Genomic DNA, 227,312 nt, shown 5'->3' on the forward strand with positions numbered 1-227,312 from the left:
AATAAAACATGCCTGTAATTTAACACAAATAGTAAGTACAGCTGTTCATTTGTCAATCTTTTCCCCTGTGTGAATCGTCTTGCACTGTTTTCCTAAAGGATAGGGTCACGTAGGGGGGAAATCCGTCATTTTAAATCATTATATTCTAACCACTCAATATCACCAGCCATACGTTAGGTTAGGTGGTTACTGCAGCAAGCGCCGGTCACGGCTGGACGAGGGAATGTGGAGAAAGCTGAGAGGATCGTAATCGTCGGGTCTTTTTTCCTGCGCCAAAAAAGACCCAAAGAGAAGATTCCCTTCATCCCTACAGGGAAATGATTCTCCAAAAGCACATAGCGAGCTGGTAATGGGGATCGCTCGCATTGGGTTTCTGGTCCGGCGCTCAGAGCTCTAGCCACTACCTCCTGTCTTCACCCACGTGTGCACCCGGGAGTTGTAAAGTGAATTTTGAGAATAAAGCAAGGCGGGAAGTCCAGCCTTGATCTTCAGGAGCAGCGTTGAAGGGAGGGTGGGCCAGAGGCGCTGTAACACCCAGAGAAGGGCGCCCTAGGCTCGGTGGGAGCTCGGCGGGCTCCGGGTCCTTGCCTTCAGCATCTGCACCTCACTCCCCTTCCTCCGAAGTTGCGGAGGTGCCGGGAAGAGGAGGGGCCTCGCCTCGGGCGCCCGAGTGATTGGCTGCCCGGGGCCCCTGGCGAGGGTTGTGCGGTCCAGCCCGGGTGGAGAGGGGCGGAGCGGCCACTGCTCCAACCACTGCCACAGTCGCAGCCGCCGCAGCCTCGGCCGCCGAGCAAGTAGCTCCGAGCAGCGGCTTCCTAGGCGCGCGGACGCGGACCGGGACGCCGCGCTCTGGGGGTTCCGCGCCTGAGCCATGCCCGGCAGCCGCGCGTAATCGCCGTGCCGGGTTGCCGCCGACCCGACTCTGTACGCGGTCCCTCGCCCGAGAGTCCTGCTTTCGGTGCACTCAGCTCCCTCGGTCTTGGCCGGCCGCTCGCAACCATGCCCCGTGTGACTGCGCTCGGGGCCCTTGTGCCATTGCTGCTGCCTCTCTTGCTACTGCTGCTGCCGCTGCCCCGCGACGCCGGGGGGCTCGGGGACGCCACCTGGGACTCCTCGGCGCTGGAAGGCGAGGAGAGCGCGGAGCAGCTGCTGGAGCATTACCATGACCCGTGCAAAGCCGGTAGGTGCCGCAGCCGGGGAAGTCCGGCAGAAGTTTGCCTTTGAAATGCAAACGAGGTAGTGGGCAAGCCAGCGCGGCAGTCTGTGGGGGCGGGTCACCCTTCCCCTCCGCTGAGATTCCCCGGACTCCCCGGGAAAACAATGCCCCAGAGGGACTGCTTAAATACCTCTCCGGCTGGGACGTCCTGGCCCCTGGTGTGCGGCGCGCACCGGGTGGCGGCCGCGGGAATGTTCCCAAAGTGTCCGAGGCCGAGAGGGCGCCCAGGGGCTGGGGCGGGCCCCCGGGTCGCCTGACAGCCAGGTGGTCACCACGGGCCACCGCCGGACGCGCTGAGCTGGAGCAGAGGGGCGGGAACCGGGCTGGGCGCGGCGTTCCCAGGCTCAGACGGAGTCTGAGCTCCGATTTCATGGCACTTGTAAGTTTCACGCAAAGTTTCCCAAGATTTTGGGAAGAGAGTTTAAAAAGCGAAAAGCTTCACAGCAGGCAAAAGGAAAGCGGTAGCCGATGGAGAATGAGCAGGACTCGAGTTGCTGCAGACTTCCGCGTAGCCTGCTCTGTGGTCGCGGCTGGGGGTCGTCCTGGGCGGGCAGAGATGGAAGCCGTCAGGTGCTCTAATCCGGACAGGAAGCCGCGCCCCAGGACGGGCGGGTCTTTCTGGCTCTAATCGCGGCCCGGGCGCTGCAGCTCCAGTTTCCCGCTAGGGGCTCGTGTGTCCCAAGGATAGCGGCTTCAGCCGCTGCAAAGCCCGAGCGCATGTTCCAAAGAAAGCCGTGGGTCTGGGGCAGTTCCCAGCTGGAACCGAGGGGTGCTCACACTCCCCAGAGAGGGTTGGTCTGAAGCCCGCCGAGCAGCTCCTGGCCCGGGGCCACGGGTAGAGGTGTTTATCTCTGGGCAGGGTCCGGCTGGTTCTGTGGGCGGCCGGCAGAGACGAGCGGACCAAAGGAAGCTCGCATCCTCCACGCGCAGAAGGGCAAGGTGCTTTACTTCTGTTGAATGAGGGCGTGCTGTGGGCCAGTGTGGGCCCCGTCCCCTCACTCCCTGGAGAGTCTCAGTCTCCCTCTAGTAGGCTGAGTTTTCTCTTCTGCACTGGGGACAGTAATTGTCGGAGGTCTCAGATAATTTATGGGGAAATTCTCTGCACATGGAATAATGATGAAGACACTGCTTGTGTTGTTGTTACTGCAGCCAGTGTAGTCTAGGCTCTGGGTTGGAGAGGTCAGAAGTCGGTGAAATCTGGGGCAGACCAGGGTACTCGGAGGCCAGAGAACCTGGGAGAGTGTAAGACTTGAGAATCTTGTGGAGGGTGCCGATCATACCAGGCTTGAGAGCCTGGTCTTACCCTGAAGGAAGATTTCTCCAGAATAACAGTCCATTGCTGGACCTTGTGGGATTTCTGAGTTGGAAGGAGGACAAAGAGTTGATCCCTGGGTAATTTGAGAGGACATCCACAGGTAGCATGTCCTGACAGGTTCTCCATTTCTCACTGGACCTAGGTCCCAACCAGGCTTGAAGAGCCTCTGGAGCAGTGAATGGTGGCCTTGCCTGAGAAGAAAGGCACTCAGGATGCAAAACTGGGAGGGGGGCTAAATGGAGTGGATCAGCCACCAGCCATCACCTGCACCTGTCAGATCCTGGATTTTACTGGATGTGAACCAGGGGCCTGTGGGAGGCGGTGTGGGCCTGGACTGGGGTAGCAGTCAGTGTGCTGGGGAAGGTATCGAGAGCCTCTAGGATGCTGAGTGCTGATCTGGGCTCTGTGAATCTGGGTGAAAGAGATACAGGTCTTGTCTGGGAGCTCTCCAGCTGCTGGTCTTGGCTTTGTGGAATAACACTAAGGCAGCTTGGGGCCTCATTTTTCTCCAATAATTTTAGAGAAATTGCTAGATAACCAGGGCATGCATGTTCTGCGACTCTTCCCAGATGGGATGGGATGGGCGGGCAGGGCTAGGAAAGTAGGTTTCAGCCAGCTTCCCGCATCCTCCACAGCCATCGTGTGTCCTCCCAACCCCCTGACCTCTCCCTCATCCATGCCAATGCTGAGAGTGTCCAGAAGAGGGCGATGGCAAGGGAGACATCAATAGGTTCAGGCTTCTGGAAATTCCCTGAGCAAGGCGACAGCCTTCTAAGGACAATAAGCAGTTCACCAAGGACTGGCATCTCAGCGAAAGGATGTGCCTCTCGGCTTGCGAAGAACACTGCCTTTGCTGGTTCTATATTCAAACCAAACCTTAAAGGGCAGCCTGTCCTCCTATCCCAGTCACATGCTAATCCCTGACTCCTCTTGGCCAGAGCCCCTTGCCTAGCACCTGCCTTGGGTCTTCAAATCTAAAACACCTCCCACTTGCCCTTCTTGAGCCAGGGGTCTCCATTCTGTGAAGGATGTAGAGTGCAGACAAAGAGTCTGGGGTCTGTTCCTAGCCTCTCAGGAGCTGTGTTCCTTGGCATGTTCCTTTCTGAGTCTTAGTTCCTCATCCACAGAGTGACACTGTTGGACTAGTTAGGGTGGCAGACTGCCAGGTCCAGGGAGCTGGCTCCCTTAGTCCACAGCAGCCCCCTTCACACCTCGCGAGCCCTTGAGTTTATGCCCCTGGCTCCTTCCTTCTGTGTGGTTCTATGACCTTTGCTTCCAGCTCAGGCTCTCAGAGGCTGACCAAACTGGTCAGTGTTCTGTCATTTACACTTTTACCATTTGCTCATTTTACTGTTTACTCTGTCATTTGCAAACTGTGTGACCTTGGGCAAGTCACTTGATTTCTCTGTGCCTTAGTTTCCTCGTTTGTGAATAAGGATGATTCCTAATAGGTTAGTGTGCTTAGGACAGTACCTGACTTATAGTTAAGTACTTGATAAACAGATTTCCTAGAAACTTGTTGAAAGAACATCTTCATGCTGATCTTTGGAGTAAGTTTTGAATTGTGAAACTTAAATTTACTAATAGACAATCTAATTGAGGAACTTCACTGGTGGTCCAGTGGTGAAGAATCCATCTTCCAATGCAGGAAACTCAGGTTCGATCCCTTGTCAGGGAACTAAGATCCCACATGCCTTAGGACACCTAAGCCCACGTGCCGCAACAAAGATTCCAGCTGCTGCAACTAAGACCTGATTCAGTTGAACAAATAAATAAATGTATTTTTTAAAACCAATCTATTTAATGCTATAAAAAGGAATGCTTTTGAATCATATGATCTTGAAATGAGACTGGACCTGAGAAGTGCTCCTGACCTGGGGCTGGTAAGATGCATGGGGCTTCCTGGGTGTGGTCTCTGTCTGGTGGCCCATGGGTCTGCTGTTTGCTTTTCATCTGACACTGTAAATGAGGTCAGGAGTTCAACTGAGTAAATTGCAAGACATCCTTTCAACCACCATGTCTCTGAGAACAACTTTTGCAAAATTTCTGAGAGCTTCTCCAGCCTGCTTGCCCTCACTCGTAATTCCTTAGCTGCATCCAGAGTGAGAGGCCTGGATCCTTATCCTGACCCTGCCTCTTACTCTTCGTACGGCCTGGAGCAAGTCCGTCACCTCTCTGTGCCTCAGTTTTCTCATCTGCAAAATGGGAATGGGGACGAAACTGCTTCTAGGGCAGACATAAGGCTAGTTGTAGCTGTATTTTTGAGAGGGCAGGGTCTTAGACAGGACTTGTCTGTAGATAGATTGTTTAGGAAGTGACCCCAAGCAGCAAGGAGAGGGAGCAGGGGCAAGTATGACCAGGAAAGAGGAAATCCAATGAAGGGAGAGGAATCCAGGTAACTGCCTTAAGTTAATAGGGTCGTGTTCCCACCTAGCCCTTCCATAAGGCCTCCCAGAATTATCTGCCCAGGAAACAGGAGGCTGGAACATTTATACAAAAGCTGCTGTTCTTCGTTGTTTGCTCCCTTTTCCAGCTTCTATCCCTGTGTTAAAAACCACCCGAACTCTGTAGTATTGAACAACTGCCATTTTACTGTGTAGGTGAGTCTGTGGATAAGGACTTTGGAAAGGGCACAGCAGAAATGATCTGCCTCTGCTCCACAGTGTCTGAGCCTCTGCTGGGTAGGCGTGCAGGCTGAGGGTGACTTGACAGCTGGGAGCTGGCATCATTGGAGGCTCACTGGTTCTCTCACATCTGGCAGCTGAGGCTGGCTATTGCCCAGGGCCTCAGTTGAACTGTTGGCCAGAACCTACAGGTGGCCTCTCTGTGTGGTCTGTCCATGTGGGCTGGTTAGGCTTCCTCACAGCATGGCAACTGGATTCTAGGTGCATGCATCCCAAGGAAACCAGATGGCAGCTGTATTTCCTCATGACCTTGCCTCGGGAGCTACGTAACATCTCTTCTGCCATGGTTACAAGCTCTCCCAGATTCAAGGGACATGAACATAGCCCACCTATCCAAGGGAGGAGTGTTAAAGTCACACTGTTAAAAGCATGTGGAGTGACTTCCCTGGTGGTCCAGTGGCTAAGACTCCATGCTCCCAATGCAGGGGGCCTGAGTTCAATCCCTGATTGGTGAACCACGATCCCACATACTGCAATTAAGCACATACTCCACAAATACTGAGCCCAGGTGTGCTCTAGAGCCTGCATGTAGCAACTAGAGAAGTTGGTGCACTGCAGAGAAGAACCCAACACAGCCGAAATAAACAAATAAATATGTAAAACACCTAAAAAAAAAAAAAAAGAGCATGTGGAATGGGGCGTGTTGTTGCCACCAGTTTGGGAGAATGTGACACTCCTTGAGGCATGAACTTCCCTGCCCCTGTGTGTGGTTGCCATGGGCTCTAGATTCAGAAAATGTTCTCAAGTAGAAAAGTGGGAAGCCATGCAGCGGATGCATGGAACTGAGGATCTGGGACTCAGGTCACCAGCAGTGTCTACCTAAGGCTGAAACAATATACAGATACCTTGTAAACTGTCAAGTGCTACATAGCCTTTTGGGTTTATAAAAGTGAAGTTGACAGCCAGCTTTACTTTTCAGTTGGTGGCTTAATAAATGCCAGGCCTTCACATATGATAAACATATATATTCCTCCATGAATGAATACAGTCAGCAGTCCCTCATGGCTAACAGCAGCAGAGCTGGGGTGAGGAGGCTGGCCTGGGAACTAGTTCATTTCCCAGGAGCAAGTTTGCAGGCCTTACTCACACTTTGAGACCTAACTTCTGCTGGAATTTGGGGCCCCACTCCATCTTGTCATTCTTTCCCAGAGACCGTGACCTTACAATCAGTTCCTCATTTTGGGGGTCACCAAGAGCCCTCTTTAAAATGGCCCTCTCCGGGGCAGCTCCTATCTGCAAGCCCTCATGTTATGACATGAGACTGGAGTGTCAGACTGTGTGAGGCCAGTGACGGTTGTCCGCCTCGGTCACTGCTGTAAGCCCAGTGCCCCGCAGCACATCGCGGGTACTTGTCAGTATTCTCTGATTGAGGGAAGGATGATTCTGCCTGGCCCTGTATGGATGGGGTCTGTGGCCGAAGGACCCTCCAAGCTTGCTGTCAGCTTGGAAAGGGAAGCAGAGCCAGCCAGGTAGGCAGCAGCCCCTCCTGGGAGAGCTCTAGGTAGAGAGTGGGGACGTGGAGTCTTGGGCAGCACTCCCAAGGTTTCCTTCCTTCACGGCAGGGGCAGGCACCCCAGATTCTTAAGCACAGATGTGAGGCTCCTGTGGTGCCTCCTAGAAGCCTGTCTCCCTGGCATAGCCTGTCCCTAGTGCGGGAGCCACCATCTCCCTGGCACCTAGTCTTTCCCTGGGGGGCCACACCCAGGTGAGGGCAGCTGGCAGTTTTACAACTTTGTTTTTATCCCTGTTGTCTCGGTGTCCTTGCTGATTCAGGCAGGTGCTGGTTTGATGGAGTCAAATTATTCCAGAGCTGCATGGAAATGAAATGTTGATCTTTCCCTCTTCTCCAGGCAGGAGCTGCATTTAGTCCACCCTGGTTTCCAATTTTTTACCCTCGAAGTGCCCCAGGGCAGGGCATGAGGTAGTTAAGAGCCTGGGCTTTGACAGTTGATGGACTGGGGTCCAAAATCTGCTGCCAGTGCAAGGGTTTGTGACCTTTAGAAAGTTACTTAACCTCTCTGAGCCTCAGTTTCCTCCCTTGAGAAGACTCCAGATATTCACTTCTCAGGGTTGCCAAGGATTTAGTGATACAATGTTTGCCTTGTGCTCAGCGCTGTTTCTGGACAAGGCAAGAGGTCAGTGATGGATATGTACGTCCCTAGAGCACAGAGCAGGTGCTCCCAAGTACTTACTGAACTTGTGGTGAAACACTCCAGAGAAATTTGAATTTTTGTGACACGTGAACAAGTGATTTCATGTATTAGAGTTATTTAGAGATTCTTAAGTTCAATTCTGATAATTATTGGCAAACAGCATCTCAAAAGTAAGTGAAAGGTGAATTTTAGGAAAAAGTTAAGGATGGGCCAAGGCAGAACTAGGGAAGGAAACACACTGTCTTGGCTTCTGCAGAGAGACATAGCTGCCCATGCTGAGGATTCAGCTAACCGAGCATGTAGAGAACAGGTGGCCTTCAGGTGCCCCACAGAGCCAAGAGGTCCCAGTCAGGGCCATGACTCAGGCTAGGGGGCAGCATCTGGGGGAGGGGAGGTCAGAAGGGGAAGGCATCAGCCCCTTTTGGGTGATGGTGTTCCGAGAGCTGAAAGATAGCAAGAACACCACCCCACTGACCTCCAGTCCAGGCCCCAGAGCAGACGAACAGCTGGAATAGTTTCCATTTTGCATCTGGAAACACACCCTCAGGCCGAGACCTTCTACCCGATGTTGGTGCTCCTTTGACTTATGATGCTGGCTCTGTAGGTGGAGCTCAACAGTGGAGGCAGAAAACTCCAAGAGGGTCCCCAACTCTGACGTCAGTGGGACCCGTGTTTCCATTTGTTTCCTGCCCGGTGATGCTGCAGTCAGCATCTTGCACCCTCTCCTGGGCGTGGCATGTGTGTGGGGAGTGTCCTTTATTCCTCTGTCCAGCACAGAGAGAGGAGAGGAGCCATCACAACAGCCTTCTGTCTGCAGGGTGCCTGGCACACCTACGGAGCTAAGTGCCAATCAGGCCTCAGCCATGTCCCGGGAGCTCCTGGGTGTGGCCTCCTCAGCGGGAAGATGCTCCCGGTGCAAGCCAAGTGCAGACGGGCAGCAGCCCTCCCACCCGGCAGCGCCTCCCGTCGGACCTGGACCTCCCCTTTCCACTGCTTCTCCTGCCACTCTCAGGGTTCTCCCCGGCCCGGGCTGTGGTTGTTTGAGCACCTGGCTCCTCGCCTGATGTTTGACCACCTAGCCTGTTGGTTTGGTACCCAAGCTTCGGAGTCAGGCTGACTTGTATTTCCCTTCTCAGCTTTGTCGCTTACTAGCCGTGAGAGCTTGAGCGAGTCTTGCAGCTGTAAAGCCTCGGTTTCCTCTTCTACATAATGCAGTTAATAGAAACTCCTATTTCACAGGCAGTTGTTGAATGAAAGGCACTTGATACTGTGCTTAGCAAATAGAAGCACTCAATATTTGTGAAATATTGCTATCATTTTGTGGCCTCCTAAATACCTGTCACGCGCATTAAATTGAATTACATGAACAGCATCACTTGCTATTCCTCTGAGAGCTCTGAGGAGTGAGCCGACTCTGGAGACAAATTGCCCGGGTTCAGATCCCAGCTCTCACACTAAATGACTGTGGGACCTTAAGCGAGCCGCTTAAGCTTTCTGGATCTCCATTTCTTCACCCATAAAGTGTGGTTACTAATATCTACCACAGAGAGTGATTATAAGGGTTAGATGAGTTAATATAGACAAAGCACTTAGAATAGTACTTGGAACATGGTAAACTGAATGTTTAATATTCAATAAATATTATTGTTTTTAGTATTATCATTCCATAGAAATCCAACAAGGTTTCAAAGAGCAGGAAACGACTGGAGCAGATGATGATTTTGGAGTTTTATGTTTCCTAGTGATGCTGATGGCAGCAGTTCTTCTGTATCCAGACCTTGCCCTAAAAACAAACCTTCCATGGCTCTCATTGGCTTCGTTGATGTTTGGCTGGGTTGGGGGGTAGTTCCTTGTGCTGCAAGCCAAACAGATGTCCAGGTCTCACTCTAGAAGCCAGCCCTTGACTGGAGATGTGTGATTGGTGTTAAATCTGAGCTTCCGTTCAGTCTGTGGTTCCTCCCAGCCACTCCTCTTTCGAAAAGCACTCCTCCAGGGTCCAAATAGCCAAGATGCAAGCAGGATTTGGGCCCACATTGCATTCGATGGCAGTGCACATCCTTCTGGCACACGTGGTCAAGCAATCTAAATAGAGGCTGTAACTCCATTGGTCTCCAAACCTTTGCCTTCTCACTCCTCACTATGTTCTTCAAGAGGAAGAATAATGGCATTACCCCCCACAGTGGTTACAGCATTGCCTTAGCATTGTTTATAAAGCTCTTTCCCTTCCATTCTCTCCACTGGTCTTTCAAATAGCCAGGAGATGATCCAGGCACTCACGAGAGGTGTTTCGAGATCTTATGATCCTGTGGGTATTGCATGATAGGTGACTGCCCAGGGGAGGCTGGACTAGGACCCACACAGGACACTGAACTTGTAATCTGTGAGACAGACACCTCAAACACCTGTTCTCCCTTTGAAACCCATGGTCTCGCCAACCCTGGAACAGCTTCCCTTCTCCTGGCTCCCCAACCCCCAATCAACAAGCATCTCTCACTGTTCATTCTGATGGTCATATTTTCCACTTGTTCCCCAGAGCACCATAACCCTCCACCTTCTCCCTACCCTCTTCTCTGTCCTTGGCTAGCAATCCAACATGACTAGCAAGGATGAGACAGTTCTGACCTTCAAAGTGTTCTTAGTCCCAAAGCAGAGGGAAGAATAAATGAATAACACAGGGTGTTGAAATGCATCTTTTATCCTCTCTGTTGCCCCATCCCTTTCCTACCAGTCCCAGATAAGTGCCTGGGTGTCAGGTCAGTTGAGGACAATGGGTCCAGCCACTCTCCCCTCCCCAGAAGGAGAGGACTTCGATGGCCCATGATTCCCAAAGAGGCTCTGGTTGAGTGGCAGCCTGGGTGGCAGAGCAGAGCAATGAAATATCCTGTATAAGAGACTACTTTTGGCATCAGGCAGCCCGTGGCCTAAAGCCTGCCTATGTCTTCATTGCTTGTGTGGCTTTGACTAAGTTTCTTAACCTCTCTGAGCTTCAGTTTCCTTATTGGGAAAATGATATGAAAACCCATCAACTAGATTTGTTTGCAGATTGAATGAGGTAGTGAACAAAAAGTGTTTAGCAAGTGGTCATTAATTGTTAGCTCTTCTCCTTGCTATTATGATTACACCTGTTATTGTTCCCCATTTAAGAATTTCCCTATAAGTGATAATCTCTCTGTGGCCTGTGCAGGCTTATCTCTCCCTCTGCAGAGAGTTCTCTTGGGATCCAGAGTGTGCAGCAAGTGATAATTTATTGCTCCACAGCTCACTTGCTCTCATCCATGAAGCAGGGAGTGGATAACAGATAAACCAAATGCATAGAAGCAGGTTTCTCGTGGTATCCTCTTAGCCCGCTCATAATACAGTTCTGCCTGGATGCAAACATAGCAACAGGAACTGAGCTTTCCTGCTGATTGGTTACAGACCTATCTGTGATCACGCCACCCTCTAACCACTTCTGTCAATTACCAATAAATATTCTCAAGCTCGCCTGGATGGGCACTTGAGTGTTGATGTTCAGCCCGCTCAGTCTTTGCCCGCTCCGCCAGCTGGGCCACTTATCTCGTGGCTCATCCTGCAATTTGCACTGAGCCTCCTCTCCTTCCTCCCACCTGGGTTACTGGCCTTGAGTCGATATGAGGCCTGCCTGAGCCAGTTTCCCACAGGAGCAGGCTACCTTCCTCCCTGACTTTATTATCGAATGCCTGGGTCAGTTCTCCTTCCGGCTGAGCCGGCACTGGTTCACCATCCTCTCCCCCGGGCTCACTCATGGCTTGCTGGGGTCTGGGCCCCATGGTGGCAGATCCAAGTGGCACCTGGTGGTGATGGCAGGTGCTTCAACCAGGAACTGGGCACCATCCTGGGTACAGGTCTCTCCCTCCTTCTCTCAGGCAGTCCAACCCAAGTCCTGCCAATTCTGTTTCCAAATGTCAGCCCATCCACTTCTCTCCCTCTTTACTGCCCCTGTTTGGTCTGAACCCCACCACCTCCCACGTGGGCTACTGTGATGGTACCTGCACCCATCTCCCTGCTGCCTCCTGGCCTCCCAGTCTGTTTAGGACCCTCAGTAAATGTGTCCTTTTCCCCTAGGGCCTTCCCAGGCCTGATCTCAATCAGGTCCCTTCTCTTAAATCTCTCATCACCTTTTTTCCCTTGTTCCACAGGTTTGACAATCAGTGACTAGGTATGGTCATTGGAGTGACTTTATCTGCTCAATGTCTGTCTCCATATCAGACAATGAACTTCAAGGGGCAGAAAATTAGACTCGTTTGGTTTCCCACTCACCAGTGCAGTGCTTGGCACATGATGAGTGCTCAACCAGTAATTGCCAAATGAAAAACTGAACAAATGAGATACCATAGAGATTTGGAAAAGGTAGCAGTTACTGTAAGACAATCAAGGAAGGCTTCCTGATAAGGGAGGTGATGAGCCCTGAGTTTGGCCTGAAAGGATGGATGGGACTTAAAAAAAAAGGGATTCAGGGGAAAGCATTTCAGGTAAAATAAATATTATGAGTCAAGACAAGGCAGCAGGAATGCTTTGAAGTTGTCTGGAGCTGTGGCATTACCTGGCTTACTCTGCTGAATACTAGTGACAAGGTTGAAAGAGGTTTGAAACAGTGAATGTCAAGCTGAGACATTTAAAGCATGCCCCTTAAGCAAGGGGGAGCTATTGATGTGTTTTGAGCAGATAACTGTTGTAAGGCAAGTGATATTTAGGATCTGTAGAAGCAGGAAATAGGAGGACCACCAGGAGTTCTAGGCTTGGGAGCATGGAGTCCAGACTTGGGCCTCAGGATTGGAAAGGAAGGGAAGATGGAGGAAAGATCATGGCTCTGTGTGTAGGACAGGTCCCAGGCTGAGTTCTGCCTCAAAGACTAGTGAAACATAAATGAGTTCATCCGGAGATGCTCAGCAAGTTTTGGGGTGCCCTTGAGATGGGCAGGAAAGGGAAATTATATTTCTTTAGCATAAAACAGTTTTCTTAATTATGCAGCAAATACACATCCACTGGAGAACATTTAGAAAATATAGAGAGAGCCAGCAAGAGTAAAAACTTCCGGCAATTCCATTGCCTAGGAGTCACTGTTGTTAATATTTGTTATATAGTCTCCCAAAGTTTTTCCATGCATGCTACCTATATTGTTTTGAATATATTGCTTGTATTTCACTTTCACTTAGTACCACGAACCTCTTCCCATGACAATAAAAATGCTTAGGTAATAAATGTACTTGTATAGCATCTATTTTCAGTTGTTTGGTATAGATGCGCCATATTTAATTTAATCAATCCCCTGTTGTTGGACATACAGATTTTTTTCCCCAGTCTTTTCTTTTGCTTTTGTAAGTAATCATGCTGGAGTTATCCTTATTGCCTGATTTATGTGTATGTTTTAAATTATTTTCTCAGAAAAAATTCTATCCATTGAATTGCTGGGTCAGAAGTATAGATCTTAGGGCTTCTGATTCTCATTTTCAAATTACCCTTCAAATTATATATATAAATATCTATTTTACTCTTTGTACTCTCATTAAGATTAACATTAACATTTTTGTATTCTAGTTTTTAAAGTCTTTGTAGGTTTGAAAAGAGAAAAATAATTTACCTTTTTTTCAATTTGCCTTTATGTTATAATTGTATTTCTTTTTCAAATAATTTTGAGACTTTGAATATATATTTTGGTTATTTGTATTTATTTTGCTGTGTGCATTTCCTATTTATGGACTTTTTCCCTCCTTATTTATGGACTTTCTTTTTTCTTTCTGTTTATGCTCATTTTTCTAATTAGATGGTCATTTTTAAAACATTTTGCAGGAACCATGAAAGATTAAGACTTCAACCTTTTATCTGTCATGTTTGTCACAAATAATTTTTGGAGAGATTTTTGAAAAGCTGAAAGATTATCCCATACCTTATCACTCACTTGCTCCATGGCGATGATTGCATGGCTCAGTCAGTTAAGATTAGGTGGAACTGCTAGTAATGAACCCATGTTAATTGGCTGTGGCCATCAGGGTCCAGTTGGGAGACTGAAACCACATCAGTAATTTCAGAAGTAATTCAAAAATTTAATATAAGGATTATTAACTAGCAAAAGGGGATGACTACTAAAAGAGGCAGAGAGAACTTTAAAGAAAACAGGGATGGTAGATATAGGGAGCAATTATTAGGGAAGGAATATATTTGAAAGAGGTCCCTCCGCCCCCGCAACCCTCCCAGGCTGTGACTTAATAGGAGAGGATGTGGCTGTGGCCCCCTGACAGTTGGAGAAGTGTGTTGAGATGCTGCAGGAAAAGGCTGACAAGTGGGGAATTGCCCTTTGGAGTTTGGTCAAAACTCTGAAGGTTGGGTGCCCGTGGGTCTCCCGAGCACTGCTGGTGACCACTCTGCAGGAGCAAGAAAGATGAGACCCCCAGAAGGAGGAAGTCCCCTTCTGTGTCCCTCTTGTGCCCTCTACTGACAAAACGTTTTCAGGGTTCGGATCTAGTACCACAAGGCACAAAACATGACAAACAAGGGTGGATTTAGAGCTGATAAGCAATGTATTGATAGCCAGACCACTGCCCTAAACAAGCCAGAAGTTGCTTTCTCACTTCAAAGCCGGGAGTTCTGTGATCTATGACCAGTATGGCAGTTCTGCTCCAGCAAGTCCCCCAGGGTCCAATCTGCTTCCAGCCTGCTCCTCCACTCTCCCTAGGCTGACACCCTTGTCTTCATGGTCCATGACAGTAGCCCAAGCTCAAACCATCACAAACACAGTCTGGAGTTGGAAGTCATGGAAAAGAAAAAGGACAAAGAATGCGACAGAAGGTTCCCAGGAGATGCCATCTGTTTTCGTCTCATTGGTTGAAAGTTAGTCACATGACCACAGATAGCTATATGCGATTCTGGGAAATATTTCTTCTGGAAGGCCTGGAACTGAGCATCAAAGGTTGTGTTATTTAGGGGAGAAGGGAGAAAACTGGTGGATGATAAACAGCCTCTGCTACAAGAGTCCACACTTGTTATACCTTTATGAAGAAAATTTAGGCAAAATCATGATATGCTTATGACCACTAGTGAACATTAACTAGACACACAAGGTGAGATCTTAGAGTAAAATCTTTTAGAATGTTTGAGTTGGAAATTACCATTGAAATTATTTATTCTGTTTTATGAGAACCCTTAAGGCCTAGAAGGGCAGTTATGTGTCCAAGGTCACATGGATAGCTCCTGGCATGCCTGGACGTGGACCCCAGGTCTCCTTTACTTTCCACCTAGTGTATCTTTCCACTCTCTGCACTGCTTAGGTTCTCCAGGGGGCCTTTGTCTTCAGAATGAGTCCTGCTTAATTGCACTGGTAACTTAATGCTCGACAAGAGATCATTCCACAGTGGAGATATCAGGGCTTATGAGATATGCCTGGCCCTGGAATCAGGCACATAAGATGCAAAATTAGAGTCCAGGAACCCTCTGGCTTTTAGAACCTAAGTGAAAGTGAAGTCATTCAGTGGTGTCTGACTCTTTGCGACCGCATGGACTATAGCCTACCAGGTTCCTCCGTCCATGGGATTTTCCAGGCAAGAATACTGGAGTGGGTTACCATTTCTTCTCCAGGAGATCTTCCCAACCCAGGGATTGAACCCGGGTCTCCCGCACTGTAGGCAGACACTTTACCGTCTGAGCCAATAAACTGTACCCTTTTCTCCATGACTTATTGGAGGCCATGTGAGCTTAGGCTATGGAACACAGCAGGTGTGAGACAGCAGTAAGTTCTTTGCTGCTGGAATTTAGCAGTGAGAAGTGTCATTTAGGCCAAAGTAGCCATTCACCTTACCAGTCAGAATGCCATCTTCGTATTTAGCTATGGAAATAATAGGAGGATTTTCTTAGAACAGGATATAAGATGGCAGCAGGAAACAGACTTTACCCCAGATGTTTCAAATGAAGAGATTTTCATGAAGGGGCTACTGTCAGAGGCAGGGTTAGGGAACAGAGAAGAGCACGAGGCAGCCAGAGACTACCAAGTCTCCCCTGGGGCTGAAGAAACGGGAAGTGAGCTGTTACAGGAGCTCCGGCTCCTGTGAAGGAGGGTAGGTGGCTGAGTCACTTGAAGTATAGTTGATTTCCAATATTGTGTTAATTTCACATATACAGCATAATGATTCAGGGTTGTTTTTTTTTTTTTTTTGCAGGTTATATTCCAGTATAGGTAGCTATAAGACAGTGGATATAATTCCTTATGCTATACAGTGTATCCTCCTTGCCTATCTATTTTATATATAGTAGTTTGAATCTGGCACCAAAGTAGGGAGAAAGCAGGGAAGAAATGCCTACAGCTCTCTCCCCTCTTCACTCTGATCAGCCAGGGTGTCCTCCTGATTGAATGCAACCAGAAGCCAGAGAGCAGGGAGGTGTAGAGGAAACAGTCCATAGGTTCTGCCTTCCTGGGCACAGAGCAGGGCAGAGAGGGTGGAAAGTAAGTATAAAAAGGATAGCTTGAGTCATAGCTCAGACCTTGCTGCAAGTATTCTTTTCTGTGGATGGAACTGTCTTTAGTATCTTTACAATATACATTTGTAAATGGCTGGGTGTGGCGCCTCCGATGACACTCCTTCTTCTAGGCCAGTGGCAGACATGACTAATTGATCACGGCTCCTTTTTCCCTGGGTCCAAGAAGTCACCTGTGGGCATGTGAGGGGCTTCTCAGGTGGTGCTAGTGGTAAAGAACCCACCTGCCAGTGCAGGAGACCTAAGTGACTGGGGTTCGATCCCTGTATTGGGAAGGTCCCCTGGAGGAGAAAGTGGCAACCCACTCCAGTATTCTTGCCTGGAGAATCCCATGGACAGAGGAGCCTGCTACACTATAGTCTATAGCGTTGCAAAGAGCCAGACACAGCTGAAGTGACAGCACTCACGCGCACGTGCAGAGACATGTGAGATGAAATAGATTTGGAGCTGTAAAACTTAACTAGCCTTGCTGCTGCTGCTGCTGCTAAGTCGCTTCAGTCGTGTTCGACTGTGCGACCCCATAGACAGCAGCCCACCAGGCTCCCCAGTCCCTGGGATTCTCAGGCAAGAACATTGGAGTGGGTTGCCATTTCCTTCTCCAATGCATGAAAATGAAAAGTGAAAGTGAAGTCGCTCAGTCGTGTCCGACTCTTAGCGACCCCATGGACTGAAGCCTGCAAGGCTCCTCCATCCATGGGATTTGCCAGGAAAGAGTAGGTTGGGTGGGTTGCCATTTCCTTCTCCAAACTGGCCTTGCAGATATGGCCTATCTGCTCCTGCCAGACTGGTAGAGAATCTTTTTCTCTGGAGAATTAGCTGAGCAGGTATTTCTTAAGCCAAGTGAGTCCTGCTTGGAACATGGATCTGAAGTACATTGGTGCAAACTTACTGTAATATAGATGAAGAGGCAAGACAGAAGGTAATGTCTGTCTTGAGCAAGGTAGCCTCTTGGCTCCTCTGGAAAGTAGGATGATGCCAACCAAGGTAGAAAGCAAAACTGGGTGTTCTCTTGAGATGGGATCAGCTTTCGGAGCTGAGTTGCTCTGTGGTACCCATCTGTTTGTGGTGCTCTCCTAGGTCCTGATTGACCTTAAAAAGATTTTTGTTAAGTATAGTTGATTTACAGTATTGTGTTGGTTTCAGGTTTACGGGACAATGATTCAGTTTTTTGTACATTATATTCATAATAGGTTATTACAAGATAATAGGTAAAGTTCCATGTCCTATACAGTATATTCTTGTTGCCTATTTTATATACAGTAGTTTGTGTCTGTTATTCCTATACCCCTAATTTGTCCTTCCCTCTCCCCTGTTTGTTTTGTAACAATCTTGTATGTAACCACAAGTTTGTTTTCTCTGTCTGTGAGTCTATTTCTGTTTTGTAATACATTCATTTCTACTATTTTTTAGCTTCCAAATATAAGTTATACCATATAGTATCTGTCTTTGACCTATTTCACTAAGCATAATATCTCTAGGTCTACCTACATTGCTGCAAATGGCAGTATTTCATTCGTTTTTATGGTTGAGTACTATTCTATTGTATATGTATAAAATGAAATATCTTCTTAATCCACTCATCTGTTGATAGGCACTTGGGTTGCTCCCATATCTTGGCCACAGCACTGTTACAGACATTGTGGTGCATGCACCTCTTTGAATTAGTGTTTTCATTTCCACTCAGAAGTGGAATTGTTGGATCATATGGTAGTTCTGGGCTTCCCAGGTTGTGCTAGTGGTAAAGAACCCACCTGCCAATGCCGGAGACCTAAGAGACGTAGGTTTGATCCCTGGGTCAGGAAGACCCCTGGAGGAGGGCATGGCAACTCACTCTAGTATTCTTGCCTAGAGAATCCCATGGGCAAAGGAGCTTGGCGGGCTATGAGCCATAGTGTCACACAGAGTTGGACACAACTGAAGCAACTTAGCATGTGTGGATGCATGATATTCTGTTTTTGTTTTTATAAGGAACCTGCATACTGTTTTCCATAGTGGCTGCACCAATTTATGTTCTCAACAATGGTCAAGGGTTCCCATTTCTTGAACATTTCTTATTTGTAGATTTTTTGATGATAGCCATTCTGACAAGTGTGAAGGGATACCTTATTGTGATTTTTGATGTGCATTTCTCTGATAATGAGTGATGCTAAGCATTTTTTCATGATTGACCTTTAACACAGGAAGTCCTATGGATTCTCAGGTCCTGCTGCTTTTCTGGTGTGCACACTCAGACCCCTGAGTTCAGACTGTAAGTGGCTTCGAATAGAAAACTCTTAGCTGGAACAAACGGCCAATGGGTTATAGATGTTACCAGCATGATTTAGGGCATAGATGGCAAATAGGTCCCAATTCACCTGGCATCTCCATCCATTTGTGCTAGCTCTCTGTAGACTGTGTTGAGATGGATATGAAGGCTGTGTCCTCCTGTCCAGGGCAGTAGGGTTGTGATTAGCTAAGGATAATTGCCCTGGGACAGAGGGGCTAAGAGGGGTGCATGTTTGTCTCACATTTGCCATCACTGGTTGATAGTCAGCAGATGTGGCTTCTAGATGTGATATTTTAAGCAAGTCAATTAACCTCCCTGGATCTTAGTTTCCTCATATGGAAAACAAGGACATTGCTTGGGTGACTTTTAAACTCTCTCCATCTTAGAAATGCCATGATTCAAACTAGTTTGTGTGTGTGTGTGTTCATGTAGAACCTGCAACAAATCTGTTTGATCCAATTAAACTATTTTCTTTTCCTCACCCATCTCTGCCATATGCTTGAGTAACTAAGCCTTCCATGCCTGTGAAGGCCATTTCCCCAGGCTGGAGCAGCTGGAGACCCTGGAGACAAGAGGCCTCCCATACTAAACAGATTCTCCTCTTTAATCTCAACCAAAAGATCCAAGAGGTATGATTCACAGGTCCTCCCGTTTCCTCTCCTCTGTCCTCTGCCAGCCTGAACCTCTCCCCTCCTGCTCTGCAAACATGCCTGAATGCAGAGTCCTGAAATTTAGGTTCATGGTTTCAAAGTTCATGGTCCTGAGAATAAACAAAAAAACTATTGTGGTTGCATAGAGCTGCGGACCCCATTAACACCACCCCATGAATATTTATGGCATGGAACTACAAAAGAACATAGAGGCCATATTGTATTTCCTAGAACTTTCTTTCCATCAGGTCCTTTCTCTGTGGGTCACTTTCATGTAAGCTTTGCTTATTTAGTTGCACACTTTAAGCCGATTAACTTTTCACTAAAAAAAAAAACCCTCCCTGTTTGTTTGTACATACACTCCCTTGACAAAGATTCACAGAAAACTGCTTTAAACCTGGTAAATCCCTCCGCTGGAAACTTGACGTGAACTAAATGTGTCTCTGGGTAGGATTTCCCTGTTACCCTCCCCGCCTCTGGCCCCTCCACCCCACCTCAGCCTGTTCCCTGAGAGGAATTCCAATGGTCTGAAGGCTCTTCCAATGGTCTGAAGACTCTTCTGGAAGTCTCTGCTCCCCTCTAGGTGACCATCTCGTGGAACATTAGAGAGGTCCTTCCTCAGTGTCAGGTTATTGGGATGGACAAACGGTAGGTCCTAGGTAGATGCCCTATGCTTCTCTAATAGAAACTGGAGTGAAAGCAACATGGGAGCCAGAGGGACCTGGAGACATCACCTCCACTGCTCTCCAGACTTCAGTGAGTGAGTCACCTGTGGGGCTGGGCAGGATATGAACTTAACACGCATATTCCTGGACCCTGTCCCTAGAGATTCTGATTCCATAAATGTGGGCAGGGCCTGGGAATGTGCATATCAACCCTCTCCTTAGAGACTTCTAACACGTGGTCTGTGGCTCTGCCTCCAGAATCCCTGAGCTAGTTCAGCTGTCTCATTGTATGGCTGAAACAAATCCCACCAAAGGGAAAAGTGGCCTGCTCAATGTCACACGCAGCCTCCCAGCGCCCTCTTCCCAGGGTAGACCATGCCTGTGGTTCCATTACTGCTTTAACTCTGGCCTTTTATGTCTGAAAGGCAGCCTGTATTGTGGAACATTTGTGATTAGGACTGTGAGTGGATAATTGAAAAATAAACTTCCTGCAAGGCTAGGCCGTAGGTGTAGAAATGAAAATCAAAGACTGGCCTGGTTGATGGAGGTGAGGTGAGATGAGATCAGGTGAATACCTGCTGGAGGTCACTCCTATGGGATAAATCTGGGACTGTTGATTTTGGAATGAACCCTGGGAGGGGGCAGGCCTGTGGTCAGGATGGGCAGGAAAGTTGTGGGGAGCCGGGCAGGGAGTAGGTATCGCCCAGCTGTGGCAGCCCTCCCTGGGCCTCCTGCTCTCTGGGTGGTGGGAAACAGTCCTGGGGAGGGTGTGGTTGGGGACAGAAAGCAACAGCAGAGTTGAAGGGGTCTCCCTCTGACTGGCTGGACTTCTGCCTGGCTCACGGACTCCCCAGCTCTGTAGGCTCCAAGCCAAGGGCCACTTAACATCCCCAGAATCCTCCCTCGAGACTCTCTGGATTTCAGGGGGACCACTGGGGAGAGGGTTGTGAAGGACCCTCTGGCTAGCCTCTTCTGCTCTATGTCCCCTCCATTCACCCCCACCAGACTGCCCAGTCCAGACCGGCCAGCATCTCCTCTGGGAACAGAGCTCTTAACCGCTGACCCATGAGATCAGCTCCCACCTTGCATCCCAGTTCTAAAAATAGGTCCCGTATGAGGCAGTGAACCGGGCTCCAAGTTCAGAGCTGAGAGGTCTGCGTTCCCCCTTTCTCACAGTTGTAAGCTAACAGGCATGTTGTGAACTCCCCTGAGCCTGGCTTTCCCCGTGAAATGGAGCTGGTGATCTGTGCCCTGCCTTTTCCTGGGACTTGGGCGAGGAGTGTTCATTCACTCACTGGTTCCATATTTGTGACTGCAGAAGGTCCTAGCACTGAAGGTCCTTGCCCTCAGCAGGGTGCGGGGGTGGGGAAGAATGTGTGGTGGAGGGGATGCAGACTGTGAAGTGCTGCACCCAGTGAGGGACTCCTGTGCCCGGCTCCACCTTGGGTGTTCTAATAGCGCTGGAGCTCCATTCCCTGTGTCTGAGCCTTCCTCTCCCCCCTGCCCAGGCTCAGAGTTCCTGCAGCTTTATCTCCTATCTCACTCTTGTTGACGGTCCACATGACTGGCCATCACTTCAGCCAGGCCCTCTCACCTGGACCCTTCTGCTCTTGCCCTGACAGTGCCTCGCTGTTTCTCCCCTCAGGGTCTTTGCACATGCTGACTCTTTGACCAGCATGCCCTTTTCCCCTTGTTATCCACTTGCCAGACTTCTGCCTACCTGTCACCCTCCTATTCAAGTGTCACCCCTTCTGTGAGGCCTGTCTCAGACTCAGCCCACCCCCGAGGCTGAGTTCGTCCCTCCTCCTCTCCACACTGCCATCCCTGCCTGAGCAGCAGGGGTCACTTCACGGCAAAGATGGGAGTTAGAACTGAGATGTGGCCTGGAACATGTTGCCTAATCTCTCTCAGCCGACTTTCCTCATCTGGAGAAAGAGCACGGTGATGCTGATGGCACAGAGTTGCGGTTGTGAGGGTTAGAAGAGTGTGGAGAGCTGGGTATGTGGCTGGTGCTCAGGAAGCATCAGTCCTGGGACTGTCTTGGCAGTCCAGTGGTTATGACTCCATGCTTTCACTGCCGGGAGTGCAGGTTCAATCCCTGGTCAGGGAATTAAGATCCTATATGCCACGCAGCAAGGCCAAAAAAAAAAAAAAAAAAAAAAGGTTGTCAGTCCCTTTCTTTTCTCTTGGTCCACAGAGAACAATTGGAACACTAGGTTTGGAAGAAACAGATCTTGAGCTCCCTGTCACAGGAGGAGGGGTGTGAGGAGAGGCCACTCAGGCATCACATGGTGGGTTGGACCCAGTAGCCCCTTCCGGTCCTAGGATGATTGCTGAGCAGTGCAGCAGTCTCCACAGGTGTTCCCTAGGATGGAAGATTCGGTGAGAAGGAATTCCAGGGCAACCACATTGGCAAATGTTGTATTCTCTTTCTCTTGGAGAGTTGTGATAATTTTGGGAAGCTTGCTCCTTGGAAGAAAAGCTATGACAAACCTAGACAGCATATTAAAAAGCAGAGACATTACTTTTCCAACAAAGGTCTAGTATAGTGCTGCACCCAGTATAGTCAAACAAAGGTATAGTCAAAGCTATGGTTTTTCCAGTAGTCATGTATAAATGTGAGAGTTGGACCGTAAAGAAGGCTGAGCACTGCAGAATCGATGCTTTCGAACTGTGGTGTTGGAGAAGACTCTTAAGAGTGCCTTGGACTGCAAGGAGATCAAACCAGTCAATTCTAAAGGAAGTCAACCTTGAATATTCATTGGAAGGACTGATACTGAAGCTGAAGCTCCAATACTTTGGCCACCTGATGTGAAGAACTGGCTCATTAGAAAAGACCCTGATCTGGGAAAGACTGAAGGCAGGAAGAGAAGGGGACGACAGAGGATGAGATGGTTGGATGACATCCCCGACTCAATAGACATGAGTTTGAGCAAGCTCCAGGAGATGGTGAAGGACAGAGAAGCCTGGCGTGCTGCAGTCCATGGGGTAGCAAAGAGTCAGACATGACCGAGAGACTGAATAACAAAAACAGAAGGCTCTGAGAAGTACTGCAGTAAAGAAAGCAGTTCATCTTATTTTATTTGTTTTACTTTATTTTCTTTATTGAGGTATAATTGATTGACAATATTATGTTTCAGGTGTACAACATAATTATTGACAATTTTTGAAGTTATACTCCATTTGTAGATATAAAATTTGACTGTATTCCCTGTGCTGTACAATATATCCTTGTAGCTTATTTATTTTATACATTGTAGTTTGTACCTGTTAATTCCCTACACCTATCTTGCCTTCCCCCATTCTCTCTTTCCACTGGTAACCACCAATTTGTTCTCTATGTCTATCTTTTTCTGTTTTGCTATATCTGCAAATTAAGAAAGCAGCTTAAATAGTGTTGCTGAAATTTGACCAGTGCTGGCTTAAATCTTGGGGATGAATTTTGGGTGAAGTAGAAAGAAATAGTTTGAAATTTCATGGCGACTCAGTGGTTAGGACTTAGTGCTTTCACTGCCAGGGATCTGGGTGTGATTCCTGATCAGAGAACTAAGATCCTGCAAGCAATGCAGTGTGGCCAAAAAACATAAAAGAACCTATCTATGAAACAGAAACAGAATCAGGGACGTAGAGAATAGACTGGTGGTTGTCAAGGAGGAAGCGGGTGGGAGAGGATTGGATGCAAACTGGTATATATAGAGTGGATAAACAATAAGGTCCTACTGTATAGTGCAGGGAACTATATTCAATTTCCTGTGATAAACCATAATGGAAAAGCAGTAATTAACACAAAATTGCAATTTCACAATACTTCAATAAAAATAAATCTTAAAAAGTTTTATTGTTTTGCCAGGCAAAGGCGGCCATACCTGGCTAATACCTTCAAGACTGTGTGTCTCACCCTGGAGGGGTAGTGAGGAGTCTCAGTGTTCAAGGAGCGGGCCTGATTAGCTCATGAACATTCTTCTGATTGGTTGGTGGTGATGTAATTGGGAGTCAGCATCATCAACCTTCTGGTTCCAACTGGTCTGGGGTCTACGTGCTTGTGGGCGGCATACAGTGAACATCTTCCTCCTGGTGGGGATTTCAGTATCTGCAAAACAACTCAAAGGACGTGGTTCAGAATATTATCTATAGTCCTTGAGGAAGAACTAAAGGTCCTTGACTTTGTTTAATGGCTAAAGATTATTTTGTCTTGCTTGACTGTTTTCCTTTCTTTCTGCCTTTTCTCACATCTCTGATGAAATTTATACTTTGACTAAAGTTTTTCTACAGACAAAAGGCAGGTGAAGGACATGGGTGGGGGTCTATTCTGAGAAAGCCTCGTAGGGTCTGCTTGTTTACAATAGTATTTCTTATTAACGTCTTAGAATGTGAAACTTTGGGAGATGTTGACTTGGTGGAGGGGCTGTGATTTGGGAATCAGGGAGGCATTTTTTACTTAAAACACCCATGAAGCCTCATCGTGCCTACATGACCTTGGCCAATTCCTACCTCCTCTCTGGGCCTTCCTTTGAAGTTAATGTATAGGAGGCACTTATCCTGATCCCTGGGACAGAGTTCTGTGTGCTTCAGTCAAAATGCTGTGCTATGGGGACCCTGAGATGGGACATTCTGTGATGGGACTTGCCCTGCAAGGGTTAGGTCATGGTCATCCTTTGCAGCCTTGAGAATCAGGCTCATGGAATCAGATGGGGAACATGACATAACTGTAGAAACTGAGAGACTTTACAGTTATTTATTACCTAGACAGCATATTAAAAAGCAGAGACATTACTTTGCCAACAAGGGTCCATCTAGTTAAGGCTATGGTTTTTCCAGTAGTCATGTATGGATGTGAGAGCTGGACTATAAAGAAAGCTGAGTGCCGAAGAATTGATGCTTTTGAACTGTGGTGTTGGAGAAGACTCTTGAGAGTCCCTTGAACTGCAAGGAGATCCAACCAGTCCATCCTAAAGGAAATCAGTCCTGAATGTTCATTGGAAGGACTGATGCTGAAGCTGAAACTCCAATACTTTGGCCACCTGATGGGAAGAGCTGATTCATTTGAAAAGACCCTAATGCTGGGAAAGATTGAAGGCGGGAGCAGAAGGGGACGACAGAGGATGAGATGGCTGGATGGCATCACTGACTCAATGGACATGAGTTTGAGTAAACTCTGGGAGTTGGTGATGGACAGGGAGGCCTGAGTACTGCAGTCCATGGGGTCGCAGAATCAGACACGACTGAGCAATTGAAATGAACTGACTGATTGTTATTACAGAAATGTGCTGAAGCTGGCTCTTACCTGATTGTGAGAGCTGAATGTAGACGTATCCTCATCTCCATGTTCTGTGACCATGAAGTCAGCCACGGTGGGCGTATTTGTACCAGAGAAATAAGACTTTCCTCTCCCCTAGCCAATTGTTAAATATCAGCACTTCCTTGATTATACATCATTAGAAAGTATTTCTTTAAAATGCCTCCTTTTTTATTTTCAATTTTATTATATAATAGCTTTTAATTTTTATTTGACTACTTTCAAGGTTTCTATTTTTGATTTCTGAAAAGCAGTTTTCCTATTGTATTTCATAATTTATTCCTGATAGTCAGTGTCCAGAGCTTCATAACCAAATACCACCACCAGGTGACAACTCCCTGAATTGCAGGTTGGAGGTCCATTGGGGTTAGCCTGGACTGGAAAAGATGGCATTTTCTTTTTTTTAAAAAAAATAATTAATTTATTTTAATTGGAGGCTAATTACTTTACAATATTGTAGTGGTTTTTGCCATACATTGACATGAATCAGGCATGGGTGTACGTGTGTCCCTCATCCTGAACCCCTCTCCCACCTTCCTCCCCATCCCATCCTTCAGGGTCGTCCCAGTGCACTGGCTCTGAGCACCCTGTCTCATGTTCTAACCTGGACTGGTGATCTATTTCATATATGGTAATATACATGTTTCAATGCTGTTCTCTCAAATCATCCCACCCTCGCCTTCTCCCACAGAGTCCAAAAGTCTGTTCTTTATCTCTGTGTCTCTTTTGCTGTCTCACATATAGGGTCATCGTTACCAGCTTTCTAAATTCCATATATATGCGTTAATATACTGTATTGGTGTTTTTCTTTCTGACTTACTTCACTCTGTATAATAGGCTCCAGTTTCATCCACCTCATTAGAACTGATTCAAATGCATTCCTCTTAATAGCTGAGTAATATTCCATTGTGTATATGTACCACAGTTTTCTTATCCTTTGATTTGCTGATGGACATCTAGGTTGCTTCCATGTCCTAGCTATTGTAAACAGTGCTGTGATGAACATTGGGGTACACGTGTCTCTTTCAATTCTGGTTTCCTCGGTGTGTATGCCTAGCAGTGGGATTGCTGGATCGTATGGCAGTTCTGGTTCCAGTTTTTTAAGGAATCTCCACACTGTTCTCCATGGTGGCTGTACTAGTTTGCATTCCCACCAACAGTGTAAGAGGGTTCCCTTTTCTCCACACCCTCTCCAGCATTTATTGCTTGTAGACTTTTGGATAGCAGCCATTCCGATTGACGTGGGATGGTACGTCATTGTGGCTTTGATTTGCATTTCTCTGATAATGAGTGATGTTGAGCATCTTTTCATGTGTTTGTTAGCCAAAAAGATAGCGTTTTCACTGGTGTACATTTTAGATCTTTCCTATGGCCTATACACCCATGTTATACATTTCTGTGAAGAATTACTCTACTTGACCTTTTCCTTACAGCCATGACAGGCTCAGAGGTGTAGAGGAGAGCCCGCGGCCCCAGGGGCGTGGTTGCTGGATGCAAAGCCTCTGGGGCCTTGAGTCAGTGCTTCTCAGACTTCACTGTGCACACGCTCCACCTAGGGATCCTGTTAACATGCAGCTTCTGATTCAGCAGCTTTGGAACAGGCCCTGGGAGTGGGTGTTTCTGTCAAGATTCAAGATGAGGTCAATACTGCCCGTCTAGCGTGTGTGTGCTCAGTCGCTCATGTCCAACTCTTTGTGACTCCTTGGACTGTAGCCTGCCAGGCTCCTCTGACTGTGGGGATTCTCCAGGCAAGAATACTGGAGTGGGTTGCCAGTAGCCAGGGGTCAGTGGTGGAAGAAGAAAGTTACCCAAGTGGTAGGAATCCTTCCTTCAAGAGTCTTCTCTTAGGAGGCTGATGGGTCTTGCCTTTTGGTAACCATTCAGTAGCTGTGTGTTTTGAATGTGTAGACTTAGCTCATTAGATTCTAAATACTGTTCAGCTGATATGTTGATTTCAATTATTTATTTGTGATTTATTTTGGTGAGAGGTTCAAAACCAACTTGACTTTTCCTCAAAGAGCTAACTCATTGTCTCCATGTAATTCACTGATGTTGATTAATCCCCCTCTTTCCACAAATTTGTGAGACCTCTTTTGTCATATATACATTTTCTTATATAGACTAGGGATTGCTTCCAGACTATTCCATGTTGCAGGTTTGTCAAAGATTTATAGCGTATTTTCATGTTAGAGGAGGCCAGTCATCCTTTGGTACTTTCCTCCTTCATTTTTATCACCTAATTATGCAGATGAACTTTAATATTCTTTTGTAAATAACAGGAAAAAATTTATTGGACTTTTGATTAAAATATGTTAAACCTACACATTATTTCAGAAACAGAGTATGTCTTCCCTTTCATGTCACTTTTTATAGGTTTTAGTAGAATTTTACAATGTCAGCATGGTACTACTTTTTTTTTTGGCTTCACCCTTCAGCCTGTAGGATTCCCTGACCAAGGATTGAACCTGTAACCCCTGCATTGGAAGTTTGGAGTTCTAACCACAAGACCATGGAAGTCCCAACATAGTACTACTATTTGTGTCAAGGTTTTTCCTAGACATATGATCCTTTTTTGCTGCTATTTTAAACAGAATTTATTATTTTATATTATTACATTGTATATTATACAATATTTTATTTTATATTATTTATATTGTTTACTTGGGCTTCCTTGGTGGCTCAGTAGTGAAGACACTGCCTGCAATGCAAGAGACACAGGAGACGTGGGTTCAGTCTCTGGGCTGGGAAGATCCTCTGGAGAAGGGCATGGCAACCCACTCCAGTATTCTTGCCTAGAGAATCCCATGGACAGAGACCTGGCGGGCTACAGTCCATAGGGTCACAAAGAGTCAGACACAACTGGAGCAACTGAACATGCATGCAGGCATGCACATATTGTATACTTATAGCGATTAGCCACATGTGGCAATTTAAATTAATTAAAATAATATAAAATACCGAGGGGTATCTGCTTAGCTCTGGCATTTCAGCCTGACATGCTGATCTCGCTGGTGAAGGCCATACTCTCAATCCTTTGGCTTTGGTCGTCAATCATCCTCTGTGGCCTGTCCTGTTGACCTCAGGCCTCTGCTGTTCCGCTGGCCTTCTTGACACCCCTGCATCCTCCCTAGGCATGTGGGAGCACCCAGAGTCCCAGACACCAGCTGCTGGGGACCAGATTTGGAAGCACCCTTGGCCCACGTCTCTGGACATTGCCCTGCACTCCCACTGTCCCATTGCCCCTATGTGTGGTGGATGGGTGGCTTCTTCTAGACTTGCAGCCGCCCTGGGCTATACCTTGGAGAATTGCCTAAGAGCCTTGTGTGCACAGGCTCCCTCACACCACATGGCCCATTCCTATCCTCTGACGTGGAAGGCTTCCTTCTCACCCTTCTACTGATGGGGGCTCCCCAGGTCATATCCAACTCCTTCCCTGAAGTAGCCTTTGCCTTCTTCCCTCCCTGAGGCCACAATGGCAGAATGCATGCAGGAAACAAGACTCACTATCTATTGAAAATTCACCAGTTTAATGTTTTCAGGTATGCCTGTTGTTTCAAAAGGAAGGAGATCTGGTTACTTTCCAGGCAGGTGGCTGAGGAATAATTTAGCCTGGCTTTGGGCATTGAACTTACATAAATAGAATTTGGAACACACTTGCCTTTCATTAATTTATCAATAAATATTTTGTGAGCATATTCTCGATGTCAGACATCGTTCTGGGCACTAGGGATATTTGTAGCAAAATAAAGTAGACAAAAATCTCTACCCACATTAACAGACCTTCTAGTGGTACCCTGGGTCCTGGTTTTATGGTGGGTAGTTATTCAACATGAGTTTTGTGCATAATACTTTTTGCTCATCTTGAGAGTGGCTTGGTGACGATCTCCTATAGGGTTAAGAGCTAATGGCCTGTCTTCATTTTCTGACAAGCCTTAGTCTGTTGGATAGAGACATAGTGACCATCCCTATAGGAGAATATGTACTTCTTTCTATTTCATATATTAAAAAAACCCCTAAAGGAGGGTTAAGAAGCTCTTTCTGGGCCTCAGATTTCATCTTCGGGTATAGAGACTCAGGCCAGAAGACAGTCTTCTGAAGTTCCTCAAGGCTTTCATTCAACATATGTTTCCTGCTCTCTGTGCTGAGGATGGACCTACAGGGCAGGCAGACAGTCCTTGCTTTCATGAAACTTCGAAGATAGAAGTTAATTAACTTCTGTTGTGATGAGACCCCTGGTGGCTCAAATGGTAAAGAATCTGCCTGCCAGTGCAGAAGATGAGGTACAATCCCTGGGTCAGGAAGATCCCCTGGAGAAGGAAATGGCAACCCACTCCAGTATTCTTGCCTGGGAAACACCATGGACAGAGGAGCCTGGAGAGCTACTCCATGGGGTTACAAAGAGTTGGCCATGACTGAGCAACTGAATGTGATGAGACTGTAGAGGAGAAGTTCTAGTAGAATGGCCTGGCCTTAGGACTCAGAATGGCTCAGGTGTGGTAGAACATCCTGCAACTCTTCTGGAACAAAAGGACCCTCCAGTCCATTCAGGAGAGACCCGCAAGAGTTATCTTGGAAAAAAACAGGAGACAGAGGTTTTGTCTAGTTCAGAGGACAGGCTGTTTCAGAAATAGACTCTCTCTGTAACTCCATGGATGCAGCCCTCAGAGTCCCTGCAGTCAGATGGAGCCCGCCTCTGAGGATGGGAGCCTGGCTGGAGGCTCTGGTGGCATCCTTTTCTTGCAAACAGAGCCCATCCTGTGTGCTTGGCTCAGTAAATGTTTACATCCTGCCTTCCTTCCTCAGTCTGCTCTTTATCGTGCCTTTCTGCCGGAGGAGGAGCCATAAAGCCACAGTAGATTCTGTGTTGACATGAAGTTGTGACCTCTGGGGAATCCCAGAGTGACAACATCTGCCTCCAAGCTGACTCCTGAGCATTCTTATGTTCTCCTATGGGGCATTGGTTGAGATCGCTGAAGGAACTATGTGCAGAAGAGCATGCACATTGTTGTTGGAGTCTGGGGTGATGGCTCCCCACTGTTGCCTCAGGCTTGTTTTGAATATCCAAAGCCCATGTCTTCCCCCTTTGGCATTGGGATTTTCACTCTTGGCTCCCAGATGCGTGTGGACGGATTCTACTGTACTAGTTCAGATGACAGCATGATGAGAATTGTCCTGGACTGGAGCCTTGGCTCTGTGAAATGCCTAGTTCAGGGACTTTGAACAAATCACTCAGCCTCTCTCCACAACATGCTCATGTCTATGGAACGGGATCAGGGTAGGACTGGAGATGACAACCTGATTCTGGACCTCTGTTCTGGGGTACCAGTTACTCTGGTCTGAAGCCTGATGTTGGGGAGCTTCCAGAGCCCAGTGCAGTGCTGGTGAATCATTCTAGGAGAGGCATCTAGGTGACGGGCAGCAGCCTTCTTGGACTGTGTCTTTGAGGGACAAGTTCAGTCGCTCAGTTGTGTCCGACTCTTTGCAACCCCATGGACTGCAGCATGCCAGGCTTCCTTGTCCATCATCAACTCCCGGAGTTTGCTCAAACTCAAGACCATTGAGTCGGTGGTGCCATCCAACTATCTCATCCTCTGTTGTCCCCTTCTCCTCCTGCCTTCCATCTTTCCCAGCATCAGGTCTTTTCCAGTGAGTCAGTTCTTCACATCAGGTGGCCAAAGTATTAGAGTTTCAGCTTCAGCATCAGTCCTTCCAATGAACATTCAGGACTGATTTCCTTTAGGATGGACTGGTTGGATCTCCTTGAGGGACAAAGGAGCTGCCTTTAGGATTCTGAGACAGCATAGACAGAAGGGCAGTGTGTGAGATCAGACGTGGTGTCAGGGACCCTCCAGGACCACAGGATAGGAGGCTAGGCTGGGTGTGGGAGGGGGCTTTCTGGGTCCTGAGATGGACAGTCCAGTGGCAAACCCTGTGGTCTTCCCAGTGTGTGCTCCCAGGGGCAGGCTGGGTCAGCCCCTTCTGTGGGGCTGTGGGTAAGGGCTGCCTTGGGCTGGGTGCTAGCAGTAAGTCAATGACCGCCTTGTGGAGGTGGGAGGGGTCATACCTGTTACAGCCTCTCTTGATCTCACTGTCCATCACCATTAATGGGAGCCATTGCTGAGGATCTTCATGTCTGAAGGTGCAGCTCAGCTGAGCATCTTATATTTACCCAGTGATGCCTGGTGCCAGCTTTACTCACAGTATCTCACCTGATGCTCACAACAACCTTGTGGGGAAGCTATTATAATTATTTATTCTCATGTGAAAGATGAGGAAACTGAGATTCAGAGAGGTTGCTTGCTCACGGTTACACAGGCACAGCTTGGACAGTTTATCTCATTCAGTACCTCCACTCTTAGCCAGAGCATCTATATGATTACTTTTCTTAGTGTATATAAAATGAGATTTGCTATATGAAATATGTGTACAACTGGAGCCTGTCCTCAAGGCACTTGGAAATCTGGTAGAACGGGAAGCTGAGGAAGGAAATGTGGGAACTGAAAAAAGCCTGGGTTTGGTTGTTCTGGCTCTGCCACTTGCTGGCTGTGTGACCCCAAACAAGTCATTCTCTTCTTGGAATCTCAGTTTCTTCATCTATAAAATGGGAATGAGAAAGGTCAAGAATTATTGCATATGGACAATCCAATATTAATTGTAAAGCATTATAGAAAATACTTTTCCTCCCCACACCCCCAGCTTCACTTCCTCTACCCCCACCCTTGCATTTATGGGCTCAGTAAATATTTGTTAGGTAGATGCACAGACAAAATTTAGCTCCTGTGGTCTGGTTGATGTGGTCTGGTTGGGACTGTTTTTTCCTAAAGGAATGCAGATAAAGGCAGGCATGTTTCAGGAGTGGGAGGAATACTTTCATGCAGAGATATGGCTGTTGGGAGCTGAGTGAGCTTCACAGGGCAGGGGCTTCTGGATGAAGACAGGGCAGAGTAGGAGAAAGACAGAGAACCCAGTGAAAATTAGAGTGACACGACTCTTCGCTGACTGCTCCCTGAGGGCCAGGACCTGTCATACTGAGTGTTTAAACTAACACACTTACCTCATTTAGTTCTTGCCAACTCTGCAAGGTAGGTAATTCTATTTCAAGATGAGGAAACTGAGGCTCAGTGAGTTCAAATGATTTGTTGAAGGTCACACAGCTATCAAATGGCCACAATAGGATTTGAACCCAGGATTCCTCTGGCTTAAAATTACATGTTTTTAATCAACCTACCTCCCCAGGTGAACAATACAACACAGGCAGGCTGGGAGTGCTTTCAGGAAGAATTCCTTATGTGGGAAGCAGCCTGGGACTCCTTCCCTTTGAAGTCAGGAGGACTCCTGAGTGCTGGGCATTGAAGGGCAGGATACCAGATGGAGACCAAGGCGGGCTAAGGAAGCCTAGGAGGAGTTTCTCGGCAGCCCTCTGACTTAGGAATCTCCCTTGCCCTGACCTCAGTTACTCTCTGGTTTGCAAACTGGTGTGTGCAGGGGTACCAGAGGGCAGGGGTGCACTGTGCAGAGAATTTAAGGGAATGAATATCCAGATTCTAAAGCTTCCACACAAGATTCTGTATTAAAACTGCTGGAGGATGCCCTGGTCATGGTGGTCCCTCCCCAGTTTTACTGAAGAGAGCATCACTTGTCACTCATCCTGGGAGACAAAACCCTCTGAGCACTAAAGGGAAAATGAGAAATGACTGGTCACAGAGCAGCCTCCTCTGTTGACGAGTCAAGGTATCTTAGAAAAGGAAATGGCAGCCCACTCCAGTATTCTTGCCTGGAGAGTCCCATGGACAGAGGAGCCTGGCAGGCTACCATCCAGGGGTCGCAAAGAGTTGAACATGACTAAAAACAACAAGGCATCTTAGACCTGGCATTCTCCTGTCTTTTCCTATCTGTATGAATTTCTGTTTAGGGGGATGCATGGTGCTTAGTGGAATGTTTTGAATTCAAAACAACTTAAATAGAGTTAAGTTAACGACAGTGATTCTTTTAAGTATAACTGATATGGTTGCTGGACTTTCATTATTTCAAGATATGTGGATAAAACCCAAGATGAATATTTCCTTGTTTTCTTTCTGATGTAGCATGTGCTATTCAATAAGATGGCTAAATCTATTTTACCAAATCACATTCTGAAACATTTATTATAATTATAGTCAATCTTCATTGTATAAAATGGTCACTATTTTTTTTTTTTACTTTTTGTGAACAAAATTTAAAATGTATTTAAACTCATGGGGGAAATTCTTTAATGTTAGGCTTACAATATACATAAGGATATGTGGCTTTTTAAAAATTATTTTGGGGGACTTCCCTCTGGTCCAGTGGCTAAGACTCCATGCTCCCAATGCAAGGGGCCTGGATTTGATACCTGGTCAGGGAATTAGGGCTTCCCTGGTGGCTCAGAGGTTAAAACGTCTGCCTACAATGCGGGAGACATGGGTTCAATCCCTGGGTTGGGAAGATCCCTGGGAGAAGGAAATGGCAACCCACTCCAGCATTCTTGCCTGGAGAATCCCATGGACGGAGGAGCCTGGTGGGCTACAGTTCACGGGGTCACAAAGAGTCGGACACAATTGAGTGACTTCACTTTCACTTTCAGGGAATTAGATCCCACATGCCCCAACTAAGACCTAACACAGTCAAAAAATAATAAATAAATAAAATATTTGAAAAATTATTTTGGGAATATGTGGGCACAAAAGCTTGAACATCATTGTGCTACTTCCTTGGCTTGTTGAAGTCTTCCCAGGTCCTATTAATATACTCCATTGCCTTCCGCCCTCTTGCTTCTGTGCTCTCAGATGTGAGGAGTGCTCCTGACTACACTGTGAATGCCATCAATGACAAGGATGTTTTTCCTTTGAGGAAAAGATGGCAGTGTATTGTGGACTTGAGCTAAATCTTCAGGAAAGTGGGAGGGGCTCAGGACCCTCAGCTGGAAACCATCTTTGGCTGAGCCAACTTTGTTACACATTTCAACAAGGTGAAAATAAGTGTAAATTTCAAAATTTTAAGCAAATCGGTAGTTGTGCAAACCATCACCACAGTCCAGTTTTAGAACATTTCTACTACCTGGAAAAATTCCTTCATGGCAACTTATAGTCTGATCTCATCCACACCCCCAGCCATAAGCAATCACTATTCTTTCTAGCTCTATAAATTTGCCTTTCTAGATGCTTCATATAAATGGAATCGTATAAGATGTAGTCTTCTGCATCGGGTTTCTTTCACTTAGCATGATGTTTTTTAGAATCACGTATTGTAGCGTGTGTCAAGACTTCTTTCTTTTTTAAGTTTGTTCTTTTTAATTGCTAGATAGTTTTCCATCATATAGATAGACCACATTTTGTTTATCCATTCAACAGATGATAGACGTTTAGGTTGTGTTCAAGTTTGGGGCAATTATTAATAAGGCTCCTAGAGCCTGGCGGGGTGCAGTCCATGAGGTTGCAAAGAGTTGGGCACAACTGAGTGAATAGGCACAGCACATGAATAAGGCTGCTGTTAACATTTGAGTACAAGTCTTTATGTGGACCTATATTTTCATTTCCTTTGTGAAGATCTCTAGGAGTGAAATTGCTAGCTCTTGTGATAAATTTAACTTTGTAGGAAAATGCCAGAAACCTTCCATAGGGAGTATACCATTTTATATCCCTGCTGGCATTGAATGAGGGTTCCCAGTTCTCTGCACCATGAGCCTGAGTTTAATCACTCTTTTGTTACTCAAAGGCCTTCTCAGTTTTTCTTTTACTGTTTAGTGATAAGAATAGGCTGGCTCTTCCAACTCCTGAAGTTCCTGATTTTCCAGATTCTCTCCATTTCTTTTCATTCCCACTATGAATTGCTCGATTCTTTTTTGTTTAAATTCAACTTATTTAAACAACAACAAAATAAAAACAATAAAAATAATTTACCTATTTCTCCCACACCTACCCCACTCCCTGCCTCTGGCAACCATGTATGTATATATAAGCTTATATACATATAAGCTTTCATGTGGAATATATATATTCTGCATGTAAAAGAGATCACGTGATCTCATGTGATGTTTGTCTTTGTCTGTCAGACTTTTTTCACTTAGCCTAATGCCCTCAACATTCATCCATGTTGTTGCAGCTGGCAAGATTTTGTTCTTTTTTCATGGCTGACACGTTGTTTCCGTATCTTGGCTATTGTAAATAATGCGGCAGTGAATGTGGAGATACAGATATTGTTTCAGATCAGTGTTTTCATTTTCTTTATATAAGTACTCAGAAGTGGAACTACTAGGTCACATAGTAGTTCTATTTTTCATTTTGAGGGGAAACCACCATATTGTTTTCCATAGTTTTTGTTGTTTAGTCACTAAGTCATGTCCAATTCTTTTGCAACCCCATAGACTGTAGCCTGCCAGGCTCCTTTTTCAGTGGGATTTCCCAGGCAAGCATACTGGAGTGGGTTGGCATTTCTTTCTCCAGACAATCTTCCTGATCCAGGGATTGAACCTGTGTCCTCAGCATTGGATGGCGGGTTCTTTACCACTGAGCCACCAGGGAAGCCTGTTTTCCATAGGAGCTGTACCAATTTACATCCACACCAACAGTGCACAAAGGTTTCTTTCTTTCTTTTTTTTAAATATTTATTTATTTGGCTGTGCTGGGTCTTAGTTGCAGCATATGGGATCTAGTTCCCTGACTGGGGATCAAACCCAGGACCCCTGCACTGGTAGCTCAGAGTCTAAGCCACTGGACCACCAGGGAAGTCCCCACAAAGGTTTCTTTTTCTCCACATCTTTGCCAACACTTCCTTTCCTCGTGTTTTTGATAACAGCCATTCTAACAGACGTGAGACAATATTTCACTCTGGTTTTGCATTTTCCTGACCTAGGCCTTTAATCTTCAGTGCAGTTGGCCCCAGCCCTGTGGCTTTGATGCACAGATTTATTATCTGTTGTTCTCTCTCTACCAGTCCTATCTCTTAGGCTCAGGGAGAAATTTGATTGGATGGACTATCTTTTCCAGTACCCTTTTCCAATACCCTCTGGGCCACTAGTAAATTCATTCTTTGATCTCCAGCTTAAATTGATACACTTCTATTTTCCCTTCCCAGCTGTCTTTTGGGGAGACATTGCCTTAGATGAAGAGGACCTGAAGTTATTTCACATCGACAAAGCCCATGACTGGGTCAAGCAGTCAGTGGAGGACATGGGACACAGCACAGGTAAGTACGGGGTCCCCTCCACCCCCTCCGTGGAGGGAAGGGCTGGGGACTCGGACACGGGTAGATATTGACCACAGATCATTGGTATCTGGCCTGTTGGTCCAGGGCCCACCTGTCAGTGGAAAACCAGAGGGACCACACCTTCTCCATTGCAGGCTGGGAAGCTGAAGTTTGCCTGTCCTTCTAAGAAGGCCTCCATCTGCCTCTTTATCCAAAGGTTCAACCCTGAGCTCAGAGACTTGAACTCAACATGGGTTCTCAGGACTCCAGCCTCGGGGTCTAGCGCTTCCCAAATGGAGGGGATTCCTGGAGAGGCTCCACGAGGGCAGTGGTGCTGATCAGTAGTGGGAAGATGCTTGTGGGGGGAGATGGCGAGGGAGCAGGGGTATTGTGTACTTGCTTGGCCTACAAACCAGGTGGAAATCCCCCCCGGGCCAGGAAACACTGACGAGGCGTATAACGCTCTCCCACCCTCCTTCCGTGCCTTCACCTTGGGGTAAGCAGTAATGAGACTGGTTTCCTGAGTTCTCCTCACCTCCCTGCCCACTGTACTCAGACGCCTCCCTTCTGTGGAATCTCCATTTTCAGAAAGAAGCCCAGGGTTCTGCGTTTTGGGAGATGATAGGCTGTGTGGCTGACAGTGACCAAGGCTCCTGTGTGCCAGATGCTACACTTTCTGTGCTGCCTGTGACCCCTCTACCCGCCCTCCCTTCCTTTCTTTTGAGGCTTTAAAAAATTGTGGTAAGAACACTTAACGTGAGATCTATTGTCTTAACAAAATGTTAAATGTACAACACAGTACTGGAAACTGCAAGCACGATGTGATACAGCAGATCTCCAGAACATTCATCTTGCATAACTGATGATCCTGCTACTGTGTTATGATGCTGCATACTTCCCTCTTTAGCACCTCTCATGGGTCTAATGCAGTGCTGGTAAGAGAAAGAGGAGTAACATGTGGCCTCCGCCTTCAAGGAGAGCTTTCTTGCCAGGCAGACAGAGTTTAGACCTGGACGAGCTCACTGACATCTCAAAGTTCAGTCTTCCTGTCTCTAAAATGAGGATGAAACCGGCACACCCGTCAATGGGGGTTAGGAGGAGTTACTCCAAAAGGACTGGGCTAACCTGGTGCCTGGCACGTGGCATGTTCTCAGGCAATGACAGAGGTAATCACTAAGGCACCCAATCCAGCGGAATGAAACTGAAGCGTAGATAGATAAACTGTAATTCCTCAGGGCAAGTGTTACAACGAATCAAGAGCAGTGGGGCCAAGAAGGTCATCATGGGGATGAACACTCTTGCCTTGTGTCTTGAAGGATGAATAGGAGTTCCTTAGGTGAAGAATCAAGAAGAGACATTTCAGCCAGAGGAGAGACTGTGTGCAGAGACAGGGAGTATAAAAGGGGCTGACTTAGGGAACAGAGGAAGTTGTGGGTCACTGGATGGTGGCTCTTTGGGGAGCTATTGAAGATAGATGCACCTGGAGAAGTTGGGGTAGATGATCAAGGTGCCTGTTGACAGGGTGGGTGGGAGTGTGCCCAGAGTGGAGGCAGCTCTCATGGTACCTGGTGTCTACGGCCCCAAAGAGCTGGGGCTTTCCTCTGTGGGCTGCAGGAGTCCTGCCTAATGTTTCTGAATAGAAATGTAATTCCCTCATCTGTGGCTGGGGGAGCTTGATGGAGTCCCCTCCATCGCTGCTCTCCACATCCCATCTGCTGCCCTGAGCTTGCTGGGTTCCTGGCTAGATGCTTGGGCAGCCCTATCATGCTGCTCGCTGGTGGTGATGGTGGAAGAGGGGTTGTCAGGACCACCCTTCCCCTCTGCTGATGAACTTGGTGGCATCCAAGAACATCCCCAAAGCCCCCCACCCCTGAGTGCCTTGCACAGCTCAAAGATTCTGCTAGAACTAATTTACCAATTCTCCATTTCAGCTTCTCCTGGCACCAAAGGCCCTGGGATCTGTATTCATTTAGGAGGGAAGGAGAATACATTGTATTCATATTTCTGGGTGTGGTCCGAGTTCACTCATTCACTCACTCACTCAATTATTAATTGAAACCTCTACTGAGTGTTCATTTTGTGCCAGGTCTAGTGCCGAATCCTGAGATGGTATAGACTGAGGTGTCTCTTAAAGGTTCACCAGCTCGTGGAGGAAATAGATGCAAAACGAATGAAGAGTTAGAGGTAGAGGTCCCAGGAAGCACAGGGGGAGGGGGGACACTGAGAAGCACTGCTCCCATTGCTGGGGGCGGGGAGTCAGAAAGGCTTCCCAGAGGCGGGGGTCCTGGGGAGGTGGACGGGATTCCCAGATTGGAGAAGGAGTCGAAGGGTTGAGAAAGACATTCCATACTGAGGGAGGGGTCATTCTTGGGGTGGGAAATGGGATGGCAACCTCCACTGAATTGGTGATAAGCTCCCTTCTTGTCCAAGGTCTGCTCCCTCTTTATGTGTGGGGGGGCAGTAGGACTGTGCTCAGCAGAATGGGGGGCAACTGCCATGGCTCATGGGGAACATGAGCAGCTGCAAGGACTAGGCCAAGCTCCACACAGGATGTAGGGCGGAGGGGAAGGCAAGAGAGCAAAGGTTGTCAGGAGGTCAGAGGTCCTCATCGCCAGTGGCCGGGAGGAGGGAGGAATGAGCTTCTTTTGGTGTCCGACTTTATGATTTTCACTTCTTTGGATTTGAAGGGACTTCTCCTGTATGGTTTGAAAAGTCCATTTGAATTTTAAATGGGATTTCGGAATCCAAATTATTTCTCACACTGTTATTTACATGGTATGTAAATTACATCATAATTGAACTCCAACCAAAGGAAGCATCTCTTCATAATTCTGTCATTCCAGCTCATCATATATGCCCCCCATCCGCGCCCCCCGCCAGATTCTTACTGGTGTCCTAGAGAAGTCGATCAGATTGTAAGTTTTGTGTGATTAATTTTTTTAAATTTTCTTCTTTGCTATATTGGGCTTCCCTGGTAGCTCAGCTTGTAAAGAATCCACCTGCAATGCAGGAGACCCTGGTTCAATTCCTGGGTCGGGAAGATCTGCTGGAGAGGGGAATGGCTACCCACTCCAGTATTTTTGGGCTTCCCTTGTGGCTCAGCTGGTAAAGAATCTGCCTGCAATATGGGAGACCTGGGTTTGATGCCTGGGTTGGGAAGATCTCCTGGAGAAGGGTATGGCTACCCACTCCAGTATTCTGGCCTGGAGAATTCCACGGACTGTATAGTCCACGGGGTTGCAAAGCGTTGGACACAACTGAGCAACTGTCACTCACTTCACTTTTGTTATATTATTTTAGTACTTAAAACTAGTGAACCTTGCTATGACCCGGGTTCAATCCCTGGTTAGGGAACTGAGATCCCATGAGCTGTGCAACACAAACAAAAAATCAGTGAACTTCACATAGCTCAGACATGCTGTATGACGTACTTTTCTGTGTCCAGTTCACGTGGCCACCACCCAGACCAAGGGATGGAATATTTCCAGAACCCCGAGACTCCCTCTCATGCCCCCTCCCAGCCAGCACGGCAGCCATTCGTCTGACCTCTCTCCACATGGATGCATTTTACCGACACGAATGGACCCATGCAGTGTGTGTTTGTGTCTCCTCCTCCTCAGTTTTGTGACTGTGGAATTTCCCCCATGTTGTGTGTGAAGCTCTGGTTTGTCCTCTTTGGTTCTTGTGCTGTGTTCTCCTGCATGAAAATACCCTGCTTTATTCATTATTCCATTGAGAGCCATTTGGACATTTGACAGTTTAGGGATATGATAACTGAAACTACGACTCACAGTCTTGTGTCTACCTTTCTGTGGACAGAAGCACTCATTTCTGTTTATGTACCCAGGAGTGGAATTGCTGGGTCACAGGGTATTTGTAAGTTATTAGGAGATGCAGTCAGATTTCCCAAGTGGTTGCACCAGTTTACAACTGTGTGGGTACATGTTGACTTGGAAAGCCGGCAGAGGTGACCATGCGGGACCCATGGAGACCTCTGGGTCTTGGTCTTTCCAGCTTGGGGACCCCACTCACACCTCCAGACCTGCACAGCATCATCATCACGAATGCTCAGGGTGGCTCCTGTCAGCAATCCTCCTGCTGTCCTTGGGGGATCTGCCATGGCACAGCATGGGGACCCAGGCTTGCAAATTTAAGTAAGAGACCTCAAAAAGAGGCTGGGCTGTGGCCAGCCACCATGCCAGCTGAATGACTAGCTGCCCGAGAGTCGCCTGTCTGGGAGGTTGCCTCAAGGATGTGCAGGGAAGGGAAGCCTAGCAGCCCTGCCTCTGACTCCTTCATGGTGCTCTCCTAAGGCTGCCGTGGTGAGCCTCATGCTCTGAAAACCTGAGTATCTGTCTTCTCGTTCCTTCTCCGCTGTGAGCTGAGAGAAAACAGAGTCCACACAGGTTCGACTTTGGATCCCCAGCACTTTTGTATCTAGGAGGTTGGAGACAAGAGAAGGAAGAGGTAGATGGAGACTGGCAGGCCCTGGATCATCTCCCACGGGCCTTAGGGGTGAAGAGCTCCCACAGGGCATTGCTCTCAGGAGTGTAGTCAAAGCACTGGTCACCATCACCAGCTTTGACCTCGGACTGTCTGGACTTGAATCCTTGAGCTGGGCCTCAGTATCTTCATCTGTTAAATGGGTAGAGTAATAATCCTTACCTTGGAGTGATGTTGTGAGGACCAAAGGAAAGAATACATGCAAAGTGCTGAGCACAGTGCCTGGCACATAAGAAATGCTCAATAAACATCAACTCTTCCTGTTCTTCCTCATTATTAGCAGTAGTATTTGTAGAAAGAACACTGACCTAGGTGGGTTCAAGGTTAAAGTAGAGGATGATGGACATTTGTTATGTGCAGGAGGGAACTTTAGGGGCTCAGGCATGAGGCCTTTGAAACATAAACCTTCCTGATATTTCCTCCTTCCCAAGCTAGAGATATATAGTTTTTCTGGTGTGTTTTTATGCAAGGTTATTTTTATCTTGATTACTTTTCTCTGAGGGCCTATAGGACTTTGCATCTATCTAAAAGTTATTTTATTTTCATAATGGGAATATTTTAAATTGTTTTTGCTGATTAAACTAATACCACTGGTTGTTAAAAAAAAAAAAAAAGTCCAATAGCTCAAAACTGTAAAAAGTATAAAGTGAAAATCCCCTTTTATCCCGGCCCCAGGGGTCCCCATCATGATCTGTTTGCTGGATCCCTTCCAGCCTTACTGCACTCAGGTCATGTGCAGATATTTTTTAAACATAAAAGGACTTTCTCTTAACAACCTCTTGTGTAACCTGCATCTTTAACACCATATCATGGACATCTTTTAATGTGGTATTTTGAGGTTGATCACATTTCATGTACAACTCTGCTACCATTTATCGAATTAATCTATACAGATGGACCTGACGGCTGTTTTTCTTCTTTTCTGTAATTTTTTTTTTTTTCTGTTAGAGACATTGCTACTGTGAACAACACTCTGCATAGATCTTTAAACGTTTGCTTTGGTTAAAAAAAAAAAAATTTTAAAGGAACCACACCTTTATCCGCTCTTTGTACTTCCAAATGTGTGAAAGGATGTATTCTTAGATATTGGTTATCTCATTTCCAAGTTTGGGTAATTAGCCCTGGGTTTTTGGGAGGGTAGGGTGGGAACAGAGCTAAATCCCTGGAGGGGGATGGGATGCACTGTGGCCCCAGATACCTCCTTTCCCTGGTCTCTCCTATGAACTTGGAGCTACTTTCCCGGTTGCTGAATGAAACAGTGTCCTTGTTCTAGAAATGACCTGGTCTGCCTCATTTTCTAGATGTGCCCTGTGTCCCAAATTCAGCCAGTTGCAGAGTCAGGACTAGAACCCAAGGCTTCCCATCTCCCAGGCTGTGTCCTCTGTGGTACCAACCTGTCTGCCATGTTGCCAGAAGGAAGGAATGCAAACCAACAGGGGCGCATGTAGCCATGCCTTTGCTGGCCCTGGGAAAGGAGCTGGAGTCTTTTTGGACCAGGAAGTGAGCCAAGACCTTATCCCTAGGTGAATCTGAGAACCCACTTAGTGTGCTGGGCTGGCCCCAAAAATAGCCACTGAGGGCTCTGGGTCCCCAGAAGGGAGCCCCCTTGCTGGTCACTTAGGATCTTAGGGTATTGGTAATTCTTTCTGATCAGATCAGTCTCCCTGCCTCCAGTTTCTGCTTCCCCATCCTGCTTCCAGGTGATCTTCCTGGACCTGACCTTGCAACCAATGTACTAGATTGAAAAGTGTTCCCCTAGATTTATATCTGTCCAAACCCCAGAATACAACCCTATTTGAAAAGAGTCCTTGCAGATCTAAGATCTAGTTAAGGATCTTGAGATCATCCTTGATTTGGGGGGCCCTGAGTCCAGTGACTAGGATCTTTATAAGAAGAGGAGAGGACACAGAAAGACACAGAGAGAAAGACCATGTGAAGAGCGATGTAGCTACAAGCCAAGGGACAGCATGGATTGCGGAGAGGTAGCTCAGCTGGTAAAGAATCCACCTGCAATGCAGGAGACCCCAGTTCGATTCCTGGGTTGGGAAAATCCACTGGAGAAGGGATAGGCTACCCACTTCAGAATTCTTGGGCTTCCCTAGTGGCTCAGCTGGTAAAGAATCCGCCTGCAATGTGGGAGACCTGGGTTTGATCCCTGGATTGGGAAGATCCCCTGGAGAAGGGAACAGCTACCCACTCCAGTATTCTGGCGTGGAGAATTCCATGGACTGTGTAGTCCATGGGGTCACAAAGAGTCAGACATGACTGAGTGACTTCCACTTAATCACTTAATCACCACAAGCTAGGACGAGGCGAGGAAGGTTTCTCCCCTAGAGCCTAGAGCAGAGGAGCATAACCCTGCTGACCCCTTGATTTCTGAGTGCTGTCCTTCGGAACTGGGAGAGAATAGATACCTGTTTGTAAGCCGCCGACTCTGTGGTAACTTGTCATGGCAGCCCGAGAAAGCTGATGCACGGCTTTTTAAAACCCTTCCATGGCTCCCCATCCCTTATCAGAAACATTCCTTATCTGGTGCCATAGGTCCTCGATGCTTTATCCACAGCCCACACATTCATTCCCTTCCCTCTCTTCACCCTCCAGCGAAACACTATGGCATCGTGTCTGTATAGACCCCCAGTGTCCTTCCTTCCAGTCTTCTGTCCCAGCTATGCCCTCTGCTCCAAGTCCCCATACTACAGAAAAAGAAATGAAGGTCCATAGACAACCAACAACTTACCCAGGGCCCTACGACTAGGGAGATTCATGACACCCTTTACTCAGCACAGATGCTGGTTTCAGAGGCCACCTGGGTTGACAGTGCTGTTAATATCAACCTGATTTTGTGCTTGAGATGGAGAGAGTACTGTTCTTCCCCGCTGCCCATTTTCAGACAGTCCCATTCCCCCCACCATGAGAAGCGGCAGCAGCCTCTTGGATATGTGTGGGGTTAAGGAGGCAAGAGTGCATTCTTCAGGGAGAGAACGTCTTTCTGTGAGCATTTTATGTGCAGTGAGAAGAATGGGAGTTCTGGGCAGGCAAGAGCCAAGCTGTTCTATGAATGGGGCCCTTGAATTAACATTGCAGAGTTTCCTAAAGCTGCTAATCGGATTAGCTGTGTAGTGAAGGAAGTACTTAGCGGGACACACACACAGGCACACACACATTCTCCCATCCTTTTGCATCCTCTCTGATGTGGGGGTGCAGAGCCTGACACCCCATTTCTGAATCCTGGGATACCTCTCCCCCTAACCACACAAGATGTGGAGAAAAGGCCTGTGTGCTTGACGTTTTGGGGACTTTCTGGTTGTTTGTTTCTGTCCTAAAACGTCCAGGAAGTGAAGTTGAACATTCTCATCTTTGCAAATGTTTAGAAACTTGGAGAGGAAATCTCATCTTGCAGTTCTCTCCATCCGGGTAATGGATCTAATTTCTTGCTCTTTGTAATGAAGACTCTGGAAGGGGAAATGGCTTTAGTTACTTACTGGCTCTGATGGAAGGTGACGTTTCCCGCCTTGTCTATTTTTGAGCCACTGGGCCACGTCCATCTCTTTTTAAGGAACCAACCTTACTCTTAACTCCTGCCATCTGTGTAGGACATCCACATAAGCCCAACAGTTTGGGCATTTGAGTTCAAAATAATAAATCAGCTGGAGAGAGTCCAAGACTTAAGTTGGGGTAACTTGCCTCCTCTCCTTAGGCCTTATCACTCACAGATGGACCCTGCAGAGGGTCGTTGAGTTCCTTCTCCTACTTTGTCTGTGACTTGTAGGGGTATGTGCTACCATCACCTGGTCTCAGAGTCTCCTCTGAATAGAGGATCTCATGAAACCACATCCTGACTTCTTTCAAGCCAGTTGGAACTCTGTATTTGAGCTCTGGTGCTTCAAGCTGGAGAAAAGAGAGGAAGCAGAGGCCATTGTGCATTTAGGGGCTAAATTTAGGCACAAAAGGCTAAAGGGTACCCATGAGAGACCCACACATACCACATGGGTTCCTGGGCCCTGCCTTCCAAGGGACCCAACATGTCTCTGTTCCTGGACACATTTTTAGCCGTGAGGCCCTTGAGAGAACTTGTGAGTGGGGGTTGCTTTGAGCAGCCCCATCAACAGGCTGTGGTTTTTCTGACTGTCCTCCCATGGAGACATTTCCCACACTGGGTAGACATGGCTTCAGCTTTTCACTAATCTTTATTGGTGGTGGGCAAGCTACTAACTGACCAGCATCCAGGAAAGAAATGGGGGCAGTGGTGGCTCCTTGTGACATCCTGGAGAAGGGACAGTGTCCTGAGCTTATGGATGAATGGCAGCCTAGGCTTGCTGAGATGGAGACGGTTGGGTTCAAAACTGTCTTCTGTCACATCAGAAAACATCATCTGGGTGAGATGTGGTGGTCACTCTTGCTGGGGCCACTGGCTTAGAGGAACAAGAAGCTGTCGGGAGCAATCTTACTCATCCTTTCCGCTGTCTCCTCCAGAGCTTGGGAACAAGGTCTTGGGGACTTCTTTTTCCCTCCTTATATTGGACTTGATATTTTGTGCTTCACAAATCCCTCTGAGAGTCTGATGAGTATTTTCAGCACTTCTTTGAGAGAAAGGTACAACATAGTTTTGCTTGCAATTTTAAGAAGTTTACTCTGTGAATTCCAAGTTATGAAACTCAGGTCCATGGTCCCCCTTTCCTGTCTGTTTCCACTCTTTCAGAGATGTTCTCACATGGACATCCTGGATCCTAGAGCTGCAGGATAGAAAGGCATGGATGCTGGTGTCAGGCGGGCTTCCCTGGCTCTGTACTGATAACTGTGGGAGTTAGGGGATTCCTTCCTTATTTGGAAAGTGGAATTGAGGGGGGAATGGGAAAGTGTGGGAGGTAAAGCACCCATCCTGGAGCCTGAGGAATGGTAGGTGCTCAAGAAATAATACCCATATGACTGTCTGTATGCTGGCTCCCGCCTTATCTCCCAGCCCACCTCTGTGTCCCAGACTCCACACTCCCTAGATGCCTGGAAGTCATTTCCTTTGCAGTAAGTACCCTGCCTGCATCCCGCTGGGGTTTCTGGAACCAGGCTTGTACCAGTGTCATCTGATCAGATCCTTGGATTTAGATCCCACCAGCCATGGGGAATCTATCAATCCCCAACATAAAGCCTTCCGTAGTCCACCTGAATCAAACTCTAGGTCATGAAGTTGGCCAAAGATCTGAGAATGAATTAGATGCTGGTTCTTCTTTGATGGCAACAACCAGAAGAATAACTACTGTTTGTTGTGTGCTAATTGTGTCTTGTTGTTTAGTCGCTTACTCGTGTCCAACTCTTTGTGACCCCATGGCGGTAACCTGCCAGGCTCCTCTGTTCACAGGATTTTCTAGGCAAGAACACTGGAGTAGGCTGCTATTTCCTTCTCCAAATAGTGTCTTAAATGATCTCATTTAATCATCATACAACAGCTCTGTGAGGCAGGTATTGTTGATACCTATAGATGTATAAGCTAATGTTCAGAGAAGTGTGTAACCTTTCTTGGATCACACAACTAACTACTGGCAGAGCCAAGATTAGTACTTAACTCTGTCTAATGTCAAAGGCTGCTTTTAGCCTCTACACTGCATTGCTTCTAGAAATAGCTGCTGGCTTCACCACTAACCCTGTTGCCTTGAGCTGTGAAGGCTTGGTTTCCCCACCACTACCTTTGAGAGGTGGTGATAGAAGACAAAGGCGAGTTCCAGGCACTTGTGGAGCTGCTCTATGGTCCTGCCCACTGTCATCTCAGGTTGCCGTGTTCATGTTCAGTGTGTGCCTTGCTTTGCCCACAAAACTGTCAATAGCTGTGACTTCTTTTGTTTGGTCTTGGCGCTCTCTCTTTAGTTCCAGCATCAGCCTGGACACAGGGACGGCAGCAGACAAACCCTTGTGAGTTGAAGATGGAGCCTCAGGATTGCATGGTGGCCTCCTTGCTCCTCTGCTCCCCCAGGCCACTTGGGGTTAGGACTGTTCGTTTGAATGTGGGTGTCTGGCATGGGAACCAGCAATGAAGAAAGGTGCGTGCTCAGGGGTGGTGCTCTCGGGCTGGGCAAGCCCAGATCACCTTGCAAGAGTGTCTGAAGAGGGCATCCTTTGGCCACATGGTCAATAGCTTAACTTTACCGAGCCCTTCGTACAAAGCCCTAGGTGTGGTCCTTGGGTCTTTTCCAAGCCAGAGACGAAGTGCCAGCCTTTCTTCCCACTCCTCCAGAGCTCCTCTCAGCTGTTTTCTTTGCAGATCTGAGCCCACCCCTTGTTGATGGCTCTATTTCACCCCTCCCCTTCCAGAGAGAATTTGCCTTGGCTCCCACAGTCTAGAACTTGATCTTTATAGCTGCACTGTGACTTAGGCATGTCTTAACACTCCCCTTGTATCTGCCCACAGCTCTGCTGAACGCTGCCTTCTTGGTAAGAGTCCTTTTCCCTCTCTCTCCCTCCACTCCCTCTCTTCCTCCTTTAAGGACCAGATGCTAATTGGGAACCTCTTCTGTGCTCAGCACCAAGGGTACAGCTGTATCCACTTTTTCTTCCGCCATTAAGGAGATGGAATTTTAATAATGGACGTGATAATGGTCCTGCTTTGGCAGTACTGCAGGAATGGGGCAGGCTGAGGTGGGGGAGGACCTGGGACCAAAAGACACCATGGGTTTAGGGGCCCTACAGACTTCCGAGAGGAGGTGAGGTCCAGTGGGCAGAACTCACACCTGGAGAGAAGGCCCAGGATAACAGCTGTCATCAGGCAGAAGTTGGTATTGGGTGTCCAGCCTGGGACCCAAGACCTGATGGAAGGCAGGAATGTTCGTGTAAGGACAGAGAGCCAGGCAGACAGCATCAGAGAGGCCTGTAATAGAACTCACAGAGGGTTCCAGTGCCATGCTGGGAACTGGGAAGAAAAGGCAAGGACCCTGGTTCTTCCGCAAAGTGGGTACTAAGGAGGACAAGAAGCCAGAGCTTTGGCCTGAGGGAATAAGATGGGGACGAGGGTCAGAAATTAAGCAGAATTCCTTAGATCAAAATTGGAGCCAAAGGTGATGTGCCGCTGTGACCCTCGAGTGTGGAGCCCAAACTCCCTAAATCCCCCTGCCTGAGGATAGGACTGGCTCCACGCATAGTCAGCAACTGGAGAGGAGGACTGGGGTGAGGAACTAGGCAAGGCCTGGCAGTTATTCCTCCCATAAAGTTTTCAATTTAGTGAGATGATTTGAGATGAAAAAGAGGCATCTGATAAAGTGCACATCTGCTCTTTGGGAAGGAAAAAAGAATGCAACATAAGGATTCTATCATCTCTCTCCCTGAGGCCTCGTTCAGAGGCTGACTTATACCTTGGATTGAAGCCAGAGTTCTCTGTGAATTTGAAGTGTTGGGAAAAGTTAATTCACCTTTGGATTGATTTTTATTATGACTGCGTTTGTCAGAATTTGGAGAAACTAGGCTGGAAGGCTACTTGGAGTCACAACAGCGTGCAGAACCAGATGGGGGAGGGGCAGGGGCCACCCTTGGGCATCTATGCAGGGAGCCGTTATCCCAGCCCCGCCACACCCACCCCTGCCAACGAAGGACCTTGAATCTGGGATCCCGAGTCAAAACTGAGAGATATAGCTTGAGAAACCAGGACAAATAAGAGTTTACTGCCGGACCCTCTAGGCAAGGTCCTTTCAGTTGAGAGATACAGAATCCCACTCGATATAGCTTGATAAGAGAGTTTATTTAGCAATATATTTTCTTGGCCATTTAAGGACAGAAGCAGAAGAGCTGGCCTCTGGGGACTCGTCTAGAGATGAGAGAGAAAAGAAGGCAGCTGGCTTCTCTCAGGGGCCACAGAGAATCTCCTTCCTGCGTTTACTCTTCTCCTTGCACCTGACCACCATGGCCACCGTGCCCGCGTCTGCATCATGATCCCTCTGCTTGCGTGTTCCCCACTGAATGCCTGTGGTACCCATCTATGTCGGGGTGCTGGGGAAGCCCGCAGAGTGGAAGAGATCACCAAAAGAAGGAGTAAGAAGTGAGCTGATCAGTGCCCCGGGGAGGCAGGAGGGAGAAGCAAAGTGATGAAAGAAGCAGGTGGTGGGTCTGCTTCTGTGGCTTCAGAGAGGAGTGAAGGCTGGAGCCGCCTCTGGTCAGTGGAGGGGACGGATGAGTGAACTGCCCCCTGGCGTGTGGGGATGTGGGAGGAGCGCCCTCTGGACTTAACTTGGTCTTGGGGTCAAGCCTATTAACGTCACACCCTCTTTGCCATTTATATTATTTTCATGGGAAAAAAACGAGTTCTCATCAGTCATCTTAATACTGGAATTCGGGAACACAGCCTCATGAGAGCTGGGGATGGCTAGTCTCAGGTGAGGATCTAGCCTTTGCCACTCAGTTTTGGCCAACAGAAAGATTGTGCCTCACCTGTCCAAGCATCACTCTTTGCTTCCTCTTAATATGATTCTATTTTCATGCTCTGTTAACTGTGTATGTTTTTTTTTAGTTTATTGCGTAGAAATCTGTTTTCTGTTCTTCATTTAAATAGTAGGTGATCCCTAAAACAAAATGAAATGAAATAAATCTACTCTAAGGTTTTTTATTTATGCAGCTCTCTGATTGATTGTTCTAGCCTCAGTGGCCTCAATAAAAACAATATTCCCTGCCCTGACCTAAGAGCACACTGTAGTGAATCCTTTTTGACAAAATAAAGGATGTGTTTATCTAATAATTAACCACCTTTAAAATTTTTTAGCAAAGCATTTTTAGTTTTCTTGCACCCTTGCTTTTGTTTTTCTTGGCCTCTTTTGGATGTGTACATTTTGTTACAGCTGAAACTGACCTTCGTTTCAAATGCATTTACTACTCAAATATTTTCTTGTTGGGCATGATAATGAACTAAATTGTTTTCAAGCAAAACCAGTGCCACACCCCTTCAGTTATCCATTGCATGGCAGACCTTGACATGTCAATTCGCCTCATGGGACCTCCTTGTCTGTAGAATGGAGGGTTGGACTTTAAGCTTCCTGAGGGCCAAGAATGATTCTCTCAGTTCTTTTGACAAAATAATCCATGAATGTATGTGGACTCAGTGATGGTGTCAGCAGTGTTCATGGTTGATCAGATATCTGTATGTCTTCAGCTCCTCATGGGATGCCTCATGGGACTTTAGAATGGTCTGCTCAAATTGCATCTAACACGAGACCTTCTAGAGACCCTCCAATGGGCTCCCACAGGTGTTGACAGCAATGTGACTGTGGCCCCACTTTGCCAGTGGAATCTCATCCTGCATTCAGGTCGACTTATTTCTCTTTGGTATCCTTTACTGACCCTGTTTGCTCACAAACAGTGAGAGAAAATCACCTCCTGACCTGGACACTGAGCCTCTGAACTTTATCAGTCCCCATCCTGCTCCTTGCCTGTGCTTCAGAGATTCTCCATGACTCACCTGCATCCCTGGACCTTGCTGCCATGGCCCAAGGAATTCCCATCTTCCCTGACACGGGCACCTCCTAGAGGCATTCCCATCTGCTCTGCAGCCCAGAGGTCTTAAGCGGTCAACCCACCAGCCAAATCTGGTCTGCAGATGTGTTTTGTTTGTTTTGTAGAGCTTACATTTTTTAAAAATTTACTGCCAAAATTTAAAAATCAAATTTCTCATAAAAACCCAGAACTCTGGCTTCTCTTGAAAAGTTGGAAGTTCTGGCCCCACTGGTCCAGCAGTCCCACATGGCAACAACCAAAGGAGTTGCGTAACAGTGGATTGGTCTGTGGCGGAGCAGGTGCTCTGCGGTTTGCCACAGACCTCACTGCTCCCCAAGCATCTTTCATACCCTGCTGTATTACTTGCCTTGGCTCCTAACTCTGGGCATTGGAGTTGGCACTTTGGGCCAGTGGGTAAGGGTCAACATCCTTGGCCCCTAATTCAAGTCCCATGACAACAGCCAGGGCTGTGCCTCTCTGCTCCATCAAGGGAGGAGGTCCCAAGCATTAACTATTGCCTGGTAGTCTGGAACCAACCTTTTCCTGGAGTCTCTTTTCTTCCTTTCTTTGAACTTTCAATCAAAGTCCTCATCCTAGTCCTCATCCCATCCCTTCTTTACCCCACAGCACAGCATGCCATATCCCAGGCTCTGGTTGGCATTAGGGTGCCAACAGGAGAGTGTCCTGCAGCAGGTGGTTTATGGCACAGCATGTGCTGCTTGGCATCAGAACACATTCTTTCTGGCCCAGGGAATCAGAGGAATGGGACCATTAGGTAATAATCTTTCTGAAACAAAGGGTTCATTCCACATCATTGACATACACCACCACCCAGAAAAAGACTAGTCACTCTAATCTCTATTCACTTAGGTTATCTCTTAAAGATAAAGTCCTTGCTCTGTACTTCTTGAACTAAGCTGACTTCTGTCCCAAAAGGTCAAAGATAGGCTGTGGGGCCTCATGGTCCTCTTTCTGCTTCTCTCCTCCAGTTCCCTGAAGAGGGCTTGGGCTGGTCTTCCTTTCCATGATTCCTGAGTTCCTTGCTACTCTTCCTGTGACCCACTTCATGGGGTTTGTCCTTTGAGACATCTATAGATCTGTAAATCTTTATCAGTCATTTGGTCACCTGTGCAAAGGTCACATGCTAAAATTCTTCTAAGATGTTCAATGAGGACAAATGTGTGTCTCTTCCAAGGAATGTTATACCAGGTAGTGAGAAAGACTTAACCCTTGGGTGTCAGTTACCTTTTCTTTATTTTCAGGGGTTTTCCCTTCCTTTTCTGTTCCCATCAGACACCAAGGGACAGAGCAGTGAGGCAAAGAGTAAAGGTGCAGAGTTGGACCCTCCCAGCTCTGCTACATACCAGGTGGTGACCACAGATCAAGTACTTTAACCTCCTCGAGCCTCAGTTTCCTTATCTGTAAAATGGGGGTAGCCATAATAATTTACCCCACTCAGGTTCAGCAAGAATACACACAATTGAGATAATACATGCAAGTATCAGTCAGTCCTCTTCAGTCCAGTTCAAATGGTCATACTTGTTAAGCCTCTACTATGAAATCACACAGTGGAAATAGACAAGATATTGTCTCAGTCCTCAGGAATTAAGTGTCTCATAGGAACAACAGGCTTGGTCTGCAGATTGTTATACTCCGGAGCCACCGGAGTATATGGAGGTGGTATGATCAGGGCTGGGAGCTCATTGAGAGGAGGGACCGCGTCTGATCTGGTTTTCTATCTCTGACACCTGGTACAGTGCCTGGCACTGAGAGGTGCCCCCTAGAAGCTTGCTGAATGACTGAATGAATGAACAGGTGAATGAGTAAAGGGCCACTAGGGGTTTGTAGGTGAAACATAGAGACAAGAGATGGCTTCACAGAGCAGGCTGAGCTGAGCTGTGGAGGATTTTGATTAGGGTCGAGGTGGGGAGGGTATTGCAGGTGGAAGGCAGAGCCTGGTCACAGTCATGGAGTGGGGAGCTTGGGGTGAGAACTGAGCGGCTCCGGGCGGTTGGCAGGTGGGTGAGGAGGTAGGACTCGGGGGAGAAGGGAAGCTGGAAAGGCTTGTTGGGACCAGACTCCGGTGGGACTTGGACTAGACTTAAACTCCCCTCCCTTTTCTGCCTCAGTGCCCAGAAAGCTGTGTGATTGTGGGTGAATTATTTAAAGTTTTCGATGCCTCAGTTCTTTCATTTGTAAGTAAAGTCGGTAATAGTCCTTACCTCACTGGACTATGCTGAGAATTAAATGAGAAAATATGCGTAAGGCAGCAAGCATAGTCCTTGGAAAACAAGGTCCCCAATAAATAATTTCCCTCAGCAAAGCTCTAACTTGTAATTTGGGACCCACTATTCAGTGAATGAGTAGATGGGGAAGAAATGGAAACAGTGGCAGATTTTATTTTCTTGAGCTCTATAATCACTGCAGATGGTGACTGCAGCCATGAAATTAAAAGACGCTTGCTCCTTGGAAAAAAAGCTATGACAAACCTAGACAGCACATTAAAAAGCAGAGACATCATTTTATCCACAAAAGCCTGTATAGTCAAAGCTATGGTTTTTCCAGGAGGCATATACAGATGTGAGTGCTGGACCATAAAGAAGGCTGAGCACTGAAGAGTTGATGCTTTCAAACTATGGTGCTGGAGAAGACTCTTGAGAGTCCCTTAGAGAGTAAAGAGATCAAACCAGTCAATCCTAAAGAAAATCAACCATGAATATTCATTGGAAGGACTGATGCTTAAGCTGAAGTTCCAGTAGTTTGGCCACCTGATGCTAAGAGCCAACTCATTGGAAAAGACTCTAATGCTGGGAAAGATTGAGGGCAGGAGGAAAAGGGGGCAACAGAGGATGAGATGGTTGGATGGCATCACCGACTAAATGGATATGAGTTTGAGCAAACTCCAGGGAAGTCTGACGTGCTGCAGTCTACGGGGTTGCAAAGAGTCGAACACAACTTAGCAACTGCACAACAACAACAACTCAGTGAATGACACTTACTTATCTTGGCCAATCCATTCTACTCTCCCAGGAATAACAGGATGACAACACACAAGCTAGTCACCTGAGTCTTTTCTTAATGTATGTGTGCAGCCTAAGTTGCTTGAGTCGTATCCGACTCTTTGTGACCCAGTGGACTGCAGCCTGCCAGGCTCCTCTGTGCATTGGATTCTCCAAGCAAGAATGCTGGAGTGGGTTGCCATGCCAGGGATCAAACCCAAGTCTATTCTGTCTCCTGCATTGTCAGGCAGGTTCTTTACCACTAGCACTACCTGGGAAGCCCACTCCAATATTCCCATGGACAGAATGGCCTAGTGGACTACAGTCCATGGGCTAATAGGATGTATATCTTCTTAATGTATATCTTTGGTTAATTTTTTAGTTGTTTGATGTCTCAAGTTGTTATGGAGCAATGTTTAAAGAAATATCATGCTTGGGTACAGAGAAGGTCTGGTTTTCACTGACTCCCATTGACTATCAATGGATCCTCAGCCTAGACTTGGTTCTCTTAAGTGTGCTTTAAGGAGAACTTGAACTTTTTACTTCATTTGTGGTATTTCTGGTATAAAATGTCTTGTTTCCATGGCTTATTGTTTCACCCCATTTCAGACTTCAGAATAGTTTTAGAACCAATAGTAATAATAGCTAACTTAGTGAATGCTGACTCTGAACCAGGCATTGCTCTATGGCTTACATAGAGCATATGTAAGCATATGGCATCATCTCTCTTAATCTGGATGATGACCCTATGAGGTGAATACTCTCATCCGTATTTTATGGATGAGGAGACTGAAGCATAGAGACATGAAGTGAGTTAAGATCACACGGCTAGTAAGTGACAGAGTAAAGGTTTAGCCTTGGACAGTCTGACTCTAGAGCTAGCCCTCGAGGTCCATCTTGCAAACCACCTGACTTGCTAGAACTTTAAGCACCTAGAGATCAGTCTAGGGGTAGGCTGTTCCATTTGTGGTCCCTGACAAACCTCACCTGGCATAGTCATTCCTCGTGACTAGGCTTGGTTTTGACTGGCTTTGGCCAGTAGGACATTAGGAAGATTACATTATACTGTAAGCAGAAGCTGAAAAAACACTTGCACAGTGGGGCTCATCCTTTTGGAATGCTGCCTCCACATGAGCCATCTCCACCATCCCTCAACCTTTTCGTCCCAGCTCAGGTCACAGAACAGAGACCAGTCAGCCCCATTTGTTCCTCACCCCAACTCCTGGCCCTCAGAAGCAAGGCTAGAATGGTGGTTGTTTTAACCCACTCTGTTTAGAGGAATAGTTTGTTGCACAGTAACAAATGATGGAAATGATTTCCATAAATGATGGAAATGGCCAAGAAGCCAAGGCCAGGCTTGTGTGAAAGATGTGGGCCAAGTGCACAAGAATACCTAGAGTCCAGGGCTCAGGAGATCAATGGAGGTTTGAAGCCAGGTGAGCAACAAGTACTCCAAGAGCATCTTTAAGCAGAATGCCTGACGTAGCTCAACCCACAGTCAGGGACTAGGAAAAATGCAGTCACAGGCACTCACAATGGGCGGAGGGCCCAATACCAGGCAAGGTGGACATCTGGCTGGAGGCTCCGGGAAAGAGTAGCTCAAATTTGCATGATAAGAAGGCTCTCAGGAGCTTCTGCCTGGGGTCAGAGCAAATTCCAAGGCCTCTTCAGCCAATGGCAGGACACAGGTGAGAGTCAGTGAACAGAGAGGGGAAGGGCGGACTGGGTCTCCCAGGAGCCCATCCAACACTGTCTGAACGAAGGTTCCAACAAGCCCTCCCTCATTCTCACCAATGAGCTTTCCTCTCTTCCATCTTGCCAAGGTGTGGGCTCATTGTTTTCTCTTTCCATGGTCAGAGCAGAAAATCAGAAAAAAAAAAAAAAAAGGCTGGACTATAACCTTTCCATCTGCATAAACACAAGTATGTTTCTTTCTCATCAGAAAAGGGTTTCCCAGCAACTGTGTGTTTATATGTGTGTGTGTATGTGTGTGCACACATACACTATGAAGTGCAGAGCACATGTTCTTAGGCAAAATATGTGATGTAATCTAGTTCTTCATTTGAAAATCTTTTTATTCCCTGATTATAAAAGTAATATGTTGAACAAGATTTAGAAATTACAGAAAGTACATAAAAAATTAACATTTGTCCAAAAATCACCCATCAGAGATCATCACAATGGACACTGTGTTTATTTCCTTCCAGTATATTTTCCACATTGTTTTGTATTTCCTTTATATCATAATTACTTTACTACCCACTGTGGGGCGTGTGATTATACAGTCTGTCTTTAAAATGTTGGGGATGAACATCTTTTGTTTTTCATTGTCAGTTTCTTTGTACTGATATCTAGAAGTCATATTATTGGGTCAAAGTCATTATTATTGCTTGTTTTAAAAGACATTGATACATCTTGCTGAATTACCTCAAAACATATTACTAATTTATAGTTCTACACCAACAGCAGTATCTAAGAATTCCTGTTTTATTATACACTTGCCAGTAGTAAATCATTTTATTAACAAAAACTGGCAGTGATCTTTTAACTTATTTTCCCTTTCCCTTCTGTAGCATTTGAAATTTGGCATAGATATAAAATTACTTGGCACCGAATTGCTTAGGATTACACATTGATTACTGTAGTAGTTGCCTAGTTCATTCCTAAATCAACCTGTTAAAGGGACTTTGCCTTGCTGTTTTTTTTCCTAATAAATAAATAAAAGCTCTGGTGAGTAGGTGTGTCTTGCCAGTAGTTTTCTGACAGGGTATGTAGATGCTTCATCCATTGGCCTTGCCTGGGATGCTTGCTCAGACCCCACCTATACAGGTGTAGAGCAGGGTTAGGAGCATGGATTCTGGAGTCAGAAGGGCCTGCTTTGCAAGGCAAATTCAGTCACTTACCAGCTGGGTGACCTTGGACAACTTATTTACGAACCTCAGTTGTCTCTTCTGTAGAAGAGGAATGATGTTACTTATTCATAGCATTGCCATATGAATTACATATGACCAAAGGGCGTGGCAAATTGACTGTAAGGGTAAAAGTCTAATGCCCTGCACGAACTGACCCTGCATCTCTTAGGTGTTAGCCTCAGTTCCAGCTCCATCTGACACTTATTTTCCTCCCTCTGGACTTTTTTTACTTGCTGGTTTGTTTTTTTGTTTCCTTCTAGAATACTATCCCCAGATGGATGTCTACCTCATCATTTAGGTGTCAGCTCAAATGTCACCAGCTCAGATCTTTCCTGGGATCCCATCCCCCATTGTTGTTTGAAAAACTTTTAATTTCTTGAGAGTGCTTAATCCTTCCACAGAATGGTCTTTTTCGCTGTGTTTTGTTATTTGTTTTTTGGCCGTGCCATTCAGCTTGCGGGATCTTGTTTCCCTGACCAGGGATCAAACTGAGGCCCATGGCACTGAAAATGTCGGTCCTAACCACTGGACCGCCAGGGGAGCCCCATGATCTCATTGTTTAGTGTGGATTTTCTTTCCTCCACTGGCACCAGGAAGGCACCATGAAGAGAGACACTGCCTGTCTCTGCCTTCAGGAACCCAGCATGGTGCTGCCCAAAGCCAGCACTCAATCAGTACTTATGGAGTGGACTGGCAATAAAGTGATTTTTAAGATCTTGTGCTAGAGATTTTATTTTTTTTCCTTAGAGTAAGCAAAGTAGTTTTCTGCTAGATTTACCTCTAATGGGTCAGAGCTGGAAATACAGGTATTAAAAAGTCAGTAAAAATGTAAGAGCTAATGTTGTCCTGGCAGGGTTACTTGTGTTATGTCTTAAAAGTTTTGACTTTAAGATATAAAAGTTTTGACTGATCTGGGAGATTCTCAGCCTCTTCATCCAGTGGCTGTGTGTCCACAGTGATGTCTTAACTGCCCTGAACCTCAGTTACCCTGCATGTAAAATGAGAATAACACCCACCTCAGAGGGTTAGCTTGAGGATTAAATACAGGTAACATGTGAGTACCTGAAAATAAGCAAGCACTTTTTTTTTTTTGGCCTCATGAGCATGTGGCAGCTTAGTTCCCCAACCAGGGATTGAACCCATGCCCCCTGAACTGGATGGCAGTCTTAATCACTGGACCTCCAGCAAAATCCTAATCAACATTTAAAAACTGGTAGTTATTTTTGCGTTTAAGAAAAGCAAGAACCAAGTAACGCTGGGCTCTGAGAATGATACAGAAGGAATAATTACTATGAGGTTCTGTTTATTAATTACCATATTCATGAATATTAATTCATAGTCTCAATGAGTGATCATATATTTGAATAAACAATACTGACCTATGACTCTGTCCTCTTGGGCTTTGGAAAAGCCCATCCCTTTCTACCTAGATGTCTTTGGATGTATATGGTTAATATTTCATTAATTATGGTGGAGGGGCGTTGTGTATACATCAGTGTCTCATATGATGCATATAATTAAGCCACTTTTTGTTGGGAGCGGAAGAAAATTGGGCTTTCCCAAAGAAAAGCAGCTTGCTCCCAAAGTTGCTAACAGATTGCTTCTTAATTGAACTTGGGAGGTGAATTATATGGTGAATTAGAAAAAAGAACAACTCTGAATTTAGTGAATTGTTCCATAAAGGAAACTGTGGGATTGAATTGCAAATGCTGGATGGAAACATTTCAGCCTGGCCCCATGCATCACGGGCCGCTGACCTCTGCTGTGTTTCAGTGAGAGCAGTGAACAGGCCTGGAGCTCTCTTTTCAAGGCATGGAGGGCATTCTTTCCCAGAGACCAGCTGTAAGCCTGGGTTTCTTATGCAAAGGAGACGTTTGAATAAACCCCTGTGACTAATGAAATCTACAAGGTCTTTGCATAGCCTCTTACTGAAGAGGTAATTAACCAAAGATCAAATATGGGCATATATATGTATTTTTTCAAGTATTTTTTTTTGTCTTGCAGTCACATGCAAGGAAAATATATCCGCAGTCTCTGAATACTCCCTGTCCTGATTGCGCCCAATCTTTGTCTGCATCAAGCTGTATTTCTCTCTGCCTTGTTCTGTGTGCTTGTGGCTGCAGTTATAACCACAGCCACACCTGTCTCACTCATTTGATTGCTTTTACTGAAATATATGTGAGAAATGACTTTTCTTAGTACTCAATGTCTGTCTCCAGCTCCACATTTTCCATTCCTGGTGAGCTTGGGAGGAAAGAGATTGGTTATAAGAACACATCATGAGATGAGGCTACCTTTTACAGGGTTCTCTCAGTAGAGAATCTCAATTTTGGCTGCACCTTAGAATCACCTGGGGAGCTTTTTAAACTCCCAAGGCCCAGGCCATGCCTCAGACCAATCAAATAAGAATCTCTGGAGAGGGATGCATACATTGGTATTTTTCTAAAAGGCTTCCCAAGGTGATCCCAAAGTGCAGCTAAAGTTGAAAGCCATTGTTACAAGAATATCTATTCCCCTCTCTCTGTAAGCTAAAAAAGACAATATTTTTCCATCAGTGATGCTGAGTTAGAAATGATTGGGGTTTTCTTTTTAAGCACTGTCTGCCTGATTCATCCATCTACCTATGCATCCATCCATCAATCCATCCATCAGTCACATATTTTATTGGGTGTCTGCTATGATGTGCCAAGGGCAGTGCTGGGTTTATTATTGGGCAAGACAAGGTCCCTCTTCTTCAGGATGCTAAAAACTAGACTAGGGGATCAGCCAAATAGACAGGAGATACCAATGACTTGTGGTGAGGGATGTGACTAAGCCCAGGGCGCTGGAGACAGAGAAGAGGGGGCTTCTATCTCAAGAGGAGCAACAGGGCTTCCCAGAGGAAGTGGTGTTCAAGCTGAGCCTTGAAGATCCGGAAGGATTTGGCCAGGCGAAGAGGTGGGTGTGACAGAGGAAGACGCATCAGCAAGAAGAGAATGGAAATCCCAGGCACCCTGAGTAGCTGAGGTGACTGAACACAGAGCAGGAAGCCCTGAGGCACCAGGTGGAAGAGGCCAGCAGAGTCACATCACAGGGGCTTCAGGGGTCCTGCCGGGGTTTGGAACTCATCCCAGGGGGTAGTGGGAAACCTTGGGAGAGATTTCCTCAGGGGAGTAGTCAAACCATATTCACTCCAAGTTGACCCCCAGGCTTAGCTGTAGTGGAAGCAGGAGTTTGGCTGCCCTTCTGAGAAAAGATTAGACCTGCCAATCTCTTGCTGGTAAGGGTGACGGAGGAAGGATGTGTGTCCTTAACTGCTGTGACCCCAGTCTCAATGGTGACCCTGGATGTACCCTCAAGACCTCCTGGAAAACGCCCTAGGTCCCTTGGAAACAGGCAGGCACCCCCCCTAGATAACCCGACTTGTGCTCTTTGTTCTTTCTGGGTCTGAGGCAGAGGGGGAGGAGCTCAAATTTGGGGGGTCCGTCAGGACCCACCTTCAGCTTCTCCATTACTAACCACCTCTGTACCATCAGGGCAGACAAGTCACTTCACCTTTTGGAACCTTGTTTCCTCATCTGTGAGATGGGGATGTTCTTGGCTTTTTTGCCACTGTGTCTTCATGAGGCTGGACTTCCCAGGTGACGCTAGTGGTAAAGAACCCGCCTGCCAATGCAAGAGATGTAAGAGACACAGTTTTGATCCCTAGGTCTAGAAGATCGCCTGGAGGAGGGCATGACAACTCATTCCAGTATTCTTGCCTGGAGAATCTCATGGACAGAGGAGCCTGGCAGGGTTGCAAAGAGTTGGACAGGACTGAAGCAACTTAGTGCACACACATGCAAATAGTGATGCTTTCCCCACCTTCATCTACTATGGGCACTTGGTCTCCTCCTCAACTCCAGAGCTTCTATTGTAACACCAAGGACCAAGGGGCCAAAGGAATCAGAAGTCCTCAACCTCCACCTCCTTGGCCTCCTGCAGAACTGCATAGCAATCTCTCCCAGCCATCGCTTCCTCAGCCACAGCCTCCAGCTAACCTTGAACCGGGCTGTGCCCAGCTATCCTTACAGGACTATATATATAGTATATACATATATATAGTATACTATATATATATATTTGTAGGAGCCAAGCAGGTCTAATTATTCTAACTCTCCATGCTAGACTGGAACTACATGGACATCTTTCAAATCCCAGCTTCTGTGCCCCCTACTGCCCACTACTAATACCCCTGATTATATTCAGAGCCAGTGCAGTTACAGAATCCTTTCATGTCCTCTGGCTCCCATTTAGATCTCTCAGAATAAAAGCCCTTATTTTGAAAATGGCCTGCAAGGTCCCCCACAGCTCCAGACCCTCCACTGCTCACTGACCTCAGTGCCTGCTATTCTTTGCCTAGCTCATTCCATTCCAGTCACACCCACCTCCCTACTGCCAAGCATACTCTCACCCCAGGGCCTTTGCACCTGCTGTTCCTTCAGTTGGAATGCCTTTCCCCAAATATCTACAGACCCTCTCCCTCACTTTCTTCAGGGTTCTGCCTTTCTACCTTGTGTAAAATGGCAACCCCTCACCCCTAGCATTCCCTGTTCCCCTCCACCCTTTTCTTCATAGAGCTTGTCAACAACTGACATATATTGAGTCTTCTATTTGTTATCTCCTCAATGTGGGAGACCTGGGTTCGATCCCTGGGTCGGGAAGATCCCCTAGAGAAGGAAATGGCAACCCACTCCAGTATTCTTGCCTGGAGAATCCCATGGTCAGAGGAGCCTGGCAGGCTACAGTCCCTGGGGTCACAAAGAGTCAGACATGACTGAGCGACTTCACTTCACTTCACTTCTTCTACTATCCACCAGAATATAATTTCCATGAGGTCAGAGTAGAGTTTGTTCAGTCATATCCTGAGCAGCAGAAACAGCATCTGGCATGTAGCAGGTGTCAGATAAATATTTGTTGAATGAGCGAATGCCTAAACAAACCATTAGCTCATTCGAAACTCAAAATGGCCCATTTGACAGATGAAAAGTCCTAATGCCCAAGGTCCCATCTATGCTCACACAGGGAGGAAAGACGAAGCTAGCCTTGGCCTCAGGCTCTCCTTCAGTCTGCTCACCGGCACATTCCTCTGCTGGCCAGAGATTTTCATACCATCAGGATTTCCCCTGACCTTTAGCCCAAGAGGAAATGATATTGCAACTGAAAGAATACCCAGAGGGCTGAGAGCTGGCAGCGAAGTCCCCAGCAGCTGCAGGGAGCGTGTGAGTGGATTCAGAGTTGGCCAGAAAGGCAGCGGACAGCAGGATGAAGGCATGCAAAAATATCCGCGTGCGCCTGGGCCACCGCCCGCGTCAGTCACCAGAGGGAAAGAGGTGGTCTGTGAGTCAGGAGTTGGGATTCAGGAGCAGCAGAGAAGTCTATCGGGGTTGTCTGGGGCCAGGGCATTAGGTTCCATGTTTAGGACCCTTCTTTGGGCAGCACTGGAAGCCTGTGACCTCTGTGACCTCTGGGGCACAGGAAACATCATTGAGCTTCTGACCAGGAAACTGTCTTGAGCCCTCAGCTTCCCTTATGGGCTGGCAACCCTGGGCTGATCATTTTGTGTCTCAGTTTTCTCCTCTGTAAAACGGGGTTACACTTCTGCCATAGAGTTTTTTAAGCAAAGTCAAAGGGGAGATGGAGAAACTGTTTTGTAAGCTGTGCTTTTCTAAACAAATGCAAGAAGAAATAATTTTGCACCAGTAGCTTGTTCTGTAGATGTTTTAATGTGGCTTTGTAGTCTCCTGGACACAGGATTTGTCCTTAAATCTGCTTTGTGGTATCCTGACCTACCCAGCTGCTCAACCACCGAATGCAGGAGACACTAGGGGCCCCTCTCAGTCCCTCGTGTCTAAACCATCAGCCTCTCCTGTTGCTCTGCCTCCAACTATTAATGTATTCCTAATATCCCTGCGGATCCAGCCTCCCTGCCTGCCTACCATGGTCAGCACCTCGACACCACACGCCCATTCCCGAACTAGATTCTTTTCCAGATCCTCCTTCTGCTGGGATGCGCTGGCCCAGATCTCCATGTGGCCGGCTCCTTATCTTCCAAGTCTCAACCCAAATGTCACCTCCCTGAAGGGTCTTCTCTGACCACTTTCTAAGAGGCTGCTCCAGTCCACTTTATCACATGCTGCATTTGGTCTTCAGAGCATTTTCTGAACCTGCAATTGTATCATTCCTTTATTTTCTTACCTACCATTTATCATCCAGCTGCCAATTTGGAACCGATGCACCATCTGTCTTGTTCACTGCTGGATCCCTGCTCCCTGGAGCTGTACCTGGTTCATAGTAGGTCTAATAGTGGACAATGATAGACCATCTTCTTGGTGGGTCAGGTGGGAACCTGATTTCTAGATGATACTAACCAATGAGATTGTGCATCACTGCTCTTGACTGAGGCAGTGTCTGCAGAGTCTGAGTTATAAAGTGAACAGGGAAGTTTCTAAAAGGAGACTCATCCCAAAGCGGAAGCCAGGTTAACTAAGTTTAAGGCGAGGCAGCAGCCACTGTCGCATCACACAGTCAGGAGCAGAACTGGTGACTTCTCCCTGCATCCCACACCAGGGACTTCAGAATCAGAGAGCATCCTTTGTGTACTGGGCTTTCTCAGGGAGGCGAGGGTGAAGAAGCTGACGATAGTATTCATCCGTTCACTTTGTATATTTCACTCCAAGTACCCTGAACTGATTGAGGAAAGGCTACTTTATTAATAATTTGTGAGCTATGTGCATGGTTATAGGAAAGCAAGTTCTTTTTAGCTTCAGCATTTGAGAACAGCCCCCTGCATGTGGTAGGAGCCTGGATATCCTTTGTTAAACAAATCTTTGGGGACTTCCCTGGTGGTCTTGTAGTTAAGAATTCACCTTGTAATGCATGAGTCAGGGAACTAAGCTCCCCACATGCCACGAAGCAACTAAGCCTAAGCGCCCCGGTGCCCTTGCACCACACCCAGAGAGTCCATGCACCACAACGAAAGATCCCACATGACTGGAATAACACCAGAAGCATCTAAATGAATATATATTTAAAAGAAAAACAAACCAAAAAAAAAAACAAAAACCCACAAATCTTTACTGATCCACTGGTGATTCTGATCATTCCCTAGGTGACCAGGTTTGTCCCCTCATTTCATGGTGCTGATGCAAAGAAGGCTAGTATGTCCTCATGTGTCTCTTCTTTGTTCCTTTAGGTGGGCTTGGAGAGCAGCCATCTGGGAGCTGGCCAAATGCTACAGCCACAAATGCCAGCAGCGAAGAAGCCAGAGAGGGTAATGTGAGACCCCACCAGGCCTGGGGGTACTTTTTTCTTTCAGTTGTTTTAAATTTCACATAAGATTTTTAACCATTTTAATGTGTCCCATTTCATGGCATTAATTACCTATACAATGTTATGCCACCATCACCACTATCTAATTTCTGTCACTCCCCGTATCTCTCCTGCCTCCCTGATGCTGGCTTTGGGAACCTCATGTGTGTTAACAGCTCAGCCATGTCTGACTCTTTGTGACCCCATGGACTGTAGCCTGCCAGCCTCCTCTGTCCATGGAATTCTCCAGGCAAGAATACTGGAGTGGGTAGCCATTCCCTTCTCCAGGGGATCATCCTAACCCAGGGATCGAACCCCGGTCTCCGGCATTGCAAGTGGATTCTTTACCATCTGAGCTACCAGGGAAGCCCTTTGGGAATCCTTTTACTTTCAACCTTAGTGAACTAGAAGCCGCAAAGACTGTAGGTGAGAGAGTGAGTCCTCTGGTTGAGTGAGGTGGGCCGGTTGCCAGAGAAAGGTATAAGGATGGGGTTTGGTTGCTCAGGGACTGGATAACCTCCAGTCAAACCCTACAGTCTGGACTTGATTTTTCTCTCTGGTGCTTGGCTGGTGGGCTGAAGGCTCCGAGAATTGAGAGGTGGCATGATGAGGCTATGGGCACTGGCGGTCTTACAGAATGAGTGGGCTGAAAAGGCAAGGAAGGAAAATACACCTGCTGGGGAGGCAGGTGTAGAGTAGAGACCCCTGTGGGCGTCTCTGGGGGCGGGGGTGCTGTGGGAGTGACTGGCTGTGGGCAGGGCCACTGTCAGCAGGGGTCTGCCTGGAGGTACCATCTCCGCCTGTCTGCAGCCAGCGCCCAGACACGCATGCGCTCTAAGAGATTCTAGCCTGGAGATTATAGGAGGCGCCTCACTGCAGGCATCTCACTTTGGATGAAGGTTTTCCTGTTCAGAAAATGTGCCAGAGGAGAAAGGCTGCTGGGCTTGTGTCTGGCCTGCATCCTGCACGAATCAAGGCTATTGTCGACAATAGCATCTCTTCTATATAAAGTCAATGCAGAGCAAAGGGAATCATTTAAAATGCTAGAATCCTGTGTTTTAGGGATGCCTCTGTAGAGATGAAATACAAATCATTGTTTGCTTTATTTTATGTTTTTTCTTTAATGTTATTTTATAGTTTACACATACACACATATATATGTATAATTTCATGCTAATGTATATGATAAGTGTATGATAGCATCATATACTTTCACTAGTGTTGTGGATTTTTTCTTTTCCTTTTAATTTGGCTACCTTCTTCACTTCTTTTTTTCCACATATTACCACTCTCTCTTCACCAGGTTATGCATGATAATAACTTTGAATGCACCCTTCCATGTGTTTCTCCATGCACATATATTCACATATACATTGATACAGAGATACACACATATATAAACATACATATAAACCCATAAACATATATACAGATATACTTTCTCACTGGTTAAAAAAAAATGGGGTCATATTTGATACATTTTTTTATGCATTATGTTTTCCTCACTCATCAATACTTCATGGCAAACCTGTCTAAGACCCTTATTACAATTTCAGTTTATTCTTTTTTAAAATTTTATTTATCCGCTTATTTATTTTTGCCTCTGCTGGATCTTCATTGCTGCTCTCAGGCTTTCTCTAGTTGCATCAGGTGGGGGCTACTCTCCAGTCGTGCTGTGTGCGCTTCTCGTTGTGATGGCTTTTCTTGTTGCAGAGCACGGACTATAGAGCAAGTGGGCTTCAACTGTTGTGGCCCATGGGCTGAGTGGCCCTGCCACAAGTGGAATTTTCTGGGAGCAGGGATCAAACCCATGTCCCTTGCACCAACAGGTGGATTCCCAACTACTGGACCACCAAGGAAGTCCTCAATTTATTTTTGTTGTTGTTGTTCAGTCACTCAGTTGTGTCTGACTCTTTGTGACCCCATGGTGTGCAGCATGCCAGGCTTCCCTGTCCTTCACCATCTCCGGAACCTGCTCAAACTCAGGTCCATTGAGTCGGTGATGCCATCCAACCATCTCATCCTCTGTCATCCCCTTCTCCTCCTGTCTTCAAATCTTTCCCAGCATCAGGGTCTTTTCTAATGAGTCGGCTCTTCACATCAGGTGGCCAAAGTATTAGAGCTTCAGCTTCAACATCATTCCTTCTAATGAATATTCAGGATTGATTTCCTTTAGGGTTGACTGGTTGGATCTCCTTGCAGTCCAAGGGACTCTCAAGAGTCTTCTCCAACACTACAGTTCAAAAGCATAGTAGTTATTATTATTTAATTTGTATTTCTCTTATTCCTGGTGACTTTTAGCGTCTTTTATCTTCACCAGTGACTTGGTGGTGCACTTCTGTGAATCACCTCTTGCTGTCCTTGGGTCATTTTTCTCTTAACTTGCTGACCCCCTCTTATCCATCTGACCTCATTCAGAGAGAGGCAGATTCTTCTCCCACTCCCCACCACCACCATTTAACAAACATACATCTGATTCTTAGTCACGTGAAAAATCTGTATTTTTCTGCTTTGCTTTCTTGAAGGTATTTTGACTTAGGCGTTTTCAGGTTCCTAGACACCTGATAAACTCAGGGTCACTTCATTTTGGCCACAGATGACCAGCCCTTAATGATAAAGTGATGCATAGGGTATGAGGGTGAAACCAAAGGGATTTGCCATTACTCTTTGCTGATAGGGCAGATGGTTAAGAATCTGCCTCTAATGCAGGAGACCTAGGTTTGATCCCTGGTTTGGGAAGATCCCCTGGAGAAGGGAACAGCTTACCCACTCCAGTGTTCTTGCTTGGACAATTCTGTGGACCGAGGAGCCTGGTGGGCTATACCCCTGGGGTCACAGAGAGTTGGATATGACTGAGCAACTCACACTTTCAATTTTCATTTTCGGTGATGTAGACCCCATATCTAATTTAAGTGATTTATTTTTGCATTAAAAACTATCCCCAAACTTAGTGACTTCAAACTCTGATTTGTTATCTTGCATGAGTCTGTGTGTTGACTAGGCTTCGTGGGGTGGGTCTTTGGCTGACATCATTCAGCCAAAGTCGTTTACTTGACTACATTCATCTAGCAGCTGAGTTGGGTTGAGAGGTCCAGAAAAAGCTTTAGTCACATATTTAGCACCCCAGCGTGCCTCCACACGGCTCCTTCTCTGAGTGGACCTTTGCCATGGAGTTGTATGTGCTGTGCTTAGTCTGTCAGTCATGGCCAACTCTTTGGGACCCCATGGACTATAGCCCCCCAGGCTCCTCTGTCCATAGGCTTCTCCAGGCAAGAATACTGGAATGGTTGCCATGCCCTCCTCCAGAGGATCTTCTCACCTGGGATCGAACCCAGGTCTGCCGCATTGTGGGCAGATTCTTTACCATCTGAGCCACCAGGGAAGCCCAAGAATACTGGAGTGGGTAGCCTATCCCTGCTGCAGGGGAACTTCCCAACCCAGGAATCCAACTGGGATCTTCTGCATTGTAGGCAGATTCTTTACCAGCTGAGCTACCAGGGAAGCCCTAACTTAGGTGGTCTAACTAAGTTGTTAACTTAGTTGTCTAACTAAGATTTTTTTACAGATGGCAGTTGGCTTCCCAGAGAAAGGAGACAGAATCCACCAGTCCACTTAAGGCTGGGACTCAGAACCTTCAGAAAGCTACTTCTGCCACATTGTGTTGATCAAAGAAAGCCGAAGGGCCAGCTCAGCCTCAAGAAGAAGAAAACAGATTCCACTCCTTTGTGTGAGAAGTGGTGTGAGCTTACAGAAATGAGAGCTATGGCCATATTTAGAGACCATCTACTGTCTTCCCTCACTGTATCTTGTCTGCTCACCAGCAATAGCTATTGTTAGGATTTTTAATATTTGCTAGTTTGTTGGGTGTAAAATGACCCAATCAAATAAACTTGAACAGTCAGGCACACTTGGGTTTGCATCCCAGTTCAGCCACTTTGTAGCTACGATCTTGGATAAGTTATCCAGCTCCTCATCTAAGGTTTGGCAAGGATTATAAACAATATTTATGCAAAGCACATAGCCATGTGTCTGGAACATAAGAGGTACTCAATGAGTGTAGCCCTTCCACTTCTTTCTCTCCACCTTCACTTCCAAGAATTATATGACCCAACACTGGAAGTGCGTTGTCCACCTCTGGACTGGGATTTCACAGCTGTTCAACAGCTGCACAGAAACACAATTAAGGAGGACAGGAAGGAATAAAGCTGCCGCCACCCATTAAAATTCTGCCTCTGGTTGGGTTGTACACGGTATTCACATTGTGATGAGAGCTCTTCTCGGGTGTTTTAGGGAGGATGACAGCACTGCCCCACCCACACCCCACGCCCCTGCAGCTGGCTACATCCACAGTCTGCAGCCCCTCAGATGACCCTGGTGTGTTTGAAGAGGATAATATCAAAGTTAGGCCAATCTTTCCAGTCTGAATCCCTCCAGTATTGTCACAGCAGACGAGTGAGTCTTTAAGCATCCAGGGCGAGCTGGAGGGGGAAGGAGACCCCCAGGGTGAGGTGAGGATGGTCCCTTCTAACTTGTTCCTCCAGCCCTCCCATCTGTCCCTCCAGGGCACTGTCAAGAGCCAAACTGGGTACCTCTTGTTTTGTTTGAATTAAAGATAAGACAAGTTGTGTCAATCTCAGATTCCCCTTTAATCACAACCCGCCCTCCTTCCACCACCCCCCAGAAAAAGAGACTGCCCAAGCAGGATAAAGGATCTGAAGGGAGCCTCTGGTTGGTCAGCTGTGGCAGCAGGTTTATTTCCTGGCATTATGTGGCTCTCTTCAGCCTTGACGGTGGGTATTTGTGCTTCCAGCCTTGGGGAGTGCTGGGGGGCTTGGGGAACTACTCACTCGGCACCCCCCTGGCAGACCCTTTGGTCTGAGGAGCCTTCCTTCTCTGGAGATGAGAGTTCAGCATACATTTGGGGGCTGATAATGGGATTAATGAAATGAAGTGTGTAACTGTTCCTCAAATGAAGCTGTGACTATTTTGATAGAGCCTGATTTCCAGAATCATATTCATAAAAGAGAAGGGACTTTTCCCTTTCTGTAGCTGTCCCTTGAGGGCTTTGGTCTGAACAACCTGATTCAGTTGTCCCAGAGAATAAGGATCCCTCAAACTTGGGCACAGAGCATCCAGACCCCTGAATGTCACTCAGGTCAGCATATCTGGGTGTAAACTGAACCTGACTTTGGACATTCTTTATAGCCTATCCCCAAATGCAAACATGATGGTGAAGATTGCAGCTCATGTTGAGTTCTAACCGTGGCAGTCTGATGTTCGCCGCCTGGCTCCACGCCCATGACACCGCCACACAGCAGGCAGGAGGGCTCAGGGGACAGTGGCTTGTCTAAAGCCACACAGGTAGTGAATGGCAGCATTTATTTTCAGCCTAAGTGCCCCGGACCCCAGGCCTCTTGCTCTTAATCTCTGGGCTACCTCATTGATTCTCAAGCTTCTTTTTGTGTCCGAGTCACCTCGGGAGCTTGAAAAAGCACAGACGTCTTGACAGTCCTTTAGGTTAATTGAGTCCCAGTCTCCCAGTCTCAAGGCAGGGGGTGGACACCAGGATTTTTTAAAAGTTCCTTGATCAAACCATTGTGGAGAATAAGCCACAGTCTCCTCTTTCACCCAGCCTTTCAGAATCACCGCAGGCAAGGTGTGAGCTTGCCCATCACCCATGAGGTGAGGGTTATGCAGATGGCTGGACCATCAGGGTGTTTACTTCCAGTGTGGGAGGGACCGGTTGACTAATCGAAAATCTGCAGTTCCTCGGTTGAGAAGTCTGGGTCAGGCCTGGTTCTGTTTATGATGCGGCTGTGCCTTCAGCTGGAAACGGAACATTGAATAGCTAGAGCCGCTCTGCCTTTTCAGAGAGGAGAGGGTACACTCCCAGAGCCAGGGAATTTAAATGGACTTTATCCCCCAGCCCACCCCAACCCCCAGCGTGTTAAATCCTTTCAGACACCCCTGTGCTCCTCTTCAAATGCAGGACTCTTGGACCATAATAAATAATTACATCCTTCTATTTGGACTCCGATTCCAGATAGTAGTAATCCAAGAAAATCCAATAATGACAGTTGCATTAAGATCCTTCTTCCAGGCTAAGCAGAACATCTGTTTAGACATATTTTTAATCGGCAAATGCTTCCTGTGTTGAGTCCTCAACAAATTAAATTTCTCACTGGACCGAGGGGGAAACTGTCATTCAATAACCCATCTCTGGAAATTACACTCCAGCCTCTTTCCAGGTGTACTTAAGATTTTCCCATACTGACTCGGCTGCACACAGGCCCTTATAACACCAGGTCACAAGTATGGATAAGCGCAGCTTCTCTGAGAAACATCGGATTCCTTAGTGTTAGTTCCTCAAACAGAGAAGTATTTTTGCCTGTTCTTCAAGGGGGAGTTGGTGGCAGAGGAAAATTAAGAGACTTGTTGAAAACCATATGGGAAATGAATAACAAACTTCCACTTGCTACATCACTGCCTGTGATTACTTAAGACAGGATGATTCTCAGGATTTAAACATTAAGGACTTCAGGGCTGCCAACATTTTGGAGAGGTTTCCGCCGCAGAATTGTTTGGACTGTTGGTTGTTTATTTTTAGAATAACTCATCCATTCTTTAATTAATTAATTGAAAACCTAAAAGCACCCCATGCTTACCACCAGCCAGACACTGTGCTGGGTGTGAATAGAGTGGTAAATGAGCCAGCCACAGTCCCTGCCCCCATGGAGCTTCCAGCCTACTGGGGCAACTCACATTTGAAGCTTTCCCAATGGCTCAGCGGGAAAGAATCAGCCTGAAGTGCAGGAGATGCAGGTCTGATCCCTGGGTCTGGAAGATCTCCTGGAGGAGGAAAGGGCCATCGTTCCAGTCTTCTTGCTGGGAAAATCCCATGGACAGAGGAGCCTGGTGGGCTATAGTCCACAGGGTCGCAAAGAGTTAGACACAACTGAGCACACATACGTTTGGAATCTGGATGCAATTTGTAGTCCTGGGCTGGGATAGCAAGTTAAAATATCTGTAGAGGCCAAGCAGGTAATGTCAATGGGTGAAGTGGCTGGATGGAACCATGTGAAGTGGGAGATAGATTCCAGCAACCAGGAAAACATGTGCCTTGACTGTGAGGAGCAGATGCTACTTAACTGCTGTGGCTTGCAGATGATGGAAGATGGGCCACTGTTGCCACATCTTCCCATTTTTGAAGAACAACTAGAAAATTGGGATTTCTATGTGAAAGTCCTTGATTTTTAAAAGTTGGCTTCTCCAGTGAGATTTAAGAAAAAACAAAACAAAGTGTGGTCCAAAAGCATCCAGGCCAAACAAAACACATCTGTGGGTTGGGTTTATCCCAAGAGCTGCAAGTGTGTGAATCCCGATCTAGAAATTCTAGCAGTAAAATCATTATGTTCAGGCTGAAAGATGTGTTACGTGCCAACTTTCTGGCTCTAGCGACTGAACTGGCATGGACTGCTTTTACAAACGGAGAACTACTAGGAAAAAAAACAAAACCTTCCCCTTACCCCAAATTAAAAATACAGAGTTACACTCAAATAAAAGAAAGGGAAATTGTCATGATCAGGAAGGAATAGCTATTTGCTTTTAATGACAGATACCTAAAGCTAACTACACTTAGATACGGAGGGCTGATACTAAGACAGTGTTATATTAGCAGAGGGATAAGCAAGGGAACAGAGTAGAGAATGCAGCAATAAACCCAACTTCTGTATGACCCAGAAGTTCCACTCTTCGGTATTTATTACAAAGAAATAAAAATCTTTGTGCAAATGCCTGTACATTAAGGTTGTAAGAGCTAGAAACAACTCATATGTCCTTCAATGAGTGAATGGTTAAACAAGCTGTGGGGCATGCATACCATGAAGTACTACTCAGCAATTAAAAGGAAATATTGATACCTGCAACAACTTGAATGAATCTCCAGGGAATGGCACTGAGAAAGAAAAGCCAGTTCCCAACGGTTATACACTGTAGGATTCCGTTTAAATAATATTCTTCAAATGAGAACATTTTTGAAATGGAGAACAGATTAGTGGTTGAGAGTTTAGGAATGGGTTGGGAGGGAGGGGGAAGGAAGGTGGATGTGATTGTAAAATGGCAACATGAGAGATCCTTATGGTGATGGCACTATTTATAGTATCATGAATGTGATGGTGGATACACAAACCTGTACATGTAATAAATTGTGTAGAACTGTACACACACACACACACATGAGTATATATAATGCTGGGGAAATCTGAATGAGATCAGTAGATGTCAATATCCCAGTTGTGGTGTTATACTATAGTTTTATAAAATGTTCGAGGAAACTGTCAAGGGTACACAAAATCTGTCTGTATTATTTCTTGCAACTGCATATGGATCTATAATTATTTCCAAAAAATTTTTCAATTTACAAAAATTATTTCATATACTTCCTGGTAAAGAACCTGCCTGGCAATGCAGGAGACGTAAGAGATGCATGTTCGATCCCTGGGTCAGGAAGATCCCCTGGAGGAGGGCATGGCCACCCATTCCAGTATTCTTGCCTGGAGAATCCCATGGACAGAGAAGCCTGGTGGGGCTACAGTCCATAGGGTAACAAAGAGTCAGACATGACTGAAGTGAGTTAGCACACATTTCATATACAAAAAAAAAAAATTGAACCTCAATAGTATGACCATTGCAAAGCTTGTTTCATTGTTTGTTGTGGAAAATGTATTGCCCACAGAAAACACCTGTTGAATGATTCATTTAAAGCAAAAAACATAATTACAAAAAAAGATCGAAAGTAAGTGATGAAGGAAAACTATACGAGGCAAACACTAATCAAAATAAACTAGCATAGCAATATTAATATCAGTCAAAATAATCTTTATTATGGATGAATGTTATTACAGATAAAGAGGGTATTTATTGATAAAAGATACAGTTTAGCTGGAACATTTAACAATCCTTAACTTGTATTACTTAACCAACATAGCCTTGAAAAATATAAAGCAAAAATTAAAAATAAAGATGACATTCACAATCTCAGTTCTCAAGGTTGTTTAAAGCACTTTTCTTGATAGCAGATAAACCAAGAGGCCAAAAATATTTGTAAGGAGAATATTTGAACAACATATGTAGCACCCTTCAACCATCAGTTTTGGAAATTGATGCACTTTATTTCAAGGATATATGAAACATTTATAAAAAGCGATCACATTGTTGTTCAGTGACTCAGTTGTGTCTGACTCTTTGCAACCCCATGGACTGCAGCATGCCAGGCTTCCCTGTTCATCACCAACTCCTGGAGCTTGCTCAAACTCTTGTCCATTGAGTCAGTGATGCCGTCCAACTATCTCATCCTCTGTCATCCCCTCCTCTTCTCCTCCTACCCTCAATCTTTCCCAGCATCAGTCTTTTCCAGTGAGTCAGCTCTTTGCATAAGGTGGCCAAAGTATTGGATCTTCAGCTTCAGCTTCAGTCCTTCAAATGAATATTTAGGGTTTATTTCCTTTAGGATTGACTGGTTTGGTCTCCTGCAGTCCAAGGGACCCTCAAGAGTTTTTTCCAACACCACAGTTCAAAAGCATTTGGCATTCAGCCTTCTTTATGGTTCAGCTCTTACATTCATGCATGACTACTGGAAAAACCATAGCTTTGACTATATGGACCTTTGTCGGCAAAGTAATGTCTCTGCTTTTTAATATGCTGTCTAGGTTTATTATAGTTTTTCTTCCAAGGAGCAAATGTCTTTTAATTTCATGGCTGTAGTCACCATCTGCAGTGATTTTGGAGCCCAAGAAAATAAAGTCTGTCACTGTTTTCATAAAGCAAAGCTCAAGACACCAAAGAGTTGATGCCTTGAAGCACAGGCCAGCATCCATGGCCAGAAGGCCAAATCTAGCCTGCCATCTGTTTTTGGAAATACAGAGTTATTGGAACACAGCCATACCCACTCATTTACATAGTGTCTATGGCTGATTTCACACTACAGTAGCAGAGTTAGATAGTTGCAACAGAGAATATAGTAACCTCAAAATGTAAAAATATTTACTATATGGCTTTTTACAGAAAAAGTTTACTGACCCCTGCCTTGGAGAGTAAGTCTTTGGAACACAAAGCAGTGTTGGAGATCAATAACACACACACACACACACACATTTTAGATATTAAAAATCACACCTCTAAATAATTCAAGGACCAAAGAAGAAAGTCCAAATGGAACTTACAGGATGTATCAAGGTCTAACATTGAAATGTACATGTCAGACTTCCCTGGTGGTCCAGTGGTTAAGACTTCACCTTCCAATGCAGGGGGTGTAGGTTTGATCCCTGGTCAGGGGGTTAAGATACCACATACCTCTCGGCCAAAAAACCAAAACATAAAACAGAAGCAATATTGTAACAAATTCAATGAAAAAAAAATTTTTTAAGAAATGTACATGTCAAAAGACGGGATGTAGATAAAAAGGAACTCAGAGAAATTTCAGTGTTAAAAATGGTAATACTAGAATATAAGAACAATTGAAAATTAATGTGCCAAACATTTAACTCAAGATGCTGGAAAAGCATGGCCAATTGATTTTTTATGGGTTGCCAGGACAATCCCATGGAGGGAAAACTAGTCTTTTCATCAAATGGTGCTGCTGCTGCGAAGTCGCTTCAGTTGTGTCTGACTTTGTGCAACCCCATAGATGGCAGCCCACCAGGCCCCTCCGTCCCTGGGATTCTCCAGGCAAGAATACTGGAGTGGGTTGCCATTTCCTTCTCCAACACACGCACGCATGCTAAGTCGCTTCAGTCATGTCCGACTCTATGTGACCCTAGCTAGTACAACCAGATATTGCATACAAAAGAATGAAATTAGACCCCTACCTCACACTATATACAAAAATTAATTTAAAATGTTTGAAGATCTAAATACAAGAGATAAAACTATAGAACTCTAAAAGAAAATACAGATGTGAATTGTAAAGAGGTTGGATTTTGCTGCACCTTGGAATATCGTGACCTTGGCTCCAGACTACTGCAATAAGGTAAGTTGCACACATTTTTTGGTTTCCTGCTGCATATAAAAGTTATGTCTATACTATACTGTAGTTTATTAAGTTTGCAAAAGCATTGCATTTGAAAAAACAATGTATATAATTTTAAAATACTGCTAAAAAATGCTAACCATCATCTGACAACTCAGGGTTACCACACACCTTCCATTTGTAAAAAACACTCAATAAAGTGAAGCACAATTAAACAAAGTATGCTTGTAATTTATTATGTATGACACAAAAAGCAACAAAAGAAAAAAATGAATAAGTTGGACTGCATCAAAATTAAGAACTTCTGTGTTTCAAAGGATACCATCATAAAAATGAGAAGAGAACCTACAAAATTGGAAAAAAATATTTGAATTTGTCTGATAAGGATATGGTCTCCAGAATATACAGAGAGTAACTATAATGCAAGAATAAAAAGACAACCCAGTTGAGAAATGGACAAAGGATTTGAATAGACATTTCTCCAAAGAAGATATGTTGTTGTTGTTTAGTTGTTAAGTCATGTCTGACTTTTTTGATCCCATGGACTGTAGCCTGCCAGGCTCCTCTGTCCATGGGATTTCCCAGGCAAGAATACTAAAGTGTGTTGCCGTTTCTTTTTCCAGGGGATCTTCCCAACCCAGGGATCGAACATGAGTCTCCTGTGTTAGGAAGCGGATTCTTTACCACTGAGCTACCAGGGGAACCCCCAGAGAGGATATACAAATAACTAATAAGCACCCAAAGATATATTCAACATCATTAGTCATTAGAGAAATGTAATTCAGAATCACAGTGAGATGCCATTGCACAGCCTTAGGATAGCTATAATAAAAAAGATTGGTGTTGACAAGGATATGGAGATCCTGGAACCCTGATACTTTGCTGGTAGGAATATAAATAGCGCAGCTCCTTTGGAAAACAGTCTGGTAGTTCTCTAAAAGGTTAAACATAGAGTTATTATGTGCATTGGGATGCTTCCACTCTTTGGCATATACCCAAAAGAACTGAAAAATATATGTCCACACCAAAATGTGCACATTAATGTTCAGATCAGTATTATTCATGATAGCCGAAAAAGTGGAAACAAACCAAATGTCAACCAACTAAAGGACAGGTAAACAAAATGTGATATACCTACACAGCAGATTATTATTTAGCCATAAAATGTAGTGAAGTACTGACACATGCTACAACATGAATGAACCTTGAAAACATGCTAAGTGAAAAAGGCTAGACACAAAAGGCCACGTATTGCATGATTCCATTTATATGAAATGTCTAGAATAGGCAAATCCATAGAAACAGAAAGTAGATTACTGGTTGCCAATGGCTGGAGGGATTGACTGATAATGGATACAGGGTTTCTTTTGGTGGTGATGAAAATGTGGAATTCCATAGAGGTGATGGTTGCACAAATTTGTGAATATACTAAAAACCAGTAAACTGTACACTTTAAAGTGGTGACTATTATGATGTGTGAACTGTATCTCAGTTTTTTTAAAAGAGAGAAAAGAAGGTAGAAAGGAAACATCAGAATAAAATAAGTGAAAATAGAAGGATGTAAATAAAATAAAATTAATGAAATAATGAAAACAAAAAGAATAAACAAAACCAAATCTAATTTTTAGGGGAAAAAATATAAAAACAAAAGAGAAAATGTCCCAAAGTGAGCTTAATGAGTGTAAGCAAGTAGATTGAAAACAAAACCTTAAACTGTCTGAATGATGAATTAAACAAATGTGGATTCAATTATTCAGTTGCCTCAAGGTTAAGCGTTTCTACCCACCCATCTATCTCTGCTGTTCCTAGGGATCATAACTTGAACTCAGAGCCTTAAATAGAGTCCCCATTTCTTTCCCATATTCTTCCCTCAAGGTCCAGATATACAGAGAAATCCAGAAGAGCTGGGGATTCTATGGGGCTCTACATTTTACAGGGGTTTATTTTGCAAATAATTTATTGGTTTATCTTGCAAATAATTTATTTTCCCAGCATCACAGACTCATTCACTTTATTCGTCACACTGGCCAAATTATTTCCAATATTTGTAGCATTGACAATATTTGGTCAAGGCAGGTGACTGACGCAGTTTGTTCTCCCCAATGTCTGTGGCTCTGAGAAGAGAGTACATCCCTAACTTGGCTCCACTTTAAAGGGCTGTGAGGTGTCCTAGTCACTTAATTCTGTGGCTCACAGGCTGCCCTTGAGTCCCATGGGGCTTCTGTCAAGACCTCCTACAAGCCAGACCCACTTCTATACTAGGCCTAGGATGCTTACTACACTTACTCTTTAAAAAAATAAAATTTCTCTTTTTTCTTTATTTTTGGCTGTGCTAGGTCTTTGCTGCTGTGTGGGGCTTTCTCAGGCTTTTCTCTAGTTGTGGCAAGTGGGGTCTGCTCTTCATTGCAGTGCACGGGCTTCCCATCGCAATGGCTTCTCTCTTGTGGTGGAGCATGTGCTCTAGGGCATGTGGGTTTCAGTGGCTACAGCATGTGGGCTCAGGAGTTTGCAGCTCCCCGGCTCTAGAGCACAGGTTCAACAGGCACATGGGTTTACTTGCTCCAAGGCACGTGGCATCTTCCTGGGTCAGGGATCGAACCAGTCTGTGTCTCCTGCACTGGCAGGTGAATTCTTCACCACTGAGCCCCAGGGAAGCCCTACACTTTCTCTTCCTCTACTCAGGTTTAAAACCCTGAACAGATCCAATATCCCCTTTAGAATACATGTTCTGACTTTCTCCTTTTGTGGATTCATGGGTGATATAATCTTCACTTTATGCCCAAGAGGAATTAAAAGCAAAGTAAATGGCAGCCCAACTCTCTTGCAGATGGAAAGGAGAATGCCCTGCTTCCACAGAGCCCTGGGACCTTGCATGCTGGAGCTGAGACCTTCTCTCCCCGGGTCCGAAGAGCCACAACCTCAAGGACAGAGAGGATATGGCCGGGAGGGGTCATCCCGTACGTCATTGGAGGGAACTTCACTGGTCAGTAGCTCCAGATGAGGCTTGCTTGGGGCTGGGGGCTTTGTCTCCCCTAGTGGGCAAAGTTCTCCCTGCAAGGACTCAGGTGGGATGGGACAGATGCTGGGGTCATAGCAGTCCCCGTGCTTCAAGCTTCCTCACGACCACAGGGTCTAATGCACTCAGCCTGAGGAAACTTCAGTCTCATTTGGGGCTCTGTCCTCAGAGGTGGTCACCCGGTCCCTGAGGCATTATCCCAGAGCCTCCAGTACAATGTCACTCTGACCCTCAAAGAGTCCCCAGTTCTAATAAGAGAGAGAAAGAGATGTGTGTTCTTAAAGAACTAAAATGTAGGAATTCTCATCAGCTGCTAACTTTTGTTCCTTGATATATTTTTTGTTTGTTTGTTTTCTTTTTTCTTTGGCCTTGCCACATGGCTTGTGGGGGTCTGAGCTCCCTGACCAGGGATCAAACCCATATCCAGTGCCGTGAACGCCCAGAGTCTTAACCATTGGACTGCCAGGGAAGTCCCTGTTTCTTGGCATCTTAACCATGTTCTTTCAGATCTAGTGTGCTTATCTTGCCAAATATTTATATAACTTTCATCAAAATTAACTAATTTTATAAAGAAAACTTTCTTTACAAAGAGATTTTTTATTCTATAATTAGTAGGATTGCTATTTTGGTGAATCATTGTTCTATAAACAATTTTAACTTAAAGTATCAAGATGGCTCCCCCAAAATGGACAGCTAAGTTACTCTTTATTCTGTATATATGTTTTAGGGGGTCAGTGAAATGACACCACACCCACATCTTCTAGATCATCATGGGAACCTCCTAGTGGTTTGTTGGTTTTCTGCAACGAAGTCATTCCAGAATTCAGATCCCATCCCCAACCTGCCTGTGTACTTCCCAAACAATTCTTTTTTTCTAGATCCTTCTCATTCCTTCTACCAAAATCAAAATACAGTTATCTTATTTATTTCAGACTGATAGATTTTTAAAAGAACACTTATTGACTGGATGAAACTATCAGCCTAGAGTTTGCAACTACTTTTTTCTTGCTCCTAATTTACTTGTTGATTTATCTTCAATGTCTAGTCAAGGAAATATTAAGAAAAGTTTGGAGGAAGTATGAAATTCGTCTGTTCTCAAAGGCCTTGTAGAACATTAGGCTCAAGGATCCCCCAGCAAACACTGAAACCTAATGCAAAAATATGATGAGTGTACCTACAAATAGAATTTTTAGAGCATATGGGAATATACTCTCCTATAGGTAGAAAGTAAAACGAAGGGGTAGAATGCAGTACTGGTGAGTTACTTGAAAGGTCAAAAATTTCCAAATTGAATAACCTAAGTAACATTTTTTTAAAGTTTAGGAAAGTACTTTCAATACAAAGGAAAAGTTGGGAGGCTGGGGACATTTGAAAATCTATTTTTACACTCGCTTCCAATTCACAAACTCCTACTCTCTAAGTTTTGGTTATTTGGGAAAGTTATATTGTATTCTTAGCCAGGGAAATCCTTAATCCTAGTTCATTTTAATTCTGGGTCACTGAAACAAGCTTTTTTTTTTTTGATCATTGGAACAAGCTTTGTTAATGAACCAGCATGCTCTAGAACATCTAAGGAAGCTATGGACCCATGAATGAATTGATGAGCACCTATCCTGTCATTTCAGGAAGCCAGAGGGCCATTTTTAAGCAGGCCATGAGACATTGGGAGAAGCATACCTGCGTGACCTTCATAGAGAGGACAGATGAAGAAAGCTTCATTGTGTTCAGTTACAGAACATGTGGGTAAGTGAAAGTGAGTTCACCTCAGTGGAGACTGAGGCAGACAAGTCAGGTGGCCCATGAGCCTTGAATTTTTTCTCTAAAACAATATGTGTTCTAATATGCTGTAATATATAGGAGTCCAGAACTTGCCAGAAACTCTTCTTGCCCTCAATGAACTCACAGTCCAGGGACAAAGTAGGTAGGTCAAGAGGAAGACTCCAGAATGACAAGGTGTTTGTATTTCCTGTCATGGGAGCAAGCTGAAGGAATTGAGAATGTTTCATACGGAGAAGTGATTCTGAACCAACTTGGGGCCAGTGATTCCACTGAGAATCTGATGGAGCTACGGGCTCCCTCATGATGGATATACATTTATACAAAATTCTGCATGTAATTTTGTGAGCTCCATGGGCTTACAGACTTCCTCCAGAAAACATGATAAATAATAAGATGATTGTATTATAACCAAACTTATCTGTTATGCCAATAAATATAAGTGTGGTGTATTTTCCTGAAAGGAAAACTTTCTCATATTAGTTCAAAATCTTAAATCCAACTACATGCTATATATGTGAGAGGACTACTGAAGAAAATGATCCAGAAAGGTTTAAAAGCAAAAGGTAAGAAGGCATATAGGCAAATACTAACAAAAAGAAAGCTGAGATCACAATGCTAGTTGTAGACAACACTTTTTTGTTGTTTCTTCAATTCATTTTTAAAGAAAGTGCTGAAAGAAAAAAAAAGGTGAGACACTTTATAATGAGAAAGAGTACAAGCTACAGTGAGAATGTAACAGTCATAAATCTTTATGCACAAAATAGCATAGCATTAAGAGTCATAAAACAAGCCCCAAGGGTTTCAAGGGGAAATCGACAGAAACACCAACGGCAGAAGACTTTATTTCATTGCTGTCAACCCAAGTAGATCAGTGTCAAGTTAACCAAAAAATAAGTAGAGATTTGTAGAGGACTGGAAAAATGTAATTAACAGAGTTGAGCCTCTGGGTCTACCAGATTCTATAACCTGTAACACATTTTAAAAATGCCTCTTAAACATTTATAGACATGGTTTATCTATTAAGTGTTAAAAACACCTCAATGTATTCTAAAAGTCCAAAATAAAATTAAAATATTCTCTGATTGTAAAGCAATGAAACTGGACATAATAACAACAACAAAAATAGAATAAATGCTCCTGCATTATCTGTTAAGACCTCCCCTCCCCCCACCCTTGTTTTTTACAACTCTTAGGTTTTAAAGAAATCAGGATTAAAATTACAAGACATCTAGATAGCAAAAGCTCCATGGTTCAGAATTGAAGAGATCTGGGTAAAGCTATGTCCAGAAAAAACCACATAGCCTCAGATAGCCACAAATCTGAGAATTAAGAATGACAGTGAAATATTCAATTTGAAGAAGTTAGCAAAACAAATGAATACATAAAACCCTCCACCACAACAAAATAAACCTCACAAGAGCAAGAAAATGGACAAGGTAACACATTATAGAACCGATAAATTGGAGACTGACTTCTTCAAATAAGCAAACAAAAAACTGTAGATAAACTAATTACTTGTTAGTCTAAGACAAAAAAGTGGCAGTGCAGAAACATACAAAGTTAGATATGCAAGAGGGAGAAGTAACCACAGATTCAGCAGAATCATAAAAAAGAACTTTATAAACTCTAGGGAAAGAAATGTTGAAACCTGGATGATGTGATTGACTTCAAGGTAGATATAAAGGACTGGCACAGACCAGTAACTTTGAAAGAAATTGGAAAATTGATGGAGAAACTTTCTCCTCATACCATTAACCTAGAGTTTCACAGATGAATTCTTTCAAAACTTCAAGAAACAGATCACTCTGGTACTATTTAAGTTTTTTAGAGCATAAAGAAAACATTCTTCCAATTTACTTTTAATAAACTATCATGGTGTTGCTACCTCAAAATGAAAAAGGTGGCACTAAAAAGAGAAAATTATAAACTCATCTAACTTATGAACAGCCATGCAAAATCCTAACTAAAATGTTGGCACATAGAACACAGCAGTAAAAGAATAGAAGAGTAGCCTGCCAAAAAAGTTTATCTAAGGAATACAGGACTAGTTCAACATTAAGAAATCTATCTGCATGATTCAACAAATTGATAGCTCAAAGGAGAGAAGCCATATTCATGTCTCAATAGGTGCTAAAAAGGCATCTGCACATTTCAGCATACCTTCATGATAGATCCTTGACTTAACACACCCACATATACACATTAACATAACACACACAAATCAAATATATATATATATATATCCCAAAAGCCCACATCATGTTTATCAATGATAATTCTAGAAGCATTTCTATTAGAATCAGGAACAAAAGATGTTTATGATCACCATAGTTATTTCACATTTTTTTTCTGGAAATACTAGCTAATGTAATTTGACATGAGAAAGATAAACACAATGAATATTGGCAAGAACAAGTATTGTTTGAAGTTAATGCGACATGTGGTGAAAAAACCCAGAAAATCAATAGGAAAACTATCAGAAACAAAAGGAGACTCTATTAAGGTAACTGACTACAAAATTAATCAATAGTAAATAACTTTTGCCTTAATGAAATAATTTGATACAGTAATACTTTCATAATGGGGGAAATCATAACTTTAGTAGAAACATAGTAGATAATATGTCTAAGAATAAATCATAACAAAAATGCGAAAATATGCCAGCCGTATAGGAAGAAAACAACAAAATTCTAAGGAAACTTTAAAAAAAAGAAGTAAAAATGGAAATACATACTGTTTCCTCATATGGAAATGCCCAACATAGTAAAGATGTCAGGACTTCCTAAAATAACCTATAAATTCATGCCATTTTGATTTAAACAGCATCTTCATATATGTATTTGTGGGTGTGTATGCACATATATTTTAAGAGCTTGAATAAATGATAGTAGAGTTTTTCATGTAGAAATAACAGAGAGAACAAACAATAGTGATAGGGACAGAGGTAGGGGAGGAGAAGAGGTCTGATGTTCTATCCCAACATATATGATATCAAAATGCAAATGAAGGGCTTCCGTGGTGGCTCAGCGGTAAAGAATCAGTCTGCCAATTCAGGAGACATGGGTTCAATCCCTGACAAGATCCCACATGCCACAGAGCAACTAAGCCAGTGTACAACTATTGAGCCTGTGCTCTAGAGCCTGGGAACCACAACAAGAGAAGCTACCACAATGAGAAGCCCACGTACCACAACTAGAAAGAAGCCTGTGCAGCAACATAGACCCAGCAGAGCCAAAATAAATAAATAAAATTATTTTTAAAATGCAAATGAACATAATAATTAAAACCATTTGGAACTCAAGAAAAAAGTAAGATATGTGGAACGAAAGAGCTTGAAATGAATATGTTTATACACTAATATGGTAGCATTTTAAATGAGAGAAAGATGGATTAGTCAGGGATATGTGACTATTGGGATAATTCAGCAGCTCATTTTAAAGAAAATAAAACTGGGATACTACCACACTTCATATACCAAAAATGATTCTGGCCAGATCAAAGATGTAAGCATTAAAAAAATGTATTTTCATATTTATTTTTGGCTTTGCTGGGTCTTCATTGCTGTGCAGGCTTTTCTTGAGTTGCAGCAAGCAGTGGCTACTCTATAGTTGCGGCGCACAGGCTTCTCATTGCGATGGCTTCTCTTGTTGCTGAGCACCGGCTCTGGGGCATGCAGGCTCAGTAGTTACAGCTCGCAGTCTCTAAAGCACAAGCTCAATCGTTGTGGCACGTGGGCTTAGTTGCTCCATGGCATATGGGAGCTTCCCAGACCAGGGATTGAATCCATGTCTCCTGATTCTTTACTACTGAGCCACCAGGGAAGTCCAAAGATGTAAGGATTTTTAAAAGAAAAAGAACAAATGTGAAAAGTACTAGAAGGAAGCAAGATTGCATATTAATTATAATCTTGCAGTGTAGATGGCCTTTCTAAATAGCACATAAGAAAATAAAGACATTGCGTTAAAATTTTAAACCTTTATATGGCTATAACAAAAAAATAACAAAGGGCGAAAAACATTTGTAATGCATTTAAGAGTCAAAGATTTAATCCCCTAGTTTTCAAAAGGTTCTTACAAATCAGTAACAAAAAGATGGACAACCCTCCCCCCTCCCCAACTGGAGGAAGATGTGATCTCATAGTTCACAAGAAAAAAATATAAACATCACATAAAACATGGAAAACTATCCAGCTTCAGTGAAATACCACTTTTTATCTATCAAATTGGCAAAAGTAGTTTGGCAAAACCAGGGCTGGCCCAGTTGTGGGGAAATAGGGCTATTTAACATACTATTAATGGGCATATAAAAAGACACAACATTTTGGGATTGCAACTTGATAGCATCTATCAAAATATCAAATGCACATATCCTTTTATCCATTGATTCCATTGCTTGGAATTTACCCTACCAAAAGCAAGTAAGACTCCAGTGGTTTCTTTGTTTTGTATTTTGTTGTTTGTTTTGTCTCCCTCTTCCCTGAGGCTTCGGTTAAATAGAAAAAACTGAAGTCAGTCTAAATGTGTGTTAATAAGAGACTGATTAAATAAATTTTAATACTTTGTTGCTTTGAAAAAAATTAGGTTAACATTTACTGTTATGAAAATATCTATGAATTAAGGAGAAAAAAAGGCAAGATGAAGGACAATGTACATGATGTATTTTGTAATTAAAAATATTATATGTGTATATACAGATGTATTACATTTTTTGGACTAGAATTTGAGAAGCTGTTAACAATAGTTATCTTTGGAACCTTAATACTATACTTAAATCTTTTGTGACATGGGCATGTATTTTTTAAACATTTTATAGAAGTTATCTGAGTGGTTGGATTATGGGCCATTTTAATTTACTTTTTACAGCTTTCTATATTAGGAACAATGAATATATATTTTAAAAAATAATTGTGCCCAGAAGGGAAGTCATCTCTAAAAAGGCTCCTCTGATAATAGCAAAAAGACTCATGCTTTACAGAAACTCAGGGGCTCCTTCCTTTGTCTCTGCCTTGTCATCAGAGACTCAGGGATAGAAGGGTGGGGGAAGGTATGTACTTTTTTCCTGGAGGAGAGGCCGTATCTTTCTAAGGATTCTCCAGGCCACCAAAAAGGTCAAGAGCCATTTTTGGAGGGAATTCCTGCCTTGGGAGGGAAGTTGGACAATGAGATTGTTTTCAAGCTTCATTCCCTGATCTGCTGACCTGGGTATTTCTGCAATTGTCCAGCTGTTGTTCCTATGTTGGGCGCCGAGGTGGAGGCCCACAGGCCATATCCATTGGAAAAAACTGTGACAAGTTTGGCATTGTGGCCCACGAGCTGGGCCATGTGGTTGGGTTCTGGCATGAACACACCCGGCCAGACAGAGACCAGCATGTAACCATCATCAGAGAAAACATCCAGCCAGGTAAGGAGTCTGTATGGAGCCTAGAAGCCAGCAGTCAGGCAGGTAGCATCATGGGGTCAGGAGGGAGGAAAGAGAAGGGCAGACTGACACTCATTTGTAAGTATGGAGGCCTTTGTCACCAGCATTTTGTCCTTTGTCCTTCTGTGGTCCTTCCTGGGAGGTCATCTGCTAGAGCTTTCAGGTTAGAGCAGAAGCAAAATGATTCCATGTCGTAACGGACTGTGAAATCCAACTCCATTTCCTAACAGGAACAGAATCGACCAGAACACTGTTGCAGCATCAAAGCTACTCATCCAAAAAAAGAGTTCTCCCAGTTGCTTTTCTAAGGCTCATTTTTGCTGATGTAGGCAACACATATTTTTGAAACTGAAATATAATTAGGACACAAGTACATGAAAAACAGTATTTCTGCCTATCCCAAGGCAGATAAAGTGTCTAGATTTCTTAAAAATACCTCCCTGTGTTAAACAGTTTTATACAGAAATTCATATTGAACATGAAAGTCACTGATTGAATCATATATTTGACTTAAAAATGCCTTCAAGAGTCTGAATAGTGAATTTGAGATTGAACTTAAATATTGGATTTCTTTTCTTTGTTCCTTCAATAGAGAGACTAGAGAGTTAAAGGCAATTTTTTTTATTTCATAACTAACCTGTCTATTAACTTACTTTAAGAGTTTTGAGAGGCATTTTGGGAGGAGTGTTGGGTGGTGGGGTTGGGACCACACAGAGCTGTTCTAAGTTTCAAATTTCTAATCTGTCAAAAACAACAAGAAGAACCACCACCAAGCCTGTCGTTTGACTGACTAACAGAGCTCTCGGAAGTTGCTATGGGCCCTCCTTCTCCCCCCTCTGCCTCCTTTCAGGTGCCTGCCTTGGTTTTCAAAGACCTTAACAGAGTGTTGTGTCACAGGTCAGGAGTATAATTTCTTAAAAATGGAAGCTGGGGAAGTGAGCTCTCTGGGAGAGATGTACGACTTCGACAGCATCATGCACTACGCCCGAAACACCTTCTCAAGGTCGGAATCTATGGTTACGCCTCATCTGTGTTGTACTGTGGCTGCTGCAGGCGGGGGTCGGATTCCAGGAGGTCTGCGGAGAGCAGGTCTCTGCATGTTCCTAGCACAGTTGACATGTCTGTCCTTGAAATACGGTGGCCTCTGGGCTGCAGTGAAATATAATCTAATCAGGTTCCTGCTAATAAGATTGAATCCCATTGTGAAGCTGGTGTTTCATCATGCCCTCATGTCACAAGCAGCAAACTGGAAAAGGGAAATTATTGAGGGGCTGGCTGGAATCATAACTTAGAAGCTCTGCGTAAAATTTCCAGTGGGTGGGGCCTTCTTCTAAAGTACATCCAACCAGGTCTCCTAGAAGAGGTGTGGTTTATTGGAAGCTAGACTGTGTCAAAGTTGGGAGGGTGGTAAATCAGGGGTTCATTTTAGAGGAAAGTGGGGCTCCAGTCAGTTGGGGGGCTCACAGGTAGCGGAGGTTGGAATGAGAACAAAAATCCAGGTCTCCTGCCTGCTGGCCACATGTGATGGTAGCTGGTGTCCTCAAGCCTGGGCAGGCCAGTTATTTATGGCTGGCCTCAGCAGGATCGGTTTTGATGAGCTCATGCTGTGCTGGACCCAGTGTTAAGTATTTTGCATATTACCCTTGCTTCTATATTACCGTATTATCCTACCCTCATCATGTAAGTATTTTGTATAGAGAAGTGTTTCACTGCTCGTCCCAGTTTTGTAGATCTTTCCACTCGAGTTATTTTTCTCTCTTGGCATTTTTTCCCCTTAGTTTCAACCTAAAATCAGCTTTTTATTTATTTATTTAATCATTAAATAAGATTTAAGGTGATTCCCAATATATACAAGAAAAAAAAATAGGTGAGGAGATTTGGAGATGTGAAGAGGGAAAAAATAAGGGTAGATAGCTAAGTTGAAGCTTGGAATCTATTTGGTATTCAGAATATATGCCACAAAGTCCTGTACCCTTTGTGGGGTTGGCAGCAAATCCTGCCCCATGCTTCCTAGCAGGTCATAGCAAAGAGGGAAACAGTCTATTTCATGAGTCTCTGTGTCCATCGAGATCAAAGGAAACCATTAATTCAAGAGACACACAGCTCTTGGGAGTGGAAAGGACACTGTTTACCCAGACTTCTTGGCTCTTGGGTACAGCTTCTGAAAGCATCCTGTCGATAAGGTCATACTGCCATGGGTGACATCCTCCACATCTCAGCATCCCAAGTTCCAAGGGGGCACTGGTCCTCTGGCCACACAACTGAGTTAGTTATGATCGCCATCCTGCATCCAGGCAGGAGCCCTCCAGTGCTTTAGTGGGTGGCGTTTGACCCAAAGTCAGCATCTTGGAACACCTGGCATGGGAGTGACCTACCCACTTCTCTTTGCTCTTCTTCTGACTCTTTATCAGAAGATACAGAAGGCAATATGATGTAATGAAGAGACCACTGACCTGAGAATCGAAGGCTGAATTCTAGCCCTCGTTCACCCATGCACCTTGCTGTTGAAGGAGGTCTGGATAGTAATTAGGGGCAGCTTTGTGTGGGATCAGATCTCCACCTTCCTGGGCCTCAGTTCCCTCATGACAGAGTTGGAACAGATGTTTTCTGAGCCCTTCCAGCTCTAACATTTCATGTTGTAATTTCTTAACCAGAATGGGTGAAGGATTGACACGTATGATCTCACACATTGCCATATGGGAATCTGAGGCTTCCTCTTCCACACTGGGAAATGGAGACTTTGAAGGACCTAACCTGGGGCTCTGAGAGGCAGGATGAGTGCCCCCTCTGCAGATGTTGGAGGTGGGATGCTTGGATGTGGGGGTGGTACTGACTCCCAGGGTTGGGAAGTGGTGCAGGGAATAGCCAACTTGCACCACATTAGCTCTGGGGGTTGCTAAGTGGAGCCAAAGTATTGATTTTTTCAGGAAATCAAGGTCAAGTTGGTCCAACTGAGAAGCTTGTACCTTGTTGTTGTTGTTGAGTTGCTCAGTTGTGTCCTACTCTTTGCGGCCCCATGGACTGAAGCACGCCAGGCTTCCCTGTTCTTCACCATCTCCTGGAGCTTGCTCAAACTCATGTCCATTGAGTTGGTGATCCCATCCAACCATCTTGTCCTCTGTCGTGCCTTTCTCCTCCTGCCTTCAATCTTTCCCAGCATCAGGGTCTTTTCCAGTGAGTCAGTTCTTGGCATCAGGTGGCCAAAGTATTGGAGTTCCAGCTTCAACATCAGTCCTTCCAATGAATATTCAGGGCTGATTTCCTTTAGGATTGACTGGTTTGATCCTCTTGCAGTCCAAGGGACTCGCAAAGTCTTCTCCAACATCGTAGTTCAAAAGCATCAGTTCTTTGGCATTCAGCCTTCTTTGGTTCAACTATCACATCCATACATGACTACTGGAAAAATGATTGCTTTGACTAGATGGACCTTTGTTGGCAAAGTAATGTCTCTGCCTTTTAATACACTGTCTAGGTTGGTCATAGCTTTTCTTCCAAGGAGCAAGAGTCTTTTAATTTCATGGCTGCAGTCACCATCTGCAGTGATTTTGGAGCCCAAGAAAATAAAGTATCTCACTGTTTCCATTGTTTCCCCATCTATTTGCCATGAAATGATGGGGCTGGATGCCATGATCTTCATTTTTTGAATGTTGAGTTTTAAGCCAGCTTTTTCACTCTCCTTTTTCACTTTCATCAAGAGGTTCTTTAGTTCCTCTTCACTTTCTGCCATGAGGGTGGCGTCATCTGCATATCTGAGGTTATTGATATTTCTCTGGCAATCTTGATTCCAACTTGTGCTTCATCCAGCCTAGCGTTTCACCTGATGTACTCTGCATATAAATTAAACAAGCAGGGTGACAGTATACAGCCTTGATTTTCTCCTTTCCCAATTTGGAACCAATCCATTGTTCCATGTCCTTGTACCTTGGGTTTTGTTTTTATAGATGCCAAAACTCTTCATATTGCTTTATAACTTATCTATTAATTATTTGTATAAACTCATTTATTATTATTTATATGTTGGGACTTCCCTGGTGGTCCACTGGTTAAGACTTCACCTTCCAATGCAGAGGGTCAAGATCTGATCCTTGAAAACCAAAACACAAAACAGAAACAGCATCATAACAAATTCAATAAAGACTTTAAAAATAATCCACATCAAAAAAAAAATATCTATCTGTTGTATTCTTCTCTCCCTCACTGAACTGAGGTCTTTGTGGATAGAGACCACCTCATTCTCTTCTATTTCCCAGCACTCAAGACAGTGCCTGACACAGAGTAGCTGTTCAATAAATATTTGTCAAATGAACAAATTAATGAATGAGTCCAAGGAGACAGGAAATCTGTAGTGCCGGGGACTTGGTGAGGGAATAAATGTCCATCATCTGACAACAATTCTTCCCATAAACAGATACAGCGGTCACTTCATTAAGAAGAATCTACACATTTATTTCAGATAGATTACTACTAATGGGTTGTAGAAGCTTAATTGCCTTCTCCATGCCTGCAATGTGCCAGTTACTATGCAAAGTTCTGTAACTAGAGCCCATGGCAAGAATGCAGATAAATCTTCTCTTCTGACACCAACATTTCTTTTCTTGTCTTTTCAGAAAAAAATTCTTTCTTTTTTTTTTAATTTCTAACCCACCAGGGAAGCCCACCCCCTCCTGCTACCATGATGTCACCTATTGTCACTGTACCTGGCGTGCATGCTAAGTCCCTTCAGTTGTGTCCAACTTTTTGCGAACCTATGAACCGTAGCCTGCCAGGCTCCTCTGTCCATGGGATTCTTCAGGCAAGAATATTGGAGTGAGTTGCCATGCCCTCCTCCAGGGACTCTTCCCAACCCAGGGACTGAACCCGAGTCTCTTTCCTTCTTCTGCATTGGCAGACAGCTTCTTTACCACTAGCACCACCTGGGAAACCCTGTCACAGCACCATCTACCCCCAAACTTGGCAGTTAATAACAGCTTATTTTTTTTAATGACACTGTGTGGGTCATCCTGATACATTCCTTGCTGGTCTTGCCTGGGATTGCTGCCACGACAATAACCATTAAAACTCCTAAGACCTGGGCTTTAGAATGTGCATGACATTATCTCTGTCACATTTTATTGGCCAGAGCAAGGCACAAGTCTAGCCCAGATTCAGGTGATGATGAAAGACATTTTACGTCTTAATGGGAGTACTTGCAACTTCGCATTGCCAAGAGATATGGCTGTTAGGAGGCACAATTTGTTATTTTAACAATCCACCATAGTTAACTTCACACCCTGCCCCAGAACTGAGAATGGTCTCAAAATAGGAGATCTATTTTGTCGCTGTGTCCTCTATGCTAATTTTCTTTATGGATTTTCAGAAAACTACTTTGTTCATTGGGGATATTTATCAATGGAGTCTTTAACTAGGGGTCTTTCCTGGTCTACTTTTTGTTAAAATTTCCCCCCTTCTTAACCCTCTGGCATTACTCTTGGTCAGGTGTCCCCTGGATCAAGCCTGCCTATCATCTTTGATTCTGCCAAAGACCAGAAAATGCCTACAGAACATTCTGTCATCTCTGGGGCAAATGCTATTCTTGCTGTTGGGAAACTCAGTCTTCGTGTGTCTTTACAACTGAGCTGTTTGCTTCCAACTTCATTCCTTCTAGTTTATTGCAGTTCTTGCCTCCTCCCCTTGGTTGGACCACAGGCTGTGGGGAGTGATATCTTTGGAGGTTTCATGGGCAAGAGTCCAAGAGATGAGGAGACAGTTCTCTGGTACAGGAGCGTCTTTGTTTGGAGAACTCCGAGCTGACAGTTTTATTCCCTAAGGGCATCTGCCAAAGCTTTTCTTAGTTTAGCAGAATGTCAATGCTAAGGGTTGTCCTACATAAAAGGGGGGATGTGACTGCAGCGGTTTACACAGGGACGTCTCTTGTGGTAAACATCTTCCAGAGCCCACCGCAGTGCTGCCCGCCCCAGGATGTGCTTGGGGGGAGGTGGGAAGGGGCTCTCAGCTTGCAGAGCCATCTGACTGTGAGCCGTGGTTGTTCCTGCTTCTTTGGTTTTTGAAGTCTCCTCACTTCCTAACTCTATCAAGGCATCTAACGCACCTGAAGATCTGTTTCTTGGGTGGTGGGAAACACTGGCTGGAGAGAGGACGATGTCAGGAGGGGGTGTCCAGGCCTGCCTGTGTTCAGGTCCAGAGTTGGCTCCCCATCACTAGCTTTGTCCTCGGGTGAGTCTCTGAGGCTCTGCAAGTTGGTATTCTCACCCGTAGAGAGGACCCCGCGTAACAACAGCACCTGCTTCTTACGGTGTTATGAGGATTAAATGAGAGGGTGCATTTAGAGGGTTCACCCAGGTCCTGGCACGTAGGCAGTTCCCATGAATGGACAGTGTGTATGAGCACACACTGCCCACGCAGCAGGCTGCTGGCCGAGTCACCTGCCCTGTGTGAGTTTCCACAGTGTCAGTTAGCCTGAGTTGCCAAGAGATTATACCGAGCCCTGCATTTTGTGCAGCAAAATGTCTTTCTCCAGGGGAATCAAGACAACAATTACAAGTAAATACGTTTTATATTGGAACAGAAGCACCTATTTTTAGATTCATAGGTGACTGGATTTAGAATTTTATGTAGTCATCCTTTGTGGTTTCACTCTTGGTGAAACCGGTGAGGTCAGTGAGGGAGACCAGGGATTCCACAAAAGTCTCTCTAAAGGACCCAGAGATGAGGCAATAGTGAGAGACAGGCCAGGTGGTTAAATGTTGGGGCAAGCGATTCTGAAACGGACATCGGCAGACAACCTGGTTAACAATGAAAAGAAAGTGAGCTTGAAATCTGATTTAGAAAAAGAAGAAATATATACAAAAACAAAAAGGAAGAAACAGGGACTAATATATATTTTCAAAGGTAATGCTGACCTTAGGGAAAAGAAAACGTTTGAAAGTGAGAGAGAAGAGAAAGGAGAAAGCAGCTAATAACTAGGTAACAGGCATTTTTTGCATTCCCTTTTGAGTCTAAATAGCTATTTTGCAAAACCTTTTGATGCCAGTGTCCTGTCTTGGCTATGGGATTTAATTCAAGAAGCCTTTGTTGAGGTCTGCTCTGCTATAGTTCCCTTGAGGGCAGAGATGAAGGACCTGGTCTCTCAGCTGGAGGAACTTACTGTTTAGCACAGAAGATAATTATCATCAGTCCCAAAAGATAATACAGTTTGATAAGAAGAATCATATCGAATTAGACAAGAAAGGCCCAGAGGAGGGAACAACTCACTCAGGATGGGAGGGATAGAAAGTGCTCGGGAAAGACTTCTAAAAGGGAAGCCATCTGCTGGAGTTTTGAAGAATGGTCAGCAGTTTGGTAGTGAAGAAGATGAGTGGTGGGCAGCCTTGGCAGAGGACAGCTTGCTTAAGGGCATGTTTGGGGCAAGAAGGAGGATGAGGTTGTTTATGGTAAAGGTGGAGGAGTCAGGAGAGGAAGGCTGAAGCCAGCGAGTCCTGGGCCTGGAGCTTCAGGTGATGGTTGGAAGTGGGTGAAGGCCTCCAAGCAAAGCGGACACATGCCTGCCCTTATATCCAGGATGATCACATTGCTGCATTGGGTGGGGAGTGAAGAGTGGCTGAGCCTACAGTGGGGTGACTACTGGAAAGAGTTCAGGAAGGGAATTCTGATAGCTAAGGCAGTGGTCTGGAATGAGGAGGAGGGCATAGATTCAAAGAATGGATAAAGCGTGCTACAGACTGGCCCTGGTTCCTCGTTTCAACAAGGGAGTGAGAGGGAGAAGACAAAGCCAAGGGCACCTTCAAATTCAGTCTCAGGTTCATGGAAGGAGCAGGAAAATGGAGTGCATTAGGTTTTGAATGAATTGGATTTAAGAACTCCATAGGACAGTGCAGTGGAGGGGTCACTAGACATATCTCTTAGCAGATGGTTCTAGAACTGGAATCAGAGAATTAGCTGTCAGCCTATAGGTATTCCCTGGTGGCTTAGACAGTAAGGAATCTGCCTGCATTGTGAGAGACCTGGGTTCGATCCCTGGGTTGGGAAATGGCAACCCACTCCAGTATTCTTGCCTGGAAACTTCCATGGACAGAGGAGACTGGTGGGCTACAATCCATGGAGTTGCAAAAAGTCAGACACGACTGAGCGACTGACACTATAGGTGTTGGTTAAAACCCAGAGAGCAGGTGGAGCAGGAGAGAGGAAAGAAGAAGGAGAGGGCGGAATTCTAGGAATAGCATTTCCAGGAGGCAGGAGAAGTAGATCCTAACTTGAGAGAGCAGTGCCTGGGGAACCAGGGAGAGGAGAGTCTGGGGGGGGGAGCTGCAAAGGTGGTCATGCTGCAGAGAGAGCCGCTGAGCACTGACAAGGGTGACCCACCTCGTTGGTCACTGGCTGGTGACTGGTGACCATTGCCGGTGAGGTCAGATCGCAGTTGGATCGAGGAGTGAAGGAGCAGGAGGCAGCCAGACTGAGTATGGAGACGATTCTTTCCAGATTCTTGGTGAAGAAGGGATGGAAAGGAACAGGGTGGTAACTAGAGAAGGCCCTGCCCTCCAGGAGAGGTCCCTGATCGGGGTCTGGAAGCAGAGTGGGAGGGTCAGGCAGGGGGTTAACCACACCCATGACAGGGAGATGTGAAGAGAGCCAGTGTCATCCAGGCAGGCTGGTGGGCTATTGTCTGCTTTGCTCCTCTTAGCTTTCATTCCCACTGGAGCAGAGCGAGATGGTTAAGTTCAAAGAGGCTGCCATGACCATCTAAACCAACCTCTCACTGTCCAGAGGGGCGAACTGAGGCTCAGAGAGGGAAGGGACTTGTCTGAGCTCACCAGGTGGCAGTCAGGCCTTAGATAGAGATCTCTAGGCCAGAGCTGTCCTGACTACCTCCTGTCCTCTGTATTCAGCCCATTTGCCATCTGATTATCCCTCCTGCCAGCAAGGCCCCTAAACCCTGAACGCCTTCTTTCACCAACCCATCAACCAGCTCTTGCTGACCAGCCCCTCCCTGAGAACCTCTCATTGTACTGGTTCCCAAGCTCTCTCTGGAGCCTCTCCAAGACCTATCCACGTTGGGAGCTGCCCGTCGCACAACTCCAGAGGGCGCCACTCACACGGTCATCTCTGAATGATGCTCCCTGCAACTGTGCAGTGGGGGCGGTGGTGGTGGGGGGACCCTGAGGCCTGGACCTGTCAGGGAATTTGTGGAGATGCTCAGGACACTTCAGTAAGGAAGCCCTCAGGGCCACTGGGCTAGGGCATATTTTTAAACTTGGCAGAGTCATTTTCCCATTGGAAAGGGAGCTGGCAGCTGAGGAAATGGAATGCTAACATGCCAGCGCCAGGCAAGGCAGCCCCGTGAGTCACACCACCAGGGGTGGGCAGGCCAGGGGGTAGGAATGTGGATGGGGTGTGGACAAGGACATGAAGACTCTAAACCCCCACACGGACGGCCTGACAGCCTTGACTTTTCATTCTCCTTTCTCTCTCTCTCCTTTCTTCCTATAGAGGAGTTTTCTTGGACACCATCCTCCCCCGACGAGATGACAATGGTGTCAGGCCAACCATCGGCCAGCGGGTGCGGCTCAGTCAGGGAGACATAGCTCAAGCCAGGAAGCTATACAAGTGCCCAGGTAACTGCAAATCACGGGGTCCCAGGGCCTCCGGAGCACCACAGACCTCTCAACCACTGTTTGCAAGCTTCCCCGGGGCTGGGAAGACACCTCGGGGAGTGTGAAGAGTCTCTCCCTTGGCAGCTGTCATTCCCAGTGTGCTGCTGTTAGGAGGCGGTAGACAGTGCAGAAAGCCCAACCGGTGGAGTGGTTGCAGGCAATGAAGCAAATGATGGCTCTTAGAGGCCACAACTTAACTTGTGGGAAGCTTTGGAACTCTCTGGCAAAGCCCTGATGGTCAGAAGAGGAAGAAGTCGTAGTGGAACAACAGTGAACGGGGGTCCAACGCGGTGTGCATGCCACAGGTGTGAAAGCACTCTCCTTGCTAAGGGAGTCGGGGAGGTGGGTTTAGTAAAACAATAACCCAGGGTTTTGCAGAAAGGCAGAGTGAGGGAGCATGTTTTTGGAAGGGTGGAAGCCGGCTTCCCAAACACTGGAAGGCAGAGGGTATCTCAGTACTGTAAATGAAGTCACTTCTGTGATCTCGGGCTCTCCCAACCATCTAAGGTGCTTGTCGGTGGCCAATATTCTGCCACTGAGGCTGGACAGGACACTGGATCCCAGCAGATGTCTGTTTCTCTTCCGGTTCAGAAGCCCCACCCCTTGAGTTTGCCCTCTTTGCTTCCATCTCATGGGCTTCAGCATCACCTCCCCGCCCCTGCACCTGCTTGCCACCCTAGGAGAAACTCACGTCAGCCCCTTTAAGTTGCTGAGCTTCAGTGGAAAGCACTACTTGACAGCAGGCATGTCTCCACCAGTGATAGGAGAAAAGGCAATTTGGTGGCTTAGAGAGGAAAAAGGAAATTCCGCTACCAAAAGGTCTGCTTATCTTTTCCAGACTCTTAGACCAGACCTGCATATGATCATAGGACAGAATATTTGAAATAGGGGCGATCTTTGGAAATTGGCCTGTCACCTTTTTTTTTAACCACACTGCCGGCAGGATGCACTCGCTCATAAAGCCACAACCGTACTTGGTCCCTAGGATGGCAGTGCTGGCGCTGCTTCCCTCCCAGGCTGCCGTTCTGGGAGACTCACTTCCTCCTACAACCCACTTCCCGACCATCTGTGTCCTGAACCTGCCCAGGAAAGCCCTCTGGCTGCCTCAGCTTGTGTGCAGAGGACCGTGTGGGACTGCTCCATCATGAAACTCTAGGAAATGTGTCCATCCAGCTATTAGTCGTCTGGGGGTGTTTTAGGGCTGAAATATAGGACACATGTATCATATAACCCTGCTGCATTGAAAGAGAAATCTTATAGCATTCCCTGGGAAATGCCATAGTATTTATTTAGTTATAATGTATGTATGTGTGCCTCTTACTTCCCCCTGAAGGATTGGAAGCAGCTGGTAAATACCATGGAGCCACACAGTAATGTGTCTGTCCCTGCAGAATGTTGATGATTATTCTAAAATAATTTCCACAGAACCCTCAGGGGTGTTGACTGCTGGGCGTAATCCTCATGATGCCTGGCAGTTGTTCAGTAACATGATATCGAAGCCCCGATATCCAGGATTTCCTGAGGTCAAGGATGGGCCGTTCTCCAGCCATCCCTTCCTACAGCTCCCCAAACTGCATCTTCAAGTAGTTTCAAGCAGTCATTGAAAGCAAAGGTGGTTGCCACGCGGAGGCCACATTGAATGGAGGAAAAGAAGCCTAAGGAAGTGTGTGTCCCACACTTTGGAGGTGGCCCCACGAGTCGAGGGGTGCTCAGCAAACCAATGCTCTTGTCTTTGAGTTCTGAATCCCTAGAGGTGAGGGGATACGAAACGCACAGCTTCCAAGCTTATGCCTACAGACATTGTTTCTTTTGAGGACAGATTAGGGGAAATACTGCTTACATACATAGGACTAGGTTCCAGACTCCAGGCAGCCCTCAAACATTCAAGGGAAGAATATCCCACTGTAGAATGTGCCAGCTTCCTGTGCTGCTGGTCATTTTCCTTCCTTTTTCTTGACTATTCCATGCTCTTTCAGAGGTGGGTAGCAGAAAAAGAAGAGACAAGATCTCACTTAACAGCTGATGTACATTTTAAAGTGTTTTGTTTTCTCTTTTTGCTCCACATGCATGCCCTTTTGTATTTTCTCTGCCACAGATATTATTAGCAGTAATTATAATGGCTGCTATGTGGGGGGTACTCATGGTGTGTCAAGCACTGTGCTGAGCCGTTTCATGTAAAGCAGATGGTTTCATTAATCCTCTAAGCAGGTCCCACCCATTTCACAGATAAAGAAAACTGAGGCCCAGCAAAGCTGGGACATGTGCCCACCACCAAACAGCCAGCTGGAGAGCTGAATTCAAAGCCAGCTCTAGGCTGTGCTCAATCCTGAGAGCCTCAGAGGAAACCTTTAGGGTGTTACTTTTTGGCCCCCAGGCCTAGTTTTTGCTTTTATTGGTCAGAAAAATGTCAATCTGCCTGCCATGCTTTTCAGCAGGGTGTTCCTGGGGCTTTGGCTGGTTAACAGTGAATTTGCTTAGCAGTACTGTCCATGGGCGGGAAGTGTGTGCACATGCCTGAATCATATGTGTTGTTTTGCTTGCGCAGCCTGTGGGGAGACCCTGCAGGACACGATGGGGAACTTTTCTGCACCTGGTTTCCCGAACGGCTACCCTTCTTACTCCCACTGTGTATGGAGGATATCGGTCACTCCAGGGGAAAAGGTAGGTATGAAACCACCTCAGGAAATGCTTTGCATTCTTTGAGTTGGGTGAGGCATGAGGAATTAGTGTTATTATTCATAGCAGTAATGGTATCTGTTATGTTTTGTTATGAGCACCTACTATGTGCCAATTACTGGGCAAACTTGCTGAATGTTCATGATTTCTGGACTTTCCCACCCGCCTCCCCCATACAAATAGAGGCCTATGTACTACATGTCCACTGGAGTTCTAAATCAAGCTCACATCTGGTAAAACAAAGTAGGCACTATCCTCCTACCTTGATAAAGACACCATCAGGATGCTCTGGAAGGCAAGGGACCAACTTAGAATTTCTTGACACCTCAGAGTGCTGTGTATCAAAGTGGTACTACAAGGAGAGTTAGCCGCCAACCGTGGCTGTCCCCTCCTCCTCTCCCCAGCCCCAGCTCCATCTAGGAGCAACCAGGGCCACCCCCAGCCCACAGTCCCAAGCATTCTCCACACCTACCTTGCAAACAGCTGTTGCTGGGCTCCGCTTCTAGTGGAGGTGGACTGGCCGTCTGTGTTGTCCACCTTTGGGAGGATGGATCCAAGGCAGAGATCCTTGCACACCCTGGATTCCTGTCCTGGGTGCAGTTTAGGGTATATGATCTGGGGAAATCCTGGGTAGGTACATTCCTTTGGTTCTGAAGATTCCACAACCCTCTAAAGTTGAGCCCAGGGCAGGGGTCTCTTTTGCCCTGGTGCAGGGATGGTATATTCTTAACCCTTCTGCAGGGTTCATCTTCTTATCTCCATTATATGAACAAAGGATCTGAATCTCAGACATTTAAAAAATTGCCCCCATCCACTACAAGATATAGAACTGGGAACTGGGGCTTCTGCACCTCGAAGTTTGTTTTTTTCCCCTACATCTCTACAAAACCAAAGGTCCTTCAGGTCTTCTCAACCTAGATGCAGCTACCTGTGAAATGTCCTCTCTGCCCCTTGGGTCTAGCTTCCTACAGTCATACCTGTCGTGACTTGTCTCACAGTATCTTGACTGCTGACTTATATGGCTGTTCCCTTTCTAGACCCTAAATTCCTTGAGTACAGACGTGGTTCACCCCCAACACTCAATACAGCCCATGGCAGAGTCACACAAGAAGTATTTGTGGACGTGTAGATAGATGAGTGGCTGAATGGAAAAAATAATAGTTGGGGGTGCAGTGGGGGGGTGTTGGATTTTCCAGTACCTGTAGCCATTCTTCAGAATATTCCTAATTCATCACTTCAAAGAAATGTCCACTTAAATGTTAAGTTAAACATATTGTGATAACTAAAGAGAAATGATGGCGAGGAACGACTGTGAGCACTTTCTACGGGCTAGGCATTGTTCTTGGCATAGCATGTGGAGTCTCTCATTTAATCTTCACTTCCTGTGACTATTACCACACTCATTTTGCAGGTAAGGAAATGAACTTGCCTAAGGCTACTCAGTTTGTTGTAGAGCTGGGATTTGACCCCAGACAATTTGATTTGGAGAGTCTGGATAGTTAATCATCCTAAATTATTCCACAAAGGGGACAGGCTAGACATTTAAACATGTATTCATACACACAGACTCACATGCACACACACACAACAGCCATATGCTCACATCCTTCCTTTGGTTCTAGGCATTTATAACAGTGTGGTTGTCATCTTGAACCTAAGAGACTTCAGACCAGTCTGCCTTGAGCAGGTTTGCTGTGCTTGTGCCTGCAGGAGGCTTCCAGGGGAGGGAGGCAGGAAGAAGGAGGAGGAGGAAGAGGAAGGGATGTGGTAATCCCTAAACTGTTGAATTGCCCTGAATAGCAGAGGCTATGTGGTATGTGTGAACAGCAGAAGATTCACCAAGCCCTAATTATAAATGCTGACTGGGGCAGGGAGACTATATATGCTGACTGGAGCAGGGAGAATATATCATTGAAATTCCAGCCCCAATTATTTCAACTTTGACTTCATCCAGCCTTCTCCAGAGGTGCTAGTAATCAGCAAACTTGATTGATTTGAGTTTCGCCTCCTGTGCATCAACCTCTTCCCCTGTGGTCTTCATGGTTCACTAATAGACCTAAATAATTAGCCTGAATAATTATCCATTCATTTACATTGTGAACATGTTACCGAGGAAGTTGTAACAACATTTCCGTTCTGCAATTTTACAAAGCAAAGGCTAAAGAATTATATTGCAACCAGTTAGCAAGGATTACCGAGCCCTTCCTTCCTGAATTCCAGCACTGTGAGAGAGATGAAAGAAATCTAAGGTATAACCTCTGTCTTCAAGAGACTTAAGAGTTGAGAGTCCTTTCTTCACCGCTAGGAAGTCTCATTTAATTGAAGGAGGGGCATTTGCTCAGCACCAGTACTTTTTTTAACTTCTGAAGTGATTCCAGTCCACAGGCAGATTGAAAGAAGAGTAACATCACACACACACACACACACACACACTCTACAGCACAGGAGGTGAGCTGTCTGGTTATTTTCCGGTGCTGACTTCATTTCCTAGGAGATTATAGAGCTCTGCTAAAGATGGTGCTCCTTGTCCTGAGACCTGAACTGCAGAGCTGTGGGCACTCTCAAGATAGGCTATGCAAAGAGCACTTAGTGCACGATGTACACTCAGTGTGGTTTGATTTTTTTAAATCGCCCTTTATCGAGTGTCTATTATGTCCAGGCACGGCACGATACCTGCCATATACAGTTTCTCATGCAGTCTCGTGAAAAACCCAGTGGTGGGCATGTTGTTTTACAGCTGAGAAAGCTAAAGACCCAAGGGGAAAGTATTTTCCCAAGATTTCATAGCTGGGAAGATATCCAGACCTTCCTGCCTCTAAAAACACCTGCTCTAGAATCACTCCAAGAGAGGGGAGAGTTCACCTGCTCTAGAATCACTCCAAGAGAGGGGAAAGTTCACCTGTTCTAGAATCACTCTAAGAGAGGGAAAAGTTCACCTGTTCTAGAATCACTCTAAGAGAGGGAAAAGTTCACCTGCTCTAGAATCACTCTAAGAGAGGGGAGAGTTCACCTGCTCTAGAATCACTCTAAGAGAGGAGGAAAGTTCCAAAGAGGGAAAGTCAAGTTTATCTGGGCAATCAGGGAAGGTATCAGGGAGGAGGGAAGGGCCCCTGATCTGGGTCTGGGAAGGACCCATTAGCACAGATACATCAGGGTGCACCTGGAAAACAAGGTCAGGCAGGCTGGGCGCTGGGGGCTCTGAAAAGTAAGCCAAGTTTAGTTTATGAGACAGGTGTATAGGGAGCCACTGAAGTTTTCTGAGCACAGGAGGGATCTGGTAAACATGAGCTGTATGTGCAGGATTGATCCAGAAGACCTGGTGTGCAGAATGGGATGGGGGTGCAGCAGGCCTGGTGAAGGGGAGCAAGACTGGCTCATAGCAGGGACTCCGACATCTCAAAGGAAGGAAGTCCATCAGTGCTGGCATAAACAATGGAGGCCAAGGAGAACTAACCCCGAGCTAGAGCACCTTAGTGACTGGGGTGAGGGTGTCCCCTACAGACAGGGAAGCTAGAAGGACAATGTTTTTCTTTTGAGGTGCCCTCAAGGTAATGACATCACCGATTCAGTGGATGTGAGTTTGAGCAAACTCTGGGAGATGGGGAGGGACAGGGAAGCATGGTGTGCTGCAGTCCATGGGGTCGCGAAGAGTCAGACACAACTTGGCGACTGAACAACACAGTTAATGGGCACCCAGCAGAGGAGAGAGAACAGTGGGCAGAGCACGGGCTGCTGTGGCAAAAACCAGAGAGGAGAGATTCCAAGCAGAGAGGCCAGAGAATAAGGACAAGACCCAAGTCCTTTGCATGTGACCAGGAGAGCACTGCAGAGCCTCCAAGGTTTACTTAGAGATGTAAGACCCGGGGCTATAAGAACAGGAAAGAAAGTGGTCAGTGGAGGCAGGAGAGTGAAGATGCTAGAAAAAGATGAATGGACGGTGAGCAAACCCCCACGGCCCTGGGTGGGAAAACGTCAGGGGTGCAGGGGCTGGGGCATTGCCCTTATGCAGGACCCTGGAGAGAAGAAAAGCTGAGAGGTGACAGGTGAGGACACTCCAAGCGCAGACAAGGAGCCCACCAGAGAGCTGCAGCCAGACAGTCCTGGGCACGTGCGTGGTGGGCTCCAAGCGGGGGTGAGGGGAGAGGGCAAGCCTGAGCTCGGTCTGGGCTGGCTGAGCTGGAAGGGGCGCAGGGCCCATGTACTGAGCCTGCAGGGCCACCCAGCCCCTCCATCACTTGTGGACTAAGGCACCGACTGAATGGCCTCAGGGGGTCTCAGGGTTGTCCAAAGGAACTGAAGCCTCCTTCCCAGTCCCTCAGAACCCACCTCCCTTCTCACCTCTCCTGCCCCCTCACTCCAGACATGCACACAATGACCTCTACAGAACGCTCAGCAAAGTTCCCCAAGTGTCTCCTTGGTCTGCTCGTGTCAAGCCCTCGCACCAAAATTCTGTCTGGCCCTCCTCTACCCCTGCGTCCCCGTTCCCCTTAGGTTAAATGCCACCCCCTCCAAGAAACCTTCTCCTTGTCCCTGGGGCAGAATCTAGTTCTCCTTCCTCGAGGCTCCAGAATGCCTTTCTGTCCATCCCTGTCTTTTCAGCATTTCTTCCATAGTGTTTACATTGATTTAGCACATCTGTCCTCCTCTCCTTCTCTGAGCTTCTTACAGGCAAGAAATCTGTCTGACTGACCTTTCTTCTTGATTGGCCGACACAGACTGGCACACAGTAGGTGGTCAACTAACAATGGTGAAATGAATGAATGAAACTGCTGGAAGGTTATTAACACACCACACCTCAGAAGAGTGAGGTCACGACCAGGGGAACATTGATCACAGAGATGCTCGGATGCACTCAGGCTCACCCCGGGCCCTTTAGAATGATTGATGATGTTTTAAGATCTTTTCGTATCTCTAAACTTCACTGACCCCTTACCTCCTCCCAAATCCCCAGTCTCAACGCATCCTGGCCTGTGTTTTTAATGCGTCTTGCTTTCTGTAAACCACTAAGTGACTTCAAAAGCTCAAGTTATTCCCCAGACAGAACCATAGAACCCATCTCCTCTGTTTACTCCTCATCCTGTTTAAGGTTTATTATTTAATGTCATGAGGTTTCCTGTGAATGCATTTTTGAGAGGACACTCCTACTGTGGTCTGAGAGCTCTGTATGCTAAAGGGTAATGTGAGAACACCGCTATGCAAGATGTATCTTCAAAACTCCTCAGACTTGGCTGCCAAAACTCACTTTACGGTAACTCTTTACAGATCGTCTTAAACTTCACATCCATGGATTTGTTTAAAAGCCGCCTGTGCTGGTATGACTACGTGGAGGTCCGGGATGGTTACTGGAGAAAAGCCCCCCTGTTGGGTGAGTTGACTGCAGAGAGCCTTAAGAGGGGCGCGCTTAGATGCTCTCTGCGATGCTCTTAAATGTTTGGAAGGGGCCATCCACCAGTCACAGGAAGCTCTCACGGGTTGGTGTCGTTGTAAAACTCTGAACACTCCATTTGGCCGCACATGTTAAAAGCTTTTAAAACTGTGAATACTCTTTGACCCAGCCGTTCCACTTCTTGGAATTTATCCTAGGGAACTAATTAAGGAAGTGTGCAAAGCTCTCGCTACAGGGACATTCACTGAAGCAGGAAACATTGAAAACAATTTAAATATTCAACAGTAGGGGTTAGATGAATAAATTATGATACATCTCTTCCATAGAAAACTATCCAGCCATTAAAAACAAAGTTGGACTATTTATTGATAGAGAAAGATGTTTGTTGTATGTTGCTATGCAAAAGGTGTTGCAAAATGGATATGCAGTAAGATTCTGTTTTAACAAAAGCATATATATTACGAAGCACTGCAAAATCAGACGCCTTCAGGGCTGCTTTCCATAGGGTCGCACAGAGTTGGACACGACTGAAGCAGCTTAGCATGCATGCATGCATTGGAGAAGGAAATGGCAGCCCACTCCAGTATTCTTGCCTGGAGAATCCCAGGGACAGAGGAGCCTGGTGGGCTGCCGTCTATGGGGTCACACAGAGTCGGACACGACTGAAGTGACTCAGCAGCAGCAGCAGCAGCAGGGATAAGGTTTAAATGAGAGAGATGGCATTGGTATAATAAAGTAAGGAGTGGTGGGGAGTGTGGCAAACTAAACAGTAAATATCCTGACTCGAGTTACCCAAAGCAAAATTACTTAAAACAATCATGCAGGCTGGATTCAACTGGAAGGAACCATTTTGTGACCTACAATATAAACATTAAGTAAAGTTAGAAATATAAATAAATAACCGTGGTTATTTCAGGATGATGGATATAAAATTTATTCTCTTGTTGTTCCTGGTTTATCTAATTCTTCTCTGATAAAAATGTATTCTTTTGGGAAGATGAACAATACATGAACTCAACAGTACATGAACTCATGAAAAGGCAGGTGGGCCTTTGAGTAAGAGGCAGTGGGCAGGTGGCATAAAGAGAAAGGTCAGTTCACTCAGGATTGATCACCAGAAGAGAGATCTCTAAGGGTGACCAAGGAAAGTTAAGGTCATATAGAGGCCTGATGGCATCGGTGTCAGGACAATGGACATGGGGACTTGTTTGGCCCAGGAATGTCAACCATGGTGGAACCAGAAAGAGGAGCAGAGCCTAAGGAGTCAGTTGGGAGGGTCTCCGCTGAGAGTGGGTTGTTTATAGATGGCTGTTCAGGGTGGGCTTCTGAGGTGGACCACTCTTAAGTTCTCTGTGCAAACTTTGTCCCTGGCAGATCTTCACGTGGGCAAAAAGCCATACTTGTGATGCTTCCAGTGACTGGGCCGAGTGTGACAGCTGACTAAAGATGGAAGCAGGAAAGAGTGGAGAACGCTAAGGTGGGGAGTTTCCCTGCCAGACCAAGCCCAACTTCCTGTCAGATTCCGGAATAGCTCAGGAGAGACAGGGATGGAAGGTCTGGCTGGACCCAGGGGGCCTGGCAGATACTAAACTTCCATATGGCCAAAGGGTTTCAGCCAGATCAGCTACTGCTGGGAAGGGCACACAAGTCCTCTCAGTCCAGAGGGCCATGAGCTTAACTTCCTAGAGGTACAAATAGGTAGGAATTTGTGTCCTCTGGAGTGGGAACATAGCCAGAGCCGGCTTTGAGTGGAGGGTGCCAAGTTATCACTGGTAGGGGGTCAGTCAGGTAGTTGGTGGGCCAGGAAGGCAAGGCAAGAAACTGATTCCCAGGCCAGGCACAGACAGACAGGAGTGTGTGCACTTCGGGACAGATGAGTTATGCCACCCGATGGCAGGGTGGACACTCTCTGGGTTTCTGCTTCCTGTCCAACGTGAGCAGACGCATTGTGTATGGGGAGGCGTGGCTTTGTAGGTAGCACCGATTGGGTGCAACAAAATAAAAACAGAGGGCTGCTCTCCTGGCCGCAGAGGTTCCAAAACCTGGCTGCACCCCAGCATCAGTGGGGAAGATTTCTATGAGATTCCTGGGAAACTGTTGAATCAGGATCTCCACGTGGTGGGTCAAGGAATGATCCCACTTACCAATAAATATTTGTGCATGTGTACTTGTCTGCTACCAAATACACAGAAACGGGCTGCAAGGGCTCTCAGCAAACTAAAGAAGGTGGTTGCCTTGGAGAAAGAAAGAATGGGGAGGGGGTAACCTCCTGGTTTGGTTTGTGTACTTCTGGATTATTTGGCTTTTTGATAAGAATGCATCCAAATATTCCATAATTGAATTAAAAAAAAAAAAAACGCTGTGTGGGAGGAGTTTCTTGAGAACGTGGAATCGTGTGGACCTTTGAGTCACTTCATCACACACCTTCATGAGAAACCCACACTCCCCAAGAGCAGGCGGACTCACCAGGGCCTCACAGCCTGCTAGTGGCTTGAGATCAGTTCAGAACTTAGAAGTCCGCTGATGGGGTGAGGGGACTGTAAATCTAGAAGGGACTCCCCATAGGACTGCCAGATAAAAATGCATGATTCGTTGTTTATCTGAAATTTAAATTGAACTGGGCTTCCTGTATTTTTGTTTGCTAAATCTGGCACCCCATACCCCCTAGGGAACGTGATAGACTTGAAAAGCTCAGGAGGGGGGACGTTCTCTATTCCTAAAGTTCCCTGGAGAGGGCCAAGGCACGCTCCTGAAAATGGGCACAGACAGAGGGATTTCCAGCCACCCCTTGAACTTGAAACAAGAATTTTCTCACTACAGATCCTGGGAACTCTGACCACACGTTCATTGATTCGATGGGGCTTTTGCTGTTCGTCATTGTCAGTGATGGTTTTTGTGTGTGGGTTTTTTGTTTTGCTCAGATTTTACACTTTTGCAGTGAGTGTGTGTAGGTATTTGTGTGTGTATGTCTGTGTGTGTGTGTGCCAAGTGTGCTGCAGCCAAGGCATGGCCCAGCGCCTGTAACCGTCATTCTTCATTTGCAGGAGTTCTCCTTTGCCAACTATTTGGCCTGCTCTGATGTTTCCAAATGCAGTTGTTAGTGAACTTTTGTGTTTGGAACAAGTGCATTGTGTGGGCCGAGCTGGTCCCTGGGAGGGGTCAGTGCCATGAAATCTGCCGGGAGGAGGCAGGTCAATGCCCCTTTGGCAGGAGGGAGAGCGGATTAGAGCGGATTGTGAAAGTATGCATCTTGCTCTGAAAAACTGTGCATTGCATATTTTCCCAGGGCAGTGTGTGAAACTCCAGGCATAATGGACGCATAACTTTTTATGAATGAACCCTTTATGACTCCCCATGGAGTCCTCTTGTAGTGTCCTCATCTGCATTTCCTCTTCTTGATATCCTTATTAAACTCCTCCTCCAAAGGCGGGAACCAGAGTTCAGTTTAGGAATTTGACACTTTTTCTCTCATCCAATTTCTCTCCAGCCTGTTAGTCTCCCTGGGAGGAGGCTGTTTGGGTCCCGGCTTTTCACATCCTGATTAAAGGGAAATGTAAGTAGATTGAGAACATTTCACGCCTGCTTAAAGGTAGCAGATTCATTTTTTCAGTTTCGAGGGTCACTGATGAGTTTGCACCTAGAGAGGGGAGAAAGGTGGCTGCACAGAACTCATCCAGTAACCTGAAATGCTGGCCTATTAATTGGATTCTCCTCCCTTCTTTCTGCTGGAGGAATTACTCTAACAATGCACTTTTGTATGCAGAACCATCCTTGGGCATTCTGTACCACCACAATGCGCACAAAAGCCTTTTTCCCCACTTTCCCTGAAGTGGGGAGGGAAGTTCAGAAAGGCCAGGCCGGCCAATCAGTGTCGCGTGGCCCCACTACTGGGGGCTCCCTGGATTGGGGCAGCCTCCCAAATGAGCAGAACCCATACCACGAGGCAAATTGGCATGCCTGGCATTGTCACAGGCTTGCTCTATGGTTTGAGTCTTTGATCGTCATTCCAATGTGTCTGTTTCCAAACTGGGAAATGGGAATAGTGATTACATTCCCAGAGAACAGATTTGACGTCTATTGATCCAAAAATGTACAGTATTTAGAACCAAGTCCTAAACAGAGATGTTCCTTTGGATGGTGGGTGGCAGTAATGGTGAGCATGATGAAGAGGGTTAGACTGGGGATGAAGGTCAAGATCTCAGGCTGCTAAGGTTCAAATCCTGCTGCACTTACAATCTTGAATGTGTCCCAATGTGCTCAGTCGCTCAGTCGTGTCTGACTCTTTGTGACCCCGTGGACTGCAGCCTGCAAGGTCCTCTGTCCATGTAATTTTCCAGGCAAGAATACTGGAGTGGGTTGCCATTTCCTACTCCAGGGTTACAACCTTGAGTATAACTTAAATTGAGTATGGTAGTAGTGGTTTAGTTGCGAAGTCATGTCTGACTCTTGTGACCCCATGGACTGTAGCCTGTCAGGCTCCTCTGTCCATGGGATTCTCCAGGCAAGAATACTAGAGTGGGTTGCCATTTCCTCCTCCATAAATTGAGTATAATTCAACTCAAATTCTCCAAGGCTCAGTTTTCTCAGAAACGAGATTAATAATAGCACCTACTTCAAAAGGTAGTAGGGAGACAGATAATCTATATAAAGTGCATAGGACAGTGTCTGGTATAGATTAGCTCGATTTAAAAGGGAACTTTTATTAGAACCATTACTATGATGGTAAAAGTCTGGTGACATCAGTCTAGGGACAGTGTAGGAGGTTCAGGTTAAGAATTGCAAGGTGATTTGGGGAGATTTTGCTTAGAAATAATTTGTGATTTACTCTACCAAGCCTAGCTCTGCCACGGCCATAAAGGGGCTTCCCTGGTGGCTCAGTCAGTAAAGAATCTGCAATGCAGGAGACTTGGGTTCAGTCTCTGGTTCGGGAAGATCCTTTGGAGGAGGGCATGGCAACCCACTCCAGTATTCTTGGCTGGAGAATCCCCATGAACAGAGGAGCCTGGCAGGCTGTAGTCCATGGAGTTACGAAGCACCGGACATGACTGAGTGACTAAGCACACGAGCACAAGGCAGTGAAATCCAGCTGAGCCTGTAATTCCTACCTCCTCCCGGATAGTGGAGCAGAGGCAGGTTGTCCTGCGGCCCCAGGGTGGTGCTTCAATCTCATCTGGTTGGGTTCTTAGGCAACAAGGAGGTGGAAGTCCCTCTCTCTTTTGGAAACATCCCCAGCAGCTGTGACAGCTGGGATTTTAAAAGGAGGAATTTGGACTTGAAACTGGGTTTGGCTGAGAAACCGTTCTTTTTGTGAACCAGCATTCAGAGGCTCTGTCTCCTCCTCACTGGTGAGAAATACCTCCCCAGGTTTACATGTTGTTTTCCAAAAACTAATTGATACTAATTGGTGATGCTGAAGGAGCCATTACTGGAAGTGTAGAAGCATCTGATGGATTTTTCCCTGCTCAATTCTCAACAACAGTTTCAGCTCATCTTATTAAGCTCCCCAGATCCAAAAGGCTGCAGGGGGCCAGAATTGGAAGGTTAGGAGCCTTCCAAGACACTTGCTCCTTGGAAGAAAAGCTATGACCAACTTAGACCAGCATACTAAAAAGCAGAGACATTACTTTGCCAACAAAGGTCTGTCTAGTCAAGGCTATGGTTTTTCTAGTGGTTATGTATGGATGTGAGAGTTGGACTATAAAGAAAGCTGAGCGCTGAAGAATTGATGCTTTTGAACTGTGGTATTGGAGAAGACTCTTGAAAGTCCCTTGGACTGCAAGGAGATACAACCAGTCCATCCTAAAGGAAATCAGTCCTGAATATTCATTGGAAGGACTGATGCTAAAACTCCAATCCTTTGGCCACCTGCTGTGAAGAACTGACTCATTGGAAAAGACCCCGATTCTGGGAAAGATTGAAGGCAGGAGGAGAAGGTGACAACAGAGGATGAGATGGTTGGATGGCATCACTGACTCGATGGACATGAGTTTGAGCAAGTTCCGGGAGTTGGTGATGGACAGGGAAGCCTGGTGTGCTGCAGTCCATGGGGTCGCAAAGAGTCTGACACGACTGAGCGACTGAACTGAATTGAACTAGGAGCCTCTACCCTCTGTGTCACCCCTAAAGATTGTTGACCCCCGTTGGCCAATAGCAAGTGTCTTTTATTATATAGTGGCTTTTATTCCTCCCTGTCTCACTCCCACATTTCTCAGAAGGGCAATAAGAGGATACCCATTAAATACCTGTCAAGTGAACTTTAAAATGGTTTTTGGAGATGAAATTCACACACCATACAACTCTGCATTTAAAGCATGCATGTCAGCAGTGATGGCATGCTCACAGATTTGTACAGCCATCACCACAGATTTAGAACATCTTCATCAGCCCTCAAAGAAGACCCATGCCCATTCACAGTCATTCCCCCACAATGTTAAATGGATTTTTGAGTGATTCATACTGTTAGCACTTGGCAAAACCATGCGCTTTCCATCCAAATAGACCTTGACTAGTCTGTGTTGTGAGCTGATCAGTGTGACTTAGCTCACCTCCCACCCCACCCCCATCTCTAGTCTTGCTGTGCTGCTATCCTTATATGGCATTGGAAGTGATAATAGTCAAGGAGAACCATGCTCTGGGAAGGCCTGACCTTCCCCCTTTTCCTCTGTAAAAGGTCCAAATTTCATAGAATGTATTCATTAGCTTAAAAAATACACATTTTGGAGAAAGAAATGGCAACCCACTCCAGTATTCTTGCCTGGAAAAGTCCATGGACAGAGGAGCCTGGCGGGCTGCAGTCCATGGGGTTACATGACTGAGCATGTGTGCAGGAGGGTGGAGGGAGATGGGTTGGTAGCAATAAAGTGGGAGAACTAAAAAAAAAAAATACACATTTATTTGCATTTTCAATAACGCAAGTTCAATAACAATTAGGAACCCCTTTGCATCAGATAGTAGGAACTTAATTGAAGTCAATTTGTGTTCCTCCTCCTCAGAGTGCCAGTAGGGGGCACACTTTGTGCCAGGGGCTGGTGTCCCAGGGGCATCTGCATTGCTATCCCAACTGGCATTCCTGGTTCGACCTCATCCCCCTCTGGTCTCCAGTCCTCTGGCATCTAAGTGGCTGTTGTGCCTTATCCTGTCTCAACTTCTCCAGCCCCATGTAGATCAGTGCCAAGTCCACATCTCCCTAGAAGACGTTCTATGGGAGGCATTCAATGGCTGTCCAGGCCCTCTGGGCCATGGGAAAATTCCTTCTATCCCCTTCCCAGGAGTCCTGTTGCTGCCATCCTTTCCTGCTTTTCGTGAAGAACTCTGCCTGCCTGTCTCCTGCCCTAATGTCTTAAGAAACCCTATAGACACTCCTGTTCTGAGCCCAGGTCGGACATGGGGGATCCAGGGTCTTGTTGCGCCTCAAGGCTCTGCCAGGAACTTACCCCGGGGGCACAGCTCTCTGCTTCTTCCAACTCCTTAAACCTCCCTGGGGCATCTATCATCCTTGTCCACCTGGGGCACCAAGTCTTTCCAGAGGTCCCATGACGCCCTCTCCAATTCTCTGTCCCCCTAGTCCCCTTGCTCCTCTATCCCAGGAATCTTTCTAAGACAACAAGGGGAAGGGAATGTGCTCTTATGCACTGTGTACTTTCCTGAATTTTTGGTGTTGTGACCAGACTTGTGGAATTCAAAAGCCAAGAAGATCTGATCACATCACCTTGTGTCCTCTGGCAACCCTTCCTGGGGCAAGGAAGGTATAAGGCATGCCCCTCAAATAGAAGGCTATGTATGTAGTAGAAATACCAGGGGGGACCCTCATCACTCGCTCAGACCACCACCCCACCCCTGGCCTTGCTGAGACGTCCTCCTCCCCCTCAGCACTTGTCATGACCCCCTGGCAGGGGAGGGGCCACATTCTGGGTATTCGGTTGATTGGCGTCTGAGACTCTCCGGAAGGAGGCACACCGGCGGTCACTGGTTCTATTCCAGCTTTTCATCCTTCAGTGCTACAGGATGAGTCAGTCACCCGGTGAGGACTGCTCCCCTTGAACCTCATCTGAAGCAGCACTGCCTGCTCTCTCTGTCTTTCTGCTTCTGCTGAGCCCCCTCCTTGCTGTCTGCCAGCAGCCTGACAGTTCTTTTCCCTTTCCCAGGTAGGTTTTGTGGCGACAAAGTCCCAGAGCCCCTCATCTCCACGGATAGCCGGCTCTGGGTGGAATTCCGAAGCAGCAGCAACATCCTGGGCAAGGGCTTCTTCGCGGTATATGAAGGTTTGTTCAGGAGGGGAGAGGCCGCCAGTATGGCTCCTGACGTGCCTCTGTCCTTCCCACGCAGCCTGTGCCCCTTCCCACCCTGGCCCGGGCAGCAGCTGCCGGTGCCATGAGGGTGGGGTAGCCGTCGTCCCCTTCCCCCATGTCTGGAAGCAGAGAGGCCAGCTGGGCTCCCTTCAGCACAGGCTACCTGTCACTACCCTGCTCAACCCCATTAGAGTTCAGCGGGGACGGTGTTGGGGACTTAGAGAACCCTGGGGAAATGCAAGCCACCTCTGAGGAGCTGTATGAGGCTGAGCAAAGAACCCAACCTCTCTGAGTTTCATCTGTGAAACGGGGACTTTGGACAACGTCCAGGAATTTCCAACTGATTTCTTGGAAGGGTGGTGGTTGAGGAAACCAAGAGGTCTGGGCTCTAGGCAGCTGTCACCAGGGCAATTCTGCTTCTGTCTATTCTACATATTGGGTCTCTCTGGCTAAATAACCCTGTGCCCTCCCTCCCCCAGAGGAAAAGTCCCTTAGGGACTTAGATTGTAATTTTGGAGAGGCCTAAGTTTTTGTTTTTTAATATTTATTTATTTGGCTGCACCGGGTCTTAGTTACAGCATGTGGGACATTTTTAGTTGTGGCATGTGGGATCTACTTCCCTGACTAGGGTATCAAACCTGAGCCCCTTGCATTAGGAGCTCAGAGTCTTAGCCACTGGACCACCAAGGAAGTCCCAAGTTTTGTTTTTATAAAGGAAATAGCATGGGTGTGCGTATGTACACATCAGTCTCTACCCGTGGCCCTCCTTCTCTGCATCAGGGTTACAGGGGGAAGTCAGATGTCACTGCTGCTGGGACCCCTCCCTCAACACTGCCCCACCCCCCATACCCGCACACTTGATTGGAACTTCTGAAGGTGTGGCCCCGGGGTTCCCAGAGCTTGAAAAAATATGCCAGGTGATTGTGATGCCAAGCAAAGGTAGAGAGCCACTGCTCTCCATGGTTGTTTTCTTTATATGAGAAAAATTCAGAGTTGCAAACACAGGGAACCATGCCTTTCCAGAGGCGTCAGTCCATTGGAAATGAAAATGTTGGCAAGTGGAGCCACCTAGCGGTGTACTTCCTTAGTAAGCTCTGACGGGGGACCCCCCTTCCTCCTGGCTCTTTTTCTAAAGCTACCTGTGGGGGAGACATTAACAAAGATGCCGGTCAGATTCAATCTCCTAACTACCCGGATGATTACAGACCTTCCAAGGAATGTGTTTGGAGGATTACCGTTTCGGAGGGGTATCACGTGGGGCTTACCTTCCAAGCTTTTGAGGTGAGTACTGCTGGTCTTAGACACTGCTCTATAAAGATGAGTTTCCAGTTTGGGTTTGAAGACAGGAACCCAAGAGGCTATTTCAAGTCCAAGGCACATTTTGCCAGGACATCTGGTATCAAAACGTCTGCAGGTTTTGAAATTGCATCTGCCTCCTTTCTGAAGGCTGCTGGAGAAGGTGGGGGAATCATTGAAGCATAAGTCCAGAATGGGATCCCAGGGCGTTTTATTGACTCTTTCTTCCCAGTTTATCATGACTTAATGTCTTTTCAACTTGATTCATCCTTGCCTTACGCAAGTAGGAGACAGCTTGGAAAAGTTCCAGAACACACTTGGGCATCCTGGTTAGGTTTTTGAGAGTGATATTTAGTTTCCTTTCTTAGACTGAAAACCTTTAGGCCGAGCTGCTATCTTCCACATTGCCTCTGTTTCTCCATTTAGATTGAAAGGCACGACAGCTGTGCCTACGACTACCTGGAAATCCGTGACGGCTTCACGGAAGACAGCGCCCTGATTGGCCACTTCTGTGGCTATGAGAAGCCAGACGATGTGAAGTCCAGCTCCAATAGAATGTGGATGAAGTTCGTGTCCGACGGCTCTATCAATAAAGCTGGCTTTGCAGCCAATTTTTTCAAGGGTATGAATTAGCAGTTGTTTCCATTTTAGACACAGGAAGAGGTATTGCCCCCCGGCCTAAGAATCACTACACCCGCAGACCTTAGCACCAAACAACGCTCCCTACAGTGGGGAGGCAGCGATCCGTTTATGCAAAGAGCTGTGCATAGATTCCCCAGTAGAGAGAGTTCTCCACTGACTCAGGAACAGGCTTAGTCTTGGCTTCTGTCTTTGTGGCAGAAAGTTTTGCTGCTGTGCTTGGAAATTAGGTTTATCGGTTTACAAGGTCAGCTTCATGAACCTTAGTGCAACTGAGCATTGATAACAATTTTTGTTTGTGTAGTCACTATCATTAATTGAGCACCTATTGTGTCAGGAACCACGCAAGGTACTTGATTTACACTATGTCACTTAATGCCCTCGATCAAGGTTGAAAAAGGCAGGCTCAGGGTTGCTCAGATAGTTAAGCAGCAGACCAAGAATCTAGTCACAGTCTGACTCCTAAACAAACTCTCTCCAGAACACTGCCTTGCATTCCCTGATATGGGGTAGAGAGGCAGCCCAGGTCTTTAGCTCCTGAAGCATCAACTCCCAGCCTGCAAGTCTACACTCAAGTGGCAGGGCTTGTGGGGGAGACTGAGAAGGTTTGGTGCTCAGGAAACAAATATCCATGCTGCATTAGGGACTGACTGCTCTCCGAGTTCTTGATAAAATCAGGCCCAGAGTGGCATGGGAAGACCATCATTCCTGGCCCCAGCGGAACAGCTTCCTAAGACTCTTTTGAATGGACAGGTCTGCCTTCTCCACTCTCAGCGCCCTGGAATTCCTCAGACCACTTGCTAAGAAGCAATATAGGATATTCCGCAGTGCCTTTGGGTTGGGCACCCACCAGCACATCAGCAGCCGCTGAATGGATATATCCAGTCTATAACTGGGGTGACCGATCAGTAACTCCTTCCCACTTCCCTCCTTTCCCGGGCTTCTGGCTGCGCTGACCCAGAAATCCTGGTCCCTTCCTTACTGTGTCTCCCCATCTGCCCCCTTTCTATCCCCTTCTCCCAGGTTTTAGGTGAGCAGATGGTGTCAGAAGAGCCCATTTCCAGCTGTGTGACCTGAGCCGGCATCCCTTTGTCCTTACTGAAGCCTCAGTGTTCCTCTCTGTAAAACAAGAAGGAATCTGCCCATTTTCCCCAACCAGCTGTGAAGCCCCAATGAACTAATGGCTGTGGAGACACTTCATAAGCTGAAAAGTGCCACACGAGTGTGTGAGAATGTTATTTTTTCCTGCTTTGAGGCATCTGATGACAGCAAACCAAAACAGCAAGAAGCATAGCATTCTGAATTACTGGAGGCAAAGTTAAATACTTTCCCAAGCAAAAACAAAGCAAAAAACACAGAAAAAACAAGCCATAGCACGTGTATTGCAAATGTAGTTAGGTTAGTGATCACAGTGGAAAGAAGAATGTGGGGGGTCTTAGTAGAGATCCCAGGAAAGTCATAGCCCCCGCCCCACCCTAGCCCAGACTGCCCCTGCTATCTCCCAGCCTGGGGACACCCCCATCTGACTTAGTAGCTACAGTGGCTGGGTGGTCTTCAGCAAGTTACAAATCCTTTCTGAGCCCCAGTCTCTCCACCTATAGAAATGATACTACTAGTTTATCTCAGAGTTATTGTCAGGAAAAAATGAAATGGCATTAAGTGAATAGACATGGTATCCTGTTTAGTCCTGTTAATTGTGTTTGCTAAGGAAGGGATCTCTGAAGTGGTTATTTTTTTCTCTGGAAAAAATGATGTGACCGTTTCTTCTTGCTGTCAGTTTTTTTTTTTTCAGGTATCAGTTTTTTATCGATGCTCTAACAGATCACCACAAATGTGATCATCTTACAGTTCTCAAGGTCAGACTTCCTTGCCTTTCCCAGCTTCTGGGAGGAGGCGCCTGCACTTCTTGACTGGTGGTGCTTTTTGGTCTTCAAGCCAGCAAGGGTGGCTGAGACCGTCTCAGGCTGCATCATCGACCTCGGTCTCCATCGTTGTTTCCTTTTCTGACTCTGATTCTCCTCTTGCTACTGTCAGTTGGAAGGACCCTTGTAGTTACTGTGGGCCCACCAAGCTGATCCAATGTAGTCTCCCATTTCAAGAACCTGAATCTAATCACATATGCAAAGTCCTTTTTGCCATGTAAGGGTAAGGTGACACAGATTCTAGGTTCCAGGACTGTGATATGAATGACTTTGGGAGACCTCATTTTAGTTAACCTGTCACCCATAATCATGAGGTTTTATTCTAATTCTCTTGGTCCTAATTCTCCTGTCCTTCTTCTTCCCTGATTTCCCACCCCCAGGTCTTAGGTGTTGGGACTTCTTTGCAGTAAGATAACTGACAACCAGTTGGCACTGGTCCACCCACATCTCATTCCTGGTTCTACTGATGATCAGCATTATAATTTTGAGAGGACCAGCTAAAATCGAAGGGCTTCCAAATTGAACAAGTTAAAATAGTGTGCCCAGTTAAATTCAAAATTCCGATAAGAATGATCTTTTTAGTGTGTGTCCCAAATATTGCATACTGTACTAAGAAATAATTGTTCATCTGAAATTCAACTTTAACTGAACCTTCTGCTTTTTTTTGTGGCAGCCCTAGTGGAGATGACTGGAGAAGGCAATGGCACCCCACTCCAGTACTCTTGCCTGGAAAATCCCATGGACGGAGGAGCCTGGTAGGCTGCAGTCCATGGGGTCGCAAAGAGTCAGACACGACTGAGCGACTTCACTTTCACTTTTCACTTTGATGCATTGGAGAAGGAAATGGCAACCCACTCCAGTGTTCTTGCCTGGAGAATCCCAGGGACGGCGGAGCCTGGTGGGCTGCCATCTATGGGGTCACACAGAGATGGACACGACTGAAATGACAGCAGCAGCAGTGGAGATGACAGGCATTGCAATGGTGGGGGGGGGGTCCTCTCTGTGATGCTAAACCAGTTTGTAAGGGACTGAGTCGAGAACCTTGACCTGCTCTGACCAGCTGTGATAACTGGCTCTGTTTTGCTGGTTAGAAAATGCCATCTTCTCCCCACTCCACATTTAACATTTATTCAGCAGTCATCAAACTGTGTGTCAGGGGCTGTGGGACAGAGGAGAACATGGTCATTGTCTTCAAGAACTCAAGCTGACCAAGGGGACCTGTAAGCCAATGGGCAGTGATGTTGTGTGAAGTGTGGACATCGGAGGAGGGTCTCACTCAGTGTGGGGGTGGGGTGAGTGAGTACCCAGACAAGCTACTTCAAAGACATTTCAGTTGGCAGACATCCTTTTAGATGCCCATCAAGGTGTTGAGGCCCACGTACACTAACTTAGTGCACAGTTAAGACATCTTTTTTGAGCTTGTTTTTATGTTAAGAAGGGCCTCAGAGAACCACTTTTAGAAAAGGAGAACTATACAGCATTGACCTTGACCCTGAGTCTTCAACGAAGAGCCAGGTCTGGTGGAAGCCTCTTTGGGACCTGTCTATTAAAGGAGAAAGAAAAGACATTTGTTGAGTGCCAGAAGCTGCATTAGTTACTTCCCTTTGTCTTCGGAAAAACTGCTTGCTTGGTGTTATTACCCCCATTTTAAAACAGAAGAAACTGAAGCTCTAAGGAGGCTGAGCTAGAACTAGACCCCAGATGTGTAGGATTTCACAGCTCACTGTCTTTCCTCTACAGAGACCTGAAAGCCACAGGAAAGTAAAGTGAAGGGATTTGAATTTTTCATTTGATTTTGATGCTCATCGCCTTTCTGCCTTCTCTACACGTGGGAGTATAGGGAAAAGGGCCCTGGCTTCAGCCTCTGCAGTGTGGGGTCTTGTCCTGCCCATGCCCCTTCCCCACTCCCCTTCCCCGCTCCCCGCTCTCAGGCAGGTCAGTTTTCCTTTCTGAGACTCAATCCTGCCTGCTTTGTCCTCCACTGTATTCCCAGTGCCAGACCCAGAGTGAGTTCAATAAATACTTATGGGGCAAAGGATGAATGAATACGGCTCAGATTCTCACTTGTGGATTGGGCTTCTTGCTCCCTGCTCTGCCTACCTTTCAGGGTTCCCACGAGGATGAATGGAGCCAGAGAACACAGTGCAGAGCAGTGCTGTCCAACAGAAATAGGAGGCGAGCCACAAATGCAGGCCATGGATGTAACTTTAAACTTTCTAGCACCCACCTTACAAAACACGTAGAAGAAGCAGCAGAAAGAAAGAGGCAAAATTAGTTTTAATACCATGTTTCCTTTAACCCAAAGTTAAATAAATAAACGTCAAAAATACTACCATGTTAATATGTAATCAATATACATAGTATTTTCTTAAAGTTTTAAAACTTTTTAAATGTTTTTATTTATTTATTTTTGGCTGCACGGGGTCTTTGTTGCTCAACAGAGGCTTTTTTTCCAGTGGCGCTGCACAAGCTTCTCATTGCAGTGGCTTCTCTTGTTTCGGAGCACAGGCTCTAGGTACACGGGCTCAGTAGTTGTGGTACACAGGCTTAGTTGCCCCGTGGCATGTGGAATCATCCCAGACCAGGGATCAAACTCTTGTCCGCTGCATTGGCAGGCAGTTCTTAACCACTGGACCGGACCACTGGGTCGGATCCAATGTACAAATATTGGGAGAGATTTTATGGCTTTTTTCCCCACACTAAGTGGACATCCAGCGTGTCTTACCCTCACAGCAGGTCTGAACTTAGACTAGCTGTGTTCCAAGAGCTCTGCAGTTACGTGGGGTCTAGCACAGGTTAGTAGAGGTCTGGACACAGCCAGCTCCTTTGCCAACCTTTTTCCTACAAGGCCATCAGTAGGATGTCCTGTGAGCACATAGGGACCAGGAATTCTCGCGTGTGTCAGGAATTCTCCAGTAAAAGAAACTAGAAGAGCAGCTACAGAGGCCACGCAGAGGAGTTGGACCAGCCACCGAAGCTCTGGCCTTGGTGCCAGTTGGCAGGAATCTCTGCCCAGGGCCCAGCTGGCACATGGCTCTGTCCAGGGTGCCAGTTGGCCTCTGCAGCCCTCCCCTGGTGCCAGATGGCTTTCCCGCTCAGAGCCTGCTGGCAGGGCAGCAGGAGAGCACCTCACATCCCTGCTTACTTGGGGAGATAGCGAGTGCGTTTGCAGGTTGGCAGGGTCAGTTTGGTGATACGTTCCCCACATCAAGGGTGGGAGGATCTCCCACCTTGATCCCAACATTCCCCAGTCCCAGTGCTGCGGGCCCACCATGGAGCGTTTGATGTAGGGGGTGGGGGGTGCTGGCTTTCTTCAAGGTGCCTTAGAAGCTTAGGGATGTGCCCTGCTTTCCCTTTCCTTAACTCTCTCTGAAATAGCTTTGGGATCCTGCCTGAGTCATCTCATTATCTAACCTCAGAATGGTTCCTTCTGTCACTGGTACCACTTGGAGAAGGCAAAAAAGAGTCAAAATCCCGCTCTGCGAAGCTGGTACCTGGTTCAGCCTCTTCTCCCACCACACTTCCCTACTCCCCCAAATTTTCCTGGGGTTCTTAGTCTTGACCACTATAGCTCAGAGCAGGCACGAGCCTGTTGACTTCAAGTAGGTGCTACTTCAGTACAGTGGGAGGTGACGCAGAGTACACCCAGGCCCACCCCTTCAAGGGCAGGGCCCTAGTACACTTCCATGCCACCCACCCGAGTTGGAGCAGGGGTGGAAATGGCCAAACATCCCATCACCCTTCTAGTCTTCAGGAGAACTATACTCCCTCTGCTTAAGTACAAACCCAGCCCACCAGCCTCTTGCCCTCCACATGGCTAAGGATGCTAGGAGACTTAACAGTGGTCCTCCTTTCTTGCCTATGACATACGTGTGTCCTTCCGTGGCCATATCATATTCTGGCATTGGTCTCCCCCCATCCCGGCCACCCATCTGGGCCCTTTAACTTGTTCTAGGTTGATGGGCTCTTTCCGTGGTTCCTGTTTTCCTTCCTCCTATGCCCTCCAGCCAGTTTCTTAACTCTGCTATGCTGCCTTCTTGCCCATCTAGTCTTCCTTCACTGGCCCATCCTTGATGCTTTTTTCTTCTTTCTGTTCCTATCTCTCTTCCTTCCCCAGGCCCACACTACTCTACTCTGCCCTGACTCAGGGATGTCTGGCGGCCTTATCCTTTTCACTACTCCCATCATTGTGTCTCCACCCACTGAAATTTCAAAAGCAACCCTACTCTTGTCTAGAGCAATAACTACTGTGTACCTAGAGTCTATATGCTGGGTACTTTGCAGGAATCATTTTCAATCACCACAACCCTGAAACCAGGTATTATCCTCATGTTAAAGCTGGAGGAAGGCTCAGAGAAGTCAAATCACCCAGTTTATTAAAGGATTATTCACCTGGTGAATCATGCTAAAGACTGGACTCTTTCTATTTCTCATTATTAATGCTTCTCCTCATTTTATACTTTTTAGCAAATGTCTAGGAAAGTGCTTTGCCTATTATAAAGTAGTAAATAATTGTAGGATTGTAACTACTTTAGCATACTTAGTACTTATATTTGTTTGTGACTATGGGGCTTCCCTGATAGCTCAAACAAGCTGCCTGCAATGCAGGAGACCCTGGTTTGATTCCGGGGTCGGGAAGATCTGCTAGAGGAGGGATAGGATCCTCCAGCCCATCCTGGAGGAGGGATAGGCTATCCACTCCAGTATTCTTGGGCTTCCCTTGTGGCTCAGCTGGTAAAGAATCTGCCTACAACGCGGGAGACCTGGGTTTGATCCCTGGGTTGGGACGATCCCCTGGAGAAGGGAAAGGCTATCCACTCCAGTGTTCTCTCCTGGAGAATACAGTCCATGGGGTCACAAAGAGTCAAACACAACTGAGCCACTTTCACTTCACAAGGACAACTTCAACCCCGTGCCTACAGGGTGTTCCCTAAACCCAGTCATCCCTACTGGCCAACTTATTTGAGCTTTTGTTGAACCCAAGGACGCATCACTCTAAGAGCCACCACCTAAATCTGCTTCCCACTATAGGAAATGATGGGGGATTTACAAACTGTCCTTTACCCAGTGATGAGCCACCAGGTTGATGAGTGTTTTGTGCATCGTGGATCAGGGAGATTGGAAGGAAGTGAGTTTATTTGAGTTGGAGTTTTTGAATTGAAAAAAGGAGAATTGACGGTTGAAAGTTTTGCATTTTCTGCAGGACCACTGTGTTAGAAGTTGCCAGGAGTCAGAGTTTTTAACAATTCAAATTTCAAAGAACTAGAAATACTTAATAACAGTGAGAGTTCTATCTCTGGGTGTTTTCCAGCAGGGTCTGAAAAGCTCTCTACCAGAAATCTTATTAAGTGGATCCGTGCTGAAGTGGCAGGACTGGGAATCTTTTCAAGTTTTTATCAACTTGAAAATGTCCTCATTCCTTTTGTTTTATGTATGATGTGAGGTCTTGTGAGATTTTGTGAACTCCGTCCTTGCTCTGTTCTTACCTTCCCTGGTATTAGGAAACCAACACTTCTACCCACTCCCCAACCCTTTCTTCTTCCTAGATTGGGCTCTTGTTGTTTGAAGATCTCTCCGTGTCTCATCGTCCTTTCACTAGACTGCAGCTCTGTTAGGCCACAATCTGCATGCTGTTTAGGGATAAATGTACCACAAATTGATCACAGAAACTTATGATTTTTTTTCTTTTATGTCTGACACTCGTTTTGGAGACATCCAGTGCCTGAGTTTTTTCTTTCCTCAGTGGTGCAGGGCTGACAGGCTGGGGTGATTCTCCAATGAGTTCTGTGTTCTCTTTCTGGACAACACCCTGCTTGCTGCTCTTTAATTGCCCCCAGCACATCAGTGAACCCCATCTAACTCCCCTGCTAACTCAGTCTCACTGTGGCCTCTTCCTGCAGTTTCTCCTGGGAGCATCGGCTCATCTAAGAGCCAGTGTTTTCTGTAAACTTGACGATCACCCAGGACACATCTTCAAATTAGTAATAAAAATTTAACTCATAGCTTCCGGCTCTCTCCCTAGAGAATAATTATATATCTTCATCTAGGAGTGTATCTCTTTGTCCCTGTGTGTGTTTGTGTGCATGCTCGCACACACATGTGTGCATGGTCAGTTGTGTCTAACTACTTGTGACCCCATGGACTGTAGCCCACCAGGCTCCTCTGTCCATGGAATTCTCCAGGCAAGAATACTGGAGTGGTTTGCCGTTTCCTTCTCCAGGGGATCTTCCCGACCCAGGGTTCAAACTCATTTCTCTTGCATTGGCAGGTGGATTCTTGACCACTGCTCCACCTTGCTCTTGGTCCTTACCCTTTGCTTAATGTCCTGAGAAGTTCCACATTTATGGAGGGATCCCCAGTTTTATGGCATTGAAGTCGATCATCTTTGGTATGGAAGCTTTGAGATTTATTAAGGTCACAAACGAACACTGCTGATTAAACTCTTCAAAGAGCACAGTTATCCAAGTTATCCAGGCCCGATCATCTCTCAGAGGAGTCCTGTTTCCTGCTAACAGGTTATTCTCGTGTGCTGTCAAGACTCACTCGCTGCTGTAGCTGCTGCCAGTTTCTGTGGACGGGGGACTCCGTGGAAGGCGGGCACCAGGAGTTGTTCTTGTTCTTAGAGGGAATCCTGGGATGTGGACCACAATGGGGAACAGACCTGACAGTTGTTTGATGACTTAACCAGGGTCACCTTCCTCCCCAACAGAGGTGGATGAGTGTTCCTGGCCAGATCACGGTGGGTGTGAGCAGCGCTGCGTGAACACTCTGGGCAGCTACAAGTGCATGTGTGATCCTGGCTACGAGCTGGCCGCTGACAAGAAGGCCTGTGAAGGTTAGTATTGGACCTGCCAAACTGGAGTGAGAAGGGATGGGGGACAAATCTTAGGAGAAGGGGAACAGATGGAGATGGGGCAGCTGGTCGGCTGTGAAGAAACAATTGTGGGGGATGATTCACCTCCCTCCTGGAGGGAAAAACAACGCGATAAGGCCACAAACGCGAGATGACTTTATCGGACTCCACCCCAGCAACTGAGCAAATGGAATCATGGAATTTCATTTTCTTCTGTGACCATGTGAAATTCACATGATTATAAAGATGGAAAATGAAAACAAAGAATAACTGTGAGCACTTCGGTGTGACATGACAAATAATTTGCGCATTTCATTTATTTCATTCCAACCTGGCTGGCGGTGTTTCCCTTGCCACCTGCATGACTCTGCCTGTTCATGGAAGCCAGGGACATCGCATAGCTTGGTGCAAACATTTCTTAGCCCAAGTCATATGAAGTCCCCAACTATGTCCCTGAGAGGTTAAGCACAAATGCCTCATCTTCTTTTTAAAAAGCAGTAAAGACTTGTCCTCAACTCCATCCCTCCAAAACCTCAGTTGAAACAGACCAGAAGAAAGGACGTGAATTAATCAGTTCAGATTGTCTATATTTTGTTTTTGTTGATGTTATTAAAGAACAGCAGGGCTTATTGCTGCTTGGGGGAAATCGCAGTCACTTGGAACTAAAACCAAATGAATCTTGCTTCTTTTCCCTCCGTGCAGTGGCCTGTGGCGGTTTCATTACCAAGCTGAATGGAACCATCACCAGTCCTGGGTGGCCGAAGGAGTACCCTACGAACAAAAACTGTGTCTGGCAAGTGGTGGCCCCCGCCCAGTACCGGATCTCCCTTCAGTTTGAAGTGTTTGAACTGGAAGGCAATGATGTATGTGTCCAGGCTCTGATTGACTGGGAATGCTGTTGGGATGTGACCCAGGGCTGGGAACTCGGGAGGGGATCAGCAGGCAGGGAGGTGGCCTCCAAGGGTTGTGGCATTGTAGCTGGGCAGAATCTGGGGTGTTTGTCGAGGCGATTTCAACTGCACACCCTTGGGAGATGAAGTGCTCTGGTCCTCTCATCACCGATAAATCCAAGGAGAAGCAGGACAAGAGAGGAGGAGGGAGGTCTTGGGAGTGGGAGGTGGTCAGGACAGGTACGTCCCCTGAGGTAGGAATCTGGGGCTTAGTGTCCAGCTGGGAAGAATGGAGGGGGTGAGATGCATCTGGGGACCAGGGTGGCATAAACAGCCCATTCTCTCCCATGGGCAGTGGTCATGGGATGACTGCATCAGCCAGCCAAGGCCCAGGCAGAGCCCACTGCTGGACAGCAGGTCCGACGTGCCCCCATCTGCACCTTGGGCTGGAGGGATCCCAGTGAGAGTCAAGAGGACCCTCCTGCCGGACCCAGTCAAACCCATCTGCTCACTTGGAGGGTGCAGCTCTTAGGAAGGGGGTCCTGCAGGGTGCTGGGATCTGGGGGGAGGGAAGTGGGAGCCCCCGGCAGCTCCCCACAGCGCTCCTTTGCAGGTGTGTAAGTATGACTTCGTGGAGGTGCGCAGCGGCCTGTCCCCTGATGCCAGGCTGCACGGCAAGTTCTGCGGCTCTGAGACGCCCGAGGTCATCACTTCGCAGAGCAACAACATGCGCGTGGAGTTCAAATCCGACAACACGGTCTCCAAACGCGGCTTCAGGGCCCACTTCTTCTCAGGTGTGCGGGTTTGGGGGCAAGACCACAGACTGAGGGAGACAGGGTTTTGCAGGCTCCCAGCCTCAGGGCACCCGCCTACCCCTCTCTGTCCGCTGCCCGTGCCCTCACAGTCTCTGCCTCTGTCCGGGTTTTATATAGTGGTAGCTATATTATTATAGGAATGCCGAAACAAATGACCACACACTGGGTGGCTCAAAACAACAGAAGTGTTGTCTCTCACAGCTCTGGGGGCCAGAGGTCTGAAATTGAGGTGTGGGAAAGGCTGGACTCCCCCAAAGGGCTTGAAGAAGAGCCTGGGTTGTCTCTTTGTAGCCCCTGGTTCCAGTAGTGAAGTGCTGGGTGGTCTTCAATTCTTTATTTGTTAAGGGTCCTTTAAGGATTCTTAGTTGTCCTCATGGAATCAGAGGCTAAAACACCGAGTGTTTGGTGACCCATTACCGGCAGTAGGCAGAGCGAAGGGAGACACCTGAGCCCCGAGGTTATCCTTGGGGGAGGCCTGGGGGTGGAGGCTGACCCTCGGTTAGTAGGGGAGGAAGCTGCCTCAGGCAAGGGCTGCACACTTGAGGCACAGGAACCACAGTGACGACCGCAGCTAATGCTTGAGTCCATCCATGATAATAAATAAAAGCTAACAGTAGAGTCCCTTGGACTGCAAGGAGAGCCAACCAGTCCATCCTGAAGGAGATCAGTCCTGGGTGTTCATTGCAAGGACTGATGTTGAAGCTGAAACTCCAGTACTTTGGCCACCTCATGCGAAGAGTTGACTCATTGGAAAAGACCCTGATGCTGGGAGGGATGGGGGGCAGGAGGAGAAGGGGACGACAGAGGATGAGATGGCTGGATGACATCACCAACTCGATGGGCATGAGTCTGAGTAAACTCCGGGAGTTGGTGCTGGACAGGGAGGCCTGGTGTGCTGCGATTCATGGGGTCGCAAAGAGTCAGACATGACTGAGCGACTGAACTGAACTGAACAGTGACATGGGGCTGGACACTGTTCTAAGTGTTTTTTTCTTATACTAGTTCATTTTCTCCTCTCAACAACCCTGTGAGGTAAGGACACCATGACTGACTCCATTTTACAGGTGAGGCAACTGAGGCACAGAGGTCAAGGACTCCCCAAGGTCACAATAGCTGGAAGCAGAGGAGCAGGGCTGGCACTGGGCTGTCTGGCTCCTGGCTCACATGCTTATCTGCTCCACAGGCAGGAGGAGGCGTGGAGTCGTTGAATAAGAGCCCAGGCCTCCAGGTCACACCGGCTGCTTGCTCACTGAGTAACCTTGGGCACGTTAGCGGTCTCAGCCTCAGTTTCCCTACCTGTAAAATGGGGACACAGGCACCTCCCTCCTAAGGATGTGTGACAATTAAGTTAGGTAATATAGAGAGTATATGCTAAGTTGCTTTAGTTGTGTCCAGCTGTTTGCAATCCTATGGACTGTAGTCCACCAGGCTCCTCTGTCCAAGGGATTCTCCAGGCAAGAATACTGGAGTGGGTTGCCATACCCTTCTCCAGGGGATCTTCCCAACCCAGGGATTGAACCCACATCTCATGTCTCCTGCGTTGGATGTAGATTCTTTACCACCTCAGAAGCCCAGAGTATAGTATAGAGTGATTAGTGTCCATCACATAGTAAATAATTCATGGTAGCTGTTTTTTTCTTGTTAATATTATTACTAATATTAGCCTATCCTTTAGGGAGCTCCTTGGTTTGGGTGGGGAGCAGGGGTGGAGCCACACGTACACATAAAGTACTTTAGGAGCATGGGGAATATACAGGGCCAGGTCATGCCCAAGGAATGCCGCCCCAGCCTCCCCCTCGGAGAAGAATAATCAGCGTTGGGGATGATCAGGGAGGCTCCCTGGCAGAGGCTCCTTTGGAGCGGGGCCCTGGGCTGTGAGGAGCGCCCCCATGTTGGTGGTTCCCCTTAGGACAGCCCGCTGATCTCCACAGACAAGGACGAGTGCGCCAAGGACAACGGCGGCTGCCAGCACGAGTGTGTCAACACCTTCGGGAGCTACCTGTGCAGGTGCAGGAACGGCTACCGGCTCCATGAGAACGGGCAGGACTGCAAAGAGGGTGAGGCTGGATCGCGGCCGGGGTCAGGGCGTGGGGGGTCACCTTGGCTGCCCGAGTGTACCCATGCTTAACAGCCAGGGGCGCTTCTTCCCCAGTTGGCCAAGCCCGGAAATGAGGCTCAGCTTCTGCCTTCCTTCCCTTCTCCCAGCCTCCTGCTCATGAGTGATTTCCCCCAGGGTAGTCACTCCCTCAGGGGGCTCGTAGGGGCCCTCAAGTGCTCTTCTACACTTATTATTGCAAAGAAGTTAAACCCCAGGTTCCAGAATCAGACCCCCAAGGTTTAAATCTTGGCTCTGCTACTTACTAGCTGTGTGACCTTGGGCGAGTGACTTAACCTCTCTGAGCCTCAGTTTCCTCTTCTGTATAAAAAGGACTAAACATACCTCCTTAAAGTTTTTGTGAGGGTTAAATAAGAGAATGTTTAGCAAGTATTTCATATAGGCTGACACATAGTAAGCACTTGAAATGTCAGTAGATATCAGCTATCTATGTCGTAATCTTATTTACCATGCATGAGTCTAGTAAAATAGAACTTGGGGAAGACTCTGTTCCCTGCTCCGTTTGCTCCTGGGAGTCCTTCAGAGCCAGATGGCTTTTGATATCCAGCCACTCTGAGAAAGGCCTTCCCTGCGTGCCTATTCCACCCTGCAAAGGGGGTTTGAGCATCTCGATAAACACACAAGCCTGCTGGCCTTAGCCCCACCACAAAGCCCTGCATGCACAGCAGGGAAGGGAAGAGGTGAAGACTTCACGCCCCACCTGGGACAAGCACTTCAGACTTAGGGGATTTGGGCTGGCCAAGGCCTCCTTGGAAAATGAGCTAATTAAGAATTGAAGAAGGAGCTCAGACATCTTCCGAAGCCCACCCTCAAGGCCAGCGTTCTGACCTGGACACAGGCAGTCACAAGTTGGGTTGAAAGTTGGGTCGGAAGAAGGAGCTGTCATTCTGGAACTTAAAAAAACTAAAAAAAAAACCAAAAAACACTTTCATCTAGCCCCTGCGGTGCAGGGGAGGCCAGGAGGATTATAAAGTCAGCCAAGGTTCCATCAGGTGAACGGGATGGGTCCCCGTTGGGGGGTGGAGCGTCCAGGAGCAGACACCCCACATCTGAATTGTTGCCCTGTTGGCACCTGTTCTCCTCATGGCTGCAGAGCAGAGGCAGCAAGGAGGTGGAACCTCCACACAGCTGCCCCCCACCCTGACCTGCCCTCAACTGCCCCCTTCCCACAAACACACACACCCGCAACCTGCAGCCTGGGAGACAGCAGTGGTACCTCCTCGGGGTCCTCTCCTTCCTAATCAGCAATGGCAAAGGCAGTCCTGGCTCCACCCCTGACCAACAGGTCGCTTGCCTTCTCTCAGCTTATTTTCTCAATTAGAAGGTGGAAAGGATTAAATGAGAGGGTGCAATCAAAGTGCTTACTACAGCGCTCAACACAGAGGGAGACAAATTCTAGCTGTTGGCCAAAACGCTACTTACTGAGCTAGTCGTGGCACCACTCTTTGCAAATAGCATGGTAACCAGGGCAACATCTGTAGCCTCCAATTGAAACTACTTTGGAAACTAAAAGACAGGAGGCATGGTGATGGAGACCTTTGTTAGCGCTCGCCGCGCCTTTCACATGCATTATCTCATTTAATCCATGCACACACCCCCCTCCAAAGGGTGTGCATTTAATCCACGCACACACCCCACTCCTTTTACAAACAAGGACACCAAGGCTTACAGAAACTCCCAAAGTCCCCCAGCTTGTATGCAGTGGAACCAGGACTTGAGCTGAGGCCCATCTGGCCCCAGCGCCTGTGGTCTTAACCAACTCTCCCATATTTCCAATGACAACTGCAATGCAAATAGCAATAGTTAGATGACCTGGCTCCAGGAAGGTAGCGAAGAAAAATACATCAGATCTCTGAGCCGGGGAACCTTTGATTCAGGCCAGCCTCTGCCCCGACGTTCAATGACCATGTGACAAGAGCTCGGGCGGGGGGACACTCTTCCATAACACCTCTTCTGCTGCCCAAAGTGAGCTACCTCTCTCTCTCTCTCACGCTGTCTCTCTCTGCCTGTCCCCAGCCGGCTGTGTACACAAGATCAGCAGCGCAGAGGGGTCCCTGATGAGCCCCAACTGGCCTGACAAATACCCGAGCCGGAGGGAGTGCACCTGGAACATCTCTTCAACCGCGGGCCACAGGGTGAAACTCGTGAGTTATTTTCAAAGTCTGTGAACGACACAGATTTCAGTATCAGGCTGACATGGGTCTGGCTCTGCTCTGAAGCCTGGTGATGTTAATCAGCGTTTCCAGGACTCAGTTTTGTATTCTGGAAAACGGGGCTGCTAGTAAAACCTACCTCCCGTAGCTGTTGTGCAGATTAGAAAAGAGGATGTACCTGAAGCCGTCAGCACGGGGTGGTGGGTGAGCAACACTGTGTAAACAGCATCTGTTCACAGTGGTTCACTCTGAACTGGCACCCTTTACACAGACTTCAAGTGTTGTTTGTGATTCCGTTGTTTGCAGTTATACTATTTTACCAAATGATACATTCTCAAGATATTAAAAAAAATATAGTCAGTCAGAGGGTTGGAAAGTGAAAACCAAATTTCCAGACCCCCATGCTCACTCTAGAAATTACTTTTCTGAACATTTTTTTTGTGAATTCTTCCAGAAATTTCTGTGTTTGTATGCACAGGAAAAAAACATATATCCTTTTCTTGCTCACATTTCTCAAAAGTACTCTATTATTCATATTCCTCTACAACTTAACATTTTCCCCATTAACAAAGAGTTGGACATGGCTGAGCAACTAAGCACTTAGCACCTCGCTGTTGTTAGCTAATTAACAATAGGAGATTAAGTTATGTATGCTAATTCTCTCTTGCATTAAACATATATATCTTCCGAGCCTTTCTTTGAGTTTCTCTGGTGGCTCAGCTGGTAAAGAATCTGCCTGCAGTGCAGGAGACCCGGGTTCGATCCCTGGGTTGGGAAGATCCCCTGGAGAAGGGAATGGCAACCCACTCCAGTATTCTCGCCTCGAGAATTCCATGAATAGAGCAGCCTGGTGGGCTACAGTCCATAGGGTCGACAGGAATCAGACACAGCTGAGCGATTAACACACTCCCACACAAGCCTTTCTTTAAAGTCCTATCTGTGCATATGATTGTGGTAGTCTGCATACCATGCTCGGTTATTGCAAAAGAGAAATAAGTTTTTCCTACAAGTCTTGCTTCTCAACCACCAGGGACTCCCAGATCCTGGAGTGTAAGACAAACCCTCTTGCTTTCTGGAGAAACTGTATTCCAGCAGACAAACAGTTTTTAAATGGGTCATTCTAACTCTGGAGATTGCTAAACTCTTCAGAATATATATAGACGTCCCCTTGAATTATGGACCCCTTGGATTAATATATATGAGTGTCCCCTTGAATTATGGACCATATCTCCAGGGAGAAGGGGAGATAACATAGGAGAAGGTGATGATAAACAGACGCTCACCTGGAGATTTACATGGGTGTTTATTGGCGAGAGCAGTGAGGAGGACAGGTGGATGAACGCGCGCCCAAGTTGGGCAGCAGGTGCTGGTGTCTCTCTGTGCCAGGCCTGGGGCATCGGGGGTAAAGTCAGGGTCCCTGACCAAGGGTGCTCATGTGGGCACCTCCTATGCATGGCTGTCCCTATAGTAAGCACTTTGAGTTGCTCTTCTGGGTCAGTCAGAAGCCTTGAATCTGGGCGAGGGTGAATTGAAGCGAGTGCATTGGAGAAAGGCTGCCATCTGCTGGAGGATGTTCGTCATGGCAACAGAAATCTTTGAAGCAGCGGGGGAATGGCTCCCCCCGGGGTTGGGAACGTGCAATGTGCACTCTTGGAACCGGTGCTTCGGTGGAAGGGTCCCAAGATTTCAATAATTGCCCCCAAAGTCTTTTCCTGTTCTTTGCAGTGGCCAGAGTGAGCCCAGACCTCCAGTTTATCTGAGGCTCATACATATGTGCTAGTTCTTAAATATTTCCTTGGGAAGTGGGTAGTGGGTATTGATCACGCTCTACTGTTTTGCTGCCACAGAGTGTGAGCTGAATGCTTACCAAGAAGCTAGTGTCTGACTGCATGGGGACAGCCGCGGGGCATCCCATGATGGGGAGCCCTCTGGTCCGCCATCCACCTCCCACTGCCCTGCCCACCCTGTTTCCACCGGCCTCCCTTTCCCACTCCTGCCCACAGCCCTACTCCCACTCTCTGGCCCCTCCTCCCTGTCTGTAAGTGTGAAGAGTCTTTCCCATTTCAAGTGTGTTTAACACCCTTACAAAAGCCAATGGCCCCTCTCTTTCTGCCTCTCTACCTCCATCCCTGACCTGTTGCCCCAGCTCCCTTGCTGTGAACTGAGGCTCTTTCCTAGCCCCTCCTGGTAATGTTCTCTTTGTTGCCCCAGCTCCCTTGCTGTGAACTGAGGCTCTTTCCTAGCCCCTCCTGGTAATGTTCTCTCTCCTTCTCTGTCATTTGGTCCAAGTCTTCATTTAAAGTGTCCCCTCTCTTTAAATGCCCCTGGTAGCCACGGGCAGGCCATCAACTAGTCATCTGCCCAGAGCCTGAGAAGTCCTACATTTGGAGCTGCTGAGCCCGGCGCACAGCCTGAAATTATGAGGTTGCTCTGGCCTGCTTTGGGGGACAGGCTTGGGGGGACAAGAAGAAGAGAGGCGGTACAGGAGGGTGATGGTTAGGAGTGTGGTCTGGAGTCAGGCTGCCTGGGAGTCAAGTTCAGCTCCATCCTCTAGCTGGGTGAGCGTGGGCAGGTCCCTTAACTTCCCTAAGACTCAGTTTCCCCTTCTGCACGCTGGGGATACTCATAGCCCTTCCCTGACAGCGTCATCAGAATTAAGTAACAAAATGCAGGGCTCTGCATGGAAAGAAAACTCACCTCAGGCCAGCCTCTCTGATCATGAGCATGTGGAGCAGCGTGCACTTCATAAAAGCGCCGTTCACGTCATCTGTGCCGAGGGGGCTGCACAGTGCAGTGCAGAGGTTGCGGGCAGGGGCTCCTGGCCTCCTGGCCCGAGCCCAGCTCTGCCAGTGGGTGACCCTTGGGCAAGTTATGCGACAGCTCTGTGCCTCGGTTTCCTCACCTGTAAAGTGGCGGTTATCACGGTAGACACCTCACAAGATCATGAGGACTACTACTTACCAAACCCTGAGAACAGCACCTGACCCAAAGGAAGCTCCGTGGTCTCATGGTTAAGCGAGGGAGACTCCGTGAGACACGACCGAGGAGCACAGACATCAACACTCGTTGACACTCTCTGACCCCAGCTGTCTTATCCGCCACGGGGTCATGGTGGAAGTAGCTCACAGGGTTGCTCTGAGACCAAAAGAGGCCAAGTGGTGACCCTCACCACAAGTGTGGCCACCATCGCCATGGGCTCCACGCCCCCCGCACAGCTCGCTGGGCAGATGCGTGTCCTTGTGTCCCCGGAGAGGGGGCCTGCACCCACCCCGGCTGAAAGGACCTGGCCTCACTCGCTGCTCTTTCATCCCCAGACATTTAATGAGTTCGAGATCGAGCAGCACCAGGAATGTGCCTACGACCACCTGGAACTGTACGACGGGCCTGACAGCCAGGCCCCCGTCCTCGGCCGTTTCTGCGGCAGCAAGAAGCCGGACCCCGTGGTGGCCTCGGGCAGCAGCCTGTTTCTCCGGTTTTATTCGGACGCCTCGGTGCAGAGGAGAGGATTCCAGGCCGTGCACAGCACAGGTGCGTGGGCTGGGGCCCTGGCCTTCAGCTAATCCCCATGTGGACCCGAGATAGATGAGTGATGAAGGCAGGAAAAGGACCACCTTTAATTCTGATTATTGTGGGGACGGGAGGTGTGTGATGACGTGTCCCTTTTAAAATGAAACACGAGCAGCCATGCGGGGAGGGCTGTTTTAATGTCTTTGACAACCTATTAAGTGAGCAACCCTTTTTTAGTGCCAAACTTCTTACCTCTCTTCCTTTCTTCCTCCTGCCCTCCTTTTAAACTTTTATTTGTAATTTTGCTGGTTTGTGTCTGGGTGCTGAATGGTGGAAAGAAGTCCTCTGTACCCTCCAAGAAGCAGTTCCAAAAAACCAAAAGTGTTTCTGTTTCCCGTTATTTTTCTCACTTGAAATAAACAGCCTTAATTAGCCCTTTGGAGGAAAATGTTTATGCTTATAACTTACATTATTTACCATGTTAAATAGAAGAAAATCAGTAAGAACATTGGCTCTGCTCTTTAGCCACTTAAAGGATACAGCCTGGGACTTGTTCAGTCGCTAAGTCGTGTCCGACTCTTTGCGACTCCTCTTTGCAGCATGACAGGCTTCCCTGTCCTTCACCATCTCCGGGAGCTGGCTCAAACTCACGCCCATGGAGTTGGTGATTCCATCCAACCATCTCATCCTCTGTCGCCCCCTTCTCCTGCCCTCATACAGCCTGGGACTAGAATCCATGAAGCAACCTGACTTTCTGATCCTCGCCCTCTGACAAAGCAGCGGCAGTGAGGCTCACTCAGAGTCTGCGATCATGATCATGACTTCTTTGAGGTTTTCTGATCCCTTTAACAGCCCCTTCTCCCAGTTTTTTCCCAGAGCCAGAAAATATGAATCAGATGAGACAAAGCGACAGCCAGCATCTTTGAAGCCTGGCTGACCCTGGCCGCGAACTCCCCACTGTTCACAGCTGCATCACCACTTCCCTGGTGACGTTTAAAAGTCACTAACTAGTGACTTCACCCTCTTGTCCCTGCAGACTGAGTGTGGGTGATCAGGGTGCTCAGGGTCCTGCAGGAAACAGGGGCACACTCAGGTGGAGTCATTATTTGAGAAGCTACTAAAGGACTGTTTACAGAGGGCTGGACAGGATGTGGGGACACCACAGGGACAGTGCAGCAACCACTGCTAAGATGTAAGGCTGTCACTCCCCTCGGCCTCAATGACAGAGGTGGGGGATCAGTTCCTGAAGCCTAGAGACAAAAGCAGGCAAGCAGAGGGCCCCCAAACAGGAGCTGCGACTTGTAGTCAAAGGACACAGCCTGTGGTGACCACGCAAGGAGGGGCCTGGGACTAGTGCCCTGACCTCTCTCTTCCCTGATCTGCTAGTGCTGCCTGTGGCCGGATCATGGGGCCAAGGGGCTCATCCATGTATACCCAGAGGTCTGCCTCCAGGGGCCAGGGCAGGTGGGAAGAGGAGAGGAGATCTGGCAGGATGGGTGGGAGGCATCCTACCCTGCTCAGCCCTCACTTCATTGCCAGCCACATCGCAAGAATTTGAAATTTTCCAAAGACAGCTCAGACCTGGAAGAAAATCTAAGCCAGAGCACATTCAGGACTGAGAGCTGGCAGTTGGACAGGACTGGGGCCAGGCTGGATGTGGAGCTCCAGCTGGGCGGGGGACAGCAAGGGGCAGAGTTGGGGGAGGCGGGCAGGGGACCTCCGGGCAAGGTGAACGTTACCGTACAATGTGGACGCCACACCATGGGGTGGAGGCATGGAGCACGCTGAGAACTGCAGTGGGGAAATTTACCTTCAAAATTCCGTTGCTCTCTAATGGCCCATCACTCCCATGTACGTGTTTTTATCATGTGTTATGTAGGATGGGCTCAGGCCAACCAGAGTTACCATCCTAGTAAAAAATAGAAGCTAAAGCTACAGAATACAAGTCCAAAGTTTGAGGCATAGCTCACCTGTAACACCTGCAGAGGGTTTTTGAAAGCTAACCTGTGGTCAGGCTCTCAAATGCAGGTGCTGCTGCTGCTGCTTAGGCGCGTCCAACTCTTTGGGACCCTATGAGCTGTATAGCTCACCAGGTTTCTCTGTACATGGTGATTCTCCAGGCAGGAATACTGGAGAAGGTTGCCATGCCCTCCTCCACCATCCGGACCATCAGGGAAGCCCAAGAATACTGGAGTTGGTAGACTACCCTTTCTCCAGGGGATGGGGATCTTCCAGGAATTGACCCAGGAATCGAACCGGGGTCTCCCACATTGGGGTCAGATACATTACCAGCGGAACTATCAGGGAAGCCCAGATACAGGTGCTGCTGCTGCTGCTAAGTCACTCCTGTCGTGTCCGAATCTGTGCGACTCCATAGACGGCAGCCCACCAGGCTCCGCCGTCCCTGGGATTCTCCAGGCAAGAACACTGGAGTGGGTTGCCATTTCCTTCTCCAATGCATGAAAGTGAAAAGTGAAAGTGAAGTCGCTCAGTCGTGTCCGACTCTTCGCGACCCCATGGACTGCAGCCTAGTAGGCTCCTCCGTCCATGGGATTTTCCAGGCAAGAGTACTGGAGTGGGTTGCCATTGCCCTCTCCAGAAATAACAGGTGCAAGCCAGATCTATTCTGAGGTTTCAGGTTTGAGCCCTCACCAGCAGTTTTGATGCGCTTTTGGCGCCCTCTGCTGGCAAAAATAACAGATTACGGTAAGTCTGTCGGCAGGAGTGAGCCCTTTTCAGATGCTTCCAGGCAACAAAGTGGTAAAGATCCAACCACATCCCACATCCCGGCGACCAGTAGGGCAAACCATCCCTTGGCCCCATATATCCATAACTGGAGAGAAGGAAAGGCTTTTATCCTGGTATCTCTGGTGTTCCCCGAGGCTCTCTATAGCCCAATCTGGGTACATAGGTCCTGGGTTTGTGTGTAAGTGCTAATTTGGATTCCCCAGCGAACCCTGGAAACTCCTGGATCTCTTTTACTCCTCTGTAAAATGGGGTTTTTTTGGAGGAGGAAATGGCAACCCACTCTAGTATTCTTGCTTGGAAAATTCCATGGACAGAGGACCCTGACAGGCTATAGTCCGTGGGTTGCAAAGAGTCGGACACGACTGAGTGACTAACAAAATGGGGCGATGAAACTTGCCTGGCCTTTCACACAGAGCAAACACTAGGCTTTGTAGAGAAAACCGGCCTGTACAGAGGGTGTGGAGAGGGCCGGGGTTGCTGGGGGTGGGGTGCGTGGCGCGGAGCGTGTCCTCTCTGTGCCGAGGGGGCATCGCGCTTCTCTCTCTGCTCCAGAGTGTGGGGGCAGGCTGAAGGCCGAAGTGCAGACCAAAGAGCTCTATTCCCATGCCCAGTTTGGGGACAACAACTACCCAAGCCAGGCCCGCTGCGACTGGGTGATCGTGGCGGAGGACGGCTACGGCGTGGAGTTGATCTTCCGCACGTTTGAGGTCGAGGAGGAAGCCGACTGCGGCTACGACTACATGGAGGCGTTCGACGGCTACGACAGCACAGCGCCCAGGCTCGGCCGCTTCTGCGGCTCCGGGGTGAGTCCTGGGGATGCTGGGGGTGGTGGGCGGTCACCGCGGGGACCCAGAGCATGAACTGAGCGGTCAGACACACGTGGGTCACAGCCCTGGCGGCCCCTGCGGCTGCTTAGGGCCCCAGCCAGGAGGCGCGTCCTGCTGGAGCCGAGAGGGAAACCCGGAGGGTAGTGGAGAGGAGGTTGTGAGGTAACAGGGACCAGGTCAGGAAGGCCTGATGCAGAGGCCAGCTAGGGAAGAGCATCTTCCTTTTAGTGCTGCCTGTTTTTGCAGACTGGGCTTCCCTGGTTGCTCAGCTGGTAAAGAATCCACCTGTAATGCAGGAGACTGGGGTTTGATTCCTGGGTGGGAAAGATCCCCTGGAGAAGGGATAGGCTACCCATTCCAGTATTCTTGTGGCTCAGCTAGCCACTCCTGTATTCTGGCCTGGAGAATTTCATGGACTGTATAGTCCATTGGGTCACAAAGAGTCCCATGCAACTTTCACTTCACTTCACTTTTGCAGAGAGTTTGTCTTACTTTTGCAGAGAGTTTGTCTCCCCACACCCCCATTTTTATTTAGCCTTCAGGCCTTTAAAAAAAAAATTTTTTAACTCTCCTCTTGTGTAGTCTATATACTCCCAATTCTCTCCCCCAGTAGAAACCAAATGCTTATACAAATTACAAATCACTCTTTTAACTATAAACATTAGTTGTGTTCAAGGTCATTATGATTGTTTTCATTATCATCTTTTTTCTGGGCCACCTCCTCAGGACAGGGCATGCCTGTTTTCATCACCATTTCCCCAGCACCTGCCATAGGCCCTGAGTTGACGCTCAGTGAGAGCGTAGACCAGTTCGGTGTCCTGGTCCTCCTCCATCTGCATCATGCTGAGCACTGCCCACACTGGGCTTCCAGCTCTGTCTTTTCCTTCACCTGCAGAGCTGATCACTCAAGCCTCTTTGCAACTGGCCGAACTTACAATAAATCATTCTGGAGTCATTAGTGCATGTGGTAAACTGGCCTCAAACTGGCCTTTGTATGGATCTTTGAATAATATCCCTTCATCTTCTCTCACCCTCCAAAAAAGAAAGGATGACACAGTGTGGCTTAGCTGATGCAGTGCCTTTGAGAGATAAAGGCTTTCAAACTGTGGGGTCCACATGTGGAGGAGAACTTTGAAGGGTCCTGAGCAGTGAAATATATGGGAAGCCCAGTTTGGTTCCATTAGAATCTGGCAGATGGCAGCCTGGGATCCTGGCTCCCCTTCACCTACCACCTGGCAAAAACTTTCTGTCAAATGTAGCAACTCCATCCCAGTTTTGTCCTTGGACAAGACAGAGGCCTCAGCGATGGTCTTTGTCTTAGATCTCCTGGGAGAACATCACAGCGGTGACCCTAGTGCTGGGGATTTACGATATACACTATATAGTCAGAAGACCTGAGGTTGAGGACTATTGAGTTGTGAACTAGATTTTCAACTGGATTCTCAAGCATAGAATGGAGATGGTGCCTGCCTTATAAAGCGACTGTAACTTTACATGAGATGAAATCTGAAAATGCTTCAGCGTGTGTGTGTGTTAGTCACTCAGTCATGTCCAACTCTTTGCTACCCCATGGACTGTAGCCTGCCAGGCTCCTCTGTCCATGGGATTCTCCAGGCAAGAATACTGTAGTGGGTTGACATTCCCTTCTCCAGGGGGTCTTGGAGGGATCAAACTCAGGTCTCCTGCATTGCAGGAGATTCTTTGCCATCTGAGCCACCAGGGAAGCCCTGAAAGTGCTTAGATGCACTTAATTAACCGATGCACTTAATAATAATAGATTCTATATGAGCTGTGCATTTAGAATTGTCTTTGGAAAAGTAGAGCTGGGGCAAGGGGGTGGAGGTGCTATTGGGAGCAGAATTTGAAAAGGTTTTATTTGAAAAGCAGCTTGTTTTGATGTCCTTCAGCGTCTCTCCTGTGTCTTTGTCTCATCCTCCTTATTTTAATACTCCAACCGTAGCCAACTGGCTTAAAGTCCCCCTGGTTTTCCTTTCTCCCTCCCTCAGCCATTGGAAGAAATCTACTCTGCAGGGGATTCTCTGATGATTCGATTCCATACTGATGACACCATTAACAAGAAAGGCTTTCATGCCCGATATACCAGTACCAAGTTCCAGGATGCCCTACACATGAAGAAATAACGTTGTTCTTGAAAAACAGGAACTGAGAATGTTTTTATAACAATAGCACCTTGTGAATCTGCCCTAAAGCAGTGTACAGTATTATTCTCAAACAAAAACTCAAAATCTAGCCTTGGAAGCGTGTGTTTCTGATGAATTTGGCCAGAACAAGGAGGGGAGAAGATATTTCTTTGATTCCGGCCTCAGTGTTACCAATCATGCAGTTTTAAAGATTGAGATTTGATGTCACTGGCTATTTAAGCTTGGCCTGTTTGTTCTCTTTGCCCTTTGCTCCTATGAGGCAGAAGCCTACCCTTGGGTGGCTCTGTTTCTGGATGTGCTTCCATAGGTGTAAGGCAGGCTGACCATGTCTCAGAGACTCAGGGCATCTTCCGTCAGCGCTGGGCAATGAGGATAAAAGACTGGCCATAGCTCACGTGATCCTCACAGCTTTAGCTGGAGACATTAACTCTCTGCCAGGGACACATCACCCAAGAAGCCCGAGAATATGGGTGCTGGGACTAAAACAGGCATCACGGTAAGCATCGTACAGAGGAAGCTGGTGTTTGAGGATCACTGTCACATAGCAAGGAGACCCCCAACTTGTCCTCTGTGTCTTCAGCTCTGCTTGCCCATGTTGGGTTTTCTCCATCCCTAATTGCATTAAGGGTCCAAGGCATCTGTTGTGACTTCAGCAGAACATTTGCTGGTGAGAGTCCCTAGTCTTCTGAAAAGAAGATATCCTGACTTGTCCTCCTGCCCTCGCTGACTTGGAGAAGACTCCACGTGGCCTTGGGATTCCATGGGCCAATAATATCTCTTTCTCCAGCCTTGGAGGCCCTTGCTGTGGTTGACTTTCATTCCTGACAACCAATTCAAACTATATTTGCAAAACGTGCAAAGACATCTTATGGGGGACCATTCAGATCCCTCATGAACATCATTGAAAACTGGTTAATTATAAGTTATGTAAGAATCAACACTTTGTGGAACAAGTCTACCTGTGACTAACTTCCTGAAACTGGTTGGGTTAAAGAGTGCTTTGGTGACTTACTCAGACTAACTAGCGTTCAGTCACCAGCTTTCAAATAGAATTCATCACATTTGGCACTCGCTTTGGAGAAGTGGAGAGGATGTTGTTTACATAATTTTAGAACCGCCAGGTATACTTTAAACAGTGAGGTAGTTTTGAATGGCATTTCATTAAGGCATCTATGGGCATTATGAGCTAAAAGCTGTGGTATGTTAGCTTTAAAAAAGAGTATTTATGTTGGAATAATTTTAAAATAATGTTTACATAACTGTAAGTCCTGTGTGGTTGGTATTGAACACAGGATCGCACATGAGAAGGTTTTTGGTGAGAGTTGAAATTGCTCCCAAGCACCAGAATTCCTTGGGGATGAATCAACATCTTTTGAAACAAAATATTTGCAAAACATTTAAAGGTGACATTTTTGAAAATCAGAATATGGCCCCAGAGGACTATGTCTAGTTTAAAAGATTGGTGGGAGTTAAAATAAAAAGACATAAAAGAATAAGAATACAAAGAAAGGTAGAAAAAAATGCATGGGAATATGTTTTCCTTAAAACAGAAAAAAATCAAAGTATTATTATTAATATTAATATATGTCTGTATATATGTATGTATGTAAAGGATCCACTGTCAGAGCCTTAATCAGTGCAGTGTGATAAATGCTGACCTACAGGCTTGACTGAATAGGCCCTCCTGGACCGGCCTTGTGTTTTATGGGTCTACTTTTACCAAGCCTCTCTTGGCCTTTCTTGGCCCTGGAGGGAGGTTCAGCCTACATTCTTATATTGTGATCTTTCGCAGCCCCTGTCCCAGAATATCTTTGATTCAGCACATGGAACAGCTTGTCATGTGGTTCAGGTCTTTCCCACCTCATAGGGTAGATTCCATTCCTCTGATTTTTCATTTGGGGGCTTTTATTTTGTCCCATCTGATCTTCAAAGTTGACACCGAAATCAGGATGCAGAAGGTGGCTGTTAAGGGTCTCTGCCGAGGACTTGAAAATTCTGTAGTTTCAGCCTTTAGAAGTCTGAATAAGATTGATGAATTCCCTGGAAAAGTGAGAGGGAGTCAGAAACAGAGTCAGCTCTGCCTCTGTCTTTGCTGCCCTCATGAAACAATGGTACTTGTTTTTCTCTGTCTAGTATGATTTTCAAAAACACACAGCTTCAACAATTATCAACCTGTGGCCAATTGGAAACAATGAGACGCTTATGAAAACCTTTCTTTAGGCCTTCTGTGAGTGACGTATTCTCAGAAAAAACAAGCTCTGATTCAGCTGGGGCTGGCCAGACAGCTCCCCTGGAAGCTCAGACTCACGGGACATACACACAATGCAGGTTCTGCAAAGAACTGAACAGATGGCTTCACGAGAGAAAGTCCACTCAGCAGAAAGACCCAGGCCCCTGCCTTGGCTCTTCCAAATGCTCAGTGACCAAATGCTCAGTAACATCCCACGGGACGTTACCCATGCCTGCTTTGTCCTTGGGGCTGTCGCAAAGCTCCAAACAGGCTGACTTCAGCTCAGAGAATTCTCTTGATGACCTGGTGAAACATTTGGGGTCCAGGTCTTCAGCCTGTTCCAATTCTAGTGTCATCTGGTCTAGCAAATGCTAGAACCTGGATCCCAGGGCAGGGTGAGGATCTGGAATTAACTTCAGCCTGTGGAATTTCTCCAACCAGAGAAGGAGGCTGTGCATTGATTCACCATAAGATGGTTTTCCTCCAAAGTTAAGTTTTATGTTACTCATGAAATGCTCAACCTGGTTACATCATTTGTAAAATCTTGTTAACTAGCAAATCACCCTGGGGTTTGCCGTCAATCTGGTCCATTTGATAAATATCAGATAATTTGTGGTATTGTCATTGTTCAGTGTGTGAACAAGTGTTCCCTAGACTTCAGCAGATGGTATTCAAGTTTCCTATGTAGACTGAACTTCTGAAAAATAATCCCAAATGCCTAGAAGGTTTCTTTAAAAAAAAAGAAAAAAGGAAAGAAAAACCATTTAGAGCATTATCTATAAATATACTGTATTTTTTATCTTGTGTAATGGTACGTTTCATGAAATGTCAGTTTCAGAAAGAAAGTGGAAAGGAGCTAACATATGTCTAGAAAGAATTGTTTCATTAAAGAATGTGGATTTATCGACGTGTCCTGGTTTGTATGACAAGTCCTCTTGGTGATCTTTTTCTCCAATATCACAAGAACTTGGGAAGCATGTACAAAAGCAGGGCATTCTCTCTGGCCTTCTAGGATCTGGTGAATACCCAGAGCCTGGCTCCAGAACAGGGCTCCTATTGGACCCAGAAAGTCATGAGCAAAGCTGAAGAGAGCTTCAAAGTCGTCCCCCTTCTTGGATCCAGACAGGTTGGAAATCTAACACCATGAACGTTGTGGAGATGGTTGCTGCTGTAACAGCGTAGGCATGGTAGCCATCTTCCCTTTGTCCCCCAGCAATTCTCTTCATCTGGTTTTGAGCCTGAGGACCACATGTGGCCTCTAAAACTGAAGGTCACAGTTCTTATAAGGGGGCTCTCTTACAAGTGGCAACTGGGTTTTTGGTCTTTGGGGATCTTGTTGTTCATGATTTGCCCCAGCTGCCCATGCACACAGTTATTTTTAGTTCCTTATAGTTTCTTTGTGTTTGGTTGCTCAAGGAGACATTTGTCCAGGTGCAAGCAAGCACTGTAACAAGGGGTCCCAGGTCGCAGACCCCAGCCTGTCTCAAGACACATCAGATTCTCCTTCTGAAACTAGAGTCCTGATCAAGGGGTAAGAGGGCTGAGCTTCTTCAGGGCTTGTTTTCCCTGGGAGGATGTCCTGAGAGCACCATCTAGGAGTTCTTGCTGCTGAAGCCTCAGGAGCGACCCAGAGCCGGGGTCCCCGACCTCTCTTCTTTCTGTTGGCATCCCTACACCCCCCAACCAATTTCATTTCTTCTTAAATTAAAGATTAGGCATCTGAAAAAAATTAGACTTCTCTTTTGATGCTTATGACTGGAAAACCATGACTGACCCAGACTCTTAGTCCAGAGCACCCGTTGACTGACTTTCTTAGCAATTCTTCCAAAGGAGTAACGTGTCCATTGGAGGACAAGTTGGTGATCAGTGGATGCAAAACAAAGACAGAGTTAAAAAGGCCCTTGCTGGCCTTATCCATCTGCAGACAGCTTAGCCAGAGGGGGCAGGGCCATCAACGCCAGTTCCTTGGTCCAGATCTCTGGACCAGGTGTAATTTCATGCCCACCAAGCAAAGATAGAAGCACAGTTTGTACCAGTTGTGCTGATTTAAATAGTCTAATAACCTGTATTGTAAACATGTTGTCTCTACTTTATAGATTGAGATGGAGGTTGGAAGAAGTTACTTCACTTGCCTAAGACCACACAGGGTCCAGAAGTGTGGTCAAGGCATTCCAAACAGGTGTCTCTGAGCTGTGTTGTCTCCCTGACTTCTGGGCACCAATGGATTCAGTTTAAGCCTCACTGAGTCTTGGGGACCTGAAGCCCCATGAGGCAAAGGCCATTCTGGTCTTGTTAAGCAGGGCATACAGTGCCTGGATCCTCACACTCCATTTTCCAGGATCATCTGCCTAAACAGATGGTGTCTCCACCCCTGTTATATCCCAACCCCAGGAATTGGCTTTATTCCAATCTTCCCCTCCCTTTCTTCCCTCCCCACCTCACATGTCTTTCATCATCAAGTCTCACTGCCTCTGCTTCCTCAATAAGCCACAAACCCCCTCACTGCTCTCCATTTCCACTGCTCTCATCCCAGGGCAGCCAGTGTCAGCGCTCACTTGGACTCTGCTAACCAGAGTCTGGGTTAAGCCTTGTATCCCTTGTAATCCAGGCAGTGCAGGTAATCATTGTCAGCCCCGCTTAGATCATCCTCTCCTCAAAACCCCGAAAGTCTTCCCATTGCTGCACTGTGGAAGTCTTACCATGCCCTGCTGCTCACATCACAGGCCCCTGACTCACTCTGCTTTTAACCTCTTCCAGGTCCCTCCCAGCAGGTTCACTGGCCTCCCTCCTGTCGCAGCACCCCAAGCCTGCTTTAGAACCGGGCCTTTGAATTTCATGTTCCCTCTGCCTGTAAGCCTCTTCTCATTTTCTCACATGCATCTTAAATGTCATGTCTCAGAGACAGCTGCCTCCCCATCACTCCAGACCCTCTTCCCTTATACACCCAACTTGTTCCTCCATAATGATTTTCCCTGTCCTGTTCTGACTGTTGTCCATCTGCCTCACTGGAACATACAAATTATGTTCCTTAGAGTTCCCTAGAGTTGGGAATTTGTCTTTATCACCAAGCCCGGAACAGAGCCCAGAATAATGCTTGGCCTAGAGAAGTTAAAGATTTGTTGAGGGAATGAATGAATGCACTCTTTGCAATGACCAAATCATTGGTTTTAATTTTGTTGTTTTGTTGACATGAGATTCCAACTTCTTCATTGTTTTAAAGAAGTAAACTTCTAACAGAGAACTCATAAGAAATATAAGTCAGTCCATGTCAATGGCTTGGACTCTCGGTCTGTGGGGCTCTGCATCAAAATGTGAGAAAAGAATGAGGGTGAGGCTAAACTCATGCTCGTCACCTAAAGCAGCTACAGCCCTGCCTCCAACACAGAGCAGGCTCCAGCCCCCATTCCCCAGGCACCCCCTGCATCGATGCTGGTGATGTGTTGACTCCCTCATTGCTGGGACAGTGATCAATGCCACTGCCTGGCCACTGGGGGTGGAGTGGCCAGCCTCACTCAGCCTGTGTGTAACCCATTGTTTCTAAAGAGCTGCTGGCTGCAGGAGCCACCAAGGTCTTGGGCCAGCTCTGAGTTCTTTGCTGAGATGAAGGTGTAACCAAGGAAGGAGCTTGAAAGTAAAAAAGGACAGAAAATGAAAGCAGAGAGCATAGGCGACCCGGGCCATACACCGTGGCCGCGGAGCAGGAGGGCTTCTCCCCTGAGGGATTGGCCAACGACTCGGCTACTCCCCTGACCATAAATGGCTTGGCCAGAGCTCTTTTGGAGCCACCTCTTCTGTTGGCACCCTTGCTCTCCCAGTTGGATGTTCCTACAAATGCAAGACACAAGCCAATAACACCAGCAAAAAGTCGAGGTTGCCGAGGACAGCGTTTAGAGAAGGCTCTTGGGAAGCTGTTGGAAATGGTGAGTGAAAGTGAGCATCTTTCCTCTGCCTAGCCTTCATTTCTTTCTATAAACAATAATACCCAGGCTTTTAAAGCTCACATCTTCTAATTAAAATACAACTGTACCTGCAGTGAAAGGAAGTTAAGGAGCTTGGCTTTTAATTATTTTCCTATTAGTATGAAATTATTTTCCCGTTAGTACGAAATGCTAATCATGAAAATAGGAAATTACTTTCCTACTAGTACGAAATACTAATCATTAAAAATTCTCATCTGATATTTGCTGATGCCTCTTATATTTTAATATTAAAGTTTTGCTTTTAAAACCCCACCTACAAGGGTGCAGAGTAAATGTTTCAGCTAACCTCACTTCCCAGTTGGAGCAATGAGTCCTTTATCATTTGTTCAGTCTGCCTTTTGCTGTGTGATCCACAACAGAGAGACTCATAAGTTGCATCAGAAACTGTCTACCTTTCTTACTGACTTGTGGTACATGTTTGGTTGTGATTCAATCAAATGAAGTTTGCTGTGTTAGAAGGGGCTTCTGTGACTCCTTCATTAAAGAGATTAGTAAAAGGGGCTGTTCCGATTTGGAGTTAGGAAGATCTGTGAAATAAGATTTTTTATTTGGAAGATCCAGCCTCTTCTTCTTCAGCCTCTTCCCACTGACCAGCTGGGGACCTTGAGAAACCTGTCTTGGTCTCTTAGTTCCCTCACCTATGATGTAGGGGTAAGAGTGTGCCCCTTGTGGGGATGAGAACAGTGTGTGACACATGGGGTATCCTCAGTCACCGTGAGTAGTTAGCCCGTCTCCCCTCATTCCCATCGCAAACAGCAGACTCATAATGAGTGACACTCAGCCACTGAGATCCTGATGTCCCTTTGGAACCACTATGTAGATATCAACATAATGCTTAGACTAGCAAAGAGTGTCTTGTACCAAATTTCTGTACTTTGAATATTGTAAATTCATGCAGACAATTCCATCCAGCAATATTGTCCTAGTGGCTCCCCTGTGCCTTGCTCCATGCTGGTCAGGCCATGAAGAATATGACACCATGGGATCCCTCACCTGGAGTAATTTATAGTTTTGAAGGAACTGCCACAGACATTAATTCCTTTGAGTTTATCCCGTGAGACAGGCAGGGCAAGTTAATAGTATCCCAGTTGTGAGGGTGGAATAACTGTGCCTGGAAGAATAGATTTGTTATGAAGAAATGGAGACCAGAGAGCCTGAGTCACTTTCCCCAGGCCACACAGCGACTGAGTGGCTAAGTGGACTTGAATCCAGATCAGGGGACTCCAAGGCCAGAGTTGCCTTGCCCTACTCAGCTTTCTCTCTAAAGGACACTGAATCATATTCTTCTCCACCCACATGTACGTGATGCTGTTTTCTCCATGAGAGTACTGTAGTGTGTTTCTACAAAATATAAATGTCTTTCTGAAGTTGGCCAAAATCTTCGTCATCCAAATGTTGATAAACAGCACATGCAGTGGCCAACTTGTTGCTGCTCCTCCCTTCTGTTGTCCCCCAAAGAAAGCTTTGTCCTGGGCCTGCTGACATCAGTAGCTAGTGTTTGCTGATGAGATAAGGCTCTGGGCAGCTGCATTTGATGCCGTGACCAGCCAGCATCCTCTGTGGGCTTGGTCGATGTTAGCATGAAGGTAGGTCCCTTGAGCAAAAAGACCTAAGTAGCTCAGATGTCTTACTAATACTGTCTTGGAAGAGGAGGTGCAAAGTGCTGTGAGTCTGGGGGCTCCAATTATTCTGAAGAAACTCTAGGAGTCCTGAGGAAGCCTGTGACATGGGAGAAAGGCTGCTGGGACTTCCCTGGTGGTCCATTGGCTAACACTCTGCACTCCCAAAGCAGGGATCCTGGGTTCCATCCCTGGTCAGGAAACTAGATCCCACATACCGCAACCAAGAGTTTGAATGCCCCAACTAAAGATCTTGCATGCTATAACTAAGACCCAGAACAGCCAAATAAGTAAATAATAATTTTTTTTTTCTAAAAAAAGAAAGAAATAGGCTTTCACCAAAAGACCCAAGTCCCAGTGACAGCCAACTAATCATGTGAACTTGGGCAATCCATTCAAATTCTTGCCTCAATTTTCCTTTCTATAAAGTAAGGGTTTCCTGTTGCTAAGAGACAGGGAAGTGAACAGTTGCCACAGAAGGGTGCTGGCCTGCTGGGGCCATCCTAATTGAAACACAATCTTTGGGGCAGGCGGCAGTGGGAACTATACCTTGTAGGTGCTTGAAACATTTTTAGTTCACAAAAGAGTTTCTCATTCATTGACCTCTCTGAATTCCAACCTACCTGAAAGCTAGCTAGAATAGGTGTTTCATCAATTTTGTATATATTGGTACTATCACCTCTAGACCCATCTTCCAGGTTGGATTTGAGTCACATGGCCCAATCTCATTTGTCTGTTTTAAGAGATAAGCTCTCACTGTTCTCCTTTATCCATGAGGGAATTTCTGAGAAGTCCCTGGGCCTCAGGTTCCTCTTCTGTAAAATGAGGGTCTGAGGTAGACAATCTTGGAGGCACTTCAGCTCTGAAATCTTAGGATTCTCTAATCCATCCCAATCTCCCCATTATTGGCTAACAAATTTATTTTAAATCTTAGTAAGCACATTTCTTCTAGAATGATAAAACCAGGTTTCAGAGGCTTCAGGAAGAACAGGAGCTGGAGTTTAAGCCAAGTTGTCGGGGATTGGGGAGGCTGGGGCTGAATGAGAGAGAGCCCGGCCAGGGGGCATGAATCAAGGGTGACTGAACAAGGCGGGGGGCCAATCAGGTAGAAACAAGACCACTCCAGCCCCTTGATCCAGGGGCAGAAACTGTCACCAGCAGAGCTGGGGCAGAGTCCACCCATTTTTTCACATCCAGGCAGGGAAGGCACTGGGGAAAGAGCAGCTGGGAGAAACTAACATAAAAGAGCCCAAAGTGGAAGGATGGAAGATGGGAACAGGGAGGAGGAAAGAGCCGCCAGAGGCCCTGGGCAGGACCTAATCCTGGAAAGTGGACACCTGGGTAGGCTAACAAGTTGGTGCCCCATTGAGTCCATGATTTTTTTTTCTTTTTAAAATTTTTATTGGAGTATAGTTGCTTTACAATGTTGGTTAGTTTCTGGCAAAGTGAATCATATATATATATATATGTCTCCCCTTTTTTTGTATTTCCTTCCCATTTAGGTCACCACAGAGCATTGAGTAGAATTCTCTGTGCTATACAGCAGGTTCTTCTTAATTATCTATTTTATACATGCGCTCAGTCAGAGTCATGTCCAGCTCTTTGCAACCCCATGGACTGTAGCCTGCCAGGCTCCTCGGTCCATGGAATTTTTCAGGCAAAAATACTGCAGTGGGTTGCCATTTCCTACTTCTGGGGATCTTTCCAATCCAGGGATCGAACCTGTGTCTCTTGCGTCTCCTGCTTTGGCAGGTGGATTCTTTACCACTAGCGCCACCTGCAAGGGTCATTTGATACTTGGTAGTGTGTATAAAGCCCACAATCTTTAAATATTGACCCCATATTTGAGGGAGACATGAGGCTGGCTTCTACGTGAGGGGAGGTCACAGAGCATTAGCCTCTTTCCTCTGTCATCCCGACCAGCTCAGCTCCAGCCTGAAACCCCTGCCTTAGGACTCAGTAAAAAGGGAAACTTGTCTTTCTCAGATTCTCCTCCTGTGAGGGAGTTGAAGTGGGAGCCGCTGGGGTCTTACTTCCCACCCCAAGGAGAAAGAGCCATCAGTCTACACAGGTTCCTTCCTGAAAGGAGTTCCAGGGAGAGAAAGAAAAAAAACAACTTTCAGCACTCTGCTCAATGTTTCTATTAATGTTTTTGCTGCCCTTTTGAGTCAGGACCTCTCAGGAAATAGCTTGACTGGCTGGTCCCTTAAACTGGCCCTGGTTGAGGACCTGGGAGGGGAGGAAGAGTAGGACTGCCTTGACGCTGAGGGGGGATCTCACGACCCCTGACTCACCTGCTCCCCTGCCTCTTCGGGGGCCAAGATTGGGAGGGAAGGCTGGAGCTGACTAAGCCTGTGGGGTCAGTAAATTCTCCTGGAGTCCGCCAGGGTCTATGGCATTTGGTGGAGGGGTCAGACTATGGCCTGGCTGACCATTACTGGAAGCTTTAAGGTTTCCTTCTGTCTTGCAGAGTTTTTCACTGAACTTCACACTGCCGGCCAACACGGTGGGTACAGCGGCCCCCGCTTATCAGGTAGGTGAGCAGAGATCAATGCAGAGTTGACACTGGGCCTCCAGGGCACCATCACACAAACCTCATGTAAAGCTGTAATGTTACACAGGTTTCAAAGCACTATGAAGAGCTGGGGATGCTGAGAGACATGTTCTCAATGATAAGAATTACAAATAAACATTTTGAAAAGGAAAATAGCAAGAAACCAAAAAACACTTAAATTGCCATCAGTAGAAAACACTGGGGTCACTCCTTCCAGTCCTGTTTGACCCTACATAAATGTTGACTTCTGTTGTCTTCATACCATGGTCTTCTCACCTGTAATTTTATATAACAAATGTTTTCCATCAGCCTTTATAAAAGTAACTGAGAGTGGTCATGTGACATTTCTTCAAGTGAATTATTTAGCTAAATGACCAATCACAATTAAGAATTCTTTTGTGATAAGCATAGGTATAAATAAATCCTTGTTGGCACTTAACCTGATTTCCTTAGAATGAAGTCTAGAAGGGAAATCATGGGTCAAGATGAATGAACATCTTATGGCTCTGGATTATGACAGTTGCAAGTCCACATGGAGATTTTCAATTGATGATGGCAGACAGTTTCAATCCAGAATTGACCCTCGGTCTTTTGTTCTCCCGTTGTTTAGAAGATAACACACCAGGATTGTTTTCTGACCAGAATTGCTGCTCTGATGGAGCTAGGCATTTTCCTGGCCCAGGTTTTTAGTGGTTTGGGCTATGCCAAGTTTTTCTAAAAAGTCATATAGTTATTTAAAGAAAATAGACTGACTGCCAGGAAAGAGGACGCCTAAGCCGGTGGTCACGTTTACTGTGACATGAGGGCAGCGGAAATGCAGACCCTAGTGGCCCACTGCCGCCTTTGCTGCCCACACTGGCGACCCTGCCCCTGACTCCCCGGCACCTGCTTCCCCTCCTGGTGAGGGCCCTGTCTTCTGAACCTCCCTGACTCACGTGCTCCTTGCTTCAGCCTCTGCCTATTGTCTGCAGAGGCTGACAATAGCCTATTGTCAATACTGTCAATAGCCTATTCCCCTATCCTTCTCCTTCCCTGTCCAAATCTTTCAATATGGTGACTGGCGGCACTTGTCACCTGGCTACTTGAAGCCAGCCCGTCTGTAGAGATCCCAGGTTCTGTCTTATCCTGGCTTGGCGCAGCCTAGGAAGGTAACTCCGAGAAGCAAGGAGCCATTGCTTAGGGCCATGAGGGTGAGGGGGTGAGAGGGAGGCACTAATGCTGCTAGTCATCACCTTTTGGAGCGTCTCTGAGAACTGTCCCTCCTCCCTTGAATCTATGTAGGACGGCAGCCACCCCAGTCTGCCTGGGACTGTCTGGTTTTAGCACTGATGTGTTGCAACCTAGGCAACTTTTCTGAACAACCAGGACATCTGGCCACCCTATCTGTGATTATATTTCTGCCACATAATCCTTCCCTTTTGGTGTAGCTGGATGCCCTGGAAAGTGGGGGGGAGGTGGATGCCAGGTGCATCAGAGCCTCTCTGCAGGGAGTGGGGAACAGGACCACATATGCAAGTCAGCCCCTGCTGGGCCATACTGAATGGTCAAGTATGAAAATTAGGGATGGGGTACTGCATTTGTCATGGAAAGGAGAGCAGCATGACATTTAAGAGCTTGGACCCTGAAGTCAGACCACTTGGCATCTACCACTGAGGGCTGTGTGACCTCACACAAGTTACTGCACTTCTCTGTGCCTCAATCTTCTTTACTGTAAAATGGGGATCATTTTAGTCCTGCTTCACTGGCTGTTGTGAAGAATAAATGAGCTGATAGAGGGAAAGTATTTGAACAGCCTGGCACATAATAAGGGTTTCACACGCATTAGCTGGTACAGTTAGCAGGTGTTCACGAGGGCAGAAAAATCCATCCAGAGAGAGAAAGAAGGAAGCAAACAGGCAGAGAAGAGCACAAGCGAAAGGCCATGCCATCCAGGAGTGATGGAGAGATTCCAGGAGGAAGGGACCTTTGGTCATGACAAAGTCTCAGGCCCCAGTTTTAGTGCCTGGAGAAGCCGTATTCCCACCACCTGTGGGCTCCACGAGGAACCCCTGAATTTTTAGAGTTAACTCATTCTGGGGATCCAAAGCCAGCTCAAATGAATTTCTGTAACCTGAAGGCAGAACATCTTACCTGAAACAATATCTGCCTCTTCCCATCACCCTGAGAAACAGAACACTTTAGGCAAACACAGCATTAAGGTCATATTGTGGGGTGGTGGTGAGATTGTGTCTCAGTAAAACTAAAACCATTTAAGTACCAAGTGTCAATACCAAGTTAAGCAAATATTTCTTTGATCAGAGCTCTGTGGGAAAGAGGTCCAGGCTTGGAATGCAAACATCCAAGTTCAAGTTAAATTTATCTGTGAAACCTGGGAGAAGACCCATAACTTCTCTGAGATCCGGATCATTTTTTTTCCTTCTCTTTTTGTAAAATAGAGAAAACTATAAAAAAGACGAAGCCACTGGAATTCCAATGTACTCACTGAAGTTGATGAGTGAAAGTGAAAGTGAAGTCCCTCTGTCGTGTCCTACTCTTTGTGACCCCATGGACTATAGCCCGCTAGGCTTCTCTGTCTATGGGACTTTCCAGGCAAGAATACTAGAGTAGTTTGCCATTTCCTTCTCCAGGAGATCTTCCCAACCCAGGGGTTGAACCTGGGTCTACTGCATAGCAGGCAGACTTTTCACTGTCTGAGCCACCAGGGAAGCCCATGGTTGATGAGAATATTCAATAAATAACAGGTCTGGCCAGAACTTTGCCAAGTTTAAAGGGACGATCAAAGCTTCTACTCCTGGTGAACATTTGATCCTCCAAACAACCCTAGAGGTAGGTGCTCACAGCCCTATTTTATGGTTGAAGAAATGAGGCCCATGAGCTTGTGAGTGGAGAAATCAACACCCCATTCCAGCGGGAGACTCGGACCCATGCTCTTAACCCCACACTACACCACCTAGCATAGCTTACACGAGTTAGTTGCTAACGTGGAACATTGTGCCCTGAGATTTCTCCATCCAGATAAGACTCTCATCTGAAATATCTTATAAATGGGTAAAATTCAGTGCCCCTCTTTGAGTGGAGCTGTGAACTAGAAACATGTATTCATTCAACATGGAATTATGTCGGGAATATGGATAATTCACAGCTTCAGAGACCTGCCCAAGCCATCTGCTTCATTATGGTAAGGGAACAAGGAAGGCCTTCTTAGAAACAAGTAGCCTTCCCTCGTGGCTCAGATGGTAAAGAATCTGCCTGCAATGCAGGAGACCTGGGTTTAATTCCTGGGTTGGGAAGATACTCTGGAGGAGTAAGTGGCAACCCACTCCAGTATCTTTCCTGGATAGAGGAGCCTTGTGAGCTACAGTCCGTGGGGTCACAAAGAGTTGGACACAACGGAGTGACTTACACTTCCTTCCTCCAAGGTCTTCTTAAAGAGCCTGGCTCCACTGGTATTTATATTTTTTCCTTTCTAGCAATGGGGACAAGTAGGCCCAAAGTGTGCTGGGAAGGGTGTGGGGACTTGGGACAGGATAAAGCCTTTTTGAGTAGTAAAATGTATTATGGCAAATTCACAGGGTGAATAACGAAGCTCTCACCTGAATTTCTGATTTCTCGTGCCTTGTAACCAATCTTATTCCTTCTTACCTGGGAAGGATTGAGGAAGACTCTATTCCACAGTTGTTGTCATCTGTTGTTTTTTAATGGAAAGTTTAGCAAAGGGATATACTTTAGGCATTTACAGCTTAACCTTGGGCAGACAATCTTATATGATGTGCATTCTATAGATTTTGTTATCTTAAGATGTGTGTTCTTTTTCTACACAGACTTCCTCTCCAGTTGTGACTGATGGAAAAGGAACCGTAAGTATACCACTTAAATTATTGAGCCTTGGTTCAGTCACTTAGAAATGGGATAATGCTGTACCCATCTTGTACATTCATTTTGAAGATTAGATGATGTTTGCTATGTGAACTGTCACCAAGCAAATAACCTGCTCAGCTGTTTTTCTTACAACCAACTCAGTTCAAAAGGGAAGGAGAACATGAACAGTCACAGATGATTCCACAAAGTCTGGAACAAAAGAAGCTAGACATGAGAGAGTACATACTTTCTACTTTCATCAAGATAACTCTGAAAAGTAGACAAAGCTAAACTACAGTGATGGATTTCAGGATACACATGCAGTGGCTGGATAGGAGCCCAAGGGGGCTTCTCAGGGGTTGGCAATCTTCTGTTTCCTCATCCAGGAGCAGGTTACCTGGATGGGTTCATGATATGAAGTCATCAAGCTGCATATTTATAATTTATATACTTTTATATGTTTTGTCATTCTTTAGTAAAATCACCCCCTCAAAAGTGACAGAGACTCCAGTGTTATATGATAGTTGCACATCTATAGGGATTCTCAATACTCTCTGCAAGTAATTACAAATATGAAAACTTATGGGGCTACAAGCATGGCTACTTCCACTCAGATCAAAGAAAATGTGAATTTGGAAATTAATCAGTTCATGCATTTATTGTACATAAATTTATATGGTGTGGTATACAGTAAAACTTTTTGGTATATATTTTACTTTTTTCTGAACTAACAGATAAGAATGCTAATTGTTGCTTTGAATTGTTTTTCAGCTTTTCCTATATTGATACGACACACATTTCTGTTTCTAGGAATGGCCTGTTCATATGTTTGTTCAATTTTCTACTGAATTCTTGTCCTTTTCCAATCAGTTTAAGGAACATGCATTAAGTACGATGGAAATGAGCCATTTGTCATGTACATTGGAAACAATTTTTCACTGTATTTCATTACACCTTTGATTTTGTGTAGGACACTGAGGATCCATGCAGAGTTTTGTTTTACTTTTAATCTTTTGAACTCTTCCCTTTTTTTCTGGGAGAATCTGACTGTTTTCTCTGTGCAGGACTGCGGGCCTTCTCTTGGGTTAGCAGCAGGCATCCCATCCCTGGTGGCCACGGCCCTGCTGGTAGCCTTACTGTTTACTCTGATTCACCGACGAAGAAGCAGCAGTGAGTCCACTGAGGTGACTGGCAGTTTCTTTGGGTCGGGACATGTTGGTGGGAATCAGTATTCAGTGAACTGGCTTTGGGCTGGGGGTGCCAGGACTCGTGTCTGTTTTCTGAGGACAAAAGGGTGGGTGTTTCTGTGACTCATTTTCTGTCTCAGACTCATGACCCTACCCCCCAGGCAGAGCTGATTTATCATCCAATCCTCAGGTCACTTGAGGACCGTACTGGGGGTGGCGCAAGTAGGAGCAGAGAGGGATGTTTGTTGCCATGGCGAACACGTCTGTGCAGTGAGTGTGTTTTCTAACCTTGAGAAACAAGGACACAAGCTTCTCAAAGAAGCTTCTCAAAGAAGATGGAGGTGAATTTACGAAAGACGGGAGACAGTTGCTGAGATGGCCATCAAAAGGATATTTCCAGGAACATGTGACTGTATTTATCTTTGTACTTTTCCTACATCCTAACACACATCAGTCACAAGGGAATCTTCTGATCCCACCCCTTACAAATACCAGAGTTCTCTGGAGACCAGGCTCAGAATTCAAGGGCCACTCTGACCCATATCCAAACAGAGGCCATGGTTGTGATACAGCGATATTGTGTGGACTCTGTGTTCTAATTGCATCCTTATTTATGAGCATTTCTGATTGTTCTCACACTGGTAAGTGTTAACAGGGAGTAAAAAAAAACCTAGGTCCTATCTCTGAGTCTGCCACTTTACAATTTATATGTGAACCTCGGCAAGTGATAGAACATTTTCTGTTTCTTGGTTAGTTCAACTCCAAAATAACTCCAATTAAATCAGAATCTCTGGAAGATAGAGTTGTGGCATTGGTATCAAAAAACCTTCAACATTTTATCATGGATCATTTTAAACAGATACTAAAGTAGAAGGGATAGTATAAAGAATCTGGTTATCCACAGCGGTCAATCTTGTTTCATTTCTACTCCCACCCACTTCTCCACAGTGTCAACCTATATTATTTCTTAAGTAACTCACAGTGGTATCTCTTGTTTGTGTTTTTTAGGGGGCCAGTTATTATCCTTTTGTTTATTTTGTTTTGTTTTTAAAGCACTCTGCTGATCCTAATGTGTGGCTAGTTTTAAGAACCACTGATTTGGGACTTCCCTGGTGGTCCAGTGGCTAAGACTCTGAGCTCCCAGTGCAGGGGGCCAGGTTTGATCCCTGGTCAGGGAGCTAGATCCCACATACTACAACTAAGACCCAGGGCAGCCAAATAAGTAAATAAAATTAAAAAAAAAAAAAAAAAAAACCACTGATTTTAATCATGGTCATGGGCAAATGTTGTAACCTTTCATTTCTTCTTCTTTTTTATTTTATTCTTAACCAACTTAGGAAAGTGAGAAGCCTTGTGAAATTACAGAAATCTATGACAGCCCCAGGATAGCTGAGGTAAGAACTCTTGGTTATAGTCACTATACGTCATTCACACGACAAACAAGCTAAGGGTCTTCAAGCCTGTCGTGTGCAGGAGCACAGTGTGAGCACAAAGGAGGTTCTCATTATACTTTTATTGGCTGGACAGGAATTCAAGGTTGAATTCATATCAGAAAACGAATTTACTATTATTTGTTCCACTGACAAAAGAGAAAACCGTGTGATCACTTCTAGAGGAGACGAGAGTTCAAAAACATTGAACAGCCATTTGTGATATGAATTCCGAACAAACTAAAAATTTTTAAGGAATTTTTTTAACTTAAAACAAGACATCTTTTTTAAAAAATCACAGCAAATATCATACCTAAAGGTGAAATGCTAATGATTCTCTTTCAGATCAGAAACAAAACAAAGATGCTCATTGTTACCATTTCTACTGAGATATTATTCTTAGGTCCTAGCCAGTGCAGCATGTTGAGAAAAAAAAAGTAGAAATTAACTCAATGAAGGGGAATTCTTTCACAATGTATACATATGTCAAATAATCACACTGTAGTCTTTAAATATCCTTTATTTGTCAATTATACCTCAACAAAGATGAAAAGAAAAAAGAAGCAGAAAGCATAAAACTGTAAAAGAAGAAAGAAAAGTGTCATTATTTGATATGTAGATAATATAATTATCTACATAAAAAGCCAAATTATCTACAGATATATTGCTAGAATTAGCAAGATATTTTAACAAGTTTACTGGAGGTAAAAGTCAATATTAAAGAGTAATTTTTGTTTCTAAAAATCAGTAACAATTAATTTTAAAAAGTAATTTTTAAAAAAATAAAATTTTATAGTGGTAATAAAAATATATAGAATGATGAAGAATCAATCTAACAAAACCATATAATCCTTCATGGAGAATAATAAAGTTTCAGTAAAAGATATTTAAATAAAACCTAAGTAATGGGAGTTTTTATACAATGCTCCTGGATCAAAGAACTCAATATATATATGTATCAAACAACTTCAAATTGATCTGTATAATAAATGTAATTACAATATAAATTTCAACAGGTATTTTTCATGGAACACAATAGGGTGCTTCTAAAATACATGTAGAAAAAAAGTCAGGAAACAATTTAAGTACCAACAACAACAGATAGAACAAATAGCAAACAAATAGGAAGATGATAGATTAAAACTCATCCAGTGATCACATGGATGATGTTCAATGTCTTGAAAACTATGTTTCAAATGTTTTGTCTGATGGTTGGTTGTTTCAGGTGGGAGGGTAGATCTGGTTGCTTTTTCTCCAACTTGGCCAGAAGCAAAAGTCTTTGATGTATTTTTTTAAAAAGCCTATTTGTTTTCTCAAGAATCCTAGGAGGTTACCTACCCAAGAGAAGAATATGATGGGAGGAGAAGAAGCCCACATATATGTGAAGACAGTATCAGGAAGTGAGGAGCCCATGCGTGACACTTACCGCCCTGCTGTCGAAGTGGAAAGAAGGAGGGGCCTGTGGTGGCTCATTCCCAGACTGAGCCTGGAGTGAGGCGGCGAGCCAAGCAGCAGACCTGGAGCTGGGAGCGAGCTAAACATACAGGGATCGATCGTGCCCGGAGCGAGGAGAGAAGCCAAGCTGCTGCTTAACCACTCCAAACTTCATTTGCAGATCTGGAAAACTTCAGGGTTGATTTTACTCTTTAAGGAACTGATCTGATAAAGTGCATTCTGACTCTCAGACCTTGTGGTTTAATAATCAGTGAAGTCACTGTGCATTCAAAAGGAGCCCTTGAAACTTGCTCCTGACCCCCAGTGGGGATTTGCTTTTCTTTATGATTTGGGGAAAGGAGTTTGATTTCTCAGTGGCTCACCTTTTCATCTTTTTTCACATCCATTTTCTCAAAAAAGCCATTAGACCTGGCTTCCATGGACAGATTGGCCAAGGCTAACATGGTGCGGGTTGGGATTTAAATGATACTCAAAGGGGACGTGTGAGAAGGAGCAGTTCTTTATCTCTGAACACCTCAGGGTAGAAATCAGGGGGAGCCACACGTTCCCTGACCACAGGGGCAGCCCGTGGCTGGGTCATTCATCTCTCTCTCTTGTGATCAGAGGGTATTCAAAGTGTGTGTGTTGTGGGGGTTGGTGAGCACATGTGTGTGCTGAGGGTAAAGAGGGTGGAAGGAAGGCAGAGATTATTTCAAAAGATTATTAGAAATAGGGGCTATACTTATTTTGTGGGAATAGAGAGAAAGGTTCAAGTCCTTGGACCATCAATGGGGAATATCTCATGAGCAGGAAGAGAGGTCAAGAGGACTCTGGGTGGGTGAACACAGGACCAAAGGGATGATCCAGGTACCAACGTGACTGTCATTTGAGGGGAGCCCATGAACAGCGGTAGCTGGATCAGGCAAGGTGTCCACCATCGCTCCTGGGAGGAGGCTTCTGGGAGTCCTGGTTCCCTAGCACAGGTCCATTGTTCCCCTGATGGGAGAACCTGGGTCCAGGAGATCTCGGGTCTACCCACCAGCTGCACGGGCCACCTTGAGGAGCTGTGGAGATATTCCTTTCTCACACGGGACCCCTAAATGCCCAGAAACATGGCTCCTCTAATTCAAACAACCCAGGACAGATTCTTCACACCCCATCACTGCCATGCCAACACGTGCTCGTCAAAGCTCCTTGTGAAATTCAGTTTTGTGCTAAGACCCCTGAGTCTAGACCCGTTAACAAGCAGATCTGGCTGTGATCCAGGTGCTCCTACTTCTCTTACCTGTTGAGAAGGAGCTTGGATTTGCTGAGAACATGACTGTGGCCTTGGCCTTGACACTCATAGGTGTGAGCTCTGGGGCAGATCATGGACCTTAGCTCTGTAGGTACAAAATGGAGACTGTCATTTTCTTCCTTCTACCCTTAGGGGTGTTGCGAGGGTGAACGGAAACATGACTTAGTCTATAAAGTAAGGTGTGACTTATATTTTGGACCATTTATTTCATGTAATTCTGCTTACAATCCATTGCTTATTACCTTATTTTAAATGGTTTATACTAAACTATCAAGGTTCAATATTTCTGTCACCTTTTTTCTGCTGTGATGCACAAGAGCTTATTTTGGAATAAAGTGAAAAACAAAAATGAGCGTTCTTGTGGGCCTCCAACATGTCTGTGTTTTTTCTTTGCCTATATTAGAGCATAGGCCATTGGCCCTAGAGTGGGAATCAAGGTCACCTCCAGGATACAGCTGGTGCTGGCGATGTTCAAGTTGTTCACAGAGGGCAGCCCAGGTTGTGAGCAAAATGCTGAGACTGGGAGTCAGAAGCTCTGGCTCCCCAGCCTAGGGCCTGTGCTAGCACTGGGATGGCCTTGGCCAGTCACATTCTAGAAAATGTAAATGAATAATAGTGACAGAAAGCATATCAACCATTGCCTGGGGATGGTGGGGTGAGGAAGGGTGGAGGGAGAGATTCCAAACGGCCACAAAGAGACTCTGGGGGGTAATGGATGTGTTCTCCTTCTTGATTGTGGTGATAGCTTCATGGGTGTGTCACACATCAACACTTATTAAATGGTACACTTTAAACATACAATTACTATATCTCAGTTTTACCTCATTTAAGCTTTAAAAAAAAAAAAAAAAAGAATCCAAGGCACACAGAGCAATAATCTCTGCCCACTGGGTTTTGCTTTGTTTTTTTATTTGACCAGATGGGGTCAGGATCTTTATTGCCTAGAGCAAGCTCTTAGTTGTGGCATGTGGGATCTAAGTTCCCTGATCAGGGATCGAACCCAAACCTCTTGGGTTGGGAGCTCAGAGTCTTAACCGCTAGACCACCAGGTAAATCCCAAACTCTCTTTCTTTATTCTGCATTTTGCCAGGAGAACAAGAGGATGTGGGAATGTGGTTGGTGTCCTTTCTGGGACAAACACAGTCTTTCTCTGGAGAAGTTGGAATTAGACAAGAACAGATTCACGTACTCAGTGCCTAAAAGGTGGAATGAAATCCACTCTCAAGAACTTTCAGTATCATCCTGAACTAAGGACCCGAAAAACTCCCCAAACCCCCAAACTCCCCAAACTTCACACACACTGTAGAAGCATTTTACCTGAAGGAATGATGGGTGAATTACCAAAACTGGAGGCAAAATTAGAATTCCTTTAAACCTAGGTTTAAGAAGATATGAATTCCCTGAAGCTGTATGCAAATTTTATATGAATAATCATTACTCATGGGATGAGATTCCATTAATCTCTTCCGATTCTCAAAGCAATCTGCAATACCCCTACCAACAGTTAAATATAAACAGTGATAATGACAGCTGAAGGTTAGTGACAAGGATGTCAAATTCAACCTTTCTTAAGTGACTTGCTGCCACACTTTTAATACAAATTGACTTGAAATTAGTAATGGTTGTGCCTTTTTAGTTTTATAGAAAAAGGAAAATGGAGTGAAAAAAATTAAACTTTCCTATGGAGATGCCTGTTTACATGAAAGTCATGGAGATTATTTGTTAAGAATACCTCATAAGAATTATAGACAAGAAGGCTGAGTGTGGGTTTTAGTGTACTTCACACTAGATGTGTCACTTTGGAAACTGAGTCAGCCTCCAAAGGGGATCCTGTCCATTATCATTATCATCTTCATCATTAATTTTGCAGCAAGAAGGTAGAGATGGTAAAAGTAACCTCACCTCATTCTGCTTCCTGCTCCTGGGTTAGGGAAGGCTAAACACATTTTTGGGCTTGTTTCTTGTGAGAATGTTATACTTTGTATACCAGCGACATGTAGGATGTAAAATGCATTGCAGTTCTGTTCAAATCCAAGTGGACCACAGTGAGGGTCATGAAGAGTCTTCTTCATTTCCAGCTGCAGTAAAGGAGGTGGATTTCTGTAAAAAATAGAATATTCTTGTCCTTGGATTTACAACGTCAGTCCATGAGAGACCGATTTGGGTTCTTAAATCATATGCCTGCTTTTCTGGGAAGTAGTCCTCAGGTTCCTGAACTATGCCCAGATTATATGAAAAAGACTAATCCCTGTTACATTTATAGTACTTTTTAGTTTTCAAAGCACTTTTCATTCATTATTTTGCTTGATTTTTTACACCAAATCCAGGATGTAATGTAGTGTGGGTGTTATTAAAGCCTGTTTTACAGATGAGAAAATTGAAACTCTACAAAGATAATTTTGTTGGTCCTCAAGATTGTAAAGCAAATTGCTTTGAGAGATGATTTAACTTTTGCAAAAAGAGTTAAGAATAATGAATTTAATTGATAATAGAGGCAGGTTTCTGTACTGTTCTGGGTCCTTTGATATATGCGTTGCAGGGAAGGGTTTAAAACATGATAGTGTGAATTAATTGATAAAAAGTGCATTCAACACAGATAAAATTAACTCGCACTATGGCCGCCATCTGTCCCTAAGAGATGAAGGTCAGTGAGTACCCGAAAGTCCCTGTGAAGCAGCCTTTGACTTCCAAGAAACTACCAAAGTCATGGGACAGGGCCTTTGCCCCATCACCGTCAGGCTCGGGCATAGAGAGTTTCAGCTGGTGTAGCTGGTCCCGGCCAGATCCAGACAGTCTCAGGTCTGGGAGTCCAAGAATCAGCACACTGGTCCTAATCTTTCCTACCTCCTGTTCTGGCTTTGGGGGCTTGGTACTTACTGGTACAAAGTACTGCATGTGAAGTCCTGGCAGGGTACAGAAAGGTTCCTTTCCCTGAGGGAAGTAACTTGCTCTTTGTTGTTGCTCTTGTCATCTAGTAGCTTGGTCGTGTCCGACTCTGTCTCTTTGCGACCCCGTGGACTGCAGCCCGCCAGCCTCCTCTGTCCATGGGATTTCCCAGGCAAGAACACTGGAGTGGGTTGCCATTTCCTTCTCCAGGGGATCTTCCCAACCCAAGGATCGAACCTGTGTCTCCCCGCTGAGCCACTAGGTGTCCTTCCTAGTCCAAGGGATCACAGATGAAGCACTTTACAGTGTTAGCTCATCTATCCCCCAGCAGATGCAAAGGGAGGAACCATTACCATCTTGATTTCACAAAAGAGGAAATCGAGGATCAGAGAGGTTAGGTAACTTGTTCAAGGTCACACAGCTAGTAATTAGGGAAGCCCGGCCTGTGTGCATATTTTCTGCTGAATCAACAGAAACTCTGGCATTAACTGTGTGACGTTGGGCAGGCCAGGTCTTCTCATCAGACCTTTGTTTGTCACCTGACAGCAAGAAGGATAGACTAGGATGTTTCCGAGTTCCTGCTCAATATTCTTGGGCTTCTGACTTGATGTGTTTTTATTGTAGTGATACTTGAAGATTCTTTTTTTCCTGCCACCAGAGGGTGCTCTGCTCCCAAAGCAGGAGGCACTGGGGAAGGCTGAGTTCCAGTTAATAGTTGACACCCCGATTGATAAAATTCTGATCAAAAACAAAAAATTCCTGTGCAGCTTTAGGAATTTGTGGAATTCTTAACAAGCCTTCCCAAATAAGAAAATTAGCTCAAGAAACCCCTTAGAATTTTTGCTGTTCTCACGGGGTAACTCCTCCCTCATGGACGTCCTGGGGCTTTGGTATGATGAGGACCTTGAGAGCCTCAGCACTGGGTAGGTGGTGTGTTAAGGCAAGCAGCCCACCTGCACGTTGCCCAGGCATCAGCGCCTCCTCCCTGTGCTCCTCTATCCTCTCTCCCAGTTCTTGCCATGTCCCCATCCCACTAGTAATGTTTATTACATGTTTTCCTTTACATTGATTTTCTTTTATTCTTACTTACGTGTACTCAAAAGAGAAGCTTTCTGCCACTACCATAAATGGAAAAGCATTACTTTTGTAACACATATGAAAATAAACAGCTTTCTAGAATATAAGTCCCATACTTATAATCAGAGAGGTTTTTATGTTCTATCCCATGTCCTATGTCTAGAAAAATGAGTTACCTAGTAGGCACTCAGTGAATATATATTATATAGGTCATATAGATATTCATCTACATGCTACCTAAATGATCTCAAATATATGTGGGCAATACTGGAGCAGTGGAAGAGACTACAAGAAAATTTGGTAGATTTGGGGAGTTGAGGCTGCTAAACATGACCAGCCATGTGATCAGACCATGAGGCCTTTCTCAGTGGGAGTGGCTGTGTCCACCCCCCCACCCCACCCCTGTTTCTCCAGCTCACCTTTGCCAGAAACCCCAGGTGCATATACCTGAAGCCCAGTCCAGTATACAATTGTGTTCAACCTGAACCATCAGGAGAAGCAGAAAGTCTTCATCTGCCACTTCACATCCTCTAAAATCACTCTCATTAAAAACAAACAAATCAAAAAACAACAGAAAACCAAAAGAGAAAATAAATCTTGGCAAGGATGTGGAGAAACTAGAAACCTTGTATACCACTGATAGAAAGGCAAAATGGTGCAGCCACTACAGAAAAGAGTAAGTGGTTCCTCCAAAAAGTATAGAATTACCCTGTGATCTAGCAACTCCCCTTCTAGGTTTATATTTAAAAGCAAGCAGAGTCTTAAAGAGATACTGTATACCAGTGTTCACAGAGCACTATTCACAGTAGCCAAAAGGTGGAAACAACACAAATGTCCATCAACTCATGAGTGAATAAATAAAATGTGGCATATTAGACATACAATAGACTATTACTCGGTCTTCTAAAGGCATGATGGGCTTCCATGGTAGCTCAGTCAGTAAAGAATCTGCCTTCTGTGCAGAAGACCCAGGTTCGATCCCTGGGTCAGGAAGATCCCCTGGGGAAGGAAACGGCAACCCACTCCAGTATTCTTGCCTGGAAAAATCCTATGGAGTGAGAATACATTCCATATGTGGTCTCCTGCCGGGACGCCTAGGGGCACAGCTGCTGGAGAGAACCCCATTACAGTCAATGTGGTCACATAGAGTAGGACACGACTTAGCAACTAAACCACCACCAAAGGGATGATGGCTACACCTAGATGAACCTTGAAAACATTATGCTAAGCAAAATAAGCCAGAAACAAAACAAGTACTGTATGATTCCACTTACATGAGGTACCCAGAAGAGGCAAATTCATACAGGAAGAAAGTAGAACTGAGGTTACCAGGGGCCCAGGGGAAGGGGAATTGGGGAGTTATTGTTTAATGAACACAGAGTTTCTGTTTAGGGTGGTGAGGCATTTCTGGAAATGAATAGTGACAACAGTTGCGCAACTTGTAAAGCACTTGCCCACTGGGCTTTGCTTGCTCCCGTGTCTCAGCTGGCAAGGTGAGAAGGAGAGGGCTGGGTTACCCCAGGGGTCCCAGGGGGAGGAGGAGGATGAATCGGAGGAGCAGAAGCCCACCTAGCTCCGCCAAACACCCAGCTCGTGTGCAGAGCTGTGCTGTGTTAAGCAACTGAGTTTGGGGATGGTTTGCTTTTGGGGCAACACTAGCTGATACACATCCCACCCCCAGGCTCCAGCACCAGGAAGGGAAGGAGGCTCTTTGCCTGTGCCCAGGGCAGGGCATCAGGCTTCTCTAGGGGTTCCCGGATCTCACCATCCCTCTCTTCTGAGGGAGCTAAAAGGAAAGGGCTAGGACCATGGGGAGGCCTCCCAGTCCTCCAGCAGCTGGGGACACAGAAGCAGCTGAAACAGATGACCTTTAGGGTCCTTTCCAGTCATGGAGTCAATGCCCTCCTAGAGGAGGCCGGCGTTCCAAATTGGTCTGCAGCCTTGCAGTTCCAAAGGCTGCCTCCCTTCCCGTGGGTACCATAAGGTGAAGAGGGCAAGAGAGATGAACTCCTTGGAAAGACTCAGAGATGGCCATTTGGGAGATTGTGCTTCCTTCCGTGTGAAAGCAGTGAGAATGCATTCCATCCTCGGCCTCCTGCCGAGATGCCTCGGGGCACAGCTGCAGGTCACAGAGGAGGAGCAGGCTCTGACCTGAGCTGAGAGTCAGTCCCTTTCCTCCAAAAGCTCCAGGAGGGACTCAAACCCCCCTTAGAATCTCTGACCTTCTAATTAAACCGGTTCCTCCTCTCAAGGTAAACCTTAGAATCGTTATTTCTTTCATTTTGTTACATTTTTGCTTAAGAATATTTTAAAATATGTGAGTGAATAAAAAAGACTCGATCATCTTGTTTTTTCCTATTTTTATTGGAAATAAACAGTATTTCAGCTACACTGTGGGCAAAGTGGGCTTTGATGAACTTCCCTGGAAGTGAGCCACCAATTACAACACTGTTTCCATGGAAAATGCATTGCGAGTTCTACACAATAGTCTTACAAATGGCTTGCTAGAGCATAACCCAGGTGGTGCCTGATCACGTTTCCAAAACTACTTATTTCTAGAAGCAATCTACATCTTGGTAAAATGTAAAGAATCCCAAACTTGACTAAGGCATCTTTCATTATAATATGAAGCATAATTTGTCTAACCCCCCCAAAAAAAAAAACAGAAAAAAAAGTTGACAACTTTCTCCTAAGCATTTCTTTCCCATGGTTCAATGTAGTCCAATCCCAGATGTGCAAAGATTTCTTCTTCACTTTCTGCTTTGAGAAATATCCTCTGAAAGCATAAGAAGACATATGTGCACTATGATATTTTTGTTAAGTACCTCTGAGCTGACATAGTAAAAATGTTACTTGTAAAATTGTCTTGTCATAATGAATTACTGCCAAAACACAGTTCCCTGCTTCTGAGGATAAAAATTCATCTTACCTGACTTCTGTAATTTTTATATTTTCACCCCCAAAAAACTTAATAAATTAAGGTAAAATTATGACAGCCTTATATATTCAACTAGAGGCATTTGATACTTTTCCTATTGGTCTGTAGTGTTCATTAGAACTACCCGAAGGAGCCTTTTAAAAGAATGTTGAAAACGGAGCTGTAACCCAGCCCAATGAAATCAGAAGATCCAGAGAGGTCTTGTCATTCATCTATTTAAAGGCTCTGGGAAATTCTCACGTGCAGCCAGAATTACATACTGCTGCCATTGGTAAGGAGCAGTGACAATTATAGGATGCTTGTACATGCCGGATTCTCCTCCTGACCTTCCACCCTGCCCCACTCCCACCAGGCTCCCAAGCCCACGGTCTGTTACATCAAGCAGCACTTCCCTCCAGTCCTTCTGGTCTATAGCACAAAGTTGGGCACATAGGAGGCACTTGCTTACTTTGAACTATTTGTTATGTATCAGTTTGTAAGTTTCCTAGATCATGTTAGGTGAAGCTGCCTCCACTCACATGCTACATAATTGATGCTTTCTTGCCAGCATCCACAGCCCTCTCTTATGACAGCAGCACCTTGATTTCTCTTTGGAAAACCACACCTCCCTATTCTCAGTCTGAGGGTCACCTCCAAGGAGGGGCACATGAGACAAGCCTGATCAATCAGAGCCATGGAAAAGGGTTCAAGGATGGCTACATGGCCCAGGTCTGGCCTGTGAGCATTAGCTAGGGCTTGCTGGAACTATTAGGAAGGAAGTTCTTCTCTGTTGGCATAGCTAAGCTAAAAGGATAGGATTCGTGGGAAAACCCTGCCTGAGAGTGACACCAACACTGAGGAAAAATTGCATGAGCACCTGGATACAGTCGCACCTGAAGTCCGGTTACCCCAGATGCCACAGTACATAAGCCAATTTTTTTTTTTTTTTGCCACTGCCATTTTGTATTGGGTTTCTGATTTTTTGTGAGACAGGGTCTAACTAAATACACTTTATTTAGACTAAACTCCCAGAGGATAAAAACCATTACTTTTACTTATTTTGTGTCTTCCTACTCGGAGCTTCCTACAGTGTCCTTGATCACTATAAGTACAGTTGAATATTTATAATAACTCTTTCTAATTCATGCAGCAATCATTTTGCTGAAGCAGCATTTGGATCATGACCACTGTAGGACTCTCACACCAAGTGAGTCTCTATGGTGTGTGAGTCTAGCTGACCGCTCATCTACCTCTCAGGACACCTCTGTTGCTCTCCTTCTTGCAGTTGACTCTCAATGACCCATCTGGTCACTCAGAATTCTACTTCCCACTGCATTTGAAGGATACTTGAGTGATATTTGTGATTTGGGGGGATCTTTGATTTTCTTTGGACTTATTCTTTGCAAACACCAAGGATATATCAAGCTCAATTTAAATTCATTGCTGGCCTGGTTCTGGAGACCCAGCTAGCTCAGCATCTTTGAGCCCAAAGCCTCCGAGGTGCATTCTGGGTCCTGTGGGGGTTGTGCTCCTGTCAGGATCTTTCCAGCTGCCCTCAGCTGTGATCTGTGGGAATGGGGCACCTGGGGCAAATGAAGCTGAACCTGGACACTAGATTCAGTTCAGGAAAAGTGCTCAGGGAGCCAGACTTGGGGATGAGGATCAAAGTGGCCCATCTCAGCAAAACAGAGCTACCTTGGTCTTGTCATACAAAGCGTGGTTATCCAGCATCATCTTCCGCTCGTGTGTGGCATAGCGCCGGATGTCTCTCTCAAACTGCTGGATAAGAGATCATTAAAATAAAATCACTATCAAGTCTAGAATGTCTTCAGTATTATCTGTCTAAAGATATTTAAATCCCTATAATGAAATATCTAGGGCTTCCCTGGTGGCTTAGTGATAAAGAGTCCCCCTGCCAATGAAGGAAATGTGGGTTCGATCCCTAGGTTGAGAAGATCCCCTGGAGAAGGAAATGGCAACCGACTCCAGTATTCTTGCTTGGAAAACCCCATGGAGAGAGGAGCCTGGCAGGCCACAGTCCATGGGGTCATAAAAGAGTCGGACACAACTTAACAACTAAACAACAACAACATGAAATATCTATCTCCACTAAACATTCTCCAAGTGAATTTTCTCCCCCAGGGCAACAGTCCACCATGACAAAGCACCATGCTCACATGTAGGCATTCAAGAACTGATTTGTTCTGTTCATAACCATATTCCCTCCTAATGGTGCCTGGCACACAGATGATGCACAGTAAACGTTTGCTCAGTGAATAAACAGGTATTGTGAGGATTGTGTCCAGAATAATTCCTGGTCCAGAGTAAATGCTAGATAAATAATAGTTTGGTGTTGTTTTCTATTTGGAATACAACTATTGTAAACAAGGATGAGGAGTCAGGAGACCAGCCTGGTCCCTATCTGGCTCTGTATCTCTCTGCAAGTCACCCAACCTCTCTGAATCTTGGTTGGTTAAATAGGAAGGTGGAGGAAGTGCATGAGTAAGGTCTCCTCTGGCTGTAACATCCTCTGTGAACCTCTATAAAACTGATGGTCTGGGCCGGCTACTTCAGAATAGCATCTCCTATGATCAGCATGGGCTGATCTGTGGCTCCAGGGAGAAAAACCTGAAGCCTTAGATGGACGACAGGAAAACCTTGGGAAAAGAAGGACAATGAATGAAGTTGTTGTTGAGATTAATTTTCCTGAGAGAAGCACAGATCTAGAAATGTCCTTTCCATGTAGGATTAGGGAGCAAACCTGGAATCATGAAACATAAACTTGGGCAGACTTCTGGAGATGGTGAAGGACATGTAGGACTGGCGTGTTACAATCCATTGGGTCACAAAGAATCAGACACGACTGGGCAACTGAACAACAACAACATGTAATCATTGCACTAAAGTGAAAGAGGAGAGTGAAAAATTTGGTTTAAAACTCAACATGCAGAAAACTAAGATCATGGCATCTGGTCCCATCATTTCATGGCAAAGAGATGGGGAAACAGTGGAAACAGTGGCAGACTTTATTTTTTTGGACTCCAAAATCACAGCAGATGGTGACTGCAGCCATGAAATTAAAAGATGCTTACTCCTTGGAAGGAAAGTTATGACCAACCTAGGCAGCTTATTAAAAAACGGAGACATTACTTTGCCAACAAAGGTCTCTCTAGTCAAGCTATGGTTTTTCCAGTGATCATGTATGGATGTGAGAGTTGGACTGTGAAGAAAGCTGAGCACCGAAAAATTGATGCTTTTGAACTGTGGTGTTGGAGAAGACTCTTGAGAGTCCCTTGGACAGCAAGGAGATCCAAATAGTCCATCCTAAAGGAAATCAGTCCTGGACTTCCCTCGTGGCTCAGACAGTAAAGCATCTGCCTACAAAGTGGGAGACTCGGGTTCCATCCCTGGGTTGGAAAGATACCCTGGAGAAGGAAATGGCAACCCACTCCAGTACTCTTGCCTGGAAAATCCCAAGGACAGAGGAGCCTGGTAGGCTACAGTCCATGGGGTCACAAAGAGTCAGACATGACTGAGCGACTTCATTTCCTCACTCCCTGAATATTCATTGCAAGGACTGATGCTGAAGCTGAAACTCCAATATTTTGGCCACCTGATGTGAAAAACTGACTCATCTGAAAAGACCCTGATGCTAGAAAAGATTAAAGGCAAGAGGAGAAGGGGACGACAGAGGATGAGATGGTTGGATGGCATCACCAACTTAATGGACATGAGTTTGAGTAAATTCCAGGAGTTGGTGAAGGACAGGGAGGCCTGGCGTGCTGCAGTCCTTGGGGTCTCAAAGAGTCAGACAGACTGAGCCACTGAACTGAACTGAACTGAACTGAACTGAAGTGATGAGTATGGGAAAGCTGGCAAAGACTGGGACTTGCCCTTCCTGACCTGGATGTGTGAAGACAGACTTTCCAACCTGAAGTCCTTTATAAGGCAGTGGAGGGGGAGCTAGGGATGTGGAAGAGTCAGGGTGAAGCAGATTCTGGGTGGAGTAGCTGCTGGTCTGTGAAAGTATGGGAGTGTTGCTTAGCACATGGCCTCCACAGCCCAGGGCTTTAAGCCCCCCAGCACTTACAGCAATGGCTGCTCACACTGGGCATGGGAAGGCTGGAGAGGATGGGGTAACTGGAGCAGTGAAAGGCTGCCCCTGGCTCCTCAGTTCTGTGTGCTGAGAGATCTATTCCTGGACTCCTTTGCCAACCCCTTTGAAGCATTTTTGCCTGGATTGTTAGGGATTATCATGATGTCTTCCATTTGGAGGGTAATAATATTGATTAAATCAACATTTATTGAGCACCTACTGTATGCCAGGTGTGTTCTGGGTGCTTGGAATATACCAGCGAAGAAAACAATGATGTCTGCCCTGGTGGGGCTTGGATTCGCGAGCAGGGGACACAGATAAGACACGGTAACAGCATAAGTAAAGTACATGATGGACATGAGTTTGAGCACGCTCTGGGAGTTGGTGATGGACAGGAAAGCCTGGTGTGCTGCAGTTCATGGAGTCACAAAGAGTTGGACATGACTGAGCGGCTGAAATGACTGAAAGTACGTGATATGTTAACAGATAATGCTGGGTAGAGGGCAGGCCTCGTGAAGGACACAGGATCTGAGGAGGGACTTGCCCAAGGTGAAGGAGTTAGCCAGGTGGACTCAGGAAGGAGCACTCCATGCAGAGGGAACAGCTAGAACATAGGCCTTAGGGAGGAGTGAGGCTGGCCGGGGTAGGGAGAGAGCAGTGGGAGGAGTCCAGAGAGATGAGGGGGAGGGAAGACCACGCAGGGCTTGTGACCGCTGGAAGGCTTTTACTCTGAGTTGAATGGGCAACCCCTGCCAGGTTTTGAGCAGGGGAGTGATGATCTGACTTATGATGACAGGATCACTCAGGGGGCAAGCGACCAGTTGGAACACAGCCATGGCTATAATCCAGGCAATGATATCCTAGTTAATGTTTACAGAGTGCTTACCCTGTGCTGGGCACTGGGCTGATTTCCTGCTTTATATTAATTTCTGATTTGCTCTATTATCACTAGTACTTAACAACTTCTAAAAGAGTCTAACATTATCTCTAAAAGAACAGTATTACATATACAATTAGCCTCAGAACTGTGTTAAGATGAAGGCACTGTCTCATTCAGTTCTCCTGACAATCCCATGAGGTTGGTACTGTTATTAGCCTCATTTTTCAAATGAAGAAAGGAAGCTCAGAGAGCCTCAGCAATTTACTCAAGGCCACACAGCCAACAATAGAGCTAGGATTCAGACTCCTGAATCCCAGACTCTTTACCCTGGATGGTTCTGCCTTCTGCTTTACAAGCTCCTTAGTTTCTCTCAACAACCCTGTGAAATAGGAAGGGTGAGGATGTTGTCATTCGTTTCAGAGAAAGAAGGGCAGTGGCACTAAGTCTGGCTGTATCATTCGCTGGTCACAACAGACTTCAGAGATTAGCCTACTGCTGCTGCATACCGTTGTGCAAGCTGGGCCCTGAAAAACTCTAGAGGGCGCCATTCACATGTGTAGCTTTGTAAACATGCATGTTTCTTCTGACAATTTTCTGGGAAATGGCAATAAGGTGTTTTAAGGAGGAGATGCTTTTTAAAGTTGGTGAAAGCGAGCCATCTGGGCTAGTGAAGAGGCTGGGTTAGCCTGGGCACCTGGTCACCATCATCCATGTGTTTCCAAAGCAGAGTGTGCCTCCTCTCAGCATCTGACACAAACAAGGACAACACCCGTGAAAGAACCTCAGCCAATAAAGCCATGCTGACAAACAGTTCGAGTCTGAAGAAATAAGATTCAGAGGAAAACAGAAGCTTCTTTAAAAAACAAAACAAAAACCTCATGAACTCTGGACCCACTCCATAAATTGCACCATACTTGGATGGCTCTAGAAAAATCTCAGCTTAATGTATCCCTGTGGATGTATTCTGCTCTGGAAATCTTTAGCGCACAAAGGTATGAAGGAAGCTTTGTCAGCTTAGTAGACGAAACAACCTGGTAAGTTAATGAACCCAAACTGAGGTGAGATTAACAGATTAAATGGCTTGAGGACATTTCCCAGGCCCTGAAATCTTTGGGTAAAAAGGCGAAATTAAATTTCCCAAGCTGCATTTATGATGTATTGCTTCATCAGCTTTCCTACTTTTTATGAACGAAAGATGCCAGCCAATATTTTTGATAAGGGTAAGAAGTTCTAGTGCTGAGATTGTGCACTGAAATAATTCCAGCCCAAAGCAAACACACTTGACATTTAATTCAAGGTTAAGGACAATTAATTTCTATGTCATTTATCATACAAAATCCTCTAATGATGTGTGCCACTCAAAGCAACAGCTAGCTACATAGGAAAACAGAGTGAGGTGTTAGTAGGAGGGTGGAACATAAGCTAATGGAACAGACCACAGGTACCGTGGCTGTGAATATCACATGGTGGGAGCTGGGGACTGTTGCTTGGCCAGCACTGGTCCCATGTCCGGCGTGGTGCTAGGGGCTTTGCCAGCTTCATCTCACTGGATCCCTGCAACCCAGGGGCGTAGCATTGTCTTTGCCCTAACTTTCCTGATGGAAAACTGAGTCTTAAAGGCCAGGGGAACTTGACGAAGATCACCTAGCTGGTCAGAGGCGGAGCAGGGGCTTGTGACCAGGTCTGGGATAAGCCAAACCTGTGCCCTTAGCCACCAGGCTGCTTTCTCTGCTTCAGTGGTTCTCATACCTGCAGGGTTCTTTCAAACACAAATTGCTGGCCTCCACCCCCAGAGTTCCTGATTCAGTAGGTCTGGGGTGGGGTGGAGTGTTCACAGGTCTAACCTGGTAAGCAGGTAAGGCTGATGCTGCTGGTCAGGGGATCACATTTTGAAAATACCTATTCTAAAGGCATCTGTCTCAGCTGACCGTGTGCAAATGGAATGCCCTGATTCAGAGATTTCTGGGCACTTTCTTCTCTCCTGTCCACCATCTCCTTCTTCCCTGTCCATCCTCCCACAACCACCACCCCCGCCATTGTCTCTCCCCTGGCCCCAGGTAGAGCTAGTCTACCTCTTATGGAAAGCTAAGGCCATCCCAGGGATGAAGGCAGCACTTACCCGGGAGCCAGTCCAGCCTAGCAGGGCAAAGGCACGGTTCTCGTAGGGGCACATGACCAGGTCCACACGGATGGCCTTCCAGCTCTTTCCTTCCTGCTGGTTGGACTTACCACTGTCCACTCTCTGATGGTGCAATTTAAAAATCAGAAAGCATTTTTGAAAATGATCTAAAGTATCCACCTGCTTGCTTGGTAACTTGAACTTTTCAAACGTCGACTCCACAAGGTCATAATATAAGAGTAATCCCTGAAAATAAACAGAAAGACGTCAGGAAGAGTCCCTGATGCAGAGGGTCAGAGACTTTATACTGGACCCTTAACAAATGCTTTTAAAGAAAGCTTTGCATATTTGAGGATATGGGTACGTCTGTCCTTGCATCGTGAGCCCGCCTGGTGACTCTAGCAGAGGAAGGCGAGGAGTGGGGTGCATTACCCTCCTTCTGCAGCAGAGGAATTTAACGATTAGAGGGGCCACACCAAGGTCACTTCATGGCAAAGCTGCCAGAGGATCCACTCCCCAAACATCTGATCACAGACAGTGCTCAGAAACTTGCCTCACTCCCAAACCAACCTTGAACAAAAAGCCAAGCTGTTACATGCAGTTGTTCTAACTTAGTGTCCCTCCATACTATAGTGATGACTAGGTCAACTTGGGCCCAAAGGATTGTGACTGGAGGCTCAGCCTGCTTTGGGGCCTGATGACTCACTCTTTCTAGCAAGCACTCTGGGATTGTTACTCTGCCTGCCTTGGAGACAGGGACAAAATTAGTGGCACATCTCTAAACCTTGCCTAGTCAGAAGGTCGCACCCAGCAACTGCCATCCTCCAACTTATCTGCTCTGTGGGAATTCCTCACCACACAGGGCAGATGTGGGGTAGGGAGAAGCAGAAATATGCAATTAACTGCTAAATCTGAGTTGCAACTAAAAGAACAAATAGCCTTAAAACAATCTAATCACAGCTATTAGGATGTAGGATTTGTTCCTGGGTTCTTTAGGTCTGATGTTCTCAAATATTATCATCAGGAACATTTGAAAGGTTTGTTTCAGCACAGTTTTGGAGGCCCTGACCCCAGAGTGATTCATGGGCAGTGGGGGTGGGGGAACTTCTCAGGTGGTGCTATTGGTAAAGAAGCCAGTCACCAGTGCAGGACACATAAAGAGAGCAAGTTTGATCCCTGGGTCAGGAAGATCCCCTGGAAAAGGGCATGGCAACCCACTCTAGTATTCTTGCCTGGAGAATCCCCATGGACCGAGGAACCTGGTGGGTTAGAGTCCATGGGGTCGCAGAGTCAGAGAGACTAAAGTGACTTAGCACACAGGGTGGTGGGGTGGGGTGGGGGTGGTGCATTTCTAGTAAGTTCCCAGGTGCTCCTGATCCAGGGACCACACTTGGAGCAGGCCTGGTTCCCTTACTGTTATTATTAGACACATTCACATCTCTTCTGCAATCCACCCCCACCCACAAGAGACATTATTTCAACTGGACTCAACACTTGGAGGAGGGGGTACTTTTCCTTTTGTGGATCTCAGCAGAGGGAGCACCCTGCCCTCAGGGCCTATTCCAGAAAAGGTGAGAGGAAGAATCAACCCATCTGCAGGGCGGAGCACTAACGTCAGGAAGAGCCTCTGGTGCAGGAGGTAACTGTTGCCCTAAACAGATCTGATAACCAGCTCAGGGGAAGACACAATTCTGCTTTCTAATGAAACTTACTAAGATTAGTCAGTGTAGCAGCCTTTCCTGGCTATTTAAATTATGTAAATTTGAAAAGGAAGCTATTAAAATATCAACCAGTCTCACCTTGAAGCCAAATTTATAAAAGAACCCTTCCCCCTTAAAAAAAAATCACAAAGCTGGCTTCCTAAAAGTTGTAAGCTGTGTGTGCACTGTGGCCACACAGTAGTCCCACTCTGGCTGGTCATAGACAGAAGGGCCACCCACCAGGCATAAACCTGGACCACACTCAGTCAACCCTCCCCTCTTTGGGTTGAATTGCTGGCAGCCAGTGGAGCTTTCTGGATGGTGCCCTCCCCCCCAGGATCAGTATCTCCAAGCTCTTTTCCTCCCACAAGAGATCTTTCAACTGGTGGAAGACTCAAACTCATACCCATCATTGGCTGTTCATTAGTTCTTCAGGTATTTTAAAACATTGGTTGTGTATATGTGTGCAATTAACCCCAGAGCATGGGGTTGTGTGAGTATGCGCTCAGAGTGTGCCTGTGAGACAGGCTGGGACCTGGGACCCTTTGTTGAACTGCTTGCACCTGGACATACCTCTCCTATATAGGACTAAAAATAATTGCATGCATGCACAGTTGGGCAGATTCTGGATCCAAAAGATACAAAGAGACCAAAAAAACCCAACTGCCACTTTTAAGGAGCCTGGAGCTAAAGAGCAAAAGTAGGATACTGCTCAAGTCCCCTGCACACACCACCACCTAAGAGGTGAGCAAGCCACCTAAACCACCCCTTGAGCTTGACCTGGACACACCCCTACCCTCACACCATACAAGGAACAAGCTCACGCCGCCCTCAGGGAGTGAGCAAGTAAGGGAATTTGTTGTTTGTTCCTGATCCCCTGTGCTGCTGCAGGGCCCCCCGGTATAGCCTTGCCTAAACTTCTTGTTTGGCCTTAATCAATTTCTATGGGTTGGGGAAGGCCAAGAACCCTGGTTGGTAACACCTGCATGAGATAGAATCATTTTAATCTGGAAAGTACAGATTTTTGTAAGAAAGGCAGGGGTGGGAGGTATTGGGAACAGGGAGTGAGGCAGAGGTGGAAATTAACCACCATGGTTCACAGCTGAGGTGTTGGGGGCAGCCGTGGGGCTCGGGGCGGGGGGCAGGCAGGTAGTGCTGAGACACACACTGCCCCACCCCGTTTCCTCCCTGAGGTCCTGTTTGTCAGAGCGCCAAGGCGAGCAGCTGCCTGTGCTCTCTCCTGGGTCCCCTCACCCAGCACAGGCCTGGCCCTCAGCAGAATTCAATACGCGACTATGCAGGAGAGATCACGACAACAGCCACTGTTTTGTTGTTTGGTTGCTCAGTCGGGTCCGCCTCTTTGCGATCTCATGGACTGCAGCACGCCAGGCTTCCCTGTCCTTCACCATCTCCTGGAGCTTGCTCAAACTCCGGCCACTGTTTAAGCCACTGTATAATAGGCATTTATCAAGCGCTGTGCCAAGGGCCTTATCTAATGCTCTCAGTTAATCCTCTGACTAATGACAGAAGCTTGCTATCCCTGTTTCACAGATAAGGAAAGAGAAACTTGTGAAGATAAAAGCATAGTCCCAGGTCATATAGCCAGTCAGTGGAAGGGCTGTGCTTGAACAATCCCAAATCTAAAACCCCCATGCTTAATGCCCGTCTCCACCCTCACCTGCCCATCTCTTTGCTTGGTGACCAGCAGGATGGCTGCCTGGTGACTAAAGAAAGACCAATGAAAAGGAGGCTCCTTGTCCCCCTCTCCCAACCCCACCCCACCTTGGGTTGGAACAGTCTCAGAGCATGGGGACGGTGGGGCCTCTATACCGAGGTCAAATTGGTCCATCCTTGCCGACTGAGAGGCCAGGCAGCCCCCTCTCTGCCCAGGCCATGGCTGACAGGGTGCATCAGAGTGATGTCTGTCCACGAGAGTTTCTTAGCTTTCCTGCTTGAGTGGAGCATGGGGCCAGCCTCGGTGGAGCTGACGCTTCCCCATTCAGCCTTTCCCTGGCTCAGCCTATGATGTTCACTTTCAGGGTTCCTGGCCACCTGGATCCACTCTCCCGACAGATGGAGGGTGGCGGCGGGGGGGGGGCGGCTGGCTCGTGGCTGAATTTGGATCTGGTTCCAAAGCTGGGTCTTTATGAGTAATTCTAGTGTTCCCGGCACCGGGGTTGTATGTTTCTTATTCTCACTGTATCTGAGGTCTTCTCTCTCTGATATATCAGGGAGCTTTGTCCACACCCAGAAGATGCTAGATCACTCAGGAAAAATAAAGCTATGCCAGAAAAACACCAGCCTCAGCCTCCTCAACCCACCCAGACCTGTAGGTTCTTGGATAAGGGCCCTCTGGCCTCCTTGGGAAGCAGAGGTCTCACTGGAGCGGGGCAGGAGTCAAGGCCCCGCAGGCGGCCATGGCTGCAGGGTCATCCTTAGCTTCCTCCACTGGGCAATAGGTGGTCCATGGCAAGTCTGATCTCAGTGGGTGGGGGGCCCTGAGCCATGACCTCTGCTGGACCCAGCCTACCGGCATTAGCTTCCTTCTTCCCATCTCAGCACAAAGTCAAGGTGGTTATCAACCAACATATTGTTCAAGGCAGCAGGGGCACCTCTTAGACTGGTTTTATCCCAGTCTGATCCCCACCCCTTAGCTTGCTCTGCCTGGCTCACCCCTCCCAGGTCTTCGCAGCACATGCTCTTCACATTGTTTAGGGCTCTGAGCCATCTGCAGGGCCTGCACAGAGAGTTGCCCTTGGCCCTTTTGGTAACAGGACGCGCGCGTATACACAAGTTCATAATCTGGATTCTAGGACCCAAAGCAGGTAAGTCTCACTGCATGTCACTGGTGCTGCGCAAACTATTGTAAACAACTGAGACTGGGTTAGATGCTCACGACACAATTACAAGGTGGATAAGTGTGTCAAATTCAGCAGTACTCCTTTAATGCCTGAGTGTCCAAACATCTTTCTTCTTACCTTTTTTTCCCATAGGTTTATCACTTTAGGCAAAACTTGCTCTTCATCCTCTGCTGATCCTGGGCTGGTAATTAAAAAATCTACATCATGCCCAATCTTCTTACCCCTGATTTTAAAAAATAGCATAAGAAGGAAATAAATTAGATTTTTAGCTCTCAATTTTTAAAAGTCACCTGTGTTTCTATGCCCCATACTTCAGGTTTGGGACACAAAATGCTCATGACCTGCTTTTTAAACAAAAGATCCTTGTTTACACAACTCTGCTCCTTACAAAATAAATTTATGACACAAAAATTTTAAATCATATATAGTATGTATGTGATTGTATTGTTGTTGTTTCGTGCTGAGTCCTGTCTGTCTCTTTGAGACCCTGAGGACTGTAGCCTGCCCGTGGGATTTCCCAGGCAAGAATACTGGAGTGGGTTGGCATTTCCTTCTCTAGGAGATCTTCCCGACCCAGGGATTGAACCCACGTCTCTCGCATCTCCTCATTGGCAGGTGCATTCTCTACCACGGAGCCACCAGGGGCACCCATATGATTATATGTGGGTGGGTAAAAACTGACAAAGATTATTTCCTCTCCATGCCCACGTGTGCACACACACTCACATAGAGACAAGTGTGACAAGCAAACCAAGAACTATACTCGCATAATACAAGATAGGACTCTTGAAAGTATGGCCTGGACCAAAGGCATCTTCTTGGATTCTGTGTTCGCTTCTCACTTTCTCTGTCACCTCCCACAGCCAACAGCCCCCATGTAAGAGGACCACAAGGAGAGATGGAAGAGGGTGTGGGAGGGAAAGAGTTTCTGAAATGGAGGCTTCAATATCCAACAATTGCATACATCTCTGTGAAGAGTTCATTCATTCATTCACTGACTTCACCAATATTTCTCACATGCCTATTTTGTGCCAGGCACCACGCACTGGTTCTCATCAAGCACTAAGTTCTGAAAATGTAGTGGGGAAAACATGCACGGAAGCAATACAAACAAATTACTTGACAGCTGTCCAAGGAGTGCTGAGGAGGGGTGTCTCATCCAGCATGGGGAGAAGGAAGTCAAGGAAGGCTTTCTGGAGGAGGTGGCATCTGAATTGAAGCTTAAAGGATGAGGAGAAGTGAGCCAGGTGACAAATTGAGGAAAACCAGTCCAAGCAGAAAGGTAGGACTGAGCAAAGTCACAGAGGAAAGAAAGAGCTCTGTGTGTGCAGAGAATGGCAAGCCACTTGGTGGTGTTGGAGTGAAACATGAGCTGCAGGAGATGAGGCCGCAGAGACACATATCCGAAGGCCTTTTGTGCCACAACCCCTGAGCATGGGGAGGCCCTGAAGGGGAGGCCAAAGCAGGTTTTATCATCATTTACCTGCGGAATCCTCCCGTCATGGTGATGAAGGCATCCGGCAGAAATGCCCACACGGCCTCTTTAACCAGCACACCAACCGCCTCTGCTTCGGCCCTGGTCACGCAGCTGACAAGGTCTTCATAATAGAGAAATCCTGAGAGGCCATAGACAGGTGAGTGGAGAAAGGGACACGTCCCATGTGAAATGACCGGCCCTCTGGGAGGGGGACTTGGCCCTCACACATAGCTGACAGGGCCACAGACATCAACCCCAAACGGTTCCACAGAGACTGGGTGATCTGTGTTCTCTTGGCTGTGAATTTTTCATATGAACAATGGCTCCTATTTTCCTACAAATTCCTGACTGAGAAAGAGGCAATATTATATCATAGAACCATGCTATTCCAATCTGGCTTCCTACTGAAGAACCAGCCCTCTTGATCAATAAGCTCCAAAGATTTGGGATGGGAAGATTTGGGGTTGGAAGGTGATAGATGAATTAAAGAACTAAAGTCAAGAATAGGAAGAGAGTAGATTTGCATCTGAGGAGAGTTAGGAAATGTCACTGGTGGTCTGGTTTATTGCTTCTTTGCCTGACCATCACAGATTAATGAGAGCTCCGACAGAGTGGTTATGATGAAGAGTTGTTTTAATGACTTGTTTATCCCCACAGATCCACAGAGGAAGGCAGAGTGGAGGAGTAACGGAGATGGGGGCTGTATCTCCGAGAACTGGGATGAAGCATAGGAGGGGTGGGGAGCAGGGCGCAGGGGAGATCCACAGAGCCTGAGGGCCAGCTAATGGTCCTTCCATACAAGGCTCTGCTCTCTTCTCTAGGATCCCCAGAGGGAGTGTTCCAACTCTGCCAGAATCTTTCTAACAATGAGAGGCTTTGGGTACCTACAGAGGCTGCCCATTTCCTAATTGTAAGGTCTCTGGGGGGCAGTTCATTATCTTTTTTCCAGCTTTATTGAGGTATAGTTGACAAAGACTGTATAAATTTAAGGTGTACAACCTGAAGTTTTGATATATATGAAATGGTTAGCTGTCGACTAATTAGCCTACAATGGAATGTTTTTCAACCTTAAGAAAGAAGACAATCTTGTCGTTTGCAACAAGGATGAACTGGAGGGCATTTGCTAAGTGAAATAAACCAGACTGAAAGACAAGCAGGCTACAGTCCATAGGGTAGCAAAGAGTCGGACATGACTGAAGCAACTTAGTACACACACACACACACACACACACACACACAAAATGTCTCTTAGAAGCAGAGTAGAATTGCGATTACTAGGGGCTGGAAGGTGGGGAAAATGGATAGATGTGTGTCAAAGGGCACAGGATGAATAAGTTCTGCAAATCTAGTGTATAGCATAGTTAATAACAGTTAATAACACTGTACAGTATACATCAACACAGTCATAGAATTCCCTAGTCATCTTTCATAAAGTTGCTAACCTCTGAAAGATTGCTAATAAGTTTTCTAAGATGCCACATGAGAACTAAAAGAATCTAAAGGGAAAAAAAGACCCATATTCTTATTCTGGACTCCTGAAAGTTCATGCTTGATAAGCATTGATGTGAACCACCAAAAAATGCTTTCTTTGTCTCCTCCTGCTTGTTTCTTTCCATCACTTAAACAGAAGAGAACAGGTTTTCTTTTCATTGTTGCTGTTCTTTTCTGGCCTGCTTTTGTCGAAGATCCCCTTTTTTTAATATTATTAAAAATGTTGATGACTTCCTCATTCTTTATAACTCAGAAGCCACAGTCCTCAGAACTGTGGCTATGACTTCCTTTCAAATCCCAATAATATTATATTCTACTGCATATTAAAAATAAATGTTTTTTAAAAAGTAAATGCTTAAAAGATGTACATTTTTTTACCTTGGTTCCAGACATTTTGTCATTAAAAAAAAATGACAAGGACCCTGTATAAATGGAAGTAACCAAGCCATCTTCAACTTCCTGGAAGCCTTGTCAGTCTTTCAGATATCTCTCTCTATTCTCTTCTAGGTTAACACGTCCTGGCTGGGTAGACAAACTCATGTCTAGGTTTCCACAGTTTCCACTATATGTCCTGGTGTTATACAGTTTCTGAAACTGATCCCTATTTGTGCCAAGCAACAACTCTAGTTTGTTCAAATATTATTTACTCCCCAGTTCTCTATGTCAACTTTCTGACCTGGATTCCTTACCCATGCCTTTTACCCAGCTCGGACCCAAACATCTGGAAGGGTCAGTTCAGTAAGAACAGATCAATGATGCAACCAGTTTTGACATCTGGATAAAGGAATGACAACAGCCACCCGGCAGGGCCTATTTGCTCTGTGCCAAGCTAATTGTTTTGCCTCCAAGATCTGATCTATTCCCTACTTACGTACTGATGTATAGATGAGGTAATGAAGGCTCAAAGATTTTAAATAACTGTCTCAAGATCACACAGCTGGAGAGTGCAAGAGCCAGGATTTGGATCCAGGTCTATCTGATTCCAAAAGCTTGGGCTTTTAGCCATAGCATGAAGAGAGGCCAAGCAAGTGACCAAATCACCAAGACTGGAGGTGACGTATGAAGTACAGCTGACAGATCTTTACCACGACCTGATCAGCCCATAGAAATTATGGGAGATCTTTAGGAGAGACAATTCACCTGCTTTCTGCATTTTTGTGAACGTCAGGGTTTTGTCTGACATTATTTTACTCAGAGATCTGAACCCCATCCTGAACCATCTCTCGGATGTCTTCAGTCCCACTCCAAAAACAGAAGTAAAGAGCTGAAACAAAGGGAAAGACGTGCCTTTAGTTTCTAAAACAATCATTATGACAACAAAGTGATACTTTTCAAGGTCAAGCAATTAAGAAAAAGCATAAACAAATCTCTGACCTAGTGTCTCCTGAATATGACAAGCAGGGGGCAATGGTTATTTTTCAGAGGCGTTTCTATCTCAGGACATATGGTATAACTAAAGGAAGCAGAAGTCGGAGGCAGCTTCTGGAACTACCCAGGGATTCTATATTACCAATAAGGATTGCCTTCACTGTCAGTGCATGACAACAGGTATCCATACCCACACCCGTCCTCTGCCAAAGGTCTGTTACATACATTCATGCATATTCACCCTCACAATTTAATGAGGGATGCACATGTAGGTTGCATAAATTCCCCACCATCACACAACTGGTAAGCGGCAGAGCCCAGACTCAACCCAGTCTGTCTGAACTCTGAGGCTGGGCTTCTGCCCTCAACTACCTTTGAGGCCTGAGCATCACTTCTGAACCAAAGGGATTGGTAGGAGTCTCTGCCTACTGCAACTCAGAGATAGGGAACACTGGGAGGTAATAAATCCTGCTTCAGAGTAGACAAGATGCAGTGAGGAGCTTTCCAGCACAGGTTGATTCTCTAAGAGCAGGTTTGTTTTGTCTCACAGTCCTAGTGTACCCAGGAGTGACAAACTCTGGGAGGTAAGGTCATTTATATTGCCAAGCTTACCGTAGCATGGCAATAAACTCAAGCACCCATATTTATTCAGGCATTTGCTTCCTAGATCACTTCTATAGACTGAGTTGTGACCCTTCCTCCCAAATTCATATGTTGAAATCCTAACCTCCAATATTATGGTATCTGGAGATGGAGTTTGGGGGAGGTAATTAGGTTAAATGAAGTCATGAGGGTGGGGTCCTCCTGCTGGGATTAGTGCCTTTATAAGAAGAGACCAGAGAATTTGCTCTCTCCTTGTGTGTGTCTTATGAGGGGATGTTGAGAAGGAGGCTGTCTGTAAACCAAGAAGACAGCCCTAACCAGAGCCCAGTCATGCCAGCACCTTGATCTCAGACTTCCAGCCTTTAAAACTATGAAAAAATAATTATGTATTAAGTCCCACAGTCTGTGGCTTTATGTTACGGCACCTCAAGCTGATCAGTACAACTACTTGGAATAATAGGATCAACTGAAAACCCATTTTTTATAAATACATGTACAAATCACTTACTTTGAAGGACTGATATCGTTCATCATTTAACACAGCTTTAACTTCAGAACTTTCTCCATCTTCAATAATTTCCTGCATGGACATTTGAAAAGCATTTTACACTAGTGATGTTAATTGCAATCTGAGATTTTCAAATCCCCCAATATAGTAGCTTAATTTTTCACTAAATATACCTATGGCATAAAGGATGTTTCCTTAGCTGATCTAGAGAAAACAAGACAGTTAAAATCTCGGGTTATTTTATTTCCAAGGACCCCTTTATAATCCTCAGGGAGGAAGGTACAGAATGATTGGAACACCAAACCAAAATGTTCACTGACAAAGGGGTGTCTAAATATTTGAGATGATTTTCTTTTTAATGGATATGAACTAGCTGAAACAAGAGGACTTTTCATCTGATTGGGTTAACTTTGGACCTATTGAAAAGCTAATTAAAGTTCAAGTCCTTATGATGTCTAGCTCAGAGCCACCCATGCATGCTAAGTAACTTCAGACATGTCCAACTCTTTGCGACCCCATCAACTGTAGCCTGCCCAGCTCCACTGGCCATGGAATTTTCCAGGCAAGAATATTGGAGTGGGTTGCCATTTCCTTCTCCAAGGGTTCTTCTCAACTCAGGGATCAAATCCACGTTTCCTGTGTCTTCTACATTGGCAGGTGGATTCTTTACCATTGTGCCAACTGGGAAGCCCCAGAGCCATCCAACCTCCTCTAAGTGGAGTTAGGATTAATTTTCCTCCCTTGAATAATTTGCCTTGCATCTGACTACACTGAAACTTCCTCTTGGATGACCAATTTGCCTTGCCAGGGAACCCTTAAACATTATTTAATAACTAACTAACCATCCCTGGCTCTCCTCTTAGAACACACAGGTAGAAATACAGAATCAGCTCCACTATCCCTCATACCCACTACCATTCTGGAGGGCAATGGCTGCTGAATGGAACTGAGGTTTTTCACACAGCCTGTGTTTTAACTCATAGCATCCCGTCCTGTTGAGCTTTTAGGTCATTAGGGACTTTCACTGTGATTAATAATGCAGGAGAGTTATTTTCTCACTAGCTGGCCCCACATAGCTCCAAGTGAGATAATATTGGGGTACGAATGACACATATACATGTGTAGCTATTTATGTAATATATATATATATAATATAAATTAGAAATGAAAATAAGTAATGAATACCACATCTATATAGTTAACAGGAAAATTTTTTAACTGCATCTCTCTCCCTCCCTTGGTAGCTACCTATTAGGAGCTGGAACGAATCACCTTTCACCCTTACCTCTATGATACACTTCACCTTGTCCCCCAGGCAGGGAATTCCTTCTGTGTCCTTCATACTGATGATTGTGAATGGCAGAGATTTAAGTACAGAAGCTGCTCTCATAAATGTCACATAAGAGTCTTCATTTTCTTTAAACTCAGAATTTTCAGCCAGTATCTCAAAGGCATCCTAAAGAATAAAACCAGATGAGCAAAATACAGTCTGTTTCCTAGCCCCTAGCCTCCAAGCCAGCAGTCCCTTGCAAATGCCTCTTGCTCTCTGTTAAATATCAGAATGCCTCGTGAGTGTTTCCTCAAAGGTCAGGATTGGATGTCCTATACTTTTTCACTTCTCCCTGGTTGGATGAGGGGAGTTGAGCTGAAAAGACAGACCACAGCATGCTTCGTAAGGAAACTTGGAATTCTCTGCCATTAGCTATTCAGGAATGATTTAACTGAAAAATGACTTCTTGCTCACTGCATCTTCCTAGTTATCACTTGACAAGATCCTTCCCTGTTTGCTGACTTTCCCACCAGCCTGTGGCCAGGAATCTGCCTGGATCACTGGAAAATCCTATCTCTTAGCTTGTTGGTGAAACAGTCAGCACTTAGTATAGACTTGTTGAGTGAATGGGTACGATCAGAAGTAGCACAAACCCGCAGGCAGGGTTATTTAAGGTAGGGGGTTATTTAAGGTAGGGCATGTTTGCATTTCTGGCAGAGGAGGAAGTAGCTACAGCTGTGTGGCTTGATCCTCAGGGTGCCCAGTAGCTGCAATTTCCTGGTCTTCCTTGCACACCTGGGGCTAGAATTTTAGAAAGGAGAAGTTCTGTATTCAATCTACTAATGCATGTTTTATCCATTTGACTACTGGTTGTAGGCTGGAGGATAAGCAGTTATGGTTTTGTTCAGGTCATTTTGAAGAATAATTATGAAACTTCAGGGCTGAATGGGGCTTTAGAGATGATCTACCTAATATTTTATTAAGTGGATGAGGAAACAGGCTCAGAGATAGGAACTGACTTGCCCAGGATAGTTAATATCAGGCTGAACCCAGGTCTGCTGACTCTCAATCTTATGTCTTCCCAACAAAGCTGTTTATGCACAAAGCTATTTCTATGCAATTTGCTCTTACTATGTAGTGGACTAATTACAGTATGTATTTAGTTATTCAGAATATTTGCCTTTGATAAGTGTTGCATCCATTAATGACAACTCCCAATAAATTGTAGGTTACTTTCTCTAAAGAATATGCTCTAAATATGTTGTCTATTTCCGTAATAGAAGGAGACCCATTCTTGACAGAAAGAGGAACCAGAGATCATGTTGGGGAGTGGGTAAGAATGGGGGAAACATTCCTAGATTTTCAAGAAAATTCATAATTTAATTGGAGATCCACAGAAAGAAGCAGCAAGCCTTACGTTTGCTACAGGTGTTGTTGTAAAGCTCCATTACCGTGAATATGTGGTTGTAGTTGTTTAAAGTGGTTCTTCTCTGACACGCGTACTGGGAGATCTTTTTTACAGCAAGTGGCGGAGTCTTCTGGAAGTCTGGGTTTGGGGTAGCTGAATAGTCTGTTCTCACCTAAACAAATGTATAAGCATCTATTTTAAATAAAAAATTAATAGTAATAGATGTGTATGAAGAAAAATAAGAGGCAGTTCAATGGTAATTGTCTCTGGAAAGAGAATAATACTATGGAGGCTCAAGTTTTATGTTATATGCATTTCTAATATTTGAAACTGCTATAATTAACATGTATTATTTTTGTGATCTGAAAAAGTAACATGAAAAAGAAATACCGATTAAACATCATTTTCCTTTTCTGTGAACTTACATAGTTAGGGTCCATTGGTGAAGGGTTTGGAACTAAGAGTTTAATTTTTTTCTTTATAAATGATCATGGTAAGAAAAAAAATAAGAACCTTCTACTTTTCTGGCTGCTAGAACATCAAGACTTCAATATTTTGAATTATTTTTGCATAGACTTGTTTGTAAAAATAGCTACCATTTATTAAGTGCATATATAGATCAGGCTCAGTCTTAAGCACTTTACATGTGTGTTATTCTAATCCTCATAAGCCGTCTTACAAGATAGGCAGGCACTAGTGTTCTCATAACATAAAGAAAGAAACTGAAGCTCAGAAGAGCTAAGGGACTTGCCAAAGTTCACACAGGGAGCAAGCAGGGAACCTGGGGTTTAACTCAAGTCTGTTGAGTCTATAGCCCACATACAACCACTTTCAGGACACTTACAACAAGCTGGTGTTTTCCTGTAATCTCCACTGGTTTTCCTGCTCCCATACTTTCGATCAGCCAGGAGACATCAAGGAGTTCTAGCTGTGAGCTGGCTCTTATGTTCTGTACCTGAAGCCACTCGAGAACCTCTGAACCAGAGTTGTTTTCTGCTACAATGTGGGTGACAGAAGCACTGCAGAATAAGACAGAAACTTTCAAAATGAGAACCTCTCCTCTTTTCCCTGAGGTGTTCAGAGCATTCCATCCGGTGGAGAAAGATGCACAGTAGACCTGACCATAGGCATGGAGAACCTAGGCGTCCATGCCAGGGAATTCAACTTCAATTAGTATAGCAACGTGGTCTATGTTACATATCAGATGCAAGAAAACTTGAGAAAACATTAGTAAGATTGTGATGTTAGTTGAAAACAAAGGTCCAGAGCGGATGGAGGATGAAATCATTCTTAAATTAGAAACTTGTACTCTGCCTGTGGCTTTGATGTGCCATTTCCTTTTTATTTTGCAGAGGGTTTTAATCTGGTGCCTTTCAAACTTGTATGTGATCCACAGTTAGAAACACATTTTATACCATGACCCAAAATAGATACAGATGTAGCTGTTGATATGGATATAACATCCCACTAAATTGATCTCACAAGCCATTAATAGGTGGTGACCAGCCTTTGGGAAATAGCGCTTTGCATGTTTTTCAAAGCACAACTCTGTGTTGTAAGACCCTGTATCTTTTCCCTAATAAAGCACTGAGCACTTAGCATGTTTCAGCACTGTCCGAGTACTTCACATACACCATCTCTTTTAATACTCACATAGCTTCTTAAGTACATATTATACTAGTCACACTTCAAAAATGAGGAAACTGAAGAACAGAGAGGTTAAGGACATCCTGAAGGTCACACAGCTGGTAAATGATATTTATCCTTTTTGATTGTCTTTTCTGGTCAATATGTTATTTCTATTTTTAAACAAGTCTTCGAAATCAGCATTATATCACTGGAACTAATAATTTTTAGGGCTCCTTCAGTTTAAATGGTCTACAAATCTGGGAAATAGCAAAAGCAAATAGCATATATAGGCATTGAAGAGAAAAAAATAGAATTATTTTTTCTTCTTTTTCCCACTTCTCTTGCTTGACTTCTTCCTCCTTCTCCTTTTCTTGATTGACTCTTAGATTCACTGAGCATTTGTTGGTTCACTGTTCTATTCACAGTCCTAGGTTCCCTGTGGTGGTGATGGGAAGGGGTTGGATACCAAACAAGAAAAGGAAAGTTTCTGGGCATCAGCATCTTCTGTGAAACAGCTGGTTAATAAATTACGACATAGGCAAGAGCTTCAATTGGTATACAAAGAGGGAAAATAATTTAGTGTGGGTTGGGAGAGGTGGATGGCTTTGTAGAAAAGCAGAATTTGTTTGTGCCTAGTCTGGATGCATGGGAGGGATAAGGTGCCAGGATGGTAGCACTTTAGATCCTCCTGGAAGAAAAGGTTCAAAGGTCAGAGCAAAGGAAGGAGAGTGGCCTGGATTGGAATGAAGAATTTCTGTTGGGAAGCAGTTGTAGATGTGGCTGAGCAAGTGCGGTAAGCACATTACAGAGGGTCTTAGAAGCCTGGTTGAGAAAGCTGGATCTTATGTTCTGGGATTATGGAGCCACTGAAATGTTTTGTGAGCAGGACATGGATAGCATTGCAGTGTTATTGACTAATCTGGTATACACAATGATTTGGAGGGGGAATCATGGGTTGGGGAGCTACTTAAGAAGATGAATCACTGGACCAGATATAAGATGATTTAAACCTTAGTCTGGTTCCTACAGTGCTAGAAAGGAAGGCAAAAGAGACATATGATGGACAGCTGGCATCACCTATAAAAGGTGAAGTGGGGCATAGACTCAACTATTACTCCAGCTTATCTATCACACTCAAGTGTTATCACTTTTGGTAGGAATAGGGATTTAGGAAGTTCCATATCTTTGGAGGAAGGAGTGGGGGAACAAAATTGAAATTTATTTTAGGCAAGCTGCCTTGAAAGGATGGCTGGAGATCCAAATGAAAATATCTGGCTGACTGTTGGGATCTGGGGCTGGCGCTGGGAGGGAGGTGGGACTGGAAACCAGAGCTGAGACCATCTAGATAGCAGGATGTGCAGCAGGCCCAGGCAGAAAATAGTCGAGATAAAACCACCTTTTAAAAGGGCCAAGGGAAGACGGCTAGCTGCTTCCCTATTCCAGGTGTATATGATTCCAAAGACTACTTATAGTAAACTTCTTGGAAGATTGTCTATCTCAAGACTTGAAGAAAACCACAGAAGAATCAGTAGGGTTAGACAGTATTATTCTTTCTATGTTTCTGCCCTTTGAAGAGAAATGATATTATTATATTGTTTATTATTCTTATTAGTACTGTTATTCTTCTAAATAAGGTTTTGTCTAAACCTCAGAGGGGGATGGGTGTGCTGAGGAAGAGCTCTGGGGCTCAATTTCTAAATTTAGGCCCCTCATCATCCAGTCATGTACCACCACCCTCAGTCCCTCTTCACCTGGGACTCCCCAGGACTGTGTGGGGGTGTCTGAGCTCACCCTATTGGATGAGGACCATGTGCATCTCCTACTGAATTCATATAAGCTTATTCAGGAATATAAGCTATGCAGCGTATGAAAGAAGATTCCGATTTGGATTTCCAACCCCTGCTCATTAAGCAACTAGCAAACAAAACAACAACAACAATAATCAAGTACATACAAAAACAAAAAAAAATCAAATAAACATTCACATTGTGTTATTCAGAATTCATTACTGTTTGTCACTGTTTCCCACAAAGTAAGAGATTGAAAGTCAGTCTTAGAAACTTTGACATCATTGTACAGGCATATCTCAGAGATATTGTGGGTTCCATTGCAGACCACCACAATAAAGTATTTTTTCACTGTCTATGCTGAGCCATTAGCAGACAGGATTACCAAGGAGGGTCACCTGCTCTGGTGTGTTCTGCACACAATGTCTTACTGCTGTGTTGTGACAGCTATTTGCTGGTATAATGGTTTTCTCTTTGCCCTGAGCACTCTGGTATTGAAGATACTAATAGAACATCACCATGTGCCAGAATCATTGTAGATTAATTTCATACACTACTTGATTTAATTGTAAATAATTCTATGAGATAGGTAGGTATGATTATCTCTAATAATAAGAAAAGAGAGCTTGAGAGACATTAAAAATTCACCCAGCTAATAACTGGTGGAGCAAGGATTTAATCTGAGGTCCATTTTAATCTAGAACCTGTGTTCTGGGGGGGCTTCCCTCATGGTCCAGTGGTTAAGACTAGCAGGGGCATGGGTTCAATCCCTGGTCGGGAACTAAGATCCCATATCCTGCGTGGCGTGGCCAAAAAATAAAATAAAACCCATGTGTTGAGCCACACTGAGCTACCCCTCTGTGACTCTGTGCTTTTTCCAGTGAAAAAGTCCTTTTCTCAAAAGGACTAACATCAGAATGAATATCATCATCATCAGCATCACCATCATCATCACAATGAAGATGAGAAAACCAAGGCCTGCAGAGGTCACGTGAAGGCAAGATTCAAACCCAGGTGTACATGACTTGAGCAATCTCTTAACGTTCTACTAGACTGTGGTTAGACCCCTGCGTGAGGTTTTGTTTGTTTTAAGTAATTTTCTATATTTTCTCACTTTCTGTCATGAATTGTTTCTCGTTAGTTTTCTGTGTAAGGGAAAAAATATGCATGAATGTCATTTTCAAAGGCAAATAAACCTGGGATTGGGGCAGAGGTAGTCTCTGCCTTGCCCCCGAAGGCCTGGGCTTTCTTCTTAAGATAAAAGTGGCAGCAAGCTTCAGGCAGCCATCCTCAAAGTCTTCTAAAGACCCCAAGGCCCTGCTGAGATGGCCGTTCCTGAAATCTCCCTTCTCTAAGTCACCTAGTTTCTTAGCCATGACCAATTAACTGTGCCTTGGACTAGGTTTGGGAAGTTGTGAACCAATTACAAAGATTCTGAACTAGGCTTTGGCCTTCAGCTTCCCCCAGGGAAAACCATGCAGAACCCTCTTCTTTAAGTGGTGCTGAATTGAAATGTACTTGGCTTGGTCCTTGGCATCCCTGAGGGCAGGGACAGTGTTATAATCTGCCAGGTAGTAATCAAGTCTGGTGCCCAGCTCATGGCAACATTCATAGTAATGGTCAACAGAGAGATCACCGGTACAATGAACTGATCATGCGTGGCTGTGAGAGTTGGACTAGAAAGAAAGCTGAGCGCCGAAGAATTGATGCTTTTGAACTGTGGTGTTGGAGAAGACTCTTGAGAGTCCCTTGGACTGCAAGGAGATCCAACCAGTCAATCCTAAAGGAAATCAGTCCTGAATATTCATTGGAAGGACTGATGCTGAAGCTGAAGCTCCAATACTTTGGCCACCTGATGTGAAGAACTGACTCATTGGAAAAGACCCTGATGCTGGGAAAGATTGAAGGCAGGAGGAGAAGGGGACAACAGAGGATAAGATGGTTGGATGGCATCACAGACTCCATGGACATGAGTTTGAGCAAGCTCTGGGAGTTGGTGATGGACAGGGAAGCCTGGTGTGCTACAGTCCATGGGGTTGCAAAGAGTTGGACACAACTGAGTGACTGAACTGAACTGAATAGCTCTGAAGGAATGTTTCTAAAATTCTAGTGTCTGTAGAGGCACCAAGGATGCTGGCCTAAAATTCATATGCCTGGGTCCTATTACCAGAGATTCAGATTCAGTAAATCTCACCTAGGTCCCAGAAATACACATTTTGACAAGTTCCCTTGGTGATTCTGACATATGGTAGTCAGTCACTTCTAGTTATCTATTGGTGCAACACCACCTATCCCAAAATGTAGTAGCTTTTAAAAGGCAACAATTTTGTTATGTCTCACGATTTGTGGGTCAGGAATTCAGGCAGCTCAGCTGGGCAATCCTTCTCTTCCATACGCAGCTGATGGAGGCACTGATGTTCCATGCAGCTCAAGAGTCTGGCACCTTGGTGAGGGTGGCTGGGAGCCTGGGCTCAGCAGCATCTGACACCTGAGCAACTTTAAGTGGCCTCTCTCAGGGGCAACTCAGACTTCTTACCTTGTGAAATAGTGCTGGAGAGGAAGATCACTCTTTACCTGCCCCAGCTTAGATGGGATCCCCATGCTGGACTTGGGGCTCAGTTAGAGCAATGTTTCCCCATGCAGCACTCATTTCTCCGCAGGTACATGAGACAATTTTAGGGAGTACACAATAGAACGTCTTAGAAGTTTATGTGTTAATTAAATCTATATTTTTAAGTTATGTATATCAGACCCATGATTTTTATGGCTATTATTCCTTAAGCTAGAGATAAATTATAATGACTCAGACTAGGGGCAGTTAAAAGAAACACAGTAGTTACATAATAATACACATGATAAAAGATATCACAAGAATCATGAGTATGACCCTTAGATGTTCAGAAAGCTCTAAGTTGAGAGATTAACTCACAAATCTCAGTTTTGATTTTTTTTCTGAGATACCAGTATCCCTGATTTTTTATTTTCTTCCCCTAGTTTCTCGTGCTAGTTCTCTTTCTCTTTCTACTTCCCCTCTTGACACAATTAGAAAAAGTCTTCATGAAGAAATAGGCAGCCATCTTTTTTTTTTTTTTTGCAAGAAGCCAGACTGCTATCTCTATCTGATTCCCCCAGTTCTCATGGATGGTCACCTGCTGTTTTCTTTGTCTTTAAAACTGTTTTCTTTCCCTGGAGAAGTCATTCTTAATCTTTCCATCTGACATAGGGCTTATTTTGTCAACAATAACTTTAAAAATAGTTATTTACAGTTGAACTGGGATGTTTACAGTTTTGTTTTGTTTTTTTTACAGTTTTTTAAAAAAATCCTCCTGCCAATTTCCCTAGCAACTGATCTGTTTCAGAATCCCTGACACTGAAAAATCAAGGTAGTTTTATTTGGTATTATCCCACACTCTAATGGGGCTTCCCTGGTGGCTCAGATGGTAAAAAAAAAAAAAAATCTGCCTGCAATACAGGAGACCTGGGTTCTATTCCTGGGTTGGGAAAATTGCTGAAGAACAGAATGGCAACCCACTCCAGTATCCCAGTATCTTGCCTGGAGAATTCCATGGACAGAGGAGCCTGGAAGGCTATAGTCCATGGAGTTGCAAAGAGTCGGACATGACTGAGTGACTAACATTGGCACCAGGAAAGACAAGCTTTTATTTCCAGCCCTTGATATACTGAAGACTGAGAGGGTCTTGCCTTGATTTTTTTTGGCTCACATTAAATGAGACCATGAACATTTACATTAATTGAAAGTTCACAAATTTTGAAATAAGTAATTTGAACAAAAGCAGGACAAACTCCAGGAGATAGTGAAAGACAGGGAAGCCTGGCATGCTGCAGTTCATGGGGTCACAAAGAGTCAGACACAACTTAGGGACTGAAGAACAACAACAGGACTAGAGTCTACACTGCATGCTCTTGAACTTATAGAAATAAAGTCTTCATTATTTCATTGATTACAAAGGTAATACTGTAACCAAAAGGTAACCAAACATTGTAAAAAGAATTCAGTGACAAAAATTACTCTTGGTAGTCATAAGTTCCTTTGCTTGGTTTTATATTCTCCAGATAAAGTATTCTTTGAGCAAATATTTCCTGAAGCCTACTCTGTGTAAGAAAATTGTCCAGAGTATGAAGATGAGGTATACACAATGGCCGAGATGACACCCTTTCCCTTGTGGAGTTGGGGAGGGATAAGGACAAAAGCCAAGTGGAAGAGTCAGGGGCCAACCCTAAGCCATGGGTCACCCTGTGTCCAGGAAGGAAGTTCCCTCCCCTAGGAAGGCTTCCAGGGGTGTTAGGTCTTACATGCAGAGAAGTGTAGGGAGAAGACATTCAAAGTTGGAGGAGAAAGAGTGAGGAAAAAAAACATAATGAGAAACCAGTGAAGATGTGTTTGGACACTAAACTTAGAAGAGGCCTAGAGAAGGACCAGTTCAATATCATATTTTCTGAAGCAGATAATAGCTCTTTCATCTGGTGTCCAGTTTATTTTCCAAACAATGACTTTCAATATTTTTATTTCAAACACCAAAAATCTGAAGTGATAGGGCATTGTCAAAGATAAACAAAGCTGGACACTCATTAAGGCAGTAAGAATAGAGTTTATTCAGTAATGACTATTGCAAAAGGGAAGAGGGTTCAGCATGAAAAACACAAGAAGGCTCGAAGTAAAGTATTGGGTAGGAAAATTCTAATTTTTTTAAAAAGATGAAAATGAGTACATGCCAGGAAAATACATTATGCTATCTTTTCATGCTAAGTGACAACAAAGGTACAGTTCCTGGCTCTCTTGTCTGATTTTAAACTCTTTGCTCACAAGGCTCAAGCCTTCTACTTGGGTACTAACAGAACACTTAACATGTGATGGCATGGTGGTATATTTCACTTTCATTCAAAAAATGCCTTTCAAAGATAGCCTTGTAGACAAACTATGGTGGTGCAAGCAAGGGAGATGTATCCTCTGATGGGTTTCTACTACTTGAACAGTGGAACTCAGAAAAAGTGATCATCTGCTGGGTGATGTAACCATGGGAAGCCACCCTTCCTATCTGGCTCTTTCTTCTTCAGCATCAACGATTTAGGTCAAGACAGAGATGGTAAGCTTAGTGAGTATGTAAAAAGAGGAGAGTTGATACTGTTAAAGTTTTGAAACAGCTCAAAGTACTGCAATCAAGGATAAAAGAAGAATGTGACAAACACTAGATTCTGACCCTTCTCTACCTTGTCCCAGAGAACTAGAATATTATGAAGTTGCTCTAAAATTTAGGGTGTTGGCCATGGAATAAAATTCAGTAACCTTTTTAATTAATGTGCAAAAATGCCTCAAAGAACTTGATACTGCCCTTTATTTATATTTTAAGAACCAGCTTCCTATGGTACTTGGAATAGCATGTCTTTTGCAATATAACATAAATATTAATGAAGTCCAATCCAACTATAAAGATACAGTGTACATATGCTGGAAAATTAAATAGTTCCAGATAGCTCGATACATTCAGGCACACCAATTCTAAGCTGTGTGTTCAGGTTCAGGTAAGGCAGGGATCAGATTTTTCCTCAGATTTAACCCTCCTGGCAGCCAAAGAATGCACTAGAAATTATGGAGATTACTGCCTACTTTCAGAACTTTTTTTAGCTCCTCTTTCTCTGAATCTTTTATATCAAAAGGTGAGGTCTAGCTGTTTCTCTTGAGAAGTATCCTTTCTTTTAAAATAACAATTTCCTTTATTTTCATTTTAAAAATATGTTCATTGTAAAAAATTTGGAAAACAGAGAGCATAAAAGCAGCCATAATCTCTCGCTACTACCCTCATGCCCACAAATAACCAGTTTGATGGGTTTCCTTCCTGTCTTTGTTCTATTGGTTTATGTCACTTGACCTAGTTCATATTGTGGAAAGAGAATCCTCTCCTTAGGATTTTACTAGAAAGGTCAATGGATTCAGCTAAGTAAGGAGAAAACAGCCACACTTTACATTTACATAGCTGTTCTAATTTATCCAAGTACATTGATAGCCATCATGGCAACTGGTATCACATCAGGTAGACTAGACCATTTGTCAGGAATCTAAGGTCAGAGAGGAGACAGGGGGGTCTTGCCCACATCACATGGCTGGGAAGGGTCAGAGTCAGACTCTGAGGACTAGAGATTTGTTTTATCTAGAGATTTTCCCCTGTAATAATCTTCATTGTCCCTTCCAATTAAAGTCTATATAGCTAACTATGGAAATGCCGTTTGAGAGCTAGAACTTCTGCTTCCTGTGGTTTATATTTGTGTCATAAAACACATTTGTATTTAATGTGTCTACTGAGCAGCCAGCCTGGGAACTTTGCCACAGTCACATCACAGCAGCAGTTGGCTCGCTGTGCACGTTTCCTCTGTCGCCCTAGCAGCTGGGCTCAGTCCCTGGCAGCAGAGCTGCCTCTTGGGTTTTCTTGTCAAAAGAAGTAACTTGCCTCCAGTCGTCTCTCCACCTACCTGCCTCAGCCACCGTGTGCATTACTTGTAGCTGTTCCTGTAACTAAACCAGTCAACTCTTGCTGGAAGTGTAGAGAAATTGGGTGAGGAAATCCATGGGAGACTCGGGAATTTCTGAATGGGGCATTTTAGTAAAAAAAAATTAAGTGTTTCTATGAGATTTGACTTATATTTGATGATTGACTTTTGACATATGTTTCTCTAGCAATTTGTAACTGATACTTCATTAGGATATGCTTGTCAGTTTTACTTATTTTTTTCAAGACAAAAATTTATTTTCACATAGAATTCTTATACATTTTTCTGAAAAAAAAAAAAAATATGATCAATCTATTCCTTGGACAATCAAGGCCAGCCAATTGCATCAATTATCATTGTTTATTCACTACAAGCCCTCTGGCAATTCTGTTTGGAATTATTTATGCCAAGATTCTAAAACCATTTGTGTCTGGATTTTGTTTGGTTTTCTCTTCCATCTATTTGAGACCCGTGAAGAGCTTACATAACTGTTAGAAAAAGAGCAAGGCCAGCCTGGGATGTGAGTGGGTGAACATTCGAGGCATCCTGTATGGTTGCTTCAGTTGCTTTCTTATTTGGGCTCTGAGCTCATCACTCTCATCAAGGTGTCTTTCACCCTTGGACAGAGCCACCCCTGAATCTTTAACCAGCATCCCTCTCTCTATGAATCCTACTCAGACTGCAGTTCAGAAAAGCATGATCAAAGCCACATTTGGGTGTTAGTGGTGAGCCAACTACAGTCCTAGCCCATCACAGACACTCCCCACCTCAGCCCAGCCAGATGTGCAGCTTGCTGGCCAACCAACCAAACCATTCTTTCTGCCTCCAAGCAGCTGACAGTTTTTGTTTGGACTCAGTGGTGCTTTTGTTCAGCTCAGTCAAGAGTAAACCTCGGTGGTTTCAGCACTGAACTTTCCAACTAGGTTTCTGTTTATCATTCCTTGATACTTCATCTCATAACAATGAAAGGCAAAAAAAAAAAAAAAATTACTCTATCTTTTGATGCCAACTGGTTTCAATATAATTGTATCAAATCCCCACTGATCTTATTTCCCTTAAGTAATTGCCTCAGATTTGTTCTTTGATCTCATACCTGTTCTCCCAGTGGGAACATCACCTCTTCTGTTTGCAGACTGAAAACACAGATTCCTTGGGTTCCCAAAGAAGCTGTTCACAAATGCCCTGCTTATTCACAAGCTGAAATTCGTGATGTCTTACCTGATCTCATTTTCAACCCTGAATCCTTTCCTTCGAGCCAGCTCCATGAGGAAGTTTCTGCGGGTGGTTCCCATTTTCTTCTCCAAAATGAAGAGGACCAAATTTTGAAACTTGATGTCATGAGGAGGGGAGGCCATCGAGGCACCCACCTGCCTGGGTCTCTTCTTCCGAGGGCCTGAGGAGGCTGTGCACAGCGGATCCATGGGAAGAAGTTGATGCTGCCTCTGGCTGTGCCATCAAGTGGAGAGGGAGAGCCTGCCCCTCCTTCACGAGGAGCCCTGATGTCATCTCACCATCCCACCCAGCCCTGCCCTGCTCATGGCTTCCTGCCCAAGATCCAGGGGGAACTGCTATCTCTGTTTATTTGTCCAGTCGGGGGATCATAATGGGAATGGTAAATTAACTTTGGCTTTCCTGTGCATAATCTCATCAGATCCTCAGAATAACTTTGTGAGGAAGGTAGGGAAGCATCATTCTTCCCATGTTATTAATTAATTAATCAATTTACTGATTACAGATTTTTTTAGACCCCTCTTGTCTTTATTTTTGATGCTTTTTTAAATCTCCTGAATAGTTTGCATTCTCTGCTCTCACTGTAATACATTGGATTTCTATAGCTTGCAAGGGTGTTATTTGTTGTGTGTGGTTGTTTTGATTTTGCGTAAACGGCAATGTTATATTTTCCATCCTGCTGATTACTTTTTCTTTTTTTTACTCAGAACTCTGCTTTCAGATCCATTCACTCTGTGTTCTAATCTGTTGCCTCTGATTGCTCCATTGTATTTCATGGTGGGCATTTCAGTTATGCTGGTGCATTTATAAGTGATAAGACAAACGCTCAGTGTACTAAAGATCATAGAACAAGAGGCAGAACCAGCTCTTGATTTAAGTCTTCAGGTTCCAAATGATATATATCTCAGCTTTTTCAGTAGACTGAGGTTGTCTGTTCAGGAGATTGAGTAATCTGTTATATAAGCCTAAAATCAATGGGATAAAATGGGATGATCTTTAGGTGAGAATTACTGCCACAAAGAGACATTTTCAAAACTTTATGTGCAAAATAAAATTAGTGTCTTTCATCAATACACTTCATGGATCTCATTTCCCAAGCATCTCCCCTGTGGCCATAGCAAGCACCTAGAAGCTTAGCTGATTGAAGCCCACAACAACACTGTCTAGCATCCCCACTGGGTTTAACAACTTGCTAAGGGTCACAGAACTAATCAACAGGAAATTATTGAATTTAATCTCATTATAAAACCTGTGCTTTAACTACCAAGAAGCCATCCTCTACACGTGTCTCCCTCACTGGCAAATCTAAACTCTGCTCACGCTTGCTCCTTGGAAGAAAAGCTATGACAAACCTAGACAGTGTATTAAAAAACAGAGACATTACTTTGCCGAAAAAGGTCCGTATAGTCACAGCTATGGTTTTTCCAGTAGTCACGTATGGATGTGAGAGCTGGACCATAAAGAAGGCTGAGCACTGAACAATTGATGTTTTCAAATTGTGGTGTTGGAAAAGAGTCCCTTGGACAGCAAAGAGATCCTACCAGTCTATCCTAAAGGAACCAATCCTGAATATTCACTGAAGGGCTGATGCTGAAGCTGAAGCTCCAATATTTTGGCCACCTAATGCAAACAGCAGACTCACTGTAAAGATTGAAGGCAGGAGGAGAAGGGGACGACAGAGGACCAGATTTGGATGGTATCACTGACTCAATGAACATGAGTTTGAGCAAGCTCCGGGAAACGGTAAAGGACAGAGAAGCCTGGCATGCTGCAGTCCATGGGGTCCCAAAGAGTCGTATACGACTGAGCGACTGAACAACAACAAGATTCACTCTGCCATATTTGAGACTGTTGCTACCTTCAAGTACATGAGCTCCTCACCATAATACCAGGGAAAAGGGATGTGCCAGCTTCCTTCAAACATTTGCAAAACTGTCTGTGTTGCTTAAGAGAGAAAGATCAAAAATCTTCAGATTGAATTTGCAGAGTAATAGCTTTTAACTCTCTGCAAGTAAGAACTTTTTATTTACTAGGGCTGGCTAAAAATAGAGAGGCCACATTGCACAGTGAAATATTACTAGTCATGAAACTTGTTTCAGTAGAGTCCAGACAACCGCTTGTTGAAATGTTTCAGAAGGGATTCATACATCTGGTTAGACCTTCACTGCAGTTCTGCTGTTTCAGTGTGCTGTGACTGCTCGCCTGAGGATGAGAGTCCACTGTGGCCCTGGCTGGTGGGTGTTTGGTTACTGAAGTGCTGAATGCTTCACGTGAGAATGCCAGCTGGCCCCAAGGCATGGCACAAGCAAAACATTCTGGCAAGAGTCTGGGATTGATATGTTCACCCCCAGGAAATGGCGAAAAGAGGAACCAGTATGTCATCTAAGTGGTAAAGGGGATGGAGAAGTGTAGAGACATGGCTGAGAGCTCAGGCTCTGACCTCGGGCTGCCAATACAAATCTCATCATCTCCATTGCTTTGAAGCTGCGACTTTGAGGATGGTGTTTCACTTCTCTAAGCCTCAGATTTTCCCATCTTTAAAATAAAGAGTAACTGAGATAACCACAGAACAGCTGAGTGAAGTACTTGGCACAGAGGAAGCACTTTAAATAAAGGTCAGTTGATGGTGATTTGATGTTTTGTTTTTAGGGAAGTCCCAGTTTGATCTGAAATCAGAACTATATGTTTTATAAAGCTATTAAATCATCAAAACATTATTTTAACCAATGTCTTATTTAATTTACTTTGAATCACTAGTATGCTGAAGACATAAGACATGCAGATTCGATCCCTGGATTGGGAAGATCCCCTGGAGGAGGTCATGGCAATCCAGTCCAGTATTCTTGCCTGGAGAATCCCACAGACAGAGGAGCCAGGTGGTCTATGGTCCATAGGGTTGCAAAGAGTCAGACACTACTGAAGTGACTTAGCACGCATCAAAAATTAAAAATATGATGATGCCTATCTAGTTAGTCTCTCAGCCAAGAAATCTATCTTTCTATGTTCTGCTCTATGAGGTTGGGGATGGGACTGTACAAACTCTTAATCTCTTATCAGTTGGCTCCATGTTGGGACCTGCCAGTAGGGGGGCACTAGAGAGAGAAAGACTGCAAGCCTGGAGTGAGGAGAAGCACTCTACCCTTTTGATTTGCTTGTTGATACTTTCAGAGTCTTCTCAGTGACGGGTCTTCATTCTGGCATCTCCAGCAATTATTTTTTTTTAACCTCTCTCTTTTCTTTTTTTTTGCATAACCAGACAAAGCTTCAACATACCCTTCAGGGGCACCAACACTAGCCAGTAACATCTACTTCTCAGAGGTCTGAGTTCCAGCTCTGTAAGGATTTTCCTATGAATTCCCACAGCATCACCAGCAACAAGCAGCTCCCTCTTCTCAGAGATCTATATTCCAGCACCATGGGAATCTCCTGCTCCAAACTTGCAGATTTCAACAAGGTCCACTCTGTCCCTGTGTTCTTACAGCCCTGGGGTGAGACACACTTCCTATTGTTACTCTCTCTGAGTTATCTCAGTGTTCTCATTTTGCTTTGGAGCCCTCTGATGCCTGTTAAACCAATCCCCTGTATTAAATTCTGTCGAAATAACCAGCATGATTTCCTTTTTCCTAACTAGACCCTGAGTGATAAATATATTGTCCAATGAAAGTGAGGGTGTAGGGAATGGGGACAGACCTACACTGCTGGAGGCATACTCATTTCTCTAAGGGTAAATTTGTGTCATAAATGATACACATATTACTGCTGGTTATAACCCCTTGGCCAGAGTCAGTCACATTGTTCCACCTAACTGCTGCAGGGCTTGGAAATGCAGGGAAGCACATGGGATTTATGGGGAGTGTTCCTGTTCCTGCCATGCCCAGGACCAAGCTAAGTGCTGGCTGAAGAGTGTGGAGACTTCCAGTCAAGGAGATATGACTGCATCTGCACCAAGCCTGGGGCAGAGACTAGGGAGGACGGAAGCCCATAATTCCTGGAGGAGAAGCTTCAAGAGAGGGACCATACTGTGCAGTGGTCAGGCCATTCCCAACCTTGCTAGAATTTCAAACCACGGGTTTGGCTTGGAATAAGACACAAGAATATGTGATCCCTCTGAAATAACTTCATACCAATTACTCCTTCTTTCAAGCATCACACAGACGTGAAATTACTTTATAAAATGTCCAAGGGCTATCCTAAGTTTAGGTCAGGTGTCTCCCTGCTCTCACAGTCTTCTGTGCCTCCTTGCCCAGAAGAGCATGTTATTCCATGCTAAAATACACTAACCCCTTCTGTGTTCCTTCCACTGGACTGTAAGTCCTGTTGGGACAGGAATCATGTAAGTTGTATTGTTAACAACATCTGAATCCCCAGCATCTAACACAGCTCCTTGTACAGTAGGCACCAGTAAATGTAGAATAAACTACAAATCAAATCTAAATTGGTGTTTTTAACTTTTTATGCTGTTTGGATAACTACGATATAATCTTACATATATATACATATAAAGATTGAAGGCAGGAGAAGGAGAAGTTGAGACAGAGGTTGAGATAGTTGGATGGCATCACTGACTCAATGGACATGAGTTTGAGCAAACTCAGGGAGATAGTGAAGGACAGGGAAGCCTGGCGTACTGCAGTCCATGGGATGGCAAAGAGTTAGACACGATTTAGTGACTGAAAAACAGCAACAATCTTCTGCCATCTCTGCCCTTCTCATGCTACAAATTCCCACCTAAATGGGAGCAAGTACAACACAATTGTAAAGGAGCCAGACTACCTGAATTCAACACTCAGACATTTATGAGCTGTGTGGCCTTGGGTAAGTTGTCACACCTCTTTGTGCAATTCCCTTATCTGTACAATGGAGGTTAAAATGATTTCTATCTTATAGGTGGTTATAAGGAAGAGTCCTGGTAGGCAGCAAGTGATAAAAAGTGTTCATTGTCCACTGTAATAGCTCAGCTTTCTTGTCCCCTGTCCTCCTCTGTCCCTTTATGGTATTCCCACTAACTGAGAAGTATTTCTACCAGAGAACTTCTCACTGGACTTTTGATTTCCCTAGATTCTACAAAAGTGGTGTGAGGCCCACTTAAGAACCAAGATCTCAATGAGACTGGAAGGATGTCCTGCTATGATTCCCAACATGGGTGCTAGTTTCATGAAGTGTTCCAGGCAAAACAAAAAGTCCTGTGATGTATTAAGGGAAACCAGACAAACTTTATGTGTGTTACCCCACTAAAAACTTTGAGAAGCCTTGCAGTAAAGAAACCTGTTTAATTTGGGTTCGCCCAATGTATTCCCGACTTGTTTGTTTGGTTTGGTTTTTTTTTTTTTTTTTTTTTTTTTTTTTTTTTTTTTGGTTTGTTTGTTATCTAGAACACCTTGTTGAACACCACAGGTGTTGACAGCTACATGCACACTCAGTCTCAGGGCTTGGAGTTAGGTCTGGTAACCACCTGCCACTCACCACACTCACCAGGTATGTGGTCTTGGGCAAGTCACTTAACCTGTGGGCGCCTCAGCTTCCAATCTGTAAAACGGCCATTATGGTGCCGACTTCATGGCATCGTAAGTGATGAAGAAGATAACACGAACATAGCCACTGGCTCCCTGTGGCTGCTTGGTCCCTATTCTACCTTAACCCTCGTCCTGCCAGTCCTATGTGCCAGGGACACGACCTGTGGTCCTGGCTTGGGTAGACGATGGCCGCTGTGAGGAAATGGAGAGCATTCCTAGCCATTGGCCACCACTTTCCGGCCCCTACGCAGTTGTTGCTCTTCATCGTTTAACCTTGATCTGTTTTTCCATCTGGGGTAATCCTTGGTATCTGCATGATTGATCTTAGAGACCTTTATTGAGTGTAAGTTTCTGGCACAGAAAACAAGGGAGAGGGTTGCAGTTTCTGCCTGGTTGGCTGGAGAAGTGGGCTTCTTCTAGCAAAAAACAAAACAAAAAAAACCCATTATTTTTATCCCGAAAAGTCGTGTTGTTCTAACGTTTCTGTGCATTAGAAGTCAGTTTGAAAGAGAAAACTTCTGCTTCCGGCAGTTTTATTTTCTTTTATATAAAAAATCTGGTATCCTCTACTCACTTCAAGCTGTTGATCTGGGAACTCTGCCATCCCCAAATGTGCGGGCAGGGTTTTGTTTTGGTTTGGTTTCTTACCAAGCACCAGTTTCCTCTGCTGCCTGACAGCTGTGTTTGGTTCTTGGCAGTGAGTGTTTTCTGGAGCTTTGAACTGCCTCCTTGGGAAAACTCGTAGAGTTTCTTGAATGGTAAAAATCTTGGAAAATTTGCTTCTCACTGCTAAGAAGCAATCTGTAGCGATGTATCCTTCATGCCAATAAATACAAGAAAATTCTGTATTTTAGTTAGAACTTGAGATTTCCCCTTTGTCCGCAGGGTGAGAATGGTGGCAAGAATAAGGAAATCAATGGAAACAGCAGCTTATTTGTGACTTCTGGTCTTCATTCAAAAATACTTATTAAACTCTATGAGACAAATGAAACTATCTATGAAACAAAAACAGATTCACAGACATAGAGAACAGACTGGTGGTTGCCTAGAGGACAGGGGAGGGATGGAAGTAGGCGGTTGGGATTAGCAGATGTAAGTTTTTATATATAGAATGGACAAACAACAAGATCCTTCTGTAAAGCCCAGGGAACCATATTCAATATCCAGTGATAAACCATAATGGGAAAGAATATTTTTAAAAAATGTATACATCTATATATTTCTGAATCACCTTGCTATACAGCAGACATTAACACAATATTTTAAGGAACCATACTTTGAGTAAAAAAAAAAATCTATATATTTATTAAACTGCAGCTGACCATAAAATAGTGGGAGAAAGCATGGGTGTCGAGTCTGGAGGTAAGAAAGTATAGGTATTTGCCTTAAAGAAGAGTTTGAAGAGGAGAGTTGGGATTTTATTTGCAAATCCCCCTGGATTGCAAACCAGAAATAAGTACAGGAGTCAGATAGGTGCCCAGGAACATGTGAATGTTTAACAATCAGCTCCCAAAGTTCCAGAATGTTTAACATTTAGATCTTGTTAACTGGCACTAGTTGGCTCTAATACATCACTGTGACCTGAATCACTAGATCAGTTTTGTTTCTAGTAAACTGGAAAAGCTGATTTGACTTTCAGTTTCAGGACATGTATAATTTAATTGAGAGGTTGATGACAGAATCAAATGACGATGATGGCATAGCAGTTGTGGTCATCTGTGAAGATGTTAGGCTCTAGGAAGTACGTTATCATTTAGCCTCATGATCACTCTTCAGAGCACCCAGGAGGATGTTTTAACTTGCCCCTCTTACAGCCTCCTGCTGGAGGAATTCAGAGCAGAGAGGGGTGGGGAGAGGCAAGGATGATGCTCACAGAGAAGGGAGACTGTCCAGGGCCGGGAGGCCTGCTCTAGGTCTCAGAGAGCGCTGAAAGCCTGAATTGGCATTGGGAAGCCAGGGAGACCTTCTGAGCAGAGAAGTGTCAGGAACAATTCAGTCTAGTAGTGATGTGTGTTATAGTCTAGAAAGGGGTACCTCAGAGATGTAGAGACAGGGAGGAGAGAATTGGTGGGAGCCTTAACTGGAGTTATTCATTCATTCATTTGTTCATTCATTCATTCACAAGTATTTGTTGTGTGGTTACTATGTTATAGGCACTATCCTATACAACAAGAATACAGAATGAACAGTAAGAAACTAATACAACATTGTAAAGCAATTATACTCCAATAAAAAATAAATAAAATAAAGATGTACAGATGCTAGAAAAGAAAAAAAAAAAAAAAGAATACAGAGTGAATAAAACAGACTATCCTTGCCTTCATGGAATTTACATTCTATTCAGTGGAGAAAAGAAAAAATAAATACAGTTAATAAAAGAACTAGAGTAGGCCAGATGGTGGTAAGTGCTAGGGAAAGAAAAAAGAAGTTAGGGTGGGGTGGGGATGGCAGTTTTAACTAAGGTGTTCAGAAAGCCTCACTGAGGAGGTGACATTTGAGCAAAGACTTGAAAGAAGCAAATGGCAGTAGGAATGGAGGTGGGGGATAAATGTGACAGACCACGGGGGCAAATTTGAAAAGGACAATCTCACAATCATTTAGACAATGATTAGGAAAACACTAGGATCATAGCCAAAATTGTAAAATACAGAATTCAACCAAATTTGGAATGTGTTTGACCTTATGGTTTTGAAAAGAGTTGGTTGAATTTTCAGTTATCTGTTACTAGATTGTATGGGGCAAATGTTACACTGCAAGAATATCAATATTTGTAAATCTAAGGATCTGAGATGGACTGAGGTCAGAGTGAAATGAACAGCAAACCAAGGCTGATGATAATAATATGCTTTGAATTCCTGGTTGCTCCTAGTCCCTTAGGAATGGGTCTTTCCCTGCTCCTGCTGCAAACACTTATCACGAAGGTCATGAACCCCTTCCCCTGCAGTGGGTGTTGTGGTGTACCGCCTAGAGCCGCCACTTCAGGACCCACGTACCCGTTTCCTCTGCTGCTGGGAGTGCTGCCAGCTCATGGCTCACTGCCAAAGGGAGCCACCTGGCCTGAGGTCAGGACCCTCTCTGGGGACAGCTGCATCCAGTTCCTGCTGGGGGAGGGTTATGAAGGCGAGGCCATCTTGTTTCAAGGGGTGACAACTCTGAAGGGCCCCCCAACTCCAGAGCATCCTATAGGATTGGCTGAGGCCTGTGTTGTGACTGTGTTGTGGCTCAACTGTTCCCTCTGCCTAGGCCACTCCCTTCATTCCCCCCAAGGTGTTGATTCCAAGAGCATCCTTAATAGACCACCTGCACACAAATCCCACTTCAGGGCCAGCTTCCTGAGAACTTGCCCAAAGAACACCCCTTTGTTACTTAGCCTATTTTGATTGCCTTCTGATCCTAACTACCTTTCCTTACGCAAAGAAGCTCAGCCTGTCTTCCTACCCAGGTCATAATCTCCTTGAAAGCAAGGAGACTGTCTCTGATCTCTTTGTGTACCCTCCAGAGTCCTTGTACATACACGATGGTCCCTAATTACGGGCTCAAGAACCCATTTTTGCTTTTGTCCAGGAGACCAATGAGAACCGTGTGCATGACACACCCCCTGGTACATAGCGGCAGAGAGCTCAGATCCACAGATGTTTTTGCCAAACCATTTCTCTAAAGCTGGTTTTGCTGGGGATGCAGCCAAAACCCTCTCTCATTCCCTGCCAGGAAGTGAAAGCCTTTTATCACCACCTGGGAGGAAAAAGGGGTTCAACCGCTCAGGCCCAGCAGAAAAAAAATCTCTCATTGGTGAATATGGCCTGAAACTCAGTTCTTGATACAACTTTAAGAAGTTTCTTTTGAAAGCATGCTTCTCAAAGAGAATCATTGAGAGGGTGAGAAACAGGGTCTCACTTAAAACATATAACCTTTTTTCATAAAGGTTTGTGAGCAATTGTTTACTTTCTGCTCAGGCACTCAGTCATGTCTGACTCTTTGCAGCCCCCTGGATTGTAGCCATCCAGGCTTCTTCAGTCCAGGGAATTTTCCTGGCAAGTACACTGGAGTGGTGGCGTCCTCACTGGCTCATTGATAAAGAACACACCCTGTTCCCTCAATGCAGGAAACATAAGAGATGTGGGTTTGATCCCTGGGTCGGGAAGATCCCCTGGAGGAGGGCATGACAACCCACTCCAGTATTCTTGCCTGGAGAATCCTCATGGGCAGAGGAACCTGGCGGGATACAGTCCATGGGGTCGCACAGAGTCAGACACAACTGAAGCACCTCAGCATGCAGCACACACATGCTGGAGCGGGTTGCCTTTTCCTACTCCGGGGAATCTTCCTGACCCAAAGATCAAACCCACGTCTCTTGCATCTCCTGCATTGTCAGGAAGATTCTTTACCATTAGTGCCACCTGGGAAGCCCTTACTTTCTAAACATAATCTCCCCAGATTCATATGCAATGTTTTAAAATGGTAGACACAATAACTTAGCTTGTAGTTCTGTGCTAAATTGTATGATTAAATTTAATCAAAGTGTTTTAACTTGTAGAAACTATATGCTATTCTGGTGCAAAGAGCCTAACTCCTTTCAGAAGTTTTCTGAGGTAGCAGGTTACTTAGTCTAAGAGAAAATAAACCCAAGCCCTACTAGTAAGTGTGCATTTTATTAGAAAAGGCAGGAGAGAACACAGAAGAAAGAGCTTTGGGGGAAGGAAGAGGTTTGCTTCAGAGAGCTTTAGGGGAGGACAGGGGGAGAGAAGACGGGGAAGTCCCAGGAAAATCAAAGCTGAGACTGGCAGCTCAGAGACGAAGACTCAGTAAACTCTAGATGTTAGAGTCTCCTGGGGCTTGTGGGTGTTTTAGTCAGCTCAGGTTGCTATAACAAAAATAATAGATGGAGTGGCTTAGACAACAGAAATATATTTCTCACAATTCTGGAGACTGAGAAGTCTAAGATCAAGGTGCTGACCGATGTGGTTCCTGATGAAGGCCTTCTCCCTGGATGGCAGACTGCCACCTTCTTGCTGTATCCTCACATGGCAGAAAGTGATCATGTCTTTTGTGTCTCTTCTCTTTTTAATTTTTTATTTTTTGGCTACACTGCACAGCTTGTGGGATTTCAGTTTTCTGGCCAGAGACTAAACCTGGGCCCCTGCAGTGAAAGTCCTGAATCCTAACCACTAGGCCACCAGGGAACTGCCTGTATCTCTTCTTGTAAGGGAATTAATTCCATTTATGAGGGCTCCATCTTCATGACTTAATAGGCTCCCAAAGGCCTCACCTCCAAATACCATCACACTGAGAATTAGGGCTTTAATCTGTGAATTTTGGGGAGACACAAACTATTCAGTGGATCAGAATGGGTGAAAAACAAAAACAAAAGCATAAAACCCTGTTTGCCTGTTACATGCATACATTGTTACACATGTATTTTTTTCTCTGCTTAGAATTTTGGTTCTGACCCTGGCTATGTTGTTGCTGTTCAATCGGTAAGTCTTGTCAAACTCTTTGTGACCCCATCCTCTGCAGCATACCAGGCTTCCCTATCCTTCACTATCTGCCGGAGTTTGCTCAATCATGACCATTGAGTCAGTGATGCCATCCAACCATCTCATTCTCTGCTGCCCCCCTCTCCTCCTGTCCTCAATCTTTCCCAGCATCAGGGTCTTTTCCAATGAGTTGGCTCCATTACCTGAGCTTTTATTATAAAACATCAGAGGTCAGGCTCTCAGATCCCAGACTGATGGAATCTGAATCTCAGAAGATGGGGGTGGGACTTTGGTCATTTGTGTTTTACAGGCTCCATAATTGTCTTCCTGTGCTGCGAAGTTTGAGAAACAGCTTAGAATTTCATGTGTATGGCTGCCATTGCTAACTCTATTTTATTCTCCTTTATATATAGCTAAAAATATAGAGAGAGACATAGATGCCTTGCCTACTGCCTTTTGATATTTGGATTTGCTAAATCAAATCACTCCTTTTAATAGGTGAACGTTTTCCTCAGTATTCTGGACGACTCAAACCTGTACCAGCCAACACCTGTCAGATGGCATCAAGCAGAGCATCAGGAAAAGGCATTGCCCACTCTGAGTACCAACTCCCTCCATCACCACTCCATGAGAAGATGTCATAAGGACACATGGTCACATGCTCCTCCCATGTACCCAGGTGCTATCTTGGGAGTGTCACATTTCCTGGAGTTTTCCAAGCATGGGACAGTTTAAATTCTTGGATTGGACCAAAATGACCAAGAGAGGACTAAACTTTAGTCTTTCCCCATATTCCAACAAGAAGAAAGAAAATCAGCTCTTCTGTAGACAAAATAACAAAACTCACATTTGCTCTGCTCATATAATGTAAGTGATCTTGTACCCTGACACATGAGCTTATAAATTCATGTACATAGGTCTATGTCTATATCTATGTATATGTACGTACCTGTCTCTGTAGACAGAGAACTGAGAGGTTCAGGCCAGCAGTAGGCAGCACCTGGCATGGTGTAGGATTCTGGTGAGTGGCTTCCCGGCTCACGGAAGTTCTTGCTGTCACCATGTGGTGTCACTATTTTCTCTCTTAAAACGTCTCTAGGTTGTAAAGCAAAGTCCCTGTTGGAGAAAGTCTGGAGCATTCAATTGTGAATAAATGACTTTGATTTCAAGTTTTAAAAATATTCTTTCAGCAATTTCTCAATCTTGGAGCCCAGGAAGGTAAACTGTGGAGCTTGTGAGAAAGCACACAGATGCCCAGACTCACCCTCACCTTCTGGGATTCAGATTCCATTGGTCTGAGGTATGACTGTGTGGATCACCAAAACCTGTGGAAAATTCTGAAAGAGATGGGAATACCAGACCACCTGACCTGCCTCTTGAGAAATCTGTATGCAGGTCAGGAAGCAACAGTTAGAACTGGACATGGAACAACAGACTGGTTCCAAGTAGGGAAAGGAGTATAACAGGGCTGTATATTGTCACCCTGATTATTTAACTTAAATGCAGAGTACATCACGTGAAATGCTTGGCTGGATGAAGCACAAGCTGGAATCAAGATTGCCAGGAAAAATATCAATAACATCAGATATGCAGATAACACCAACCTTATGGCAGAAAGCAAAGAAATAAGGAGCCTCTTGATGAAAGTGAAAGAAGAGAGTGAAAAAGTTGGCTTAAAGGTCAACATTCAGAAAACTAAGATCATGGCATCCAGTCCCATCACTTCATGGCAAATAGATGGGAAAACAGTGGAAACAGTGACAGACTTTATTTTGGGGGGCTCCAAAATCACTGCAGATGGTGACTGCAGCCATGAAATTAAAAAGACGCTTACTCCTTGGAAGAAAAGTTATGACCAACCCAGGCGGCATATTAAAAAGCAGAGACATTACTTTGCCAACAAAGGTCCATCTAGTCAGGCTATGGTTTTTTCAGTAGTCGTGTATGGAGATGTGAGTTGGACTCTAAATAAAGCTGAGCACCAACAAATTAATGCTTTTGTACTGTGGTGTTGGAGAAGACTCTTGAGAGTTTCGTGGACTGCAAGGAGATCCAACCAGTCCATCCTAAAGGAAATCAGTCCTGAATGTTCATTGGAAGGACTGATGTTGAAGATGAAACTCCAATACTTTGGCCACCTAATGAGAAGAACTGACTCGTTGGAAAAGACCCTGATGCTGGGAAAGATTGAAGGCAGGAGGAGAAGGGGACGACAGAGCATGAGATGGTTGGATGGCATCACCAATTCAATGGACATGAGTTTGAGTAAACTCTGGGAGTTGGTGATGGACATCGAGGCCTGGCGTGCTGCAGTCCATGGGGTTGCAAAGAGTCAGACATGACTGAGCGATTGAACTGAACTGAACTGAACTGAGGTGGACTCTGGTTCCTGATATTTTAGAAGCACAGATAGTTCTATTGTGTAGCCAGTGTTGTGAACCAAAGTCCTAAGTAGAGAACAAATATTTATGTAACAATGTATGCATGTAACATGCAAACAGTGGTTTATGGTTTTGCTTTCATTTTTTTACCCACTGTTGTGGGCTCAGTGTTTGTCTCCCTGAAATTCACTCCTTCATTTTCTGCTTTGTAATTTTTTTCTCTTTGTGCAGAAAAAGAATAGCATCTTCTTTATCTACAAAGGGCAACGTAGGGTTACACCAATCATTTATTTGACAAACAGAAGTTGAAGATCAGCATGGTATAACACAGGTTCCTCCTCTTACAGAGCTTTTCTTCCCGACCCAGGGATCGAACCCAGGTCTCCCACACCACAGGTAGACTCTTTACTGTCTAAGCCACCAGGGAAGCCTTTGAGGTTCCAGCTGTCAGCATAAACTGGGCAGAGGCCATAAGGAAAGAGGCTGGTCCTGGGTTTGAGTCTGGTTTTGTCATCTAGCAACTTTTGTCCTTGGGTAAGAAACTTCACCTCTCTGAGCCAGTATCCTCACACATAAAACATGCATAATATATATCCAGTTTACCCTGAAAATTAAAGGTGTTAACTTGCACGAATGGGTACATACTGAATGCCTGTTTAATATGTCGGTAGGGACTACCCTGGCCTCATGGTCCTCCAGTTCTGAGGCTGTGCAATAGTGTGGGGTTTGGAGCCCAGTCTAGGTTCCATCACTTACACCTGATGATAGGTAAATGGCTGAAATCCTCCATGTGTGAATTTAAATTGTTATAGATATTGCCCATCTACAAACTGCTCTCCATGAGGATGTACTAAATTATGCTCAGATTATACATCATTTTCTCACACTCAACACAGTGCATTATCAAATATTATTATTTGGGATCTTTGACAATCTGACATGTGGAAAAGTATCTCAGTGGCGTTTGCATTTGCATTTTCTTTAATATGTGAGTTTATGCCTCTTTTTCATCTGTTTTTATAAAACATCCATCTATATATTTGTCTATTTTTCTATTGCATGTGTTGGGTTTTTCTTACTGATTTGTGAGATTTGTTTACCTATTACAAAATAAGCCCTTTTCCTGCATGTAGCTTGCCCCAATTTGTTTTCTGACTTTTGATCTGGTTAATGGTGATGTTTTTCAAACATACAGATTTTTTAACATAGTCAGTATCTCAATCTCATCTTTTATGACTTCTATGTTTTGTTTCTTATTTAGAAAGCCCCTTTAACATGCGGAGATTCTAAAAGAGGGGAAAAAAATCTCATGTTCTCTTTTAGGTTTCTTCTGGTTTTATTTTTATGTTTAAATCTTTAATCAACTTGGGACTTATTTTTGTGTACAAAGTGAGGTGTTGGATCCAAGTTTCTTCTCCTCCAAGAAGCTTTGAGTTGTCCTAGATCCTTTTATTAAGTAAGCCATATTTTCTCCACAGATTCGAAACCTACTTAGGTTTTGAAAGAAGGTCAGTGGCTTCTAAATTTGGCAGCAGGAGGAGATCCAAGCAGCAGAACCTCAGACTAGGCTCTTAGCTTTTTCTGAATTGTGTCTCTCTTCATTTGGAAAAACAAGAAATAAATGTGCACTGATCTGAAATTTTAGTTCAACAAACAGCTGTATGGGAGAATGGAAAGAACATGGGCTCAGGAACGTGACTTCCTTTCTCCTGTTGAGTAATTGTGGGCAAGTCACCTCACTGTTCCATGCCTCAGTTTCCTCCTCTGTAAAACAGACCTAATAATAGCTTCTGTATTGTGAAGTTCAAGTGCATTCATATATGTGAAAGAGCTTTACAAATTATGAAGGGCAGTAGGTATCTTAGCTGTTCTTTGAACTTTTACAAGTTGGCACAGCATTACCACTTGACTTAGGCAACAAAATTCTAGATTTTTAAATGTATCCACTTTCTTGAAATCCTTCCAACTTCTTTGGAGATGTTTAACTTCTTTCTTCTTGCTGGTGAACATTCTGGGTTTGCTAGTTTTGTTTATTTGTGTGTTTTCTGACAGCATCTGTGTTGGGGGAGGTAGTGAGAGGAAGAGTAGGGAAGTCTAGGAAGTTAGAATCACCCATTTGGTGTTGAGGGAGAGGGAAGTGAATCTACATGGGAGAGTGATTTGGTGGAGGGATGGAAAACAGGGAGAATCACAGTAACAATGAATCAGTTTACCTGCCATTTTAGAACTATTTCCTAGAAAATGTGAAAATGTTCTGCTTCATAATTTAATTTATAAGAGGGCAGAACAGCATAACATGTAAGAGTCAGATAGTATAGTAGTTGAATCAAAGTCCCTTCTCTTTTTGCAGGCCCAGTTTTCTCATCTTTGAAATGGCAATACTTACATATGCATTCCTCATGCTTGTGTGAGACTAAATCAGGGACTGAAGCAGGCAGTCAAAGAAAAAGCATAAATCTCATAATAATGACCCTTGTGAAAAGAAGCAGAATCTGTCTGCACCCAGTCTAGCTGGAGTCCAGGCAATTACCCTGGCCCATCCTGCAGACAAACACCTCTCTCCACTTTGAAGCCAGCAGCAAACTGGATGGAGGAAGGTGCTACTGATATCCCACCAAGTTTACAGGAAAGGACATAGGATAATGACTCCGTCACCACAAGGGGAAGGTAGAATGTTCAGGAGACGGGGTGGGGCCGCTAAATGTGTGCCCTTAAGTTGCTTCAGTCATGTCTGACTCTTTGCAACCCTAAAGACCATAGCCCACCAGGCTTCTCTGTCCATGGGATTCTCCAGGAAAGAATACTGGAGTGGGTTGCCCATCCTCTAGGGGATCTTCCCAACCCAGAGATCAAACCTGCATCTCTTACGTCTCCTGCATTGGCAGGCAGGTTCTTTACCACGAGGGCCACCTGGGAAGCCCAGGGCCACTAGATGGGGATTTAAAAGAGAGGTGTCCATGGGGCCAGTAGGAGAAGGACCAGCAGAGAATCCAACTACCATTTGTGTTGCAGCTATGGGACACTTAATGAAGAAAAATGTGACTGTGACTTAATTGGCTGGAGCCAGAGAAATCTGTTCAGAATTCTCTCTGCTGTGAAGTCAGCTTTATCAACCATTCTGTAGATATGTTAGATGATGGCTATGGTTGATCATGGCTCTCAATACTCAGAGCCCTCCCTCCCACATACATTATTGCAAATGCTTCTAGCCCCAGGGGAAAGGTGAACGCAAAACTCCTTTTCCACATGTAGCACATTTTATCAAGTTCTAAAACTTTGAAAACAGGTCACCCAACAATTTATCAGTTGGCCCAGATGTTATAACAAATTACAATATTTTCTCTGTGTCAGTTGTTATGAATAAGTGACTTCTAAGGAAGTATATTGGAAACCACCAAAGATGTCTGCACTTTTTTGTAAGGTCACATTATTAAATTTTCAATGTAAATTTTCTGGTTAATTCTATACCAGGCTAGAGAAATGTGCTTGTGTCTATGTGTGTGGGCTCTCATTAATAAAAACCCCCCAGTAGGGCCAGCTCCATGGGCACGTAGCCTGTGTGATCACATAGGGTCCTGACACTCAGAAGAACCCCATGGTTGGTTCAGGGCTCTGCTGTTACAATCCTGAAATTCTTCACTTGTTAACAAGAGGTCTCACATTTCCATTTTGCACTGGATCCCAGAAAATATTAGCCAGTCCTGTCCTGTTCACTGTGAAATATTGGACTTTGTTCAAATGGCCAAACAAGTTTTTTTGTGTGTGTTTAATTTCCTAGTGGCTCAGATGGTTAAGCGTCTGTCTACAATGCGGGAGACCTGGGTTCGATCCCTGGGTCAGGAAGATTCCCTGGAGAAGGAAATGGCAACCCACTCCAGCACTCTTGCCTAGAAAATCCCATGGACGGAGGAGCCTGGTGTTCATGGGGTCGCAGAGAGTTGGACACAACTAAGTGACTTCACTTTAATTTCCTAGCTATCAGTATCTATTTTTTTAAATGCCTACTCTTCATAAGATATATATAAAATCATATGCTAATGCTTATAGGGAAAAATGCTTCATCATGCCATTGTACACACAAATGGTATGAATTTTGAATAAACAGCAATAGATAAAAGGTTTTGAAAGGGAAAAATGCAGTTGGATTAATTTCTTTGGTCCAGGAGGATTAATTCTAAACACATCATCTCCTATCATTAGAGGAAGTGAAAGAGAAATAGAGACTGAATAGAGAAGACCAGTCAAGGGTCTAGAAAAGAAACAGAGAGCAATTGAGGGTGAGAGAAAGAAATGAATCAAATACTGAGCCCTATAGTCTTCTTTCCATGAAAAAAAAGCATTTCGCATAGTTTACCCCTTTCTAATACGTGCATTATCTGATGACATTTTTTGACTTACCAGGGAGACAGATTGTGTGCTCTCTTTACTGTGTGGTTTTTAAATTTTTCTGTGTCTGGCTTGCTTCAAAGCAGACTAGAAACCTCATCTTGGCGATCTCCTTGGGTGACTGGACTCAAAGTAAAACCAAGCTGTTCAGGTGGCTTTGATCTCTCAACTCTCCCTGTGCTTGGAGGTGCTTTACTGTTTTGCCCGAACCTGAAATAATAAGGTTTACACGTAAGTTAACCTCTTTTCTTATACTGTGCAAATATATATCTTTACCCCCCTGAATTTTCAGCCCTGTTCTTTTAGTTTTGCAGCCCCAGGCATGTCTTTCATCAAATTAAATGGATATGTGTTAGCTAAAAAAATGATTCTGTTGCTTTAAGAGGGGAAAAAAAAGTTACACTTGGTCAGTCTGAAAATGTAACACCTGGCAACCATATTTAGAAATTTTTAAACACACACACACACCAGCCTCTAGCACTGAAGTGTGCAAAACATTACAGGAAGCTCATTGCTTAAAAGCAGTGTGAGTTCAGTAATTTATTTGTAAGTCTGTTGTTTGGAACTTGAAAGCACTGTTCCCCATAGGAAGCAAAGCTATAAATGGTGCTTTGGTCTCCAGGCTCAAAAAGACTGTTGGAAAAATGTCTGCTCTGGTGATGAAAATAGAAAACGACTCTCTGCAATACAGTAACTGAGCCAAAGAGAAAAACTAACAAAGTAAGAACTTGTTTGCTTTGAATGCTTGTGCTTGAAGAGGTGTGGGTTTCATCTGAGGAGGCGGTACTATATATGGAAATGGAGATTCCAGGGTGATTAGGGGTCATTTCCATAACCTAGGCTCTTTGAAAGTTCAGTTTAAAGCCTTGGTGTTCTCTGTCCCCCATGCAAGAAGGGGTACAAACCACAGGGTTTTGCTGCAACTTCCATGATTGGGTTCTATTTTGGGCACAGAATAGAATGGAGAGCAAGAGAGGCAGGGAAATTTTCCTGAGATGTCTAAAGTATTGGAGAAAAAGAGAGAAGGGATAAATAAAGCTCTTTGACCTTGTGGTACCACAACTCCCACTGTTCCTTTGGTGTAGAAAGTTCCCTTTGTGCCTCTCCTGCCGCACAGGGAACTTCCTACATGTACATAAAATGCCAGCTCATAGGTCCTCTTCTCTGGGGAACTGTCCCCATTTTCCTCACTTCCCCACTGGCTCTCACCACAGTGTATAAATATCTCTAAGGAACCGTACTTCACATCTCTGTGTAATTATGTATTTGTATGTCTCCTTCACTTGACTAGGACCCATCACAGGAAGAAATCATTTAAATTGATTTTTTTAAATCTCAGGAACCCACACAACACAAGAATGTGTATTTCATTTATCTAAGTAGGAAGAAGCTGTAAGCAGAAGGAAACAAGACTAGGGGAGATAGTGGGGACATCATTCTGCCAAAGGGGAATATTGGAGACTGTGGGGAAGAGATCTCAGATCAGAGCCTTCCCATCTCTCACCATTTACTTTGTTGGTCCAGAACCACTTGCTTCTTGCTCAAGATGAATGGGGAAAAGACACCTTGAGGTGGGTTAGGTGAGATGGAGATTGCATAGAAGACACTGCTTTATGTGCTATGGTGATAATATTTTGAAGTTTCTCTAATAGCCAAACTCCCTTCTCCCAGTGAAAGCTTCTGATTTTCATGTGGGGATCAACCACGTAATAGCCTCCGACTCAGGCTATAGGGCATAGGATAACTTCTGACTGAGGTCCAGGATGGAGTACAGGGTACCACTCTCCCTCTGACTTTGGAGTTTGGTTCAGGGAAGAGATGTGACCAAAATATCCAATCAGGGTAGACCTCACTTTTGAAGGTACTGTCACATTCTGTTGTACTTGAGCCTGGGGGCCTGTGAGGCTGAAATAGAACAGTGGTATCCTGGTGAATGTTTAATAATTAGCTCTCAAAAAAAAAAAAAAAACAACACCCATCTGTAATTTGAGATATTTGCCAATTCCTATGCTATAAACATTTCCACCATAGCTGATTTCAAGCTCCAACCTCATATTGCTGTGATGGTAAGGTAGAACCACCATCACATGGTCCTTCCACCACAGTCAGAGATACAATGGATTTAAATAACCTCAAGAGCACAGATAAAAGCAAAATGTAATAAAATAACTCGGAAATATGGGTTTTGAGTATCTATTACCTTTGTTTTAATTATAACTTAATTGTATGCTTAAATAATTTATCTCTTTCAAACAACGACTATGTTAACAACAGGCTCACAAAGTGCCTAGAGTTTTAACAGTTGTTTCTCAAAAGCTGATATGAACTAGATCCAGCAACCCACTAAGCCACAGCCATCCAACCTGTAAGGAATTAACCAAGAGGCCCAGAGAGTGTGAAAAACAGTCCTAACCATAACTTTTACCATATAACTCTGTAACTTGTTCAGCCCAGGAAAGTTCTGCCATTTATGGCTTTAATCGACTGATTGATTCATGTGATTCCATTTTTTCTTTCTTACCATATTGCTTACACGTCCTTCTTTGCTTTTCTTTGTGATTGAGCTAGAGTTTGCAGTTACATGTACAGATAAAAAAAGTCCACTTTAAAATAACACTATGCCACTTCACAAGTAGTGTCAGTACCTTAAAATAAAATAATTCTAATTTCTTTCCTCTCATCACTTGTATTATTGCTGTTATTCATTTCACTTATATATAAGCATGCATAACCATATTCATTGAAAAAGACCCTGATGCTGGGAAAGATTGAAGGCAGAAGGAGAAGAGGGTGACAGAGGATAAGATGATGAGATAGCATCACTGACCCAGTGGGCATGAACTTGGGCAAACTCCAGGAGATGATGAGGGACAGGGAAGCCTGGTGTGCTGCAGTTCCTGGGGTCGCAAAGAATTGGACACGACTTGGCAAATGAACAACAACAAAACATATACATAAAATGTGTACTTAAACACACATACATTGTTGGTATTATTTTGAATAAACTGTTATCTGTTAGACCAATTAAGAATAAGAAAAGTAAAAGTTTTCATTTTACCTTTACCTATTCCTTCTTCAGTTCTCTTTCTTACTTTATGTAAAATGATTTTGACCAATATTATTTTCCTTCTCTCTAAAGAACTTGTTTGGGCTTCCCTGGTGGCTCAGTGGTAAAGAAACTGCCTGCCAGCGCAAGAGATGCAGGTTCCATCCCTGGGTGGGAAAGATCCCCTGGAGAAGGAAATAGCAACTCACTCCAGTATTCTTGCCTGGGAAATCCCATGGACAGAGGAGCCTGGTGGGTTACAGCTCATGGGGTAGCAAAAGGATTGGACACAACTTATCAACTAAACAACAACAAAGAACTTATTTCAACTGTTCTGGCAAGGCAATTCTAATGGCAACAAATTCCCTCAATTTTTCTTTGTCTGATAAAGTCCTTCTCTCTTTCTTCTCCTTCTGGTATTCTCACTGCATATGCTACAACTTTTTTAGTTATCCAATAATCCTTGAGTACTCTGTTCTGGTTTGGGGTTTTTTGGGTTTTTTTTCCCCAATCTTTGTCCTCTCTGCTTTTCAGATTTGAGGATTCTATTGAAATCTACTCTAGCTTTGAGATTCTTTCCTGAGCCAAATTCAGTCTACAAATAAGTCCATCAAAAACATTCTTTATTTCTGTCACTGTGTTTTTTTTAATGTCTTACATTTCTTTTTGATTCTTTCTTAAGACTTCTATCTCTCTATTTACATTGCCTACCTGATTTTGCATGCTGGTTCTTTTATCCATTTGAGCCCTTAACATGTTAATTATAGATGTTTTAATTTCTGGTCTGATAATTCCAACATCTCTGCCATGTCTGGTTCTAATGTTTGCTATGTCTCTTCAGATTGTGGGGTTTTGCCTTTTGGTATGCCTTGTAATTTTTTTTTTTTTGACAGCTAGACATGATGTATGAGGTAAAAGGAACTGCTGTAAATAGGCCTTTAGTTCCGTGGCAGTGAGGTATGGGGGAGGGGGAACATTCTGCAGTCCTAGGATCAGGTCTCAGCTGTTCAGTGAACCTATTCCTCCAGACCATGAACTTCACAAATGCTTCTCTTTTTCATTCATCCCCCTTAGGTGGAACAGCATGACTGGAATTGGGTACTTCCCTTTCCCAGGTCAGTTAGGCTCTGATAATACACCAGCAGGTTAGGCTGTGGTTAACTAGTTTCCACTGGGGGCAGGGCTTCTTACTAATGGAGTGCTCTGATTTATTTCAAAATGTTTTCTTTTCTCCACCCTGACCGGAAGCTCAAGGGGATTTTTCTCTGCTCTTTACTGTGGGAACTTGGTCAAACTCTTAAAGGTAAATCTCACAATATTGTTGGGGTCCCCTTAGGCCTGGGTCCTGCTGCAGTTTTTAACTCTCAAGAGTTGTTCTCACTGAGCCTCCAGCAACTCATCAATCACAGTTCAGGTTTTTCTACACCCTCTCTTGTTCCTCCAGTGAACTTGCTGGTTTTGCCAGCAAGTTTCTGCTCTAGTAAGCCGTGATGACCTGTATTCACCTGTCTGCCTCTCCGACCTTGGAGGCAGCAGTTTGCACTTTATCCTTCCTCTCTTATAGAACAAAGAAGAATTGTTGATTTCTTTCAGTCTATTCAGTTTTTCACTGTTGTTAGGAAGGAGTGACAACTGCCAAACTCCTTACATATGAAACCAGCAATGTCAATGATTATTTATTAGTCTTCATTGAATCTGTTACAATATTGTTTCTGTTCAGTATTTTGGTTTTTTGGCCTCGGGGCATGTGGGATCTTAGCTCCCCAACCAGGGAACAAACCCACACCCCCTGCATTGGAAGGTGCCAGCGTGCTTAGCTGGATCCAACTCTTTGTGATCCTATAACTAGCCTGCCAGGCTCCTCTGTCCATGGGATTCTCCAGGCAAGAATATTGAAGTGGGTTCCACATCTCCCGCAGTGGGAGGCAGATTCTTGTGCCACTTGAGCCACCTGGGAAGCCCTGCATTGGAAAGTGAGGTCATAACCACTGGATCACCAGAGAAGTCCCAATGTCAATAATTTTAAAATCGATTCAGTTCCTGAATTGGAATAGTAGCTGCATCTCACATAATTTTTACTTTATTTGCACATATCTTTTAATAACTGTCAGGCTCAATTCAGAAAGCATTTTATTATATACAAATAATAGTGTAGTTTTGTGCTTGCTCTAGAGAAAGACCAGAAAAATAGAATACAGTCCTTTCACTGGAATGTTCATAATCTCATCAAGATAATAGGATATACACTTAGGAAAATAATATATTAGAAAGTTGGCATATGGCTAAAAGTAAAGACTGTGGTCCAAGAACCAAGAGCTTGAGGAGGTCAGAGTAGCAGCCCAGGTGGATCAGAAGACAGGACAAGCTTCCAGGAGGGATGTACCTTGAAGGTGAGTGGTACTTGGACAGGTCACAGGAAGTTAGAAAATGATCAAAATTGGGGCCATAAAAGGGAGATGGGAAGACTATGCCTGGGGACTCCTGAGCAGCATTCTCTTTTTGATGGAGAGGGCATTAACGAGGAAGCCTGGGGCACCGGGCAGTTCCAGCATTCCTGATGGCTCTGTAGAGGGGCTTGAGGTTGCCAAACATTTGGAGTCCTGCCATTTTTTAAACTCTTACATGAAAATGTCAAATGTATAGAAAAGCTGAAAGAATGGTACTATAAATTCCTGTATACCTACCACTAGCTTGTCATTGCTAACATTTTTTTCTGAATAATTTGAAAGTAAGCTGCAGACATTAAACCTCCCCAAAGTGTCCTTATAAGCCTTATAAGGATCTTTCTATACTACCTCAATACCATAACCATTCTTTAAGAATGTTAACAATTCCCTAGTATCATCTAATAGCCTGACCATATTAAAATGTTCCCAATGGTCCCCAAATATCTTCTAGAGCTCGTTTCTTTCCACCAGCATCCTATTTGGGTTCATGCATTGCACTTGGCTGTTATGACTCTTGAGGGAACATCTTCACTATGTCTATATCTTTTTTTTTTTTTGAACCCAGGTGGTTATCTTGTAGAATTCCCCACATCTGGATTTTTAAAAATTGTATTCTTTCCTCTTAATGCTGCCCAATTTGTTTCTATACCACCTTTACTTCCTGTAAACTGGGCAAGACTTCATATTTTGGTTTATCTGGGAATGTCCTGCCTGTCTGTACAAGTAGTCCTAGTGTAATCGTTAAATGAGTCATCTTTCACTCTCAAAAGTACCTTAGTTTGGGTGATTAATTTTATGTTCATTCTCAGGAAACGGGAAGTTAGGTCTAAAAATTGATTTGATTGGGATCAAACATTTGTGGCAACAATGCGTCTTAGTGAAATGCATTTAGTTTTGCATCACATTAGGAAGAAGTGCGGATCATACTGAGTTTGATCACTCAAAGCAATGACAGCTAGGTTTCATCTCTGCAAACACTGGTTTTTCCCTTCACAATTAGCTAGCAGCCCTTGAGAGAAGGCTTTACACCTTGAGAATATCCTTTTCCTCAACATTTCACCTATTAGTTTTAGCATTAATCGATGAGCCTCACCTTAATCAATTATTTATTTGCAGTTGCAAAATGATGACTTTTCTTATTCTGTAATGCTTTCTACATTTACTAGCTAGCATTCTTAGAAAATCAAGGAAGATTTTCAATTCTTCTTTTAAAAGATACTTCATTCCTTTTTAATTTATTGAAATTAAGTAAGTAAGGAGTTGATGGACTAGTTATCTCTAATTGTGGCAAATGGCTTTGGGTTTTGGTTTTATTATTGTAAGCCAGTGAATTTTAATTTGTTCAACATTTTAAAATAAATTACTCTCATTATTCATTTCTGTTGCTCAAATCGCCCTCTTCAAAGATCTGCTCCCGTGTCTTTGATGCCCTCCCCACCCATTCACTATCCTGAGTGTGTCTGTGTTTTTTGGCACAAAATGTTTCATGTTCATCTTCTATTGTCTATGTTCCAGACCTGAAATCAACCCTTCCTTCTAGCCTCTAACTCCTGCCAGTGGGGATTCTGCCTGTTTCTTGATAAAATTATAATTGAGCAACTTTTCATGTGTTTAAAATCTGCAATGTCATTGCTTTTAGGTCCTCTCAATATTTTATGCTAGGAAATCATCAGTTCAGGTTGATACATCTAACTAAACTTAACACTACCAAGTTTTTCTTTGATTTTATATTTGTATTTCTCCCCTCATTCTAAGAACCTTTGTTTCTACTAATATTAATGTATAATGCTTTATCTGCATTATACAGAAACACTTCAAAAATTATAATACACACTTTATTGCTGAAAATACAAAGCAGATTTTGAGATTTCTTTGTAACATTTTCATTTTTAGAGTTTATTTCACTGAGGATACACAGAGGATTACGTTCAAAAATCAAAATAATTCTCTTTACCTGGGTACTCTATTATTTACATTCATTTGTCTCTCTTTATTTTTATTCTAAAGTTTGCCTTTTTTAATTTTTGTGATAGTTTTGTTTCTAATGTATGTCAAACCATTATCTAGCTTAAAAGTCAAAACTGAAAAGATAGATCCAGAGAATCAAGCTGTATCTCTTCTGCTCTATTTCCAGCTCCCTTCTGCCTCCTATAGGTGATTATTTGTATTAGTTTATGATTTATCTTTCTAGTGTTTGTGGCTCAGACAGTAAAGCGTCTGCCTGCAACGCAGGAGACCTAGGTTCGATCCCTGGATCAGGAAGATCCCCTGGAGAAGAAAATGGCAACCCACTCCAGTACTCTTGCCTGGAAAATTCCATGGACGGAGAAGCCTGGTGGGCTACAGTCCCCATGGGGTCGCAAAGAGTTGGACACAACTGAGCAACTTCACTTTCTTTCTTCTTTCTTGCAAAAATAAGTGTGTGTGTTTCCTGTATCTTCTTGTTTTAAAAAAGAAGGAGCTTATATTGTCCTGACCTTGTCTATTCCATTTATCATATCCCAGCGGTCACAACACTTTTATGGCTTCACAGAACTCTGCTGTAAGGATGAACTAAAATTGATTTAACCAGTCCCCCACTCTAAAGCATCTAGGTTTTTCTGATTTTGGTTGCTGCAAATAAAACCAAAATAAATAATTCTCTGTAGATGTTGCACACATGTGTATGTGAAAGTGTATCTTCAGGAGAGGGTCTTCAAATTGAGATTGCTGGGTTACAAGGTCAATGCATCTATTCTAAAGTTAGATATCCCCAATTCCCCTCCATGAGGATTGTAACATGTTATTAGCAAAGAGTGCCTGTTTCCTAAGAAGCTCCTGTCATCAGACTTTCAGACTCTTAAAATCTGATACGTAAACGTCTATATGTTCTGGTTATAAACTTTCTCTTAATAGGAGATGGATTAAGCATCTTTTCATCCATCTAAAGGCTTTTCAAAGTCTTGGGTTTTGCCCACTTTTTTCCATCTCACTTTTTTAGTAAGTCTTTATCTACTAGCGAGATTAACCTTTTATCTGTGACGCATGAGGCAATTCTTTACTCCCAATTTGTCCTTTGTCTTTTGATATTGTTGATAATACTTTCTTCCCCCATGAAAAAGTTCTTTATGCTTTTCTAGTTAAATTTATTAATGCTTCTCTGATTGCTTCTGGATTTTAAGTCATAGATATGGTTACAAAAAAAATCTAACAGTGTCTTCTTTTGGTACAGGTATGGTTTTATTTTTATAGTTAGATTTCTGATCCACTGGGAGTTTGTCAAATGGTTTGAGGTATAAATGTAAGTTTTATCTTTTTTCTAAGTGGCTTTGCAATTGCCCTGCTTATTAAAAAGTCCAGCTTTCTCCTATTAGGTATGCCACATTCATAAAAATTAATCTCCTTACATTTTTCTGATTTGTGTCTACACTTCCTCTTTAGTTCCAGTGGTCATGCAGAAATACCATGCCATTTTTATTAAAGAGGCTTCATAGCATGCCTTGGGCTTCCCAGGTAGCTCTAGTGGTAAAGAACCTGCCTGCTAATGCAGGAAATGCAAGAGATGCGGGTTTGATCCCTAAGTAGGGAAGATCCCCTGGTGGAGGGCATGGCAACCCACTCCAGTATTCTTGCCTGGAGAATCCCATGGACAGAGGAGCCTGGTGGGCTACATTCCATGGGGTCACAAAAGAGTTGGACATGACTGAAAATACCCTGATGCTGGGAAAAATTGAAGGCAGGAGGAGAAGGGGACGACAGAGGATGAGATGGTTGGAGGGCATCACCGACTCGATGGACGTGAGTTTGAGTAAGCTTCAGGAATTGGTGATGGATAGGGAAGCCTGGTGTGCTGCAGTCCATGGGGTCGCAAAGAGTCAGACATGACTGAGCGATTGAACTGACTGACTGACTGAAGCAACTTATCATACATGCATGCACACATAGCGTGCTTTAAATATGAAAGGTCTGTCTCCTTCCACTCCCTTGATCTTCTTTGTCAGAGATGTCTTGGCAATTTTTGCTTGTTTTTATAAACAGAGGAAGTGTAGTGTCCACTTGTCTCTGGCATGGTCGGAGAAGAGGATCTTGCTACTTTTCTCAGCATCACATTAAACTTATACATTAAATTGGAGGTAATGCCATTCATGATGTCGAGTCATTCTATGCAAGAACATGAACTGTCTCCCCATTTGCTCAAGCCTGCTTTTATTGGGTGCCCTCTGAATCTAGATGGACTGTTTGCGTAAGAAGATTAGGAGACTAGTCAAGCTTCAGATAAAAGGTAATAGAAAATTCTAATCAACAGTCACCACATCTGTTACCAAGGACTTCTGGCATCCAGGACCTCAACCCCTGCAGGCTCTGAGCCTTATCTTGGCTTTCTACTTCTCTGATGTACCCATTCCCTGGACAAAGCCTCTCCACCCTTGCCTGCTCTCTGGCTTCTTCGTGGCCCTGACTAACAGGGAAGACCTGACCTCTTGACTGTCTAGGACCCCACATATCTGCCTCCCACCTTGCCTTTGGATGGCAGTTTCTGGCTGGTGGCTGGTCCATGTGACTGATGAGAGTGGATGTTTGAGAACCAGTCTGCCCAAAAGGATGGTCATGTGCAGGAAATTAGTCAGGAATAAAATGGATCCCCAAGGTGAGACTCAGTGGCAGGGCATGAGTGACATTCATACTTGGTTCTAAAAGAAAGAAAAACTCTCTGAAATCCTTCTTAAGAGTCATTTGTTGGAAACATAGCCTGGAATGAGAATGGGTGTGCATCTCACCACAGAGAAGAAGCAGGAGGCTGAGCAGTGATCAGGTGAGGATGTAGGCTGGAGTGAGAGCAGGGCGAAGGCGGAAAGATTACAAAGGAAAGTCTTGTTGGCAGACTGGCTCTGTGGGCTGAAGGCAAGGGAGAAGGTGAAGGTGAGACATGGGCAAGGAGTTGTCTGTCCTAAAAACAGGCTATTGTAATGCTCTTACTGACCGAGGACTAGGACTGACTATTGGACTGTTTTCTTCTAAGTTGTTCCCCTCGTAAAACAGACACTGCACTCCAGGCAATTTGATATACAGAATATTGAGTTTAGGACGTCCCTGGTGGTCCAGTGGTAAAGAATCTGCCTGCCAATGCAGGGGACATGGGTTCTATCCCTGGTCTGGGAGGATTCCACACGCCGGGAGGCAACTAAGCCTGTGTGCCACAACTACTGAAGCCTGAGCTCTAGAGCCCGTGCTCTGCTATAAGAGAAGCCACCGCAATGAGAAGCCCATGCATGAAACTAGAGTCTAGCCACAACTAGAGAAAGCCTACACAGCAACAAAGACCCAGCACAGGCAAAAATAAAATAAATAATAAATTTTTGAAAAGAATATTTAGTTTATTGGACAGATAAAATAGGGAACTGATTTGTCTCACAAAAGTGAAGCCTCGAGCTTCAAAGAGCCTTTGCCCATTTGTTCAAGTCACAGATGTGCTGTTTCCTTCCCTCTTCCTCCCTTCCTGCCCCTTCCCCACAAAGGAGAGCAGATAGACCATGAGCAGCATCTGCCTCACTTCCTGTTTTCTCTTGGCCTTTCCTTGGCCTCTTCTGTTATTTTTCGCCGGTGGTTTACCCAAGCTCCCTAACTTCCTCCCAGATCTTCCTCCATCTGGGCCCTTAACTGGCACTGGCCAACTAATGAGGCATGGGCCTGACCAACGGCAAGCTCCTGCCACTTGAGCCTGCAGGTGTCAGAAAGCCACCAGGGCCACTGTTCCTATATGACAGCTTCCCCAACCCCAGCCCAAGAAAGGGGGCCAGTACAGAGGAAAGAAAGTGAATGGTTTGGGGGTTAAAGGGCCCTGGCTCATGGATCATGAAGACTGAGTGGCCTTAGGTAAGTGCTGTCACCTATCTGAGGCTCAGACTTCACATCGTGAATCACAATAGTACCCCCTTCATAGAGTTGTTGTGGGGCTAATCTTCATGGGGATAGGTTATGATTAGAACCAAAGAGCCACACTGCATAGTCTCATTGCCACACCTTGCCTACTTCCTTTGGCAATTTGCCTAAACCAGCCCTGGCAGGGGAAAAGCCATCAGCAGGTGGGTGGCAGACCAGAGGGAGTGAACCGTGGCTGACCTTCCAGTTTCAGTGAGGACTTGGACTACTTCCAAGGCTCTGTCAACTGCCACAACCAACTGGCCTCACTTTGGGAAGCAACCTAGCATAGTCCATCAAAGGCATCTCTTCTGGAAGCTATGAAAGTGTTTCCACTGATGGAAACCAATTTCTGTACACATGGGCCCATGTTCAAATGCCAAGTCAGAAGGAGTCTGAACTCTCCTTGAATACCCTTTCTCATCCACTAAAGATGGAAATTGAAGTTGAGGAGATTAAGTGATTTCCCCAGAGGTCATGGTTAAGGTGATACCTCGATGTCAGGGCAGGGCCTTCTGCCGAATCACAGATCTCTCTTGTGATGGCAAAACTCTGCGATTGTCAGCTTAGACTATGGAAACAAGCTCAGGTTTGAATCCCAACACTGAAGAGTGGTGGAACTTTCGGCCAGTTACTTAACCTCTCTATGAATCAATTTCTTCACATGTAAAATGATTGGTATCATAGTACAGGGACATAAAAACATTCGAGAAGCATGCTGTTAGTTGTCATTAATGGATACATGGAAAATTTGTTGTTCAGTCTCTCTGTTGTGTCCTACTCTTTGTGACCCCATGGATTGCAGCACGCCAGGCTTTCTTGTCCTTCACCATCTCCTGGAGCTTGCTCAAACTCATGTCCATTGAGTCAATGATGCCACCCAACCATCTTATCCTCTATCATCCCCTTCTCCTCCTTCCTTCAATCTTTCTCAGCATCAGGGTCTTTTCCAATGAGTTGGCTCTTCTCATCAGGTGGCCAAAGTATTGGAGCTTCAGCTTCAGCATCAGTCCTTTCAATGAATATTCAGGGTTATTTCTTTTAGGATTGACTGATTTGATCTCCATGCCATCCAAGGGACTCTCAAGAGACTTCTACAGCACAATTTGAAGGCATTGATTCTTCGATGCTCAGCCTTTTTTATTGCCCAGCTCTCATATCCATATACAACTACTGGAAAAACCATAACTTTGAATACATGGACCTTTGTAGGCATGGAAAAGAGCCCAAGAGAAACCAGTGCTGGTTGGTCTCATCCCCAGACTCCAGTATTATGTCTTCTTGTTCTCAAACCTCATCATTTCACAGGACTAACTGAGACTTGTGGGGTGGGGCAGCGGCAGTTGTCCTGGCTTTGCCCCATAGCTCCAGAGCAGATGTTATTTTACATATTTTAGCTAAATATTTAATACCTGCAACAAGTACCTATAGACCCACCACACAACTTAAGAAATAGAACACTACCATTGCCTTTGAAGTCCTGTGTATACCTTCCCTCCAATTCTACTCCCTGGTAACCATTCACCTGAATTTTGCATTTATCATTCCCTCCCTTGGTTTGACCATATATCCTAAGTAATAAATTAGTTTTATATATCTTTAAACTTGATCCTTGAAGAAAAGCTATGAGCAACCCAGACAGCATATTAAAAAGCGAGACATTACTCTGCCAACAAAGGTCCATCTAGTCAAAGTTATGGTTTTCCAGTAGTCATGTATGGATGTGAGAGTTGGACTATAAAGAAAGCTAAGTGTTGAAGAATGCTTGCTTTTGAACTGTAGTGTGATGGCATCTCTGACTCAATGGACATGAGTTTGAGCAAGCTTTGGGAGCTGGTGATGGACAGAGAAGCCTGGTGTGCTGCAGTCCAAGGAGTTGCAAAGAGTTGGACACAACTGAGTGACTGAACTGAACTGAATTGAACGTTAATGTACTCAGTGGGTAAAGAACCGCCTGCAATGCAGAAGACATAGGGGATGTGCGTTCAATCTCTGGGTTGGGAAGAACCCCTGGAGTAGGAAATGACAACTCACTCAAGAATTCTTGCCTGGAAAATTCCATGTTTGGAGGAGCCTGGTGGGCTACAGCCCATGGAGTTGCAAAGAGTCAGACATGACCAAGCTCGAACACAAACAGACCTTAACATAACTGGAATCATGCTGTATGATCTTCTTTAACTTGCCTTTATTGCTCAGATTATTTTTGTTATTTATCCGTGCTGATCAATTGTAGTTCACTCATTTTCACCATTGAATTACATGAATATGCCACAGTTAATCTATTCATTTTCTCATTGATGGGCAATTGAGTTGTTCCCACTGTTGCTTCATTTTCCATTAGAAAGGGTGTTTCAGTGACAATTCTTGCATATGACCTTGGCATACATGGTATACTTTGAGTGTTCTGACACAGTGCTATGTCATGAACTCATGCTGGTCATTGGTATGTATCCCATCAAATGTTTTAGCTAATACTAAGCTTTTTCCAAAGTGATTGTACCTGGTTACATTTATATCGGCCATGTATAGGAGCTCCAAATTTTCTTTAAGGTTGGTACTATCCATTTTCATCTATTAATAGTAATTAATTAGTTTTCATGTTCACTGTGCTGTGTAGACCGAGACTGAGTGTTTATCATGCTTTGTCGATCTCCACGTGCTATGGAAAGAAACCACGTTGTGTGGTCTCATTCCGTTCACAAGTTATCAGCTTAGACTTGGTGTCTTCCATTTCCATGCTTGCATGGACCTTCATGGGAAGCTGATTAGAGCTGCACAGCAGTCCTGCCAGTTTGGAACATCATGGTTATCATGCTACATACCACATGGGATAAAATGTCCAGTCTGGAAAAGCAGACTCTCATTTTTATCATGTCAGACTAGATACAGTAAAAAGAAGAAAGACAAGTGGCTGTAAAAAGAAAAAGCAGAAGTGTAACTCTTGCTCTTGGTCTTCTTCTCTGGGGAAATAAGTTGCCAGCCCAGGTGCTGAATAGAGTTGTTGGTTGAGAGCAAAGCAGCCAATGGGGTGCACTTTACAGTAATTTAGAAGGAACAAGATGATTACCATCCCATTCAGTGGAGCTCATTTTCCCTGATCCTGATGACATTCTACGTGCCTTCACCCTCCTGGTCCACTAGTTCCTTCCAGTTAAGAACTGTGAGGAGAGGAGGGATGAAGATCTAGAACTCCTTTGAGATACATTGCAAGAAAACTGAGCTGCATTTTGGGGGAAATAAACAATCAGATGAGTCAAGCATTTATACATTTCTCATGAAAGATGATCTGCTCTCTTACTAGCCTGGCGAATTCCGTATAGTTTGGCTGAGCAGAAGGGCCCCACCCTTCAATAGCCCTGAGGACTCTGCTCCTGACCATCTGGTTGAGCTAGAAATCCATAGGCAGTACATGAATGTGAATAATCAAGATTTACCTGGAGAAATACAGAACCTCTGTGTGGACAAAGAAGCACAGGAGGAAAGGGATCCATCTACCACATCCATTTCCCATCGCCACTGCTGCCTTACCGTCCTCCTTCTCTTTTTCCCCTCTTCCGCCTCTTCCTCCCCGCCCCCAGCCCCCCACACCCCTCCCCTCCCCCCTGCCTTTTCCTCCAGCTCTCTCGTTTTTTGCCTCTTCCTCCCTTCTCTCCATTCAGCCAGACCTTGGGTCTGTAACAGGAGCGGTAACAGGGATCGCTCTGCTCGGCCCTTTCTGTGTGTTTTTCAGGCCCAGGAGAGGACTGGTCACCTGGATACATGTGGGAAACATATGCCAACTTCATAAAGATGAGCAGAGCATTCCTGCTGGAGACAAGGAAGAGTGTCCAGGTACAAAGGGAACGGTCTTTCTCATTTTCTTCCTCCCCGACCCTAAACTGCCTCCTGCTCTCTAAACGACAGACAAGATTGAAGGTTTCAGAAGAGGTAAAAAAGGAACTGTCAAGTCTTCCAGGAGGGAAGTGGCCCCCTTGGGATGGGTTCAGCCCATGCAGGTGTGTTTCCCCACACTGTTCCGGGATACCCCTTACTGCTCCCATGTCTGGTCGTCACTGGGTCTGGTAAGGGGCTAAAAGTGAGCAGGCGGTGAGGGCAGGAGGGGACAAAGGCAGTGAGGAGAGTGGCACCTGCCTTTCAGGGGACTTCCGAAAGGCCTGATGTCAGAACAGCCTTGTTGGAAAGTTGTCAGATTTGTTCTCAGCTGACTTTGGGGTACATCTTGATTTTGTTTGATAGCATCTGGATATCAGCACACCTCCTGACACCATCAACCTGATAAGGTACCCACACTGTACAGTGGACCACCTCTCCCCTTTCCCAGATCTCCTGTCTTTATCCCTAACGACTGTACCTAGACAATTGTCTTCCCATTTGACATAGATCTTCAGGATAACTAAATTCTAACTCTTGAAGTAAACTGTTACCACTTGATATTTATTTTAAAATATGTGGGGGAGCAGAGTGAAGAGA

At 45.2% G+C, this 227,312-nt stretch overlaps 3 protein-coding genes and 1 long non-coding RNA gene across 6 annotated transcripts; 3 read left to right on the forward strand and 1 right to left on the reverse strand.

Annotated features, from left to right (window-relative positions):
- The first annotated feature begins 746 nt into the window (after positions 1–746).
- TLL2 (tolloid like 2) lies at positions 747–137,129 on the forward strand. Of its 2 annotated transcripts, XM_043475679.1 has the most exons (21): positions 747–1,180; positions 35,821–35,931; positions 63,018–63,095; positions 76,987–77,142; positions 78,801–78,918; positions 84,176–84,354; positions 85,270–85,375; positions 93,856–93,980; positions 96,565–96,680; positions 101,958–102,060; positions 110,226–110,342; positions 111,505–111,650; positions 112,092–112,287; positions 120,936–121,061; positions 121,782–121,942; positions 122,583–122,763; positions 124,716–124,841; positions 126,917–127,044; positions 130,368–130,581; positions 133,861–134,111; positions 136,142–137,129. In XM_043475679.1, exons 1-21 carry the CDS (start codon positions 1,000–1,002, stop codon positions 136,274–136,276), a joined length of 3,054 nt encoding a protein of 1,017 aa, XP_043331614.1. In that variant the 5' UTR covers positions 747–999; the 3' UTR covers positions 136,277–137,129. The 2 variants fall into 2 exon arrangements, with proteins under 2 accessions (XP_043331614.1, XP_043331615.1); XM_043475680.1 differs by lacking the exon at positions 76,987–77,142.
- Positions 137,130–142,042: 4,913 nt separating this feature from the next.
- Positions 142,043–156,228, forward strand: OPALIN (oligodendrocytic myelin paranodal and inner loop protein). The gene is made up of 6 exons (XM_043475501.1): positions 142,043–142,447; positions 146,597–146,659; positions 150,502–150,537; positions 151,603–151,722; positions 153,063–153,119; positions 154,474–156,228. The coding sequence occupies exons 1-6, from the start codon at positions 142,445–142,447 to the stop codon at positions 154,648–154,650; spliced, it is 456 nt and encodes a 151-aa protein (XP_043331436.1). The 5' UTR covers positions 142,043–142,444; the 3' UTR covers positions 154,651–156,228.
- A 5,964-nt stretch (positions 156,229–162,192) lies between these two features.
- DNTT (DNA nucleotidylexotransferase) lies at positions 162,193–193,929 on the reverse strand. Of its 2 annotated transcripts, none has more exons than XM_043475491.1 (11): positions 193,686–193,929; positions 183,392–183,566; positions 182,591–182,719; positions 181,155–181,325; positions 179,870–179,941; positions 178,531–178,654; positions 175,906–176,038; positions 174,540–174,645; positions 169,862–170,107; positions 164,462–164,542; positions 162,193–162,625 (listed from the first exon to the last, which is right to left on the reverse strand). In XM_043475491.1, the coding sequence occupies exons 1-11, from the start codon at positions 193,886–193,888 to the stop codon at positions 162,539–162,541; spliced, it is 1,527 nt and encodes a 508-aa protein (XP_043331426.1). In that variant the 5' UTR covers positions 193,889–193,929; the 3' UTR covers positions 162,193–162,538. The 2 variants fall into 2 exon arrangements, with proteins under 2 accessions (XP_043331426.1, XP_043331425.1); XM_043475490.1 differs by having other exon boundaries at positions 164,462–164,545.
- Positions 193,930–193,974: 45 nt separating this feature from the next.
- On the forward strand, positions 193,975–197,261 carry LOC122445931. Its single transcript, XR_006270729.1, has 3 exons — positions 193,975–194,079; positions 196,455–196,573; positions 196,954–197,261. It is a non-coding gene; the product is annotated as an uncharacterized LOC122445931 (long non-coding RNA).
- Positions 197,262–227,312: the final 30,051 nt, after the last annotated feature.

Source organism: Cervus canadensis, chromosome 8 (genome assembly GCF_019320065.1).
Source record: "Cervus canadensis isolate Bull #8, Minnesota chromosome 8, ASM1932006v1, whole genome shotgun sequence".
Classification (NCBI taxonomy): Eukaryota; Metazoa; Chordata; class Mammalia; order Artiodactyla; family Cervidae; genus Cervus; species Cervus canadensis.

Bases quoted from the DNA above. Each gene is read 5' to 3' on its own strand.
- TLL2 (XM_043475679.1), top strand. From the start codon at position 1,000: ATGCCCCGTGTGACTGCGCTCGGGGCCCTTGTGCCATTGCTGCTGCCT. The intron at 112,288-120,935 runs GTATGAATTAGC...CCTCCCCAACAG, and splicing joins TGCAGCCAATTTTTTCAAGG to AGGTGGATGAGTGTTCCTGG. The intron at 134,112-136,141 runs GTGAGTCCTGGG...TCCCTCCCTCAG, and splicing joins GCCGCTTCTGCGGCTCCGGG to CCATTGGAAGAAATCTACTC.
- OPALIN (XM_043475501.1), top strand. The intron at 151,723-153,062 runs GTGACTGGCAGT...TAACCAACTTAG, and splicing joins GCAGCAGTGAGTCCACTGAG to GAAAGTGAGAAGCCTTGTGA. The intron at 153,120-154,473 runs GTAAGAACTCTT...TGTTTTCTCAAG, and splicing joins ACAGCCCCAGGATAGCTGAG to AATCCTAGGAGGTTACCTAC.
- DNTT (XM_043475490.1), bottom strand. From the start codon at position 193,888: ATGGATCCGCTGTGCACAGCCTCCTCAGGCCCTCGGAAGAAGAGACCC. The intron at 176,039-178,530 runs GTGAATTGTCTC...ATGGCCTCTCAG, and splicing joins CACAAAAATGCAGAAAGCAG to GATTTCTCTATTATGAAGAC. The intron at 170,108-174,539 runs GTAAGAAGAAAG...GTTTATTTTCAG, and splicing joins TAAACCTATGGGAAAAAAAG to GGATTACTCTTATATTATGA.